Below are 274,840 nucleotides of genomic sequence, written 5' to 3' on the forward strand. Positions count from 1 at the left end.
AAGGGAAAAAAGTGTCCTGGTTTTTGTCACAGCTGCTCATTTACACTTTCAGAAGTTTTACATAATTAAAGACTAAACAGTGTTTAACGTAGTGTTACTAATTCTGTTTTTTAATGTAGTTTTACATGCATTTCAGTATCAATAAATTGTTAAAATGTGAAACGGTTGTCTCTCATTATTTTTACATTTGACACATTGGAGAATAGCATAAATATAATTGTGCATTTTAGACATTTTGGATTTATTAATTTTATGAATTTTATATAATCTTTATTTTAAAAAATTACATAAATCTGGTTCATATGAATTTAAAACAAATTGTATGTACTGTAAATGCAAAAGCTTAGTTATTATCTATTTAAAAAACATTGGACATGCAACCATCATCTTCCGCTTATTCGAGGTTGGGTCGCAGGGGCAGCAGTCTTAGCAGGGAAACCCAGACTTCCCTCTGCCCAGCAACTTCATCCAGCTCCTCTAGAGGAATCCTGAGGCATTCCCAGGCCAGCCAAGATACATAGTCCCTCCAGCATGTCCTGGGTCTTCCCCGGGGCCTCCTCCCAGTGACATGCCCGGAACACCTCACCAGGGAGGCGTCCAGGAGGCATCCTAATTAAATGCCTGAGCCTCCTCATCTGGCTCCTCTCAATGCGGAGGAGCAGCGGATCTACTCTGAGTTCCTCCCGGATGACTGAGCTCCTCACCCTATCTCTAAGGGAGAGTCCAGCCACCCTATGGAGGAAACTCATTTTGGCCACTTGCACTCGCGATCTCATTGTTTCGGTCACTAGCCACAGCTCATGACCATAGGTGAGGGTAGGAACGTAGATCGACTGGTAAATCGAGAGCTTTGCCTTTTGGCTCAGCTCCTTCTTCACCATGACAGACTGATGCAGCGCTCGCATCACTGCTGATGCCGCACCGATCCGTCTGCTGATCTCCCGCTCCATCCTTCCCTCACTCGTGAAGAAGACCCCGAAATATTTAACTCCTACACTTGGGCAAGGACCTCCTCCCCGACCTGGAGAGAGTATTTCACCCTTTTCCGGCAGAGGACCATGGTCTCGGATTTGAAGGTGCTGATTTTCATCCCAGCCGCTTCACACTCGGCTGCGAACTGTCCCAGTGAGAGCCGAAGGTCACGGTCTGATGAGGCCAACAGAACCACATCATCCGCAAAAAGCAGAGACCTAATCCTGAGGTCACCGAACCGGACGCCCTCAACGCCCTGGCTGCGCCTAGAAATTCTGTCCATAAAAACTATGAACAGAATCGGTGACAAAGGGCACCGGAAACGAGTCCGACTTACTGCCGACAATGCAGACCAAGCTCTGACATCGGTCGTACAGGGACCAAACACCCCTTATAAGGAAGCCCAGCACCCCATACTCCTGGTGCACTCCCCACAGGACTCCCTCAGAGACGTGGTCGAATGCCTTCTCCAAGTCCACAAAGCACATGTAGACTAGTTGGGAAAAGTCCCATGCACCCTCCAGGACCCTCCAGCACCCCTGAATAGACCTTACCAGGGAGGCTGAGGAGTGTGATCCCCCTATAGTTGGAACACACCCTCTGGTCCCCTTTCTTAAAGAGGGGGACCACCGCCCAGGTCTGTCAATCCAGAGGCACTGCCCCCCATGTCCACACGATGCTGCAGATGCATGTCAACCAAGACAGCCCTGCAACATCCAGAGCCTTGAGGAAATCCAGGCGGATCTCATCCACCCCCGGGCCCAGCCACCGAGGAGCTTTTTAACCACCTCATCAACCTCCGCTCCAGAGATAGGTGAGTCCACCCCCAAGTCCCCAGACTCTGCTTCCTCATTGGAAGGCATGTCGGTGGGATTGAGGATGTTTTCGAAGTATTCTTTCCACCGACCCACAACGTCCCGAGTTGAGGTTATCAGCACACCATCCCCACCATAAACAGTGTTGATGTTGCACCGCTTTCCCGCCCTGAGTCCCCCAGCAGAACAAGAGAGTCCCCAGGAGGAATGCTCTCAACACCCCTTCCAAGGACTCCAAAAAAGATGGGTATTCTCAACTGCCGTTTGGTGCATAAGTGCAAACAACAGTCAGGATCCGTCCCCCCACCCAAAGGCAAAGGGAGGCTACCCTCTCGTCCACCATGGTAAACCCCAATGTACAAGCGCCCAGCCAGAGGACAATAAGTATCCCCACCCCTGCCCAGCGCCTCGCCCCGCGAGCAACTCCAGAGTGGAAGAGAGTCCAACCCTCTTCAAGAAGACTGGTTCCAGAGCCCAAGCTGTGTGTCGAGGTAAGCCCGACTATATCTAGTCGGAACCTCACAGCCTCGCGCACCAGCTCAGGCTTCTTCCCCACCAGAGAGGTGACATTCCATGTCCCTAGAGCTGGCTTCTGCAGCCGAGGATCAGACCGCCAAGGTACCTGCCTTTGGCCACTGCCCAACTCGCACTGCACCCGACCCCTATGGCCCCTCCTACAGGTGGTGAGCCCATTGGAGGGGGGACCCACGTGCCTTGTTCGGGGTCTGCCCGACCAGGAACTCGCCATCGAGCCCCATCCCCAGGCCGCACTTCTTCTGGTTCCTCACCCAGGACCTGTTTGCCTTGGGTGACCCTACCAGGGGCATAGAGCCCCAGGCAACTTAGCTCCTGGGATCATTGGAACACGCAAACCCCTCCACCACAATAAGGTGTTGGCTCCAGAAGAGGAACCTTGAACATATTAACGCAATTATATAAATCTCATTAGTAATTGTTTCATGTATGTTAAACTAATGAATACACTTTAGGTTTATTAATTTGCTTTCTTTAAAACTATGTAATCCAAATGCATGGAAATTTTATATACAATTAAATTACATAAATCCTAAAGATTAGGCCTAAATATTTTTTTGAGTGTAGTGTAGTGCAAGCTAAAACCTGGGGTTCCTTTAAATCAGAGCTAGATAAGATTTTACAACTCTGAGTTGTTAGTTGAGTTCTCACCAAACGAGCTTGATGGGCCCAATGGCGTCCTCTTGTTTGTATATTTCGTATGTTCTTTCCCGAATTTCCTTCTGGGGATTAATAAATTGCCTGTCTTTCTCTCTCCATTAATTTTTAGTGGGTAACGGCAGTGACCGAGGCAGGCTACACTTCACATAATGACCAGGAGAGGTCACCAGAAACCGCATAATAAGAGTCAAGGTTTTGGACTTTATGTTGGGTTTTTTTTGGTTACCAGACACTTTAATCCAAAGCGACATTCACGACATACAGTTGAAGAAGCAGATTCTACCCCCTGGATTAAGGGTCCTGCAGTGACATCACCACCCTACTGAACCACACATCAGCCCACGAGTACATAATATGACTATACTATACACTGGCGATGCAAATTCGCCATTAGTCAAGTGTGTGTGTGTGTGTGTGTGTGTGTGTGTGTGTGTGTGTGTGTGTGTGTGTGTGTGTGTGTGTGTGTGTGTGTGTGTGTGTGTGGTTAGCACTGTTGCCTCACACCTCAGGGACCTGGGTTCGGGTCTCCGCTTGGATTACATGTGTGTGGAGTTTGTATGTTCTCCCCATGTCGTCATGGGGTTTCCTCCGGGTACTCCAGTTTCCCCCCACAGTCCAAACACATGCTGAGGCTGATTAGAGTTACTAAATTGCGTGTGTGAGTGAATGGTGTGTGAGTGTGCCCTGCGATGGGCTGGCCCCTCATTCTGGGTTGTTTCCTGCCTCGTGCCCATAGCTTCCGGGATAGGCTCCGGACCCCCCCGCGACCCAGTAGGATAAGCGGTTTGGAAAATGGATGGATGGATAGTCTAAATTATTATTTCTCTTTTAACCAGTTGCTAAGACAGACTAACTTGTTCACATTTTCTGAGTTTAAAGATGCCCTTTTATTCTGCACAACAGTGCCAGCCAGTGAGAAAAGTCTTTCGCATGGTACTGTGGTTGCAGAGGTGGCCAAATATTTGCGAGCTAAGGAAGACAGTGTGGCATGAGCTGACCACCACTCTAGAGGACACTGATCCATTGCAATACTGGGCTCAGCTCTGTAATTATGTAAATCATTGCTATGGTGATTTTCTTCCTCTGAATCAGAGTCTGAACCCAGCAGGAAGATTCTCTTCTTCTTAGCTGGCTCATGTTTCTCACAAGGCTGTGGAGTATTTGCGCTGAGTCCTCCTTCCTCTAGTATTTTCTCAAGGCTAGACCACACCTGTTCTCTCTCTCCTCTTGATAGGCACTTCAAGTCCTTAAAACGTGGGTCAAGTGCTGAAGCTAGTTTTAGCCATTCTCCATTCATGTCAGCTTGGCGTTCGGCAAGGTCCTTGCTGAAGGCAGTCTTGAACCCACCCACATAGGCTGGATCCACATCAGAGACTCTCACTACATGGTGAAGGTGGCAGAATGCAGGAAGCATTACTGAGCAGGAGACATAAGCCTCACCCCCAAGGAGTTCAGTGACACACCTGAAGTAGAAGATAATACAAACCATAAATAATGTTCAGTGCATTTCGTTTAGGCAACATAAGTTAATTTATTTAACATCAATTACAAAGGGTGATTTACTGGAAAATACTTTTTTTTTTCATGTGTTCATTTTCATGTCTTAAAAATCTTTTAAAATATTTTTAGCGTTGTAATTCTCAGTAAGAGCATTTAGGCATGATATTCCATTTCACAGTCTATGACAACATGCATAAAACAACAATAATATAATATGGTACTAATGTAATGTAACTTACTTGCATGGTTCGAGAAAGTTCTGCAGCTTGTGCAGTTTGACCCACTAAGATGCAGTCAGCATGACTAACTTGTGTTTCTGTTGGGCCAGAGTAGTCTTAACAGCCTCTTCATTCCGTAAGAGAATGCGATCATATCGAGTGACAAGTTCCACCTCGTTGACACGTCTTGTATCAGTTGCTCTCTCTGTTGTCCTAGTGAAATTTGTTGTTGATGAAGTTCTTCTGTATTAGCAGGGCTGTGCTTAAAATGTGCAACAATTTTGCGACACTTTGTCATTGTATCCGCGAATCCACTATCAGAGAGGCAAACAGTAATGGTCCGCTGTAATATATGGGCAGCGCACGGCATGTGATGAAAGGGAAGCTTTCTTGCCGCTGCGACCATTTTGCGTGCGCTGTCAGTTCCGACTGTGGTCACCTTTTCCTGGATTCCCCAGTCGTCAGCCACTGTTAGAAACTGTTCGGCACATGCATCAGAATAGTGCCGTGTGACTGACTTCAGCACAGTTAACGCGAAGGGCGTAAGTTTCCAGTCACAATCGATGATGTGCGCAGTAACACCTAGATAGTTGTGATTACTGATCGACATCCAGTGATCTCCGGTTAGGGCCACATGGTTAGCATGAGCTAAATTGTCCCGTTTTGGTATTTTTTTCTGTGTCATACAGCTGATTTATTCTCGAAAGTGCTGTACCTCTTGACTGTAGTGTGTAGGTTGTGTCGGAGGAAGCGATTCGAAATGCATCCATAAGCCCCTTGTCTTCCACAACATTAACAGGCCTACAGTCCATTGCAGTCCATTTAGATATCGCATTTGTTAATGATTGCGATGTAGACTTAATTTGCGGTGACTCGTCCCAGTCAGCGTGGTTTGGCAGAGCTTGCTGACTGTCGCAGCCGGCGGTGAGGTGACTACCGAGCTCGCTAAAGCATGCTTTGAGTTCAGGTGGTATTTCAAACTAGAACTGCTTCGATGATAGGCAAGTTCCTTGTAACAAACAACGCAAATGACTTTGGTTTTATCAATGGCTCCACTAGCATCTCTTTTGTACTTAAAATTGCCCTTTAGCCAGCCATACAGTTCTTCGTCCTTTTCGTTTTGCATCTTCTTAGTTTTACTAGCTTGCTTTTGTTCTACAAAGTGTAACGTCACATGTCTATAGGGGGGCGGGGTGTGTTAATTGCGTCAAAAATATTAACGCGTTATTTTTTTCTATAATTAATTAATCTAATTAACGTGTTAAATTCCCAGCCCTAATATATATATATGTTGCGATGGTGTGTGTGTGTGTGTGTGTGTGTGTGTGTGTGTGTTACATGCAAAAGGCCCATGTGTAAATATGTCCTGCAGTATCCTTATGACATACTTAGCTTTGTTAGTCCCAACTACAAAAGCAATGAGTATTTAGAGATCACAACGATTATTTTTCCAGTAATGACTTGTGGCTTATCAGCCATCTTAGATGGTCAAGAGCAATTCTGATGGAAACGTGTGATGAATTGGCCCCGACTCTTTAACTACCTACATTAAGAAGTCATGCTGTTTCTATCCATCCATCTTTTAGCACTGACAACACTCGGTTTTAGGCTACAGGAACATACCAACAGGAGCTGGCTGACAGATACGGGATATTCCAGCCCATTACCCAGATAGCATGTTATTGTTTCATCCTTGAATTATAGTTAAATGCGTTGAATTATGGTCAGTGTTAAATTATCATACGTTGAAACTGGATTGATTTTTGGTTTAGATTTTCAATATTGAAAAATTGATGGTGGCAAAACCTGGATTCAGTGTTGATGTAAAGTGAAAGATTGAAGATCAACGTTGTTTCAACCTTTTTTGTCTGATATGGAATCAGTGTCATTTCAACATATGTGTGCTATCTGGGTATTAAACAAGCAGATGTACAACCAAATAAAATGGTTTAGTGTTCCTCTGCTTCAGACTCAGTCTGCCCTGCACATTCTGAAAAAAAATTGGGGCTCTATTGTCACTGAAGTATCACCACACACACACATATAAGATCTTACCTTTTAGTATAGTTCAAGGTATAGAAATAGACTCTGAAGAACATCCCTATGGTACAAATAACACTAATGTACAAAAATGTTCCTCATGGTCCATTTCTGAATCTTGCTAGGTACCTTTACCTACAGCTAAGGGTACAGCTGGCAGACCCTTCAGCGTACAGCTCCAGTGACAAGCAAAGGTACTCACCCTGGGGCTTCTCCACACTGTAACTGATATGGGAAAGACCTTTGGGGAAGACAGTGAAGGTGGGCTCATCAGAGAACAATACATGTTTCTCCTTGTTCACAGCCCAAGATTTGCGCTGCTGGCACCATTGAAACTGATGTTTGGCACTAGCACGAGTGACCAAAAGTTTGGCTATAGCAGCCCGACCATGAATACTGACCCTGTAAAGCTCCCAACAAACAGTTTTGAGCAGTGAGTTGGGAAGCTGTGGATTTATGTCTTTTTGGATATAATCGGGATTAGTGTCCGGACATCCCTTTCAGACAGCTTCCTCGTACATCCACAGTTACTCCTGTTGGTTGTGGTCCATCCTTCGTGATGGTATATCAGCATTACCCTGGATACTGTGGCTCTCCATACACCACAAAGACTTGCCGACCTTGCTGTGCGAGATGCGCACCAACAATTTGTCCTCTTTTGAGCTCTGATGTCTCCCACTTTGTTGTGGATTGCAATATTTTATGTACAGCTGTGTTATTGCTCTGCTAATTTAACTTTCACACTCTGCTCTTACTGGAATGTGCAATCAATGAAGATTGGCCACCAGGCCATGCATATTTTGGCATGAAAACTCAAACTCTATTTTGGCCAGTGTTTCGGTTTCGTTTTCCAGCCCTGTACTTTGACTTTTCAGTACGTAGGCCTACATATTTAACTTAAATTCAACGGAATTAATACATTGGGGTGTGTGTATAATAAATGTGCGTACAAATGTTTTGTGGGTATTTCATTCGTACAAAGCCTTCATAAATGAGCCTTCTTGTTCTCTACTGTCTATAAAAGTGCTGTTTATTTACATTTCAGTGTTAAGTGTAGATTCTCACCCCCATGCTGCCTCCGTAGACCCTACCCAGTCACCCCATTATAGAGCAAGGGAGTGCCTTCGCTTTGCTGATTAGTTCTAGCTGTATGCTGTACAGCTTTTAAATCATTGTTTATTCTTCACCATGCAGTGACTCCAAAGTCCATATCCTAACTCTAACAGCCGTGTCCTGCCACAAATAACATATTTCAATTTGCTCTCCCGGCAAAGAGCCTGCTGTAATTGTCTAGTATCGCGTGCAAATCATCCGTCTCTCTCCAGTGTCGATGCTGTTCCATGCAGCTGAATTGTCTTTCATCGCGGCATCACTCATACGTGAGAAAGGCTCGTGCCGTTTGGGCAGCTGGCTCCTGCCCTGTTGCCTTTGGTCAGGTCGATGCCCCGGAGGTCAGCCCTACGTTCCGGACTTTCAAATGACTTCGTGGCTCTGAGGGAAGCTGTTGTTTGACATGCTGTAGGTGTTTTTTTCTTTTAGACTCTAAAAATTAATCGCGATTATATAAACAGCGTTTAGCCTTAACACAAGTGATTCGTTTTAAAAGACTGGCTAGAAATTTGGTTTGTTAACCAATTTGTAAGTATTGTTTGAAATCACCAAAACCTGAAAAATCAGGTACTCGGAGTTACAACATTTTTAATCGGGAGTTCAGGCTGGTCACCTTGCTGTTCGCAATGATGGACATCAGTGAAGTGAATTCTCTTTCCTTAGAAGATTTTCTGGAGATTTTTGGCAACGTTGTGGAGAAATGTCCGTTCGTTCCAGCGGCAGTGTGGTCAGCGAGACCCTTCGCCACTCTGGCTGACATGGAAGCTAATATCGCAGAGCTCATCGACAGCCTGCCAACAGCCGGTGCGTGACATTCTTCGGAGGTTTTCGGCGCCCAGACTGTATCTCATACTATAAAACTGTGGTGCGTGATTATAACAGACATATAAAAATACAAGTTTTTACAGTATCGTGGCTATTCAATATACCGTATTTTAACAAGTTTTTTCAAAGTTTTTTTTAAGCTAAAACCGTGTTAGTTTATTCGTCCGTGAGTTGTCTACCAACTACACGATCACCCGATTCAAGCTGACCGACTGTGAGCGCCCTTAAGCTCAGTAAACGCCGCTTTAATCTCACGGGTCACCGTGTGTCTCCCTCAGGTAAGGCAGGCATCCTGCGATGCCACCCGGACTTAGCCGGCCGGGACCTTCAGAGTGGGACCCTGACGGTGGAATCGGAGCAGGAGCAGGCGGCAGCCGGCCTGCGCTCGCTGGAGCCCACAGACGCCACCAGTCTGCGACGCCTCAACCTGCAGTACAAAGAGCGTTTCGGCTACCCGTTCGTCATCTGCGCCCGTCTAAACGACAGAGCAGCCATCCTGCGGCAGTTGGCCGAGCGGCTGGCCAACGAGCTCCAGCGGGAACTGCCTCTGGCCATAGAGGAGGTGAAGAAGATCTGCTGCCTCCGGCTACGCAGAATAGTAGCGTCTGACAGCAAGCTCTGACTGGTGGCTACGCAGAATAATGCACAGGAAACGTGAACAAACTGACGAGACGTATCAGCATGTGCCCATCAAATACCCCGAAACCAGAATAAAAGTCCTAATTTCATTATTTTTATTTAATTGCCATTATTATCTGTACATAATTATTATGAAAATGCAGTGCTGCAAGGGTGAAACACAAACCATAACTGCTGGACCACATCTGTGCTTTTCTATAAATAATTAAACTTTCTGGTGAAAACCAAAGTCTTTAAAACAAATGCAGCCTTCGGCTGGATTCAGCTTAAGTGTGTGGGGTGGGGTGGGCCCACATTGAGGCCCCACAAGCTGTACTGGAGCCTCGGGCCGGGACCCCTCATGGGGACTCTGGCAGCTGCGTCAGCATGACACCAGCGAGACACTCCTGTCCTCCTCTGATCTTTGGTTACATTTAGTTTATTGAGCAGACAAATTATCCAGAGCGACACATTGTTTTTGAGATGCATGGGGGTTACATCACTCTGTTCACCCTGGGATTTAAACTGGTGACCTTCTGATCACAGATACAGGGTTCTGACCCGCTGGGCCACACTTGGCCAGCACCCACTCACCGGCACAGCGGTGGGCTCCCACTCACTGGAAGGGGGGGGCGAATCTGCTCAGGGGAGCCCGGGGTCAAAGTGTCCCGTGGCAGCAGCTTGAGGGCACAGCTGGGCTCCTCAGTCAGCCCCCCAGAGGGCCCCCCAGACGACACGGCGCAGTCCTGTTCAGGCTGACCAGGCCTTACGCGCTTGCGGTCCTCCTCCTTCTTCCACTTCATGCGGCGGTTCTGGAACCAGATCTTTATGTGACGCTCAGTGAGGTTGAGCAGCAGGGCAAGCTCCACGCGGCGCGGCCGCGAGATGTAGCGGTTAAACAGGAATTCCTTCTCCAGCTCCAGCAGCTGGGCGCGTGTGTAAGCGGTGCGTGTGCGCTTGCTGTCCTCCAGCTCCGCCATGCAGTGGCCTGCAAAGAAGACGGCTGCTGTTAATAAACGCAACCATGACACTGACCGTTGTGTGGCGACTCTCCGAGAGACGGTGGAGGCTCAGTAAGTCAGGTTGAACTAGATTAAATCCAACTGTTGTTCACATATTAAATGAGCAGGAACTTGGTACATTCCTTTAAGTTTTAAAGGTCACTTGTTTGAATTAATATTTGTTGTGGATTTAGAATATCACTATGGGATATTGGGCCCCATCTCTTCCGTACTCCTCGGGGGCTGCGGACGTCCTGGGCCTCCCGGGTCTGTCTCCGCCGACCTCTGGCTCTTGTGGGGTGTGGTTGCAGCCTCCCACCCTTGCTATTTAGTACATTCCATGTTGAAAACGCACGCACACAACACACGCACACAACATACACACACAGCACATGCACACAACACGCGCACACAGCACACGCACACTAGCCTGCATCTCGCCTACACAATTGAGCACGCATGTACATATACTTGCACGCATCCATCCAAGCACACACAAAGATTTTATATGCTTGTATAGTTGTGTTACTTTCTTCACTCTTTAATTTTGTTTGTTCCTGAATTTATCCATTTCTGGATAAATTCACATTTCTGAATTTATCCACTCTTGACATGTTTCTCATTTACTCCTTTTTTTGTTTTTTTTCCCCTCCTAATCTGTCCCTCCTCTTCGGCCAATTCAGCCACTGCAGTATTTACATGTGCTAAAAATAAATAAAATAAAAAGAAATCGATCAACATGAGGGGTCTATATAGAGTTTACAGAGCCAATCATGGTAAAGCAAACATGTTTGACACAGCAGGGCATTCAGACCATGATTCTGCTTGCTAAAGTTGCGGGACAGGACAAAAGAAAAGAAAAGAAAAAAAAGAATATGACTATGACAAATTTGTGTACAATTATATAAAAAAGGGAAAATGTCAGAAATCATTCTGATACATTTGGAAACTTTTCTCTAACATCTGCCCAGGTCAGTTAGATTCATCACATTAACACATTTTTCGTTAATGTAGTGCAAATTTTGCTTATATAAATCGAGGTCCTAAATAAGCTTAAGTGTTTCATCCACTGGAAAAAAAATCACTGTTCATAACAGCGCCTACGGTTATTTAACGCGTTCCTGCCATGATACATACGATAATAATAATAACGAATAAAAGCGCGTTCCTCATCTTTCATTACGAATCCGTGCGTTACTGAGGCCGATTCGCTGCGCATGCAGGCCGCGGGGACGATACACATACCTAACGAACATGTTGTCCTCTATTAGACAAACTTACTTTATAACTGTGGATCAGTTATTTTTTAGTTATGTTTAGTTGTGAAACTGTACCCTACACATTGTTAGTCTTGTTTTAAATGATTAAACCTTTATTAAAAAATATTCTAAAATCATCTCAAAATCTTTCTTCCTTCGTATTCATGCATGATGTGGGTATTGCATGCGTGCCCATTGTTATGTGGCAGTACATCGCAGTGCCCCACCCCCCATGTCAAACTCCTTCTGACACCACCGGCTCAGAATCATTCAGAAAAAAGCAATGCCACATCATCTCATATCTTAGAAGAAAAACAGCATTTCATTTAATGACATTTTATCTTTAGAAAAGCTTCCTTCATTGATACGCTTACGTCTTTATTTAGTAGTCATCCATCCTTCAAAGCAAAATTACACAACATACATCATAATCACATTTCTGCATTTTAGCGGTGTCATTCTGTGCTGTATTTGATATCAAATGAGTCACAGACACTACGTTCTTCGTTATCTAAGCCAGACGTTTTCTGCTCATATTTTTAAAATATGAAATCCATGTCATCAAGCCCGTTTCCAAACGTTCTTTACTTTTTAAAAAAATAGTTGGCCAAGATTCCCAAAGCCATCATAATGCTACATGTTAAAAGATAGAACTTACGAATGACGTAACGTTAAGAAGGCTCCAGGAAACTCACTCAGTTTACATGCATATTTGATTTTGGTTCATTTTCTTCATTAACTATATATTTTAAAGCGCACAACTCTTAAGGCACGTTTGATCGTTCCGTTCTTGGTCGCCAAAAACACTTAAGATAGACTCGCATAAGATAGGTATACGACAATATAAACGATTAGGCCTATAATACTACTAACAATACTAATAATGGTTCTATCAGTATTGATATATTCTTAGATATTATTCATTTTTTGCAACTTTACATATTATACTTGGTACTAGACAAATATTGTAACGTTTACTTATATTGTTTAATTCTCTTATGATGTTGCTAATTAATATATTTTTATTCCTTGGGCTCAGTAAAAATCCGGCAAAGAAAGATTATTACTTAATAATACTTTGCCGGAATATTTCAAAACCGTATTTAGTTTCAAGCGTAATTACTAAAAGTATTTTCATTTATTAACTTGGCGACGTTTTCCTGAGATGAGAATAGACCAGTAAGAGACCTAAATAAATAGCGCGAGTAAAAAGCACAAAATTACTGTAGGCCTATTATGAGAACTGTATTTAAATTTCGATATAGGTTTTGTTTCTTTTTAACTTTGACTAGTCCGTGTTTAAAAATCCTGAACATGTAAATAAACATCAATATGCAGTATTAAAAGCCTGCATAAATTGAGTGTAGGCCATAGTTCAACTTGTACTCTAACAATTTTAACGCAATAGTGCGCTTAACACCTTTATAAGTAGACTTATTAATTGTATTTCTAAATCCAAATAGATTTGTAGCAAGACTTTTATTTCTTTGAAATCAAGACGTGTGGGTCTGTATTATGTTAATTAAAATCTATAATAATCCACGACTGATCGCCCCAGCTACAGTGTCAGAAAAAAAGGCTCATGCCCTGGTACCCCAAGGTACAAACAACATTAATGTACCCCCAGTGGTACAAAATGTTCATCAAATGTCATGTCCTTAAAAGGTACATTTACCTACAGTTAGGGTTACACCAATTAGCAGACTCTTGAGGGTACAGCCCCGGTGACAAGCAACTGTACCCTGAAAAATACAAATTGGTATTTTTTTCCAACAAAATAAATTGTGTTTTGAACATTTAAACACTTGGTCGAAAATATAAGTTGAGTTAGCCGATGGCAACATGTTCTACGTTAAAGAGTTTTAAAAATGTGTTTTGTTAAATAGCACAGTGTTGTTTTCGATATCATTCAGATTACGTTTAGAAAAAAACCATGTAGTCTATGTAAAAAGCCAGTAACTATAACATAACTGTGCTGTGATTCACACACACCCGGCGCTGGTAAGGGCAGCATTACCTGTCCATTGCCCTTTCCACGTGTGCATGTGAGACTTGGTGGATTTCATCCACGGGAAAGGGAGCTGGTACTGACTCCGGTCGCTGACCATCACCAGGTCAGCTGGGCTTCCGTAACCCACCCCGGACTGATGCGGGTGCTGAGGCAGCTGCGTGGGGAGTAGGTGCGCGTGGGACACGGACACTCCGGGATCTTCCCGCATGAGCGGCATGTCGTATGAGGCTGTGTCAGAAAGGCATGGCGGGTCCAGGGACCCCAGCGAGGGCGCGTGGCACACGGGGGTCTGTCTGCCCATATAAAGACACGGCGGAGGACTCTGGCTGTAATCGTCGTCAGCAGGTGCCTGGTAGGTATACGGCTCCTTAAACATCTGCGCAGGGGCGTAGAAGTGCTCCTCTCGGTTCATGGCTGCTGGTGACCCGGCGAATGTAGCGCAGCTGCTCATGTGCCGGCTGTAAGCGGCACACTCCCAACCTGCCCGTGGGACCTCCGCCCGGCGCCACGGCAGGTTCTCATAGGTGTGTCTGTCGCCATGTGACCCGGCTGCACCCACGCAGCGCTCGTCCTGTTTATACAACGTGGGAAAATGTGCTTTACTTGTCACTCCCCTTGTTTTTCCACGGTCGCGCAATAATTGAACAAAACCGACCAAACGTCAATCAATTCCCTAGGCAAACATCACTGTTTGCTGTGGGGGGAACGAGATACACCTGTGGCCGGCTTTAATGGAGCCTGGGGCAGGTGAGCGGGGGAATCTGCAGCTACTTATCTTCACGGATGGAGTCCCGCTGCTGTCGAGGCACTAATAAATTAACCCGATGCCCTGAAGAGAAGCGTGGAGTCGCAGCTTTACGAGGGGGGATCCTACAAGACATTGCATTCAATCTTCAGCCTGCATTTAAACGTCGTACCGCTATGGCACCATCGGGTGGGGACTCACAGGCCTCGGCAGAACGCACGCATTGAGGTCGCTGTGTTGGATGTGGAGACAGGTGTTGTCCTGGAGACCCGGGAGTATCTGAATCTCTGATCCGAGTGGGATCAAAGATCAAGTCAGCGATAGCTACCCCGCTGACGTTTGCACAGCTCTTTTGGAGTAATTGTACATTTTTGAAATTTGCACCCATTAAAATGGCTCATTTAACTCCATTTAACAAATCTGCTTAAATGACAGTGACACACATGGAAGTGTTTTTCTCCAGGAGCGTTAAAATGTTAAAAGAAACTACTTATGTAACTAATAATAAATCATACGTGTAAATTAGCACAATCTATAGTAGGCTAAATGTAAGTATAATGCCGCGCCTTCGCCAAGATGCACCACTTTGTCTGCACGGCATTAGACAGCTGTTATGTTAAACCATGGGGTAATATCACAGGCAAATAATCAGCAGACAAACACGGGTACGCTGCACAAACATTTCCCGGTTACTTAGAATAATTTATCATTCAAACCATGTGTGAGAAGCAGCGCCCACACCATACGTGCATGCAAGTGACATACGAGGGTATACGAAGTGAAGCCGTCTAATGCGGGACTGTTAGGGTGTTTATTATGGCAATATGGTTATAGAAAGATGGTACTAGGATTTTGCTGTAACGCACACACATTTGATATTTGCTAACCCGGGTGTTTTATGACTCGCTAAAAGAAACTAACTTTATGAGACATTAAAATTGTATCATAAACCAGTTTAAACCGAACCATTTTCATGCATTGGCGCTTAATGGTTTTTATATTTGGTCTTCGTTTTAGAGGGAAGGTAACTGAGTCACAACTTAAGCCATTCCGGCGCCTATGAAGCGTCAAAGCGATAATGTGGTTTAGGATTAACATATCTGCAGAAATTTGCCTAATGGTTTTAAGTGAATGGAAACGTCACGTTGCTGTGCCGGATCAGAAAGGTTGTAAAAAATAAAGGCTGACAAATTTAGACTTGGGTTGACTTCAATCAGAGTGCAATAAACCCGCAATGGGAATTATACTGTACCACGTTTACTCGTAAAGACAGCTGATCCGCACTTCGCTAGTTATTATGCTGTTATTATGTTATTATGCTGTTATTCGCTAGTTCTTGTTAAGCTTATTATGCTGTAATGCTTGCTTTAAAATTCACCCATCTTGCGCTCATTATCCACAATGTTAATTAAAACTGCCTTTATTCTACAATACGTTGTTATTTAAATCATAAAAACTATTAATTATTCCCCGCATGAAACATTTGAAACGACGTATAACTTTTTCCAAAAAAATTGTTTATTTTTGCGGCACATAGTGTTCTGTGAAGCATTTCTCCTGTATATGTCTTGTAATATTATATACTTCATGGTTGTCACTGGACCACAAACTGATATGTTTGTAAATACCTAAAAACGAGCGTCTCGTCTTCTTTACTGTTCTGTGACAAACCAAAACGTTTGCAGAATTATGTTGACTATATATAATATCAATCATTACGTCATTTTTATAAACCTGCGGAGAATTACTAAACGTATCAAACCTGCAAAACAGTATTTTTGAGCATTTGTTCGTCTTTAGGAAAACAACTGAATACTCACAGGAGAAACTTCTCTATAGAGGAAAATGTGCAGAGAATAATATGTATCTAATTCAACTTCTTTAGTTATAGGTTGTTACTCAAGTTTTACAGCACAAAAAAAATCCAGAAAAAGAAGAGTTCCGTTTGATGTTTCAAAACAGACACTAATTATGTTTTCCTCGGTGCTTTTCCCGAAGCCTTCTAACTCTATGTTGTTCGTAAGTTCTACTTTAAGTTGTCTCTTAATGCTCCGACGTGTTTCCCGAAACGCCCTTATAGTTAGGTATATTTTCCATAAGATAGGTTGGTCTGAGCCTCTCTTAGCTGCCTCGTACCGCTGTTGTCGGCTCATACTGCTCATTTAAAATAAGACTATCGTCGTTAAGTGTACAGTTTCATAACCAAACATCGCTTAACTAAAAAATAACTCATCCATATGATAAAATGATTTCATGATTACAGTCTTCTTTAGGTTTCGTCGTTGCGCTCTGAATGCGTAGAGAATTGTCCTTATGCAGTAACGCGTGGATTCATAATTAAAGACAAGGAACTCTCCGTTAATTAAGTATTTATTTATTAATTGGGAAGGAAGGGGTTCTGTCGGTATAAGGGTGGACCTATTCCCGTTATTTCCGTCGCCCCTGGAATGTACACACCTGTCTAAATGTGCCACAACTTCAGTTAATTCCCCCCCCCCCCCCAAAAAAAAGCACCTTGGAATAGTCCATAGTAGATAGTACTGAAGCACATAAGACATTAAGACAGAAAAGCAACTTTTCTTTCAGCTATTGGGCCCAGGGGCGGAGCCAAAGGGGTGGCCCCCAACAGAGCCCTTGCCACCGCCAGTGCCACCCCGCTGGAAATGGCAAACATTAAAATATACGAATGAGGAGATCAGGCAAAGATTTGAGCGGAAAACTGCAATTTCCGAGTGCCCCTGAACGCATCCTGACGCAGCAGTACCCTGTGCCTACTGCTTACTGACATGTCATTGGCTAAAGGCTCTGGCAGTGGCACGCGTTCCTACATGATCCAAAACACACCCGCGGTATTGATAACAACGGGAGTTAAGCAGATATTTATAACATATTACACTATATTGCCTTCCTAATGACAGGTGGTCACACACTTGCAGTACATAAAAAATAGCATGAAAGCGTTGCGCACTGTCTGCTCCCCGTCTCGTTTAAATTAGCCACGAGCCATGCTCGTGCTGATATAGATCGTCTTTTAGACAGTGTCTTTGTACGTGCGTATGCTTTAGTGCACATGTTGAATTATGCTGTTTTATTAATTTAGGAAAGCTAGCCCTTGCTTGAAGTCTGTGTAGTAAGTGTATATGTGGAGAACCAGTCATTAGTTTTCTATTGCATGTAAGCAGGCTATTTTAATTTAGTAATAGCTATAGCTACATGAAATAAAATGAAAACTTTTGCAAATACCACCAGGGGATGCAGGTCAGTTCTGGTTGTATTCAAATATCTTGCTGTTTACAATTTAGATGCAGTTTTATTTGTTTATTTTTTGAGAATTTGTTTTTAGTCCTGTCTGTATTCTGAGCTTTAAATTTACACGTGCACTGCTATTGTTTGGTCACTGGTGCAGTTTTACTTCTTGTTTGGTCATGATTTAGTCTAGGTTTATCCAGTTTGAGTTCATGTTTGGTCCTGGATTAGATTAGGATTTGTCTTTATGATTGGTGTTTATGATTTTGTAAATATTTGTTGTTTTTATTCAACAAACATTTACAAACTCATTGTTTATTATGAGTGTGTATGAGAAAAATATTTTTTTCCTTCATTTATCATATTTATATGGACCCCTCGAAGAAACCCTTGCTCACCCTTTGGCTCCCCCTTAAATAACAGTTTAGCTCCACCACTGATTGGGCCATTGAGATGCACACGTATTGGTGCAAGCGGGTGTTTTATAGAACAAATTCAAATAAACGGGTCATACTGCAGTCTGGGGAGGCGGGTTCGTGAATCCAATCGGCGAAAATCATATTTATGGCTAGATGACACAATTTTGTACTTTTAGGTTCTCGCCACTTCTGATGAACACAGTATTTTTAGGATGTCTGCGGTGTTACATTTATAAAGAACATCACTTCCTCTCATGCAGCATGAACCATTTGCTGCAAGAAGGGAAAAATCAATTCTCGAGCCACTGAAAAAAATTGGGTGTTCTGGTGTTTAATAAGGTCGCACTTAAGAAGCTGTCCCTTAAACGAGCTCTTAAGAGATTCAAACGGGCGTAGGAAAGGAATACCTTTTATAAGATACATCTTTAGGGTTTACGTAAGACGGCTGAGTCATCGTCATCGGGAAATGTACCCCACAGCAGTAACCAAAAAAGGAACAACGGCTTGATTTTATAGATACTACTTTTAAAAGATGTAGTCAATGATTTGTGGACCGCTTATATATTAAGTCATTAAAATCGTTATTTACACAGAAAACCTTTGGTTCATGAAATAAAAATATAGACTTATTGACTGATTGAAATATAATTTTTACATTTTCAAAGAAAGTGAAATAGGTGCTCTCTGACAAAGCTAATTCTGTATATGGCCATTGCCTACTCCGAAGTACAGAGACAGACACAATGGTAACACTGCCATTCTGAGCAGCACCAGACCCGGCCTGGCTCAATGGTCCTGATAACAGAGGAAGTGTCACAAAGTCTGAGCCACGATAAATCCACCCTTCCAGTGGCGACAGTGTACTGGCTGTGTAAATATGTCCAAGAAAGAGACTAACCCCTGCGGAATGCTAACGACACTTTAATGGGAATAACCTTGTTGCAGGAGGGCTGCAAACTCCGTGTCATTAATCATACGTTTGGCTCCACACGTCCAGAGCCTGCAGCTCTGGACAAGATCCTCTCAGTTCATTCAGCTTCACCTGCATGTCCTTCAAGGCAGCTCTGCTCTTCACACTGTGCCTCAGACACACCCCACCCTGCTGCATTCTCCTCCACATTCAACCATGGGGAACTTTAAGTGCTGCAAACCCAGCACCGCTGTGTGTACCCGGCCACAAGCCACAGCAGTAGGTACAGGCCAGTCCTTCATTGAAATGACTTACTTTATGAATTATCATTATAAACAATGAACAGTCCAGTCAACCCTGGCTCATTAAGCATACAGAAGACAAGGAATATACAGTGCATCCAGAGAGTATTCACAGCACATCACTTTTTCCATATTTTATGTCACAGCCTTATTCCAAAATGGATTAAATTAATTTTTACCCTCAAAATTCTACACACAGCATGCCATAATGACGATGTGAAAATGTTTACTTGAGATTTTTGCAAATTTATTAAAAAATAGAAAAACAGAGAAATCACATGTACATAAGTATTCACAGCCTTTGCCGTGAAGCTCAAAATTGAGGTCTGGTGCATCCTGCTACCACTGATCATGCTTGAGATGTTTCTGCAGCTTAACTGGAGTCCACCTGTAGTAAATTCAGTTGATTGGACATGGTTTGGAAAGGCACACACCTGTCTATATAAGGTCCCACAATTGACAGTGCATGTCAGAGCACAAACCAACCATAAAGTCAAAGGAATTGTCTGTAGACCTCAGAGACAGAATTGTCTCAAGGCACAAATCTGGGGAAGGTTACAGAAAAAATTCTGCTGCTTTGAAGGTCCCAATGAGCAGAGTGGCCTCCATCATCCCATCCGTAAGTGGAAGAAGGTCGAAACCACCAGGACTCTTCCTAAATCAGGCTGGCCAATCAGAGCGATCAGGGGAGAAGGGCCTTAGTCAGGGAGGTGACCAAGAACCCGATGGTCACTCTGTCAGAGCTGCAGAGGTCCTCTGTGGAGAAAGGAGAACCTTCCAGATGGACAACCATCTCTGCAGCAATCCACCAATCAAGCCTGTATGGTAGAGTGGCCAGATGGAAGCCACTCCTTAGCAAGAGGCACATGGCAGCCCACCTGGAGTTTGCCAAAAGGCACCTGAAGGACCCTCAGACCATGAGAAACAAAAGTCTCTGGTCTGATGAGACAGAGATTGAACTCTTTGGTGTGAATGCCAGGCTTCACGTTTGGAGGAAACCAGGCACCGCTCATCACCAGGCCAATACCATCTGTACAGTGAAGCATGGTGGTGGCAGCATCATGCTGTGGGAATGTTTTCCAGGGAGACTAGTCAGGATAAAGGGAAAGATGACTGCAGTAATGTACAGAGACTTCCTGCTCCAGAGTGGTCTCAACCTCAGACTGGGGCGACGGTTCATCTTTCAGCAGGACAATGACCCTAAGCACACAGCCAAGATATCAAAGGTGCGGCTTCAGGACAACTCTGTGAATGTCCTTGAGTGGCCCAACCAGAGCCCAGACTTGAATCTGATTGTACATCTCTGGAGAGATCTTAAAATGGCTGTACACCAACGCTTCCCATCCAACCTGATGGAGCTTGAGAGGTCATGCAAAGAGGAATGGGAGAAACCGCCCAAGGATAGGCGGCCAAGCTCGTGGCATCATATTCAAAAAGACTTGAGGCTGTAATTGCTGCCAAAGGTGTATCAACAAAGTATTGTACTTATGTACAATTGATTTCTCAGTTTTTTTTTTTTTTTTTTTTTTATAAATTTGCAAAAATCTCAAACCTTTTTCACATTATGGGGTGTTGTGTGTAGAATTTTGAGGAGAAATTAATTTAATCCATTTTGGAATAAGGTTATAACATAAAAAATGTGGAAAAAGTGATGCGCTGTGAATACTTTCCAGATGCACTGTAATTATGGGCACCACAGGACCCAAGATCATACAAAATAAATCATAAATAATAATAAAAACCTAAACCTATACAGCTGTACCTCTGAGCTCACAGTAATACTGAGCTCTTCCCTAGATGGGAGACAGTCCAGCTGTACCTCTGAGCTCACAGTAATACTGAGCTCTTCCCTAGATGGGAGACAGTCCAGCTGTACCTCTGAGCACACAGTCACACTGAGCTCTTCCCTAGATGGGAGACAGTCCAGCTGTACATCTAAACCCACAGTCACACTGAGTTCTTCCCTAGATGGGAGAGTTCAGCTGTACAACTAAGCTCAGTCACACTGAGCTCTTCCCTAGATGGGAGACAGTCCAGCTGTACCCCTGAGCTCACAGTAATAGTGAGCTCTTCCCTAGATGGGAGACAGTCCAGCTGTACCCCTGAGCTCACAGTAATAGTGAGCTCTTCCCTAGATGGGAGACAGTCCAGCTGTACATCTAAACTCACAGTCACACTGAGCTCTTCCCTAAATGGGAGACAGTCCAGCTCTACTCCTGAGCTCACAGTCACACTGAGCTCTTCCCTGGATGGGAGACAGTCCAGCTGTACCCCTGAGCTCACAGTAATACTGCGCTATTCCCTAGATGGGAGACAGTCCAGCTGTACCCCTGAGCTCACAGTAATACTGCGCTATTCCCTAGATGGGAGACAGTCCAGCTGTACATCTAAACTCACAGTCACACTGAGCTCTTCCCTAAATGGGAGACAGTCCAGCTGTACCTCTGAGCTCACAGTCACACTGAGCTCTTCCCTAGATGGGAGTCAGTCCAGCTGTACATCTAAGCTCACAGTCACACTGAGCTCTTCCCTAGATAGGAGACAGTCCAGCTGTACCTCTAACCTCAGTCACACTGCGTTGTTACCTAGATGGGAGACACTTCAGCTTAGCACACAGTCACACTGCACTCTTCCATGGATGGGAGACAGTCCAGCTGTACCGCTGAGCCGACAGTCACACTAAATTCTCCAGTAGACTTCTGCACAATCACACCTCAAAATCCTTATTTCTCCTCTTTATCCAAGAAGCTTAAAAATATGTTTTTTATTAAAACATTTCAAGGTTGTGGGTTCAAAATACTATACAGCTATAATGAAGCAAAAAGACACACACACACACACACACACACACACACACACACACACCTGATGTTACTCCTGAAGATCAGTACATCCTTGTGGCCGGGATTTAGGATGGGGGTAACGGGGCTTGGTGGAGTCTAATGGCTTAGGGGTTGGGCTTGACGACTTCAAAGTGGAATTCGAACCCTTAACAGGAGAACGTGAGTGCCCCCTGCTGTGCTGCCCAGAGGGAGACCGGCCTCTAGACCTTGAGTGCTGAACTTCTCCGGATCGGAGTGACTTAGACTTCTGCTCCACCTCCTGTCTTTGACTCCCTGATGGGTCACTGTGTGGTGGCCTCAGGTTCCGGCCCGGCCTGCTGACGGTGCGAAGAGTGTTCAGCAGGAACCTCTTGTTAGCTCCACGGATGGGGCACCTCATCCTGTGGATGTGGAAGTCACAAGGAGGGAGAGACAGGAAGACAGAAAGAAAGACTGTACCGGTCATTGTATCAAAAAAGATTTTAATTTACCAACAAGAATAAGAGAATTTAGAAGGCCTGTAAAAATTATCTGGCTGTTGTAGACTACTTGATATTGTGCAAAATTACCTGCATATTTTATTGTGCAAAATTACCTGCTCTATGAGCTGGGTACTTTACTTGGGGCATCTCAAATGTATAATGGCAAGAAAAATTCTAAAACTTAAATCCATATCCAGCAACCCTGGTTTTCTGTACCTTGGAGATGCATTGTGAAGGGTTTGGTCAATATCTGCCTGGTGACCAAACCTAGGTCTGCACAATTAATCAGGGGAAAAAACCCTCTCGATGCACACCTAAATGCAATCTCATTTCTAAATTTCAACGGTTCGTCTGCAGTATATTACATCAGTTGGATCAAAACAAGTTCTCGTATTTTTCCCCAGAGAGCCTCAAGGGTCCCAAATTTCTGAATTCTCTTTAAAGGGTGCTTTCCCACCGCATCAGAGGCCTTAATTTTGGTATGGTTGTTACCCTAATTGGTTACCCTAACTCAGTGGTTCTCAAACTCGGTCCTCGGGCCCCACTGCCCTGCTTGTTTTCCAGCTATCCCTGCTCTACACAGTGCTGATTACCTGGATCAGGTGTGTTCAGTCAATCAGAAGCTGAAAGACAGCTGGGACTTGTGCGTAGGGCAGGGATAGCTGGAAAACAAGCACGGCAGTGGGTCCCGAGGACCGACATTGAGAATCACTGCCTTTCTGTTGTCAGAAGTTGATATAAGGGTCCTGTATCTATCGTTTTTGGCACAGTCATGTTTTGTTGTGTTTCTTTTTGCAGCTTAATGAGTGCAGTAAACGTTTAGATTTAAGGAAAAATCGGTACAGAGAATCGTAATCTCAATTATAAGCAGAAGAATCGCGATTCACTGTTTTTTTTTCCCCAGAATCGTGCAGCACTAGTGGGCACCTATCAGCCTCCAAATAAACGCTAGTCCCTCACCAGCCCGCCGGTCCCATGGTCTGGGCTCGTACTCTGCCTCTCCCAGCCTCTTGCAGAAGCTCCTCCACAGCTTGTCTGGAGAGAGACGATCACCAAATAAAAACCACGAAACTCCCGTGTGCCTGCACCGATGCATACATCTATGTGATCAGACACACTATGCTGCGTGTGCGAAAGACAAAACTACGCAGACCACTGGCCATTTAAAATCGCAGGCTGCGATTCCCCACACAAAGTGCAATTAAATCACTCCTGACGACGCTTGTTTATTTACAGTCAGGCTACTCTGCAATGCGGTAAGCGACAATTGCGAACTCCTGCTCTGGATCTGCCCGCTTCCTCTTACCGCCAGCCGGCTTACCGAACCTTCGCTGGCCGGGGATTCATGGCAGCCCCCACGTCATCTCACCACCATTTACTAAACAAATGCATTAAAGTAGCTACTAACCTTTCTAGGTCACGTTCGTCTGCCATCTCCTTATTTTTCCGTTTCTATTTTTATCTTTTCACAGTAAATACTACAGCGGCTACCCAAATCTTCAAGCCATAGGATCCCTCAGGAGTGTCGTTCGTGAGCCGCCTGTGTATTTACTTATACGTAGTTATGTACTTGATGTCTTAATGCAAGACATTTAACATTCAAACTTGCACAGCAGTGGAAAAATGTCGATCTCTAGATAAATTGCTGTTTTCGCTAGGGTGCATGCACAAGATATACGGCGTTTTTAATCAGGCAGCGTGAAAGGCGCCACCGAGCGAGTCCTTTTGTGGGCAAAGCCTGCGAGGAACGACATCTCTCAGAAGCCGTGCTGATCGTAGACGTCCAACATCTAGGTTCAGGTCTTGATTTAATTTCACGGAAAATACTCTACTGCGCTTGTTATTTACTATACATAGCCATAATACTTTTGTACTGTTTAAAAAAGATATATATCATATGGAATTCACCTGTACGTTGAAATTGTTTTCCCCCATAAAACCGTTTATCTTAATAGCAGATTATGATATTTCTGGTGACGAGGCATTTCTTTTATATAGTAAACCCGGCCATCATATACAACCTAATGTCATCTGTAAGGAGTGCAAAACGCAGCAAAGTTTTTTTGTCTTAGAGAATGGCTGTCAAATTCCAGTCATGGAGGGCCTGAACCCTGCTTAGCTCTTTCCCTGTTCCACCATAAATGATTCATCTCATGAGTTGTGTGGTAATGAGAACAAGGCAGTGTAAGGAATTGAATCAGGTGTTAAATGAGGGGAAATCCAAAATGTGTAAGGTTCCAGCCCTCCAGGACTGGAGTTTGACACCCCTGCCTTAGAACAGTGTTTCCCAAGCAAGTCCTCTGGGAACTGTCCACATTTTTGCTCCCTCCCAGCTCCTAACGAATCAAGAACACCAAATACCCGGTACAGGAGCACTGGGAGCTGTGTGGAAGCTATATTGTGGACTGTCTGATGCTCCCCAAGGACTGGGTTGGGAAACACTGCCTTAGAGTGCATTTCAGGGTAGTACTGTCACACATTAAGCCATAGAGAGGTATCTCCTAACCCCAGCCCAGCACAGCCAAAAAGGACACAACCATCAATGCAGCAGTGACTTTTATTTTACATGTGCTTTACATGGAAGAAAAAAAAAAAACCACCACCCCCAAATCACTCAGGGAGTGTGGGGCTGGGTTTATCTGCCTTATCCAGGCTGGTGTCCTTCAGCAGCATAGCCAGCTTGTTGGACTCCGATTGACTGCCCTGCTTGGGCTGGTAGCCACTGAGACAGGAAGCCAGCGAACGCCGTGGGCGGGGCTGCTTCTGTAGAGAAGTGGAAGGGTTTTACACCAGACCAGCCACCAGGCAGGCAGCCTGCCTTACCTATGATGGGAAACTTACCTGCAGCTTCTTCTCTGGGTCATGGACAACACCATGTCTCACCAAGCTTTGCTGGGGGAGGTAAAGAGCGCTGTATTATAGGCCAGCAATAGCTACACAGAGACATCCCAGCTGAGGGAGCATTCCCCTCCTCCCCACCTTCATCACAAAGGTCTTTGTGCAGCCAGGGTGGGTGCAGACAAATGGCCGCGCCTCCTCATGAAAGGACAGGATGTGGCTTTGCAGGTTGAACATTGTTGTGTATGTGCGCTCACAGCCCTCCCGGGGGCAGCGGAACACCTCACGCTCTTTCTGGTGAACATGCTGGTGCTGCCGCAAGACCCAGGAGTCTTTGAAGACCTTGCTGCAGCTGGGGCACTGATACTGAGCTGGAAAAGGAGGGAGGAGCAGCAGGTGGGCACAGGTGGCACTCAGCACCCCAACCTCCCCACACAGCCTACCAGCCCATACCTCGATGTGTCTCCTTTCTGTGTTTCTGATACTTGCTCCAGTTTTCTCCCTGGAAGTCACAGCCATCCTCAGTACAGGGATAGCCTAGGAGAGGAAAGGCGGTCACACCGGGTAGAGCAGCCTTCCTGTTGGGCAGACTCAGCAGCACATCCTCACCTGCATGCACCTTCTCATGCCGTCTGAGTCTGCTGGGGACAGTGAAGCGTCTTCCGCACCCCTCAAAGTTGCACCTATGAGAGGAGGAAGTGTGTGTGAGGAACCACCATGCAAGAACCAGATCCCACTGGAAGCTGGAGAAGACCATCTTACTGGAACGGGGGCACGTTTGTGTGTGTGTACTCATGGCTCTTCAACTGCATATTCTTCTTAAAGGCTTGTCTACAGCCATCATAGCCACACTAAGAAGACAAAAGATGGTGAGGAACCCAATCAAACAGGAAAACCTGCCCAATTCAGTTCTGCTCAGCTTAACAAGACCTCTGTCAGGGAGACTTACCACATAGGGCTTCTCTATGCTCTGATGCCTGCGGCTCACATGCTTCCGCATATTGGAGTTGGTGGTGAAGGCTTTGGAGCAGCCTTCCTCAGAGCACCTGTGTGAGATAGAGATGAGAGCAGGTAGGAGGGCAGATGAAGCAGAGGAGGAGCAGCAGCAGCAGCAGGGGGGCCTCACCTGAAGGGCCGCTCCCCGCTGTGGCTCAGCATGTGTCTACTCAAGTGGCTCTTCGTGCAGAAGCTCTTATCACAGCCGTCAGTCTCGCACACAAACGGCTTCTGCCAGACGGAGGTGGGATAAAAGTAGCCGATGAAAACATACGCGAAAGACGACTGAAGCTCCCAAAGTATAACTGCGTTACCCGGCAAGAGACACTGGAAGACGATAATTTTTACGCCGGAGACTTCATGTATATGTAGATGCGGCACGTTGCGTTTCTTGTGTAATTATTGATGTAGTCAGCTCTGCATGCTATACATTTATACTTGGCACCCATATTCATATTGCAGACTATGTGCCAGCTTAACCCCTATGAATTCCGCGCACTGCGGGGCCACCAGGGGCTTCTCAGCATTCCAGCGGTCGGACTCACCACGCCAGTGTGTTTGCACAGATGCGCCTCCAGTTTCCATGACTTGTTGTACGACGCTCCGCAGTCTGGGAACGAGCAAATATACTTTTTTCCAGGCTCCTGTAATTTTTCACCCATCGCCAAAACCGAAAATGGGACAACAAATGACCGCTCTCCGATACACGCCGCCGAGACTTCCATGTTTCCCACCATGTGACACTGCTATATTCCGGCTGGTTGATACTACCTCCCCGCGGCTGCATAGAGCAGAGAAAACAGCACAAATATGAAGACACAGGATTCCTGGCCAACGTCAACATAATCTGTCAACATAATTAGTGAATGCAGTTTCATTTGTGAACTGAATTACAGCGCTCCGTATTAACACACTATCTATAGTTTTGGATCGTCTCCCCCTGCGACCGAATATTGGAAGCGCTCAGATTTGCGCACGCGTCGCTTTACACAAGGGCAGCAGCAACAGAGCCGGCATCGCTTGAGTGCAACAAGTACAGTATATTAAGGAAAGGAACGTTCTGGAGGCATTACGGAGGGTGAAGTATCTTATAGTTACTTTGTGGAATTTGGGGGTGGCCTCGTGGAAGGTGCTAGGTGGTGTACTTAAATACTTGTAGGGGAATTTAGTTCTCTATCCTGTCCATCTTCTGACGCATAATCCAGTCCAATAGGTAGCGATAATCCACCTCGGCGCAATTTGTTAGCCGCCAATTCCAGTGCGAGAAGTAGTAGTTATGGTTGCTTGATAATGACACGTTTTATGCTCGCCAAATAAAACGCCATCACACGGCAAATTTCAAAGAATCTAGGTTGCAGACGTGACTAGGGAGAGGGACCCCTGACACACAACTTTGCCCCGTATACAGTTACGTGTCACACCGCACACATTTAATAAGATGTGACACATATTTGTTTGATACATAAATAATAAAAACAAAGTACAGCTATTTTAAGAGCAGTGAAATGGCACCAAGGCTGTGTCTAAGTTAACAATTAATATTACATAGCAGATGACTATTAAGAGCAACATTGGAATTTGAGACAGATCAGCTGTAGTGAGAGTAGATGACCTAGTAGGAGCTGCACTGCAGAAGCAATAAAACATTCAAAGCCTTGTGGGGTCAGACATGAGACCAGTCAGCCATGCTCTTTCAGGGCTGACCTCCATGCATTTTCCTGGGAGGTGCAGCGACGGCTCGCCCAGGGATCAGCCGGTTTGCCCCCACAAACACCTCATCCCAATGCTAAGGTCAGAAACGGAGCAGGAAGTGAGGTTTTGGGTGAGCAGATAAGGCCCGACGGTGGCCTGTGAGTTCTTTAATCAGCCCCATTTGACACCCAGAGATTTGGCCCATCAGTCAGCGACCACCTCCATGGCCGTATTGACTGTCGCGATTACACATTAACCTTTTAGCCAGAGTGCACCCAGGCCCAGGGTAAACACAGCACGGCCGCTGACCTGGAAACAACAGTCAGCCTTGTCTCTGCACCCACAGGCTCTCACCTGTCACGTAGATCAGTAACTCCTCTGAGCCGCCAAGTGCCTCCAGGACGTCACAGGGAAGAACAGGGAAGGACTCCAGCTGTCTGTCCGCAAGCAGCCGCGAATCTCTAAATTATCGATGGGATTCGCAGGCGGCACCGAGTGCCACAGACACCATCGTTAAAGTTTATGATGCTCCTGGGCTGTGATTAAGACTGTAATTAAAACTTCTCATTGAACCGTGGAGTGTTCAAATAGAACTTTGAATAGATTTACAGCATATCGCATTAACTGCATATGGCACATCTGCAAATCTGTATTATATTCGCAGGTCTATCTTAAAATCTCTCTTTTATCATACCTTTGTAACTGTACTCTTCCTTGTTCCTTCTAGTTGCAGTCAAAAGAGCAGGATACATTTCACTGCATGTTGTACCTGTATAACTATGTATGTGACAATTAAAAGAATCTTGAATCTTAAAAGTATCTTGAAACCAGCCAGGCTTTGGACAGCAGCTGCTGAAGGGTCCGCTTGTGGAGGCCTGTACCCAGGATCAAGCTTCATGATTGCATTTAAATCATACTGTCCCAGATCAGAATAACAAAACACCCCCAGTCTCCTGTGGCCTTGCATTTAAAGAGCAAAATGGAGCAGTCTGCCTCCCGTGAGAAATAGTGCTCCATACTTCCAACGAAAGTCTTATGAGGAAAGGTTAGCTGAGCTGAATTGGTTTAGTCTCGAGCAAAGGAGACTAAGGGGGGACATGATCCAGGTATATAAAATTCTAACAGGTCTGGATGCTGTTCAGCCAAATGGCTACTTCAATATTAGTTTAAATACTAGCCCTCGTGGCCATAGGTGGAAATTAGCGGGAGAACATTTAAAAATGAATTTAAGGAAGCACTTCTTTACACAGCATGTAGTTAGAGTATGGAATAGTCTTCCTGTTAGTGTAGTGCAAGCTAAAATCCTGGGTTCCTTTAAATCAGAGCTAGATAAGATTAACAACTCTAAGCTATTAGTTAAATTCTTCCCAAACAAGCTTGATGGGCCAAACAGCCTCTTGTTTGTAAATTTATGTTCTTATGCAAGTAAAGTTTGCACTGTAAACTGAAGTAAATGTTATGTGTAATGATTATTGTTCAAAGCTCAGACACTTAGACAAAGCTGGCCAGCGCACAGGTCTCTTATTCCATATCTTTTCAACCTATCCCAGCCCATCATACCGCCCTGCTGAGGGCTGCCTACATGTCAACCCCCACCCACAGCACGACAATATTGCACCCCTTGGGTATACGTCACTCATATTTTCGGTCTGTGTGGATCACTAGCACAGAAAACATGACTGCTGCCCTCAAGTGGCTGTTGCTTATAACTGCAGAAATATCTATGAATCTCCCCCCCCCCCCCAGACAAAAACTCTTTTCCAATTGGACTGAGATGCTGAGGTATCACCTGCCACACAGCTACACTCAGGTTCTCATCGACGAAGTAGTTTATGTGGTGGGTGTGGCAACGCACTGTAATCAGTGCATGCTCCTTACCCCCCACCCCCCATTACACACAACTAACCCCCCAGACTGCATATATGTAGGCTTACAGATCCTGACAGCAGCACATGGCCACAGGATCAAGGCTGTCTGCCTTCCCTGCACTTTGTTTTAGGCACCAATTACAAAGACAACAGAACCAGACAAGGCAGGCAGGCAAATGCACAGAATCTGCTTTATTGCTCACTTTCAGGCCATGAACTCGTAGGGAATTGGTTCCAGCAGCTGTGGTTGGTTTTTCTTGGTGCTGACAAAATGGGCAGGACGAGGTGCTGCCGGCTGCAAGAGAAAGACCAATCAGGATTTGTGTAGCCACAGACCTGCCAATCAAGGTGAAGGGCAATGCCTGTTGGCACGGTGGTGGGTGGGTGCACTGTGCTCACCTGGCGCTTGAGCTCCACCCAGGCACCGCCCTGCTTTGCCTCAGCTTTCTTCTTCTCATTTTCCTTGACGCGCTGCAGGAAGCTGTCTCTGCTCTTAGAGTGCTTGATGTGCTCGATGCGCACATTGATCCTCTTCGCCAGGATCTTACCCCTGTGGGGTGGGGTGGGGTGGGGTGGGGGGTGGGGTTGTTAGGATTAGGGTTTAACAAACACCCATACACGACACTGTGCCCTCTGACAGGGAGGCTGGACTCAGAGTTCGTCTGCCAGCTTGCTGGATGGAGGACAGATGCTGTTCCCGCCTGAATGGCCAGCGAGGGCATAGACAACCCCCGCAGCAAAGTGAAGGCGGGCTCTCCACACACACAGGCACACACGCTCTATACCCGGGCTGTCAAAAGCCCTGTGTAGCTTAGTTCTTTCCCTGTTCCACCACAAATGATGGTAAACTAAAAACTGCGCAGGGTTCTGGCCCTCCAGGACTGGAGTTTGACACCCCTGCTGTATACTTACTTGACTTGCTTGTTGACAATGATGCCAACAGCATGCTGGGTGACATTGTACACACGACCAGTTTTGCCGTGGTAACACTTGTGTGGCATTCCCTTCTGTATGGTCCCAGTACCCTGTGAGACAGAGGCAGCACATCAGTGGATCTGTAGACAGCATGGTGGCACCAAGGGGGGCAGCTCAGAGTTCAAGCTGCTTTCAGTGCCGGTGAAGTCTCTTCATTCCACTGTTATGGAGATCGTTGGAGATGGTCATCATGAAGCAGCGTAATCTTTTATATGCCCAGAACAGGTACTAACCTTGATGTCGACAATGTCCCCCTTCTTGAAAATGCGCATGTAAGTGGACAGTGGGACAGGGCCTAGGAAAGAAACACGGGAGGGCCAGTAAATCACAGAGTACATCACACAACAGGAGAAAGACAGGACCACCCATGCTGCCCCACACTCACCATGCTTCCTGAAGGGCCGTGAGAACATGTACCTTGTACCCCTCCTCTTGCCCCTGGTGTTCGTCATGGTGTTCGTTCAACTGCAAGGATTATTTTTAAAGGTCATCATCAGGAGAGGAGCAATTAATCTGCAGATCACCACTCAAAGCACACCGCCACCATAAACCAAATTACCCAAAGGTACATTCACTTCTTTACATCAACATTGACCTTATCAAAAGCCTATGGAAAATTGATAGTATGTCAGTTGTAGTCAGATGTATTGACTTTGCAAATATCAAAGTGACCCAAACAATGCATGTTAAATCCGTCGAGACATTCTCGCTCGTTCTTAATATTGAGACGAAGTCTCGTTTCCCGATACAGGATGAAGGTACCAGCCAGAGCCCGGCAACTTTCTAGGCTTTATTTCTCCTCAGACTGCCGGATACCAGCTATGTCGGCACGTCATTCGCCAATAACACATGTATAACCCTGAGCACTCAGTACGGGAACCAGAGAGCCTTGATAAATAGTTGAGGTAATTAAATAGCATATGCCAATTTAACAAGGCCACTCCCTTGGAGTAGCAAAAAGAGCTCACCGAATAAGACTCCAGACCCGAAACATCGGATTTGGCCCTAGCAATACGGCCCACATGGCCGACATGCCACAGTCAAATCCCGTCTACGAGCCAACCACGACCCGCTAAGACCGCGTCTATCAAACACCCTAAAGCTAATGAAAATGTTTTTATTAATTATACGTAAAGCCAAGCGAATTCAAAACATATTTAATAGCTTATATAGAAAAATGCAGTGAGCTCATCTTACCTACGGTCTACCACAAGATGGCCGGTGCAACGAAAAGAAAGATAAAAGGACCCCGACTCCTCCTTCAACTGGAAGAGTTAGGTGTACTGTCAGCCGCCTGACAAAAAAACAAGGACCCTGGACTCCAACCTTCAACTACGAGAGTTAGGTGTACTGTCAGGCGCCTAACCAAAATTAGTATAGACGTTCGATGCTTACAACAGAATACATCAAGAGAAGGAAGGTTTGGTCTTATATCGCCTGATTGCCGTATTAAAAAATGGCCTCGTTCTTCTGTCTGCCATTCACATTTCATTAAACAGACAGTAAATGTGTTAAGTAGAATTACGAAAAACATGCCTTGATCCAGAATGTGTTGCATTCGGCCCCGGTGACGTGTCGTTTATGACTACACGTACACATGTTCCCAAGGAGAAAATTATTTGCATTTCAGCAATGGAACAAAAATTGCACAGCTACAAACACAAATGGCAGGACCTCAAGACAAAGAACAAAGACGATACAATATCGTGCACGGATGAATACATAAATGGTGAAACATAAAAGTAACGGGGTGTATGTTGCAATGTTGTTAAACCCAGTGCGTTCCTCGTATATAGCCGTGTGTCAGAAACTGTGTGTCATTGCCCCGTATACAGCTGTGTGCCAGTGACCGTGTGTCAGTGCCCCGTGTACAGCTGTTTGTCAGTGACTGTGTATCAGTACACCGTATAGAGCTGTGTGTCAGAGACCATGTGTCAGTGCCCCGTATACAGCTGGGTGTCAGTGATCGTGTGTCATTGCCCCGTATACAGCTGTGTGTCAGTGACCGTGTGTCAGTACCCCATATACAGCTGTGTGTCAGTGACCGTTTGTCAGTGCCCCGTATACAGCTGTTTGTCAGTGACCGTGTGTCAGTGCCCAGTATAGAGCTATGTGTCAGAGACCATGTGTCAGTGCCCCGTATACAGCTGTTTGTCAGTGACCGTGTGTCAGTGCCCAGTATAGAGCTATGTGTCAGAGACCATGTGTCAGTGCCCCGTATACAGCTGTGTGTCAGTGACCGTGTGTCATTGCCCCGTATAGAACTGTGTGTCAGAGACCTTGTGTCAGTGCCCTGTATACAGTTGTGTGTCAGTGACTGTGTGTCATTGCCCTGTATTCAGCTGTATATCAGAGACTGTGTGTCAGTGCCCCGTATAGAGATGTGTGTCAGTGACCGTGTGTCATTGCCCCGTATACAGCTGTATGCCAGTGACCGTGTGTCAGTGCCCCGTGTACAGCTGTTTGTCAGTGACCGTGTATCAGTACACCGTATAGAGCTGTGTGTCAGAGACCATGTGTCAGTGCCCCATATACAGCTGGGTGTCAGTGACCGTGTGTCATTGCCCCGTATACAGCTGTGTGTCAGTGACCGTGTGTCAGTACCCCATATACAGCTGTGTGTCAGTGACCGTGTGTCAGTACCCCATATACAGCTGGGTGTCAGTGACCGTGTGTCATTGCCCCGTATACAGCTGTGTGTCAGTGACCGTGTGTCAGTACCCCATATACAGCTGTGTGTCAGTGACCGTGTGTCATTGCCCCGTATACAGTTACGTGTCACACCGCACACATTTAATAAGATGTGACACATATTTCATGACAAAGATACACCAGCAGCTACAAAAACACACAGACACACATACAGGCATTAATTCTCCACAGGGACCTAGTGACCGGTTTATTTCGACCTCAAGATCACCCTTCCCTTCCCATCAGTGTGCTGGGCAGGACCCGGGCTTGTTTCGCATACTGCGGGGGGCTTCAGTCTTTCAGTCTGCGGTGTCTCGGTCACCCCCACCCTCCGCAGCTCGCACAGTCGCAGTCGGTGGAGCTGCTCACGTATCGGACACATATCGTGTCCTGCTTTCTGCGCACAAAGGACTCCCTCCTGCCGGTCGCAGCCTTCTCTACGGCTCTGCGCTCCCACCTGAACCGCCGCCCTGCCTGATGGAAGAAGTACCAGCTCCAGCGGTCATTTAGAGCCGGCGCCTCGCCGCTGACAGCCAAGGTACGTCGCAGTATGAATGACAGACAGTCGGGGATCTTTATGCAAACCCCTGGCGGCGAAGTTCATATTATATGTGCCGCTGAAATGGACGTACGAAGCCGCATCGCCGCCGAAATGGCCGGTTTGTTCTGCATGATGTGCAACATCCAGTGCGGAGATGCAGGGGAGGAGGATGCTGCGGGAAAGTTGCCGTAAAAAACGCCCCAGAGCCTCTTTGTCTATGGCAGGATCGGAAAGTGTATTTGTTAAGTAATATTTGATATAATCGTTATTTCTGGTTTTTGTGTCTGGCTGATAATTATATTATAATTATATATTTTCACTGAATACGCTTTCCTGCGATCTTCATTGTAGAGAAATTTCATCAGAGGCTTCGTGTTTAAAGGAAATATCGTAGATCCGAACATGGATCATTATGCACTTTTTATCATGTCATTTAGAGCAAGTTGAATGAATATAGGGCTCATGTAAGCGTGTGTGAGTGTCATTGTGTGCATTTATATGTAACGTGTGTGTACTGGTGCGAATGCTTGTGTTCATGTGATTGGGTTGCCGGTAGCAAACATACATATTAACTGTGTATTTGTTGAGTGTGTCATTAATCAGCCGTAAAAATTGCCTCTTCCAGACAGAGGGTGTGTATACTGCGTGTGATTCCTGATCAGCTGTTGTATCTGCTCATATAGGCTTGCTGAAGGCGTGTAGCGGTTATCGAGTCGCCGGCTATAGGAAGCGTGTGCGTTGTGTGTGAATTTACCGCCCCCACTAGTCGAGTCCGTATGTCATGTTCACCACGCAGAAAATATAGGCGGAAAGTGTGTAACCACACATGAACGTCACATTTAGTGCACGATTGAGTGGATATGGGCCAATAGCAAGACAACCACGTTGAGCTTTTGTGACGAATTTAGTTGTAGTCTGTCTTGCCTAGAATAATTTAGCAACTATTAAGGGTCTGTTTTAAAGGTGCCGTGCTATCCCTTGATCTGTAGAGGTCATTGTCATCTCCATCGCAGTTCCATTCTTATATCCAATCCTTCCTGATTAGTCCATCCATCCATCCATCCATCCATCCATCCATTCATCCATTCATCCATCCATCCAATCTGCTGAGCATCTCCCTGATCCTAGCTCCTGATAAGTAATGGCACACCGCCTGCTTTTTGCAGACGGGGGGCACTATGAGCGAGTCGGTGCCAGTCACCCCGAGCTGGATGGCCCCTGACCCCACCTGGGCCGGCGAGGGGACGGCGGCCGGGAACGTCACTGTTGCGACGGCGCCCACAACAACACCCACGATGCGAAGCGTAGCTGTACCGGTGAACCCCTGGGACGTGGTGCTGTGCATCTCAGGCACACTGATTGCCTGTGAGAATGCCGTGGTGGTGTTAGTGATCTGGCAGAACCCAGGTTTGCGAGCGCCCATGTTCTTGCTGATTGGGAGCCTGGCACTGGCTGACCTGCTCGCCGGCCTGGGCCTGGTGCTGCACTTTGTTTTTGCCTACCTGCTGCGTTCAGACCCGGCACAACTGCTCACCGTAGGGCTGGTGGTAGCCTCCTTCTCGGCCTCCATCTTCAGTCTACTGGCCATCACCATCGACCGCTACCTGTCGCTCTACTACGCGCTTACCTACAACTCAGAACGCACGGTGACCTTCACACACGTCATGCTGCTGCTGCTCTGGGCTGTGTCGCTGGGCCTGGGCCTGCTGCCTGTCACCGGCGTCAACTGCCTGGCGGAGGAAGCCACCTGCAGTGTGGTACGACCACTCACCAAGAACAACGTGGCTGTGCTCAGCGTCTCCTTCCTGCTGCTCTTCGGCCTCATGCTGCAGCTGTACGTGCAGATCTGCAAGATCGTCATGCACCACGCCCACCAGATCGCGCTGCAGCACCACCTGCTGGCTGCCACGCCACACTACGTCACCACACGCAAGGGTGTGTCCACATTGGCGCTAATTTTGGGCACCTTTGCTGCCTGTTGGATGCCCTTCACTGTCTATGCGCTGGTGGCCGACTACACATACCCCCCGCTGTATACCTATGCCACGCTGGTGCCCGCCACCTACAACTCTGTCATCAATCCGCTCATCTATGCCTTTCGTAACCAGGAGATCCAAAAGGCCGTGTGGCTGGCATGCTGCGGCTGTGTGCCGCCCAGCGTGCAACGGGCACGCACCCCCAGTGATGTGTGACACCATGGAGGCTGTGGGGGGTGGGGGGGTGTCGATATTGTGTACATAATCGCAGGTTTAGGCTGTTACACTGAGGGGGTCAGTATCATGTACATACTTGCAGGTTTAGGCTTCTGCATCATTTGCTTTTGTGAGGCTTTGACTGTTTATGAATGTCTGTGGCAGAGCAGGCGGGAGTTCTTGTACCCAGAATGTTGATGGGTGGGGTGTGTGAATCCCTATACCCAGAATGCCGAGGGGTGGGGTGTGGAAATCCTTATATCCAGAATGCCGAGGGGTGGGGTGTGGAAATCCTTATATCCAGAATGCCGAGGGGTGGTGTGCAGGGGACCCTATACCCAGAATCCCAAAGGACAGGGGGTGAGAATCCCTGTACTCAAACTGGGGCAGCGAGCAGGTATCACCATACCCAGAATGGCCAGGGGCAGTAGGTCAGAGTCTCTGTACTCAGAATGCTGAGGGCAGATGCAGTTGATGGCTGAGATGATGCAGACATCCATTCCCAAGCTGCTGCTGCACTCTAAATGTGCACAGAAAGCAAAGGACTTGAGAAAAGCCCAAAATAAGCTGGTGAGCTGAAACTCCCCCGCCCTCTCAGTGCCACACTCTGCCCGTCCCCGACTGCCCCGCCCTCTCAGTGCCACACTCTGCCCGTCCCCGACTGCCCCGCCCTCTCAGTGCCACACTCTGCCCGTCCCCGACTGCCCCGCCCTCTCAGTGCCACACTCTGCCCGTCCCCGACTGCCCCGCCCTCTCAGTGCCACACTCTGCCCGTCCCCGACTGCCCCGCCCTCTCAGTGCCACACTCTGCCTCTGCCCTAACCCTAACCCTAACCGTTGACGTCGCCAGCTAACTAATTCAATCGCATTTATGCTTTTATTCCTTTAAGGATGTTTATTTCTGAGGGTCTTTAACCATGCAGTATTTTTGTATTCCTCTCTGGATCAGTATTCCGGAGTCTCTGACTTTGGCACAATGTGGGCATGGTCACGGCGCTGAGGGGCTGCGGCTGCATCCCACTCATTCATATTCAGACAGAGGCTTTACTTCCATGGCCTGTTTGATCTAACAGGTTAGGCTTGGGGACGGCAGCTCTGATGGCACAATGCCGGTTTCTTCCGGAAGCATCCGTTCAGCATGGAGGTTCAGTACAATGGCAGGCAGACAGTTGGGGGGCAGCGGGAGGATCACATGGAAATTAACAGATGGGTTTGGCCTAGACTGATTCTCTGCTTCCGTGATAATAATCATGAAAACCAACTAAACAGCAATAAATGCCTAATGTTTGCATTTACGGCTTGGATTGGGGTTAAACCGTGTATTAAAGGTCAGGGTTTTAGTTATGGTTAAGCTCACACTAAGCTGTGTATTTACCATCAGCCCTGGACACAGCTATTCTGAAGATCCACCCATCCCATGTTTCCATGGCAACTGTCAGACAGCCAGCAATAACGGGTCTGACCACCATATTGTAGAGATTACAGCAATATCCTATGAGCAATAAGAAGCAGGAGGTGAGGGCGGCCAGGCTTGAGCAGAAGAGCACACAGCCAGTACCTCACTGCTCAACAGCGAGGCCCCCTGCTGGCTCATCCCCCAAAGACAACCCAGATCACTCTCTCTGCGCTGTCACATCCAGCCCAGCAGGGGGCGCTCCAAGCTGGCCAGGTGAACCACGCTGCTTCCTTGGCCCTTGACCTTGTGATTTTTCTGTAAGTTCACTACCGTTTCCATGGGAACATAGAGCCGTCTTCCTGTCCTGCCTTCTCCTGCCCCCTGCCCCAGCGTGGGCTTGCTTTTTTGGATAGACGTGGTCGCTGTTTTTGGATACAGATGTGACTCTACTGCAGCACAACTCTGCCTGTGACCTAAACCTTTCCAGAAGAGTCTCTATATTTTGTAATATTAATGATAATAGTTTCTATTTTTCGCAGCCTCCATTCGCCTGCAGCTGGCCTCCATTCGGCTCTCAGTGTGTTTGACCATGCACCAGCTTGTGATCGTCTGCTAGCCTCTCTGCACTCAGGCTTCCTGTGGACAGGAAGTGCCCCCCTGGAGATCCTGTCACATGACCATGACCTGCTAAGAGTGAGGGATCACCAACCACCCTGACTTTGTGCCTCCGCTGAGGTCCCAGTGGGATGTGGGGAGAACTCCCCCTCTGAAGGCAGGAGCCATTGGCTGTTGCATGTACAGCTTCACGCTACTGAAACATGACTGCCTCCTTCTGCACTGAGCTCATTAATGGCCTCCCAGTACTGGCTGGAGTGTAGGGGCCCATCCAATTGGCACTGGGGCCCTGGCTCAGGAGGCGCTGGGCACAGGGGCTGCTGGGATGTATGTCGACTGAGCCATGGACTAACACAGCAGCTGCATCGTATGTAGATGTTTGCGTAGTGAACTGTGAGATGCACTTTATTTCCCAGGAAGAACTGGCACCGCCAACCACATATCTGCAAAATAGATGAAACCCGATAATCGACAGGCACTAATTAACCAAGATGTTGTACAATATTGTGCTAAACAGTGGTGTATATTTTTTTCAAGGTGTTTATTGTACTTTTATTGCTTTGTTAGTCGACTTAAAGGATCTTGTTAATTTTGTATTAAACTGTGCTGTGCATTACAAACAGTTACTGATTTATTTATTCCGTTCATATTCACAGAGCAAGAGCAGCGTTAATCATGCCTGGGATTCACCAGAGAAAACCACAGATCCCCCAGGTCTCGCTAAGTGATAACAGATAGCTATTTGCTAACTCCGGGCACCACTAAGTAAAAACAGGGCGTTTATCAAGCGAAGAACACAAAGAACGTGCTTGTGTTCTTGGCAAAAGCATTCTTGCTAACTTGCCTCCCAAGAACAAACTTGGGACACAATGAATCATGGGATTTTTCTCATTTGCAAGGATGCAGTCAATGTATCCACGGTATTTCGAGCTGGATAAGGACATTCAGGGATTTTTACCGTCCTCCATACTTTTGTTCTTGAGTATTAGGGTGCAATTAATTGTGGGATTAGCCTGGTCCGGTGAGGATACAACCGATGTGTCCTTGACATTCGGGGCGGGGCAAGACTGACATCCGTGGATTTTTTCCATCTTCTTCTCTTCTTAGTATTGGACCTGGTCCTCAGCAATGGAAGATGATGTGAAATGGGTGCGCAAGAACACAAGAATGGTCAAGTACACATATCGATAAACACCCAGATATGTTACCCTTAGCCATCGCTAAGTGAAAGCAGGAAGCCATGTGCTAAACCCAGGTACCACTGAGTGATAACAGAAAGCCATGTACTAATCACACGAATCACTAAGTGAAAAGGGTGTTTATCAAAACCAAGAACTCAAAGAATGTACTTGCTAATTTGCTTCTCAAGAACGAACTTGGGAATGAATCATGGGATTGTTCTTGGTGGCAGAGATGCAACCAATACATCCTTGATTTTTTTATTTTTTTTTGGGGGGGGGGGGGGGGGGGCAAAAAGAACATCCTGGGATTTTTACGGTCCTCCGTACTTCTGTCATTGAGTATTGCCACTGTATTTTGGTAATGGAAAATGCCATTAAAAATGTATGCGACAACACAAGAGCGGCGGTAAAGTATGCATGTTGATAAATGCAGATAGCTTGTGCTAACCCCAGGCATCACTTAGCTTTTAGCACTAGGTTCTCTCCCACCCCCACGTGGGCTGAAGTTGCCCCCACAGAAGGCTACAGAGGGCGACGGGGAGTCTGCCCAGGGCTAGGGTCCTTCCTACCCATGGCTGAGTACCCTGGAGATTGTGCTGTGCTCCGTTCAGATCTCTGATACAACAGATTTGTTCACGCCTGATGCATCATGGACACTGTGGGCTATGGCCCTGCGACCCTAGTGGACAGCTTCCCCTGCCCCAGCCCATCAATCGGACCAGTCGGCACCGTCGCCGGGCTCAGAATCATCATCGGAATCGCTGTACTCCACGGCGATGCGGCGCGACAAGATGGTGGCCACGTCATTGCCGGCGGGATTACGGCGTGCCTGCTGTTCCTGCTCTTCCTGCACCTTCTTCAGCTGGATGCCTGCAGGGGCCACACCAGGCATGTCACACTCTGACCTCACACATGAACATGCGCAGCCGGGCGGACACACACTCACCCATGCGTATCGCGGCCAGCAGGTCGCTGCGTGCATCACCCATTGGCTGAGTCTCGCTGGGTAGAGGAGGGCCAGGGGGTGGGGTTGGGGGCCCTGGTGGGGATGGGGCCGCCATTGGTACCACAGCGGCAGGAGGAGGGGCCAAATAGCTGGCAGCCGCCACCATTGGTCTGCTGATGGAAGGGGGCAGAGGAAGTCCCCCAGGGGGTGTAGCAAAAGCGGTCTGTGCTGATGGTATGAGAGGGGCGGGGGGCAGCCGCGGGAGGGGTGCCCCATAGAAATTGAGTATCTGGCCAGAAAACATCCTGGAGGGGGGATCATAGTGGGGGGAGGATAGACAGTCAGACAGAGAGAGAGACAGAAAGGGGAGAGTTACTCAAGGTGAATGCAGACAGATAGAGACACACAGGCAGACAGATACAGACAGTGGAGTACCTGTAGTCATCGGGGGGGAGGGGCATTGTGCCATCCACAGCCTCTGCTGGAGGAGGAGGAGGAGGGGGCTGATGTGGTCGCCCCAGCGTGCCCCCCCTTTGGCCCACGGTGGTGCAGTGGTAATCATGCTCTGTGATGGGGGTGTGGTTTGCCGGATGCATGTGACTGAGGCCCACGTGATTGGGTGTGGCTAGAAAGCTGTGATCTGAGTGGTCCGAGGCATAGGACCTACAGAGGTACGGGAACCGGGGCAAAGAAAGAGAGGGGGAGAGTCTCAAATGTGTGTGTATTGCCGCAGGCTTTTGAAAGACAGGAGTGACCACAGCTGAGGCTGCTGTTCCACCTATGCAAGAGAACATCCTCACCAGTTATTTTTCACACCAGTACCTCATTTCAGAACTGTGGGGCTGTTCTATTTGAGTTAAGGGCTTCCAATACACCATATGCTCCTGCATTCTCTGGAAGATGCTGTACCGGTTTACTCCTGCTCTGAATTTCCACTTGGGCACCCACCTGTCTTGCCCATGCATGCCCCCTCCGGCTTTTCAGTCAGTAACGGAGCACTGTGTCTGTATCTGCTTACTGTCACACAGAACAGCAAGCCGTCTGCCAGTCACGGCTCTCACGGAGCTGACCTTCACGCCGATCGATGGTCAGGGAGATGGCCTTGCTATTTATACAGACCGTCACAGTGTAGAATGTCAGACCTGCTGTCGGGGGACAGGGATGCCTCAGACTCCGCCCCCTGGTGGACAGTGCGGGAATGGCAGCTGTCTGGCCGCAGCTCCTTGTCGAACGCCATCATGTTCCACTCCTGGCGCCGGTTGCGAGCCTTGCGCACCTTTTTCACCTCCCGTGGCAGTGTGCTGTCCACCCCGCGCCTCTGCTCCTGCCAGTGGGAAGCAGCATATACTACAGTGTGTGATTGTTTGCTGGCCTGGACTCACAGGGCCCTGGGAGGGACCATAGACAGCAGAGGAGGAGGAGCAGGAGACTCTGGCCCACCTTCTGCCGTCGCTTCTCCTTCCTTTTGTCCTCTGTGTCCTGCAGCATCTTCTCCTTCCACAGGTCAAAAAAGTACGAGGGGTCAGTGTAGAATTTCAGGCTATCCCTGCAGTCGTCCCTGCAGACAGACACCACTGCTGTCACATGAGTAATAACTTGGGGGGGGGGGGGGGGGGACTGTGGTGGGGAGATGTACCTATAGGGGGAGAGGATGCTGAGGGGTGGGGGCTTGTCACTGAAGCTGTACATCTCAACCACAGGGATGGGAATGCTGCCCTTGGACACCACCTGCTGGTCCTGGATGGTAGAGCTTTTGAAGGCCTTCTTCATGTTGATGTCCTGGAGGGACACTGGGGAACAGAGACAGGGTTACACAGGAAGCGAGTTAACAGCGACAGGTTTGGAATGCCCTCTGAGCCCTAGCTCACCCTCCTCCACAGTAGAGTCCAGCTGAGTGACTTTGACGGCAAGCCGATCGATGCGCTCTTGGAGGGAGTTGGCCCGCAGGTAAAAACTATTGGCCTCATTGAAGAGCTCTCCAAAGATGTCCTCTGCATGTTTACCTAGAGGGGGCAGTGAGGAGCAGCTGAGAAGCCATAAACAGATAAAAGATTAAGAATAGCTGACAGTCTGCTGGCCAATGCGGAACTGTGATTGGCAGAAAGCACTGGGGGTGGAGCTTACTCAGGCTGCTGAGCTGCCGGATGATGGCTGATAGGCTGTTGTTGGTGACGCACTCGAGCTCGCTGCTGATGGCCTCGGGCAGGGCGCCCCGGCACAGGGAGCGGGGCTCCACACTCCTCTTTAGTAGGGGCATGGTCGCATCGAGCACAACACACGCACAGTCTGTTGGGAGATTATGCAGGCTTAGAGGTCACATGACCTACCCCCCACCTGCACCTAATGAGGCTTATCCCGGTAGGTTTAGGACATTTTATGCAAGAGCTCATGGAAAATATTATTAAAGTTCACTGCAGACAATATATAAAACGATAAATCAGAAATTAGTCTGTTTGTCCTTCAGACTGGATCATCCTTAGTATCTTAAAATCACATTCTGATGTCAGTGTCACACAGACAGACAGACCGTGTGTATGAAGCTTATAGAGCAGATCTCTTCAATGCATCAAAATTAGAAACACTGATCTTTCCAGACGTTTATCCCTGTTTTTTGTAACCATATCCTGTCGAATATATGACACAGCATACTCAGGTGTTTAGCACGCATAATGAGCTTGACACAATCTGTTTAAACACAAAAAACACAGTAGGATATGTTCTTGTATGATTGCTACAGAGACTGGAAGTGTGGCTGCATGAATGCTGCTGTCGTACCCAGCATCATAAGAAAGTATCGTAGAGTATATGGCTGGCTCAGGAACCGATCACAATTCAAATGTGACTACTGAATGTGCATCACGATTGCACCATTGCAAAGTCAAAATCTCAAGTCAAGCCATAGTAAGGTGGGAAGCATCATGGGAGCCTGAACACTACAGATCAGGAGAAGATACCTGCACAAACACACAGACACACACTGCTGCTTCCTGCACACACACCATTAAGACTCCTCCTATATCACTGTTCACCTCCAGCCCTTGTGCCTGGTTCTGCCCCGGTTGCTGCTATCTGCCTGATACATATGGCGTGAGTGATGCAGTTCTATAACAAAGGCTGGAGTACCAGTAACACAGGCCACCTCACTGTGACAATTCCCCACTTCCTGCTTCCCGTTCTTTTCAGTGTTCCAGCCTCTAGTTTCCTGTCTTTGCATGAGGAGGGAAAACAATGATAATCTGCAAGCCTGATGTTTCCAAAAGCCCTCACCACTGGGCGTAACCCCCCTTCCACCACCCAGCTGTTGCACATAAACCCCCCCCACACACACACACACAGTAAAGTATTGGTCATCCAGCCCCCACCAGCATGACCCAAGGCCCCTCCCACAATCCTTTGTGCCTAAAAGAATACCTCTCCAATCATGCTTTTCAACAAAAAACCCACAATACAGACAGCAAATGCCCCAGTCCCACCCCCCACCTCTTCAATCACAACCAGATGACCAGTGGACTCGGAGAGGCAGATTAGCACAGCTCTGGCTGTCTGCGGAGACTGGGGTGGGCAGCGCAGGAGGACTCCGGATCAGTCACTCCATGTAATCACACTAGTCAAGCCTAATGAACCGCATTCAACCCAAAACTGAGAATGACAGATGTATGTGAGGCCTGTCAGGGAGGAGGCCGTGCTTGTGGGCAGGGAGCTCATCAAAGACAGATGGGGGGCAGCTGTGCCCCCCCCCCCAGCCTCAGAGGGCCGGCCTGTCAGGAATCCCCAAAAGGGGGACCCCTTTGAAAGATCTCCCAGGACAAAAGATCCCTGTTCTCACGGCAACAGGGGCACTCTCCCATTCCTTACCCCGCCCCTGCCCCCCAGCTAGGCACCAAATGGGGGGCGCAAACACACAGGTTTGTAACTGAATCTTTGTGGGGACTTTTCATTTGTATCTATGGGGAAAACTCTAATTCCAGCATGACGACCATAACCCCTACCCAGCCAATTTTTAATTTTTGACTGCATTCACTGATCTTTGTGGTCACCTGAAAAATGGTCACCACAAGGTAAAAATATTTGGTCCCCACAATGTAATATAAACTTAATCCACACACAGACGCTCGAACACACATGCACAAACACAAACACTAAAATCTCTGTCTCAAAATCTCTTATGAACGGTCAGAGCGAGCTTTAAAGCACAGACATACACAGGGTCCCATGCCGTCCTGTCTGCCCCCCCCCCGACGGCTTCCTGTCTCACCGGGGGCTCTATGGAAACAGTCCCCCCCCCCCCACCAACATCACCTCAGTGAGGAATGCCGTCTTCCTTCCTGCCCCCCCCCCCCCCAAACTCCAGAAGGGGGATTTTCATGGAGGACATAATCGGGGGTGTCCGCAGCCTGGACGGATACACGGTCTCACAAACAGACATGGCCCTACAAAGCAAAAGTGCCCCAAGAACCAAACATAGTGCCGAAGCAGAAATGGCTGGATCAGACCTGGTACCATAACAGGGTGGCTCGGATGCCTGGGCCAGAACGTGTACCGATGCGGGCTGCCCCGTTTCGGAGTAGGACAGCCAATGGTTGGACGGCCCAGCATCACTGTTCACACGCGTTCACACGGATTTACACGGATACACCCACAAGAACCGGACGGCTGTTAATAACTGCGAGCAATAAGTTTTATTATGCAACGCTGCTGCAGATGTAACCTGTAAACTGTGCTGGGGGCTCAAATGACAGAGGATAAGACGGACAAAGCTTAAGGGATAAAAGGGGATATACGAAAAAAGTGGGAGATACGGCTGAAGAGGGTTTAACACGGAGGCGCCGGACGCATCATTACACTTCGAGAAACAGCGATGGGACCGAGCGAGCACTATATACCGGCACCAAATTAGTTAGTGTGCATCTGGCACGGCTGAAAATAACGGTTTTAGAGCAGCGAGGCAATAAGGCAGTAAGGTGCTTACCTGCAGTCTGTTTGGGGATGATACCGAGCCGCCCGCCTCGCCGCTTCGGGCGTCCAGTCCGGCGCTGGGCGGGACTCCGACCGTGACTCCGCCCCACCCGGCCAATCAGTGGCCGCGGGAAGGGAGCTATTCACACGACAGCCAATGACGGCCCGAAGTAACGCTGAGCGACAGCAAAATTTACTCCGCTCAGTAAATCGGGATATGCGTCTGAATCCTCATGTTTGCATGCGAAAGTGCGGCAATAGTATATGGGATTGTTAATGCAGGGGAGCCACCATACTGAGACTGCCTGTGACATCTTAGTACATAGATCCATCATCGTGTCTCATAATGTCTAACCTCAGCCAGCTCCTATGGTTCACAGTGACTCCCCTGTCTGAGCAGCAAGCAGCCTGAAGGCTCCCAGAGGAAGGGGAACAGGATGCAGCATCGCCCCCACCCGCAAACATACACAGAGTGCCTGTATTTCTATCATCCTTGGGACTAATCATTCGTTAGGGCATAACCCTAATCCTAAGTATGTCAATCCTAAACCTTACCCAGCCCCATCCTTAACCACAAATAACCAAACAAAAAGACTTTTGACTATTTTAGTGTTTTGATTGCATTCACCGATTTTTATAAAACTGAGTTTTGCCTTAGGAGAATCAGAAAAATGTCCTGTTTATACTACATTGTGGGGACCCAGGGTGCCCAAATGGTAACATACACAAAACCACAGACTCAGACAATCAGGGGTTAGGAATGTCCCCCAAAAAAAAAAAAAAAAAAAAAAAAACAAAGTCCAAACGTAACAGTTGAGCTTTTATTGTTCAGGATCCTTACTCCATCATGTAAAATGTTTCAGTACAGTACGATGCATGTTCATCTCAGTTCCTCATCAGAGGCTAAGGCTAGCAGCCGTGCTAGGCCAAAACACAAAGGTAAAGAGTTATAAACCACAGACACAGAGGCCCAGCTCTGGGACTGTGTGCGTGCGGATGCCAGCCTTCCCAGCATGCTCCGCTCAGCAGCCGCCCGCGCCGGCCTTGTCTTGGACTCCGTCGCTGTTGGCTAGAACATAGCAGCTTTTATCTCGGTGAAGTCAAAAGACTTGGGACAACAAGAAGGGGAAGAAGACCATCAGTCCAGAGAGAGCAGAACCTGCAGGCCAATGGGACGGTCGCCTGGCCATGGTGTGTGAATAGTACCGGGTACCAGAGCTGAATCTCACGCTCACATATATGCAGTGATGGCAAGCAAACACTCAACGCAGCTACTGTTCAAGCTCCTGCTCCCTTATTTTTATATGGGTATTGAAATGCCACATGCTGCGTGGCTGTATATGTGTGTGTGTATGTGGGGACCACATCCTGGTCCTGCCCCACGGCCCCTTCCTTGGTACATTGTCCCAGGCATGGGGGGGTGGGGGTGGTGGTGGTGGTACAGGTGAAGCCTCAGTAACGGTGGGTCTGGTGGGAGTACTGTGGAGGCTGCTGGGAGGTAGAGGAATATCCCATGCTGCTCTGGGGCAGCGACGTGCTTGGTCCCGGGTTCTGGTAGGCAGCGTGTGGATTGGAGCGCTGAAGGGAAGAAATGCATTTAAAACTCGTCCACCAATGGGCAGGCAGAACTGCTCCATTCCACCAATGGGCAAGCAGAATCACCTGGTAGTCTGAGTTCATGATGAGGCCGCCAGAGGTAGTAGTGGGGGGAACCACTCGCACCTTCTTGAGGGGGGGGCCTTGGGCGTGACTATTGTCCTGGTTCCCCGTGTGCCCAGCCCCGTTGGTGTGGTTGGTCCCCTGCTGCTGCTGGTTCTTCTGGGGAGGGGGACACACACACACAAGGCACTATCAGCGCACGTACGTTCATGCTCAGCATCACGAGGGCCATGCCAGAGGGTCCCACCTTGTCTGCTTTGTCCTCTGGCTCTTCCTCTGTCAGGAATTCGCGTTTGGGGTATGGGATCTGGCACCCAGCAAAAACACTGTGAACGCGTACAGAGAGCAAGAGAGAGAGGGAGAGAGGTAGCGTGAAGTTCATTACAACGTTTTAATAAGGTGCTGCTGTTCTATTGGGGGAAGGAGCCGTCACTCACTCTGAGGTGGGCAACGGCTCTTCCAGGAAGTACGGGTCCTGCATAGCCAGCTCAGAGGTGATCCTGCGGATGGGGTCCATAGTCAGCAGCTTCTGCAGCTGGAAGGAAATGAAGGTGCTAGCATTGTTCTCCATCCACACTGTCGATGTACTGGACGTGTGAGCACACTGGGCTCTATGGCCCCTCCCACACAGGTACTCACCAAGTGGAATGCTTTGCTGTCTGGTTTGACTTTATGTTTTTCCATGTACTTTGTGAGACTGCAATTTGTGTACCTGAAGGCAACACAATGACAAAAGAATTCAGCCTCAGGGCTGCTGCTTTAACTATTTAAGCCAACAGGATGTGAAACGGGCCAGAAGCAGCAAGTCCAGGAGCAAAGTCAACAGGCCCTGCACTGAATCTCCCCACTGCCAAATGCCCCAAAATCTCTTCCCCCAGGAGACCTACGTATTCCTTCTGAAGTCTTTCATCAAAGTCGAGTGTTCCGGCATCTTCTTTATGTCCTCCCAGTCCTTATCTGAGTGTGAAAAGGAGATACATGAAGCCACATGAAGCAAGAGACAGGGCTTTGGGTTTTCCAGATGCTGAGAGAGTTCAGCTGATCTTGATTTTCCAAGGTGTCCAGCAGTTGGGGTATGGTACCTGCGGGGAAGCCCATGACATTGAAGATGCGGTCTAACTGGTCATGGTGGTATGGGTTGCTGGTCTTTATATCTTCCTGCCGACAGTGAAATATGGGCTCTGAGGTCAGCAGCTCTGCGAAGATGCAGCCGATGGCCCAAATGTCTGGGGAGCAAGAGAATGGGCCAATCACAAGAGCCCTCACAGAAACCACAGAACCCAAACACAACAATCACAGGAGACCCCCAAAACAGCCATACAAACCACTGACACACCCAACTACCACCTGGTGACTCACCAATGGCTTTGGTGTAGTGCCTGGCCCCAAGCAGCAGCTCTGGGGCTCGATACCAGAACGTAACCACCACAGGGTCCAGGTCCGCTAAAGGCTTCAATGGTGAGTTAAAGAGGCGGGCAAAGCCCATGTCCGCTGTGGGGGTTGGGGCAGTCGGAAAGGAGGGAGAGAAAGTTAGCTCTGGGAAAGTCCTGTAGCACTGCACTGAGAGTACGCCAGGCACAGGAAGTAAGAATGACCTCGTGTTTGTACACGTGACCTTTAACCCCACGTCCCTGCACGCTGTCCCCGGGGGACGTACCAATCTTGACGCGCCCCCTTTCTGGGCCCTCACCCATCACCAAAATGTTAGCAGGTTTCTATGGAGACAAAAAGTGATTCACGCTTTTCCACACAGAAGACGCTTAGGCAAACATTGAGGGGAAACGGCCAGCCGTGCATCTCAGGAAACACACGTGTACCGCAGCTGGTGGGGGCCCTCTGCTGGCTGGACGAGGAACCCCAAACGCTGTGCAGAGTAAGCCCCGCCCACATAGCCCAGCCCTGCCTCCCTCACCAGGTCCCGATGCAGCACCCAATTGGCGTGCAGGTAGTGGATGCCGTCCAGGATCTGGTAGAGCAGTGACTTCACCATCCCACGTGGCAGCTGCAGCGGCTTCTTGTTGGCCTTGGAGGCTCTGTGGAATTTGATGATGTGCTGAAGAGGAGAGATTCAAGGAGACCGTGTCACTGCAGGGCTGTTAGGGCATGGGTATCTGGCCAGGCAACGAAAAAGGGCTCCACTCTCACCCAGAGGTCATGCTCGGCATAGTCGAAGAGCAGCCAGACCTTGCGGTCTGCATGCGACAGAAAGACCTTCTGCAAGGAGATGACATTTTGGTGCTTCAGCTCCCGCAGCAGCTGAAAAGGGAACAAAAGCACATAGAATAACCGATATGCACAGTCACAAACACAGAAACAAAGAGGGGCAGCTATACACACACACACACACACACACACACACACACACACACACACAGAGACGGTCACAGACAGAGATACAGAAACAGTGACACACACAGACACAGAAAAACAGTCACACACATAGATAGACACAGAAACACACAGAGACACACACACAGCGACAGTCATATACAGCAAGACACACATACACAGTGACACAAAATTGACACACAAACATGCAGACAGACACACACAGATAGACACAGAAACACACAGAGACATACACACAGCGACAGTCATATACAGCAAGACACACATACACAGTGACACAAAATTGACACACAAACATGCAGACAGACACACACAGATAGACACAGAAACACACAGAGACACACACACAGCGACAGTCATATACAGCAAGACACACATACACAGTGACACAAAATTGACACACAAACATGCAGACAGACACACACAGATAGACACAGAGACAGAAAGAGAAACAAAGAAACGGGGAGAAACACAGCTGCACACACAGACAGAGGCATACAGAGACAGTGACACAGACACACAAAGACAAACAGAGGCACACAGAGAGGCACACAGAGAGGCACACAGAGAGGCACACAGAGAGGCACACAGAGAGGCACACAGAGAGACACACAGAGAGACACACAGAGAGACACACAGAGAGACACACAGAGAGGCCTTTGGCATGCAGACGCACTCACCGCAATCTCCCGGCAGGCAGACATGGAGATGCCGGTGCCCTCAATCTGCTTCAGGGCATACTCCTTGTCATCTTTCCTGTGCAGATGCAGAACAGTCAAACACAGATGTGTACACACTGCACAGCCTGAAGCTGCAAAGTCTGCGTTCCTGTGTGTTGCTCTGAGAGTCAGCCCACCCCCATTGTGTGTCACAGTAAAATATGGCCCTATCTGCAAGTCACATGACAGGCCTGTTCAAAGCTGATTAAACCTGCAGATGTTCTCAGCTATGACAATGTAGGTCACTTATGAACACACGCATTGATTAAGCTCAGATAAATTCCACACACCGTAATTACAGAGATCACTACAAGGACCCAAAATACATGAGTTCAGACAGAAAAGTGGCAGCATTTTAAACAGGACGGGCCAATTACCGGGTCCTGCTAAGGACAGATTTTACGGGTGACAGGAGTCCCAACAAACAAACATCAGTGAGTGCTGTCAGAAAGCTTGAGATGTGTACATAAATACAGCCACCATGAGCCACCAATACAGACGGTCACCTGTATATATTTTTTTAATTAGTAATCATGCCAGTAATAAAAAGTGATTTTCTGAACTCAAAAGCAGAACGATTTACAGTAAATTTTATTCCATTTTCTTGTGTGTATATCAAGCATCATTGCAAGGTTATATATTTTCAGAGCTCTGTAGGAGGAAACCCTACTCTACCTTTAAAAAAAATTGCAGAATGCATTGAACAATCACACCAAATGCTTACCAATTACATAAACGTCACCCAGCTCAGAGATACCCCACAAATCATCAGTATTTTTCTGGTCAGAGTTTGAAAGCGCCGACAATAATTACGACAATAACACTATAAAAAAATGCAAGATCAAAATGATTTTAATTTAAGGGCAATTTCAAAGTCAGACTTAGTTTCCAAAAATTAATGTTATCAGAGCAGAAATTAATCTTCAAAACAGCAGTAAAATCCCCTCAAAGTCCACATCCCAAAATAACTCCTGCAATCTGCTGAATCTGCTTTGCAGACTGATCAGCACTCAAGCAAAGACCCCGCATTCATTCAAAGCGTGTGCGTGTGTCTGAGTGGGACAGAGGCCGCGTATAACACCAGATAGCCCGATTCAAGACCACACGGATCCGCAAAACCATTAGCCGCAAGAGTGAACTGGCAGCAGCGTCTCTATGGAGGAAACAGCGGTGAAGCTCCACAATGACACAGCCCCGAGAAGAGGGCTCACCGGGGGCCCTGGGACAAAGCGCAGACGCGGCGCGTAACAAGCGGCCGCAAGCCGAGGCTCGGTGCCACAGAAAAGCCCCAACAGTACAGGAGACCGCAGGCCAGTACGTCTGGCTTCACCGTGGACCGAGGGCCTCAGGAAGCCGACGGAGCCGCATCGCACTCACCCGTCTTTCCGCTTTGCTTTGTACACATGGCCGTACGTCCCTCGCCCTACTTTGCAGCCCTCGTACTCAAACAAGTCCTCGACGCGCTCCCGCTCGCCAGTCAGCTTCACTTTGAAATCATAGTCCATCTTCGCCGCTCCTTCGGCCGGCCCTAACCCTCTGCGCGCTTTTAACCCTCTAATCTTGCGTCCTGCTTTTATGTTTAAAGCGCCGCTCGGGGGGCACCGGCCGCACAGCCCGGGTCCGTATTCAGCGCTGCCGTCCCTGCGTCGCTTCCACCTCAGACGACAGTCTGCATCTACCGGCGCAGCTCGGACACGCAAGACGAGCGCAGGCTGCTTGCCGATGGTGGGGGAGCCGGCAATGCTCACTATCTGCCCCTCGCAGGTATTATTCTGCCGCTGCGCCTCTGCCGGTATCTCACTCTGGAGAGCAGCGCGTCGGCAGACGGCAGCGTCGCAAAGTGCCGCAAAATGTCGCCAAACGTCGAAACGCAGGAAGCACTGATTGACGGCCATTTCGGTGCACCACGTGGATTTGTACAACAGAAGAAAATGTTATAGATAATATATATATATATATTTAATAGTTTGTATATGTAATAATAGCATATATTTATGCCGAGCGTTCGCAAACAAGTATGTGTATAAATATATCCGAAAACTAAGAAGTAAAAGAGAAAAAAAATATGTAGATTTTTTAAAACATAGATTAGGTTTTTGGTACAAATTATTGAAACTGTTTATTTGTATATATAAAGTTGTTTGTGTAAAAATTGACATCATAGCACAATTTTTAAAGATCCCTTTTATGGATGTGATCAAGTCAGCACCATGGACAGTACAAGCGGCCTAAAACACGGATAAACCACTTAACCAATTATCATTTGGTGAACAACATTAAACGGATTGTTCGTGTAGTAAAAATACACGATGTCTATGTGTTTGGACTGAAGATCTTCCGCAGCGTAAATTATGTGACCTCTTTGGCAAATGCCTTCAACATCTATACGGCTTATACGGCGATAAAATAGCGTATAATGATGCCTTTACACTTCGGTTTTGGTCCCGTGACGATTTTATGTCACCTATTTACACGTCCCCGTTTAGTCCGTAGATATTTTAAAATTACTGCTCTAAAACCCACTTCGATACATGTTTTTAAGTATGCATTATGAGTGGTATAGAATACATAATAAAGACACGTTGATTGTGGTATATATTATGATATTTTAAAATGCCATCATGTATAAATCAGTGTTACAGTGAACCTGTTTTACAGTAATTACTGAAATCTCTTCACCTTCTGTGAAGTAAGATAAACCTCCGAGAATATCAGATTAAGTACATTTGATCTAGAGATATATAAAGGGGTCTCTTTCATTGTCATGGGGACTAATATCTAGGGCCCCAGAGCCGTGCGCTAAACCACTACGTTAGTACTCGACCTCTGAACAATAAAGAAACGGAAAATTAAAAAAAAAAAAAGTAATAGTTTTCAAATTTTGTTCATAAAATTTAGTAAATGGCAGTTTCCATTGATCCATGCACAAACAGTTATTTCTAACTGTGTCTATTAAGTCGAACTTAATAGGCTGATATAATGCTTCAGGTCAGCTAGGATTCATGTTCATAGGGCTGCTGTTGCAGGTCGGACTGTATAGGATGTAGTGCCGATGGTCCCATCTTAGCTACATTGTATTCAAGACAGCAGAGAGGAGAGCGGATCCGTCCATATTACAGCTGCTGTATCAGGTAATGTCCTACGTCTAAAACGCCTTATCACAACAGCGCAACTTATCCGAAAAGGAAAGTTTAGCCTGAATAGATTGTCTGTCTTGCTTGAGAGTCGCTGTCACATCATACAGCTTTCCAGCTGCTAAAGGCTCGCTGTAATTAAAGGGTGTTACGTATTTAACGTCCCAGTTGGCGACGCCATACAGGGACGCTGTGGCGGATTGCCGCCCGGGCCGGTTTGTCGGCGTGCTTTTGCCTTCATTGCTGTTTCGGCTTGGTTAATGCCGCTCTGTTTCTTTATTGTCTACCACATAGCTGACTAACATGGGGCCTGACTTTCTCTTTGTCATGCCCCGCCCCCGCCCCCAGTTGTTTGGGCGCCTCGCTTGTCAGTAAACATTTCTCGGATAGTGATTGGTAGCTAAGGGCACGCCGTCACAGCGTTGCTTTGCTCCAGTGCATTTTTTTCCACAGTGGCCTACTCTGTGTTCAATTTGAATGCCTTAGAAAATTACCAGATTTTCTGCGCTGCCAGCTTTAACCGCGATCACGGCGTTGGTGCTGGCTAGCCGTAGCCCCTGTATCGTTTATAAAGAGGTTGACGTTCTGCATAAATGGCAGCCAGGGAGCGGCTCAGACAGCTGAAAGTGCCTTCCGTCCGAAGCTCCTGCGCAGTCTCGGCCTGTTTCTCGTCTCGAAATTCCCGATGACAGCCTCCCGTGTGCGATTCAGCCGTCAGATATTGCGTAATGGCGCTAAGCTAATTGTCAGGCACTTGTGAAGGTCGTTTTCGATAAGAAACGGCTCTGAGAAGTGTAATGCTGTAGTATCAGCCTGAGTGTAACCGCACCGGTGTTTACAAACGTTACAAACAACGCAGACCAGGCAACCCCGTGGGACTGGTTGACTGTAGCAATGTGCGATATCTGCACTGAGCCATGATTTAGGGGTGTTCTACACGGTCGAGTTCCTGCTGTGTGTATTCAGGTTACTGACAGCTCTTCCACAAGTGGCCCCGGTGCCAGGATGGACCCCCCTGGAGCACAAGATGAGAGGGGGCTCCAGCAGGAGCGGTTGCGTAGGGAGGAAGCGTACTACCACTTCATCAACAGCCTGACAGAGGAGGAGTACCGCCTGATGCGGGACAGCAACTTGTTGGGCACACCAGGTGAGTGCCCCCCTCTGGTAGTAAGAAAGCCGCCACCACTCTCCAAGTGAGATTAACTGTCCCCTCTCTGTGTCTCAGGCGAGGTGACGGCTGAGGAGCTGCGGCAGCGTTTAGACGGTGCTAAGGAGCGGCTTTCGGTGCAGCCACACCCACCGAGCAGCGAGGTGGGAGTGGAGGACGGGAGCAGCGGTGAGGGCTTACACTGCGAGGGTGGCTAGAGGGATTGTATGTGTGTTTGCATAGGAGGATAAACCTAACGCACGGTGGTGTATGTCTGTCAGGAGCTGCAGGCGAGGCATCTCATGGGGATTCACTACTTGAGTGGTTGAACACATTCCGGCGCACGGGCAACGCCACACGCAGCGGGCAGAGTGGCAACCAGACGTGGCGCGCAGTGAGCCGCACCAACCCCAACAGTGGCGAGTTCCGCTTCAGCCTGGAGATCAATATCAACCATGAACAGCCAGAGCCTGCTGACCTGCCAGGCCCCACCCAGGCCCTTCCTAGCCCAACTCAGGCCCAGCCTGGCCCCGCCCGTCTTTCACATTACCCCCCTGCCCGGCACGCTCTCACCCCCTCGGCCCGGCTGGTCCAGAGCAGGAGGCAGCAGGCGAGACGTGGCCGTGGGAGCCCTGCCCCCTTCCTGGCCATTCCTGAAGCCAGTGGCCTTCCAGAACCTGTGACAACTCACACCGCCCCTGCCCCGCCCTCCTTTACCCCCCTGGGACAAGGCGGTATCAACACTGCAAATGCAGTCGGTGAACGAGAGCCACCTCCTGCTCTGGAGTGCCCCCGTGTGTCCGCGCATCCCCTCCCCCCAGAGGCCCCGCCCCTCCCCCAAGAGGTGATGCCCACCCACGAGCCTCGCAGCAGCCGGACTCGAGCACGAGGGCGTGGACGCAGGACCCGGGCAGGCAGCTTGGCTGGTGGTCACCGCAGGGGGTCTCAACGCAGCCGCTCCCCGCTGCACCGGGGCCACACCCAGGAGCAGCCACAAGCTGCAGCCATGGAGACTGAGGAGCCTGCCACCAGTGAAATGGCAGATGCCACCCCTGATGAGGTGGAGTCGCAGGCCCCCAGTGCAGGTGGCGCCACCCGCCGGCACCCCACGATCATGCTGGACCTACAGGTGCGGCGGATCCGGCCAGGAGAGAGCCGGGACCGGGACAGTGTGGCGAGCCGCACACGCTCACGGCTTCGCATGGCTGAAAACACAGTGACCTTCGAAAGTGACAGTGGCGGCTTCCGCCGCACCATCTCTCGCTCGGAGCGTGCTGGCGTGCGCACTTATGTTAGCACCATCCGCATCCCGCTGCGCCGCATCTCCGAAACGGGCCTGGGCGAGCCCAGCTCTGCTGCCCTGCGCTCCATCCTGCGTCAGATCATGACTGGCTTTGGTGAGCTCAGTTCCCTCATGGAAACGGAGGCTGATGCTGAGGCGGGCGGTCCCCCCCCACAGGCCCTCCGTGATGGCGGAGGCCCAGGGCCCCGAGAGCCGGCTGAAGGGCGTGGCAACAATGGGGCAGGACCCATGGAGGAGGAGGAGGAGCGGAGGCGGACGGGTGGGGCACCGGGCAGGGACACCAACAACCTGGTGGAGAACGGCACGCTCCCCATTCTGCGTCTGGCACACTTCTTCCTACTGAATGACGAGGAGGATGAGGAGCATCCACGAGGCCTGACCAAAGAGCAGATCGACAACTTGTCCACGCGCACCTATGGCCAGGCTGGCCTGGAGGCGGATGTAGGCCGCGCCTGCAGTGTGTGCATCAGCGAGTATGCACAGGGCAACAAGTTGCGCCGGTTGCCCTGTGCACATGAGTTCCACGTCCACTGCATAGACCGCTGGCTGTCTGAGAACAACACTTGCCCCATCTGCAGGCAGCCTGTGCTCCACGCCCACAGGGGCTGACCCCACCCTCCGGCGGGTAACCCCCGCCAACTCCGTGCTAACCAGTCATCAGTTCAGCTTCATTGTTCTACAGAATTGAGTCAGTGCGTTAAATTAAGAGCAGAGCCAAAAACCAAACATGACAATAACCCAGAGAGGTAACAAACCTTTATTTTTTTAGACTTTCAGTTCCAGCACTTCCTTGCTAGGACATCACAGATGGCTTTCCTTAATTTCAGCATCACGTCACGAAGCATTTGGTTTGTTTGAGAAATGAGTCCTGCAGCTGACCAATGTCCCAGCCCCCATAGACTGAGCATTAGCATGTAAATAATCAGTGAACAGACATGAACTGCACTGTGGTTCTGCCAGCACGCAATGTCTTGCAGCTGTTCATGCAATGCAGAGTGGCGGCCTGCGGGGGCACTGTGGCCATGCCTTCTGCGGACTGTCCCCCCACGTTGGGGCTGCAACCCTGCGTGCTCACAGGAGAGCTGTCTTGTTGGCTGTGTAAATAATCCGGCGAATGTAGGCGGCGTCCATCCGTATGTTGCCTCTAACAAGAAGCCAAACTGCTCAGTGCTGGCTGCAGCTGCCACACCTACTCCCTAAAGCTGTGAGAATTTATTCAGACACTATGTACTGCCGCCTACTGGTAATAGAAATGTTCCATTATTGACAGTGTTTTGGGTAACAGTGCCAACAGTGGTCATATTGTTCTTTGTACTTAATAAGCATATTACACATTGTACCCAGACACCTGAAGGGTCAGTCCCTGTGCCCCCCCAAGCACAGCACATGCGGCTCCCTGTTCTTACCAGAAGGAGACAGCAGTACAGCCCCAGAAATACATGAACTATCTCTTGAATCCATTTTCATCCATGTTTCTCTGTGACCACTTTGGAGATGGACATTAAGGTATGTGCTGAAAACCATCATGTTCTTTTGCCCTGTGGAAGTTCTGTTATATTTGCTGTTGCTTCCTTACTTGGCCTGGGGTTGGGTTTCTGTCTTACCTGAAGGTCAGGATAAACTCAATAAAAGAGAATCAACAGATGTAGCCGGTGAATCTGTGTGTGAGTCTGCCCACACCACTGATGCAGATGAGTGTTTGCTTCTCTGTAAGAGGCAGTATGACTGTAAATCATCAGCCCAGAGCAGCTAGGAGAGACTCCCTGAGAGTCGGAGCTCTGTGCTGCACCATCTGTGTGTTCAGGAAACACTGATAACTGATTTTATTGTGGCACCTTACCTGATTTGTTCAATACAAAGGTTTATCACCTTCCACTTTTACCTGTTTTTTGTAACTCTATTCACGGACTTTCTGTAACTGCATAGCCAGTTAAGGGTTACGGTGAACATGGAGCCTGTTCCTGGAAGCACAGGGTAGCGGGACACCTTGATCAGGATGCCAGCTCATCACGCTCACACTGCAGGAAAATTAGACACCAGTTCACCTAAACCGAGCACCTTTTGTCCTGGACAGAAAGAAAAAAAAAACAAAACAAATAAAACATATGAATATAAATTTAATACTGAACCTGATAAAATGACAGGTGGGTGTGATTTCATAGTATATAAGCACACTGTCCTTTGCCATTTATTACCAGAGTGTATAATCTTCAAAGACTGCAGTGCTTCACTGCAGCAGACCCTGACGCTGCTGCAGGATGCGTGCAGACGAACGATCCCACACGGGCAGGCGTGCATTTTTTTTTGTTCCATCATTCGGGATAGCGTCGCTGCATCTGCTGCTGGCTCGGCGGCGCTCGGGAATCCCGCTGTGCGAGGCACGCAGCGCGTAGCCACGGAGACGGATGAGGTCATAAATCCCCTCGCGCCGGGACGGACGCGCGTCATTCTGCGGCGGAGTGCGGGAGCGCCCGCGCGCAGCCGAGCGAGCGGCAGTCTCCTGTCCTCTGCGTCCGTGTGCCGTGTCCGCCTGCTCTGAGCATGCCATCAAGCCCACGGTCCCCCGGCAGCCCGGCTCAGACGTGCTCACCATGTATTTCAATAGGCGTTCGAAGAAGATCCACACGGAGGGAGGTAAGCATCGCGTCAGGGCGCCGCGGTCATTAATCACTGCTTTCATCATTTTAACACAGCAGGTTACGCGTCTATGGCGTATAATAAAGCTAAAAAAAAAACGCTAGTGCCCAGGATGCTGCTTGTGCTCCGTGCGCTCCGCGGTTATCTTGACAGGCTGTTAGTGGAAACGGGTTCCACGGACTTTAAATTGTGGTTACCGAGGCCCCCCGAGATGGTAATGGCGAAGCCGCTTCAGCACCACTGAGGGACACCGCTGGCCGCAGAGAGAAGCTGGTTTTAAACATTTTCTGGGCATGCAGCAACATTCATGTGAAGACAATGTGCGGATACTGAGGTGGATTTAGCAGAGTAAGCACTCCGAGAGCCTAAGCTAATCTCACCTGTTGAGGTCACAGGGAGGCCACGCGGCGTCACGAGCTGACACGCGTCTATGTTTCGTGTGCCTCAGCATCTCCGCGGTCCTTTAGTCCTAGCGTCGTGCGCGCCCACGTGGCCGCGCGTTTTCGCGCTCGTACGTAACAGGCCGCTGGACTCACCGATTTAACTAGAGAATTTGAGAAAAAAGGTAAAATGTCGCCAAAATAAGGTAGATTGAATTGAAAGAGTATAGCGTGGCCTGAAGTTGGTCTGCTCCCATTGCTGAACCTGTCACATGAATATCGACTGCGGGCTTACGGGTATCGGCGTGAGAAGCGGCATTTATTGCACTCTCTATAATTAAATTCGGTTCAATTCATTTTTTTTGTATGGCACCTTTCACAAGAGTTGCCCCGACGTGCTTTACGTGGTGGTGTTCTTTTGCATTCCTGCATAATTTATACAGAATAAGTAAAAAACAGGGAAAATGGAAGACAGAGAAATTAAAGAAAGAAAGTCAGATAATGACAGAAAAGAGGAACCAAAAATTCCCAGATAGGGAGTAAAAAAACCTCTGTGGGTCCCAAGTTAGCTGGCTGCCTGCAATGTAAAAGGGGCTTTCTTGCAAAAAGCAAGGTGTAAACTGTTATCAAGATCAAAGCTAAAGTCCATTAGTGTCTGTTCTCCACACCGGCCTGAGTAGGGTGGCATGTTGAAATTCGCACCCACCATGTTACAGTTCATAAGTTTCATCCACAGTGTTACCCTTCCATGGGACTGAACCACGATTCCAGCTCAGATCCATTCAGACATGTGGGAAGGAAGGCAGAGAGCATGGATGGTCAGAATATTCACTGGTACATTAATGTGAGCACAGCACAAGCAAGCACAGTAAATCTAAAGGGCATGTACAGAGGCACCAGCAGCCATATTTACAGCGTGTTATGTGTTAAGTTTCTGGTTAGCTAAACTAAAGCAATAGGATTGTAAACTTGAAGTAGTTCTGTAAGGTAGGCAGGTGCTAGATCTTTAAGTGCCTTCCTTATATGCATGTAGGTGAACTTTGAAGTCAGTCCTGAACCTAATAGGAAGCCAATGCAGGGAACTAAGAGCAGAGGTTATGTATTTGAACTGGCTGCTCCTGGTTACAGTTCCAGCTGCTGCATTTTGAATACGTTGCAAGTTATTTAATGTGCAGTGTGTGCTGCCAGATAATAGAGCATTACAGTAGTTTAACCTACTGTATACAAAAGCATGTATCAGTGTCTTTAATAAGGAAATGTTGTTTGTCAATGTTACATAGCTGTAGGAAGAACACCTTCAATACTGCATCCACATGAGATTTAAATGAGAAGCTTGTTTCTAAGGTGATGCCTAAATTATGGGTTCAGCCCCTCTGAGCAGAGATTATAGCAGACCAATCCGTGAACTGGCCTCCAAACAAGAGAACCTTGATTTTCTGTGCATTTAGTAACAAACAACTTTCTTTCAACCTGGTCTTGACTAAGGATATAATGGTGGCTCTGAGGCTAGGAATCGATACCAACAACTAGAAAGTTGCTGGTTCAAATCCCATGAATGCCCCAAGTAATTTGACGTAATTTTAAGGGCTTTGAGCAAGGACAGGTGGAACAAAACTCACACTGGTCCATTCGGACCAGTGTGGTGCTGAGGTATCACCTGCCACATGGCTGCGCTCAGGTTCTCACCCCTGAGGTGGTTTGTCATGTGATGGGTACAGCAACAACTGTATCAGTGCATGCTCCTTACCTCTTAACTTCATCAAAGCAATTACCTAAAGTGACAATAGATGCTGTGTCATTAGGCGTAGCTGAAATGTGTATTTGGGTGTCGTCGGCAAATGAGTGATAATTAACTTTTTGTATTCTCATGTTGTCTAATGGCAGCATGTAGAGAGAAAGCAATTAAGGCCCAAGAACTGATTCCTGAAGCACTCCATATTTGACTGGTGACATAGATAATGGAGTGCAAGTATTGGACACCTCAACATATTTAAATGTATATTATGATAGCACCAGTTGCCATTGTTATGTTACTTATGACTTTGGTTAATTAAGGCAGATTGAATTCTATGTCCCTGATGAAAGCCTGAATGAAATCTGTCCAGCATGTTGTGTGTCTCCAGGTATGACTGATCTGTTATTTTTGTTTATATATGGGCAGAAATGTTATGGAAGCTATAGAAACAGTATAATATATATTTTTATCTTATTAACACCAATAAACAAATGACATCTTTGTAAAATAATAACATGGCATGTGAAATTCACACCTTAGATTCAGTGTGCAGTAAATGTGATTTTTTTTTTATTCTTGTTTTGTACTCTCTCAGAAAAAAAGAAACACGCGTTGAAACTCATATGATTTTATAGTAGGATGTATGCGACAAAGTAAATATTTAGATTTAAGAAATTAAGGGTTCAGTGCATGTAGTCTTGTCTCTGTTAGCACACAGTTTAATGTGGTAATATTGCCTCATGGAATGTCCTTCCATTGGGCACAGAGCACGGGGGTGTTTTGACAGTCATGCTGCTCACTGTGAGTGTCAGATGGTCTGTGAAAGCTGCTTGGAGTTTAGCTTTTCGTCCTTCTTTGTGTGTGTAATGATGGAGCAGAGGAGAAGGAAACTGGGGCAGTGAGGCAGTTACTGGGACAGTTACTGGAGTGATGCTGCATGCCACAAGTGAAATGTGTCAGGAAGGTATCTGGTTCACCTGTGCAGGGGCTGGATAAGCCTGGCTGTGCATCACCCCGTTAATCCCCGCCGACCTGTCTTACTCACTTAATCACCCAAGCTGTTTTCTCCACAAGATGAGCAATCACCATGGTTACTAAACTGGCCAGCACAGTTCAAGAGGAATTCAAATTGTCATCAAAATAATATCTCATCTTGTGGCATGGAGCTGAGGTGATTCAACATCAAAAGAAGAATTCAGATCAATCACCTGGATTAAACTTCATGCAGCTTCAAGGAGCAGCACCTAAAACAGAAGTGCCATGTGTTGTGTGAGAGAGCATGATGTGTTATTGGATTTCATATAAAGGCTCCATCTCAAGTACAAGTAATTACAAGCACACTCAGCTGTGACAGTAACAGTATTTCAGTGGCTTCCACTGGGGCCAGTTGTTCTGTTAGGGGGATAGATGCATTTGACTTTAATGTCCTCCAAGTATTACTTACATTAGGTTGCCAGGATTAAGAAGCAAAAGACAATTTTGAAAACCAGTAAGTTATTTATGCGATGCTTTGCAGTTACATTTTACAGTTCTTACAAATACTCAGTTAATTTAAATTTTATTTGTATAGTGCATTTTCACAACATGACATTGTCCCAAAGTGCTTTACAAAGCCCCCAGTGAGCAAGCCAGAGGATCCAGTGGCAAGGAAAAACTCCTTAGAACAAAAACTTGGGAGGAACCAGATTCAGAGGGTGAGTCCATCCTGTAGGGCCCAGTAGAGGAAGTCAAATGTGCAAGATGGCAAAATCCCAGTTTACACTGTCCCAATTTTAAGATTGGAGTCTAAAACCAGGGGGCAGGCAGGTGATGGCAGGCAGGTTCTGGTGCTGCTTCTGATGGCAGCACAAACAGTGGGTCCAACATACAGACAACAAACAAATTTATTTTTGTATAGCGCATGATCACAACATTACATTGTCTCAAAGCGCTTTACAGCATCCCCACCCAAAGCCCCCGTTGAGTAAGCCAAAGGCGACAGTGGCAAGGAAAAACTCCCAAGAAGGAAGAAACCTTGGGAGGGACCAGACTCAGAGGGGGAGCCCATCCTCCAGGGGCCGGCAGGGATAGTCAAATTGGAGAGATGGCTAAGTGCCATGTCACACAGTCATAAAATTTGAGACACAACCGGGGGGCAGGGGGGAGATGACAAGCCGGTGCCGACACTCCCTCCAATCGCCAGGCAACCAGAAGGTAGGCAGCGGGTCATACATGGAAGATGACACAGGCAGAATGACGAGCTGGATGCAGGGACGTCACTGGTAGTGGTGACGTCACATGTAGCAGGGTGTGCTGGACATCTTGATAGATTGCGGTATCCAGGCAGCACCCCCCAGGAGGAGTAGGGGAAATAAAATGTATAATTAGTCAAAGTAGGGGAGACTATAGGCAGTGCTAACAGTTGGGCGAGTGCAATATGAAGTGCAATCTGCAAGTTCCGGCAGATATGACTATGGCAGCATCAGTAGGAGGGAGAGGCAAGTGGGAATGCAGGCATGGGGAGTCCCTGAAATGTCAGCACTCCAATTCGAGTAACAGGACTGTGTAGTTGTTTCATAAATGTTGTTGTACTTAGTGAGGCAATGGAACGTCTGATAATGGAACGGGTATACAAGAGAGATGTCACAGGCAGAAAGACAAGCAGCAAGTAGGCAGACTATCTTAATTTGGGGTCGTTAGGCAGTACACCCCAGGAAGAGTAGGGGAAATAAAATGTGTAATTAGTCACGGTAGGAGAGACTAGAGGCAGTGCAAACAGCTAGGTGAGTGCAATATGTAAGCTCTGGCAGATAAGACTATAGCAGCATAAGTAGGAGGAAGAGGCAGGTCGGAACGCAGGCATGGGGAGTCCCTGAATGTCAGCACTCCAAATCCACGAGGGAGTGTGAAGCTAGAGTGACAGCACTGACAGTTCAGTTCATCTAAAGCCAATGGCACCGATCCTCATGTAACTCACTTTGATTTGTTGTTTAGATTGTCTTACTTCCACTAGCTTGATTTCTGTGATTAACTTCGCTTTTCACCAACTGAAGTGACTCAACCACCTGGCACATCTGCATTCAGAATCCATCAAGAAAATGTACTTACATTTGAGTTTTGCCTGTTCCCAGCACTCAAAATTTTAGCCCACATATATAAATGTGAATAATAATACTACTACTAATAATAATACATTTATTTCAGACCACAGTAGCATACATATTTGGGGGGGGGGTCACGGGGGGAGCCATGCGTGTGGTCATTGGGGCACTGCCCCCCATAGAACCGCCACTGGTGACAGTGACAGTGTTCCAGTGGGTTTATACTGAGGCGTGACGGTTCCAGTGGGTTATACTGAGGCGTTACTGTGACAGTGTTCCAATGGGTCCTACACTCTTCACCCCAATTTAGTGTCATTTATTGTTTACATATTTGATATTACCACTCAATGCTGCAATTGGTTAATATATTTGCAAGTGGATTTTTAGTGAATCGGTTTATATTAAATTGCCTTGTCAAGAGTGTCATAATGCTTTTTGCAGGTCAGTATTCTGGCTACTGTCATTAATTTGTGTATGAAGCAGATTGCAAATGTAAATATATAAAATTACTCAAATATTTAGTTAGATTATTTTTTTATAAAAACTTTGAGATGTTATCTGGATATTTCTGTTTTGTTCAGGCAGGTAGACCTTCTGTTATTGCCAGTGACGCAGCATTTTATTTGTCCTGATACTCCATGGCCTCAAGGGGGCAGGGCTGCCATTACTGCATTGTAGCATTCTTCACATACTGTTCCATGTAAACATACTGTGTAGAGCACTCCTGTAACTCACTGACACGTGACTGCTTCTGTAACTCACTGACTGCTCCAGTAACTCACTGACATACGACCGCTCCTGTAACTCAATGACCGGCCCTGAAATTCACTGACACATGACAGCTCCTGTAATTCATTCTCACACAACGATTCCTGTAACTCATTGACCTATCCTGCAACTTACTGACCGGTTCTGTAATTGACTGACGGCTTTTGTAACTCGCTGACACACGACCACTCCTATAACTCACTGACTGGTCCTGTAACTCACTAACCATGACTGTTCCTGTAACTGACTGACCACTCCTGTAACTTGCTGACACATGACTAATCCTGTAACTCACTGATTGGTCCTGTAATTCACTGACAATTGACCAGTCCTGTAACTCACTGACACATGACCAGTCCTATGACTTACTGACCTCTCCTGTAACTCAGCAACACACAACTACTCCTGTTACTCACTAACTGGTCCTGTATTTAACTGGCACATGTCTGCTTTTGTAACTCACTGACTGCTCCTGTAACTCACTGACTTATGATTGCTTTTGTGACTCACTGGCAAACGACCACTTCTGTAACTGACTGACCACTCCTGTAACCTGCTGACACAGAATCATTCCTGTAACTCTCTGGCCACTCCTGTAACTCACTGACAAATGACTGCTCTTGTAACTCACTGACTGCTCCTGTAACTCATTGAAGCATGACTTCACCTGTAACTTACTGACTAGTTCTGTAACTCAGTGTCTACTCCTGTAACTCACTCATACACAGCCCCTCCTGGAACTTGCCAACTGCTCACTGATTGTTCCTCTAACTCACTGACACTCATCCACTCCTGTATCTCTGTAATCCTATTACTCACTTGCTGCTCGTGTAACTCACTAATGCACGACCACTACGGTAACTTACTGACTGCTCATGTAATTCACCAACTGCTCCTGTAACTCAGTGACATGCACCCACTCCTGTAACTCGCCAACTGCTCCTGTTACTCAATTGCTGTTCCTGTAACTCACTGATGCACGACCACTCCTGTAACTGACTAACTGCCCAAGTAACTTGCCAACCACTCCTGTAATTTACTGATATGTACTGTTCCTGTAACACACCAACCACTCACTGAAACACAATCACTCCTGTAACTCATTGACTGCACCTGTAACTTGCTGAGCACTCCTGCAACTCACTGACATACACCAACATACCATCCCTGTAACTTGCAGACCACTCCTGATACTCACTTGATTCTCCTGTAACTTACTGATGCTCAACCACCCCATAACTCACTGACCACTTCTGTAACTTGCTGATCGCTCCAGTAACTCACTGGCAGCTCTTGAGATTCACTAACTGCTGCAGTACCTTACTGACTGCTCCAGGGACTCTCTGACACATAATCGCTCCTGAAACTCACTGACTTTTCCTTTCACTGACTAGCACAAGACCACATCTGTAACTTATTAAAACACTACTGCTCCTGTGACTCACTGACATGACCGCTCCTGTAACTCACTGACTGCTTCTTTAACTGACTGACCACTCCTGTTACTCGCCAACTGCTTCTGTAACTTGTTAATTGCTCCTGTAGCTCACTGACCATTCCTGTAACCAGCTGACTGCTGCTGTAACTAGCCAACGACTCCTGTATATTGCTGACCACTCTTGTGTCTCGCTGATCTAGCTCCTTTCTGTGCAGTGAACCCGCTGCAGTGTTTATACGCCCATTGATGTCCTGCCTTGTTTGTTGTTCTCTCCTGTGGCTTCACTCTGACCGGCTGCTCCAGAGCAGTTAGTGTTGACTCCCATTAGCCAGGACTCCCGTGACGAGGACCCGCCCATAGGGGACACCATGTGCTCCCGGATGACAGACAGGTTTGATAAAAGTGAGTTTTGCTGTACAGATTGGCACCCCCTGCTGCTTGGACATCCCAAGTGCATGCTGCCTTCTGCCAGTGTTTGCTGTTGCATAGGAAATGCATGAAATAAAACACCTACATATAAACATTTACACACACACCCACACACCTGCCTACCTTTACATATAAGGACATGCAAATACGCATGTGGGAAGCAGGACGCCATGTGTGCACAGATGCTTTTCCAAGCTACAGCATGTCAGGCTGTTTTTTCTTAGCATGTGGGAAATTCTGTTCACCCTGCAGGCATATCAGTATTGATCCCAGTGAGATTAGCAGGCGGGTGTGTGTGTGTGTGTGTGTGTGTGGATTATGTTTATATTACATTGTGGGGACCAAATGTCCCCCACAATGTAATAAAAATCTGTTATTTTGACGTTGTGGGGACCATTTTTTAGATCTAAGATCTGTGAATGCAATCAAAATTAAAAAAAAAATGCCAATAGTCTCGTATTTTGTTTGGCTTTTTAGTCATATGGTTTGGGCTGAGTAGGGGTTAGGGTTGTTATGTTGGGATTAGAGTTTTGCCAATAGAAATTAATGGAGAGTCCCTACAAAGATATAATCACGAATCTGTATGTGTGTGCGTGTGTGTTTGTGTGTGTGCGCGTACGCCTAACCTGTGGGATTATCCTTAGAGGCCTAAACTCAGCTGATGACATGGAGGTTCCTTGGCAACAGAGCAGCAATTCACCTGCCATGGAGAACTGCTTGAGTAATGCCTTTTTCTGTGTGGGCGTGGCCTTGGACAGCCACTGCATGGATTGGTTGCGGGTGTAAATAGGTAAACTGGAGGAAGATCTTCATATTATAATTTAACACTAAATGATGTGTATAACAAGTGTCTGGTGTCTGTTGTAGTTACTCTACAACTGTATTACTGGTTCGCTGGTGTGGTGTAGGCTGTACTGTGGTTCATGGGTGTATTCTCTACTGTCATTTGCTTGTCTGTATTGTACTGTAACCACACTGGTGTGGTCTAGTCTGTACTGTGATTTACTGGTGTGTTGTAGGCTATGTGGCGGTTTATTGGTGTGCTTTAGGCTGTACAGCAGCTTACTGGTGTGGTGTATACTGTACTGTGTTTTACTGGTGTCTTTTAGACTACTGTGGTTGTATTCTCATTTACTGATCTGTATTGTACAGGGGTTTGCTGGTGTGATGTAGAGTTTATGGTGGATTATTTGTATGGTATATATTGTACTGTGCTGCAGAATTTCCTTTTGGTGTAGGGAAAAATACTCGGCAGTTATTTTATTTTTTGTTTTGTTTTTCTGCATCTATTCCTGTATATACCATTTGAACAATATATTGAAAACAGAAACACAAAAATAAACGCTGGTATTGCAAACTGCAAATGTGCACAATTATGAGCATGACATGGAGACCGCATCACGCCCAACATACCGCAGTCTTAAGTACCGCGAGCCTCCTGCTCTCCCTCTTGGAATCGGATCTGTTTCGAGTCAGTAGTTAGTCGGAGTAACCACCAATGAGCTTCTGAACCGACATAGGAAATAAGGAATAATGCTTTTTGGAGTTTTGGGCTGTGCATTCTGTATTTTCCTATATACCCATGCATTTTAGTTCCTGTCCATTTTTTCTGGTCGAACTTAACGTGAAACCCCAGTCAGCCCATAGCATGCCTTGCTGGCTTACATGATTTACAAGCTTGAAACGTTGTACATTCATTTTTAATCGTCTGTGTTTGTAATGGTGTGGGTCTCCGTGAATTCTTACATGAAATATAATTTATTTGTGAAATATGATCATTTGGGAATACCCTCTTACTAATAACTAATTTAAAGCCGTAAGCCGACCTCCTGAGCACGGAGGTTGCGCCTGTCTCTTTAACTACGGCGCTGGGTCTCCGCTTCCTTGCACAAACGGCTCTGATCCTCGCCGGACATCGGACGCACACGGACCCGGCCCGATGAGTCGGAGCGACCCAGTCACCCGAGCAAACATAGCGAGGAAGAGGCGAGGGTGGGTAGACGAATGATGGGTCAACTACAGTAGAACTGGGCTCCGTAGAGCCAGCTGGTTAAACTGGTCTCTCTCAGGCTCCCATTGTCAATGTGGGACGATGATGGAGAAGCGTCCGCCAGCGCACCGCATCGCTGCATGTAGGCGGGCGCGATCTAAGTGAAGGAAACATAAGCGCATAGAAAGATGGGCACTGTGCGGCCACAGCTGGGAAAGGCTGTTGATCAGGGGACGTGGGTCTGTGAGATAGTTAGAGCGGAGCGTGAACGCAGCGCACCGAGCGTGTCTGCGTGCCAGCTGTCTGACACAGCATTGTGCCCGGATCAGCAGCTTCTCCGTGGGGTCCAGGGGCGTCGGTCCGTGCTGCTCGGTGAATCTGACGCGCATCATCATCACCACCACCACCATCATCACCTTCATCCCCGTGCACAGGACGCGGACCACATCCCTCATTTCCATATTCCATCCCCCTCCCGTCCCGTGTCTCACTTAGATCTCTGACCACACGCGGTCTCCTCTCCATCACCCCGCAGGACCCTCCTGCTCGTCGGCTGGCTACCACAAGGCAGATGATGAGATGTCGGGCACCACGTCGCAAGCAGACCCGGTAGACGCGACGGCGAGGACGATCCTGTTGAACCAGCCGCAAACGGTGAAGTTTTGCGACAACCATGTGAGGTACCTAAGTATCGGCATCAAATGGAATCATCTTCGTATCTCAGCGAAATATTACTGCCTTCGTTTTATGAGAAGTAGAAGTATCACAACAACAACAACAATAATGTCAATAATAACTAACTATAACAGTGACGGCTATTATTGTTATATCATTGTTGTCATTGTATTTATTATTAATATAATAATTATTATTAATATTTGATATTATTTCACACATGTATTTTCCGAAAACCTATTTAAAATCTATTTAAATGCTTCCCCTTTGTTTGCTGACTTTTTTCTAATTATCAGTTATGTGATTTTTGAGGACATAGAAAAATAACGGCATTAATATTAAGACACAATGTTACAAAGTTAAATCGCGAACGCTTCCGTGAACTCTGAGCATTGTTTTGTCACAGAGCTTTTTACATAGCTCGTTCTGCTTGCTCCGTGTGTTATTGCGGTGTCAGGAAGTGCAGGCAAACTGCCGCGCTTATGCTGAAGTCCTGTAGCCAGTAGCTTGTGGTGTGAATCGTACTGTATGCGGTCTCACGCGGATCAGTCATGGTTTAGTACTTGTGGTCCTTGTGGCCTACAGTAGCGCAGCATTTTTGTACTTTGTGGACACACACAATTATCTTATACGTGGGTCAGCCACCCAGAGAGAAACTCCGGAAAAAATGAAAACTGATCGTGAAATATGATATGAGCTGACCGATACTCATCTGTACACAGGCTGTTGTGTAGTAAGTGAACCGTGTAGAAGCAGCCTGTCACATGAAAGCAGCACCAAGTCTCTAAGGAACCTTTCTGTGGGGACCGGATCACCTTATGGGACCTATCCGACTGAGCACTGTGGTGTGTGCTCCGGTTCTGATTGTGGAAACGGGGCCCTCGCCTCAGCTCACTGGGAGCCAGTTTGACTTATCCAGGGACTGGATATGTATTTTTAAGGTTCGCTTTGATTCAGGGTCATTCAGTTGGGGTTTGAGTGCTCTCAGCTTCTATCTTTACAGCTGATCCAGTGATTGATCTGTTTATTTTCCTGTAAGGATCAATTGTGCCCTAAAAGTGTCTATTTTCGTTTTGCCGATGAGATTAGGGCTGAGTTGTGTATTTGCCCATATCCCTAGTGTATATGCTGTCAGTCTGTAACGATATGGCTGGCAGCACAGACGCCATTAACCATGGACTGGATCTGGCATGCAGGGCTCACTGAGAGCTCTAGCACATCCATTTGGGGAGATGCTTCATTGATCTGGTGATGAAAGTAAAGACATATTTCTGACAAAGCAAGGACTCATTCTGATCAAGATCTGCCCCTGGCTTTATGCCACTCCGCACTTTATCCATTCCTTGCTAAATTCCTCTCTGTACTTTATTCATTCCACGCTGTTCTCCATGCTGTGCTTTTCCATTCAGTACCAGAATCTGTGCTTGATCTATTCCAAACTATTCTCTGCTTTGTATGTTAACCGTTTCACAGTATACACTGTGCTCTAACCCTCCATCACTAAACTCTGTTCTTTAGTTTGTTTACCGAGGGGGGCCTTGGCCACGCCCCCCAGTTTGAGCACTTGGCCCTTGAAAAGTCTGTGCACATCACTGTTCCCAACATAATTCACTTGGTGTTTGATCCATTCCTGATTATAATATTCTCTGTACTCTGTGTGGCCCCCACCATGCTTAACTGTGGCCTCTGTCCACTCTGGTCTTTTTAGGTTCAACTCTGATTTATCTATTCCTCATTGTCCTTCACTCTGTGCTATATCTGTTACATACAGGACCCAGGTATGGTCTTTGCAATGCGTTTAAGATCCCCAAACCCACAACTAAGAGCCAGCAGTGAAGGCCCAGGCTGCTAGCTGAGGGGGTGAGATTAGGTGTCCCCTTCTGGCTAATTATCCTTATTGAGTTTTTATCTTCTCTGCTTGATCACAGAATTGGTGTCAGCAACATTGATACTTTACACGCGTGCTGCTCTGTGTCTGTGCTACGCATGCCTGTCGTGTGACTATAGACAGACAGCAGAGTGCTAGATGCCCCTTATCGGCTGTGCACAAGATGGTCTTGGCTTTCAGTGATAGGCAGTCAGAGGTAATGGGAGATGCTCCTAAACAGTGCTGGAGCACAATTAAGTCCAGCTCAGGGTCATCATCATTTCATAGAGTTAGCTGCCAACGGCCAATCCTGAGCACTGAGGCACAGCGGTAAGTTGTAGGGAAATGTATATTTCACAATACAGTTGCATGTTCTCATTTCCTAACCATGTAAAAGCAGCAAGCAATATGATGACCAGTTGTGGGGCATTTTCCACATAATCAGTAAACTTTCTAAAAGAAACGCTTCCTCATCATCTTCATCGTCCTTTCAGACTTCACACGGTCACAGCTGCAAGGTCATGGGTCGATATCGAAAGCAGTTTTTTTAATTAGTGCTTAAAAGGACTAGCATAAAGGTTTTCTGTGCTATTTGTAGCCCGAAGTGCTCAGGTAAAACAGAGAGACTGACTGATGATGTTGGCCACCAAGGTCTCAGCCCAGCCTATTTTTAGGCATTTGATTTGAGTCTGAAACAGGGGGTTGGAGAGTCAGCGTGTGTAGGCACAGATGACCCCCTTCTGTCCAAACTTGGTGTGTGGGTGAACGTGTATGTGTGTGTGTGCGCGAGCTTATTCTACTTCGAGACAGTTAGACTTCCAGCTGGTGTGAGGAAGGGTGAAAGGGTGATGTGCACATCTCTCTCTCTGTTTCTCTCCATTAGCACTACAAAGTACGGGATCTTGTCATTCCTGCCACGTTTCCTCTATGAGCAGATTCGCCGTGCAGCCAACGCCTTCTTCCTGTTCATCGCCCTAATGCAGGTACAGCCAGGTGTTTTAACCCTAAACCTCTATCCGTGACCCAAGTGGAGCATGTGTGTTTGTATCTGTGCATATGTATGAGTAACAAAGCTGCCTGTAAGTATTATTGAACCCAACAGGATGAAGGATCCAGCATGTTAACGGTAATGAGACTAATAAAAGTCTGTAAGCTAACTGGTACTGGTGAGATGAGATACACTTCAGTGATGATGACTGTAAATAGTAGTCAATAGGCTGGAATGGGGAGCTGAATGGAGAACTGACTGGGGGGTTGAAGGCTGCCCTCTGAATTGATCTTATTGCCATGGCAATAAAACAGGCCATGATTTCCTAAACATGGAGCCAGAAAGTATAAACAGGGGAGAGCAGGGAGCTTGAGGGAATCATACACCCTGTTAGTGAGCCCCGTGTCTGCTCTCCATCAGGCCGGAACAACATGTGCTCCCTCTCTGTTAGAGAGACACACACAGGGTGACATCCAGTGACTTGTGCTTCTTGTTGTCTCTGTGAGTGTGTATTATACCTAGATGACAGACCGATGGTCCCTCTGTGAGCATGTGCAATTCCTGGATTACAGAAATGATGGTTGATCTGTGAGCGTGTAGAACAAAAGTCCATAAGAAAATTACAAATGAGAAGAGGCCATTCAGCTGATCGAGCTTGCATGGAGGGAATTAAAGCAATGCTTTAAATTTGACAAGATTTTGTCAAGTTCAGATTTGAAGGAATCTAGGGTTTTAGCTTGCACTATTCCTTTGGGCAGACTATTCCATAATCTAATTACATTCTGTAAGAAGAAGTTCTTTCTCAGATCCAGACTAAAGTTTTTTTTTTAAATTAACATAATTTTTCCCCCTATTAATTTTTAACTGGGGCCATGAGTTCTTGACTTAGAATTTATTTTGAAACACCAATTTGGATCGACAGCATCTAGATCTGTTAGAATTTTGTATAATTGGATCATGTCACCCCTTAAGGCTGGTTCATACTTGCACCACACGCGTACATGTCCGCTGAAACATTTATGACGCTTTTGAAGTCATTGTGTGCCTCTACAGATGAACAGCTGCTGCACTCCAAATTTGTGTCCGCGGAATGGTGTATGAGCAGCTCTGGACACACTGAGCGTGATCAATAGCGTCCACTTTAAATACCAACATGGATGCATTTGACATGCATTGGGGTAGTTTGCAAACCCTCCAGATTATTACAAGACAATAAAACTCTTATATGCATTTAAATGTGTGTGTATGTGAGTGCAGACTTGTCTTGAATTGAGAATCTCATGCCAGCCAGCTGACCGAAGTTGGCAACCCCGTGAGCTGGCTCTCTGAATTTGTAAAACATAGATAAATGGACACAAACCTCACTACTGTGATACGTGTGCAGGGAATATCATAATAATACGAATAATCATTATTATTGCTAAAAATATAAATACAACACGTTGTGCGCATGTGCAAAGTACACGGCTTGAATGGAAAAATATGAATGTTTCCATGTATGCATACGCAGAGTGGATACTTCTGTCTCTGTCTTTGAAAATGGGCATTATATTATCATGCTTCCAGCCTGAGGATACCACACCTGCAGATGGAGATTTTTGAATTAGCCCCTTTCCCTCTTCACTCTCCTTTTAATTTCAGTTGAAAACCACCAAGGCTGTATTTTCCCAGGTTGGCTTTTGCCAGTACGAACTCTCATTGAGCTGGTAGTAATATGCTTTAAAAAAAAATCCCACACCAAGTGGATCAAAAACCTCAAGTTTATTCATTCTGTTCTGGTTATCTGAAAACACAAGGCTCAGAACGGCTTTTCCTCTGGTGGGAAATTTCACAAACTGAGTGAAAAAGCAGTCTGGTATCATTTCTACCATGTCGAGTTCATTTGCTGTAGATCCCATAACTGTGTCCCACTGTGTTCCCAGTAGATTAAAGTCACCCATAACAACCACATCATTTTTATTATTCATACCCCTGATGTCTTTTTATACAAAATCCCCCCCTCCCGCTGCATGCACATTAGGTGCCCTATAACATATACCAATAATTAAATCCCAGGAGTTTCCAGCTTCCAGTTTTACCCATTAAGCTTCTGTGCTTTACTTGTATTAGGGAGTTACCTTGCCTGCAGATATCCTTTTACCATACATAACTACTCCACTGTCCTGCCAATCTCTACCTTCTAAATTATATTCATCCCCATAACTATCACACAGCCGTGTTTCTGTTATTCCTATGACATCATATAATTAAAGCCTCTAAGTCTCGTATTTTTTTTCTAATGCATTTCTAATGCATTGTTTCTTTGCATTAAATATAGACAGCAGAGATCAGACCTTTTACAGTGCCTGCCTTGTTTCATTTCAACAGGGGGCTTTCCAGCGCTCCCCACCTTTATTCTTAACTTCGTTGTTCCCCCAGACCCTAGTTTAAACACTCCCCGACTACTCTCTAGGAGTGCCTAGATGAGACTGCTTGTTACTATGTGAGTATGTGGAATGCCTGAATGTCAGACTGCCATTTGCTTTGTAAGCAATTGTGATGACTAGCTGTTGCTTCGGTGAGTCTGTTAGCGTGTGGAATGTCTGGATGAGATTGCCGTTGCTCTGTGAGCATGCGGAATGCTTGGATGACAGACTGCCAGTTGCTTTGAAATGTATGCAATGAGTAGCTGACGGTTGTTTGAGTCTGTGAGCGTGCGGAATGCCTGGTCAACCATGTGATGTGTTACTTGTCACAGGAGGTTCTATCATGTGTAACGTCTGTGTTCCTCTCCCCAGCAAATCCCAGATGTGTCTCCAACAGGCCGCTATACCACACTGGTGCCGCTGATCTTCATCCTGACAGTGGCCGGCATCAAAGAGATCATTGAGGACTATGTGAGTGCACCAGCCCTCTCATTTAACTTTTCATCAAGTATGATTTAAAACTAACCAAACCCTTTCTGTTGCTACAGAAGAGGCACAAAGCTGACAACACAGTTAACAAGAAGAAGACAACAGGTAAGCGGCACAGTGGTGTCAGCAGGGCCTGGTTGCTGCTGTAATGGTGTGTGCTGTGGACACTGACACGCAGACCAGTGAGTGAACGTACTATGTACTTTGTGCCATTTCAGTACTGCGGAGTGGGTCCTGGCAGACTGTCATCTGGAAGCAGGTGGGGCTCCTGCATCCTGTACTACTGGCCAATGTCTGCCAGGATGAGCTGGGTTTCATTATATCGTTGATAATGCCTTCGTCCAGGTGATCGTGCATGTGCATGTGTTTGTCTGGGACCAGTGGGCTTTGCAGACAGATGATGATTTTTACAAATGTCTACACTGGCTTTCCTCCAGTGTATTAGAGACCCTGCCAGTACAGAGCCCTTTACCCAGAGATGAACCATGATCCTGATCAAATTTGATCCGGTCTGCAGTCGGCACTTCAGCAAATGCCTGGTCCCTCTAAAGTCTAAGCCTTCTGCTTTCCCACCAGGTGGCAGTTGGAGACTTGGTGAGGGTCACCAATGGGCAGCATCTCCCTGCTGACATGGTCATAGTGTCCTCCAGGTTAGTTGCAGCTTTAGTGTGCATCTTTAGAAGGGAAGTGTGTGTCAGGAAGAAAACTGAGTTGAAGCTATCTGTATTGCTTTAGTCGGTGTCTGTAAGTCCATTCAGGTTAGTGTCACGGCCAGGTGCATTGTGGGAGTACCTGAAACCCACTGTACTGCTGTAACAAACGGACACATTCCCATGGGGCTTGGCAATGGTTTAATGTTTTAGATGAAGCCAGTTCTTTGACTCCCTGCACCCCTACAGTGAGCCCCAGGCCATGTGCTATACGGAGACCTCCAACCTGGATGGAGAGACCAACCTGAAGATCCGACAGGTGGGGGATCTGACAGGCGGTATGTGTGTGTGTGAGGGTGCTGTACACAGTCTCTTGCTGCTTCTGTGTGTGTGTCTGTGTGTGAGGGTGCTCTACGCAGTCTCTCTCACTGTCTCTGTTACCCTGTTTCCACCGACGCAGTGTCTGGGCCAGTGCTGGGCTTTTTCCCAGTTAAGAATTAGTTCTATGTGTTTCAGACTTTAAAAAAACGGCCCTGGGCCAGGAAAGAAACGGATCCAGCACAGCACCACAGAAAAGCTAGCCTCAGAATTTGGAACCTTAATATCGACGAAAGTGGGACTGGCTATTGTGTCCAAATCTTCCATATAGCTGGAAAATTCAATCGATAATTTTTTGTCTAATACCACCGGTGCCTGCAGTGAAACAACTTGTCAGCACTTATTAGCGGAATAGCATTGCATATTTTTTTATTCTCTGGAAAACAAAACAGGCTTTGTCATGTTTAGGGCGAGGGCAGAGGTGAAGGCAGGCATCGGGGGAAATCAAAGGGGCTTTGATAAAGGAAATCACAACACAGATGGGGAAAATCAAACAGACCATGAGGGGTCAAAATGGGGAGATAAAGATTAGGCAGGAACACAAAACACAGTGTGACAGCCTGATTAATAATAATACACATGTTGCAAGTCAAATAAATAGAATATTGTGGTATTAGGGTGGCAGAGATCATGAGGTGGACAGACAAGTTTGATTTTTAACAGATTCTTCTATTGCACATCCTTAAAAGGACAGCAGTAAAACAGTAAGTGAAGACAAACTCACTTACACATACTGACTTGGGAGAAATACAGCCTTTAAGGAGACCGAAGTGGATACAAGAAGTCAAATTCTGATAAGTATGAGACTTAAAGATACATTTTTTTCAGTTCAACAGCTTATAAAAAAAAATAGAATCCAAAATTAAAATCCAAAACAGATCAAAATTAATCCAAAAAAATGGAATTCATAAGGACCCTGACTTTACTCTCACTTCAACCTGCGTAACATTCTGTTTCGCTCTTTTTTGAAACCGGTGTAAATGTGGGCGGGTACTCAAAAGGCACCAAACAAGAAACAGCACTGACACCAGCACTGGCTCCGTGATGGTGGAAACGAGGTATGTGTGTGTCTGCATGTGAGGGTGCTGTACACAGTCTCTCACTGCCTTTGAATGTGTGTCTGTGTGTCTCTTGTAGGGACTGTCTCTAACTGCCAGTGCTCAGTCCTTGGATGAGCTGACGGGATTGTCAGGAAGGCTGGAGTGTGAAGGGCCAAACCGTCACCTCTATGACTTTACAGGGACCCTATTCTTGGACAACCACAAGTAGAGTTTCTAGACCCTATTGTGCACCCTACTGTACACATTACTGTATACTTACACACTCGACTGTACACCCTACTGCAAACCTACATATCCTACTATGTGCCTGCACACCTACTGCACACCCACATAACCGATATATGTATAATGGAAGATAATGTGCTGCAAAGCCTAGTTAAGCTCAAAATAAATAAATGGCAGGGTCTTGATGGCATCTTTACCTACAGTTTTAAAAATGATCAGTGATATTATTTGTCAACCTTAAACTTAAAATTTCAGAAATCCTTATCTGCTGGTGTGGTACCTTCTGATTGGAAGCATGCTAATATAACACCCTATTAAAAAGGGGATTGAAGTAATCCATTAAACTATAAGCCAATTAGTTTAACTTGCATAACTGGAAAAGTAATGGAAGCTATAATACAGACAAAAATGGTAGATTACCTTGATTCAAATAACCATGTGAGGGATAGATAACGTGGATTTAGGAGAGGTAGATCGTGTTTAACTAATCTGCTTGAATTCTTTGAGGAAGCTGCAATTGAAATTGATCATAAAAACGCATACAATGCGATATACTTAGATTTCCAGAAGGCCTTTGATGTTGTGCCCTACAAATGGCTCATGCTTAAGGTCAAAGCAACAGCAATTTTAAGAACTTGGATTGAAAGCTGATTAACAGATGGGAAGTAGTGATTAGTTATTAGAGGCACAATGTCTCAGTGGGCCTGTGTTCATAGTGGGGTACCGCAGGGTTCAAGTTTAGGGCCACTGTTATTCCTAATTTACATAAACTATATTGACACCAATATATACAGTAAACTGGTAAATTTAGCAGACAACACCAAGGTGGGTGGTGTAGCAGATACTGAACTAGCAGCACAGAGGCTACAGCTGAATCCTGATTTAATTAGCGACTGGGCTGGTAGATGAAATTTAATGTAGACAAATGTAAGGTAATCCATGCAGGGAACAGAAATATAAAGTACAGATATTTTATGAGTTCCACTGAAATAAAGGAAGCTGATTGTGGGAAAGACCTTGGTCTGTATGTTGATGCGTCCAAGTCCCACTCTCACCAGTGTGGGGAAGCAATTAAAAAGGCCAATAGGATGTTGGGTTACATCCACATACAAGTATGTGGAGTTTAAATCAAGGAAGGTGATGATAAGACTGTACAATTCCTTAGTACGGCCTCTCCTAGAATATTGTGTGCAGGTTTGGTCAAATTACCTTAAAAAGGACATTGATGCCTTAGAAAGGGTACAACACAGGGCTACAAAAATCTTTCCTGATCTTAGAAGAATGTCTCAAGAAGAGAGGTTAGCTGAGCTGAATCTGTTCAGCCTCGAGCAAAGGAGATTAAGGAGGGACGTGATCCAGGTATATAAGATTCTAACAGGTCTGCATGCTGTTCAACCAAAAAGTTACACTGCACACCATGCTGCCCACCTTCACGCCCTACTGGACACCTACACACCCTACTGTTGTCTTTCTGTGCAACTACACACCTTACTGCATACCTACACACCCTACTGTACACCCTACTGTGCACCTACACATTCTACTGCACACCTGTTCACTGTTCACCCCCAGCACTCAGAACATACATACATAGAGTGCAAATAGACAATATGGTACAAACAACACTCCTAACAGTGCAACAACTGCAGTTTGCACTTGGTAGTGGGTATATGTGTGTAATGTACAAAGAAACAAGTGTGCAGCATAATCAACAGTCAAGATGAAGTGCAATAGATGGAAGTCATCTTGCTATATGTATGGCAATTTTAGATAAGTATTTTTATTTATTTATCAATTAATTAATTAAGGGGCGGAATGGTGGTGCAGTGGTTAGCACTGTTGCCTCACACCTGTGGGACCTAGGTTCGAGTCTCCACCTGGGTCACATGTGTGTGGAGTTTGCATGTTCTCCCCATGTCATCGTGGGGTTTCCTCCGGGTACTCCGGTTTCCCTACACAGTCCAAAGACATGCTGAGGCTAATTAGACTTGCAAAATTGCGTGTAGGAGTGCATGTGTGAGTGAATGGTGTGTGAGTGTGCCCTGCAATGGGCTTGGCCCCCCATCCTGGGTTGTTCCCTACCTTGTGCCCATTGCTTCCGGGATAGGCTCCAGACCCCCCATGACTCAAAAGGATAAGCGATTTGGAAAATGGATGGATGGGTAATTAATTAAGGAGACTGATGGCTTCAGGGAAGAGGCTGTGCAGATGGTGAGTAGCTCGGGAGGTGATAACATCTTTCTGACGGCAGTTTCATGAAAAGATGGTTGCTTGGGTGTGTGAAGTCTGCTGCAGTCTTCACTGCTCTCCTTTTTTTCACTAGCAGTGAACAGTTAAGGATGGAAGTCGGCAGCCAACACAGTCTTGGTAGCATTGAGCATTGAGCTTGTTGTGAGCACACCAAGCCACAAGAGATTCAACTTCACAATAGCTGGTTTTGTTGTTGTTAGAGATGAGGCCCAGTGTAGTTGTGTCATCCGTGAGCTTCAGGATTTTGGTAGAGCTGTCCTGGGATGTGCAGTCATTTGTGTATAGTGAAAACAGGAGGAGTGAGAGGACACAGCCCCAAGGGGAAACTCAGGTATAAGTTGACTGCATCATCCACTGATCAGTTACTCCTGTAGGCAAATTGGAGAGGCTCAAGGAGGGGGTCACTGATATCCTTGAGATATGCCAACATCAGACATTCAAAGATTTTCATGACCACTGACGTCAACGTGACTAGTCAGTAGTCATAGAGGCCAGTAATCTTGTCTTTCTTGGGACCCGAAACAATAGCAGCAACCTTGAAGTAGTTTGGGACCTTGCAAGACTGCAGGGAGGTGTTGAATATCCCAGTGGAGACAGGGGCTAACAGGTCTGTGCAGTGCCTTAAGGTGGCAAGTGATACACCATCAGGGCCTGCTGCTTTCCTGGTGTTCTGTTTTGTGAAGAGTTTGCACAGTGCTGAGGTATTTGTTTTCCAGATTGTCGATTTGGTCGACCAGCAATTGTCATGCAATGTAAGCATTTGTGCCTGGTGGAATGTAAATTCCAGACAGGATAACAGAGTGGAATTCTCTGGGTAGATAGAAGGGCTTGCAGTGAACAAAAAGTGTCTCTAAATCTGTGGAAGAATATGAAGAGATTGTGAATGTGTCCATGCATCATTGTTGTGTGTAAACATGCACACGCTGCTGCCACGTGATTTACCGCATTGTTCCGATCTGCTTTGAATAACTGGTAACCAGACAATGTTGTCCGGTAAAGCTGAATTGAGCCACGTTTTTTGACAAAGGAAAAAGCTGAAATACATCCATAATCCTTTTTAGTTCTAATCAGAAGTGAAAGTTCACCCATCTTGGCTGAAAGAGAGCAGACATTCGAGAGGCAACTTGCCAGGAGTGCAGCACCGAAGCCTCTGCGTGTCCAGCGAACTAAAGTGCCTGATGGAGGAGCGCAGTTGACATTCGTTGTCCTTGCATTCATTTGGTGGAGTCTAACACATAAAATCCACTACCTCACAAATAAACACAGGAGATAATTTAGGTTGAACTGACTCCTTAATGCTCAGAAGCTCAGTGCGAGTAAAACTAATTCTATAAGAGGGTGAATCCACATTTTAACGTACAAAATCAACAAAGACGGGAGCAGCAGTTCAAGAGTCAGGCGCCCCCAAAAAAGTACAACTGCACAACCTGCTGTATACCTACTCACTCTACTGTACACCCTACTGCACACCTTCACACCCTACTGTACACCTACAAACCCTGCTCCATACCTATTGTGCAACTGCACACCTTAATGTGCACCTACAGACCCTAATGTACATCTACTGTGCACCTGCATACCCTATTGCTCACCCTACTTCACACCTATACACTGTATACTTACACACCCTACTGTGCCCCTGCACACACTACTATACACCTATACACCTTACTACTCACCCTACTTTACACCTATACACTGTACACTTACACACCCCCTATGCACCTGCACACACCTTACTGTTCACCCTACTTCACACCTACACACTGTATACTTACACACTCTACTTCACACCTACACACACTACTGCTCACCCTATTTCACACCTATACACTGTACACCCACACAACCTACTGTACTATACTATGCACTTTCACAACCCACTGCACAGTTCCACACCTTATTGTATGTAATCCATTTCTGAACTAAAGCCTTTCTGTGTTTCAGTCCAGTTCCCTTGGGGCCAGACCAGGTGTTGCTGCGTGGTGCTCAGCTCAGAAACACACAGTGGGTTGTGGGGATCGTAGTTTACACCGGACACGACTCCAAACTCATGCAGGTATGTCAAGTTTAAAAGTTCTCAAACAAATGATTAGGCATCAGTAAGAATTACCATTATATCAATTCACAAGTTGTTCTCTGGGCAGTATAGTTTTTGTTTGTGTTTATGTGTAATCCTCCTTGCTGTTTGTTTTTACATGGTTTTTATATAGGTATACTACCTGAAGTTTTCTATATTCAGTAGGATAGATGAGTTGATAGCATAAATCTAATTAAAGATTAATTTGAAATTAAGAAGCTGAATGTGGAAACTGCGATGACTGCCATCTGGTGCAGGCTAGCTGTAACTGCAGACACCTTCTTGCTTCAGAACTCAACAAAGGCTCCCCTGAAACGATCCAATGTAGAGCGTGTGACCAATGTGCAGATCCTGGTGCTGTTCTGTATTCTCCTGGTGATGGCGCTGGTGAGCTCAGTGGGTGCTGCCATCTGGAACAAGCAGCACACCGACGAGGCCTGTTGGTACTTGTCTCGCGCAGGTGAGTTTACACAGATAAAGAGCCACACGCTTGATAACCATTCCCTCTATGAGGTCCCAAAGTGTCTGTCTGTCTGCCATTCTATCTGCAGGTGACATCTCTACTAACTTTATGTACAACCTGCTGACTTTCATCATCCTCTACAATAACCTGATCCCCATCAGCCTGCTGGTGACTTTGGAGGTGGTCCGCTTCACACAGGCACTTTTTATTAACTGGGTGAGTGTGTGTGTGTGTGTGTGTGTGTGAGTGTGTGTGGTGTTCTTTCTGCTCCTTCATTTCCCTGTCCATTCTCCACTCTCCTCCAGGATATGGAGATGTATTACACAGAAATGGACATGCCTGCAATGGCAAGGACTTCTAATCTGAACGAGGAGCTGGGGCAGGTGAGAAGGAGCCGCCTCATACAGTAACAGGCCCATCAGCCAGAGAGGGAGCCGCCTCATACGGTAACAGGCCTATCAGCCAGAGAGGGAGCCGCCTCATACGGTAACAGGCTTGTCGGACAGAGAGGAAGCCGCTTCATTCTGTAACAGGCCCATCAGACAGAGAGGGAGCCGCCTCATACAGTAACAGGCCTATCAGCCAGAGAGGGAGCCGCCTCATACGGTAACAGGCTTGTCGGACAGAGAGGAAGCCGCTTCATTCTGTAACAGGCCCATCAGACAGAGAGGGAGCCGCCTCATACAGTAACAGGCCTGTCAGACAGAGAGGGAGCTGCCTCATACAGTAACAGGCCTATCAGCCAGAGAGGGAGCCGCCTCATACAGTATCAGGCCCATCAGACAGCGAGGGAGCCGCCTTGTATGGTCATGGACTTGTTGTCTTCATATGGAAAAACGTTCACACTAAGCCCTCCTCTGTTCCTCAGGTAAAGTACCTGTTCTCTGACAAGACAGGAACCCTCACATGCAATGTCATGCACTTCAAAAAGTGCACCATCGCCGGCATCACATACGGGTGAGTGAGAGAAGCGTTCCACTGCTCCACAGCAAAGCTTTGGACTGTTTAGTAAGTCAGAATGTCATTGGTCACCCTGCCAAAGAAGAGGTTTTTAGTCTTTTAGTCTTTGATTTTTTTTATCAACCTAAATAGATGTACAGCACAGATAGGTCTGGCATGTGTCAGTTTGTGTATGTGTGCTTATCTGCATGCCTGAATGTGTGCACTGCTGTGTGTGTGTGTGTGTGTGTGTGTGCACATACCATGACCAGTGCATGTTTCTGCAGACACTTCCCAGAGCAAGACTGCGAGCGTTCCATGGACGACTTCAGGTGTGTGATAGATGGTTTCTCTCAGGATTTCAGCTGTAGTGGCTGCCCCGACCAGGCATCCTGGCACCTGTCACCGACAGTTCTGTATGTCTTTGTCAGGGGGGTTAGGGTGATTCTAAAGACCCCTGAGTGACAGGGGTCTTAAAAATTTGGAAAATGATTGGATTGGTCTGAATTGGGGGCCCAATATGATATAACTTCATGGGGCCCAGAATCACTAATGACATCCCTGGTCTTCGTTACTGTGATTAGTTGTTAAATGACCATGCCCATCCTTGTTTTGGAGTTTGGTCATTAGGCAGCATGCACTACAAGGTTGTGATTGTATGATAGATTCCTTTAAAGGGCGTCTTTTGAATGGTCTCTCCCTGTCTGTCTCTCCCTGCCAGCCATTTGCCGTCTAGCAACCTTAATTCTGTGGAGTTTGATGACCCCACTCTCATCCAGAACATTGAACAGAACCACGTAGGTCCCTCAGCGTGATTGGTCTGATCTGGGTGTCTAGTCCGTGGAAACTAGGCTCACTCATTCTTTCCCCTTCTTCCTCTCCTCTCCTCACCTCTCCTTTTCTTTCCTCTCTTCTCCCCTTCCTCCTCTCCTCTTCCTCTTCTCCTTTCCTTTCCTCTCCTCTCCAGCCAACATCACCACAGATATGCGAGTTCCTTACCATGATGGCGGTCTGTCACACAGTCGTCCCAGAGCATAATGGAGAGCAGATTATCTTCCAGGCCTCCTCCCCAGGTTTGTGGGGGCATTGTCACATAGCCAATACCTTTTTACACTCTCACCAGCAGACAGAAATGTGCCTGTACATGTGTGATTACCAGAGCCCTCCTCCTCTTCCTCAGATGAAGGTGCACTGGTGAAAGGTGCAAAGGGCCTGGGCTTCGTCTTCACAGCAAGGACCCCCCACTGTGTGATCATTGAGGCGGTCAGTACCCTGATGCTCGTCAGACCAGGCAGAGGGACCTGGCTCCAGAATGGGCGTAGGGCTGATTGGTATCTGTTTGTCTTTCAGAGGGGAAGAGAGCAGAGCTACGAGCTTCTCAACGTCCTCGAGTTCTCCAGGTGAGATTTTGGCCCATCTTTATGTGTCTGCTGTGTGCGTGTGTGTGTGTCTGTGGAATATATTTATATTACATTGTGGGGACCAAATGTTCCCCACAATGTAATAAAAAACCTTTTTTTAACATTGTGAAGACCATGTTTCAGGTCCCCACAAAGATCTGTGAATGAAAACAAAAAATGCTCTGAAAGTCTCGTATGTTGTTTGATTTCTCATGGTTAAGGTTGGGGCTGGGTAGGGGTTAAGGTAGTTATGTTGGGATTAGAGTTTTCCCCATAGAAATGAATGGAGAATCCCCACAAAGGTGTGTGTGTGTGTGTGGTGTGTGTTTGTGTTTGCCATTTAATCATTATGTGCAGTCACATAACTTAATCACTTTGTACTCTTCTGTGCCCACAGTAACCGCAAGCGCATGTCTGTGGTTGTCAGAACCCCCACCGGAAAGCTACGTCTCTACTGCAAGGGTGCAGTAAGTGGTGCCCTCTAGTGCTCAAAATGGAGTGTCATACAGCACATGGAGCGCACAGGGGAGAGGTGGAACGCATGTAAAACACGGAATGTAAACTGCAGGACACACACAGAATAGATCAGAACTGTCACATTGGTCACATGACACGATGAACACAGCGGAAAATGATGGGTGTTGTCTTGGTGACGGCATCCCACTTCACACTGATGGGATGCGTGTCCTGGCTGTGTCACTTTAGGACAATGTCATCTTCGAGCGCTTGGCTATGGACTCCAGGTACAAAGAGCTCACTGTGTCGCACCTGGAACAGTTTGCTACTGAAGGTATGCATCCGGCCCTGCTCTCGGTGCTCAGTGCACTGTGGCCTCATTCTCTCTCTCACTTTCTCTGTACCTGTCCCCTGCCCCCACGGTGCCTATACTGCTTCTCTTTCTCTCAGAGGCGTGGTCACTGCCACTCTTTGACTGAGCATGCTCATTGTGTACCCTGTATCACTAGGTCTGAGAACTCTGTGTTTTGCATATGTGGATCTTGAGGAGGGAGAGTACCAGGAGTGGCTGAAAGCGTACACTCAGACCAGTACTGTGCTCAAGGACCGGGCACAGAAACTAGAAGAGTGCTATGAGCAGCTGGAGAAGGTAGGCAATATCACCTGTCTGTCACATGTCCATCAACTGACCATCACATGACTGTCAGCTGACTCCCACCTTCCATCTTTTCAGTGGGGAGTATTTAAAACTAATCGTTTTGAATCTTTGCTGTACATGAACATGCTTGACCTTATCAGACATTTAGCTCATGCACTCACCTGACTCCTCATCCAAGGCACAGGCTTCCCTGTGGCTTAGTGTTTAGCTACTAATCAGTGCTCGTACACAGGGCAGGAGGATGGGTGAATGGCCCAGTCTGCATTGAAATAAACAGGTCACCAGAGGGCACAAGCAAGCCTCTTTCAGGGTGTCATGGATGTTCATGTTTATGGGAGAGTTTCTGCATCCTTATTTGTGTAAGTGTGTGCATGTATACTGGTCTGTTTATGTGTATAAGTGCAAGTCTGTATATGTATGTGTCTGCAGGGATGGGCAGTATTTTTGATACACATATTAGAAACACACATTTTAAATTGCAAATGCTGGTTTGTGATTTGTATTTGACTTCATAATTAATTTGTATTTTGTATCAAAGTACATTTTTATGTATTCTTGCCCTCTGTATGTCTATCTGTATTTGTGTGTGTGTGTGTGAGCGGGTATACCTATCCTTATGGGGACACAATGTCCCCATAACGTGATATCTGTTTTTTTCTCTTATGGGGACCAGGAAACCGGTCCTAAAACTCTATTTTATAAAAATCGGTGACTGCTATAAAAAAACTAAAAATGCAAAAACTCATATTTTGTATTTTGCTTGGTTACTTATGGTTATGGTTAGGGCAGGGTGGGAGTTAAGGTTGTCATAGTTAGCGTTAGCATTTTTCCCATAGAAGTGAATGAGCGGGCCCCATAAGGATAGGTATACCCTACATGTGCGTGTGGGTGTGTGTGTGTGTGTGTGTCTGTCTGTATATGTACATGCCTGTCTATGTGTTTCATATGTGCTCTGTCACAGCTTTGTCCCCATTTCTCTCCCCCAGAACCTCCTGCTGCTGGGAGCCACAGCCATCGAGGACCAGCTTCAGGCCGGAGTCCCAGAGACCATCTCCACCCTCATGAAAGCCGACATTCGCATCTGGGTGCTGACCGGGGACAAGCAGGAGACGGCAGTCAACATTGGTGCGTCTCACATGCAGAGACACAAACATTGAAATCTGGAGCCTGTCTCACTCTCTCAACTCTCCTCCCTGTCTTTCAGGATACTCCTGCCGGCTAGTGTCCCATGGCATGTCCCTCATCATCATTAACGAAGATTCACTTGATGTGAGTTCCTTCAAAGTTCCTTCTTGGGTCTTTTACATGGCTGCAATGTTTTACATGCTTTTAACATTGTACATACTGTTTCAGTGTGTGACCGCCTCTGTATCTCTGGCATCTGTATCTCTGAACGTGTCACTGTGTGTGCCTGCTTTGTGTTCTCCTCTCTGTGTGTTTAGTTTTATTTGTCCGCTTGTGTGTGTGTGTGTGTGTGTGTGTGTGTGTGTGAGCGGGTATACCTTTCCTTATGGGGACACAAATGTCCCCATAATGTGAAAAATATCAGTTTTTTTCCCTTATGGGGACCGGTTTCCTATGTTTCATATGTGTATTTTTGTGTGTGTGTGTGTGTGTAACTTGGCTTTTACTCAGGCTGCTATTTTCCATCCAAACAAATTCCTAGCCTGAAAGCAGAGCCTCTTGGGTAATCATGGCCCCCTGTGCCGTGTCTCTGGCCCCTGCAGTCTCAGGCCTGTTCCTTACACTCTTATCTGATCCAGCTCTCACATCAGTCAGCCCCCTCCCCCCAATGCCATGCCGGAGGGGGGGCACTCAGATGAGAAGCGATAGCCTCTTTGCTGGCTCCACATTGCCAATACTCCCTTAGTCACACCTTGCTGTAAACTCCCATTAATTTGTCTGCTCACACGTGTCCCACCTCAGATGGACCAGAAACTCAGACAGACATGCCACAGGCAATACAGACAGACACACATGTGCAGACGCCCCGCCTGTTACGGCCCCAGCCTGGCTGCAGGAGCAAACAGGCTGGTAATGTAGACGGACACACATGTGCGGACACCCTGGCTGTGATGGCCCCAGAACACAGATACCAGCCCTAAATATAACACAGATAAGATCCCAGAATGTGGCTGCTACACACTGTGTGAGTGGGGGACCTTCCTGAGGACAATGACACTCGTCTGACAGACGGTGGCAGTAGCGTTTTCTGCCAGCCCATGTCTGGACAAGACAGTTCCTCAGCCAATGGCGATTAGCGCCCCAGTGCCGTTTAGCGACAGTGGTGTGTCACTGGGCCATTTTATGGCACAGGAATGTGGCCAACGAGTGGCCAGCAGGTTTAACCTGTAATAACCCAGAGTTGTAGCTTCCTGCTTCTCCCCTCTAGAAGGGATGGTATGGCAAACTCACTGCTGTATTCACCATTAAATATGTGAATGTAGCCAGACCATTTAGGCAGGCCGCTGGATGTGTTCAAGTAGAGCAGCCCCCCCTCTAGGTGACGTATACAATTGCCTAAAGCGCAAAAGAGAGAGTAAAACAAAAGTAAGAAATACCTCTCATTGCATTCCGTGACATTAGTTGTTCACACTAGTTTTTATATCTCACTACTTTTTTTGTGAGACTGGTGTGAGCTAGCTAGTTAGCAAGCAGATATCCTGAAATACTTTTAATATAATTGAATTTATAATATTTGTTTTCTGCTGTTTGGGGGTGGGCATTAGAACATCCATGACCAGCCCTGCATTCAGCAGTCAGCTGGCCACTGATGTTGTGAGGCTGTTGAATGTGCCGGAAAAGCAGAAGGGACATGCTCTCGTGGGTGACCTTTCCAGCAGGTGGATGGGGGTGCGGGAGTGTGAGTTGAAGCAGCAGCACCGTAAACACGGCTAACAAAATAAAGGGGGGGAGGTGGGCAGCTGCAGGGTGGCATAGCCTGTTGGGGTCACAGAGGTGACAGCGGACGACTGATGACCTGCCTGCCTGTTTCACACAGGTTACCGTGAGCAGTTGGTCATTCAGTGTGTGGTCTTTGCCAGTACCTTTCCCTGCTCCTATGCTCCATTACCTGTCAGTGGGTGTAACAGCCACTCTGCGTATGTGTGTGTCTGTGCGTGAGCAGTCACACTGTGTCACTGCCTCTGCATGAGCAGTCACACTGTCACTGCCTGTGTGTGAGCTGTCACACTGTGTCACTGCCTCTGCGTGAGCAGTCACACTGTCACTGCCTGTGCGTGAGCTGTCACACTGTGTCACTGCCTGTGCGTGAGCTGTCACACTGTGTCACTGCCTCTGCGGGAGCTGTCACAGTGTCACTGCCTGTGCGTGAGCTGTCACACTGTGTCACTGCCTGTGCGTGAGCAGTCACACTGTGTCACTGCCTCCGCGGGAGCAGTCACACTGTGTGACTGCCTCTGCGGGAGCTGTCACAGTGTCACTGCCTGTGCGTGAGATGTCACACTGTGTCACTGCCTGTGCGTGAGCAGTCACACTGTGTCACTGCCTCTGCGGGAGCAGTCACACTGTGTCACTGCCTGTGCGTGAGCAGTCACACTGTGTCACTGCCTGTGCGTGAGCAGTCACACTGTGTCACTGCCTGTGCGTGAGCAGTCACACTGTGTCACTGCCTGTGCGTGAGCAGTCACACTGTGTCACTGCCTCTGCGGGAGCTGTCACAGTGTCACTGCCTGTGCGTGAGCTGTCACACTGTGTCACTGCCTGTGCGTGAGCAGTCACACTGTGTCACTGCCTCTGTGTGCCTCTGAATGTGTGTGGTGAGAATGTACCTGTGCGTGTTTAGATTTCTGCGTCCATGTGCTTCCAGTTAGTTTGAGCAGCATGTTTGTTTTTGCTGAGAGTGAGAGCGCAGCCTGAAGCCCCCCCTCTCCCCCCCCCTCCCCAGGACCACTGGGAGAGGCAGGAAAATCTAAATTAATATGGTGAATGTGCTTATGTGTGTTTTATGTGATCAGCTTCTTCAATGCTGCCTTTTTATTGCTAATAAAAGGCTGCTGATACAGATTCCCCAAACGCCTCCCAGCCCCCTTCACCTCCAGCTTCGCTCTGAGCTCTGGCTTGATATGTATCAGATGTTGGAGAGAGTCAGGAACAGCATTGATAACAGCCTTACAGCTGTGGCTGCTCCCAGTCACACTCTCAGCTTGGCCCAGCATCCACACACACTGCACCTCACACACACACACACACACACACACACAGGTTTGTAATTATATCTTGGGGACTCTCCATTGATTTCTATGGGGAAACCTGTAATCCCAGCATGACATACTTACCGACTACCCAGCCCTAACTTTAACCAAAAGTAACCAAACCAAATATAAGACTTGGATTTTTTTTTTTTTTGGATTTTTAGTTTTTTGGTTGAATTCACAGATCTTTATGGGGACCTGAAAAATGGTCTCCACAATGTAACATAAACATAATCCACACACACAGAGGTGAAGAATAACATACTCTACCAGAGTCTGCTTATGAGTATATCAGTATCAGAATGTGTTCGTTTAAGCGTGTACCTGCCCTCTGTGCCCATAACAAGTGTGTGACAGTACCGACACTCCGTTGCCTTCTACAGGCCACACGTGAAACCCTGCTGGGACACTGCGCCTCTCTGGGTGACTCACTGGGCCAGGAGAACGAGTTAGCCCTCATCATCGACGGACAGACACTGAAGTACGCCCTGTCCTTTGAGGTCCGCCAGTCCTTCCTCGACCTGGCGCTGTCCTGCAAAGCTGTGATCTGCTGCAGGTACTGAATGGTCATGCACCTGTATGTGTATATACCCCATGGTTACTGGACACTCATTGGTACATGCCTGTACCCCACGGTCACCTCTCCTTACCCTGCAGAGCAAAAAAAAGAAAAGGTTATCTTTAAACCAATCTGCATGCAGGAAGCGCCCTTCTGCTCCCCAGCCTGATCACATGACCAGGCCAGGAGCCCTCAGCAGTGCAGACCGTGTGTGCTGGGGGTAACGGCCTCGCTAGACGGGGAGTGTCCTGCTGCGCGTCCACAGCCTGAGGCTCCGGCAGAGCAGGCTGGGACTGCTTAATGAACCTCTGCAGCTCTTTAATGAGCCTCTCATTTTTCTCCAGATTACCTCAGTGAATGTGTCTCATCCTGTGCTGCTCTCACTTTCTGCATGTCAGATACCTGTGTTTATACATGTACCTGTATGTGTTGTGTCTATATTTATAGATGTATCTGCATGTGTTTATACATGTACTTGCATGTGTCTGTGTGTACTTTCCTCTGTATCTGCATGTGTGTTGTGTGTGTATGTATACATATAACTGCATGCCTCGTGTGTGTTTATACATGTACCTGTGTGTGTTTCTACATATATCTGCTGTGCCGTGTGTTTTATACATGCATTTACACATGCATATGCATGTATTTGTACAAGTTTCTGAGTGTATTTCTGTATCCCGGTGGACATCTCCCACACTGGCCTTCATGACTTGAAGCTGTCAGATTTCCTCTCACACGTCAAGGTCACTGACACACCAGCATCGACAAAGGGGGGGAAGTGCATTAGCTGGGACACGGCCCTCCCAGACCCCCCCATGACAGACACTTGGGTATAGTGGGGCATGGGCAGCAGCCTGGGGCCATGTTTCCTCTCAAAACGCCCGAGCCAGACCACCCAGAAAGGGCCTTTCAGCGCCAAGCTGCTGCTCACCCTGACCCATGCTGGAGGTCCCAGCACAGCGGCCTCCAAACCATAGAGTAATGTGAGAACAGGCAGCAGTGTCTGGTCAAGCAGTGGGCAGCAGGTCGGGGTCGTCTTGCTGCTACAGATATTTTCACAGAGGCTCTGCTTACTTCTGCCTCACTGAGCCACATCCCAGATTCCTCTACTGCTCTGCCCTCTCCATGAGGGCTGCGCCCCACAACCTCTTCAGCGATGACTAGTAGTTTGGGAATGCCTAGTTATTTGGTGATGCCAGTTCGTTTGATGATGTCTAGTTGATTGATGATGCTGCGTCTTTTGGTGATGTCTGTGCATCCACATTGTATCACCCTGCATGGTTTCCTTAGCAGTTCTGCTGTACAGTAAATAATCTGTGGATTGTGCAGCTCATATGTGGAAGGCCACTTTTCCCCCAAACAACAGACAGAGTGGAGTCTTCCCATGGTGCATAATCTCCATACACACACACTAATCTGGCTTCTCCGTAATTACTTCCGTTCCTCCTCTTTGCTCTCATAGAAACCGGTTTGGAACAATAGTGTGTTTCTGAACTTAAGAACAGCCAGTACAAATGTGAGTCATGTTCTGGAGAGCTAAAGTCTGGCTTCTGGCCCTCAGAAAGGCCACCATGCTTCAGGGTGCTTCAGCCTGTCGTCGGGGTGCTTGTGAAACGTACCTTGCAGTTCAGTTCTGTCTGTCTGGGTCTGACTGTGTTTGTCTGCCTGTCTGTTTGCGTCAGTCTGTCTGAGTCTAACTGTCAGTATGTTTGTTTCAGTGTCAGTCTGTCTGCCTCTGCCTGTTTGTCTGTCTGGGTCTGACTGTGTTTGTCTGCCTGCCTGTCTGCGTCAGTCTGTCTGAGTCTAACTGTCAGTCTGTTTGTTTCAGTGTAAGTCTGCCACTGCCTTTTTGTCTGTCTGGGCCTGACTGTGTTTGTCTGCCTGCCTGTCTGCGTCAGTCTGTCTGGGTCTAACTGTCAGTCTGTGTGTTTCAGTGTCAGTCTGTCTGCCTCTGCCTGTTTGTCTGTCTGGGTCTGACTGTGTTTGTCTGTCTGCCTGTCTGCATCAGTATGTCTGGCTAACTGTCAGTCTGCCTATCTGTGTGTCTGTTTGTGTCAGTCAGTCTGTGTCTGTCTATCTGTCTATGTCAGTCTTTCTGTGTCTGTTTTTCTTGCGTGGTCAGGTCTGCACTGCAAAGGCATGCCACCAGTGAAATGGTATGTCACGCATTCCACATTTTAGAGACACTGACAGATGCAAAAACAAATTGTGTACATAAACACAGATGCGTTCACCATGATAATGACCCCATCTCACCACCTGATGACCATCACAGAGTGACGGCATCTGTCAAGAACAGCAGTAACTGGAGTGTCTGTACGATGAAGTCGTTAATCGGAACCTTCCCTTACCAGCATAATGAAGGCCTCTCTTTTACCTGCGTGGTAAAGGCATTAATCGGAACCCACCTTTACTGGTGTGATAAAGATGTTAATCAGAACCCTTGCCTACCAGCTTCATTAGGACGTTATTAACTCTCCATTTCATTGTGATGAAGACATCAATTAAACTCTCCCTTACCGGCATTTGAGGGTGTTAATCGGAACCCTCCTTTACCTACATTATCAGTGTGTTAATCGGAACCCTCCTTTACCAGGGTGTCTCCACTGCAGAAGTCTGAGATAGTGGATATGGTGAAGACTCACGTGAACGCCATCACCATGGCGATTGGCGACGGAGCCAATGACGTGGGCATGATCCAGACAGCCCATGTGGGCGTGGGTATCAGCGGCAATGAGGGAATGCAGGCCACCAACTCATCGGACTATTCCATTGCGCAGGTTAGAGCCATACCTCCACAAAGCCGTGTACATGCCTCAGCAAAAGTGCCCGTGTGTCTGTGCTCTCCTGTATGTGTTTGACTGTGTTTTACCGTGTGTCTGTGCTCTCCTGTATGCGTTTTACCGTGTGTCTGTGCTCTCCTATATGTGTTTGACTGTGTTTTACTGTGTGTCTGTGCTCTCCTATATGTGTTTGACTGTGTTTTACCGTGTGTCTGTGCTCTCCTATATGTGTTTGACTGTGTTTTACCATGTGTCTGTGCTCTCCTGTATGTTTTACTGTGTTTTACCATGTGTCTGTGCTCTCCTGTATGTGTTTGACTGTGTTTTACCATGTGTCTGTGCTCTCCTATATGTGTTTGACTGTGTTTTACCATGTGTCTGTGCTCTCCTGTATGTTTGACTGTGTTTTACCGTGTGTCTGTGCTCTCCTATATGTGTTTGACTGTGTTTTACCATGTGTCTGTGCTCTCCTGTATGTTTTACTGTGTTTTACCATGTGCCTGTGCTCTCCTGTATGTGTTTGACTGTGTTTTACCATGTGTCTGTGCTCTCCTATATGTGTTTGACTGTGTTTTACCGTGTGTCTGTGCTCTCCTATATGTGTTTGACTGTGTTTTACCATGTGTCTGTGCTCTCCTGTATGTTTTACTGTGTTTTACCATGTGTCTGTGCTCTCCTGTATGTGTTTGACTGTGTTTTACCATGTGTCTGTGCTCTCCTATATGTGTTTGACTGTGTTTTACCATGTGTCTGTGCTCTCCTGTATGTTTGACTGTGTTTTACCATGTGTCTGTGCTCTCCTATATGTGTTTGACTGTGTTTTACCATGTGTCTGTGCTCTCCTGTATGTGTTTTACTGTGTTTTACCATGTGTCTGTGCTCTCCTGTATGTGTTTTACTGTGTGTTTTCTTTCTCTTTCAGTTCTCATACCTGGAGAAGCTCTTGCTGGTCCATGGAGCCTGGAGTTACACTCGGGTTACCAAGTGCATCCTGTACTGTTTCTACAAGAACGTTGTTCTGTATATCATTGAGGTAAAAGCGTCGTATCTGTAAGCCCACATTAAAGAAGGCAGAGTAGGGGGCGGGGGGAAGGGGGGGATTCAGCAGTACATGCATATAACCCAGTGTGCCTTATAGCCACATTCCAGGTGGGATGTGGTTTGGGCCACATGCACCCCCACCCTGAGAGATGTCAACAGGTGTGACAGGAAGCACCGTCACTGAAAGCCTGAATCTGGAGGCTGTTGCCATCTGTCAGCATGCAGACTGTCTGTGTGTTTGTCAGAATCTATTTGCATGTAGGCTGTGTGTGTGTCTGTGTGTATGTCAGCATCTGTTGGCATGTGGCTGTGTATGTGTTGTGTCATGGTATGTTTTACTGTGTTAAAGTGTGTCGTCTCTGTGTAAGTCCTTGAGTCTGTGTCATAGGGTGTTTTCCCATGCCTGTGTGCATCGTCTGTGTTTGTGTCCTCGTTTCTGTGTTATGTGTTCCGATGTCCGTGTATGCCCGCATTTTTGTAATTACTCCCCGTGACCACTAAATGTCTCTAATGTCTAATGGATTAGCCAGCAGCAGCACAGAGGTCAGGGGTCAGAGGTCAGGACAGTGAGCCACACCTGCTTTTCCACAGCTCTGGTTTGCCTTTGTGAACGGCTTCTCTGGGCAGATCCTGTTTGAGCGCTGGTGCATCGGCCTCTACAACGTGGTAAGACGACCCTCCCACCCCCTGTCTGCATCCATAGCAGCTGTCACTTGTCCTTGCTTGTCAAGGTCACTTATCAGTCAGCACACCAGGGAGTCATGTGTGCCTGACTGTGTCTTTTTCCCTAGCTCTGACTCATTCTCTGTGCCTCTTTGATTTATCCTGATTGATCCTCAGACAATCTGAAGGATGCTGTATGTGTGTGTGTCTCTGTGTGTGTGTGTGTGTGTGTGACTCTCTCTGTCACGGACTCCCTGACTGACAGATTCTGACACTGTAACTCGCTCTGTGTGTCAGATCTTTACTGCGCTCCCTCCTTTCACTCTGGGCATATTTGACCGGCCATGCAGCCAGCAGAACATGCTGCGTTTCCCACAGCTGTACCGTATCACCCAGAATGCAGACGGCTTCAACACCAAGGTAGGTCAATCTCTCTGTCAGTCACACACACAGATACACACAGACATACACACATACCATGCTTCATGTAAGGAGCTTGCTTCAAGTGGATCTGTGATCAATGACTAATGCCTGGAGGTCGTGTTTGGATGGTCATCCTCCAGTGAGTAAACAAGGGAGGTTCCAGAGTTACCATGGCAACTGTAGTGAAAGTGAGAGGGACAGTATAAGGAGCTCATTCACTTAGAGGGCGGTGCGACTGTGGCTGCGTCTGGGTGTGTTTGTGTGGCCTGTGTTTGCTCTAGCAGCCCCTGAGGATCTCCCTCCCTCCCCCTCTCTCTCTCCCAGGTGTTTTGGGGTCACTGCATCAATGCACTTATCCACTCTGTCATTCTCTTTTGGTTCCCACTGAAAGTCCTGGAACACGGTAACCATGGCGTCAGCCCGCTCTGTCGTCAATCCATCCACACTCTCACACACACACAGATTAGGTATCAGTACTGTATCTTTGTGGGGACTCATTCCTGTGGGCATAACCTTAAAATCCCAACATGATAACCTTAACCCCTACCCAGCCCTAACCTTAACCATAAGTAACTAAACAAAAGACAAGACTTTTGGCATTGACAGACTGGTCAGTTAAAATAAAATGTAAGTATAAAATGTCGGCATTTAAAGCTGGTTGGGCATCATGTTGTATTTATCAGTATTACCAGTTCGGGTCACTTGAGAATGGACCTGCTCATCAGTGGTTGATATACCACAATGGAGACTTAAATGGCTAGATGGTCCCGAATAGGGGGCCGTTCCTATAAACGTTCGAGCTGCTTGGAAGTGCCCCAAGTTCCCAGGGTGCAAACATCCTTGTACTCATCTGGCCAGATTTAACTACAGCAGAATTGTCCCTGTTAAATAGTCTCTTGCTGTGCCAACTGCAAAGGTACACAGACTTTCAAAATAATGATTTGAACTGTCAGCACAGCATCTGTAAATTACACGGCATTACGTGATTATAAGTACTTCATACCTGTATTCCGCGATTCCAGCTGCGTATTCCACAACACAGAAAACATAGGGCCCTGCATTCATAGATTCTGAAAAAATTGAGTCTCCCCATGTCAAAGGTGAACCCCTACCCAACCCTAACCTTAACCATAAGTAGCTGATTGCATTCACTGATTTTTATCAAATTGAGGTTGTCCAAATGGGGACCTGAAAAATGTCCCCCAAAGTAAAGCAGTCTCAGGTTTTACCGCACTTTGGGGACATTTTGGTCCCCAAATGTGATCTGTGCAAACCTAACCCCCCCCCCCACACACACACAGACACACACACAGGCAGCTCACAGACATATCAGCCTTTTCCTAGAGAAAGGACAGGAGATCATGTTCTTTATCTGCACACAAATGGAGGAGACACAATGATTTTCGGCTGTAACCCACGTCAGCTGAGCCCTGCAGCGAGACACCCGAACCCCCAGATCTCTCACAGGTTAAGCTGCATGATCAGTCAGCGTGACACCTGCTCTTTCTGCCTTTGTGTTATTACTGACAGTTCATATAATGCAGCCGGAAGCTTCTGTGCCGCTGTAATTTACTGTCGGACTCACTGTGACCTGTCCCATTTAACTCACTGTGACCCGCCCCATTTAGTCTGCAGTCGCTCTCAGCCTCATGGTGACATTCCACAAATGCAGCCTGTCACTGTAAACTGTAAACAGTGTAACCCTCACTGGAATACGCCTGTGTAACCTCTCCTTGTACGGTGCCATGCAGCTGACTGTTGCTGTTTTCCCTCAGACTCTGTATTCAGCACTGGACACAGCATAGACTACCTGTTTGTGGGCAACATTGTGTACACGGTGAGCACATTCGTGCAGTAATTGGCAATCAGAGCAGCCATCTTTGAGCACGTTTCCCAGTGCAAGAAACATGTGTGTCGCATGGTTTCCAGCATGCTGATTGTTTTGGTGTATGCTGGGATGTGCTGTATGCCCTCTCTGGCCTTTCTACAGGCCCATTGCATTATTGGAGGTGATGCATGCTCCCTTTGACCACAGTATGGTGTCCCAGTGCATGCTGGGAGGTGTCCCAGTGCCCCCTTTGGCCACAGTACAGTGGCCTGGTGCAAACTGGGAGGTGCCCCATGCATCCTTAGGCATGGAATGGTGGCCCGGTGCATGTTGGGAGGTACCGTATACTCCATTTGGCTAAAGTATGGTGGCCCGGTGCTTGCTGGGAGGTGCTGCATGCCCCTTTTGGCTGCAGTATGTGGTCCAGCTGACTGTGTTCTACTTCCCTCTAGTACGTCGTGGTGACGGTGTGTCTGAAGGCTGGGATGGAGACCACAGCTTGGACCAGGGTGGGTGATCCTCCTAGCCACATGCATACACCCACACACACGCACACACCCACTCTGAACCACATTCCTCAGGGCTGGGACCCCCGCCCTGCAGCTGTCCCACTCGGGCCCCAGTAATCTTGGTGGTGTTGGGTTTCGGGGCTGGGGGGTCTCAGAGTGACAGCTGTCTGTGTGTCTCTTGCAGTTCAGCCATCTGGCCGTGTGGGGCAGCATGATCCTCTGGATGCTCTTCTTCACTGTCTATTCTGCAATCTGGCCATTGGTGCCCATCGCGCCTGACATGCTGGGACAGGTCAGTCCTCTATTAGCTGTGCAGACTTCTCTATATGTGAATGTATGTGCACCTGTGTGGACAGGCATCCTCTCTATACACTCTATGCACTCTCCATATAGTCTATATACTTTTTATACACTCTGTGCCCCCTAGACACACTCATACACTCTGTACACTGCCTATGCACTCCATACGCTGTCTATACACTCCATATAGTCTCTTTACTCTCTACACTCTACACTCTATATACTTCCTATATACTCTCTGTTAGGTTTGGGTGATCGCTACTTAATTGGCATGTGACGATGTCTACAGTGAAAAATCGTGACGGACAATGACATGGGGAGTGGGGGTCACCTTGTAAAGGTGCTATAAATTTTTATATAGCTTTTCTATGCTTTTTTAATGACTATTCATAAATTCATTAAGCACTTAGTTACTATTAATTTATGACTAATTCTACTTTTTGCGTATTTGAGCCCATTCACTACCCATCCTCCCCAACTCACCTGCTCTTTCCTCACTTTTCCCCATGTATGTACTAATCTATGTACTCTATACACTCTTTGTATACTATACTCTCCCTAGATACTCTATACATTTCTATATTCTTTATACATTCTATACACTCTATACATTCTCTGTGTACTCCATAAAATCTCTCTGTTCTCTATACACGTTCTGTACACTCTGTATATACCATTTGCACTCTCTATGTACTCTATACACTACAGTCTATTCACTGTCTATGCACTCTATATACTGTATACACTCTGTATTCTCTATAAACTCTCTATACTCTCAATTCAGTGTCAATACACTTGCTGTATTCTCTATACACTTTCTGTATTCTCTGTACACTTTCTGTATACTCTATACACTCTCTATATGCTCTACTCACTGTTTATGCACACTCTATTCACTGTCTATGGACTCTCTATTAACTCTCTATGCACTCTATACACTCTCTATGTGCTCTGTTCACTGTCTATGCACTATGCACTCTATACACTCTTTATTCACTGTTTATGCACTCTCTATACTCTCTCTCTGTGTACTCTTTATACCCTCAAGTTCACCCCGTCAGCCTGCCCTGCAGGTGATTTTGGGCAGATTCACACCACCCCCCCCCAGGCCTCTTCCACTCCCTGCACCTGCTGTACTGCCACTCCTGCCCCAGGCTTTCAGTCCTTCTCTAGGGGGGAAGGGTGTCAGGAAGCTGATTCCACTAATGCACAGCTCCCAAGTGGCCATTTCCCTCCTGCTCCCTCCCCATTAATCCAATTTGTGTCAGCAATCAGGAATGTGCTCAAATAGCCCAGCAGCTGCCGGGGGCCGCCTGGGATTCTGAGACACCCCCCAGCCAGAGAGGCATGGACACCCTGGCCAATTCAGGGGCCCAGCACTTCAATTATAACTTATAAACTCTTTACTGATGGGGTCACATTCTGTCTGGGAGCCCAATGTTTCTACGCCTCTCACCTGACACACATTTATACACTGACACCCAGGCATACAGACACACACGCTGCCTCTTATACACAGTCTCATACACCCTGCCTGTCACCTAGTGTCACACACACAGTCTCATACACCCTGCCTGTCACCCAGTGTCACAGACACAGTCTCATACACCCTGCCTGTCACCCAGTGTCACACACACAGTCTCACACACGCTGCCTCTTATACACAGTCTCATACACCCTGCCTGTCATCCAATGTCACACACACAGTCTCACACACACTGCCTCTCACACACAGTCTCATACACCCTGCCTGTCATCCAATGTCACACACACACTCACACACACTGCCTCTCACACACAGTCTCATACACCCTGCCTGTCATCCAATGTCACACACACAGTCTCACACACACTGCCTCTCACACACAGTCTCATACACCCTGCCTGTCACCCAGTGTCACACACACAGTCTCACACACGCTGCCTCTTATACACAGTCTCATACACCCTGCCTGTCATCCAATGTCACACACACAGTCTCTCACACACAGTCTCATACACCCTGCCTGTCACCCAGTGTCACACACACAGTCTCATACACCCTGCCTGTCACCCAGTGTCACACACACAGTCTCATACACCCTGCCTGTCACCCAGTGTCACACACACAGTCTCATACACCCTGCCTCTCACACACAGTCTCATACACCCTACCTGTCACCCAGTGTCACACACACAGTCTCATACACCCTGCCTGTCACCCAGTGTCACACACACAGTCTCATACACCCTGCCTGTCACCCAGTGTCATACACACAGTCTCACACACGCTGCCTCTCACACACAGTCTCATATACCCTGCCTGTCACCTAGTGTCACACACACAGTCTCATACACCCTGCCTGTCACCCAGTGTCACACACACAGTCTCATACACGCTGCCTCTCACACACAGTCTCACACACGCTGCCTGTCACCCAGTGTCACACACACAGTCTCACACACCCTGCCTCTCACACACAGTCTCATACACCCTACCTGTCACCCAGTGTCACACACACAGTCTCATACACCCTACCTGTCACCCAGTGTCACACACACAGTCTCATACACCCTACCTGTCACCCAGTGTCTCACACACAGTCTCACGCACACTGCCTCTCACACACAGTCTCACGCACACTGCCTCTCACACACAGTCTCACGCACACTGCCTCTCACACACAGTCTCACACACCCTGCCTCTCACACACAGTCACACACACGCTGCCTCTCACACAGTCTCACACACCCTGCCTCTCACACACAGTCACACACGCTGCTTACACACACAGTCTCACACACCCTGCCTCTCACACACTGCGTACACACACAGTCTCAACACTCAACACTGTCTCACACACTCTTTTTTCTTTGAAGTTATTCAGATTGACCCCTATCGGTGCTCTCATGGGGAATCGCGAAGGGGTTGTGTCTTGATGACACAGCAGCTTTACACTATTAAGGCCAATTTATACTTCAGATTTCCGTGTGGCAGCTTAGTCACATTATGATGATTGCAGTTGGTGCAAGCATACATCAGTGAATATTCCACCAGACCTGCAGAAGGCAGATGCATTGCAACAAAACAAATACAAGCAGTCTAGTGAAATGGGTAAACTTTTATAAACACCTTTGAAGTTGTTAGGCTAGGGCAGTATTACGTTAACATGACACACCACGATATTTTGAAATTTGTTATGACAAAATTAGCTGGGACCCATCCCCTTGTTCTGTGAATTTTATTGCCAAGATTTCAGAATGCCAGAATAATATTTTAAAATGATGTATACCTCGGTATAATGTCTGAACAGTATGAAAATTTCTATATGCAGGTACCTCCGACTCTCCTCATACAGCTGCTCACCATACAGTAATTACTACAACAACAACAACTCTTCTTCCTCTACTGTTTTGTTGGTGACCGTTGATCTGTTAGAGTCAGTGCTGCCACCTACTGGAAATACCTAATCAATTATCTTGCACATGCTCAGTCAATGTGCATGGGCGCACATGACTTCCATTAGATATAAAAATCTGGGCAAGCTAAACACCAACCACAGCCATATACAGACAAATCATGAAGATGAAATTCATGCCACTTCCCCTTATGCGTAAGCTAAAGTGCATGCAGAAAAGTGAAATATGAATGGGCCTTTAAGGGTGCTGCTCTGGCATCGGGACCTTCCAGTGAACTTCACATTACCTTTGACAGGCTGGCAAGGTGTTGCAGTGCTGGAGCTTCTGGCTGGGGCTGATCCTGGTTCCCGTGACATGTCTGCTGAAGGACGTGGCCTGGAATGCGTGAGGCTCCTGCACTAGCTGCTTCACTCATCCACACATGCTCATGTACACACCCCCCCACATGCTCATTTACACACCCCCCACATGCTCATGTACACACCTGCCCACATGCTCATTTACACACCCCCCACATGCTCATTTACACACCCGCACACATGCTCATGTACACACCTGCCCACATGCTCATTTACACACCCACCACATGCTCATTTACACACCCACCACATGCTCATTTACACACCCACCACATGCTCATTTACACACCCACCACATGCTCATTTACACACCCCCCACATGCTCATTTACACACCCCCTACATGCTCATTTACACACCCGCACACATGCTCATGTACACACCCGCCCACATGCTCATTTACACACCCACCACATGCTCATTTACACACCCGCACACATGCTCATTTACACACCCCCACACATGCTCATTTACACCCCCCCACATGCTCATTTACACACCCCCACACATGCTCATTTACACCCCCCCACATGCTCATTTACCTTAACCTTGCACAACCTTAACCTTAAACTTTTGGCATTTTTAAATTTTTGATTGCATTGACAAATTTTTATAAAATTTAGGTTATTCTTGTGGGGACCAAAAAAATGTCCCCACAAAGTTTTTATCATATTTTAGGGAAATCTGGTCCCCACAATATAATAATTACAAAAACTCCGCTACTGATTTATACACCTGCACTCATTTATTTACACACCCGCAGCTACAAGCACATACAATATCCTATATACATACTTCACACTTTTGTGTTTTGTACACCTACAGGGGGCGCCGTACACTGAGGAAGACTCTGATGGAGGAAGTGCAGGAGCTGGAAGCACGGGCAGTTGATCCCAGGGCCGCTGTTCTGCGAGACTCCAGCGGTCGCAGGTGAGCGTGGCCTACAGTTCGCACGTTACGTCTCACTGATGTTCCCTTAAAGTGCGTGCCACACTTAGCAGAGTCACTAGCTTAGCATCATCTGCAGCTGCCATCAACCTGTATCTGTGTGTGGAGAGGGGAGCCCAGGTTCTGGATTAAATAACCTCATCAAATGATCCACAGGGAAAAGGACCACGTCTTCTAGACGGAGCAATAGGCTCCCACACAGGTACTCCGGGCTGCTCCCCACCTGCCTGTATTTGCAGTGCATCTACGTCCTTCAGCATCCGAGTTGCAATCTCACATGATCAAGTGCTCATGCTGCCCTTCTCTCTCCCTCTCTCTTGTGCTCCCTCCTTCCCTGTTTTTCACTCTTCCTGTCTGTCCCTCTGAACCCTCTCTGTTTCTTAGATTGCCTTAATGCCTTAACTGAGGACTGGTTTGCATGCTGTAAAGCAAAGATGTGCAGTGATGTGTGTAGTTTAGACCGTGACCATAGAGACGGTTCTCATAGAGAGTAACCATGCTGGTGCTGTTGTTGTCTTTGTACCGAGAAGGTCAGGGAAACTCAGGAAATCCTGAACATAGCAGCTTCTTCCCAAGAGATACACACACTGTCCTTCAAGGCCAATGGAAGCTGACATAAAGGGGAGGTTCAGGAGCAGAAATAGAGAACCACTGAAAGGGGGGTGGGGGTAGCATTATTACCTGGAGGTTACCTGCTAAATGCTAAACGACTCAGCGTATCTGCTAACTTAGCTCAGAGAGTGTTTGTGTGTGTCTGTACAGCGTCACGTGACTGATGTGGTAGATCTGGCTGATCATGACACGTGTCGTCTATGTCACTCCTTAGCCTCAATGAACGTGCCCACCTACTGACTCGAGTCTTTAGGAAAACACCCTCCAACCTGGTGCGCTCCAACTCCGTGCAGCAGACTGTGTCACGTAAGTGTGTCTGACTCCTCCCATATAGCTGTATTAGCATTACTAAGATATGTTAGTCCTGTTCGCATTAAACTAGACGTTTTCTCATATAGCTGTGTTAGTGTTGCGTAGATATGTTAGCATTGTATCATTTTGTTAGCTTTTTATAGATTTGCTAGTGTCGCATAGGAATTATGTTACCATTATATAGTTTAGAAGCATCACATAGCGTTAGCCATGCACAGTTGTGTTAGCACTGCGTAGTTTTCTCATTGTCACATGGATGTGCTTATGTCCTACAAGCATGTTAGCTTTACTCCTCTCTGTATTCCAGATGGCTACGCTTTCTCCCAGGAGGAGCATGGCGTGGTGTCCCAGTCTCAAGTGGTCCGCTCCTACGACACCACTCGCCGCTCACATGCCCACGTGTAGCCACCCCAGCATGCTCCACCCCCCAGGCAGAGGGACTGTAGTGCAGCTGCTGGGGAGTTTGTCTCGGGTGGGACGGAGTGTGATGGAGCAGCACTCTCTGCAGAGGCCTTACTGGAAGTCTGATGCTACACGCGGACAACCTTGCTGGGTGTGGCGTACTGGCTGGAGGGGGCGTCCTGGGAGCCTGGTCCTCTCACAGAGGCCAGGGGTCAAACTTGGTTTTTCAATTTTTATTAAGGGCAGTCAGGCACAGCGCACTCCCAGTTTGCCAGATATGAGTACAGTTTCTGTTTGAGTCTGTATGAGTGTGTGTGAGAGCATGTGTGTGTGTGTCTGTGTGTGTCACTCCTCTGCGCACCCTTTCATCTCACGCTCCTGAGCCAGAGGTTTAACGCATCATTCATCGCCGCGGTGATGGTGGGGGGTAGCGTTTGGGGCCCTTTTAAATAAACATGAAACACACAGGCCTGGGAGGAATTCCTTTCAGGGATTGTGTGTGTGTGCGTCGGGCACGCTGCCATGTTCCAGACCAGCACCCCCCCTACCCCAGAGCACTCTACACCCCCATTGCTGTCAGGCAGCCAGGAAACACAGGAAGTCTGCCTGAGATGAGGCCAGCAGAGCCCAGCACAGCACTCTCCCACCCATCAGGACCCTCTGGCCATGCCCTCCTGCCCGTCAGGACCCCTCCTGGATGCGCCCGCCGGTCTCCACGTTTCCCCTCCATGTCTCGTTGTGGCACGTCTGTTTGTGTTTCGCTGCTTTGCGATCCTCCATAGACTCCCACCCAGAGTACTGGACTGTTGCTGCATGTGGCCCCTCCCCCCATTGTGGGCCCCGCCCCTCCATGTGGAGCCCCGCCCCGTAGCACTCCTGCTCACTTCATACTGCCTAATAAAGTGGAATTTCGTCTCCTGGTGTGACCTTCTCTGCTGTTTTTCCTATTTAATCCAGACACTTGGGACCGTCATGAAGATAAAAACTCGCAGATGGGCTGAGATTGGACTGAGCTTGATCGCGCCCTGGCCGGGTCCAGTTACGGCGTAGGTGGCTCTGCCGTCAGGGCTGCTTTAGTAATGAAAAGATCTGGAATGTTCCAATATTAAAGCATTGCTCTGAGTCTCGCTCGTGTATGAGTGTCACTCATAGCTGACAGGGACGCTGATGCCGGGCCTCCAAGGTCTCCGGCTGTAACCATGGTAACAATAGCACACAGTGACCATTCCCAGCCAAACATTGTGGGGAAGAGGGCTGGGCCCACACCGGATGGGTTTTGTTTCAGCCCCTGCTGTTCACGCCCCCAGGGGTCTCTGTGGCAACCTGCCAGGAACATGGGCCAGCTGCTGTGAAAACGCATGTGTGAGAGTCTGAGTGTGTTTGGCAGTAAATATCAGGCATAACTCTGACGTGTCACTTTGGGGACCCGGCCCCCTCTAGATTGGTGGGCCTGCCCTCCTCTTTCAGTGACCAGTTTCATGAATTGCTCTCTCTTCAGCTGCTGACTCTGGTCTTCATACCCGATAGACTGCTGTTGGTGGCACAGACTCTGAGGTACACACATTCCCACTCTCAGGCCTGACCTTTATAAAATCCTTCCCGCTGTGGGAGCATAGCGTGATTCACCCCTAGGCATCACGTCTGCAGGTTTTAGCCAGTTTCATGCAGGACGCAGTAACACTGGCAGAGCCCAGCTAACACCATCCACGCTAAATGTTTATTATAAAAAGCTGTCGGCACGTAGGCCACACACAAGTGTGCACATCACTGCATAAATACAGTTGTGTCTCTGGTACAGTTTACAGTTTGCTTGTCCTGAAGTCTCCTGTCTGCAGAGTCTGTGTCTGACACACACGCTAATGTCTATGCTACACGCATACCTTTAGCATCTGGGGAACAACGCCACTTCCTGCTCCCCCGGCTGAGCTAGGCTGTGTCTGCTGCAGCTTGTTGATAGCTGCTCAATAAGCTGTTTCTCAAGCCCACATTTTCTCAGAGCAACTTGAAGAGCAGGACACAGTCCACTGACACACCCACAGATAAACTGACAGACACAGAGGCAGGCAGAGAGGAGCCCAGGACATGCAGGACTTGGCAAACTGGAGATACTCTGTAATGAGCTGAGCAGCCCTACAAAAGGCTGCTGATGCACAGGAAGGATCAGCCTCACACACAGAGCTCACATACACTCTACATACACACACACACAGGTGATGGTGTAAATCCAAAGTGAGTCACCCACATGCTCTTGTGTTTGGGAGCTTCTCACAGTCTGTCCTATGTTCACTTCATTACATTTACAGCTCTACTGGGATGCAGTGAGCCGACTCTTATATTACAGCACCTGCAATACCCATTACACAAAATCTGCAAGCTCCACACACTCCATATCGCACACGTTCTGTACTGGACGCATGTAACTCCAGACGCTGTGTACCACGCACATGTAATTCCACCCGCCAGATACTGAGACTCCACGTGCCACATACCTCATACATGTAACTCCACACTCTCAATAACACTCATGTAACTCCACATACAGCATACCGCACACATGTAACTCCACACACTCCCTGTACTTCACAGATTTACGTCCATACCATACACTCTCTTTAGAACATACTGCACTCTGCACATATCACACTGTACATCTCAAGTTGCAGCTGATAAACACAAGGACATGAACACATTTTAACATACATGTGCAAGCACATCCAAGGGCAGATAAACAGCATGAACCTCATCTTTCACCATCACGCCTCTGTTGTACTGGGTACAAAAATAACTTTATACAAATATACATGGCTTGCTTCAGCTCAGTCCAGGATGGGGCACAAGGTGGTGCAGCAGGCCCCAGTGGACAGTCATCAGGGTACAACAGAACCCCATGGGGCAGTACAGTCTCCAGAGTGGGACGGGGCCCCAGAGAACAGTTCCCAGGGTGGGACGGGGCCTCAGAGGACAGTTTCCAGAGTGGGATGGGGCCCCAGAGGACAGTCTCCAGAGTGGACGGGGCCCCAGAGGATAGTTCCCAGTGTGGGACGGGGCCCCAGAGGAGAGTTTCCAGAGTGGGACGGAGCCCCAGAGGATAGTTCCCACTGTGGGACGGGGCCCCAGAGGATAGTTCCCAGTGTGGGACGGGGCCCCAGAGGATAGTTCCCAGTGTGGGACGGGGCCCCAGAGGACAGTTTCCAGAGTGGGACGGAGCCCCAGAGGATAGTTCCCAGTGTGGGACGGGGCCCCAGAGGACAGTCTCCAGAGTGGGACGGGGCCCCAGAGGATAGTTCCCAGTGTGGGACGGGGCCCCAGAGGATAGTTCCCAGTCTGGGACGGGGCCCCAGAGGACAGTCTCCAGAGTGGGACGGGGCCTCAGAGGACAGTCTCCAGAGTGGGATGGGGCCCCAGAGGACAGTATCCAGAGTGGGACGGAGCCCCAGAGGACAGTCTCCAGAGTGGGACGGGGCCCCAGAGGACAGTACACAGCATGGGACGGGGCCCCAGAGGACAGTACACAGCATGGGACGGGGGCCCAGAGGATAGTCATCAGGGAGCAACATAGCCCCTGGTGGAGTACAGTCCCTGGAGTGGGAAAGGGCCTCTGGACAGATCAGGGCATCTAGCTTGGAACAGTTTTCTCTTACATGGCTGTGGGACATAGGTATGTCCATCTAGTTCCACATACATTAACACAAACGCAAATACACACGTTTTAACCCCTCCCCACAATATTCGGGGGGGGGGAGGGGCATCCTTTTATGACTCCACCCATCACACAGTCACTGGTGGGTACTTCTGTTCACTGGTCACACTGGTGGGTGGAGGGAAGGGTGAGTGCAGTGGCTGGTAGCCCCCCTGGGCAGGGTCAAGGAAGGGAGGGGCGGGTGTGGGAGGGGCTGGAGCCAGGGGCTCATGCTGCATGGCATAACCAATGAACTGCGGATGGAGAAACTGCATAGGTGGAGCCTGGGGGCAGCTAACCAGGGAGAAGCCAGCTGGAACGCTGGCATAGACTGTAGGGGGCACTCGTGGCATGGCTGGCTGAAGGGGCGGAGCCTGGCGGGGCCCTGACTGGGCAGAGGAAGAGCTGGAACTGGCGGCAGTGCTGGACTGGCGCGACGAAGAACCGCGGGATGCCCCACCACTCGGCATCATGGGAATGGTCTCTAGCAGCCGCGCCCCAGCCCCACCCGCACCACGCCCCCCTGATGACAGCTCCCGCTTGGGCCGCAGGCAGCGGCAGCAGCACACAGCCACTGCAGATCCAACCAGCACGAAGGCCACGAACACCGAGCCGACGATGAGGAAGGGCACGTAGATGGGCACTGTGGAGAGACAGAGGCGGCCATGTCACCATCACCATGCTCCCTGTCACTGCAGGCTGACACACAGCTCTCTGTGGCCTAATTTCAGATCCTAAGCAATGAACCTTAAACTGAGCCAGTTGAGATTATAGTCATATTTAACTGGATGTAAAAGACATTAGACTGTGTAAACTAGGGCCAATATAGTGCTGGGATGCATGCAGACTATGACAACAACACAGGGTGATTCATAATGCAATATAAAAAATGAATTAATTATAATATAGTGCATTTCTTAAATACTTCACTCATTTATAAGCAATTAATGAAAAATACTTATGGGTATTTGGAGATTAGGATTATTTTAATTACTTTCTAACTAACAGCCTCAGCATAGCAAACTGACCTAGAGCCCCATGAAGCCATAGACCGACATCCAGTTTTCCACAAGAAAACAGTGGAGAATAATCAGGAATACTCAGGAACATTTGGAAAAATTGAGGAATACTCAGGAACACTAAGAAGTACTGCTCTGGATACAGTAATTTCAGTTTCAGGTCTCCAGCAATTTGTGCCTCTTAAAAGTCCACAGCTGGACTGTCCTGAGGTTCTCACTGGTGGCCTCTAAGTTTCAGGAACACGTCCTTAAGTACTGTGTTACCTGGGGGCCCATGAGCACCAAGTGCCACAAGTCTAATGCAAATACCATTAAAAAATCCCATTAGCACCATCATGGAGGAGCTCCTGCTCCAGAACTCCGGGGGTTAACAGAAACACAGCTCCACGTGGGAGGCGTCTGTGAGGTAAGAGGGGCTCTCAAGCATGACATCTTTCAGATTCAGTGGAAAAATACCATGGCCTGGCTGGTCCCAGATCAGATGTACACAGCTAGCATGGCGAACAGGCACATAGTCACACTCAAATACAAGCCCACTGCAGCAGTCTGGTGCCTGTATGGCAAACACAAACTCAGTCTCAGACAAACTATTAGCGATCCAATAAAGCCCCTTGCTGGAGAAGCTCCCGTTTTCATTCAGAAAGCCCTGCTTCCATTCAGGAAGCTTTGCTTCTTTCTCTATCTGCCTCCCTTACTATTCTGACTGAAGTGCTTTCACAGGTGAAAAGGCTGCCAAATTCAAGTTCATGTTACACTCTGCCTGAAGCCCAGGCACAGTATAACCTTAAAAGTTTATGACAAAATCTTGTGTCACCCAGCCGTCGAATTTTACATATAATTTAATGTATTTGATGGCCCCTGTGAAGTGTTGAGCCCCCTCTGCCAGGGTATCTGCCTCTACTACGCCCCTGTGCACACACACCATTATCCCTGAATATAAATTTATACAATTTAAGTACACATCTGTTCAGTAGTGTTAAGTTCAGGTCCAGAAAGTACAAATCCAGACCAAGATTTTGTTTCAAATAACCAGATGAGTACAAAGAGTCACAGAGTATTCAACTGGCTGATTGAAACAAAACCTTGTGGATGTGTGGAATTTCAAGACCTGAACTTTCCACCCCTGCGTATGTTGAATCAAATGTACATAAATCTGTCCGTGAATACATTTCTAACTGCACCTACCACCAGTTTTTGTGAATAATAACTGTGTGGGAAATGCACAGTGTTAAGAAGGGAATAACGGTATCCGTACATCGTACATTGGTTTTCTTTCAGTGAACTTTAACCTTGAAGTGGAGGTTCACGGAAAAAGGTTATATGATTAATTTGTAAAGTTAGGCCGTCCTGCTATTCTGGGCTGCATTGCCGCCGCTTCGCGATTTACGGTTCCCTGTGAGTTTCACAGCGTCACTATTCTGGGGTGTCTCCAGCGCTCGCGAATCGGCGGCAGCGCGCTGCAGTGCGCGTACCCGCGGGTCCCAGTGCGTACAGTGCTGTCACGAGCGCTGGCGCGCACACCACTGCACGAGCTTCTCACTGTTAGAACAAACGCAGTTATTTTTAGCAGCGCTGCACGGTTTGCCATTTGTTACTGCGGCCGGTTATCTGCCTCTCCGCGCCGCCTGCAGCTGTCACTAATAACCAATGGGAAACTTCCAGGGTCAACGTGCAACTGAAACGTTAAAAGCGATCCTCCTGTCATTATCGTCTAATTGACAGATTAATACAGCGGTCACGAGCTTTTCATTCAACCATACAAAACACTTTTTGTAATTAGGTAATCTCATTTTATGAATACTTTGCTACAGAAAATTTATATGCTATACTTCAAGGCAATTTTCACAAATCAGCACCTTACTCCTGGAGGTATATAACTTATATAACTTCTATCTTTAACATGCCTGCCAGGTGTTAAGATGAAGCCACGCCGTCAGCCCACCTGCGCCGCCGTCTTTGTCTTCCTTACTTGCAGTGCCCGGCCCTGCGGCTTGCTTGTCGTCGTCGCAGGTCCCTTGGTCCAGCCGGGCTTCGCTGCTCGCACAGCAATAGCGGAGCTCGCACTTTCCGCAGCAGATGATTGCTTCCTGACCATCGAAGCGCTCCGGGCACTGGAAACCGTCACGCCATGCGCCCTGCGGGTCGTGCCAGCCGTGACAGTACTCGCCGGTGGCCTGCACCTCCATGACCGCCAGCAGGAGAGTCGCGACCACGGTGAGAGACATCAATGAGCCTGTAGTGAGCATAACAGAACCAGCCCCTCGGGTTTGGCTGCGTGACAGCTGTGTGTCAGCCTGCGTGGTCTAACCTTGGAAAATGGACAGCCTGTTTAATGATGGACCGACAAGAGAAAAGTAAAAAGCCGACAGAAAGCATCCGAGAGGAGTGTTCTGTAATCCAAAGTGACCCCTCCCCACAATATTCGGCGCCCTTTGGTTTGCTTAAATAGCTACCCACCGCTGAACAACTTGAAAAGTTTGAAAAACAATTAATTGTGAACAGGAGTGATACGACCAGTGCGTTTTTCCAGATGACTGTGTAGAGCGTGCATTTTTTACAGCAAAGACTCAAACTACCGTTGAAATCAGAATCCATGCAGCCCAAATGAACCAGTACTAGCGCGGAAGTAATGCAGAGCTTGTCCCATGTCTTCCCAAGTAACACACGTCTCATATAACTTTTCCCCGGAGATGCACGGAAGCCAGCTCCGATTTACATGTAATCCATACGCGCCGGGATCTTCTCACGAACTGCTTCTGCTCTGCCCAAGAGACCAACTCATACTGACGTTTTCTTAACTTCTATTCCATATGAATCTTTTCACCATCTCCGAACATATGCAGAATGCGAGAGCTCTACGGCAAACAGTCTTCGAATGCAAAACACGGGGGACACTGGAAATCACAGAGTCGGACAACGAGAATCTCCTGACGGCAGTGGTCCGTGGATAAGACCAGTACCGCAAATGATTCCTTTTCAGTAGAGGGGTGCATCCAGTTGCGCTTGCGCAGTATAAACCCGTAATGTATTTGCCTAGTTAGTCTCAACCAACCAATTGTCAGTGTAAACGACCCTGTTTTGCGGGACCATATAACTTATGAGTTGGTGGAATGTCCCAGTGTACGGAACCCCAGTCCGCTCTAAGTGCTTCAATGTGCGAGCCGAGCTGGACTGCTCCGGGGCACCGTGTGGGAAGTCCGATGATGGGGAGAACAGCGGGGGCGTATGTGGTGCCAAATTACAAGTCATGCCGTTAAGAGGTACAGTATAGTACACGGTAGCAGCCGTGACTAATGACGCTGAAACTCTTATTTCCTACCCCGTGAATTTATTTATAATGTTCCCCATCCAGTGCATTGAATATTCAGGCGGATACCCAGTACATATCACCTCATGTAACATTCTTACATTTTCGTTGGTCACTGTTAAATTACTTCGTTCATACATTTGTCTACTGCTAGATTTAATTAATTCCTTAATCACAGGAATTTGTTCCACACCGGAAAATCCGGTCATGCATCCACTATGTTTACACCAACTGCTTAAAAATTGCCTACACACCCAGCGCACATCCAGAGAAGTATGGTGTTCATAGAAGTCACGGTACAATCCGTTCATGTCGATTCTACGCAGTGGTACAAAACAACTATGGAATAAACTGCAAATAAAAGCCGGGTTAATGTTCCAGTAGAAAAAAATCAGAGCATAATTAACACTACATTTTTAGCAATGCGATTTCAAAGATCACTGTCATAAATTCTTCCGTACGTTTAAAATGAAAAAAAAAAAACCATGAAGTCCATCAAAAGTTTAAGCCTAATAGTGGAGTGGATTTTGTTAGCGGCAGCGCCATCTTCTGGGACTGTCAGACGTTGCGTTTTGTTCCTCTGTGATACACTGATGTCTCCTTCTACTGACTCGGCAATGGATAAGTTAGGTGCCTGAAGAAGTGATATCCAAGAAGACACAGATGAAGTGGATTGGAATCAGGCTTATTTAAAAGCACAAAAACAAAAGATAAACACAACTCCTGCAATATAAATGGCTGATGAGAATGTAAATAGTACATGAATCTCCATAATATGTCTATTAATATTCCAGATATATGCACTAAATGTTTAATTAAAAAAGGAACCCTTCTTCACTGTCTATAGGAATGTCCCAAGATACATAAATTCTGGGAAGATGTTATCAAGTGTTTGTCAGAGCTGTTTAGCGTAAAAATCCCTCTAAAGGTTAAACTCTGTGTGCTTGGAATTTACCCAGTGGGATTTACACAAACACCTCTCCTGGAGCCGACACCTTATCATGGTGGAGGGGTTTGCGTGTTCCAATGATCCCAGGAGCTATGTTGCCCGGGGCTTTATGCCCCTGGTAGGGTCACCCAAGGCAAACAGGTCCTAGGTGAGGAACCAGACGAAGTATGGCTCAGAAGACCCCTAATGATGGACAACATTTTGAATCCACGGTTTCCCTTGCCCGGATGCGGGTCACCGGGGCCGCCCCCTGGAGCCAGGCCTGGGGATGGGGCTTGATGACGAGCACCTGATGGCCAGGCCTACACCCATGGGGATTGGTCGGGCACAGCCTGAACAAGGCACATGGGTTCCCCCTCCAATGGGCTCACCACCCATGGGAGGGGCCATAGGGGTCAGGTGCGATGTGAGTTGGGCAGCGGGCAGAGGTGGTGACCTTGGTGGTCCGATCCTCGGCTGCAGAAGCTAGCTCTAGGGACATGGAATGTCACCTCTCTGATGGGGAAGGAGCCTGAACTGGTGCGTGATGATTGACTTTATAGTTGTGTCGTTGGACTTGCGGCTGCATGTCTTGGACACTCGGGTGAAGAGAGGGGTGGAGCTGTCAACTGATCACTACCTGGTGGTGGGTTGGCTCCGCTGGTGGGGGAGGAAGCCGGCCAGGCCTGGTAGGCCCAAGCGTATAGTGAGGGTCTACTGGGAATGTCTGGAGGAATCCCCTGTCAGAAAGAGTTTCAACTCCTACCTCCGGCAGAACTTCTCCCATATCCCGGGGGAGGAGGGGGACATTGAGTCCGAATGGGCCATGTTCCACGCCTCCATTGTGGAGGCAGCTGACCGGAGCTGCGGCCGTAACGTGGTCGGTGCCTGTCGCGGTGGCAATCCCCGAACCCGCTGGTGGACACTGGCGGTGAGGGATGCCGTCAACCCGAAGAAGGAGTCCTATCAGGCCTTTTTAGCCTGTGGGACTCCAGAGGCAGGTGACGGCTACCGGCAGGCTAAACAGGATGCGGCTTCGGCGGTTGCTGAGGCAAAAACTCGGGTGTGGGAGGAGTTTGGCGAGGCCATGGAAAATGACTTCCGGACAGCTTCGAGGAGATTCTGATCAACCATCCGGCGGCTCAGGGCGGGAAAGCGGTGCGACATCAATACGGTGCGACATGTTTATGGTGGGGATGGTGCGCTGCTGACCTCAACTTGGGACGTTTTGGGTCGATGGAAGGAATACTTTGAAGACCTCCTCAATCCCACCGACACGCCTTCTGATGTGGAAGCAGAGTGTGGGGACTTGGGGGTGGAATCACCTATCTCTGGGACGGAGGTTGCTGATGTGGTTAAAAAGCTCCTCAGTGGCTGGGCCCCGGGGGTGGATGAGATTCGCCCGGAGTTACTCAAGGCTCTGGATGTTGCGGGGCTGTCTTGGTTGACACACATCTGCAGCATCGCGTGGACATCGGGGGCAGTGCCCCTGGACTGGCAGACCGGGGTGGTGGTCCCCCTCTTCAAGAAAGGGGACTAGAGGGTGTGCTCCAACTATAGGGGGATCACACTCCTCAGCCTCCCTGGTAAGGTCTTTTCAGGGGTTCTGTAGAGGAGGGTCCGCCGGATTGTGTGGTTTTCGCCCCGGCCGTGGAGCAGTGGACCAGCTCTATACTCTCCGCAGGGTTTTGGAGGGTTCATGGGAGTTTGCCCAACCAGTCTACATGTGTTTTGTGGACTTGGAGAAGGCATTCGACCATGACCCTCGGGGAGTCCTGTGGGGTGGTGCTCCGGGAGTATGGGGTACCGGGCTTCCTTTTATGGGCTGTTCGGTCCCTGTATGACCGGTGCCAGAGCCTGGTCCGCATGGGTGGCAATAAGTCGTTTCCGGTGAGGGTTGGAATCCGCCAGGGCTGCCCTTTGTCACCGATTCTGTTCATAGTTTTTATGGACAGAATTTCTAGGCGCAGCCAGGGTGTTGAGGGTGTCCGGTTTGGTGACCTCAGGATTAGGTCTCTGCTTTTTGCAGATGATGTGGTTCTCTTGGCTTCATCGGACCGTGACCTTCAGCTCTCACTGGGACAGTTCGCAGCCGAGTGTGAAGCGGCTGGGATGAGAATCAGCATCTCCAAATCTGAGACCATGGTCCTCAGCCAGAAAAGGGCAGAATGCTCTCTCCAGCTTGGGGATGGGGTCCTCTCCCAAGTGGAGGAGTTTAAGTATCCCAGGGTCTTGTTCACAAGTGAGGGAATGATGGAACGGGAGACTGACCAGCGGATCAGTGCGGTGTCAGCGGGTGATGCGGGCGCTGCATCGGTCTGTCATGGTGAAGAATGAGCTGAGCCAAAAGGCAAAGCTCTCGATTTACCAGTCGATCTACGTTCCTACCCTCAGCTATGGTCATGAGCTATGGGTAATGACCGAAAGAATGAGATCGCGAGTGCAAGCGGCCGAAATGAGTTTTCTCCGCAGGGTGGCTGGGCTCTCCCTTAGAGATAGGGTGAGGAGCTCAGTCATTTGGGAGGGACTCAGAGTAGAGCTGCTGCTCCTCCGCATTGAAAGGAGCCAGATGAGGTGGCTCGGGCATCTGGTCAGGATGCCTCCTGGACGCCTCCCTGGTGAGGTGTTCCGGGCATGTCCCACTGGGAGAAGGGAAGACCCAGGACACGCTGGAGTGACTATGTCTCTAGGCTGGCCTGGGAACGCCTCTGGATCCCCCCAGAGGAGCTGGATGAAGTGGCTGGGGAGAGAGAAGTCTGGGCCTCCCTGCTGAGACTGCTGCCCCCGCGACCCGACCTCGGATTAAGCGGGAGATGATGGATGGATGGATGGATGGATGGATTTACACAAACAGAGAAACAGACTAAACTACTATACTTTTACCTACTTCAAGCCAGGAAAGCTATTGCACTATGCTGGAAGAGTATGGATGCCCCTTCCTTGAGACTCTGGATAAAGGAACTTGCAGATTGTACTGGCTTGGAAAGACTAACATACAGTGGTGTGAAAAACTATGATTCCTGATTTCTTATTCTTTTGCATGTTTGTCACACAAAATGTTTCTGATCATCAAACACATTTAACTATTAGTCAAATATAACACAAGTAAACACAAAATGCAGTTTTTAAAATGATGGTTTTTATTATTTAGGGAGAAAAAAAATCCAAACCTGAACCTAATAACTGGTTGGACCACCCTTAGCAGCAATAACTGCAATCAAGCGTTTGCGATAACTTGCAATGAGTCTTTTACAGCGCTCTGGAGGAATTTTGGCCCACTCATCTTTGCAGAATTGTTGTAATTTAGCTTTATTTGAGGGTTTTCTAGCATGAACCGCCTTTTTAAGGTCATGCCATAGCATCTTAATTGGATTCAGGTCAGGACTTTGACTAGGCCATTTTGTGTTTACTTGTGTTATATCTGACTAATAGTTAAATGTGTTTGATGATCAGAAACATTTTGTGTGACAAACATGCAAAAGAATAAGAAATCAGGAATCATAGTTTTTCACACCACTGTATATTGCCATATTGCCAAAGGCAAACGAAAAGACTTTATAAATCTCTGGGAACCATATATGAGCATAGAAACCAGAAACAGGGCTCATCTATAAAGATGTGGAATATTTTATATATTTTTTTTAATTATTTTTGTTCTCTGGCTTTATGGATATTTCTGTTTTGTCATTCTGAAAATTTGACTTGTTTTTATACTTAAGTGTAATTTATACAAGTTTTGTGTGTGTGTGTGTGTGTGTGTGAGTGAGAGAGAGAGAGAGTGAGAGTGTAAGAGTTTGGGTGACCATTTGCAGTATTTGTTGAAATGTTGAGATATCTGTGTTATATAAAAGAAAATTCAATAAAAAAATATGACAAAAAAAACCCATTTTGTTCCAAAGGAGTTGTTGGTAATATTAGACATAATTAATCCGGATATTATTAAGTTCCGTCTGTATGTTTTACTGAGTAATACGTCTGCCCCTACAGCTTTCTTTTTTTCTACTTTTTTATCTAGTTTTTGATTCCTCTTCTCTGCTGAACTCTGGCTCTTTGGAACTTTCTTTCTTTCTTTCTTTCTTAATTAATTAATTAAGAAGGAAATAATGGAATATCCTTTAATAATATCCAAATTAATTTATTAATCAATTAAGTAATTAATGAATCTGGATATTATCAAAGAATATTCCTTTCTTTCCTTCTTAATTAATTAATCTAGATATTAAACTTAAACTCAAAGCGGCAGGTATTTTAGGTACCGTAGCGACCTGGATTGATAACTGGTTAACAGATAGGAAACAGCGAGTAGTTATAAGAGGCACAATGTCACAGTGGACTTGCGTTCATAGTGGGGTACTGCAGGGTTCGATTTTAGGACCACTATTGTTCCTAATTTACATAAATGATATGGATACCAATATATACAGTAAACTGGTGAAATTTGCAGATGACACCAAGGTGGGTGGTGTAGCAGATACTGAATTAGCGGCTCAACAGCTACAGCGGGATCTTGATTTAATTAGTGACTGGGCCGATACCTGGCAGATGAAATTTAACGTCGATAAATGTAAGGTACTTCATCTAGGGAGCAGAAATATAAAGTACAGGTATTTCATGGGTGTCACTGAAATAAAGGTAGCTGATCATGAGAAAGACCTTGGTGAATATGTTGATGCTTCCATGTCCCCGTGTGGGGAAGCAATAAAAAAGGCCAATAGGATGTTGGGGTATATCTCCAGGTGTGTGGAGTTTAAGTCAAGGGAGGTAATGCTAAGATTATACAATTCCTTGGTGAGACCTCACCTAGAATATTGTGTGCAGGTTTGGTCACCATATCTTAAAAAGGACATTGTGGCCTTAGAAAAGGTGCAGCGTAGGGCCACAAAAATGATTCCTGATGTTAGAGGAATGTCATACGAGGAACGGTTACTTGAGCTAAATCTGTTCAGTCTCAAGCAAAGGAGACTGAGGGGGGACATGATCCAGGTATATAAGATTCTAACAGGTTTGGATGCTGTTCAACCAAATAGTTACTTCAGCATTAGTTTAAATACACGAACTCGTGGCCATAGGTGGAAATTAGCGGGAGAACATTTCAAGCTGGATTTAAGGAAGCACTTCTTTACACAGCGCGTAGTCAGAGTATGGAATAGCCTTCCTGATAATGTAGTGCAAGCTGAATCCTTGGGTTCCTTTAAATCAGAGCTAGATAAGATTTTAACGACTCTGAGCTATTAGTTTAGTTCTCCCCAAGCGAGCTTGATGGGCCGAATGGCCTCCTCTCGTTTGTATAGTTCTTATGTTCTTATATATAGTATTAAAGAAAATTTTTCATTCATGCATTCATTTTATAATAGCTTACCCTTGTCAATCGCCTTGGAGTGACTTCGGAGTGATATTGCTATTCTGTATTTTGTCTTGTCTTACTACACTGAATTTGTCCGTTATTTGAACTGCTGTGAGGCGCCGCGCCGTGATAAAACTACATATCCCAGCGCGCTCAGCGCGCACCGGGGCGTGGCCTGTGATAATCGTGGCAAGCGACCAAACTAGCGGCGCGAATCGTCGAACACCGGCGCCAGAGAGCAGCGAGATGGGAGTCAGCAGGTGAATGTGCTGATGTCGCTTCCGCTCCTATGACAGTGGTCCTCTAAACTTTAACACGGTATGTATGACATTAAAGCACATTAATCCGCTGCATAGGGCCTAGCGCGATTAGCGTGTTAAAGTCTATAAGTGTTTCACGGATGCGCTGTAAACGCGCGGTATTTTTATACTGGCAGAAAGGCTCCTTCCAGCTACATGTACATGGCTTTAATGCGGTATGAAAACTTAATGTTTTCAAATGGGAATATTAATAAACCGGCTATAACTCTGCATTGTTCTATTTTAGGTGGGGAATCTTGCGTGAGTAGATGTCGTTTAGGAAGGCGACTCGGTCCGTCCACGGTCCCGGCAAACGACCAGCCCGGCAGAGGAAGCCGCCCAGACCGAAGCTGGACTGGGTGGTATGTTTATGTGCCTGTGGCGTCCAGGTTATGGGCTGCCGTCCCGTGATTGCTTGCACGTTAGTTTTCCTTGTCCCATTTGGTCCTGCTTGATGCTTTTGACGGATTGGTGTAAATCAGGGGTCACCAACACCAGGATGGCCGCAAGGACTACATGAGTCGCCCGCGGACCCTAGCACAACTAAAATTAAATTTTATCCTGTTGCTATTCTTTTAACCACATTTGCATGTATATATATTTGAAAATGTCAATATCTAAAAAAAACAGCATTTAAAACATGTTAAAATGTAAAATAAATGAAGTTTAGGTAAATTTAGGAGGGTGTTTCAAACTGCAAGGTAGCCCTTCGTATGGCTCAGTACTCATGAAGTAGCTCTCAGTTTCAAAAAGGTTGGTGACCCCTGGTGTAAATGATCATGTTATTAAATATATTGCAGTGTTTGCGTCTCTGACCTGATGCCTGTGAAGGTTCCACTTTAACTGCTGCTGTCTGCTTTGCTGTGAAGTTTTCCTCTGATTCAGATGCCTTCTCAGTCACTGCGTGTTGATTACATGTGGTGTTTCTCATCAGAGCACCGTCCATGACCTCACTGTGCACCAGGCCACACCTGAAGAGCTGGTCAGTACCCCTGCGGCCTGTGCTGATTGGCTTGCTCTGCTCATGTGACCCCTATGCTCAGTGTCTGAACGCCATCTGTGCTCACAGTCACGACGCCATGAGCTGCATCGCTCCAGACACCAGGAGTCAGCGCAGCGGGAGCTCAGGCAGAGGGTGCTGAGGACCAGTGGGGTGGGTCAGGCTCATACCTCTAGCCCAGCGGTACTCTGAGTCACTGTGTGTGTGCCCTAAACCTCATCTCCCCTGCAGGCGAGCTCTGAGCAGGACCGGCTGCAGGATGTTCTGGCCAAGTCCGATCACATGATGGCGATGGTGAAAGATTTATTTGGGGATGCTCCTCCCAGGCAGACCGGTACCCTTCCATCCTAGTGCTTTGGATTCCCACCCCTCCGGTTCTGCTCTGACCCCATCCCCTGCTGGCTCTCAGGCTTCCCAAGTGTGACCATGGCCCTGGACTGCGAGCCTGCCTCTGAGCCGGTGCTGCTGCTGGATCCGTCAGGAACAGGAGGCCATGGACTGGAGCCGCTGGCTCGTGACGTGGCTGTGAGCAGGTCTGTCTGTAATGCGAGGTTCACATGGCTGTGTTGAACCTCCAGGTCTCATGTTGCCTTCTGACCCTATGTCTGTGGACTACTGCAGGTGTCCTGTCCAAGATCTGTGTCATGGCCGACCTCTCAGCCCTGATGCCCCGGGTGTGTCTCTCAGCTGCCCCCAGAGCCCCTCTGTGCCCCAATGTGGTATGTGCCCTCAGTGCTGTTCTGTGCTGTTTTCCCAGCTGAGCCCTGCCTCACCCCCCCCCCCCCCCCCCATCTGCAGCCCTCAACGCCACCCCTGTGGTCCAGAAGCTGTTGCCACAGGTTCCCCCGGACAAGGATGACCCCACTGCTTCCCTGGTGTCATGTGTATTGAACATGGGGCCTGTTTCTCCAACGCCAGGTAATTGCTGCTCCATGCTGGTGGACAGGCCTGGCTGTTAACTGGCAATAGCCACCAGCTGGTTTGTTCCTGTGCAGGGAAGAGGACCAGCAGGGGGCAGTGTGCCAACTTCTCCAGGTTGAGCAGCTCAGACATGCGCTCCTCAAGTGGAGGCTGCTCCAGTCTGGAGGTGCTGCAGGCCAGGCTGAAGAAGATGGAACTGCAGCTGGACTCCTTGGGCCCTTCTGCTTCAAGGGCTTCTGAGGACCAGCAAGGGGATGCCACCCTAAGTGGATTCTCCACAGCGCTGGTGGCCATCTTGGGCCGCCTGGTCCAACACCTCTGCAGGGTACAGACTGTGTGCGTCTGTGTGTGCAGACACCCAGAGAGGGGGTCTTCCCTGTCAGTGACAGCGATGTACCCGTTTGCCCAGAGCCATGAGGAGGTGCAGAAGGAGGTTACAATAAGGAGGCGTCTGGAGGAGCAGCTCGGAGAGCAACAGCAGCTGATTGATGCTCTTACTGCAGAATCTCTCCTGCTTCATCGGGACAACACCACTCTGCAGGTAGGTCTGGGTACCGCAACTTCCTCCTTGTTACCAGGGGATCTGCACAGCACTAAGCAGTCTGATGCTCTGTCTGACTACAGAAGCATGTGAAAGATCTGGACAAGCGCCTGGGTACACTGGTGCTGGCACTGGAAGAACGGGGTAGAATGGGGCCTGAAGCTGAGCCCAGAACTTGTCTCCATGGCCGTGAAGACACCTGCACAGATGCGCACAGATTGCAGTTGAGCAGTGCTGTGTCTCCTGAGAAGGACCTGCGAGAGGTGTCATCTCCATTCCCAGCAGTACTGCTTTCACCCCCCCGCCAGACTGACAGCTGCTCCTCCCACACTGAAGGTAAGTGCTACAGCCTGCTTTAGGGAGGGGGGGGTGCTGAGTTTCTCAGTGGAGTTCAGCTGAGAACCTGGTGCCCCCTACAGGATAGCTGTTGATTCGAAGCAGCTGCTCTGCTAAATGACTGAGTTCTCCTCCTTTGCTTTTTATTTTAGTGGCAATAGGTGAGCTGCTGCAGTACCAGGCCACATCCAGTGTGGGGTGTCAGGAGGTAGTGGAATATGACGAGTCCATGGCTTCCAGCTGCTCATTCATGAGCTTGCCTTGCCATGGCTTTGCCCACAGCTCCACCTCCAAGCTGGACCCGGTGCCACTGCAGCTCAGGCAGGCGTCACAGCAGAATCCGCTGATGCCAGCCCCGAGTGTGGCTGGTAGGACTGCACAGCGCCCAGCACAGGTCTGATATGTTCTGTCAGTCAATCAGCTGGGAACCTTTCAATGGGGAGACGTTTCACCATTGGCCTGTATTAATGTGCATCTTGCCAAAAGGAGGGACACTCTGTGGAACAGCAGCTCCTGGAGTTGAACAGGCGCAGTGTGGAGGCACGAAGCAGACTGCTCTTGCTCATTGAGGAGCAGAGGCAGGCCATCGGGGGTGGGGTTTCTCCCTGCATCTCTCCCATCCCCTCTGCGAGGCCCCCTGGGGTATCCACCTTGCTGCCTGTGCCTGAAGCAGAGCCGTAGGTGTGTGGCCCATCCAGAGACTGTTAGCACCGGGGGCAGGGCCAGACACTTTCTGGTGTTGGATAGAGTACTGGCTGGCTTTCAGATTCACAGCAGGGTGCTCTGGCTGGGAGAACCACTGGATTATTAACCTATAGACCCAGTGACAGGGTGCGGTAGCTGTGTCAGGGCGGATGCAGGGTGCCGTCTATGGTGACCTTCTTCCCCTCTACAGGCTCTCCAGGAGGATGGGGCAGGCTGGGCCACCAGGCAGTGCCGCGCTGTAGAGGATGACCCTGCTGGCTTGATGACCACAGGAGCTTGTTCATAGCACTTACTGTACAGTCATGATTAAATGTTTTACTGGCAAATTCTGTTCTCTGTAGTTTAATATATGCCTCACCAAGATATTATGGCCATGCTGGTTCTTGGCTGTTGCATGTCTCCTTTTTGTACCATCCTGTCGTCCTCAAGTTTTCATTCAAATGTTTCTCAAACTTTATTGAACATGCAGAAAGCCATTTAAAAAGACTGAGTATGACATTTCTTCATACATTCTAAAGATGTAAAAATAACACCATGATTCTTTGAGGATACAACATACAGGTTTTTCTTTACAAAATATATTTAACTAAAAACTATTCGATTAGAAGTTAAAATATTTACAATAACGCAAACATTTCGTAGAGCACCTGTGCAGTATGTGACCACAGAAGGAGGATCAGTTGTGTGTCTTATGTGCTGCAGTGCAAACACATTCCAGATCTTTAGGGATCCTGCCCTTGGGCTGGTTGTGTAACCTCTGTCTCCTACAACCATTCGCATTTTATTGTAAACTAAAATCTTAGATTCACTGAGGCAGCCTGAACAGTGTGCAGTGGCAGGGATCTCACAGCACCTCACAGTCACTCTTGGCCATGGCTGAGATCCAGCTGCGTTTATAAACAAATGTGACATCACACTGTGGCCCCAGGCTCCTAAGCAGGAAGCAGACACCAGCCTCCTCAAGCTGGGCGGAGCTATTGCCAGCCAATGGTAGCAGCTTCAGCTCTGTCTCCCTCACCCAGACACACCCCTCCCCCTCCCATAGCACCTGCCCCCCCACTTTCCGTAGCTCTACCAGGCCGCTGCTCCCCAGGCCCAAGACACGGATACAGCGTGGCTCTGCTGCCTGGAACCACTGCCCGTCCTGATAACCATGGCAGCAGAGGCGCACCAGTGCCAGCGTGGCGTCCGAGAAGCAGAAACGAAACGTCTCCTCCAGTCCATCATCGATAGCAACGGGCCCAGAGACGCTGCGCGCCCAGCAGAGGTGGGCCCCGCCCTTTGGCAGCCACAGTGCCACTGGGTGAAGCAGGAAGCCATGGTGCTCACCAGGCAGCAGGTGGCGCTTTAGTGCTTGCACTGTGTCCTCATGCAGCGGCAGTAAGCTGGGCAGCTCCAGTGCCGCTGGGTTGAACTCCAGCACTGCCAGAAGCCTTTGCCTCATGCCAGCGTCAAAGGAGTCAGACCCGAAGGCAGGCTGGCTCAGGGCACGCTGCACTGCCTCAGTGAGCAGGGCCAGGTCTGGTGAGGGGGGGGGTACCTAGCGTCGTGGGACACACCCGCTCCAGCAGCCGCATCACAGCCTGGCATATGGTGTGGTACTGCGACGCCAGTGATGGAGATGGCAGAGGCAGGCCGGCCAGCACGCGGGTGATGGCTCTGCAGGGCACGCCACAGAAGCGCGTGACCCTGCGTAGCACACGTGGCCTGCAGCTGACCGCCACTCCTTGGGGGTGAGAAGGACCGAGCAGCTGCAGGCTGTCCCGCTGGGGGTACAGGTCCCGCAACAGCTGGGCCAGCACCGGCACAGCCTCCAGGAGTCCCCTGGCTCTGCACTCACCATCCCAGCACTCCTCCAGCTCTGCCAGCAGCTCTGCCTCCGCCCGACCTCCGGCCACACCCCGCAGCCGCTGCACCACCCCCAGAAGCCCCTCCCATGGCTCCGCCCACTGCCACACCCACGGCTCCTCCACCATCTCTGCCAGCATGTCCCACATCAGAAAGGTGAAGATGTGCCCTGCCCTGACGTGGGTGTGGCTGCCCTGCAGGAGGCGCTCCGCTTCTCCCAGCAGCTCCAGCAGCAGGGTCCCCCTCCGGGAGAGCCGTATACCTGCCAAGCAGCAGAAAGAACACATTCGTTCTGAAAACGGTGTGCAGAATTTTGTTACAGTTTCCGGGTTGAACGATGTTTCCCCGGAGCAGTGAGAAATGGTGTGCAACTAGAGGTACGTTTTCTCTTGTTTGGTGGGTGCTACTCAATCAGCAACAACACTGATATAAGCCAGTTGCAATGCTTGCATAACACAACACACTACTGTCTCCGTTTTAAGTAAAGGTTGGGAAACCCTGATCTTGGAGTGCTGATATTCAGCAGGTTTTCCATCTTACCTGGATCTCAGACAGATAGTAACTTATCAGGTCGAACAGAAAACCTGCAAGACAGCAGCACTCCAGGATCAGGGCTGCCTACCTCCAGTTTAAAAAAACTATTTGCAGCTTATCATCAGAGCTGAACGTAGCACAGGCTTAACTGGCTGGAAGCTGCCTGAAAAAGCTGCTTTGAGGGGTGCAGATAGGGGGTCCTTACAGAAACTCCTGGGGAGAGGAAGGATGATTCAGTAATGCCAACCTCTGTGCAACTGGCACCAGTCCGAGCAGAGTGATTGACATGTTGTGTAACACTGCTGCACACATACCCTGCGTGTCGCACTGCTGTAGTCTCCGGAGCAGCCGGCCCACGTCCTGTGTCTTTTCCAGGAAGAGCTCCACCAGTGCTGCCAGCTGGGCCACGTCGTCTATGCGCGCCTTCTCCAGGAGGCGCTCTCGCACATCCCCCCACCGCAGCCCCAGCGCCACGCCTAACTCGCACATGTTGAACTGTGGTGCAGCCTCTGTGGCCATGCCAAGCAGCGCCATGGCCTCCTGCAGCACATCTGTGACACATGGACATGTGATCAAGGTCATGCCTCGAGCTACTCAGATAAACCCCCTTGATAACTCCACCCACCTTTTCCTTCACTGGCTTCCCAGGACCCCACACGGTCAGATGTCAGACTACGTGGCATGTCCTGTGTCCATGCGTCTCCAGTAGACCAATCCGTCATGGCAGCGGCTCCGCTCTCTGCCACAGCCACAGAGCAATGACCGGCGGGTGTTTCAGGGCATGAGGTCGGCCCCCAGCCCTGCAGCTCGGCGCCCAGCTGCGGGTCCTCCTGGCACAGCGCCTTGTAGAAGGCAGTACAGGCCCGCTCGCCCTTGGACAGGCAGCTGAGCAGCAGCCGTTGGCTCTGCTGGAATGGGGTGGGCTCAGCTTGCTGCGAGTCCAGCTCCAGCTGTGTCAGGATCCCACTAGAGAAGAGCTGAAGCGACACGGGCAGCACGGACACCCCCAGGCGCTTGCACAGCACCCCCAACTGCGTTCGCAGCCTGTACACTGAAAAACACAGGCACACTCACTCACACTGATTCACGGTGCAGATGGGCTGACGTGGACACCACTTCCTAACCTGTCTGCTCACCTGAGGGTCCACACTGGAAGGCTGCAGTAAACAGGAGACAGAAAAGCACATGAGCCCCTTATATGCAGAGGGCACCCCCACCTGGGCAGGAGGGTGAATTGCACAGAAATCTACTCCTATGGCAACACTACTGCCGCCTACTATATGTCTGAGCGTGTAACACGGTATAACATGCAGACGCAATCCAAGGAGTACGAGTGGCTCACTGACGCGCGTCCAGTACAGAGATGCTCACCTTCCAGTCCGCCTTGGAGGTCTGCAGTAGAGACAGGAGAGGGACAGACCATAAGTATCATGTGAGCAGACCCTGCCCCCTCCTCCTCCCAGCAATGGCGGTGCATTGTTACCTGTGCAGCTATGCAGCCAGGCGCGCAGGCGGGGGTAGTTGCTCTGACATGCCTTCAGGCAATCCAAGAACTGCCCAGCCTGCTCATCATCCATTTGGGCCTGGACCACCTCCAGGAGGCGCCGTGCACGGTCGGCAGCCGTGCGCTCCGCCTGCACCAGCTGGTAGCTGTCGCGGGGCAGCAGGTTCTTGGCCAGCATGCAGTCCAGCAGCGGTGCCGTGTTGTACAGTGCGTCCACCAGCAGCTCCTGGGCCGCCTGCAGGTGCACCTTCACCTGGGCTGCTTGCAGGGGTGGTGCCGCCGAGTCTACGGGAGCCACAGCCAGTGGGTTAACAAAGCACAGAGCATTGGGGGGGGGGGGCGGTTAATAATCACAATTGCTGGAGCCTGTGTGGAAAAGCCCATTGGAGGGATATTTGGATGGATAGTGGAATATCATTCTTTCCATCTGAACGACTTTATTTTTGGGTCTTTCCATGTCAAATTGTCACACTTTCGGGCCTCATCGTCACGGATTTTAACGAACCTTGGTAGGCTGATTTGGTCACATGAGTAACTCATAAAACTGAAATTGGGCGAGTGTGGGATCAATACTGAGGGAGATTTAAGCAAACAAAGTTTTTTACTTTTTTGGGGGGGACTGTGAATTTGACTGGCTATATTTACTTCAATACAAGCTGCACAGATATGGTCCTTAAATAGTTTTAAAGCTATTGTCCAGCTCAATAGATTGAATAAATAATATGCCGTCCCCATATGAATAATAACCGAGTAAAATATTTAAAATTCAATAATTAAAAAAAAAACCTATATTTCAAAATTGATACATTTTTTTACTAAAGCTAGATCATAATGTCATGAACATCTCCAGAAATTTTGGTCTTTGGATTTTGAGTTGTTGCTGAGATATCATTACTCATCTGAAGTGTGTATCAGAACCACAGTTCCTTACATTGCTGTTAGCAGTAGCAGAATAGCAGTTAGTGCATGCATGGTACAGGGTTATTATTTTTCATGACATCTACAACTATTGCCAGAACTAGCCATGGCAATATAAATTAAATTAAAACATTTTAAATTGCTATTAATAATGAAGAAAAAGACAATATTTCCAAAGTAAGTGGAAAAATATTAATTTAATTTGTTAATTAATGGTACAATCAGAATAGGGGGACATGGGACATTTGCGAGGTTACATTCCAGAACCCGTCACGAATGAGGATGATTCGCGGATGCTTGGTACAGTCACTAAAAATGGTAATATGTGCTTATTTCTATAGTTTAAACCCTAAATATGACCTCAGTCATACTCCCAAAACACTTTAATTTAATTTAAAAAACAAATGTTTGGTGTAAAAATAGAGTACAGTATCGCCGGATTTTTGTCACACTAGCACATTTACAGTACAGTACACTAATGTTACCCCTACTAATTCACAGAACTCGGCATTCATTGGCTGCCGTTTTCTTTGCATTCACAGGAAGGTAAAATGAGTAAACGAGCGGGACTGTAAACTTACTGACAGAAGTCATATATGTAACCAAGGTACAATTCAATAAAATACGTAAAGGAAACATGTAAATGTAATTTTTGCGGATCTGTGAATTTGTGAATCACAAAGCGCAAATGCACAGGAGCTGACTGTACTCTCAATTTACTGTATAGTCCAGCAGAGATTTTGATGCAGCTATTGAGTCTTTGCTTGAAACTGTGTATGTCCGCCCTGTTGCTGTCACAGGTTCATCTACTAAAAGCACATTCTGATGATCCATAACAAGTCTATCAGGATGGCATAGGAATGAATAGGATGGAGATGGTCCATGAGGATGTAAAAAGCTCAGTCTCATCGTCTCAGCTCTCCAGTGCTGGGCATAGTTTCTTCAACACAGCCTAGCCACTAATTATCATCATATGCAGCCACAACATAACCTTTGATGCTTGCAAAGTCGAGTGATTCTCTCAGTGTGCACTTACACTGGACCGATTTGCACACCTCACTCACCTCTGATGAATGCAGGGCATTTATTAGTCATATTTACTAGCCATGTGGGTCTTTTAAATAGTATGGTAAGTACATGTGTCTGCAATGACATTAATGAAGCTTTCCTTAAATTTCAGTGTAGCATATTTGTAACCTTAATTAATGTTATTACTTACACCTCTGCTTGTTATACTATTTCATGTCAGTTCGGCCCATTAGTGATATGAAACCATGTGACGTTACATTTATATCAAGATATCTCAGCAACAACCAAATTGTCTGGAGATGTTTAGGACATTATGAGATAGATTTAATAAAAAAAATTGATCAATTTTGAAATATAGGTTTTTTGTTATTGAATTTTTTATATTGTAATCAGTTATTACATAGTAATTATTCATATGGGGACAGCATATGAGGACCATATTCAATATGTCAATATGAGGACCATCAAAGTCATAGCTCCCCCCCCCCCCTAAAAAAAAAGTTAAAACTTTGTTTGCTTAAATCTCCCCCAATATTGATCCCAGATACGCCCAATTTCAGTTTCATGAGTTACTCATGTGACCAAATCCGCTGCCAAGTTTAATTAAAATCCGTGACAACGAGGTCCGAAAGTGTGATGATTTGACATGGAATGACGCTTTTGCAAATCAATTCTAACACAAAAGTATAGATTTTTATTTGGTAATTTATATGTTCATATTCTTACAGAGAGTTACACATTAAACTACTACTGGGCAGGACCCCCATATGGGGGGAGAAAGGGGAAGGGGTCCACATACTAAGTAACCCCCTCCCTTGGACTGGCACTGATACCAACACTTGATCGCATAGTAATTAGATCGAAAAGAAAATCAGTTGTGTCGCCCATTCCTAGCCTGGGGTGCAAAGAGTGCATTCAGCACGTGATGGGCCACTTACTAATGCGTGACTTCAGTTCTGCTGGAGGCTCCATCGGCCCATCCAGATCTTTCCACTCTTTGTCTGATGACACAGAAAACGTTTATTATTGCATATATCAATCCTGATCTCATCTAAAACGGAGCTCAATGTAAAGTTCGATTAAATGAGCTTAGAATAACCGCAGATAAAGTTCTCACTACAGTGTAAATATTTAGCCTATTAGCACAAATTCCAGTGGTACACACGTCGGGTACACTTAAACGTCTTGGCATCGCTGTTATTCACTGGAAAAATCTGAACAAAATTTCAATGGACAAAAGATTTGCAATGAGAAGATAGTAGTCACCTGGCATCTCGGTTCACCGTCCACATCCAGTGCGATGTCTGCGATCGATTCTGAGCGTAACCCGTATTAACCCCAGAGCAGCCCCAGTTTACCCCAATACTGAAAGTGGATTCACACTTTTCACTTCCTCATTTCACGGCTCAGCTGAAAACCCAATACAACTGAGCTGACTAATGTCTATTGTGCACTTTGGTTACTGAAGCAAATATATCTACAAATGAATCTTACCATCCGGGCGGAAATTTTTCGGAACCGTGCGACTTTAGGGTCTCCCAGATGATATGCGGTTTCAGCGAAGAGTTCCGACCGACTGCTCAGTTTACGCCACTACATTTACCATAATGCTCTGCGCTGATACGTTCACTGTACGTCTGTGCGTGTGCCACTGTGCTTGTTGGCGGTTGCTGAGCAACCAGAAGCAACGAAGATGGTCTGGTTGGAGGGTCAGTCAAAACAAGTTGTCCTAGAAGGTAAAGTAGTTTTTTGAGAACTTTATTTACTTGAACATTAGCTAAGATATGATAGATGTTTAATTGCACCAAAAATCAAAAGACGTCCTGTAATGTTTTTTTATTTGATCCGGTAATAACACTTTTCGCCCTATTCCTATATCCACATACATACGACAGTTTTAAAGCTTAGTGAGCTGGTGACGCATTGAGTCTTTAATTTACACTGTTATTTTGTATTTGGCTACAAACAGTACCAGGTATTCCCACTTTCATTTCCACCTCATTAAAAAGCAATAATAACAGTAATGAAATTAAAAATCGCAGTTTGTCCAGAGGACAGTGTTTTGTGCGTCTCCCCCTAAAGCCACAGACAGTCTGCAGATGAACCAGGAAACTGGAGCTGACCTGGAAGATCAGGCAGTGCCCTTGGGGTCCGTCACGCTGGGCAGCGCTGGTAGGAGCTGGGCTCCCCCTCACTTCTTCTTCCCCTTGCTGCTGCTCTGCTGATGGATCACAGGGCCTTTCTGCTTCTCTGTGCAGTGCGAGCAGGACAGCCAGGGATGGGGTGCCCTCTGGAGCACGCGTACTACGATCACGAGCAGCTATCGCGAGGCCCCGAAGTCAGCCCAGAGGCCAACATCCCCACCAACCTCCTCAGCCTGGAGTATCCTTCCTGCCCTGCTCTCTCTCTCTCTCTCTCTCTCTCTCTCTCTCTCACACACACACACACACACACACACCTCTGGGAGGTGCCCTTTTCCTTAATGCCTCAGTCACTCGTTCGGGTATGACTGTCGGCGTCGGGCCAACCTGCAGCTGCTGGAGGAGTCCACACTGACCTTCATCGCCGGGAACTTCCTTGTCTTCCTGGATGTGTGCACCAGGAAGCAGCGCTACATCAGCAGCTGCAGTGGAGAGGGCATTGGCGCCATCATGGTACCATTATGTGTGTGGTGTACCCTGGCTGGATTCTGGCAGGGTTCTGACTGGGCTCTGGCTGGGTTCTGGCTGGGCTTGGACTAGGTTCTGGCTGGGTTCTGACTGGACTCTGGCTGGGTTCTGGCTGGGCTTGGACTGGGTTCTGGCTGGAGTCTGACTGGGATCTAGCTGAGCTCTTGCTGGGTACTGACTAGGCTCTGACTGGGCTCTGGCTGGATTTTGGCTGGGTTCTGACTCGGCTCTGATTAGGCTTTGGCTGGGTTCTGACTCGGCTCTGATTAGGCTTTGGCTGGGTTCTGACTGGGATCTGGCTTGATTCTGATTGGGATCTAGCTGGGTTCTGGCTGGGAATTGACTAGGCTCTGGCTGGATTCTGGCTGGGCTTGGACTGGGTTCTGACTAGACTCAGATTGGGTTCTGGCTGGGGTCTGACTGAGATCTAGCTTGGTACTGGCTGGGTACTGATTATGCTCTGGCTGGATTCTGGCTGGGTTCTGGCTGGGATCTGGCTGGATTCTAACTGGGTACTGACTGGGCTCAGACTGTGTTCTGACTAGGCTCAGACTAGGTTCTGGCTGGGGTCTGACTGGAATCTAGCTGGGTTTTGGCTGGGAACTGACTAGGCTCTGGCTGGATTCTGGCTGAGTTCTGACTGGGCTCTGAATAGGCTTTGGCTGGGTTCTGACTGGGCTCTGATTAGGCTTTGGCTGGGTTCTGGCTGGGATCTGGCTGGATTCTGACTGGGTACTGACTGGGCTCAGACTGGGTTCTGACTAGGCTCAGACTGGGTTCTGGCTGGGTACTAACTAGGCTCTGACTGGGCTCTGGCTGGATTCTGGCTGGGATCTATCTGGGTACTGACTGGGCTCAGACTATGTTCTGATTAGGTTCAGACTGGGTTCTGGCTAGAAATTTCTCGAAGTCTGATGTTTAAGTGTTTGACAGAACTTTATTATTCGATGAGCTCAAAGGGAACAGACACTCAGCAATCATGCGTCTCGTGTTCTGCTCACCGAGCAACAAATGCATACATCTCTTATGGCCTAAAATGCGACAGTCATCTGACAAATCAAGGACAAGTCGAATATCTGGACATTCTTGGACATTTCTTCTACTTTTTCAAGGTCCACCTATCAGCTTAGAACAAGTCTATCTATTTGGGACTTTTCCTTTTGCTATATTATTCTAGGACTCGTTGTTCTCTTTTTCTACATTTTATATTATCCAATACCATGCATTCATTTTATAATATTTTCTGCAACAGCTTACTTCTCAGGTCGTGCCTTTGCTTTGACCTGGGCCTCTTGTTGAACAAGCAATATATGGCAAACATGTTGGTTCCTCTATAGAAAATATAAATTTCTTACTTAAGCAGATTTGCATTATTGTTTGATACATTCAATTAATGACAAGTAAATTACATTGTTTCAACCACTATGTGTAAATCAACAACACATTATAAACTCAATTATTAATTACTGATTAGGTAATGCATTTTGCATAATCATCTGTATTCCATTATTGATTACTGATTAGCATAATCAAGAATTTTCTATCACACTGGGTTCTGCCTGGGTTCTGACTAGGCTCTGACTGGGTTCTGATTGGGATCTAGCTGGTTTCTGGCTGAGTACTGACTATGCTCTGGCTGGATTCTGCCTAGATTCTGGCTGGGATCTGGCTGGATTCTGACTGGGTACTGACTGGGCTCAGACTGTGTTCTGACTGGGCTCTGGCTGGATTCTGGGTGGGTTCCGCTCAGGTTCTGACAGGGTTCTGTCTGGGCTCTGATTAGGCTTTTTGCTGGGTTCTGAATGGAATCTGGCTGGATTCTGACTAGGTACTGACTGGGCTCAGACTGGGTTCTGACTAGGCTCAGACAAGGTTCTGACTGGGATCTGGCTGGATTCTGGCTGGTTACTGATTGGGATCTAGCTGGGTTCTGGCTGGGTACTGACTAGGCTTGGCTGGGATCTGCCTGGATTCTGGCTGGATACTGACTGGGATCTGGCTGGGTTCCGCGCAGATCACACTCAGGTTCTGGCTGAGTTCTGACTGGACTCTGGATGGGTTCCACTCAGGTCCAGCTAAGGTTCTGGCTGGGTTCTGACTATGCTCAGACTGGGTTCTGGTTGGGATCTGGCTGGATTCTGACTGGGTACTGACTGGGCTCACACTGGGTTCTGACTAGGCGCAAACTGGGTTCTGGCTGGGATCTGGCTGGATTCTGGCTGGGTACTGACTAGGCTCACACTGTGTTCTAACAAGGCTCCGACTCGGTTCTGACTAGGCTCAGACTGGGTTCCGCCTGGGATCTAGCTGGGTTCTGGTTGAGTACTGACTATGCTCTGGCTGGATTCTGGCTAGATTCCGGCTGGGATCTGGCTGGATTCTGACTGGGTACTGACTGGGCTCAGACTGTGTTCTGACTAGGCTCTGGCTGGATTCTGGCTGGGTTCTGCCCAGGTTCTGACTGGGTTCTGACTGGGCTATGATTAGCCTTTGGCTAGGTTCTGAGTGGGATCTGGCTGGATTCTGACTAGGTACTGACTGGGCTCAGATTGAGTTCAGATTAGGCTCAGACTGGTTTCTGGCTGGGTTCTGGCAGGATTCTGGCTGGGTACTGACTAGGCTCTGACTAGACTCTGGCTGGATTCTGGTTGAGTTCCGCTCAGGTTCTGGCTGTGTTCTTACTGGGCTCTGATTAGACTTTGGCTGGGTTCTGGCTGGATTCTGACTAGGTACTGACTGGGCTCAGATTGAGTTCTGATTAGGCTCAGACTGGGTTCTGCCTGGGATCTGGCTGGGTACTGACTGGGCTCAGACTGGGTTCTGACTAGGCTCAGACTGGGTTCTGACTGGGATCTGGCTGGGTACTGACTGGGCTCAGACTGGGTTCTGACTAGGCTCAGAGTGGGTTCTGGCTGGGGTATAACTGGGATCTAGCTGGGTTCTGGCTGGGTACTGACAAGGCTCTGGTTGGGTTCTGGCTGGATCTGGCTGGGTTCTGACTGGACTCTGGATTTGTTCCACCCAGGTCCAGCTAAGGTTCTGGCTGGGTTCTGACTGGGCTGTAGCTGGGTTTGTACTAGGCTCAGACTGGGTTCTGGCTGGGATCTGGCTGGATTCTGACTGGGTACTGACTGGGCTCAGACTGTGTTCTGACTAAGCTCAGACTGGGTTCTGGCTGGGATCTGACTGGGATCTAGCTGGGTTCTGGCTGGCTACTGACTATTCTCTGGCTGGATTCTGGCTGAGTTCTGGCTGGGATCTGGCTGGATTCTGATTGGGTACTGACTGGGCTCTGACTGCACTCTGGCTGGATTCTGGCTGGGTTCCGCCCAGATCCCACTCAGATTCTGGCTTGGTTCTGACCGGACTCTGGATGGGTTCCACCCTGGTCCAGTTAAGGTTTTGGCTGGGTTCTGACTAGGCTCTAGCTGGGTTCTGACTAGGCTCAGACTGGGCCCAGACTGTGTTCTGACTAGGCTCAGACTGGGTTCTGGCTGGGGTCTGACTGGGATCTAGCTGGGTTCTGGCTGGGTTCTGACTAGGCTCTGGCTGGATTCTGGCTGGATTCTGACTGGGTACTGACTGGGCTCAGACTGTGTTCTGACTAGGTTCAGACTGGGTTCTGGCTGGGGTCTGACTGGGATCTAGCTAGGTTCTGGCTGGGTACTGATTAGGCTCTGACTGGGCTCTGGCTGGATTCTGGCTGGGTTCCGCTCAGGTTCTGGCTGGGTTCTGACTTGGCTCTGATTAGGCTTTGGCTGGGTTCTGACTGGAATCTGGCTGGATTCTGACTGGGTACTGACTGGGCTCAGACTGGGTTCTGGCTGGATTCTGGCTGGATTCTGGCTGGGTACTGACTGGGCTCAGACTGTGTTCTGACTAGGCTCAGACTGGGTTCTGGCTGGGGTCTGACTGTGATCTAGCTGGGTACTGACTAGGCTCTGGCTGGGTTCTGTGGCTGAGATCTGGCTGGGAACTGACTGGGCTCTGGCTGGGTTCCGACCAGATCCCGCTCATGTTCTTGCTGGGCTCTGACTGGACTCTGGATGGGTTCCACCCAGGTCCAGCTATGGGTCTGGCTGGGTTCTGATTGGGCTCTAGCTGGGTTCCACCTAGGTTCCGCTCAAGTTATGGCCAGCCTCTGACCTTCCTGTGGCAGTATGACCTCTCTCTCTCTGTGCCCCTGGTGCTCAGGTAGACCCCAGTAGGTGCTTGCTGGCTGTGGCAGAGAAGGGCAACCAGCCCGACATCGTTGTGTACGAGTTCCCCTCCCTGCAGCCGCTTCGCGTCCTGAGAGGCAAGAGCCCCAATATATCACCGCCCCCCTCCGCACCTCCACATTTTCTACAATGTATGACAGTATATAATGAATTGAAGCCCCCTCTTGTTCTTCCCAGGGGGCACTGCCTGGGTTTACACCGCTTTGGCCTTTGACCACGAGGGCATTCTGCTGGCGAGTGTGGGAGGTGCCCCCGACTACATGCTGACGCTGTGGGTGTGGCGTGAGGAGCGGGTGCTGCTGCGTTGCAAGGCCGCTTCCCAGGATGTCTATCGTATCTCCTTCTCCTCCGACAGCCCAGCTCAGCTTACCACCTCTGGGGCCGGACACATCAAGTGAGCTCCGTGCATCCTCCCCCCCCTCCCCACACAGTGACCTCCCCCTACAGCCTTGCGGCTCTGCCTGCGGCTCCTCACAGGTTCTGGAAGATGGCCAGTACCTTCACAGGCCTGAAGTTGCAGGGGCTGCTGGGAAGGTTTGGGAGGACGACACCCACAGACATCGAGGGCTACGTGGAGTTTCCGGACGGAAAGGTACCCACCCCGCCCCCCGTGAGGTAAGGCGTACATCAGAAATGCTGATGCCAATGGTGCCTCTGTCCCTCCACCCGGGTGCAGGTGCTGTCGGGCTCGGAGTGGGGCAACATGTTGCTGTGGGAGGGCGCTCTGATCAAGGTGGAGATCTGCCGTAGGAGTGGCCGGCGCTGTCACAACGGCGCCATCTGCCAGTTTGTCCTGGATGAGGGTGAGATTCTGACTGTCGGCACTGACGGTGCCATCAGGGTGAGTGCTGCCCCTCTGCCATCGCATGGTGATGACCTCTACGCCTCTCATGCCCTGATAACATCACGGCTGCCCACACCCCGCCCCCCCACAGGCCTGGCACTTTGAAAGCGTGGATGGTGCAGACGCCACCGACGGCAGCAACCTCTTCGAGCTGGAGCCCATGAATGAGGTGCTGGTTGGCCGTGGTGTGTGCCTGGTCTCCATGGTGAAGGGGACCGCCCCAGGATCCTCCATCTGGTTCGCCCAGGTCAGAAGGGAAAGGTCAGCTGACCGCCGTGACCTCACGACTCCTGGAGAGGTGCCAATCTTAAAGGGAAATGCCTCTCTGCCCACAGGATTCTGGTGGGGCTGTCTGGAAGCTGGACCTCTCTTTCTCCAACATGGTGAATCTGTGCCTCTGTCTGTGTGTGTGTGTGTGTGTGTGTTTGTGTGAGTGTGTGAGTGTGTGTGTGTTTGTTTGTTTACAGTGTATGTGTTGGAGCCCATCATGTGCTGACTATGTGTGATTCAGACCCGGGACCCAGAAGCGATTTTCACCTTCCACTCCGGACCCATCGTCAGTATGGACGTGTCCAGAACCAGCCACCTTATGGCCACCAGCGCACTGGACCGTATGTACCGACACAGATACAGAAACACATACAGACACAGACACAGAAATACAGTCAGGACCATAAAAATTTGGACACTGGCACAAGTTTTACTATTTTACCTGTTTACTGAAATATATTCCAGTTGAAGTTATACAATAGGCAGGGACAGAGTGCCGACTCTCAGATTTCATTTTAGGGTATCCACATTCAAACTGGATGAAGGGTTTAGGAGTTTCAGCTCGTTAACATGTGCCAACCTCTTTTTAATGGGGCCAAAAGTAATTGCACAACTCACTTAAAGCTATTTCATGGACAGGTGTGGGCAATTCCTCCATTCTTTCATTATCAATTAAGCAGATAAAAGGCCTGGAGTTGATTTGAGGTGTCTTGTTTGCATTTGGAAGATTGAGGTGTGAACATACAACATGCAGTCAAAGGTACTCAGTATGCAGGTGAAACAGGCCATCCTTAGGCTGCGAAAACAGAAAAAAACTATTTGAGAAATTGCCACATTAGGAGTGGAAAAATCCACAGTTTGGTACATCCTGAGAAAGAAAGAAAGCATTGGTGAGCTCAGCAATGCAAAAAGGCCTGGACTTCCAAGGACGACAACAGTGGTGGATGATCGCAGAATCATTTCCATGGTGAAGAGAAACCCCTTCGTAACCACCAACCAAGTGAACAACAATCTCCAGGAGGTAGATGTATCAATATCCAAGTCTACCATAAAGAGAAGACTGCATGAAAGCAATTACAGAGGGTTCACTGCAAGATGAAAGCCACTCATAAGCCTTAAGAATGGAAAGGCTAGATTGAATTTTGCAAGAGAACATTAAAAAAGGCAGTGTGATGGCTTGGGCGTGCATGGTTACCAGTGGCACTGGGTCTTTAGTGTCTCTTGATGATGTGACACAGGATGGAAGCAGCCAAATGAATGCTGAGGTGTACAGAGACATCATGTCTGCTCAAATCCAGCCAAATGCAGCCAAACTGACTGGGCGGTGTTTTATAGTACAGATGGACAATGACCCAAAACACACAGCAAAAGTAACCCTGGACTTTATTAAAGCAAAGAAGTGGAATATTCTTGAATGGCCAAGTCAGTCACCTGATCTCAACTCCACTGAACATGCATTTCACTTGCTAAAGACTAAACTACAGACAGAAAGACCCTCAAACAAAGAGCAACTGAAAGCTGCTGCAGTAAAGGCCTGGCAGAGCATTAAAAAGGAGGAAACGCAGCGTCTGCTCATGTCCATGAGTTCAGGACTTCAGGCAGTCATTGCCTGCAAAGGGTTTTCAACTAAGTATTGGAATTGAACATTTTAATAGCAGTTATATTAATTTATCCAATTACTTATACAACAACAACAACAAATTTATTTTTTTCACAACATTACATTGTCTCAAAGCGCTTTACAGCATCCCCACCCAAAGCCCCCAGTGAGTAAGCCATAGGCGACAGTGGCAAGGAAAAACTCCCTAGAAGGAAGAAACCTTGGGAGGGACCAGACTCAAAGGGGGAGCCCATCCTCCAGGGGCCGGCAGGGATAGTCAAATAGAGAGATGGTTAAGTGCCAGAGATGGGCCAAGTCACATTGTCCCAATCATAAGATTTGGGAAATAACTGGAGAGCAAGGAAGATGACAAGCCAATGCCGATGCCAAGTCTTCTTCCAATTGCCAGGCAACCAGAGGTGAGGCAGTGGGTCATACATGGAAGATCAGAACGGCGAGCTGGATGCAGGGACGTCACTGGTTGTGGCGACGTCACATGTGGCCGGGTGTGCTGGATATCTTGATAGATTGAGGTCTCCAGGCATCACCCCCCAGGAGGAGTAGGGTAAATAAAATGTACAATTATGCTAAGTAGAGGAGGCTATTGGCAGTGCTAAAAGCTAGGTGAGTACAATATGAAGTGCAATGTGCAAGCTCCGGCAGATATGGCTATGGCAGCATCAGTAGGAGGGAGAGGCAAGTGGGAATGCCGGCATGGGGAGTCCCTGAAATGTCAGCACTCCAGTTCCACAAGGGATTGCGAAGCTAGAGTGACAGCACTGAGAATCCAGTTTATCCAAAGCCAATGGCACCGATCCCCACCCAGCTCTACACCTCACACTACAGGTCTGACTGGGAGTGAAGAGTTAGCTAGGGCTAGAACTAGTGTCCCTATACGCTAAACTAAACAGGTGTGTTTTTAGTCTGGACTTGAATATTGAGAGTGAACCTGAAACCCGCACATCTGGTGGAAGACCATTCCACAGCTGAGGAGCTCTGTAGGAGAAAGCTCTGCAGCCTGCCGTAGCTCTTTCTACCCTAGGCACTAACAGATATCCCATGGCTTGAGAGCGAAGCAAGCGTGGAGGGTTGTATGTGGTCAACAGATCACTAAGGTATTCTGGTGCAAGGCCATTTAGTGCTTTATAAGTTAATAGCAGTATTTTATAGTCAATTCGAGTCTTAACTGGCAGCCAATGAAGAGAGGATAAGACTGGTGTAATATGATCAAATTTTTTAGTGTTTGTTAGAACTCAGTACAGAATGCTGCAGCCAATCTGAAGTTTATGCAAGGATCCAGTCGGGCAACCCGATAGGAGGGCATTACAGTAATCCAGTCTGGAACTTACGAAGGCATGTATTAGTTTTTCTGCATCATTAAGTGAGATCATCTTACGAAGCTTGGCTATGTTCCGTAGATGATAAAATGCAGTTCTAGTAGTACTTCTTATGTGAGCATCAAAGCATAGATCTGAATCGACAAGAACGCCAAGATTTCTAACCACCATGTTAGGTTGTGTAGGAAGGTTACCAACGTTGAGGTGGTGAAACTTATTTCTAGCAACCTTGGGACCAATTACCAATTACTTAGAGCTCCTGAAAGGAGGGGATTTGGTAGAAAAATTATTTCCCTAAATTTTTATGCAATATTACCCACTGATTTAAAGCTGAAAGTCTGCACTTCAATTGCATCTGACTTTTTTCTTTAAAAATTTATTGTGGTAATGTACAGATCTTAAAAATTGAAAAATTTTCTCTCTGTTCAAATATTTATGGTCCTGACTGTACATACAGACATTGACATAGACATAGACAGAGACACACAGACAGAGACCTGGACAAAGCCACAGACATGCTGTGACTGAGTGCCTCTCTGCCCCTCAGGCTCTGTCAGGGTTTTTGACTTGCTGGCTCAGAGGGAGTTGATCTGCAGCCGGTTCAGACAGAATGCAACTACAGTCACCTGGGAGCCCCGTGGGGTGAGATACTATATGTGTGTGTGTGTGTGTGTGTGTGTGTGTGTGTGTGAGAGAGAGAGAGAGAGAGTATATACAAGAGTCAGACAATGAAACTGAAACACTGGACTATATAGTGCTTGAGGTTTCACGCCTATATATGCGCGGCCGGGGCGGCATGGTGGTGCAGTGGTTAGCACTGTTGCCTCACACCTCTGAGACCCAGGTTCGAGTCTCCGCATGGGTCACATGTGTGTGGAGTTTGCATGTTCTCCCCATGTTGTCGCGGGGTTTCCTCCGGGTACTCCGGTTTCCCCCCACAGTCCAAAAACATGCTGAGGCTAATTGGAGTCGCTAAATTGCCCATAGGTGTGCGTGTGAGAGTGAATGGTGTGTGAGTGTGCCCTGCGATGGGCTGGCCCCCCATCCTGGGTTGTTCCCTGCCTCGTGTCCATTGCTTTCCGGGATAGGCTCCAGACTCACCGCGACCCGGTAGGATAAGCGGTTTGGAAAATGGATGGATGGATGGATATGCGCAGCCTGGTGGCACTACGGCCATGTGGTGCGTTTCCCTGAGGGTGATCTGGCTCACAGGATCCTCAGTGCTGAGGTCCCAAGCGGCTGGACCTGGCCAAGGGGACACCCATGTAACACCTGGCTGCTGCAGATGGATGGCCATTTCCAGAGGGTAGGACTGGACCGTGTGTCTGTCTGGGGGATCACCGGCTGGGATCCCAAGGAGTTTCACTGTGTGGTTGGTGCATCAGCGCATGTTCCCCAACCTGACCTGACCTGACCTGGTGGCAAATTCTCACTGATTGTACATTCGATCAGTAAGAGCCAAGTGTGAAGGTTCAATTAGCAGAGCAATAGCACAACTGTACATAAAATATTGCAATCCACAACAAAATGGGAGACATATCAGAGCTCAAAAGAGGACAAATTGTTGGTGCGCGTATCAAGAGCCACGGTGTCCAGGGTAATGTTGGTATACCATCACGAAGGATGGACCACATCCAACAGGAGTAACTGTGGATGTACAAGGAAGCTGTCTGAAAGGGATGTCCGGGCACTAATCCCGATTATATCCAAAAAAAAACAAAAATCCACAGCTTCCCAACTCCCCTCAGAATTAAATGCGCACCTCAGGTCTCCAGTTTCCAACAAAACTGTTTGTTGGGAGCTTTACAGGGTCAGTATTCATGGTCGGGCTGCTATAGCCAAACCTTTGGTCACTCGTGCCAGTGCCAAACATCAGTTTCAATGGTGCCAGCAGCGCAAATCTTGGGCTGTGAACAAGGAGAAACATGTATTGTTCTCTGATGAGCCCACCTTCACTGTCTTCCCCAAAGGTCTTTCCCATATCAGTTACAGTGTGGAGAAGCCCCAGGGCGGGTTACCACCCAGACTGTTGCCTATCTACAGTAGAGTGCAGCACGAGGGTGGATCAGTGATGGTTTGGGTTGCAATATCATGGCATTCCCTAGGCCTTCTTCAGCCCGATGAGTGCGTCACTGCCAAGGACTACCAAACCATTCTGGACCATGTTCATCCAGTGGTTCAAACATATTATCATGATGATAATACACTAATACACACAGTAAGACTGGTGACAGTGGTTTCATAAACATGAAAGTGAAGTCAAACATCTCCCATGGCCTGCATAGTCACCAGATCTGAATATTACTGAGCCACTTTGGGGTGTTTTGGAGGAGTGAGTCAGGAAACATTTTCCTTCACCAGCATCACATAGCGACCTGGCCACTGTTCTGCAAGAGGAATGGCTCCAAATCCCTCTGGCCACTGTGTAGGAATTGAATCTGCCATTGTCAAGAAGAACTGATACTGTATAGGCTGCAAAAGGAGGCCCTACACCATATTAATAAATTATTGTGGTCTAAAATCAGGTGTTTCATTGTCCAGCCCCTGTATGTCTGTGTCTGACCCTACTATCCCCAGCGTGTGTGCCTGTCCTCAGGGCATGTGTCTGTCCCCATTGTCCCCATGCCTTGTGTCTGTCCCCATTGTCCCCAGGGCAAGTGTCTGTCCCCATTGTCCCCAGGGCAAGTGTCTGTCCCCAGGGCGAGTGTCTGTCCCAAGGATGCATGAATGTCCCCAGCATGTTTCTGTCCTCAGGGCTTGTGTTTGTCCCCATTGTCCCCAGGGTGTGTGTCTGTCCCCAGCATGTTTCTGTCCTCAGGGCTTGTGTCTGTCCCCACTGTCCCTAGGGGCGGCTCATGGCTGTGGGCTTTGAGGATGGCCTCCTGCGCCTCCTGGAGTTCCTCTTGCCCCCAGTTGAGGGAGCCTATGCCCCTGATGGTGCTCAGCTGCAGCTCCGGCAGGCGGTAAAGCCCCACGGGGGACCTGTAAGCGCCATCGCTTTCCATTCCAGCGGGAGGCTGCTGGCCACGGGTGTGAGTCCAGGGGCGTCCACTATAGGGGCAGAATTTCTGCTGCCAATGCCTGCTGTCTGACCACCCCTCACCCTCCGTTTCCCAGAGCAAAGATGGGACTGTGTTTTTCTTCATGGAGGGCGACCCATATGAAGCTATCGGGTTAATCAGGGTCCCTGGGCCAGTGTGCTCCCTGCAGTGGGCTCCACCATCACACGTAAATGCCCTGCCGCGATCGCCCCCCTTCTCACCTCACCCGCTGCCACATGCCTCCCCACCTTCAGCCTGCACTTTCTGTGCCCCCCCCCCCTCCCAGGGCAGGAACGCCTTGCTTATCCTGTGTGAGAATGGCCATGTGGTGGAGGTGGAGGCCCCGGAGCCGGGCAGCCAGGCCCCCAGACACCAGAGCTATGAGCTTGAGGACCTGCCGCGGATGCATTTCCATTTCCACTCCATCAAATCCCGCATCAGGGTTTGTGGCAATGTTACTGTGTGTTATTGTGTGTGTTTTAGTGTGTTACTTTGGGCCCTTTTCCACCGCACCAGGTACCGTACTTTCGGTACTTTCAGTACTTCCATAAAGTGCCAATAGTATGGTACTTCTTTTGTGTCGGTTCTCCACTGGCTTAAGTATTTTAACTCTAAAAGAGCTCTAAAAGAGCTCTAAAATTAGTGGCTCATCAGCTACAGCGGGATCTTGATTTAATTAGTGACTGGGCCGATACCTGGCAGATGAAATTTAACGTCAATAAATGTAAGGTACTCCATCTAGGTAGCAGAAATATAAAGTACAGGTATTTCATGGGTGTAACTGAAATAAAGGTAGCTGATCATGAGAAAGACCTTGGTGTGTATGTTGATGCTTCCATGTCCCATTCTCGCCAGTGTGGGGAAGCAATAAAAAAGGCCAATAGGATGTTGGGGTATATCTCCAGGTGTGTGGAGTTTAAGTCAAGGGAGGTAATGCTAAGATTATACAATTCCTTAGTGAGACCTCACCTAGAATATTGTGTGCAGGTTTGGTCACCATATCTTAAAAAGGACATTGTGGCCTTAGAAAAGGTGCAGCGTAGGGCCACAAAAATGATTCCTGGTGTTAGAGGAATGTCATACGAGGAACGGTTACTTGAGCTAAATCTGTTCAGTCTCAAGCAAAGGAGACTGAGGGGGGACATGATCCAGGTATATAAGATTCTAACAGGTTTGGATGCTGTTCAACCAAATAGTTACTTCAGCATTAGTTTAAATACATGAACTCGTGGCCATAGGTGGAAATTAGCGGGAGAACATTTCAAGCTGGATTTAAGGAAGCACTTCTTTACACAGCGTGTAGTCAGAGTATGGAATAGCCTTCCTGATAATGTAGTGCAAGCTGAATCCTTGGGTTCCTTTAAATCAGAGCTAGATAAGATTTTAATGACTCTGAGCTATTAGTTTAGTTCTCCCCAAGCGAGCTTGATGGGCTGAATGGCCTCCTCTCGTTTGTATAGTTCTTATGTTCTTATGTTGTTATGTTCTTAAAAACTGGTACCAGCACCAAACAAACATCATCAGTGACCGCCCCTGAGTGACATCATCACAAAGCGCGGTGCACTATTTCTTTCGCTGAATTCAAACATGTTTTTATGATCCTTCACTTTCCTGTAGTCCTGCTTAAGTTTTTTGATTTTCAAGCGACATTGTTCTGTGTTTCGCGTGTGCCCCATTTCTTCCAAGCATCTTGCTATTATGGCAAATACTTTTTTATTTCGAGTCATGCCATCTAAATCCCACTGGATCTGTTCATCCGACCATATGGCGATTAAAGCCTGCGTTTCCTTGTTTGTCTACTTTTTAATATTTTAGTTTCTAGTGCTTTTTATTTCATTTCTCGCTATTTGCTGTGTGTTTCAAAAGGTGCTGGTTGTATTTTGTGTTTCAGCGGCAGGCTTGCATAGCCAATCGACAGCAAATGCGTTTGCCAGTCCCACCCCAAAGTACTGACATATCAAAGAAGTACCCCAGCTGGTTTGGCACTTTCGGTACTGGAACTTTCGGTACTAGTAATCGACCAGAAGTCAATGGAAAAGCGAAAGTACCAAAAGTACTGTACCGAAAGTAACGTATTTTGTGCGGTGGAAAAGCACCCTTTGTGTATGAGTTTGTATTTACCACATTATAAGGACCAGATGTCCCCTCAATCTGGTAAAACTGTTATTTTTTAGCTTGTGGGAATATTTTTTAGGTCCCCACAATGTGAACCTCAGTTTAATAAAAATCTGTGAATGCAGTCAAAAACTAGAATAGCCAAAAGTCCTATGTTTTGTTTGCTTGCTTATGGTTAAGATTAGAGCTGGATAGGGATTAAGGTTGTCACAGTTAGGATCATGCCCATAGAAATGAATGGAGGGTCCTGACAATGATCGGAATATATGAGGTGTGTGTGTGTGTGTGTGTTATTAGGTGTATATTGCATTGTGAGTACCTGTTATTTTACACGTATAGTAGGGACCATTTTCAGGTCCCCACAAAAATCTGTGAATGCAATCAAAAAACTAAAAATGCCAAAAGTCTACAATTTAGTTTGGTTACTTTTAGTTAGGGTTAGGGCTGGGTAGGGGTTAAGGTTGTTGTGTTGGTATTAGAGTTTTATCCATAGAAGTGAATGAAGAGTCCCCCCATAGATATAATCACAAATCTGTGTCTGTGTATGTGTGTCAGCATGTTACTCTGTGTGTGTGTGTGTGTGTGTGTGTGTGTGTGTGTGTGTGTGTGTGGGTTTGCAAAGATCACATTCGGGGAACAAAATGTCCCCAAAGTGCGGTATAACCTGAAGCTTCTTACTTTTGAGGACATTTCTTCAGGTCCCCATTTGGATAACCTCAGTTTTATAAAAATCCGTAAATGCAATCAAAAAAGTAAAAGTGCCAAAAGTCTTGTATTTTGGTTGGTTGCTTATAGTTAAGGTTAGGGCTGGGTAGGGGTTAAGGGTGTCGTGATTAGGGTTAGGATTTCTCCCATGGAAATGAATGGACAGTCCCCATTTAGATAGGTATACAAACTTGTGTGTGTGTGTGTGTGTGTGTGTGTGTGTGTTACTCTGCATGCCCTGTTGATAGCCTTTTCTGCCACAGCGGGATGAGGAGATTACCAGGAGGACGGCTGACAGGCAGAAGAGTAGAGAGGAGGAGGAGCAGCGGCTGATGGAGTCCCTGGAGGAGACGGAACTTTGGGGTGAAGAGGAGGATCTGCCTCCTCTGTACATCCCCGACGCCCCCAGCCCCCTGCTGTGCGGCTTCTATTCTGAACCTGGATCATTCTGGCTGTCTATGGTATGACACATTGGTTCTGATACTGCCGGAGACACAGATGCATTCACAGAAGTGGTCAGGCTCACAGTCAGGGATGTTGTCAGGATCCCAGAGGGCGACGTGGTCAGGCTCACAATCAGGGATGTTGTCAGGATCCCAGAGGGCGACATGGTCAGGCTCACAGTCAGGGATGTTGTCAGGATCCCAGAGGGCGACGTGGTCAGGCTCACAGTCAGGGACATGGTCAGGATCCCAGAGGGGGACGTGGTCAGGCTCACAGTCAGGGACATGGTCAGGATCCCAGAGGGCGACGTGGTCGGGATCCCAGAGGGGGACGTGGTCAGGATCCCAGAGGACGACGTGGTCAGGATCCCAGAGGGGGACATGGTCAGAAAAACAAACGGGATGCAGTGGTCAAGCTCACAGATATCACTCTCCTTTCTATATATATAGGGTGGCTTTGATGCCGGCTTCCTGTACCACTGCCGCTTTTCCGGTCAGCCGGAGCAGGGGGCCGAGCAGCAGCATGACGAGCCCTTTGCTGTAGTCCCGCTGGGACATGGGGAGAATGACACTGTGCAGTGCGTCAGCATCAGGTACATGGATGAGGTGGTGGAGGGTCTTGGGCAGGGGGATTGGGCTGCCCACTCTCACTCTCCCGCCTTCCCTCCCTTTCTCAGCTGCGGCGGTCAGCTGCTCCTGTGTGGCATGCAGACGGGTTGTCTCCGGGCATACCCCCTACAGACAGAAGACCCGCACCTCTGCTCCCTCCGGGCCTCCTGGGTCCTTGGCGTCCATGACAGCCAGAACGGGGCCATGCGTGCCGTGCGCTTTAGCCATGATGACCGTTTTGTGCTCACTGCCGGCGACGACGGCAACATCTTCTCCTTCAGCCTGCTGGCCCCGTGGGGGGGTCATGGCGCCCCGCATGGCCAGGTGTCAGCCTCACCCCCCCCACCTCTGCACAGACAGACAGTGGCCCAGGACATAGAGGACCCCCATGCCTACAGGTCAGTGTGTTTGCTGCTCCCCGTGCTGCCCTGCTTGGGGCTCCATGTCAGTGTAACCTGGTTAATCTGTTCGCTAATCTGTTGGTCACAGCCTTGAGATGGCCAGGCAGCGCACTGAGCTGGAGCACCTTGCGCAGGAGGCCGAGCACAGGAAAGCAGAGCTGCGCAGAGAGCTGGTCGAGCTGCAGAAGCGCTTCCGGGAGCTGCAGTGGAGGAGCCGGGAGCTGCCCAGACACACGGTACCTGCCCCTGCCCCCACCTGACTCTGCCCCAACCCAGTCTGGGTCTACCCCACTCAGCCCCTTCAGCAGCCCTCCCATCGCTTGATGTTCTGGTGTCACCTCTCCTGTTGGTTCAGGAGCGGACACTGGACCAGCGCTTTCAGGAGGAGGTGAAGCAGATGACGGCCCAGCGGGTCGCCGAAACCCAGAGGAAACTGGCTTGGGAAAGGGAGTGGTACCGGCTCAGCCTAAAGAAGCTTCAGGATAGGTAGGGGCCCCGCTGAGCCGGAACACAGCTTGGCCGCATCTCTCTGGTTGCCCGGCAGTGCTGTGTGACCTGTCTCTTGCAGGTTTGGGGATCCGCTGGAGTCGGACACCATCACTGTGGTGGCTTTTCAAAGTCCCCATCGGGTCTCCACCTATCGCATACTGACACCCTCACCGGAGCAGCAGATCCATGGTACCGGCACTGGGCCAGAGAAGCAGCTCCCTGGGACAGAAACAGAACCAGGGGGCATGGCGGCACCGGTCCAGGCAGCCTGTACGATCAGTTGATGATATACATGGCTGTACGAGTGAGTGTGTAATACAAATAGGTACGTGTGCAGATTAAAGTGTCCTCCTGTGCCTTTAGTGGTTGCAGAGACTTTGCCCAAGCATGGTGGCCTTCAGCCCCAGCAGACTGGGAGAGGCAGGCTGGCTGCCCGACAGGCCCAGAAGCTGCAGAAAGCTTCTGAAAAGGTCAACAGGGCAAAAGCCAAGATCGAGCAGCGGAGGAAGGAGTGGGCCGACCTGTGAGTGCTGCTGCCGTGTCGACTGCCATGCCCTTTGTCACATGACCCTGACTCTATGTCATTTGCTGCAGTCTGGCCAGCAAGCCCAGCGAGGCCGCAGAGGATCCCCAGGATGTGCAGGCCATCCAGCACGCTCAGGAGAACATGGGGGACTTCAAACTGAAGACCGCTGACGACTTCAGAGTCCCAGAACACCGGAGAATGAGCACAGAGAGAAAGAGAGCACAGCTGGTGACACTGGAGGAGGAGGTATGATTCAGGCACTACGATGACTTGGATGTCAGTGATTCTCTGCCAGAGGCCCCTAGTGCCATTTCTACAGAGACTCCCTGCCCAGGGATGCCCTTGTGCCTCTCCTGTTGTATTCCTGTGATTCCCACCTGAGGTCCTTTGTGTCATTTCTCCAGTGACTCTCTTGTCATACTCAGCAACACCCCATGTTATTTCCCCAGTTGCTGTCCTGTCATACTTAGGGACTCCCTACAAGGGGCCTTCATGTAGTTTCCTCAGTTTCTCTCCTGTTGTACTTAACTAGTCCCTGACAAGGGCCCTCGTATCATTTCTCCAGTGTTTCCTCTGGTACTCAGCGACTCCCCACCAAACAGCCCTCAGGTTGTTTCCCCAGATTCCCAGACAGATTCTTCTGTCATACTCAGTAACTCCTTGCCAGTAGGCTTTTGTGCCTCCCTGCCAGGGGCCCTTGTGTCATTTCCCCAGTGATTCTTCCGTTATACTCAGTGACATCCCAACAGGGGGCCCTCGGGTAGTTTCCTCGGTGACTCTCCTGTCATACTAAGGGCCCATCCAAACTAATACACTTTCATTCAGTAATGCAAACATTTTCTGCCAATTAAGCCTTCCATTTGTTGTACCACAGATTTTTTTTTCCAGAAACTGAGAAAAAATTCACCTCTCTCTGACAACCTTTCATCTTTCCGTAAACGCATTATTGTGGAAGCTCATAAATGTTAACATTTTATTATGCCTACATCAGTGAGCTCCAGTTGGTTTGCACTTAGCTCGTGACCCTTTCCAGATTAGCTCTCTTCATGTCGATTTCTCCTAAAAAACATTTTCGTATTAGTGCAGATGTAGCCTCAGCAACTACCCGCCAGGCTTTGCGTTGTTTATAAAGTGACTCACTTGCTGAATTCTGTGATCCTTGGCAGGGGGCCCTCAAATTTCCTTAGTGATTCTTCTGTCATACTCAGCAACTCCCAACAGGGGGCCTTTGTGTTGTTTCTAAAGTGATTCTCTTGTCAAACTCTGTGATCCATGCTATGGTCCTTCAAATTTCCCCAGTGATTCTTCGGTCATACTCAGTGACTTCCCAACAGGGGGTCCTGGTGTAATTTCCTCAGTGACTCTCCTGTCGTACTCAGTAACCCCTCACCAGGGGGGCTTTGTGTCGTTTCTAAAGTGACTCTCTTGTGATCCCCACCAGGGGGCCCTCGTATTTCCTCAGTGATTCTCCTATCAAACTCATCGACTTATCACCAGGGTGTTCTTGTGTTGTTTCTCAAGTTACTATGTTGTTGAACTCAGTGATCCTCGCCAAGGGACCCTGGAGCTATTTTCCCAGTGATTCTTCTATTATACTCAGTGATTCCCCGTCACAGGACCCTTATGTCTTTTCTCAAGTGACTCTCATATTGAACTCATTGACTCCCTGCCAGGGGGCCCTTGTTTTGTTTCTCAAGTGACTCTCTTTTAAAACTCAGTGATCCCCACCTGTGAGGCCTTGGGTCATTTCCCCAGTGATTGTTCTGTCATACTCAGCAACTCCCTGCCAGGGGCCCCTAACATTTAGATGGTGATCATTGAGTATGACAGAAGAGTTATGACATGAGGGCCCCCTGTCAGGGAGTCACTGAATATGACAGGAGAGTTACCGGAGAAATGACAAGAAGGCCCCCTGGTGGGGATCACTGAGCAACATAGCAGAGCCGCTTGAGAAACAACACCAGAGCCCCCTGGCAGAGAGATACTGGGTACCACAGGAGATTCACTGGGGAAATGACTTGGCACATATCTTTAGAGTAGCGGAATAGAGAGACGCTTCTGGGACACTTCTGTACTGCACCGCAGCGCTTCTGATGGAATCACCAGCATTGGCTACTGTGGAGGCAATCAGCCGCATTGACCACATTTGAACAGGAATGCACTGCAACTGTTCTTGGTGGAATTCCGGGGTCACTGGGAAGCTGGCGTGAGGGGCCCCTGGTGGGGAGTCACTGAGTATGACAGCAGAGTCATTGGGAAAATGACACAAGTGACTCCACATGTTGATTTCACTACAGATTCACCGGAGAAAGACCCAGATGAACAGTCAGGTTGTTGGGCTGCGTGACTCCAAGCTGCAGCTGCTGTCCCAGCTGCGCACTCAGATGCAGCAGCTGCAGGCAGTGAAGGCGCAGCTGCCTCCCGCCCTCTGTATTGCCCTTCCCACTATCCTGGGCCCACTGCCTGAGGAGACCCGCAAGCAAAAGCTGCAGCCCAGCCCAGCCACATTGCTGCACCTGCAGAGCCTGCGTGCAAGGAGAACTCCACTTGGTGGGGAGAGGGAGGAGCTTGGCCTACTAGAGCTGTTGGAGCATGCTGGTGGGGAGCAGGCAGAGCACGACAACATGCCCATCAGTGACTGCCCCCCTTGTCAGTCCATCCAGCTGGAAGGTCACGCCTTCACAGAGCTGGAGGAGGAGATGAGGCGTGTGGAGGAGATTAAGCTGCTTCACCTGCAGGACAGCCTGCTGGCCCAGGTGTGTGTGTGTGCGTGTGTGTGTGTGTGTGTGTGTGTGTGTGTGTGTGTGTGTGTGTGTGTGTGTGTGTGTGTGTGTGTGTGTGTGTGTGTGTGTGTGTGTGTGTGTGTGTGTGTGCGTATGTCTGAACCTGCATGGCCTCCAGGCCCAGTGTTGTTCTCCATGTTAAGGCCCTGCCCCCCCCCCCCCCACCCCCCCTCCAGATGTTACAAGACATGTCAGACTTTGACACCCAGCTGAAGCTCCTTCGTCATGACAAGCTGAAGTTGGATGTGAAGCTGAAGTTGTGGGACCTGCGGCACATCACACTGTACCAAGAGCTGCTTCTGCTCAGGGACTTTGAGACAAGAGAAGACAGGCTGCAGGAGGCGCTGTGCCGGCGTCAGGAGGAGTGGTGGCTGCTCGCGGTGAGAGGAAGTCTGCGTGTGGGACACATAGAGTATGCAACACTTCCAGCAACTTGACATTGACATACGTCTGCATCTGCCTGTGTGTTTGTGCGTGTGTCTGCATGTGTGTCTGTGTGTGTGTCTGCGTCTGCATGTGTGTCTGCGCTCAGTCCAAGTTGGAGGAGACCAGACAGCAGCTGCAGGTTAAGCAGCAGGACGTGACCCATTTGCAGGAGCAGGAGAAGGTTCTCAATGCCACCTTTCAGGCGCTCTTAGGGCCAAACAACAAGTGGGGCCCCTTCCTCACCAAGGTCTTCAGGAAGAAGATGAAGCGGGTGAAGAAGAAGGAGAAGCCTGGGGAGATAGGTGAGCACAGGTTTTAACTGGGCTGGGGGGAGTACGGGAGAACAGTATGTGTGACCTGTGGGTCTCCCCAGAGGAGCAATGGGACAGTGCTGAAGAGTCGGAGGGAGAGTCGGACTGGGATGAGGATGAAGACTCTGAGAGTGGCAGTGTAGATGATACCACGTGCCCCCCCAGTGAGTCCTGACACTATCTGTCTGTCTCTGAGCTGCATCTCTCTGTCATCTGTCTGTCTCTGAGCCACATCTCTCTGTGATGTCTGTCTCTGAGCCGCATCTCTCTGTGGTGTCTGTCTCTGAGCCGCATCTCTCTGTGATGTCTGTCTCTGAGCCACATCTCTCTGTGGTGTCTGTCTCTGAGCCACATCTCTCTGTGATGTCTGTCTCTGAGCCACACCTCTCTGTGGTGTCTGTCTCTGAGCCACATCTCTCTGTGATGTCTGTCTCTGAGCCACATCTCTCTGTGGTGTCTGTCTCTGAGCCACATCTCTCTGTGGTGTCTGTCTCTGAGCCACTTCTCTCTGTGATGTCTGTCTCTGAGCCACATCTCTCTGTGATGTCTGTCTCTGAGCCGCATCTCTCTGTGATGTCTGTCTCTGAGCCACATCTCTCTGTGATGTCTGTCTCTGAGACACATCTCTCTGTGGTGTCTGTCTCTGAGCCACATCTCTCTGTGGTGTCTGTCTCTGAGCCACATCTCTCTGTGATGTCTGTCTCTGAGCCACATCTCTCTGTGGTGTCTGTCTCTGAGCCACATCTCTCTGTGGTGTCTGTCTCTGAGCCACATCTCTCTGTGGTGTCTGTCTCTGAGCCACTTCTCTCTGTGGTGTCTGTCTCTGAGCCGCATCTCTCTGTGGTGTCTGTCTCTGAGCCGCATCTCTCTGTGATGTCTGTCTCTGAGCCGCATCTCTCTGTGATGTCTGTCTCTGAGACACATCTCTCTGTGGTGTCTGTCTCTGAGCCACATCTCTTTATGGTGTCTGTCTGTCTCCGAGCCACATCTCTCTGTGGCGTCTGTCTGTCTCTGAGCTACATCTCTATGTGGTGTCTGTCTGTCTTCGAGCCATATCTCTCTGTGGTGTCTGTCTCTGAGCTACATCTCTATGTGGTGTCTGTCTGTCTTCGAGCCATATCTCTCTGTGGTGTCTGTCTCTGAGCCACATCTCTCTGTGCCGTCTGTCTGTCTCTGAGCCACATCTCTCTGTGCCGTCTGTCTGTCCCTGAGCCGTGTCTCTCTGTGGCATCTGTCAGTTTCTGAGCCATGTCTCTCTGTGGTGTCTGTTTGTCTCTGAGCCACTTCTCTGAGTCTCTGTGCTTCTTCCCAGACTGTGACCTGGATCTTTTTGAGGGCACAATCCAGCTACGTGAAAGCCGCCTGGAGCTGGAGGAATTGCTGGCAGAAGAGAGAAAGAACGCAGAGTTCCTCAGGAAGGAGTGTGACTCCCTGGCCAAGAAGGTGACCACAGTTTGGTAGGGGGTGTGGGGGGAAGTCCATGTCAAATCGATAGCAGCTTTGCTCCAAATGACCACTCTGCCTTGCAGGAGGGAGTTGTTCAGAGTAGCCTCAGGGCAGTAGAGGGCGACATAGAGCTGCTTAACCGAGAGAAACAGCAGAAAGTGAACCAGTTAGACGTAGTGGTTCCTCTCAGACTGAATCAGGTAAGGAAGTGTGTGTGTGCAGTCATATAATTGTTATTTTATTATGTATTTTTTCAGTCCCCACAAGGGGAAACTCAGGGGGAAAAAAATATTAAAATCTGTGAATGCAATCAAAGGACTAAAATAAAAGTCTTGAATTTTGTTTGATTACTTATGGTTAAGTCAGGGCTGGGTAGGGCCTAAGGTTATCATAGTAGGATTACCCTAACCCTAACCCCATTGAAATGAATGGAGAGTCCCCACAATGACAGGAATGTATGAGCTGTGTCTGTCTGGGTGTCTGTGTCTGTATTCTTTCTGACTGTGTCAGTTCTTTGTTTGAAACTTGACTGCCCCCCCTCACCCCAGATCGAGTTCCTCCATAACGGATTGATTCCTACCAAACTCACTCAAGCACTGGTTCTGAACACGTCCGCTCTGGCAGGCCTTCAGGAGCGAATTGTCCAGCTGCAGGTAGAGCAGAGGCAGCAGAAGGCACTTTACCGAAAGGCCCGGAAGCAACACGTGCAGCTGAATCACGACTGCAAACAAATGGAGGCCAGGATCCAAGGTGCGCCGTCGATCTGTGCATGGGCGTGCATGTGCAGGTTTCTGTGTGTGTGTGCATGTGCAGTACCGCATGTTTGCCTTTCCACAGAGCTGCAGCTCCAGTGCGAGCAGCTGATGCTGAAGAAGTTCGGCCGTCCAGTGGACCTGGAGGCACTGCTGACGCTCTGTGGGAGCAGGATCCTGGAGGAGATGTGGCAGGAGCGGAGCACCAACGGGGCAGCCAGCGCCCAGGAGATGCAGCTGTGGCAGGCAAGGCCCCGATCCACCCCTGAGCATGCGTGATGCCCCTGCCAGACAGCTGTGCCCATGCATGTTTGTCTGCATGCCTTGGGATAGGAGGAGGTGGCAAGGTGCAAGCGGGCTGTGATGGAGGTGACAAGGCAGCACACAGAGGCTCTATGGGCTATGAGCAACCTGCTGGCTCAGAAGAAGGAGCTGGAAAACAGGCTGGACACGAGGCAGGGCAAGATGGTACCTACAGCTAGCGTATGCGCATGCCTGGGCGTGTTTGAAAACAGGCATGATGATACATGTGTGGGTGTGTTTTCAAATATGCATGCGCATGTGTGTATATATTTGCTGAGATGTGATTATGCATGTGTGCGCAATGTTTGCCGAGATGTGAAAATGCATGCATGTGTATGTTTGCAGAGACGTGTGATGATGTATGTATGTGCAGAGTTTGCCAGCACATGTGATGATTCAGTCCGTGTTTGCAGAAACACATGATAATGCAAGTGTGCCCATGTCTGCAGACATGCATGAGATGATGCACACCTGTGCGTTTGCAGAGAACTGTGTGGATGCATATGTATACATGTTTGAAAAGACATGTGCGATGTGTTTTCCCTGTCTAATTCACAGGGAGCTCAGTTCCAGACGTTGGAGCGGGTGGTGGACAGGGACATATCGGGGATCCAGCAGCTGCTGCAGCGTCAAGCGTGTGAGATACAAGTCCTGCAAGTTGAGATCGGTGCTCTGCTACGCAAGGGAGGCCACCCCCCCTTGCCCCCCACCACCCCTCTCTGATGGGCAAAATGTGCACCTACACGCCTGTGTAACACAGCTATCAAACTCGTACATGTGACATATGTAGCTGAGAAATAAACATGCTTTTGTCTTACTGTTGTGATGTGTGTGCTGCTTTTGCTGGTGGCCTTGGAGATGAGCGTGAAGCTGAGCATTTGCAGTGTGGAGATGCAGTGGGCTGTTGCTGCAGTGTGAGTATTTCACAGTACCAAAGACAGCAGACAGGGGGCACTCTGTAAAGCCCGTTCTGCTGCATTGGGGCGATTAAGGGGGCAGGATTGCCTACGGTTCACTCTAATGGAGGCACGCATGTCACATCATCACAGCATGTCAATCCACAGACCGCCTTTCTCTATCCTGCCGATTTGTCACGCAATGTCAGCTCTGACAGCCAGAGAAATGACTCTCTGCAGGGGAGGGGAGGGAAGAGAGTCGTGCTGCCCCCCATAGGGATGTGATGGTCACAGTCTACCCCCCCCCCCCCAGCCTGCGATACAAGGAAGAGCCTTGGCCAGTGGTTTTCTGAAGGTCTATTTGCTGTCTACTGAAATCTTTGCAAAATGGCATCAAACCGTCCTAAACTAACGAAAATAAACATTAATCTCCACCCAGTATCATCTTCATTTTTTACACAACCAGTATACGAATATCTGTAATACAAGCCATATAATTAGCCAGTCATCATGAAAATGCTGCATCACCGTGCTTCATACTGATAGGAGATGGTGAGCAAACTCAGCCTTCATAATCTGTGACGATCACTGCTCATGCAGCTCGATCTATTGGCCATAAAACACTTCAAACCAAAAAGCAGCTTCAGTGAGACCGCTCACCCATTCCTGTAATTCTCCGGGGTACATTAAATATTCTGTTATGCATTTTCTGTGTCCACCCTGCTGAGGCATCAGTCCAGAGTTCCTCCCATATTCCGGAAAACTCCATATCCAATAAGAAGCTCCATCAAAATAACCCCTCCCCCATTAGAATGGAGGACAGTAAGAGTCTAAACCTTAAGGCCGCAAAAAAAAAAAAAAAAAAACCTGGATATTCTAGCATGTAAGTGTGGTATACTAATGGCTGGGGTCTCCATAGGTAATTTTGGGTTTATTGGTACTGAGCCCCTTCCTAACGTGTAGATAAGAGTGTCCCCTCGCATATCCGTGTGGGGAGGGGGGGTTACTGTGGGGATTAGAGGGCCTCTGAGAATACCCTTCCCAAGTCACACATAATCAATTAACAGCCATTTACATCCATAAATCAATTTGGAACGGCTGTTTCTCAGCAGTTCAATGGAAAGGGGCCCTCACTCTTCTCCTTACCCAGCATGCTCAGCTGTCCTTACCCAGCATGCTCAGCTCTGTGTTTTTCTTACCCAGCATGCTCAGCTCTGTTTTTCTTACCCAGCATGCTCAGCTTTGTGTTTTTTTAACCCATCATGTTCAGCTCTGTGTTTAGCTTACCCAGCATGCTCAGCTGTCCTTACCCAGTATGCTCAGCTCTGTTTTTCTTACCCAGTATGCTCAGCTCTGTTTATCTTACCCAGCATGTTCAGCTCTGTATTTTTCTAGCCCAGCATGCTCATGGTGCATTCAATTATCTCTTGGAACTCGGACATTCAGAGGTGAGTGACATCATGTCTGACAATCTCCCGTTCGAGCTACCACATCTCGGAACAAACATGGCTGCCTCCATGAATACGCTGTTGTGTGTTGTTGCTTTATATCTTAGCAGATTTGGAGTGAGACTTTTTTCTGAGAGACATACAAACAAGAAACACGAACTAGTCAATCCACATTAAAAGTTTTTAAAAACATTTTAGTACATTCATGGGTGTCACTGAAATAAAGGTAGCTGATCATGAGAAAGACCTTGGTGTGTATGTTGATGCTTCCATGTCCCATTCTCGCCAGTGTGGGGAAGCAATAAAAAAGGCCAATAGGATGTTGGGGTATATCTCCAGGTGTGTGGAGTTTAAGTCAAGGGAGGTAATGCTAAGATGATACAATTCCTTGGTGAGACCTCACCTAGAATATTGTGTGCAGGTTTGGTCACCATATCTTAAAAAGGACATTGTGGCCTTAGAAAAGCTGCAGCGTAGGGCCACAAAAATGATTCCTGGTCTTAGAGGAATGTCATACGAGGAACGATTACTTGAGCTAAATCTGTTCAGTCTCAAGCAAAGGAGACTGAGGGGGGACATGATCCAGGTATATAAGATTCTAACAGGTTTGGATGCTGTTCAACCAAATAGTTACTTCAGCATTAGTTTAAATACACGAACTCGTGGCCATAGGTGGAAATTAGCGGGAGAACATTTCAAGCTGGATTTAAGGAAGCACTTCTTTACACAGCGTGTAGTCAGAGTATGGAATAGCCTTCCTGATAATGTAGTGCAAGCTGAATCCTTGGGTTCCTTTAAATCAGAGCTAGATAAGATTTTAACGACTCTGAGCTATTAGTTTAGTTCTCCCCAAGCGAGCTTGATGGGCCGAATGGCCTCCTCTCGTTTGTATAGTTCTTATGTTCTTATTCATACCGATATTCTTTTTTCAAGAGGCAAACAAACTACAAACAAAAGACACTAACAAGTCTGGTAAAAATCTGATATTGCATGTTAGGATACTGCTTATGGTCACGATATGGTACTCTTCAACTCGAACACGTGCAATTACATTTATAAAATAATAATTACAAAATAAACATTTTTAAATATTTATAAACTATATTTACTGTTGACTGTGTAAGCCGCCATGTTGAAATGACGTCACAGGGGAAACTCAGACAACAAAATTCTGATATCAACGTCATAAAAGAGGTATGTTTCCGATGGGAAGTGATGTTTTTCGTGATGTTTTCATCCGAGTTCCAATTTGGAGAGAGATAATCAAACGCAGGATCACCTCTTTGTACTGCTTACCCAGCATGCTCAGCTGTCCTTACCCAGCATGCTCAGCTCTGTGTTTTTCTTACCCAGATGCTCAGCTGTCCTTACCCAGCATGCTCAGCTCTGTGTTTTTCTTACCCAGCATGCTCATACTGCATTTCACTTATCTCGGAAGCTGGAGTTGGAAATGACGCCACACCCGAGTTAACCACGTTCTGGTACAACAAGTCAGAAAACCAAGATGGACATCAGAAGGAAAACCTTTTTTGTGTTGCTCTTTCAAAATACAAAAAAGTAGAACTGGGGTTGTATCATGAAGCAGGATTTCTTGCTTAGCTGGATAAAACTCTGATTTAAAGTGATCTGGGCTAAATGTAAGTGAATGATAGTGAAAATATAGTCCGTTTAAACTGGGGTACCCTAAATCCGACAGATGCTGCATATCATTTTCCTGGTGGGAATGACAGCACACCTGAGTCAACCGTGTCCCAGTTCAAGGAGTCAGAATTCTGGTCGACGCATGTTGGTGTCCGTCTTTGTTTTTTGACTTGTTGTCCTGGAACTCAGATACGACGTCATTTCCAACTCCAACTTCTGAGGTAAGTAACCAATTCAAGCCAAGTACATTGTTAGCAATTGTTAACAATATCAGTTCATAACAACACATTCTGTGATGTTTTGCGCATACACACACCTTAGCAACATATCCACAGATAGCGGTTGGACAGTACAGTGTGTAGTTTGTGAAACAAACAATACACATGCACTAATAAACTGTATATAACTAAAGCCTTCATTTCTCTAGATGAAAGGCACAGCCATCTTGAATTCTGATACCAGGATTGCAGAGATTCTGAGTTCCAATGGAATGTAATATCAGCTCTGTTTTGATTACCCAGCATGCTCAGCTCCACGGAGTGAGCAATGAGCAATTAATGATGGGAAGGAGTCTAAGTAACAAGAGCAGCAAAAGTACAGAAAACAGACTGGAGCCTCAATTCACTCCATCTTGTTTGCCCTCCTGCTCCCCCCCCCTCCCTCCTCAGGAGATGCGTCCTAATGGCAGGAAAGCTGCTATTCATGACCTCTGCTCTATGACTTTAAGAAAGCTGAGAAAGGAGCTTGAGGCCCAGGGGATGCCCATCCCCCCCAGGTGCCATTCTGATTGGTGCTGACGGGGATTCCGCTATGCATCTGTGTCTGATAACTCAGGATCCTTTGCACTGAGAGACCCAGGGCAGGAAGGTGGGAGGTCACATGACTCATGTGGCCCCTGTCAGGGAGGACGGCTGTACAGGTCTGTGTTCAGATGTAGCCTTAAGGGACTGCCTCCACACACACACACACACACACACACACACACACACACACACCATACATAGACACACAAGCACACACACAAGCAAATACTGTGTTTCTCTTTAAAATTTTTCTAACAGAAGTTCCACACACCTGAGCCAATAAATTTCAGTATTCATGCCAGGAAAAGTAATTTTACCCTTAAGCCCCCCGCCCCACACCCCCATTTCTGTCACTAAGCCAAAGCTTTCAAGTCACATCTGGAATCCTACTTTATGTGTGTGTGTGTGTGTGTGTGTGTGTGTGTGTGTGCGTGTGTGTGTGTGTGTGTGTGTGTGTGTGTGTGTGTGTGTGCGTGTGTGTGTGTGTGTGTGTGTGTGTGTGTGTGTGTGTGTGCGTGTGTGTGTGTGTGCGCGCGCATTAGAAAATGTAGTTCTCAGACTGTGTGTTGCAACCTTTAGAACATGTCTGTGAATTTATGACCATCAATAAAAGTGTGTATGTGTGTGTGTCTGCATATGTGATAGGGTACACTGGTGCCTCACACCTCCAGGGTTAGAGGTTCAAATCCCATCTGGGCCATGTTGGCTCTGTTTCTCAGTGTGACGCCACCATGAGCCATGAGGGTATCAGTGTTAATGTCGTTTCCCTGGGCTTTGGGGTGATGAAGTGTGATTCTGATGCTGACATTGACGGCGGCCATGTTGGCTCTGTATCCCTGGGTTTCGGGATGGCAGAGTGTGACGTCGGCTGTGGGGGTGGCCATGTTGGCCCCATTTCTCTGAGTTTAGGCATGGTGGCGTGTGACACATGGCATGAAAGCTGCCATGTTGGCTCCATTTCCCTGGGTTTAAGCATAGCAGAGCATGACGTCGGTCGTGAGGGTGGCCATGTTGGCTCAGTTTTTCTCGATTTAGGGATGGCAGCCTGTGACACAAGCCGCGAAAGCAGCCATGTTGGCTCCGTTTCCCTGGGTTTTGGGCTGGTGGTGTAAGGAGGGATATTTATATACTTAATGAGGGTGTTGTGGTGCAGTAATAGTGGGTTGAGTCTCTCCGTCCACATGGGCAGGAAGAACATCAAGCACTGATCTCTGTCAACCCAAGTATCAGTAGCAGCTCAGAATGCCACAATGTGTATGCAGGCATGTGTATTTGTGAATGAAAATGTGTGTATATCTGTGAGTATGCATGCACATGCCTGTCTGTGTGTGTGTCTGCAGTGCATATGCCTGGTGTGTGTGTCTGTGTTGAATGTTTGGTGCATGTGTCTGTGTGTGTGTCTGTCTTACGTGTGTCTGTACTGCGTATGACTGTGATGCATGTGTATGTGCTTCATGTGCCTGTGATGCATGTGTCTGTGCTGCGTGTGCCTGTGATGCATGTGTCTGTGCTGCGTGTGCCTGTGATGCATGTGTCTGAGCTGCATGTGCCTGTGATGCATGTGTCTGTGCCGTGCATGGGCATCACCACCATTAAATCTGAGGGGGATGTGTGTCCCTCACATTTCATAATTATTTATTTGGATTTGGACCTTCCACATTTAACATAAAACATTAGTTCATCCAGCGCTGTTTATATTGCTTCTCAAAAGAATCCATTCCACTTGATCGATATGAGAACAGACATACCACTGAAAGACGTCTCCGGGTTTTCCGGATTAGCAACAGCAATAAACCACATGCAAGTGAAGTGAATCGTCAATGCAGGCCATGCCCTGCCTGTTTATTGTGTGAAATTATGAATATTATTATTTTTAAAGGAACAGTTGAGTGTCACTATTGCTCAGTACAGTGGCATGTTGTGTTACATCTTAAACTAAATAAAAAGAATACACAAATTAAAAAGTAAAATGCAGCCATAAACTCATTGTTGGTGATAAACTGTGTCACATTCATTTCATTATCTTAGGCATAGCAGTGGGTAGCAGTTAAAAACAGGCTGATGAATATGCACTAGTTGAATGAGGACTTATTGTTGAGACTCTAAAATAGTCATTGAATTAAGTGACTTTTGTAGGTAAAATTAAGTGTTTAACAACCTGTTAAAAGTACACCAGAATGCAGGAAAAGGCATCTAATTCATAAAAAAATTTCTGGGGGAGGATTCCCAGACCCCCCCCCCCCAGTGTATGTCCCCCACATTCAAAATGCTTCTGACACCCCTGGTGCTGCGTATACCTGTCCTGTAGTTGTCTTTCTTGTGTGCCTGTGTTGCGTGTGTCTGTGTTCTATGTATCTGTTCTGTGTGTGCCTGTGTTGTATGCCTGTACTGCATGTACCTGTGTTGCGTGTGCCTGTATTGTGTGTGTCCGTAGTGTGTGTGCATGTGTTCTGTGTGTTGTGTTCTGCATCTGCCTGTGTTCTGTGCAGCTGTACTGCTTATGCCCGTGTTTCTTGTGCCTGTGTTATGTGTGTCTGTACTGCATATGCCTGTGTTGTTTGTCTGTACTTCATGTACCTGTGTTGCGTGTGCCTGTATTGTGTGTGTTCGTACTGTGTGTGCATGTGTTCTGTGTGTCTGTTCTACATGTGCCTGTGTTCTGTGCGGTGGTACTGCTTATGCCCGTGTTTCTTGCGCCTGTGTCTGTGTTGTTTGTATCTGTACTGTGTGTGCCTGTGTTGTGTGTATCTGTGCTGTGTGTGCCTGTGTAGTGTGTGTCTGTGTTGTTTGTATCTGTACTGTGTGTGTATGTGTTTTTTGTATCTGTACTGCGTGTGCCTGTGTTGTGTGTATCTGTGCTGTGTGTGCCTGTGTAGTGTGTGTCTGTGTTGTGTGTATCTGTGCTGTGTGTGCCTGTGTAGTGTGTGTCTGTGTTGTTTGTATCTGTACTGTGTGTGCCTGTGTTGTGTGTATCTGTACTGCGTGTGCCAGTGTTGTGTGTATCTGTGCTGTGTATGCCTGTGTTGTGTGTATCTGTGCTGTGTGTGCCTGTGTAGTGTGTGTCTCTGTTGTTTGTATCTGTGCTGTGTGTGCCTGTGTTGTGTGTATCTGTGCTGTGTGTACCTGTGTAGTGTGTGTCTGTGTTGTTTGTATCTATACTGTGTGTGCCTGTGTTGTGTGTATCTGTGCTGTGTGTGCCTGTGTAGTATGTGTCTGTGTTGTTTGTATCTGTACTGTGTGTGCCTGTGTTGTGTGTATCTGTGCTGTGTGTGCCTGTGTAGTATATGTCTGTGTTGTTTGTATCTGTACTGTGTGTGCTTGTGTTATTTGTGTCTGTGTTGTGTGTATCTGTACTGCGTGTGCCTGTGTTGTGTGTATCTGTGCTGTGTGTGCCTGTGTAGTATGTGTCTGTGTTGTTTGTATCTGTACTGTGTGTGCCTGTGTTGTGTGTGTCTGCCAGCTGTTCTGACATCTACCCTGGATTGCTGGATTGCTCCCCCTTCAGATGGTTCTCGTTCCAGCTCCAATCACATAGTGGAATGTACTATTTGCCTGTTCCCTTCAGGGAAAAAACCCACACTCCCGTTTTTAATGAAGTCTAAAAAAACAGGAAAAATAACCTCAAGCAAGATTGTATTTCATTTTAAACAGGACCATGTGCTCTGGCTCTCCCCGCTCTCTCACACACAAACACGCTGACGCTGATGTGCCAAGCAGGCCACTGCTGCGGTAGGTAAACAGGGCTTTCGCGGACCACCAGCTCCTCACAGAATTATTGCTTTTTTTCATTTTCTTGTGAGCTGGGTTCTAACTATTAATGAGCTTTGTTGTTTTTCTAATTAGTGCTTTAAAGAACATTTTCTCAAGGAACTGGCAACCATCCCACTGGAGCTGGAGGAGAGCTGTGTATGTATTTATGTGTATGTGTGTTTGTGTCTGTGTGTGTCTGTGATCGTCTTTCTGACCATTTCTGTGGTTTAATATGTATCTCATAAGCACTCTCTCTGTCGTATGAAGCTGACTGAATTGCACACAGATCCTCTCACACACGCTGAGTTAACCCCTCACTGGCTGCTCTCCTTCCGTCCCAGCTGAGCCCGGCTGATGAAGGGATGCCCTCTCTCTTTCTCTCTCTCCCTCTCTCTCTCTCTCTCTCTCTCTCTATTTTGTAACTGCTTCTTCTGCACCCCTCTTCAGTGGGACTCCTGCTGCTTTTAGCCTTTGAAGCTGATTATGTGGGATAGGCTGACTATCCCTCCTCCTCAATGTGCAGTTTCCTGAATCTGCTATGGATTAATCACTGACTGTGTGTGTTTGTGTGTGTGTGTGTGTGAGAGAGAGAGAGAGAGAGAGAGTGGATTAGGTTTATATTGCATTGTGGGGACCATTTTTCAGCTCCCCTCAAAGATCTGTGAATGCAATCATAAAAGATAGAAAGGCTCATATTTAGTTTAGTTACTTATGGTTAGATTTAGCTGGGTGGGGGTTAACGTTGAGATTTTCCCCACAAAAATGCATGGAGAGTCCCCACAAAGATATGAATATAAACGTGTGTTTATGTGTGTGTGTGTGTGTGTGTGTGTGTGTGTGTGTGTGTGTGTGTGTGTGTGTGTGTGTGAGAGAGAGACAGCGACAGGCGGGGGCCTACATGTATACACAAACCTAACAGTTTGCTCATAACAGCTTCTTTCCACAGCTCATAGCTGTTTTATCGGAGGGCTGCTCCTTCAGCCAAACTGGCTCTGCCTGCAAACACTTCACAGCCACTGTGTCTGCGAAAGCTTCATCTCCACTCTCTTCGGCCCCGGGCCGGGCTCTCCCTCCCCGCTCTGAGACTTCCTTTTGCTTTCTTTTGCTCTCCTCCCCTTTCTTGTCCTGGCATCACTGCTGTCATCGGGCTGTTTCTGTAAACACGCCTGGTTAATGAAAGCCCCGCTCCTCTCATTAAACGTGCATCCTATCAGAGACTTGGGCAAGAGGAGTTCTTCTAAAAATAATGCAGTTTAGATGGTTGGGACATTTGTGTGTCTGTCTGTGTGTGTTAGTGTGTGTGTGTCTGTGTTAGTGTGTGTGTGTTTGTGTTAATGTGTGTGTGTGTTTGTGTTAATGTGTGTTAGTGTGTGGTGTGTGTCTGTGTTAGTGTGTGTTACTGTGTGTGTGTCCGTGTGTTACCGTGTGTGTGTGTCTGTGTTAGTGTGTGTGTCTGTGTGTCCATGTTAGTGTGTGTTAGTGTGCGTGTCTGTGTGTGTGTCTGTGTGAGCGGGTATACCTATCCTTATGGGGACACAATGTCCCCATAACGTGATAAATATCCGTTTTTTTTCCCTTATGCGGGTCCCCATAAGGGAAAACTCTATTTTATAAAAATCAGTGACTGCTATGAAAAAACTAAAAATGAAAAAACTCTTGTATTTTGCTTGGTTACTTACGGTTATGGTTAGTGCAGGGTGGGAGTTAAGGTTGTCATAGTTAGTGTTAGTATTTTTCCCATAGAAGTGAATGAGCAGTCCCCTTAAAGATGTGTGTGTTAGTGTGTGTGTGTGTGTCTGTGTTAGTGTATGTGTCTGTGTGTGTTAGTGTGTGTGTGTGTCTGTGTTAGTGTGTGTCTGTGTGTCTGTGTGTGTGTCTGCGTATCTATGTGTGTCTGTGGGCCGTACATGAATAATATCAGGATAAACATGCTATTTGCCGTCTGGTCATAGTAGAGCTATAAACTCAGCTGCTGTGTTTATTTATCCTCACAGCTGCTTATTTACAAACACATACTCTCACGCATATGCACTTACACACACACTTACACACACAAATTGTATTTCGTTCACATTTCTAATTTTCAAACATACCCTCCTACCCTCATAAAACTCAAACATTCACCCACTTATACAGTTTAACATTTTTCTTTCTTTCTTTTCTTTCTTTCTTTCTTTCTTTCTTTCTTTCTTTCCTTCTTTCTTTCTTTTCACTTGTGTTGCTGGTCTGAGTTTCGAAGTTAGCCTGAGCAAACGAAGCACTATTTTTTTTTCCAATGTTCAGCTCTTGGCTCCATTTAATGTTACTGGACTTCATTTAATAAGCGTACAGCGAATTTGTGTTCTTTCTGAAAGCTTAAGGGCAGCAGAGAATGGCCTAATTCAGCCATACATGCATTAGCCGCTGTTTAAAACATTCCTTCAGGCTTGCTGTTGGATGCTCGCCCCCCCTTGAAGTTTCACTTCACACACACAGTCAGCACGGCCCGGGGGACGATCACTTTCCTGCTTAATTATGACTGTCTGGCAGCACTGAACTCAGGAAACAGGAAAGAGATGGAGAGAGATGGAGGTCGAGGGAGAGAGAGACTGGAATGAACTTGTTTTTCTTCTCTGCATAATCCTGCAGAAATCGAGCTGTGCTGGGCCAAGCCGAATGGTCCCACTATGCAGACTGACACTGGGATCCCTATGGCTCCAAACGCAATTAGCAGACAGTCAAGCATCTGGAAGGAGTTTGAGTTCCCTGCTTCATCCAGGCAGCTCATAATCCAACACAGACAGAGAAACAACACTGACAGTGCCAGGGAGTGAGAGCAAGACTGTGTGTGGGACAGCAAGAGAGAGAGAGAGAGAGAGAGAGACCATGTGGGACAGAGAAAGAGAAAGAAAGTGAATAGAAAGAGACACCATGTGGGACAGAGAGAAAGAGAGAGAGAGAGAAAGACACCATGTGGGACAGAGAGAGAAAGAGAGAGAGAGAGAAAGACACCATGTGGGACAGAGAGAAAGAGAGAGAGAGAGAGAAAGACACCATGCGGGACGGAGAAAGAAAGAGAGAGAGGGAAGGAGGGAGAGAGAGAGAGAGAGACACCATGTGGGACAGAGAGAAAGAGAGAGAGGGAGGGAGGGAGAGAGAGAGACACCATGTGGGACAGAGAAAGAGAAAGAAAGTGAGAGAAAGAGACACCATGTGGGACAGAGAGAAAGAGAGAGAGGGAGGGAGGGAGGGAGGGAGAGAGAGACACCATGTGGGACAGAGAGAGAAAGAGAGAGAGAGACCCTGTGTGTTTATTATGAACTTTTGGAAATATCACACATGGATCCGCATCCAGTAGCCATATCTCACAAGATGGTTCCATGTTTGTGCCGATTTGTAAACTGCATTTACAGTTAATCAGTCACAGTTAATCTGCAGCTGCCTGTGCCTGTGTGATCAAGGGGATCCAGAGCACGGGGGGGGGGGGGGCGCTGTCCCATCCACACGGCCTTGGGAGTGAAAGCACAGCCTACTCACCTGACTGTGACTCTGATGAAGTCACATGGAGGTGCGCGTGTGTATGCGTGTCTGAATATGTATGTGTGTGTGAGAGTCCCACGTCTGCAGTTTGTCACAGTGACGCAGCTGCTGAAGTCAACCAGAGGCCCTGGGCTAGGGGCCAGTTACCATGGCGCCCACTGAATAACGGGGGGGGGAGGAGGAGGAGGAGGCAGGGCTCGGTATGTGGCTGAGAACACTCTGCTCATAGCCTGGGGGCCACGGCACAGGAACAGCCCCCCCTCAGCTAGCGTCCAAACCGCTGGTGGTTCGGAGCTGAAAGAAGGGACCATCCTGGGAGGGGGGGGTAGGCGCTGAGGGGGCCGCAGGGCAGGCTGGGAGCAGGACCTGCTGTGGGAGCACTGGGCAGCGGGCGTGAGGGCCACAGCAGCATGGTTAATGGGCCTTTTATGGCCAGGGGACAATGGCCTTTGTGTAGGCCTAATGCAGCCTGCAGGGAGCATGGGGGCTGGGGGAGGGCAGGGGGAGGGAAGAGGAGGATGATAAAGAGGAGGAAGGGATATCTGTGTGTGCGGGAGGAGGAAGGCAGGTATCAGTGTATATGTGTGTGTGGTTGGGGGGGGGGAGCCAGGTATCAGTGTTTGTGTGTGTGGGGGGGGTGGAAAGTTCAGGTCTGGAAAGTAATAATCCAGACCAAGATTTTATTTCAACTAACCTGTTCAGTGTAAACTGTCACAGTCACAGAGTTCTCACCTGGTTGGTTGGTCTGGATTTTTACTTTCTGCACCTGAACTATCCACCTCTGAACATGGGTAACAGTGTGTGTGTGTGTGTGGGAGGAGGAGGAAGGTGGGTATCAGTGTATGTATGTAAGGGAAGAGGAAGGCAGGTATCAGTGTGTGTGAGGGAGGAAAGTGGGTATCTGTGCGTGTGTGAGGGAGGAAGAACGCAAGTATCAGTGTGTGAGAGGGAGGAATGCAGGTATCAGTGTGTCTGAGAGAGGAAGGCAGGTATCAGTGTGTGAGAGAGGCATAAAGGCTAGTATAAGTGCGTGTGTGATGAGAAGAAAGGCAATATCAATGTTTGTAAAGGAGCAAGGCAGGTATCAGTGTGTGTATCAGAGGAAGGAAGGTGGGTATCAGTGTGTGTGGGGGGGAGGAAGGCAGGTATTAGTGTGCATGGGAGGGTAAGTAAAAGTAAAAAAGTAAAAATCCTGACCAAGATTTTGTTTCAACTATCCTGTTCAGTATAAAGACTCATAGTCACAGAGCACTCAACTGTTTGGTTGAAACAAAATCTTGTTCTGGATTTTTACTTTCTGTACGTGCGCTATCTACCTCCAAAGGTGTGTGTGAGAGAGCAGTAAAGCGGGTATCAGTGTATGTGTGATGGAGTAAGGCAGATATTAGTGTGTGTGCAAGGGAGGATGGTGATTATCAGTATGGGTGAGAGGCAGAAAGGTGGGTATAAGTGAGTCTGTGAGGGAGGAAGGCGAGTGTCAGTATGTGTGAGAGGCAGGAAGGCGGGTATAAGTGAATCTGTGAGGGAGGAAGGAGAGTGTCAGTATGTGTGAGAGGCAGGAAGGCGGGTATAAGTGAGTCTGTGAGGGAGGAAGGAGAGTGTCAGTATGTGTGAGAGGCAGGAAGGCAGGTATAAGTGAGTGTGTGAGGGAGGAAGGCGAGTGTCAGTATGTGTGAGAGGCAGGAAGGCAGGTATAAGTGAGTCTGTGAGGGAGGAAGGCGAGTGTCAGTATGTGTGAGAGGCAGGAAGGTGGGTATAAGTGAGTCTGTGAAGGAGGAAGGCGAGTGTCAGTATGTGTGAGAGGCAGGAAGACGGGTATAAGGGAGTCTGTGAGGGAGGAAGGCGAGTGTCAGTATGTCTGAGAGGCAGGAAGACGGGTATAAGGGAGTCTGTGAGGGAGGAAGGCGAGTGTCAGTATGTCTGAGAGGCAGGAAGGCAGGTATAAGTGAGTGTGTGAGGGAGGAAGGCGAGTGTCAGTATGTGTGAGAGGCAGGAAGGCAGGTATAAGTGAGTCTGTGAGGGAGGAAGGCGAGTGTCAGTATGTGTGAGAGGCAGGAAGGTGGGTATAAGTGAGTCTGTGAAGGAGGAAGGCGAGTGTCAGTATGTGTGAGAGGCAGGAAGACGGGTATAAGGGAGTCTGTGAGGGAGGAAGGCGAGTGTCAGTATGTCTGAGAGGCAGGAAGACGGGTATAAGGGAGTCTGTGAGGGAGGAAGGCGAGTGTCAGTATGTCTGAGAGGCAGGAAGGCTGGTATAAGTGAGTCTCTGAGGGAGGAAGGATAGTGTCAGTATGTGTGAGAGGCAGGAAGGCGGGTATAAGTGAGTCTGTGAGGGAGGAAGGCGAGTGTCAGTATGTGTGAGAGGCAGGAAGGCGGGTATAAGTAGTCTGTGAGGGAGGAAGGTGAGTGTCAGTATGTGTAAGAGGCAGGAAGGCAGGTATAAGTGAGTCTCTGAGGGAGGAAGGCAGGTATCATTGCGTGTTTATGCATATTTGTCTAATGATTCCTCTCTCTTCTATATCCCTCAACAACTCATTAACCTGCTTTGCCATTCTCTTATGCCTATAGGTCTTTTCTCCTATAATAGAAAATGTACCTTATTTTAATATGTACCTTAATGTGTCTGCTGTTTAATTTAAATCGATTTTTTAATTTTCTAAATCCAATCCTTTCGCACTTACTCATAATTAATTAATTTCTGTTGGAAGGCTGTTATGCTTAATTATGTATTTTGTGATGTTGCTAGACAATCAATCAATAAAGTTGTGTATTTGTTTTTGATTGTATTATCAAAGAGCGCTCCTGCGCTTGAGGGAGAACGCGACAAAGATCTGGAATGGAAGGTGGAGTTGCGGGATTGCGCCTTGAGCAGTTTCCTGAGGGCGCGGAATGGGGAGCGCGTCTTGGGCTTCGGTGGATGGGGGACAGCTACGCCCCCGAACCAAATATGGGAAGGGTGGAGCTTGGAAAGCTGGCGGAGGGGGTGGGGCTTGGAGAGGCCGCGAGGGGGGTGTTTCTTCATAACTTTGCAAACTTTTCTGTTTGTTTCCAGTCGCGAGTGGTCGGTTCGTTTATGTTCGGGCGAGTCCCGGGTCGCGGTCCAAACCATCGCCGAAAGCGCCGTGCTTTACACAGCCGAGTGTGGGTCCGCAGAGCTTCGGTTCGGACGGGCCCCTTTGTTCCGACCCCCTTTGGTGAGTGGGCCGCTTTTTAGGAGCTCAGTCATCCGAAAGCGGCCTTTCAGGCCCCGGACAATGTCTGTGAATCACTGAAGCCACGGCGCTGGGTCTACTAAAGCGGGCTCCACTCTCCTCGCAGGACGGGCCAACTGAAGCGGCTTCCCGGGAATTGGGGTAAGTCTTCGTTCCCCATCGTAAGATGCGTTGGGTAAAGCTCCCGTGCTACCCAGTCCGGCCGGGCGATGTTGCGCTCATATCGGGGGGTCTCTACACACGTACGTGCACTTTGTGAGGGATCGCAGCGCCCCTCCGGGATTCTTCCCCCCTCGCCATTACAGGAGCCATTTCCCCCTTCTCCTCCCTCGGGCTAGCGGTTCTCTTCCAGCACTGTAAGACTTAAGATGGTACCATTCGGGAGAAATTGCTGCGCTGATCACGTCCCTCTACGTTAAACGAAACGAGGAGTCGGCAGGATGAACTGAACGGGTCTGCATTGGGTTTGGACTGTGGGGCGCGCAGTATGGACGCGTGTACAGTACTGTGCTGGAGGGGGCTTCATCTTGCTTAATGTGCCTTTTTCTCATTAGTACTTGCCTGTCGTTTCTTACCAGTGGATGGAGTCGGACCTCTGCCCCAACTTGGCCCTAAGCTGTCGCCCCCACACCTAGGGTTATTTAGTTTTTGGGCTCTGCCTGCCGTTAAGGTGAAGGTGTGCCAGGGTGCTGCTTTTTTGGCAAATGGTGATACTGTAATCATCATATCAATCAGACATCTGTTTCAGCTCAATTAGCTATTAATTACAGGGGCACCTAAGCCCCCCAGCTCAGCTGCCGTGACATTAGATCTGGAGGGGTGCCGGGCCGTGACCCCCTCACCTGGGCCCTGTGCCACCCGTTTTCACTCCCAGTCCTGGTGGGTCACTGTTACTGGCCCTTGTTTTTTAAGTGGGTGTGGTGTTTCCTGATAACTGCCCCCCCTCCCCCCCAGGCAATTATCTGGCCGATGCTGGTACCTCTTTGCCCTGCGGTCCTTAGGCGGCCTCCATGGATGTGCTGTGATTGGATTTATCTCTCAGTGCAGGAATGTGCCACTGTCCCAGTGCCAGTCCCCCCCCCCCCCACATATACACACACTGTGGCTCGTTCTAACCCATCTCTTTCTCTCCTCTCCATCCCCTCGTCTGGTTTGCGAATGACCAGAGGGTTTGGGGGCAGGCCTTCAATCCCAGGGCTGATGTTCAGGTGTCTGGTCTGCATGGCCCCCCTGTCTCTGCCAGTGCAGATGTATTTTGGGGATTATGATGTTTCTCATCCCAGTGCAGTGCTGATTTGGAAGGCGTAGTTGCCCATACAGTACATGCGCCCTCACTGTGAGCTTCCATGATCCTTTCTGCTGCGGGTAGGTTTCCTGGAGATCCACTGCTCGACTCTCCTGAGCTGTGTGTGGTCATCGTCACAGTGTCCCCATTTCGATTGGGAATTCTTGCAGGATCTGTGCGTGTGGGGTTCCCGGTGACAGCATCTGGTTTTCATTGCTGTGTTTTGGGCCTCTTGCTTTGGGGCTTTACTGGCCCCGAGGGGCCTCGTCCCCCCCGCCTGCCAGCCTGCTGGGACTTCCTCATTCCCGCTGTATGTGTGCGGATCAGATCCTTGCTTGTAATTGGTTCCATTCTTGAGTAAGTTGCTGTGATTTGAGCACAGTAACACGAGACCTCATCTCATGGTGGCTGTCAGTGTGTCTGCACTTTCCATCTGAAGTTCAGGAGTTCCCTGGTCCAGAGTTCCTGGATTCTCTCGACAGGGAACTTTTGTATTTCCTGGCCGGCTTCCCATGTCATGTTCCCAATATACAACAGGAACTTTGAACTTCATGCTAAATAAGCACAGGAGACGCAAAAAGTTAGTACGTAAAACATCTAATTCACATGAAACTACATCGCCACCCTAAAACAATGGAGGATGAACAAGGTGTGTTACTTATTTGTCAGTTATTGGGGGGATTGGTAGCTCAGACTGAAAACGTGTGATAAATTGCATTCCGTGTTCCTGGTTCAAAGCAGGACACTGTATTTTATTGCTTTAACTTGCAACCTGTTTATAATTTATTTTTAAATCAGGCCAGCAGATCGGTCTTTGGATTTCCACGGAATCAAAAACAATGCGACATTATTCTGTTTATAAGCGCTGGCAAATTTCACCTCCGGCCCTTATTAAATAAAAAAGTATTGGTTATTGATCAAATTTTCCCATGCAGAAATATGGAGATACTTTTTTCGATTGTATTAATACAATTAATGATACATTAAGCAGATGGAATTTTGTTCCAATATTTCAATCTTTTTTCCTCTGCACTTCTACCTAATTTTCCAGTTAGTACTGGTGCTTGCCGGCAAGTTATTGCCATAATCCCCACTCAGTAGTTCTTGGTCGAACGAAAAGTACCTGCTTTGGAGTAGGAACTAAAGGTTCAAGAACTACGTCACAGGTATTAGTCGGGCCAAGCTCCTGCCGTGGGATACTTCCTGTCTGTCGGTCGGTCGCCTTTTCTCAGGGGTTCTGAGTACTGGTGGCACTTTCGTCTGAAAGGGGTTCAGTCATTATTTCATACACACACACACACACACAGTCTGCCATTAAACCCAGACAACCTGCCTGATGCTGCCTCCTCTTTCTCTGACCTCTCTCCCTCTCCACCTGGTTCTCTCTCCCTCTCTGCCCTTCTCCCTTGCCATGTATGGTTGTGACTCTTCCTACATGTTTGCTGGCACCCTCTCCCCCCCCCCCCCCCCCCCCTCAGGATAGGCCGTAATGCGTGTGGCTACAAGTTTGTGGTAGGAAGAGAAGGTTCTGGTGGTAGAAAGAGAACCTGACAGACATGTGTAAATGTGCAAGATGGACACTGGAGGGCGCCCTGGCCAAAGCTGACCCAGTGGGACCATGATGCTGGTGGGTTTCCCTGTTTTACCTGTTGAATCAGAAGCTGGGCCCCTGTCAGTCTGGGCCTCCTTGAGGGGTTCATGTGGCATGTCAGTGTGTATGTGTTCATCCCCCCTGACACCTGTGCTGCCGTGTCCCTGTCATCTTCAGCGCAGCATACCTGCGGGGCCTGGCCCACATTCCCAGAATCCTTTGGTGCGTAGTGTGGAGCTGCTGTGATTAGCATACGCCTTTGTTTACACTATGCTAATATGGGCTGCTTAGCTCATCATTAGAGCCCTTCTTAATCCCTGGCCTGTTGGTGTGAGCTTGGCATGGGGGCGGGGCAGCTCGTCACCATCTCCCGAGGAGGGTTCCATACCTGCACTTAAGGTGTCCCTCTCCAGCTGTATTTGGTCATGTGATGCTGGCAGCTCCAAGGAGGGAAACGTGCAGGCGGAGGTGCACGGGGGCAGCTCACGTGTAGAAGTGCACACGCCGCGGGGTACAGGGAGCGGGCAGTGTGGGAATGCGGGGCGTGGGGGGTGCATACACACAGGGCCCATCCATTCACGGCCCCCATCAGCTCTTCCTCTGGCTCTTCAGGAAAAAAAACGGCCCCTTTTGAGCGGGACCCGCGGCCTGTTGTCCTGTCTGCGCTTCACTGCATCACAATGCAGCCCCACTCTATTAAGCTGCGTTCTGCCTGTTAGTGTCGCCCTGGGCAACCGGCCGCCCGTATGGCCGCTATGCGCGGGGGCATTGTGGCCCTGGGGCCCGCGGGGGCCACTGAACCCGGCCCTCCTTGCACTTGACACCGCTTGTGTTTATCTAAAGGCGGGGGGGGGCTTTGTGGTGTTTGTGCAGGATTGAGAGGCTGCAAGGGTATAAATGGGCCGGGGGAGGGCGATGAATATTCAGCAGACCCAGGAAAAGTGCCCCCCCCCCAAGCAGAAAGCAGATGGAATGCAAGGCCCCACTTCCAGGGGGGGGAGCCAAGTTTTATCCAATTAGCAGGGCTGTCAGAGGGAATTTATCCACCGAGGGGCACTGCCCCCCCCACCCCACCCCACCAGAGCTGCCATGACACCACATGCCCAGTCAAGGCTCCCTCTCTGCCACACGCACATTAACACACATTTCATGTATTTCCATCATCCTGGGGACTCTCCGTTCATTTCTGTGGGCATAACCATAATCCAAACAATGACATCCCACCCTTACCCAGCCCTAACCTTAACCATAAGAAATCAAACAAAATACAACACTTCTGGAACAGGCACACGCATACAAACCGACATACACACACTGGCTCTCCACTTATCTGTTCTGCCTTATTGGCGTCAGTCCCAGGGTACGATTTGAATATCAAACAGGAAATATGAGCGGAGTCGTCTTCTCCAGTGCAGCTGCTTTTCCTCTGGGTTGGTGACGCCCAAGTTGCCTTTGAAGCCCCTGTACATGGGGGGGGTGTGTTGTCTTCATACTGGCGCATGCTGTGTGCTGCTTCTCTGTAGGGGTGCGGGCACCCTCCACACCCACATTCTTGCCAGGGAGAGGATTGTGCATGTGTGCGTGTGTGTGCATGTGTGCATGTGTGCGTGTGTGTGCGTGCACACGTGTGTGTGCGTGTGTGTGCGTGTGTGTGCGTGTGTGTGCGTGTGTGTGCGTGCACACGTGTGTGTTCACAGCAGCGAGAGAGACAGACTGTCCAGCTCCACTGGCTTACACTCTGCAGGCTCATTAATCATCCTTAGTAGCGACGGGTTGGGAGTAAAGTGGGATTCTAGGAGGGGGGGGTTGCTGGCGGGCTGGCTGGGGGTGAAGGACCACCCTCTCCATCCTGACGGGAAGTTGTTAGTTTAACCTGACAGGAAAGAATTCAGGGAAACTTGGCAGAGGCACCCTGATGGGGGTGCAGGGGGGGGCAGATGGGGGTCCTGCCTTCAACTGCTAGACAGAGCGGCTTTGCACGCACACACCCCCACCTTCTGTCCTGCTGTAACTGTTTTAAAGCTTTACCTGTTTTTCCCTCCCCAAAGCCCAGTGCACCCCCCCTCTCCCCCCCCGCCCTGCCACCTCTGTGAATGCAGCCTCTGTACTGGCCCTGCTACCTGTATCAGTACCAGCAGGGAGTGAGTCATATCTGATTCCTGCCCCGGGGGCAGTGGGGGTGTCCCGGGTGGCAGTTTGCAGCTTGTTTTGTGCTCTGAGTGATGTATGTAGTTTGGCACCAGTTGCTGTTTGCTGGCTGTTTACTATCGTCTCTGTTTAGCTGTGAGCATCCGCGTTTATTTGCCGTTTTGGATTTTGCCATTTACTCTGGCTGATTGTTTGGTTTGGTTGTGGTTTGTTTAGTGTTGATTTGGTGTTTATTTCCTGCTGTTTGTTTTGTGTGTTGATGCTGTGTGAATGGGTGTTTGGTTTGTTGATACTCTGGGTGTTGGGTGTGTTGAAACTCAGTGGTGCACATAGAGATGCATATTTTACTGGCTGATAATCATAGAAAATCAAAATATTGGTATTAGGGATGCGATGTCTTGGGTATCATCCAAAACAAAGTACTGATCAGATGCTAGTGTTTTATTAATTGGCTGTATGGTTCACTGTGTGGAAGAGAGTTTTTGGCTTGGAAGGTCTCTATAGAGGAAAACAGCATTGACTGTATTGGTCATTTTGTTGTGAATAAATTCAAATATACTGCAATTCCCCTCCCCCCACAAATGCTATCTTAACGCCCCCTTTTGCAGAACATTGTGCGTTATAGTCTAATACAATTATCTGTGCTAATTGGGTGATTAAGTGGAGGGCGGCTGCCGATGAGCAGGCTATTTTTCTGGAAAATAAATTTTTTTTTTCTTTTTTTTTTGGGTGGGGTGGGGGGGACTCCATAAGCATGTTCACCCCCAAATCACTGCAGCTTCCCGCTGCTTTGGATACATGCAGCTATCTGACTGCTTTGCCATATTTTAATACACTTCGTAGAAAATCTTAATCATTATGTTTTGATCAGGTACAACCTGGAGCGACGTCAGTATGAACCCCTTTACCTAAGAATCACTGCAGTGTGTAAAGCATTAACATGTGTAAGACTTGGTTTACTTTTAAAGCTCTACGAGGATTAGCCCCTTGCTATATACCTGATCTTTTCACATACACCACCACGAGATTCACGAGGTCGCCGGAGCTCTCTTGGCAGTTCCTAGGACGGACATAATATTAGGGGACTTCTGCGGTTTCTGATTTGAAAATGAAACTGAAAACACATTTTTATTCTTTTGCATTTAAAGAAACCTGAGATTATGTTGAGTGGTCCATTTGTTTTATGTGATACGTGTTTCTGTATTCAATTTAATGTAATTTTAATTTTTACCAAAAGTACCAGGTACACCAAAAGTACAGTGTAAAATTAAACATCCATATTTGCCTTTAAATATCTTGATTAAATCATTCACTTGACACTGTTCCTCAGATATATTTATTTTTTAATTTATTTAGACCAAATTATCCAAGCATTTTTATTTTGAAAAACAAAACGACTTGTCTGAAATCGTTGAAGAACCTGGCTCACGTCTTTTCCCTGTTTGAGAGCGACACATACAGATTGTCATGTACTTGGAGTACTTGTTCCTCAGCAGCCCTGTACAGGCTACACTGCCACCGGCTGCTGCCGGGGTAAGAACAAATAATTTAACGATTCTGTTGTAAACTAAAGCTCAATCTTCCGGCCAGTTTAAATAATGAGTTACAAACATATCGTACTTACAGGTGGTCTTCATGAAGTTTAAATAATTAGGCAAGATATTGGACCGATGCACTGATCTGATACTGATATCGGACCAATACTGATTCCAAACTACTGATCTGGGCCAGTCTATGCGACCGATCTATTCAATTCAGTTGTGTGTTACTGTGTGTTTACGTCCATGTGCGAGTACTAGCTCAGTGTCGGCTGTAGGCCTGTACATCAAGCTAGGAGAACATGGCATAGAGGGAGTTAATGGACACGCTTTCACACTTGAAATTCTATAGCTACTTGTAATATCTGCAGTGCTAATGACTCTAGGGGTGGTGGTAACACCGCAGGTTATAGCACAACTAACTTACGGCAGCTTGGGTCATAAATAACCATGATATTTAAAAGTAGGCTTGGGCGACCTCATTTTTCATGGTGTTTGGACTATAGGGCCACGCGGCAATGTGGTAATACTGCAGATATCTGCAGTGATCCGCGGGAATGGGGGAAATGAGAACAATTTTCTCACTGTAATGGAGGAATGGAGATGATCTTTGGTATTCCTGTGGGGATGGTAACAAAGTATGGTAACATCGCAGCAACGGTAATAAACTTGCTCATATATGCATCTTCTCGTAGGCTTATCTGCTGTATTAAGTCATTAAGTTAAAATATACCTTTAGCTTTTAAAATATACCTTTCAGCAAGCTTCACCATTGGTGGCCGCACGGAGGTTATAACCCATCACTGTTATTGGTGAGGATGAAAAACAATTGGTGCACAGATGTGAGAATTTTTGCCTTACCAATAACCGATACATTTTTGTCTATGTACTAATACTGATCACGGGTGAACACTGATCTCCATAACTCTAGTGAAACATTCGGTGACAGTACCTTTTGATAGGAGTAGGGGGGTCAGTTCAATTACCAGTCACGATTCTTCGATGGATAGACACTGATTGTTTTTTTTTTTTAATTGCCAGTTAAAGTTGTGTTGGGTTGTCGCCTTGCACGTGTAGCTATAGATTTCTGGAGACCAACTTGAGGTGTCAGAAAAGATTTGTGTGAATGTCAGTGGTATTACCACAATATTTTACCATGGCAAATGCTGTAGAGAGTCTTAGGTTCCTGATAACATTGTGGAATGCAAAATTTGCCCAAAATTCAAACTGAGTTAGTGTTGGTTAGTGTTAGTGGTTAGTGTCTACACACACTTGCTTATTTTGTCAAGCCATGTCCAAGTGGCAAATATATTGCCAGTAACAAACGTGACCAACATAATTACAGTAACCTGTGTTTAAACAACATCGCAATGAAGGTTCTTTAATGTTGAAAGATGCAGCTTTTTCTTGGGATGTTGCAGCATGGCACTTCTGTGCAATTTCGGTACAGCAGGGAAACAGAATTTGTTGTGGGACTGTTTACTAGAACTGCAAAAACAATTAGAGACAGTTGCAATTCAAAGGAAGTCCGTCTGTCGACATCTGAATTACGCAGTGTAAGACATGCACACTAAATATGTACAAATAAATAAATAATTCTGAAACTGCATGACGAACTGAATCCCCTGTTCTCTACTACTGAGTATAGTGCATATCTGTAAGGATAAATATCCCTATAGCAGCTTGATTTAAAAAAATAAAATAAAAAAAAAAATAATAATATTTTTTTTTAATAGCCCGTCTTAAGGTGCTTTTGCCAGGAAATTAAGTGCCCCTGGGAGCCTGACTTGCAGAGGTTGTTTCCGTCTTGCTCTGGTTTTACTTTGATTTGAATGATGTCATTTCAGATACATGTTTGAATGTTGGACGTGTTTCCTGCAACCTACCCAAGTTGAGCATAACAGACTCGGCAGACAGTCTGGGTCTTATTAGACACTCTTTATACAGTGTTGATGCGGTTTATCGGGCGACCAGATAATCCATGTCAGGGAGGATAGAGGGCAAAAGGACCTGGATTTCACTGTGTGCTGATTGGTCAGTCTCCAGTAGTCATTCATGTGCCTCTAATGTTAATGTGAAACAGCTGGATGAATCTTTGTCAAAGGAATTGAACCAGTCAAAGCACGAGAACTGAACTGTTTACTGAAGCACAGGAGCCTTTTAGATTTAAAGTAGTTTGTAAAACCTGAAGTAGCTCAATGTGTCCCTCCTGACATGGTTTATCTGGTCACCCTAGTAATTTATTAGGAAGCTAAAATGTTTCCAAACTACTAATTTAAGAGACGTGGGAAGGTCTTGGAGCTCTGCAACACTAGCTGTAACCTCCTCACAGCCGCAGTTAGCATGTTTTCCATGTTGAATATCTCCTGGTGAATTTAGGTTAGAGTTTAGGTGAATTTAGGCCCATGTCAAGAAATCAATTCCCTCGTTTTCAGTTTACATTCTGAACTAAAAACGATGTGAGCAAAAGGCAGAAGACAAATGTGTGTACCTTTACATCCCCTGTGTTTAATCTCGACGTAAATGTAGCGAAAACTTTTTAAAAAGTGCAATACAGTGCCCTGCTATAAATACAACTAACGCTGGCCTGAAAAACCCCGTGATCACTAAAATCGCGTACTAAAATATGCATATCCAATGGGGAAATGCCATTCCAAAACTTAGTGACTTGCGGCAAATGAAATGGACTCGACAATAAAAACGGTTATACAAGTGGCCAATAATGTAATTGTGTGCTTTTTAAATAAGAATAATACATTAATGAATTATATCATATACTTCTGCATACACACCTGTCGACTGCCGAGAGTCGGGAGCATTGAGCCACAGCACACGTACAGCGGATTATGGGTGGCGGAGGGACACTGGAGGGAACTTGGATACAGACCGGCTACCAAAAGCATTTAAGTGATTAAAAACATTGTTGTGTTTCATATGATAATTTGTCAGATTTAAAAAACGAAGACTTTGACCTGTGCAGTATGTGAATGTGTAAATAGTTAAATTCTTCTGTATTTGAAAACCAGTTCAAATGAATCACTGAGACGAACCAGTTCACAAATCGGACATCACTGTCGTTCACTTGGATAGCTGATTTTGTGTAGAGATATTAGACTATTGGTAAAGGACCAATGTATCGATATGGTAACTGATGTATTGTTCGTCTCTGATACTTGCTAAAGTACCAGTTCCTGGAACCCTCTGCCTGGGTAGCAGGGTGTTTGTGGGCTCTCTTGGGGCTCGTAGTTCAGTTGTTTGCTGTCTTTGTTTGTTTTGGTTATTTTGCTATTTTGCCCCCCTGACTCTCTAATCTACATGCAGACAGCGCGATGTGGCCCACAATCTGCCGGTTCCTGCTGACGGCCCGGATGCTATGGCGATGTGGGCGGGACTCCCAGCTGCTGGGCCTGCTGCTGTCGTGTGTTTGGCTGGGCGGAGCCTCTGCTGACAGTGAGTAGGATCCGCCCCCTCACACCCTGGTTGCAGATTCTCGCTTCATTTAACCTGTAGTTTGCTGACATACGATTTGCTGTAACTGTAGAGTCAGGCATTTCGTTGCTGACCCCCCCCCCCCCCCCCCCACTGCTGCTCCTGCCGCATGCTCTGCTGTTAACTCCCCGCTCCCTTTGCAGGTCGAGTGCCCATCCTCACAGAGGAACCGCGCTCTGTGGTGCAGAAGCTGGGCAGCAGCGTGACCCTGTACTGCGAGGCTCGTCCGCATAACATTAACCTCAGCTGGCGTCTGAATGGCCGGGAGCTGGCTGAGGCCGACCTGCAACTGCTGGGGGCGCAGCTGGTCCCCGGCGGCTTCTACATTCAGACCCTGAGTGAGCGTGCTCTGGGCCGCTACCAGTGCGTGGCCAGCACCAGCCTGGGGGCGGTAGCCAGTGTGCCTGCCAACGTCACTGCAGCCAGTGAGTGCAGCGTGCGAAGCGTGTGCAGAGTGCAGTGAGTGCAGTGTGTGGTTCACCCCATCCCATTAGGTGTGCCCCCCCAAACACAAACTACACTACACACATACATACTCATTTGTGCTGTACCCCCCACCCCCACCCTACTCAGCCCCTCTCTGCTGCTCCCCTCCACGTTTGGCTGACAGTGTTGTCTTTAAACATTTCACAGTGCCTGGCCATTTGTCATCTTTCTACATGGGGGGGGGGGTCTCGCTCTTCAGAGGTGGCTGCCTGCTCCCCTCTGGGTGCCTTTCACACACATTCCTTGGCTTGAAATATAATTGCATGAACAGCACTTGCCCCCCCACCACCACCATCTCCTCTTAAGGGGGCTGTAACTTTGGGGGCTTTATTGAATCAGCCCTGGGGGTGCTGACTCGCTGCCTTGAAACTGGCTCCTCCGCAACATCTGCTTGGCATTTGCCTGTCATTTGCACTGCATGTGGGTGGGGCCGCGTAGGTGTGTGTCTGTGTGTGTGTGTGTGTGTGTGTGGGGGGGGGGGGGGGTGCCCCGGTGTGCCTGCCAAGAAGGGGTTAAACTACTGCTGTGAAAATAAGGGCTGAATGATTTAATAGCCAGAGTCCCTCACCCCCCTGCCTGGATGAGGACCCTGGGGGTATGCAGTTGGCCCCTCGCACTTTCATCAGAGTGTGTTTCTTTTCAAGCCTGTACTCCCCGCCCCGAAGTGCTAAGTGGTCGCAGGGCATAGACACAATGTGTAGGCGGGTACAGCGCTCTGCTCTATATCAGTGACATCGCTGGGCGGGACGTCCAACAAACGGGCGCCGCGTGGAAGTGTAGCTGCAAGCTGGGCCCAGTCCAAGCTGCTCAGACAGCTCAAACTGAAACTCAAGGACATTGCTCTCCACCATGAATCCCGCCCCGAGTGTCTCAGGGCTTGTTAGTCCTCGCTGTGATAGAGGGTGGTTTCCAGGCTGAGAGAAATCCAGAAACATCTCTACCTCTGCCTGCACGCAGAGCTGCGGGACTTCGAGGCAGATGACCAGCAGGAGATCGAGGTGGATGAGGGGAACACCGCGGTCATCGAGTGCCAGCTGCCGGAGAGCCAGCCCCAGGCTCAGGTCCGCTACAGCGTCAAGCACGAGTGGTTGGACGCCTCCAGAGGTGAGCCTGCTCCACAGCGCCCCCTACTGCCATGTACAAAAGCTTGACATTTCTCCTTGAATGGTTTTTAAAGTACAATGCTGGTCATTAGTGGTTTGGTACCATGACGGGCACATCCCACCCACCCCCCAACACCACTGAGCTCACCCCTTCTCTGGCACACAGGGAACTACCTCATCATGCCATCTGGAAACCTGCAGATTGTCAATGCCAGCGTAGAGGACGAGGGCACGTACATGTGCGCCGCATACAACCCCGTCACGCAGGAAGTGAAGACGTCTGCGTCCACTGACCAGCTGCGCATTCGCAGTAAGGCTGCAGCTCTCACATGCACACACAGCGTCCCACAGCATTGTAGGGGGGTGCTAACCCCACTCCCTACCCCACCAGGGTCTCCTTCGGAGGGGGCACGCATCATCTACCCACCCACCCCCCGCTCCGTCATGGTACCCAAGGGCCAGCGCCTGGTGCTGGAGTGTGTTGCCAGCGGGATCCCACCCCCGCGGGTCACTTGGGCCAAAGACGGCACCGACCTGCTGCTCGCGAACACCACACGCTTCCTGCTCAGCAACCTGCTGATCGACGCCGTAGCCGAGGCTGACTCCGGCACCTACGCCTGCCGTGCTGATAACGGGCTGGGGGGGTCCGGCCCGGGCTCCTCCTCTGTGCGCTACCACGTGCAGGTGACCGGTGAGTGGCCTGTCCGGCGGTACAGGGGCGTGCTTAAACACAGGGGGCCTGCGCTCAACTGACTGCCACACTGCCCTCCCCCCCGCCTCCCCAGAGCCCCCACAGGTGAGCATTGAACTGCAGCGGCAGGCCGTGTCCTGGGGGAGTGCCGTCCGCTTCACTTGCCTGGTGCTGGGGAATCCGACGCCGTCCGTGACATGGCTGCACAACGCCCGCCCCCTGGTAGCATCGCCGCGGCACCGGCTGTCGGCGCGGGGGCTGCGTGTGCTGCAGGTGGGGCCGCAGGATGATGGCGTGTACCAGTGCATGGCTGAGAACGCCATGGGAAGCGCACAGGCCTCCGCCTACCTGCTCACCGTCCCTGCTGGTCAGTAGCCACACCCCCGTCCCGTCGCCGCCACCCCCGTCTGGCTCCATCTTCCCGTCCTCACATCGTCACCCCCCCCCCCCTCCCCCCCACAGGAACCTCTCGCACAGGGAAGCTGCCCTCCCCGGACATCCTGCGTCCCAACGAGCCAGACACGCCGTGGAGGGGGGGGGGCACACAGGTGCCACCGACCTGCTCAGAGACGGGGGGGCCAGTCTCACAAGCGGAGGCCCCGGTGATCCTGAGCCAGCCGCGCACCGGCCGCACCGACCTCTACGAGCTGACCTGGAAGCCGCGGCGTGACGGCGGCGCCCCCATGCTGGGGTACAGTGTCAAGTACAGGAAGGTAAGTGGTTCGTTGGCCTGTTGTGTCCAGTAGCCACCAATAGGGGGATCCGCTACTCAGCACCGTCGCTACCTTGCAGGTTGGGGACCCTCCTGCAAACTGGACCATGATGAATGTCTCTGGGGGGCAGCACAAGCTGACTCTGGCCCAGCTGGAGCCGGCCAGCCTGTACGAGGTGGAGATGGCAGCCCGGAACTGCGCGGGCCTGGGCCACCCGGCGATGATGACCTTCCGGACTGGGAAGGGTATGACAGGGACAGGAGCGGGGGGGGGGGCAGGGTGGATTAGTGTAGGCAAGCATGACCGAAGTTCTCTGTCCTCATAGGCCGAAAACCCCCTGGCCCTGGTAGCCAGAGTGACTCCCCCAGAACGCCGCCTATATTGTCACCCCGCCTATCTCGTAAGTAGCCCTGCCCCCCCCATCTTTTGACCTCCGACCTCCACTGTGGGTGTGGCTTTCCACGCTCACATAGTTTCATGTTTCTGCGCAAAGCTCCGGAGGCCCCAGACCGGCCCACAGTCTCCATGGCAACAGAGACTTCGGCCTACGTGACATGGATTCCCCGTGGCAACCGGGGCTTCCCCATCCAGTCCTTCCGAGTGGAGTCCAAAAAGTTGCGCAAGGGCGAATCGGACTGGGTGCTGGCTGTGGACCGCATCCCCCCCTCGCGGCTCTCAGTTGAGATCTCCGGCCTGGAGAAAGGTGGGTGCCCCCCCCCCCCCGTCCCCCCGTCCCCCTCTACCACCACATCCCGGCCGGTCGTGTGACCCGCTCCCTCATCCTTTCCCAGGAATATCCTACAAGTTCCGGGTGCGAGCAGTGAATGTGCTGGGGGAGAGCCCCCCCAGCGCACCTTCTAAAGCCTACGCTGTGGTGGGTGGGGGCCATAACCCCCCCAAGCGGCCTGTCAACGGACCCTACATCACGTACAATGAGGCTATCAATGAGACCACCATCATCTTGAAGTGGACGGTAAGGGTTGGGACTGTGTGGGTGGGTCTTCTGCTTGGCTTGGGGATCTGAGTGGCTCATTGTCCCCCCCCCTCCCCCCACAGTATACACCACTGACCAACAACACCCCCATCTACGGCTTCTACATCTTCTACCGGCCAACAGACAGCGACAACGACAGTGACTACAAGAAAGACGTTGTGAAGGGTAGGTGTGTGTGTGTGTGTGTGTGTGTGTGTGTGTGTGTGTGTGTGTGTGTGTGTGTGTGTGTGTGTGTGTGTGTGTGTGTGTGTGTGGTGTAGCTCTGAAACGCCGTTGTCTCTCTCCGTCCCTTTCAGGTGATCAATACTGGCATTCGATCACTGACCTGCAGCCGGAGACCGCCTACGACATCAAGATGCAGTGCTTCAACGAGGGCGGCGAGAGCGAATATGGCAATGTTGTCATCCTGGAGACCAAAGGTAAGCTGAGCACACCCCCCAGCTGCCAGGGAATGGCCTCGCCCACCCCATGCCACCCTGACACCCCCCTCTCCCCAGCCCGCAGGCATCCACGCCCCCTGCCCACAGAGCCACCTACACAGAGTACGGAGCACCCCGGGGGCCCCGTGCCCCGGCCCAGTGACCTGCCATACCTGATTGTGGGTGTGGTGCTGGGGGCCCTCGTGTTCATCATCGTGGCCTTCATCCCACTTTGCCTTTGGAGGGCATGGTCGAAGCAGAGTGAGTAAGGGAGAGACGGAATGTGAGATGGGAGGAGATCCCCCACAAATCCTGGGGCCTTAGCTGACGCCCACTTGATGCCCTTCCAGAACAAACACCGGACCTGTGCTTCCCGGCCAGCACCGCCTCCTGCCACTACACAGTGGTTCCTTTGCAGGGATTTGCATTGGTGGGCCCCCGCCACACTGATGGTCTGCTCCCTCAGGGAGAGCGGCCCTCGGAGGCCAAGCGACCCACCTACTTCCTGCCGGATCTGCCCCAGGTGAGGCCTTTTCACTGAGTGCTGGGGGCGGGGTGGAGTAAATGCAGATCCATTATCATAATTGTGGTTGGCTGCTTTAGGAGGAAGAAGAGCCCCAGCTGGAGGATGACACCCTGCTCCCCCAACCTGGAAGCTACCACTCCTGCAGCAGGTAAGTGTGGCCCAGCGGAGGAACTGCAGTCTGCATATCGCCGCTGTCCTCCAGGGGTCCCCCTAACGACGGAAAACCTCTCATGTCAGATCTCCATGTCCTGCTCACTCCCAACAGCCATGGACAGGACAAAGCTTACCTCCCAGATGACTCCACCCAGCAGCTCCTCAACACCTCAGATCAGCCATTGAGCTGTGGAGACAGTGAGACCCAGCACCTCAGAGTGTGCGTGACCAGCAGAATGGACACCAGTGCCGGTACGAGCACATCCCTTTGGCCAAAGCCGGGTTTAATGTCTCACAGAGAGCAAACTGACCATCTCTTCATTACAGATTTGCCATGCTGTTCTGCGGTGACAACCACAGGGGTCTCTCGACCTTTGAAAGAGTCCAGCAGTCCAGTGTTATCCCATAATGCACTGCGACATGACGTTGGTGGCAGGCACAGCGGAACGTGGCCTGAAGAGAACAGGATGGTGGATTTTTTACAGGCATAAAGACTGTCCAAGAAAAGATGGCGTCTATTTTTTTATGACATATTTATATATTTATAGTTTTGTAAATGCATTTACATATGTTTTATACTTTAAGGAGGGTTTGTTATATTGGAATGCTTTTTTTTTTATTGAGCTCTATCAACAGCAGCTGTAATTTTACAGTCAGTAATGTAGTTCTTGTGTAAAGCTGCATTTCTGTCCACGTGTGCTGTGGATTCGAGCTGGAGAAGGAGCTTTTCTTCTGTAAAGGCTGACGTTACTCTGGGAATGTGATCAGCGCCGTCCTCCCTGCAGTTACTCTCAGAGTATGATCAGCATCACCCTGCCTGTAATGGACTTCAGTGTACATGACTGTTTCTGCATTAAAACGACGCAGAATGCGAGTTTCCTCTTTGCTTGAGGTGTGGGCGTATTTGGCTTGTGAGAGCATGCAGTTGTAAGTGGTTTATTGTTGTATCTGCGCACTTACTGTAATAATCCAGTGTTGGGCTTTTTATACAGCCGATCGCATTAAAGTTGGGATTACATGATACGTGCACTGAGGAATCCTTCATTTCCACCACCAGCCCCGCAGACTATGAATCACGTTCTACAGTTTCCATTTGCTTCGTTGAAGTCAATCTTCAGTCTAAGTAAGATAACCTCCCAACAGGTTAACTGGGCTCCTGCAGAACCCTGCAGATGGGTGATGAATCTCACTAACCTGGGACTTCACTCCGGCTCTTTTCGAAGTTCTGGGTGTGGCTCTTCTAGACAGCAAGCGAGATGGTCTGACTTCTGTAGCAATGAGCTGAAGCTGTGTCTCAATCTCCAGCAGTGAGACGACATCCGTAGAGCAGCTTAGAGCAATAAGGGTTCCGGTTCGATACACATTCCTTTGATGCTCTGCTGCACTGCATCAATTATGGAGATGAATAGTGTGAAAACGCACTTGAAACAGGAAAGCTTGTAACACAAACTGGCTGCTCGATCTGGAGGCGTCAAGCTTGATTTCCATGACTGATGTTTCATGCTTAATACAGTGGATATTAGAAGCGTACACGCCCCTGTTGAAATGCCAGGTTTCTGTGACGTAAATATGAGACCATGATAATCATTTAAAAATTTTACTTACTTTTAATGTGACCTGTAACCTGTAAAATTCAATTAAAAAACAAACATATGTTATGGGGGAAAATATTAAAAATAAAACAATAAGCTGCTTGCATCAGTCTGCACACTCTTAAATCAAAAGGTGCTTCAGCAAAAGTATTAGTTTATTTACAGCATTCAGTCTTTTTGGGTAGGAGTCTCTCAGCCACATCTTCTCTTGGAAATATTTGCCCACTCTTCCTTGCAAAAGTCCTCCTAATCTGTCAGGTTGAGGGCATCTCTTGTGCACAGCCTTCATGTCACTCCACAGATTTTCAGTTGGATTAAGGTCTGGGCCATTGCATAACTTTCATTTGGCTTCACAAGAAAGATTCCCTTGCCGATTTAGATGTAATGTAATGTTTGCTTGGTGTGTGATGATGCAGAGCAGACAGTGATGGAGTGATGGACTCTATCAGGACTCTACATGGGCTTTGAGATGAGAGCAACCAGGGTGGTGCCATTTGCAAATTTAAGTTTAGCTGAGTTACTGTCAGAAGTGCAGTCATTGGTGCAGAGAGTAGAGCAGGGGGGAGCACACAGCCCTGCACAGCACCGGTACTGAGGCAGAGGGGTCGGAAATGTGCTCATCTGACATATTGGTTTCTGTTGAACGAAAAGTGCCAGACAGATGGGGGGACGTTGAGCTGCCATAGGTTATCCAGGAGAAAGTTAGAAATGATGGTGTTCGGGGCTAAAATCAACACCACCCACACTCATAAGTGTTGGGGGCGTCCGGGTGTCGCAGGATGGAGTTCAGTGCCAAGTTAGTGGCATCATAAACAAACCTGTTCGCTCTGTAATGCAAACTGCAGAGATTCCTGTAGGGCATATCGCAGAGGTGCTGAAGTAGAAGTTGCTCAAAGCACTTCATGACTACAGATCTTAAGGCAATTGCTCTGTAGCTACTATGTAGCTACTATGATGACAGAGGTCTTAACAGATGCAGGTGATGCAGACTTGATCAGGGAGTGACTGAAGAGATCAGCAAGGATGGAGAAAAGCTGACACTCTGCTCATATAGATTTACTGATTATGCAACGCAGCGATTTTCATTTAATCATGCTGCATGTATAAGAAGATAGTCCTGTATTTTACCAAATATCTCAGAGTTTCGTGTGTTGCATCCAGTTGTTCCTGGATACTCTCACCAGCCAAAATTTCCAGCAAATACTGCACATCTGCCATAGACCAAAGTGATCCTGTTGCTACCCTATCTGTTATAGCCTACCCGATCTGTACAGCCAACCCGACCCGTTCCTTCCAGGTCCAGTTTATGAATAGCGTACACATGTGCATGCGTGTCTGTTACATAATCAACATCATGACTGTTCCGAGCTTAGACACGGTTAGTGATCACGCTAGATGTGTACTGTGCTCAAGTCCGACTCACCGCCTGAAGAGGAAGCCAAGCGCACAATACGGAGCGATCATATTAGTCAAGAAATTAGACTCTGGGGGTGAAACATGCTCACACTTACAGTACATTACAGTACAGTACAATAGAAAGAACTATGGCAGGCTGCATGGATTCTCTTACAGATCTCTGCAGTTGTCGAATAGTCTGTCAACAGATGTGAGGGACTTATTCTTAATGTTCAAATCCCAGTTAGACCTACAGTGTGAGGTGTAGAGCTGGGTGAGGATCGGTGCCATTGGCTTTGGATGAGCTGAATTGTCAGTGCTGTCACTCTAGCTTCATACAGGGCAGAAGGACGTCACAGGGCCTGGGGGGGGTAGGGCAGGCAGGGCAGAAGTACGTCACTGGGACGGGGGGGGCTTGGGAGAAGGACGTCACAGGGACGGGGGGGGCAGGGCAGGCAGGGCAGAATAATAATGTGTAAAACATATGAAGCTCCTGTTATTAGCTATGCCACATAACTACTGACTGATTCTGGCTGATTACCTGCATTACTGGAAAGAACATGAACCGGCTTTAAGGTCACACTGTACTTATATTAATAAATTCTGAATATCCTGGTAAACTTTGCACTTGCAGTTTCTTACCCTCGCTGACACCCCGGGGCAGCCATATGTCTCCTGTAAATCAAACATCATACATTTACTTTGTTTAATAGACTCTTTTGTCCAATGTGACATACAGGCGATTTTACAAACATCCAGCTGTCAGGCAGTGGACTGGACATGAGTACAACTTGGCTGAGCTTTCCTAGGGGAGTGTGCGAATACAAAATCAGTTATCAAGCTGTGGCCTTTGGTGCTTTGGTGCTTTGGTGCCAGGTGCGCGAATAAACACCCTTATTTTCAATGATGGTGTTCATTATGGACAAACTGTGGCCAATCCTCTCAATCACCATTGTTGCCCACGTGAGCATTCAAGTCCTGCAGTAGAACAACAGAGGGGGGGGGGGGCGTCCTCTCCCCGCCCAAAGTCTCCAGTGCAGGCTTATACTCTGAACTAATCAAAATCAGAATCTTCATGCCACAAGACCAAGGCCAGTGGAGATTTGCGTTGGCCAACTGCTTACAGAACCAGTTCTGTATGTGTGTATATATATATATATATCCATCCATCCATCCATTTTCCAAACCGCTTATCCTATTGGGTCGCGGGGGGTCCGGAGCCTATCCCGGAGGCAATGGGCACAAGGCAGGGAACAACCCAGGATGGGGGGCCAGCCCATCGCAGGGCACACTCACACACCATTCACCCACACATGCACACCTATGGGCAATTTAGCGACTCCAATTAGCCTCAGCATGTTTTTGGACTGTGGGGGGAAACCGGAGTACCCGGAGGAAACCCCACGACGACATGGGGAGAACATGCAAACTCCACACACATGTGACCCAGGCGGAGACTCGAACCCGGGTCCCAGAGGTGTGAGGCAACAGTGCTAACCACTGCACCACCATGCCACCCCTATATATATATATATATATATATATATATATATATATATATATATATATATATATATATATATATATATATATATATATATATATATATATATATACACACAGGATACAGGATATATATATATATGACTGAGTACAAATTAGACGTGCAGATTCAGATGATTTTCATGATCTTTTCCTGCATGCGGCGGTCAGAAGCATGTGCAGTTCCATTTCTTACCACGAGGTGGAAACAAAGGCTCAAACTTGACGCTTTTACTCAAAGCGAACTTTTGCAGTTCCTGGTCACTTTCGTGTGCTGCCTTTCCACCACACAACAGGAACTGTGACGCTTATATTGAATAAGCATGTATTGGTTCAAAATTGGACGCTCCATTTTTATCTAAAGCTTATTTATACCTCCCGCAACAAATTTATAAAACCCAATGCCTTAATTTATGTCCATCCATCAACATGCTTATCACTCATTATTAAATCTGGCCAGCAGATTGATCTTTCGTTTTGCACAAAATAAAAATTCTGTAATGTTATTCCACTAATAAGTGCTGGCAAGTTTCACCACTGACACCGGAGATATTAGAAAAAAGTATTTTGATTATCAATTGAATTTTCCTATGCAGAAATATGGAGACGGAAGCAAAAAAAAAAAGGAATTCAGTAATGCATTTAATGTAATTGAAGCACAAAAATAATTTCTTTTCCACAGCCTCCAAGCCTGGAGTAGGGACTAAAAATGGCTTCGGTGCTACAATCAGGGCGAGTTACTGCGGGGGGAGACCACCTTAAGCGTGTTGGCTGGGATGCAAACCCACGACCACTGCATTGTTAGTGCACTGCGGTACTTATTACTGAACCACAGGAGCTATTATATATAATTTTTGGTGTTTATTTTTAGCTATTTCTAATCATTCATCCCCAGCACAATAATAGGTCCCCCACAAGAGGCTCCAACTTAAACTCAAAACGACAGGTATTTTAGGTACCGTAGCGACCTGGATTGATAACTGGTTAACAGATAGGAAACAGCGAGTAGTTATAAGAGGCACAATGTCACAGTGGGCTTGCGTTCATAGTGGGGTACCGCAGGGTTCGATTTTAGGACCACTATTGTTCCTAATTTACATAAATGATATGGATACCAATATATACAGTAAACTGGTGAAATTTGCAGATGACACCAAGGTGGGTGGTGTAGCAGATACTGAATTAGCGGCTCAGCAGCTACAGCGGGATCTTGATTTAATTAGTGACTGGGCCGATACCTGGCAGATGAAATTTAACGTCGATAAATGTAAGGTACTCCATCTAGGGAGCAGAAATACAAAGTACAGGTATTTCATGGGTGTAACTGAAATAAAGGTAGCTGATCATGAGAAAGACCTTGGTGTGTATGTTGATGCTTCCATGTCCCATTCTTGCCAGTGTGGGGAAGCAATAAAAAAGGCCAATAGGATGGGTATATATCTCCAGGTGTGTGGATAATAGGGTATATCTCCAGGTGTGTGGAGTTTAAGTCAAGGGAGGTAATGCTAAGATTATACAATTCCTTGGTGAGACCTCACCTAGAATATTGTGTGCAGGTTTGGTCACCATATCTTAAAAAGGACATTGTGGCCTTAGAAAAGGTGCAGCGTAGGGCCACAAAAATGATTCCTGATCTTAGAGGAATGTCATACGAGGAACGGTTACTTGAGCTAAATCTGTTCAGTCTCAAGCAAAGGAGACTGAGGGGGGACATGATCCAGGTATATAAGATTCTAACAGGTTTGGATGCTGTTCAACCAAATAGTTACTTCAGCATTAGTTTAAATACACGAACTCGTGGCCATAGGTGGAAATTAGCGGGAGAACATTTCAAGCTGGATTTAAGGAAGCACTTCTTTACACAGCGTGTAGTCAGAGTATGGAATAGCCTTCCTGATAATGTAGTGCAAGTTGAATCCTTGGGTTCCTTTAAATCAGAGCTAGATAAGATTTTAACGACTCTGAGCTATTAGTTTAATTCTCCCCAAGCGAGCTTGATGGGCCGAATGGCCTCCTCTCGTTTGTATAGTTCTTATGTTCTTATGTTCTTAATAAACCTGCTCCAGATTGCCTACCAGTCAAACAGATCCACTGTTGATGAGATCTCTCATGTCCTGCATTACACCCTCACCCATCTCCACAGCTGCAAGGAGGACTATGTGAGAATGCTGCTCATCAATTACAGCTTAGTTTTCAACACCACAGTTCCCTACAGACCTAGGAACTGGAGTCTGGACATTTTTCACATGCTGACCCCAGGTGGTGAGAGTAGGTCAGCACATGTCCAGCATACTCACCCTCAACATTGTAATTCCGCAAGCTTGTGTCCTGAACCCTCTGCTGTTCTCCCTGTATGTGCACACACAATGGTGCTTCTATGCGCAGCTCCAACTCCATCGATGACATAATATTGCTGCCCGTCATCCCCAACAATGATGAGCAGGCCAACCTCTACGAGACTGACCACCTAGCATCCTGGTGTGAGGCTAAGAACCTCTCAGTCAGTGTTAACAAGACAAAGATATTAACCATGGACTTCAGAAGGACAAAGCAGAGGAGTTACATCCCTTTCAGCCATAGGCAGTGGAGTGTCAGTACCTCAGAGTCCACATCTCTGAGGACCAGGCACGGTCACACCACATCCACGTACAGGTTTCCAAAGCAAGGCAGACACTCTGCTACCTTTGGCAGCTGAGGAAATTCAAGGTCTCCACAGTGAATCTCAAGAATTTCCATACTGGTGCTATAGAAAGTGTAATTTCACCAAATATTTCATTCTGGTACAGCAACTGCATGATGTCATGATTCGCTGGTGAGTGGGTAACGTGCACGGTCAGGCAGACGAGCAGGAAGTAGGCAAGCAGGTGAAGTACGGGGGAAACTGGAGATTTATTAAAGGATCAGGACAGAGCACTAGCACGGACATCGACCAACATCAATGACGGACAAAGAACTAAGGCAAGACATGGACTCAAATAGACAAGACTGGGCGAAAATAAGTGGACACAGCTGGGCTAGATCGGGGAAGTACACGTGGATAATCAGGGGGCGTGGCACACACGAGGATCGTACAACCCAGGCATGACAGAACCCCCCCCAAAGGCTCGCTCTCCGGGCGCGCCTCAGGGGAGGTGACGGACGAGACGAGGGATACGTGACCTGGAAGACAAGAATTGAACCATTAACGGAACACAGGGAACAGAACGGACAGACAAAACTGGCACAAGGGAAGAAACCACGACAAGACCTGACATAGGACAGGGAAGGCAGACAGACTGATGAGGAACGGGGACACGGAAGGAACAGGCAGGATGAAAGGGGACCTCGAAGGTGCTGAGAAGGCAGGGCGAGGGACAGATGGAGGGGCCGAGGAGGGAGTCGGAGGGAGCACTAGGGAAGGGGATAACTGCAGCGTGATGGGGTCCTCCTGGACGTCGGGCTGGGTGAGCCAATAGTAAACTTCTCGTGCCTCGGTCTGCTGTGGTGCCTCTTTGTTTAGGTCCGTCATTCTGTCACGATCTGCTGGTGAGTGGGTAACGCGCACAAGCAGGCAGACAAGCAGGAAGCAGGCAAGCAGGCGAAGTACGGGGGAAAGTGGACACAGCTGGGATAGATCGGGGAAGTACACGTGGATAATCAGGGGGCGTGGCACACACGAGGATCGTACGAGCCGGGCATGACAATATAGTACAATTTTACACGGGTGTTCACAGTAGAAGACACAAGTAACTTGCCACCATTTAGTGCAAATAATGCAAAAGGAATATTATTAACCAACCTTTAACTTTACTCTTCCAGAAATGCTTATCTGCTGGTGTGGTACCTTCTGATTGGAAGTGTGCTAATATAACACCCATATTCAAAAAAGGGGATAGAAGTAATCCAGCAAACTTTAGGCCAATCAGTTTAACTTGCATAAATGGAAAAGTAATGAAAGCTATAATACAAGGGAAAATGGTAGATTACCTGGATGCAAATAACATTCTGAGGGATAGCTAACATGGATTTAGGAGAGGTAGATCGTGTTTAACTTGAGTTCTGTGAGGAAGTGACAAGAGAAATTGATCACAAGAAGGCCTACAACATGATCTACATAGATTTCTAGAAGTCCTTTGATGTTGTCCCCCACAAACGGCTCTTGCTTAAGCTCACAGCTGCATGGATTTTAGGAACTGTAGCAGCTTGGATTGAAAACTGGTTAACAGACAGGAAGCAGCGAGTAGTTATTAGAGGCACGATGTCACAGTGGGCCTGCATTCATAGTGGGGTACCGCAGGGTTCAATTTTAGGACCACTACTGTTCCTAATTTACATTAAAGATATTGACACCAATACATACAATAAACTGGTTAAATTTGCAGACGGCACCAAAGTGGGTGGTGTAGAAGATACTGAATTAGCAGCACAGAGGCTACAACAGGATCTTGATTTAATTAGCGACTGGGCCGATACCTGGCAGATGAAATTTAACGTAGATAAATGTAAAGTCCTCTTAAATGTAAGTCATGCAGGGAGCAGAAATATAAAGTACAGATATTTTATGGGTTCCACTGAAATAAAAGTAGCTGATTATGATAAAGACCTCAGTGTGTATGCTGATGCTTCCATGTCCCACTCTCACCAGTGTGGGGAAGCAATAAAAAAGGCCAAAAGGATGTTGGGTTACATCTCTAGGTATGTGGAGCTTAAGTCAAGGGAGTCAAGGGAGTCAAGGGATTATAAAACTCATTGGTAAGACCCCACCTAGAATATTGTGTGCAAGTTTGGTCACCATACCTTAAGAAGGACATTTCTTGGAAAGGGTTCAGTGTAGGGGTACAAGAATGATTCCTGGTCTTAGAGGAATGTCTTATGAGGAAGTTTAAGTTTCTTGCAAAAGTAATCTTTGTGAGCTTTCCAGCAAGCACCAGCTGAATCATTTAGCTGTAATAGAAATAAGGTTACAGCTCACACGAAAACTCTCAGAATTTCATAATTGTCTTATTTTGCTACCCGTGGTGTCAGATCTCAAGAAGATGTGTGTGATTCACACGCTAGGTTTAATCTAAATCAAAAATGGTTATGCAAAAATGTTTTTTTGGAAATTTGTCAGGTTAAAATGGAGCGTTCCATAAAACAATGGAGGCCTCTATGGCACAGTAAGGAGCTTTTCATGCAGATCTGTGGCAAGAGGGACCTGAACTTCCTCATGAAATAGCGGCAACTTAAGCCTGCCTCTCTGGTAGCCGTGCACCCCCCGGGGGCCTGTAGACCTTCCAAAGGCCACCACCAGCCCCTGGGTCATTCTGCTGATGTTAAGCTACAGCTGGTTCTGCTTGTACCACTTAGCAAAGTGGTACACTCCACTGAGCTCCTGCCCTTTTCTTATGAAGCCCACTTTTGGCGTGTCATCTGAGAAGTTCTGCAGATGACATCTCTCTGTCCGACCCCCCCCCCCCCCAGGAGCTGAGAGGTGGGTGGGGCATGACGATCCCCAGGAAATCGGATTATTGCCTATTTTTCTGCCCAAGGGCGGCCGCCTGCTTCTGATGATTGACTTCTCTCTGCTCATTTTCTTCATTTTTTCCTGTCCCTCCCACTCATGAAACACCCATCACACAACATGTGCAAAAAGGATGCATAGTTCGCTGAATTCATTTTGATGGATCATCAAAACAGAAGAAAAACAGAAGCTTCCCCCTCTGGGTTATAAACCTCAACAATTTTCAACCGCCTGGACATTCCAACCCCACTTAAATGCACAATGCTCTGTGGCTGGCTTGTCTGAACGTCTGAGAATTGTTAGTTCAGTAGTAAGGGGTATCTTAGATGCCCAGGAATCCTCGGTACCAGTAGAGTGTATCATCAAGCTGCTTCAAACCTTTGGTCCCCTCACCACTAGCACCATGCATATATGTACATTAGCTTCTTAAGGTGCTGTTATGTTGTGTGTATTGTCTGATCTCACCCTTCGTGGAATTAATAGAGTTCATCTTATCTTTCTGTATCTTATATCCAACTATGTTTTGTTGCAACATATATGTTTATAGCTGGTGCATTATGATGCCAAATTAACGGTGTTTCTGGACCCCCTCAAATTGGGTTTGGCAATACCCTCTTCAGCTGGTGCGCACTCCCCACAGTTACCGAGCAATACGGAGACACGGAGCACCTTTGCTGTTATCTCACATCCGGAGTTTACACTTTAACATTAGCCGCCACGGACGAGGCGGTCAGACCCTTAATTGGTGACAGCCGCTGAAAACACATATTTAACCAGCTTTTTCTTTTTAATAAACGCGTTGTGTTTAGTATGCCAATGCAAAACAATGTTCTTTTAGCAGTCATATTTATATATTTATGTCTTTAAAACAAAAATAAAGACTGTGCCGAAATTTAATAAAGGAATTTAAGAGTGAAGGATACTCTTCCTCTCCGGCGCTTCCCCAGTCTCCGGGACCTGAAGACCGGGCAGTGACCGCGCCTCCATCCACCACAAAGGCACAAAGGGCACTAGCACCCGTTATGCGAGGGAGACCCGGGAAGGAGCAGGAGCCGCGCTCCTATCCGTATATCTGCGTACAAGCCTGCGGGGGACAAGAACCGCTCCCGGCACAGGGCGCTATGTGGAAACAGTAAAGTGCGCAGAAGCTGCCGCTGGCCAGGGATTTTCTGAAAACTAACAGGTGTGTACCGTTATAGTCTGTGCTATGGTGATGGGCGCTATTGAAATGTATACTATTGTAAAATTCGTAATTGGTGGACTAGTTTTTCCTCATGTTACTGAACATTGCTCGATCATAATCCGGTCTCGTGCTCTAGAAGCCGTCCTAGTTGGCTATCAATTTACTCGCGTAGGGTACCAACACGCAGTACGCAACATTTGCATTTAAATTGCGAGTCTTATGAAATCCGTGACAATGCGTATAAATTTAAGTCGACTCGCAATTTAAATGCAAATGTTGCGTACTCTACATTAACATTATAATTTTAAGATGGACAACTCAGTTTTCATATCTTTGTCATCTTACTAGTTAAATAACCAGGTTTCGTGCGACTTTATTGTGTTGTTCTTACTGTAGTCCAACTGTTTGTCAGGTAAGCCGGCGTCAAGCAAAGGAATTGGAGACTCAGCAGTAATCGATATTTATAGGGGCCGATAATTCCGTCAAGACAGTGAAGTTAAAGGACGTGCTGGGGCTTTTCATCCTCGCTAAGCTGACAGCTGCCCAGGGAGGCGGAGGGTCCCGTCCTAAAATCGACCGTGTGCTCACCAGGATCATGTCGCTGTTTGCTGCTACTGGCGCCTTCTGGAACAAGTCAGATACGCTGAATGGGACCGGAGTCCAACAGGAGGTGGGCCGGAACTACAGCGCCCTGATGTACGCGCTGCTCATCTTAGTGGTGGTATTTGGGAACACACTGGTTTGCCTGGCGGTGCTGAGGGAGAGGGCCCTGCAGACCAGCACCAACTACCTGGTGGTCAGTCTTGCTGTTGCCGACCTGCTGGTGGCCATCCTGGTCATGCCCTGGGTGGTTTACCTGGAGGTGAGGGGGCACAGCTATCATCTTTTTACTGTGGTATTACTGAGCTTGAGATCCTGTAGATTAGACAATTTGCACAATCAGCTGCTGGGAATAAGCTGATATCCATCACTTCCTGTTTATTCACGCCTTCTTGCATGCGTGTGTGAAGGTGCTGGGGGGAGACTGGCCTTTCAGCCGGCTCTCCTGCAACATCTTCGTCACCCTGGACGTCATGATGTGCACAGCCAGCATCCTCAACCTGTGCGCTATTAGCATCGACAGGTAGGTATATCCCAGCATGCACTGCTGCTGGGTGCCACACTGGTACCTGTGAAAGCGGCTCTGCTTGAAAGCGTCTTTCTGCAGGTACCTGGCAGTGGTGATGCCCCTCCTTTACACCGCCAGCCGCAAGTCCCGTAGTCGAGTGTCAGCCATGATCGCCACCGTTTGGATCCTCGCCTTTGCCGTGTCCTGCCCCCTGCTGTTTGGATTCAACACCACAGGTGGGACAAGTGTCCTGAATGCCCCAGGGCCATGTACACACAGAAACAGCATTATGTGAATCTGGAGCGACCCTGTATTGTAGTGGGGTACAGCAGCAGCCACATGGTATAGATGTGCTCAGGGTCACTGTTGACTGTGCTTGTGTCCGCCAGACAAAGCCAGCACTTGTTCCATCTCGAACCCTGAGTTCGTCGTGTACTCCTCTGTGGTGTCCTTCTACCTGCCCTTTGTGGTCACTCTGCTGGTGTACATGCGCATCTACGTCTTCTTTAAGAGGAGGAGGAGGAGGAGGAGGAGAATGACCAGCTGCAGGGCCAGAGTGAGAGTGCAGGTACGTGTACGAGTGACGGAGCAGCATATTGATGCTTGGGGGAGCAGTGAGCCTGCACACTGTGAGTGAAGTACTCTGGGCGCTGGGTATCCGGGACAGCGGCCCATATTTTCGAGATGGCAGCAGAGTACTGAGACAGACACAGTACAACGTGTGACACACAGGGCTGAGGGGGGAGGTCAGTGTAAGGGGAAGGAGAGAGCATGGAGACAGGGGCAGCGCATGCTAAGCGAGAGCCAATGAGGGCAGCTGACCGTAACACTGTCTCTCTCTACAGGAGGAGTCCGTTACGGAGAGAGAGATGTCCTCCATTAGGATCAATGTGGCGAGGAGGACCAGAGTGTGTTTGTGTGTGTGTGTGTGTGTGCACATTCACTTTTGTGTTTAAAATCTTAAGCTGATCACACTGCAGTATTTGCATAGCTGATGAATTTCCTTGAATCTGCTACATCTACAGGATTTAACACCACACAAAAGTGGACCTTAGATGAAAAACTAGATTCATAAATGTTTTTCTGCCATTTTCAGCCTGTTACTTGCATATTCCCAGGTAACTCTGTTAAAATGAAACCCTGTATATTAACTTGTAAATTTCACTGCCTCATGTTCTTTTTATTTTGGTCATTTTGGCTGTTTGTTAGAAATAAAGATTGCATAGATCTGATAATCTAGATGCAGATGTGATGTCACACAGGTATCCCATGTAACATTTATTGTCTATTACTTCCTGTGATCCCTGCTTCCTTTCAGCGTGGGCCTCATTTCCTGGCCACTTGCCTGCTACACTGGATGCTCAGAAGCCCCACCATGGAGGACAGGCGGGCAGCAGAATCAGCGGACTCCTACAGTGTGAGCCAGGCATCGTTGCCGGGACAGGACATTGAGCTTCACCAGAGAGAGGCTCAGGAGGAGAGCTTGGCAGCAGAGAGCAAAAAGGAGGCAGACAAGAGGAGGTGGAAGGTAAAGAATCTACCCAACGGACAGACCCTGGTCTCTCTGCACACTGCCCATAGGGGTGGGAATGTGCAGACGCGGGAGAAGAAGGCGACACAGATGCTGGCCATCGTGCTGGGTGAGTTTGCCGAGGTCGTGTTAACATTGCGAATGGCCACGGCCATCTTTGCCATTTGACCGACGCTGAGGGACTCTTTGTAATCCAGGCGTTTTCCTCATCTGCTGGCTACCCTTCTTCGTGACCCACATCCTGAAAACTCACTGCACGGGCTGCCATGTGCCCGACCAGCTCTACAGTGCTGCCACCTGGCTGGGGTACGTCAACAGTGCTGTCAACCCCATCATCTACACAACGTTCAACGTCGAGTTCCGGCGCGCCTTCATCAAGATCCTCTCCTGCTGAGCATGGACCCACCCCTCTCCCCGCTGCTCGCCTGGGACAAACAGCCCGGATGACCGAAAATGGCATGTGACTCGCTCTTCTGGCCTGTGGGAACCAAGGACTTGGAGAAGGTCCCCAGTGATTGAATGTTTACCTGTGGAACGGAAGCTGAAATTCTCCAGAGCCTGGGGATCCTTACCCAGTCTGTTAAAAGACATCAACCCAGAGGAAAAGGGTGATGATAGTGCTGGAAGCTCATCAGGGCTGAGCCCACAAAACAGAGGGAGGAGAGCGCCCCCTGCTGCCTGGTGAGAACCTGCACCTTCTGCAGGATGACAGACAAGGACCTCACCTCATTACCCTCTAGGTGGTTTGTGCTTTTCTCTGTGTGTATTTTTTCTGCTAACCGGGGATCATACACAGCCTTCAAAAGACGGGTAATGGGAAGTAACTATGGGAACAGCCCCAAGGACAGGAAGTGACCACAGGAGGTTCCTTGTGACATTAACGGCCCTGGAACATGAATAGTCATACACAGTAGGAATCACTGATCAAAAATATCACATCTCAAAGGGAGACATCTCTGGCCTTCCAGAGAGACCTGCCGGGTGCCTGATGGCCATCATGGGCTGCTTAACACCATGGGCTGTGGGGGGTTTGGAGTCAGCTAGACTCCCCGCTTTGATGTGTTTGGCAATAAAATGTTATATGCATGTTGACCACAGGCACTATGTGATGCCATCACTGACACAGACCAGCATCCATAATGATATCTATGGCCTCCACGCGCTTTCCGAAGAGGACATGTGGCTGCTTACAGATCACACCTCATGCTCTGTCACCGTTGGGCTTTGCTGACCTCGGCTTACTCCTCCCTCCTGGCGTGCTCATTGATCTGTGCTGCTCAAATGCCTCTCCAAAATTGGCCAATGAGGACAGACGCTCTGTTCCCAATCTCACACACCAATACCTGACAGGGAGAAGGTTTTTGTCAGCTCAGCACCCGCTATTCACAGCCAAACCAGCCCGTGGTACCACACCCTGGGCGCCTCCTACTGGTCAAGCATCAGTACTACTACAGTAATTTATTTTCTAAGAACAAGTATCCGCCAGTGCATGGCCACCACACACACGTAACGCATGGCTGTCCGCATACCACCCCAGCTTTACCGCTTACGGTTAAATCTGACTGAAGGGCAGAGGTCTCTGTGAAGACAGAGGGTGATGAATGCTGCTGTTTTTTGAACATTTTAATTAGACTCTGCTCCAAGTCCAGCCACAATCTTTATTTGACATGAATGTCTGCAAACTCAGCCTCAGTAAATCTGGCGGCAGGTAATTCTAACTGCTCTGTGCACCTACAGTATGAATCGTTAAGGCTGCCCTCCATTGGCTGCACAACAAACACAGACATGCCTTGGGGAACCCAGGTTACTGTATGACTTACAGCACTGTCACTGGATTCAGGGGACCCAGCAAATCAGGCCTTAACCTCTTAAGGTTGCTGAGGTGTCCTGAATCCCAGCACTGCCACATTCCTCACTTTGATGCAATAATACACCAAGAAAAACCATTTAAAATGTTATTGGGCACCTTAAATGCCTTAAGATGTGTTCTCACCCTGGTTGAGCTCACAGCAGATGCACAGATCACGGAGGTGAGGGATTTGTAGGACTCGCCGCACACATTCTACTGGTCCGTGTGCATCGGCCCATGAAAATAATGCTGATTAGTTCCTCTGTGGACACGAAACTGATGCACAGTGTGCAATTTGGAAATGACAGACAGCAGGAAAGGGGCTGAGAGCTTTCAGAGTCATCCCTGCGGTCCGTAATGTCAGCAGTCTGTCGGAGATCAGAGGAAGCCATCACAAGCGCAAGCAGACACTCCCCAGAAAGACAGACGTCCAGCAGAGCTGCTGAGCACAGATTACACCCCCAAGCTGCTCAATGAGGCACTTTCCAGCAAGACAGACGCACAGTAAATGGTTGAAGATGGCAGCACAGTGCCCCCCCAGACAGGGTTGACCGTTTGCCAGCATTAGAACACTTTGCTCAGCATTCTGCCTGGTTTTCAGCTTCCTGTTGAATTACTCTCCCCACACAAGCCTCACTGTGGCGAAATGAACTCCTAGCATAACATCCCACTGTCCAGCGTGCACTAGCGGAGCTGACAGGAAAAGAGGGAGCCTGACCCTCATCGTCACTCCAGCCCAGAAGAGAGCCTATCACCAGCATCACCCCTTATTCAGCCGAGACCATAAAACATTCACACAATCACAGGTGCTTTCATCCTTTTTCGCTGTAAAAACCATTTACTTCACAATCAGTAGTAAACCAGAAAATCAGGTGACATTTTATTAATCATTTAAAACAGTTCATAAGTCGGTAAAAATGCTAAAAGCATGGTCACTGTACACCTGGGGGCGGGGACCCACATCCAAAGCCCCGCCCCGAGACCCCTGCCCCCTCACTAGCCGCTCCTACTGCGTCCCAGCACCTTGCCTTTCAGGGCCTCAAAGTGACCACTCTCCAGCGCCCTCCGCAGGGCAGAGAAGAAGCCACCATAGTGTGCCAGGTTGTGCAGCATCAGCAGCACACCAGCTAGCAGCTCCTTGGTGACCAGCAGATGGTGCAGGTACGCCCTCTTGTGGTTCTGACAGCAATAACACTCACACCCTTCCACCAAGGGGCGGAAGTCATCCCGGTACCTGCAAGTCAGACAGACAAAATACGGATGCTAAGTTGCATGACAACACACACCCCCCCCCCCCCCCCCCCCCAAGTGAAACAAAAGTGCAGGCACTCACTTCTCCTCTTTCAGATTCATCTCAAAGCAGGTCATCTGCTGCAGGTCTGCCGGCTCCTCAGAGTCCTTCATAAGCTCCCGAGTCTCTGCGACTCCATTCTCCTCCTGCTCTGCACAGAGCCACAGATCTCATCATGCAACACTCAGACCCAAGATCACATCATACCAGTCGGCCTGTGCTCAAACCAGCCACATCCACCACCAAGTATGACCAAACTGTAAAGGCATATACATCCTGACCTGCAGGGGGCACCCTACCTTTGCTCTCAGGATCAAAGTTGACATTGAAGTCAAAGTTGAGGGCACAGCCCCGCTCGGTCACCAGAAAGGGGAAGAAGCCCTCAAAGAGATCGACACCCAACTCCACACATGCCAGCACCTCATCAGGACGGCCAACACCCTGGAGCAGCCTGCAATACGCACACACACACACACACACACACACACACACACACACACACACATAGCACTGGAGTAACCAATCATATGACCAGGAAAGCCAGCAGCACAGTTCATATACATGTGACTCTGCTACTCCTCCTGTAGTGGATCTATGCCAACGCAGCACCGCTTGCAGTAGTGAGCCCACAGCCACACACACCTGGGCTTATCCTGGGGCAGCTCTCTGGTTACTGCGACAATCAGCTGGTGCTGCAGCTCCTGTTCCATGGCCCTTGAGTGGAAGCCGTCCAGGACGAAGCCGCTGACGGGCCTCTTAGCCGTCTCCCGCGCTGAGTGCAGCCGCTCCTCCAGAACGTCGCCTCCCTCGATCACACCAAAGATGTGGGCCTCAGCCAGCTCCTGGGTGAGGGGGGGCACACTGCTCAGCACCATCGCGGGGTTCCCGGGCCCACACCACAGTGACAGGGGCTGACGGGGTACCTGAGCCTTGTGATGCAGCTGCAGACACTCGTCCAGGAAAGCCAGTGTCCGCTCCACGGACTTGCGGATCCTCTTTAGCGAAGTGCCGGCCTGCTGCGTGTCTCCGTCCGCCAGGCTCTGGTACCAGTCAGGCCGAACGGCAGCCTGAAGTGCCATGTAGCGCTGGACAGTGAGTTCGATGCGGCCACCGCTGCTCCATATGGACACGGTCTGTGGGCCGTACGTGCGTGTCAGAGGGTGCCGTGTCCAGTCGGAGCACAGTGGCCCAAGCACAGAGAGCCCTCACCTTGTTGGTATTGTAGCCAGAGGGGCACAGGGTTGCGGGGTCATGCAGTGAGCAGAAGAGCGGCGTGTTGTGGAGACCTGCAGGAAAGATGCCAGCCACATGGCTCAGCGGCGCCATCAAGCTGCCGGAGGATCTGCACACACCCATGGGGATTTTGCGGCCAGACTGTATTCATCTTTTAATCACTCTATTCTTCATCTCACTTCATAACACACAGACTGCACTGTGATGAGATCACAGACAAACAGACAATGGTGTATGATACCTGCAAATTTAGCTGCACCCTCTTGGAAGGACTCTAGCACCTCCTGATGCTCAGCCCTAGAAAAGCGAGTGAGGGACGCTGATGGTAAAAGGCATCATCTATATGAAATGTGCATCACATCTGTATGTGTGTATAATGATGCACTGATTATGAGAATGTTTGTGTGCATCCTTGTAATTATTACATTTGGGGGACCAGATTTCCCCACAATATGTTAAAACCCGTAACTTGTATTTTGTTTGGCGACTTATGGGGCAGGGTGGGAGTTAAGGTAGTCATAATTGGGATTTTAGGGTTATGCCCATAGAAGTTATTGGTGAGCCCCCATAAAGATATGAATAAGTGGAGTGTGTCTGTGGGTGTGTGGGTGCGCGCGGGTGCTCACACGGAGGCCAGAGGCAGCAGGGCGCCGGCGGGCAGTGCCCCTAGTGTCCTAAGCGTATCTTGCGTAAGATGCGGCACAGAGCAACAGCGTGTGTACAGCAGGCACCCCGGCAGCTCTATGCTGTGCTGCCCTCCCACGCCCAGCCCGCTGAGGATCCCCAGCCGAGCGCCCCGCACCAGCCGGCGAAGCTCCAGCTTCATGCTACTTTCCTAAAGGGGGAGGAGAGGCACGGTCAGAGCGCGTCAGACAGCGGCTCGCTCCGCGCAGAAAAGCCCCTCCTTGTTTATCGGCTTGTAACGGCGGTTATCATCACTTCTTAAGAGCAGGGCTGCCAACTTTGGTCAGCTGGCTGGAATAAAATTTTGAAGTCTACACACACATGCATATGATGTAGCTAATTTTAGGTTTATAATGGAATAATATCGACATGCCGTAAGACTTCCTGCGTGAGTGTTACACCAGATGCCCGAGAGCTGGCAACTCTAACCGGCACAGGGACACAGGCAGGTATTTAGAACACATTAACTCTGCCGTAAACGATGCACCAAAAATCCAATAAGAAAATGCGGCAATAAATAATAACAAAAAGAATCAGCTAATCGAAATGAATGAAAAACAGCGAATTAAACCAAACTCACCCAGCTCGAACGGGTTCACGTGTAACACCACTCGACGCACGATTATGAGCATGCGCATTAGCAACGCCCGCTTTTTACATCATCAACAATTGTCCAAGCAGTCGCGAATGGGAAAAGTCTCTGGTTCACGACTGGCAGAAACAAAGGCAACATTTGCCTGGTTGTTAGAGGTCTAATAATAGGACTAATATAACTGAGTGACATTTTGAAGACATATTGCTAATAATGTATTTACAACTTCAAGTTCAAGACGTTGTGCGAGACGTCGTTGCTATGGTTACTCCTTAACGCTTTAGTCTTGCCTAAATCTGTGACTTGTAGTTCTGTTATTGTTTTAAACATGGGAATTACAGCGAATGGATCGTCATTTTGACTACAATACCCAGGACGCCACATCGAGCTACATTACCGATGGTACTTCGGAACCGATAGCGCACCGGTTCCTTTTTCGTGAATCTAGCTCTTCTTTAAAATATCTTTGTATCTCTGTATCTTTAAAAATACTGCACACAAATTCCAGAAAGCAGAGGCAAAAGAACCTCAAGCCACATGGCACATTTCGTACCGAAGCCGGACCTCTTTCGCTGGAAGAGGATCACCAAGAATGAAACGCATACTAAGGTAAAGAAACATCTTTTGAATGAATACCAGTAGTTTTCTGCTTCCACCAGAAACAAAGTAATTTCGGCCAAATCATCGTCTAGTACATTACGTTTCGGTTTCGTTTAATTCCAAAACTAGGCGAAGGTGAACAGAGATGACATTGAGCAATGGAGGCAGGTAAGAACGAACTTTTAATTGTTCCCTACTAAAGTGTCAAAGAAAGGGGTATTATGCCACATGAGCATCTCGGCATGAGGTCTGTCTACTGGGGGGGGCATGTTCACGTGTTCAGATCCCCGTTTGCCTTTAGCTGTCCCTCTGTAAATACACCCCCGCTGGTCGCGATGGTGCCGAGCAGGGTTAGGACTGTCACTGTGGTCCCGCAGACGGTGGAGTCCGCCTCGCAGCTGGCCATATCCCAGGTGCTCTGCGGCAGGCGGAGAGAAGTGCCCCGCGTGGGTAGGAGTGGCCAGGCCATAGCTCTGCGTAACCAGGGGCAGCTCCGTGATCACGATGCCGCCTTCAGCGAAGGTAGGCTTGTGCATGTCTGCGCCTGTCTTATTTAAACACAGGTCAGATGGCACCCTCACGAGTCCTGCCCTCTACAGCCCAGGCTCTGCTGAGTGACTGGATGAACAGCAAACTGCGACTGGAGCTGGAGGTGGGAGAGGATGAGGATGAGAGAGACACTGACAGCCCGATGTCACCTTCTGAACAGCCGGGATTTCTGCAGTACACCAATTTTGATGGTTAAGTGGAAGAGCAATTGCACACATTAAGCACGCACATACACACACTCGCACACAAAGCTGCAGCACTTGCCTCTCACACCTCCTTCTGTTTTGTTTAGACCTGCACTCACACCTGGAGCAGGAAGCAGACAGCTCCACAGCACACACACTCTTGCAGGAGCTCATGCAGAGGACAGCAGTGGATTGTGGGATACTAGAAGAATCCCTTCTGAATACGGAGAGAGAGAAGAGGAAGCAGACAGACCCGCGCGTCACCATGGAGATCCGTCATCAGCAGGTTCGAGAGAGACGGACATGGCTGGATGCTGAACGGGAGCAGAGATACAGAGAGGAGGCATTGACGAGGGAAGGGAGGAGAGAGAGAGGGAGGAAGGAGGGGAGTAGAGAGGCACACCAGCAGGACAGGAGGAGGCAGGAGGCTCTGCTGGAACAGGAGGTGGTGCGTTTGCGTAAAGAAATGGAGGAGAAGAGGAGTTTGGAGCAGCGGATGAGGTACAGTACCCAGAAACCCCTTCTCTGGCTGGTCCAGCCAACGTTCTGGTTCTATTCCATACATGGAGGCCATAAGACTGTGCTGTGCTCTGGCAGGGAGCAGGAGAGGATGAACAGGAACAGGTCAAACCATGTCTCCTCCCTGTCTGACCCGGGCCTCTCCCAGCACTCCCAGAATTCCCAGTCTAGTATGCAGCAGGACTGGCAGCGGCTGCACAGGATGCAGGTGGCAGAGGCCAAAGCCCAGCTGCAGGGGCTGCGGGTGCGTGTTCGGTCGCGTGTGCGTGATCAGCTGCGGAGGCGGAGTCCCGCTGATGCCCATTCATTGCCCCTTCTCTCTATGTCAGTATTTGCAGAGCCACTTCTCAGCCTGGCACCAGACGGTGCTGCAGCAGCGCCTGCGCATGGGCAAGGCGGCGGCTCTCTCTGATTGGAAGAAGCAGCAGAGAGCATGGCGTGCCTGGCGTCTGCGGGTGTGGCAGCAGCAGGCACGGCGAGAGGCTGAGGGGGCAGAGGAAGAGCTCCGCGCTGACAGCAGGTAGGAGGGCTGGCTGCAGCATCAAAGTGGGGCCCACAGCACCAACAGCAGCATCCGGCAAGGCCCTGACCACAATGTCTGCGTGTAATACCTCAGGTGCTGCCAGGTGGCACTGGAGAGTAACCGACGTCGGCTGCTGAGGCGGGGCCTGGCAGAGTGGCAGGCCTGGTGCTGTGCTCGGCAGCAGCAGAGGGATCTGCAACTGGGGCGGGAGGAGACGCGGCGCAAGATGGCTGCCTTGGTCAGTGCGGCAGCAGCGGGAAAGCTGGGAGGGGGGCAGCCTTTGGCTCCACCCTCAAGACCTGCAGCGATGCACTCCACGAGGCAGGTGAGTGGGAGGACCACCTGTCTCACCTTTAGCATTATCATCGTCAGAGGGGGTAAGGGCTCTTTGTTGCTCCTTACAGGCAGGGGACGCTGATGTCCTACCCACACAGCACAGTGCCCCCTGTTGGCTGGACGGGGATGCGCTGGGCAATGGGCTAATTTGCCAACAACAGCAGGAGGGCATCAGCATTAAGCAGTCTGTCCAGAAGGAGGAGAGTCAGAAGCAGAGAATGCTAGGATTGAAGCGGGAAGCCAATCAGGAGCAGGACACCGAAGGGTCCAGGTAACTGTGACCATGCTTTCAAACCAGATCAGTGAAGACCATTGTGATTCATTGCTAACCAGGGCAGTAATTTCACATACAGCAAGCAGAGGTTCCTGAGGCAAACCAGAATCTCCCGAGCAGTACCCAGAATCCTCCAGGTTCCCTCTACCCATCCCCACCCTGTGGTCAGAGGTCAGTTACTGTCTCCTTCACCTGTAGGGAACAGAGTAAATATTATACCTCACAGAGGTCTAACACATTGTGTCGCCTCCAAGCTATGGAACAGCGTGCCAAGCTGCGGGCAGAGCGACAGAGGGAGGTGCAAGAGATGAGGAAGAGGAGGGAGGAGGAACAGCTTGTGAGTGAAGCACCGTCCTCCTCAGTGGGGTGAAGTCCGCATCTACTCAAGCTACCTGACCCCTCTGTCTGCTCCCAGAAGCAGCTGAGAGCAGCAGAGGAGGCACAACAGAGGGAAGAGGAGGAGGAGAAGCAGGCTGTGCTGGAAAGGAAGAGGGAGCAGAGGAGGCAGGAGAGGGAAGTACGTGTAATGCAGCAGGGGGGGGGCAGAGGGGCCTTGCTGAGTAAGCCAGCGATACACGTCCAACTGGATGAATAATCAGGAGAAGCATGTTTGTACATCTGTCACCTCGTTTACCTCCTCAATCCCCTAACCCAAGGGTAGTGCCTCCCACTGACCCCCCCTACCAACCAGAAAGAGGAACATCTCTGATAACAGTAATGTGTGTACTGCTCACACGTGCCCCCTAGAGGCAGCTGGAGCGCCAGCACAGGGCAGAGAGAAGCCGCCAGCTGAGTGCCAAGGCGCTGCAGTACCGCTGTCGTGCCCTGCTGCTGCTTCACGGCCTGGCACCATGGCGACGGCTGCTGGAGCTCCGGCGCTGCCAGGAGCAGGTGAGTCCAGGCATCGAGACTCAGCTCCCCCCCTCCCCCATCCCCCCCCCCACGTCTGAAGGCTCTCCCTCTCCCCTCCCAGCTGGCCATAGAGCACCATGGCCGCTCGGTCCAGAGGGCATTCCTGCTCTCCTGGGTTCGACTTATGAGTGAGTGCCAGGCTGAGAGGGAGGCGCGTGCCGACCACTTCCACAAGCACCTCCTGCTACGGAGGGGCCTTGGAGGCTGGCTGAAAGTGAGCAGGCACGCAGACGCACACAGTCACACACGGGTGTGCGCAGTCACACACAGACATGTGCAGTCATACAGCCTCGGGCAGACATGCTCGGACATGTACGCAGTCACACACACTCCGACCTTTCCACCCTGACTCCCGCTTCGGGCCCAGCTGAAGAACCTGGCCTTGACCCAGACGCTGCGAGCTGATGAGTTCTTCCGTCTTGGGACCCTGAGGAAGACACTGGCAGCGCTGCTGGTTCACATGACCCGAGAAAAGCTGGTTGCCTGCGAGCAGGAACGCCGAGCCTCGGAGTACAGTGACAGGTGAGCCCGAGGTCACGTATGGGGGATGTCATATGATGTGTATATGACTGGCTTCCTCCTGCAGGCGGGTTGTGCAGCGCTGCGTCCAGGCCTGGCAGACCCTCCCCGGGCTGCTGCGTAGGGAGCGGGAGAGAGAGCAGCGGCGATGCCGGCTGCGCAAGCGGGTGGCTGAGATTCTGCCCGACTTCAGGGCCTTGTCCGCAGCAACTTCCTGGGACCTGGGGGTCCCAAGCCACTCTGACTTTTGACCCCCAGCAGCTGGCAGTTCGACTAAAGACACAAGCTGTTTTCAAAGCACACTGCTGATTTATTAGACTGGCAGGATACAAAGCAGAAAGGACCCCCCCCCCCAAGAGCGGAGGTGACTGTGGGATATCCATGTCAGGGCCAGGCTGCAGATCCTTCTCTCTCGTATGAAGGTGCCACGCTGTGTCTCATGGCAGCATAGAACGACACACATGAGCTGCGTGGACCTTCCCGATGAGCTGCATCTCCACAGACTTTCAAAAAAGGCACTAACTCGGGGGAGAACGTCAGAAAGTGTGTGCAGAGAAACCACAGGATTACGCCCCAGCACCATTTCCATGTAATGAGCAGCAGCAGCTGGCCTGTGTGTGGCTCATGGATCATGTGACCAGGACTGGGGAAGGGGGTGCTATGATGCCAAGATCATAATGCCAATAAAACCAGCTCTCAAAATGACTCGTATGGCTCCTCTATTCCACACAACATACTGAAGCAAGCAGTATCAGGATGTGACGCTGTGCAGCGATCTGGTCAACACCAGAAGTGGTACAACAACAAAGTCCAGAGCAGTTCGCACCAGCAGGCAGGGGGCTCTACACCACATCAGGGAGACCTGGGAACATGGGCTCCAACGACAGGTGCATGGTGAGGAACTCGAGCCAGTTGGTACGGAAGCCGCGCGTATGCAGCCCTGTGTCGACAAGCAGGCCCCAGAGGCGCGTGCGGCCCGTCTTCTCTCGCAGGGCCAGGCGAGCCTCCCGTTCTGTTACGTTGTAACTGATGTTGATGACTTGCAACACCAGCAGGTGGAACAGCCCCCCTGTCACCACACTGCTGTACCAGGCACAAGTGAAGCACAGCGCTGTGCTGTGGACAAACAGAGAACTGCAATTACTTAAGCTGAGCAGGAGATGCCTTGATAATTGTGAGGTCGCAGGGAACAGGACAGTGAGGTGTAATGTCTGCAGTGAAACAACTGTACACTGGGCCCTAGGGTAAAAATGGGCCATTGCCCCCCCCCCACCAAATTCACACCTAGGGCCTACTCATGCCCTTGCAATAGCTGCAGATGATGGAATTTAAGCAGACTTCAAATATCATACCCATCATGCACTGTAGTAGTTAGCAAATTCCACAAACATGCTTTTTTTTTGTTAAATATACGCCTCGACAACATAGTTTGATTACAAATCATTACAAACTATTTAATTTCAAAATTGTTTTTAGTACCAAATATTTTTTGTGTTGACTCCCACCATAATGAGGCTGTATTCATAAAAATGAGAGGTATGAAAGTAGCATGTCACAAATTTGTGTAAAATGCAGGACATTAACAACTCAATTCTCATAAATGTTCCGTGTGTGAGATTTGCAGTAGGAGGGGGGACTTGGTGACATGGTGGTCCCTGGGGCAACCCTGTCTACCAGTCTGCCCCTATATGTCTGTGCCGGTTTATATTAGTACCAAATGTCCCCACAATGTGGTAAAACCTGTTACTTTTTATCTGGTGGGGACATTTTTTCAGGTCCCCACAATATAAACCTCAATTATGTAGTTGCAGTAGAAAAACTAAAATAGCCAAAAATGTTGTACTTTGCTTGGTTAATTATGGTTAAGGTTAGGGCTGAACAAGGGTCAGGGTTATCATTGTAAGCATTGTTATGATAGGAATGATTACAATGATAGAATGATTACAATGATAGAATGATTATAATGATAGAATGATTACAATGATAGGAATATATGTATGTGCCGGTATCTGTGTCTCTGAGTGAGTGTGTGTCTGTCTTTGGGTGTTTCTAAATACCAAGAATACTCATACTTGTGGTCTTTGCAAGAGCAGTTTTGCTAATTTACCTCCTAAGAATGCATTTGGGATGTAATGAATCTTGAGATTGTTCTCATTTGGCATGGATGCAATCAATGTATCCTTAATATCTGGAGATGCAAAAACAACATTCTACAGTCCTCTGTATTTTCGTTCTTAGTATTGGATCTGGTCTTCGGCAATGGAAGATGACATAAAACGGGTATGCAAGAACACAAGTATGGTTAAGTACGCATACTGAGAAAAACCATCTGTGTGCATCTCTTCCTTTCTCTGTCTGTGTGCACTATGTCCCTACCTGTACTGGGCATACACGTCGGGGCAGTAGAAAAGGGCATAAAGCAGGTTCTGATGTGGACAGATGCTACGCAGCACCAGGCTGATCCCGTACACCGACGTCAAAAGGAAGAGGAGGAGTGTCAGCAGGAAATTGCGATGATTGGCCTGACCCACACAGCTGTTGATCCTGATTGGCAGATCGATCAGACAGTGAGTCATGGTACATCAGCTCAGCTTATGGTACATCCGCCTGCTTCGTTATGGAACGATGTGACAGGGACAGACTGATTCACACACTACTATCACAGACATTGTGACGTCTCATCGCTTTGTTACGTAAGGCCTAATTACCCCACATGTGAACGCGCCTATCCCGCGTATCAGTAAGGACATAGAGGAGACCTCCCAGAATTTTGAGTGACGAAACTCACCAGACGCAGTGGTGGTCCATGCGATAAACGCAGGCGCTGCAGATTCTGCAGTGCCCTGACCGTGGGGGGCGCATTATCCTGCAGGTGGGGCACCAGTTCTTCTTCAAGCTATTAGCTTGTGCCGCTGGCCCTGCCCCCTGCCCCGCGGGAGCTGCCCGGCTGGCAATTGCCACCGCCTGACAAGAGCCGTTGGACTGGCTCTGCTCGTCCTGCTCAGGCAGTCTTCCGTAGTAAGTCACGGTGCTGTGAGCATCGGCGGGGCAGGCCTTCACAAATCCAGGGTCCCGCTTAGTGCGAGCCAAGGAGATCAGAGTGAGCACCATGCCTGTTGTCACGGTGACTAGCTGGGCTCCTTCCACATCACCCCGTGGAAGGACCTCGGTGAGGAAGAGGTAGTACATATAGGCCAAGGAGAAGAGCGCGAGGCTGAGGAAGAAGAGAGTGCGGCCTTTACGCCGGTGCGTGACGTAGTAGTACCAGAGCACCAAGACCGGCAGAGCCGTCAGCACTACCATGCCCGCCAGGAAATGCAGTGCCGCCAGCCGCAAGAGCACAGGGAGCAGCACCAGGGGTGGCACCACCGACAGCTCCACCCGCTTGGCCCCCCGCAGCCAGGGCACACGCAGTCGGTCTGTCACCACGGCGACCACCCGGGACAGTGAGTCAGCCTTTTGAGGCTGCCGCTTCAGCCACCTGCGAGCGTGTAGGCAAGGGAAGGAGTATCAGTTAAATCTTGATGCTGTGCGGGATTTGGCCTCATGAGTGCCCCCTGCTGCCCGTCACCTGTCACAAGCCTGGTCCAGGTCCTCGCAGTCACAACAGCAGGCCGCCATGTGCTGCCGGTCCCCCTGGCGGTCCACATACTCACAGCAGCACAGGGGATCGTCTGGTTCCGGTGGCCTGACCCTCCCCCTCATGGTCCCTCTTTCAGCCAATGGCACTGCAGCATGGGCAGGGCTAACACACCTGCAAGGGGGAGCAGCCAATCACACGAGTAGCAACACCAAGCAGCAGGAGCCCTGTGAGAGAAGCAAAGTGGGAACGAGTGGCGACAGCTGCTGTGGAGACCAGGAGATGGCAGACTGGCACACCTTCACTGCGCCGTCCTGACAAGCCACACTGGCCTGCGATAGAACCAATGTATTACAAAGAGTAGATCACAGAGTCTCACATAAGAATGCAGCTACCTGGACTCCTGGTTTGCAAGGAAGCAGTATGAGACCAGTGCAGGATACATACAGAACTAGCATGGGACTTGTACACGACTAGCAAAAGACCGGCCTGGGACTGGAATGTCTCAGGGGCTTACAAATTAGGCCACGGCTGTTCTGATTTGGTTATCCGTAACAATCCTTCTTCGCTAGAACCATATCCTCATGTAAGAAATAAGGTCAGACTTGTCCCAGGAGAACCACTAACTAGGACAATTCATTTTGTTGCCCATGAACTTGACAGCAGCAGCAGTGGAAACAAGAGATGGCGACTGTAAGCGGGAAAGCTTGCGGTCTCTAAATGTGGCGAGTGGCCCCTCGCAGGCTGGAAGCCAAAAGCTGGGTCACTTAACCATAAAGAGATGCTTAGCAACAGCAAACCCTTCCTCCATACTTCACGAATCACGTAACACATCCACCGCCTCCAGTTACGGTCAGCTTAACGCCCCATTCAGGCTGCCAGTCCTGGAAATCAGCGCTTTGTTGTATCCTGTTACAAAGTGTTTATCCTACGAGACAATTTAAATTTGAAAGAAAGCCAAACGGGATAAAAAAAAAACTATCCCACTATGCTTCTATATCAGGACACGGACTGATGTTAAGCTTATGAGCTGAATATGGATCGATAGACCTCCCACTTAACACGCATTACGCTGAAAGCAAAGTGATCAAGTTACGGCGCCTGCTTATTGTTTGCGAGAGCAAAGGCAGGTAAAGTGACGCCGCCTCGGGGCAAGCCGGTCAGGCGTGGCGCTCATCCCGATTGACTGGGACTGAAGTGTGCATATATGGCCATGCTGGTGTGTGACAGTTCCGAAGTGTGTCCCTTAGCAAAACTTAAGCCGAAGTGCGGATAGGCAGCATGGGTAGGCGCGCACAAATCCGAGGGAAATGAAAGCGAAACCGCATCCACCAACGCGAGATTAACCAGCTGACCTTTATTATTCCGGCTCTCGCACACGTCCCGGCACCTCTACGCCCCACATGTCGGTCCGGCAGCACGCACGGAGCCTAGGCACGGCACGGCACGGACTCCCTGGCTGGCTCCAGGACCCACCTTGAGCGTAGCGGCAGCGGCGGTGTACTTGTTGCACATTGATGGGAAATCAGCGAGTCAGGGCTCCGGACGTGTCTGAAGTGTGGGCGACCTTTCGTCTGACAGCAAAAGTCCACTTTTCAGCCCAGGCGGGGGCGCGATGACTTGAACTCGCAGATTGCGCCCGCGCTCCGTGGCGAAGCGGAATCGGATTCGGAGCTGAGGCCGGAGTCAAAGTGTGATCCGGGAAAGGGGGAACGGGGTATGGGTGTTCGCCGCCAGGCGACGATACGCCTGCATGCAGTGTGTACTAAGTGCGAGTGAAGCAGCTTCCTCCCGCAGACTCCTGACGTCAGTGGCCGCTAACCCTTTACTGTCCACAGGTGAAGATCTCACAGCTCTCCGGGGTGGAGATGTCCCAGCCGGGCAAGCAGGTCTACATGAAGCGTCAGCCCCGTCAACCCACTGATGACGCACATCCCAGCGCAAAAACAAATAAACGGCAATTATTTGAACTTCGGTGGATTCTTTTTGAAAAATAATCCTGCCACGTCAGTGCAAGTGAATGGTTGAAGTGGCAGTGAGCTCCAGGGGCACTGTGGACAACAGTGCTTTTATTTACTTCTTTCAGTGTCACTGGTTTTATTTATGTACTTTTTTTAATGAGTTCCTGTTTATAGGGCAGTTGTAAATAGCAATGTAATCACTATTTTGATATTCAACAGCAATAACAAGCGGGGCAGTACACTAACAGCCATATGTGCATATTTATGCAGCGACCGTTGACCAGAGCCGGTAGAACACTAGAGCAGACAAAGACGCGCTTAATATGGGATCATATTACGCACTACACACCCCTCTGGGAACAGGATGAGTGAGGGTTCCAGCTTCCAGCCAGAAGCACCTTAACCCTGAGCCGCTCAAAGAGCCCGGAATGGAGGGTGTCACCACATGACTGGCATAAATGCCCCACCATCACACAATTAGACACACAGATGCGAAAACCTTTATTAGAAAGCAATGGGCGGGTGTCACAGTGGGTCAACAGCACGGGTCACATTTAACTATGGAACTGAAATAAACACGCACGCTCCCAATGCAGACAAACACAGAAACAAGACGGTTAAACAGAAACAGCAGACGGAGGCGGCGGCTCGTTAAAAATTCAGTAAGGGAGGATCGACCTTCATCTTAAAAAGTTCACGTATAAAATCATAGGCACACTTCAGAGAAGCGTGAGAAATGGGATAGGAGCACAGAGGATCACAGCCTCCATTTCAACTGGACTAAATTACTCTGTGCTCACCAAAATAAAAATACCATATCTAAAAGCTAACTGAGAAATTAAATCAAAATTTAAAATGATCACAGTCAAAGCCCAGTGCTGGTGTCGGCTTCTGGTTCCACCAGCAGAACCAGTTTACAAGAAACACACCTTCAGCTGAAGGTTATAGTACAAAAGACGTGGGACATTTATGACTCGTCATAATACGTACAACACGCTTCATTCGAGGACGACATGGAAGACCAGCAGACCCATATTACACACTTCTCCAGGGGCAGGGCTGTACCCTGAATGTGTGGCTCAAATATGGAGGCAGGACTTCAGTCTAGAGGAGGAACTTCAGTCTGGGGGGCCGGTCTCATTCTGTACGTTGAAGCTCTGCTGCAGAAGCACCAGAGAGCTGCGCAGCTGCAAAAATAGAGGGTGGGGTTAGACCTGCACACAGTCAAATCACATGACCTTTCACGAGGCCCTAGCGGAAAGTAATCAGGCCAACGCACCTGTTCCAGCAGGTCAATGGAGTCCTGCAGCACAGACCTCAGCAAGTGGGTCTCCTCCATATCCCTGAGAGGAGGATACCGACGGGGCTCTGCTTCTGGGGTTAGACTGGAAGACAGAGAGGTGAGGGTGAGCACAGGGCCCATTGGGGAAGCACAGAGAGGTGGCCGGGATGCCAAGGCTCACCTGGACTCCACCCTCTCCCTGAGGCGCTGCTTGGTGCTGAGGTACATGCGCTGGGCCACATCTTCCATGGCCCACAACTTCAGGAAGAGGCTCAGATTCAGTATAGTCAGGATGAGCAGTCTGGATGAGGAAAGGGGACCCATTAGGGCCATGCGCGGGGGCCACACACCCACAACTCGCAAACCACACTCACATGAAGCTCATAGCCACCACAATCATGCCGATGTTCCATCGTTGTGGGCCCTTCCTGTCCAGGGAACCTGCGGGGAGGACATTGTTGACAGCTGTGTCTCCTGTGCGTGTGCATATGACCAGAACCACAGGCAACCGTACGCGCCTCTGCACCTGAGAGTCGGTCCCGATGGAGATCTGCCTCCACACCAAACTGCTTGCTGGTTTTGAAATGCTCTGGCACCGAGCGGCTGTAGGTCCTCCTACGGCGTCGCACACCACCTGCCTTGCTGTCCCCACCCACCGGCACCGACTCCACCTCCTCCAGCAGCTCCGCCTCTGCAAAGGTCACACTCTATTATGGCCATGAGCCAGGAGAGCGGGGGGCACCCTGCTGGCCTCGCCATAGGGGCCCCCACATCCTTGGAAGGATTTCCCAGTGACGACACTAAAGGAGCCACCGCGACTCTGCTAAAGGAGGGCAGACACAGTTCACATTCTGCTCCAGTTCTTAGATGAATCTAGAACACTGCAATGCCAAATCTGGCCAGATACATGAAATTTACTGAGTTTAGCATTTTGGATTCTGGGAAATTTGTGTATTTTATGAAGGATGTGGATTACGCTCTCTGCTGGAGGTTCAATTCCAGATTTATCCAAAAACAGAGGAGAGCATAAGTGCTGTAGAGGGTGCTCAGAGCCCGGCACGGTTGTGCTGGGTGTGAACACGAGCTGGACGAGGCCGAGTCCAGCCTGCCCCCTTAGAGGCCAATTAGCAGCATCAGCAGTGGTCTAATGAGATCATGCACTCTGCCCCTGGGCCAGGAAGTGATGACATGGCAGCAGGGAAACAGGGCTGAGGAGGACGCCAAAAACACCACGGCAGAATGCACTTATGGAAGAGATCATACAAGGACATCTGTTATATCATATACTGAAACTGACACAAAAAGCATTAAACTAAAAAGGATGAAGTTAACATATCCAGTTTAACGTAATCAACACAGATAACTTGCACTACATTCTGAAGTCCAAGACCCATCAAGTCTCTTTCCAGCTACCTGGATAGGGACTTCCGTTCCCATCTAACCATGACTACCTATAGATAGATTACACAGAGCTCCCATTTTACCACGACTACCTAAGGCCGGGTCACACCAATCGTCTATAATCACAACTACCTTTGGCCAGGTTATGCCAAGCTTCCATTTCACCACGACTACCTAAGGCCGGGTCACACCTCAGGTCACACCACAATCTCCTGTTTGAGGTCGACTACATGCTAGGTCACCAAGCAAGTGCTCCACTGCCCTCTTCGCTGACACTTTCTCCTTGACCTGAAACCATCAGCTATAAATGTGTCATGTTTAGGTTTCCCCCTCATTGTTCCTCCAGGCGAATGAGAGGCTGGTTTCATGAAACCAGAAGAACAACATCCATGTTTTAGTTTACCATCAGACAACAAAGGACAAGAGCATGCACCGAGATGTCGGAAATAGTCCGCCAGGCCACTCCAGGAGTTCTTGGCAATGAAGGATTTGACCAAACCCCAGGGCTGTCTCTTGTACTTCACGTCTGTGTAGACCCTGAACACAAAGAGGCACATTGAGCACCATGGTAGAAACGGATGGGCGCTTGAGCCTGAGAAACAGTACAGGAAGAAGCACAGCCAGGCAGGAGGGCAGGCAGACAGGCAGCTCACCTGAGGTGACATTCATGCTTGGAGTTGTGGGAGATGCAAAAACGGTTGAGTGTATAGAAATAATCATGGTACGGAACGTCATGGGTATAGACCTCTGCTTCCACCAGGTAGTGCTGTCCGACTTGCGTGTCCCTGTAGAGGGTCTGGGGAGGCGTGTGGCAGACATCGATCGATCAATCAACCGAACGATCTCCCTCTCTCTCGCTCAAAATTCATTCCTGTATACCTGGGTCTCCGTGGCTGTGGTGGACTTCCCTATGAGTGGATTATTGATGGTGACAGTGTAGTTTAGTGTTCTTTTCATGTTACCAGAGGCATTCTTCTGCCAAGGTGTGAAGGTGATACCTGGAGACAGATGAAGGAGTTGATGCTATTTACATTGCTTGTGGAACGATTGGATGACATTGTGATCCTGCTCAACTGACAGGGCACAGACAGGAATTACCTGTCACCTTTCTGGTTGCCATGAACCTCCGGATGAAAGGAGAATCTGTAAAGAGCAGCTCAAACATCTTTTCTGCACTCAAGTGGAAGAGCCGGTTTATATACACTTTACCCTGGACAGGGGCCGGACATATAGACTCATCTGCAGAGACATTAAAGAGAAGGGGTCATTAAACGGGCCAGGGGGATGCTTGGAGGGGGAAGACGCTTACGGTGTAATGATTGCTCACCATCTTCCACACTTTCTGAGCTGCTGCCCTCCGTGACACGATCCTCATTATCATTAAGGTCCAGAGTTGTCTCAGGGCATTTGGACCCCCTTTCTGAGGAAGATCGATCCAGAGGAGAATGAGAACGTTTAGACCCCCTTTCAGAGGTGGTTTGGTCCAGAGGGGACTCCAGGCGCTTAGACGCCCTTTCCGGGGTGGTCCGGTCCAGAGGCACCTCCAACCGTTTGGATGCCCTTTCCGGGGTGGTCCGGTCCAGAGGCACCTCCAACCGTTTGGATGCCCTTTCTGGGGCGGTCCGGTCCAGAGGCACCTCCAACCGTTTGGATGCCCTTTCTGGGGCGGTCCGGTCCAACGGCACCTCCAACCGTTTGGATGCCCTTTCTGGGGCGGTCCGGTCAAACGGTGTATCTGAAGTCCGGTGGCGGGATGCAGGAGAACGCGAACCCTCCTGTAAAAACACATGGTAACACCAGTGTCAAACAGTCAAATTACATACCCTCAAATCTACCCACCACCAACACTTTATGAGACTGACTGGATGATTGGTCGGCCCAGAACACTGAGCTTCGGATGCCACTCAAGCCCTTACTGTGCTCACGGAGCCCCCCCCAGACAGAGATGATGACTGTGGCTCCTCTCCAGCTGGGGAACCTCTGCCCCCTGATGGCAAACTGGTTGGCAGGATACGGAGGGAGGTGGGTCTCTCGCGTCTCCCAGCATGCTCCTCTCCAGCTGCCCGTGCTGCCATGCTGAGAGGATGAAACGCCATTGAAACTCCAATAAAACTGCCGACTGCCCTGTTTGCCTGGACAGAAAATCTAATCCTGTGATATTTCAGAAACTCTCTACCACCCCTGTAGATAGTGATTACAAAGTTGGTCTTATTACGAATTACTAATTATATAGGGTCATTCTGGCTCAACCCAACAAATATTTGGTATGATCCATGCTCGACCATCTGAGAACTGAACCATTTTGTGGCATTTTATTTGACCCTGGGCCAATATAAATATTCCAAAATTTCTTTAACGTACCTCATACAGTTTAGGAGTTACACTGGCTTGAAATTCAATGAAATTTCTCCTTCGTTTGCAAAAATGCTTGGTTGCCCATTTTCAGATGCCTGTATCTTTCCAATGGTAACACCTAGGCATCTGAAAAAATATTCTAGCTTCCCTTTACAACATACAAAAAATCTGAATAGTGTTTTGTGTTCTATGGGTTTTATTTAGAAATTGAAGCTCAATAAACCCCCTAAAACAGAAAACACCATTCGAGTAAGTGGAACCTAGAACTTTCATATGACATAACGAAAGTGACAATATTTTTACAACCCCCCGAGATTGTGCACCTCTTGACAGATTAAAGTAATAATATTTTTATCTTAAGCTGGGTACGTGGGTACAAGTTGGGTAAATGAATACATATTTGGAATCAGGCCAAGACATTTGAATTTTCTTCAGGTGCCTACGTGTTACTGTTGCAAAGATACAGACATCCAAAAACGGGCCACCAAGCATTTTTGCAAAGAAAGAAAGAAATCTCATTGAATTTGAAGCCAGTGTAACTCCTAAACTATATGAGGTAGGTTAAAGAAGTTTTGGATTATTTATATTGGCCCAGGATCAAACAAAATGCTGCACAATTGTTCAGATCGGAGATGGTCAAGCATGGATCATTTGTTGTGTTGAGCCAGAATTACCCTATTTCTTCGTCACCTCGAATTACAACATTCCACAGTACAGAAGAGGAAGATAACCTAACCTAAAGTATTACCTGGGCTCAGTCATTTAAACATTGAGAAGAAACACATTCAGTAATGTTTTCCTCAACATCCATCTTCACCCTATAAAGTTCCCATAAACAGCATAAAGAAAAGCAGTATGTTCACCTGGTCTGGTTCGTAGCCTCAGATACCAGAACGTTCTCCATGTCCTCACGGCTCAGGCCCACGTCACCTCCATAGTGCAGCAGGACCATGTGCCAGAGCTCAGGCTTGGTCAGAGGCTGAGGAAAACACATACAAATGATTAACCAAATAATCCATTCTCTCTTAACACACACATTCAAACGTAATCTTTAACAAGTATCTGCTCTAACCCAGAAATTCCAGCCCTCCTCCCTCCCTACCTAAAGACTTCAACTAATTATAATGCCGACACCTTCATACCTCAGTATTGTTAAATCTTCAAGCAACAAGTTAGGACTACAAGCGAGTGTTAAATCCGACTCTCTCCCAAAAGTTGCTCATAAGCTCCCGAGGGTGGGCGCTATAGGTGTTACCGACAGAAAAAACACCGAAACTCAGTACCCGAGCGTCCGTTTCCCCCAGCCCCTCCCCTCAACACATTCACTATCATTGGTTTAAGGACTTTATTTAGCTTTCAAAATGATTAATTGTAGCAAGCGGCGAAACGGCCGTAATGGCTAAACTGTGATCATGAAACAATCGTTAGCAGCGAAGCGTACCGCGGATCCGGTGAAAATTTCTCCCAAAAGCGGAAGGTCGAACTTCACTGCGCTGCGCAAACGTTGGATATGCAGCGGGTGGCCAGAGATGAGACAAGTGCAGCACCGCGGCCGGTGGATCCCTGACGCGGCGTTTCAGGAAGACCGTGTTCGCAATTTCAGAAACAAAGTAACCGGTGGCGAAAACAGCAACACCCGCCCTACCGTCTCCACCAAACAGGTGTCATAACAAAACCTCTGTGCACAGCACAGGCTGACGCTCCCTCCAGTCCGTATCGGAACGGCGCTTCCGCAGTAGCAGCACTTATCTCCGCCAGGACGTCGTCCACCTGCAGCCGATAAACCTGAGCGCGTCAGGGGGGCTGGCACAAGGGTGCACCTTCGCCCCACCTACTGACACCCACACGCGGGCGCTGGGCGGGACAGCCCATGCAAACCTGCCGGACACCGCAGGCTGATCGGGACGCGCCCTGGAGGAACCGCCGGTGCACGAAAGATACAAGTGGTACAAAGGGTGACGCGGCAGTGCATATGCGCCCGTAAATACTCCCGGCTGTATTAATGGTATTTATAGGGTTGTTTACCACGGCGTAGTCCCCCGACCCTCAGCCCCTGGAGCATCGGTCCGCAGGGCGGACGTAGCCATAAACGCCGCACTGAGCTAGTTGAACTGCGACCACAGTTAAATTATGCAGTTCAGCCGCGAGAATAGGGAGGCTCTTCGCCTATCTACAGCTTTCTAATAACCTACCGAGGAAATCATTTGTATTTTGCGTTATCTCACGTAAATCAGGCATCGCATCCAAAACATGTCAGACTGTGACACTTGGACTTTGGCTTGTGACAATGCTGTATTTTGTCCTGTCGTATTGGTGAGCTACGATAGCACCTTTTGTGTGCCCTTTGACTGAGACCCCACAGGCATGATTCCTTCCTCTCCTTACCATGACGTGCACAGAGGGGTTGATTAGTATGCTGTATGAAGAGAGTAAAAATACTGATTTCGGATTGCTTCCTGGCATAGATGGCATGTGTTGTGATTGGTGGATCACCTTGTCCAGAAGCGTGTTCTGCCACATCCTGAAGATGCTTTGGAAGCTCTTCTCCCTCGATGAGAAGGATGTAAAAAAGAACTATGGGGAGGACAAGAGACACATTGTCATGGAGCCGCCATCCATCAGATAGGGGTGGGCTGTGTGGGTGTGGTTACATGGCCTCCAGTCCATCATGCTTTATACTTTTTGTGTGTGTGTGGCTTAGCAGGTTAGGTTAGTTGCTGTGTCTGTCATTGTAAGTTGGCCGGTTTAGATCCCTGGGCTGACAGAGTGATCTCCCCCCTCGGCCCTTGAGTAACCTCCAGTTGCCCCAGGCATTGCCTTGGATAAAAAACACCTGCTAAATGGATGCAGTGTAGATGTGTGCAACCGTGTGTTGTGCCCTGCTGCTACCTTCTCGGCGTCAGTGCAGATCTGGATGGCATTAGGGATGAAGATGGCCGTCTTCTCCCGGGATACGGCAGTGATGATTTTCAAGGGCACCTTCAGCTATGATGGAGAAGGCAAGAGGTCAGCAGAGGGACCGTGAGGCCCCTGACAGTGAGGCCCCTGATGCCAAGCTTGTCACTCCTCTCCATTCTTCTCCTCACCGTTGTGCCCCGAAAGACATTGGTATGAAAGCACAGCCAGCCCTCTGAGAGGTAGAGCCGCCCTTGCAGCAAGATGTCTCTCTGGAGAGCGCAGGCGCAGTCTGCATGGCACCCAGGTGGGGAGGGAGGGGCTGTGAGTGGAGTAATGCATGCAGTGCTTCAAGTGCAGCTAAACTATGACTCACTCTCTCACCCATTACGAGCATCTCAGACTCTGGCAGGTCTTTGAAGAGCTTCCTGAACTCCTCACTCCGCTGTGTGTAGCAGGTGGGTGAGGCTTGTGGGGAGATCGGGCACTGCACAGGGGGCCACAGGTAGGTAAACAGCATGAAGTACTTTACAATGAAATACAGAAGTTAAATGTGTTTGTGGGGGTCATTGGCAATGTGACATGATTTTTCTGCAAATTGCATCACTATGAACCGATGACCTGCATGAATATACATAACATCCGCCAGGATCAGAAGCTCTAAGCTTTTGCATAATATAGATGTTCCTGTGAAAAGTGTCACGTAGCACCTGAATTTGGTTGTAATCCCATGATACTTCCACTAGGTGGAGGCAGTCCATAGAGCAGGAATCAATATAATTTGTATTAATTGCATTGGATTAACATTGGATTGGATTAATAAGGCTTTAATGGGATCTGCTGTGTTCTTTGGGAGATGCAGGTCATGACACTATAACTTTGAGTGTATTGCAGGTTCCAACCTCAGCTTCCTCTGGGGTGCCCTTGTCGTCACCCTGGCAATCATCGTCACTAACGGCATCAAGCCACATCCCCTACCGGGCTGTCTGGTTCGTCAGCCCAGGAGATGTTCTGATGAGATTTGGACCAGTGCTGGACCTTCTCATGAAGGAGGGAGATGGGGTCGGTGGCAGCCCTGTCTCCAGCCTTAGATGGACTTATTTACTGATAAGTCAGGCTGCTGCTTATCGTCCATAGTCTTGGTAAAGAAGGAAGAAACATTGCAGCAAATAGCACTGTAGAAAACAAGTTAAGATGCATACAGCAGATTCATACGAGGAAGTCATGTAGCTATATACAGCACCGAATCAATTAAACTGTAAATGTTAAAGGTGATATATAGTACATAGATAAAATGTCACGGACTACTATATTTTCATAACACACAATAAATTATTTTGCAGACTTATAAGATGTAGGTCTAAAACACGCAGTGAGACTATACTGTATGTAGTCGATCCATATCAAACAGTGAACTATAGTGTAAATACAGACGACTAGTAAAAAATATTCATATTGCACAAAAGTGCAACCTGCGACCTACCTGAGCCGGTGAAACCCCGAGAATCAGGTATGCGGTGGGGATCAACTCACTCTGTGTTAGAAAACGCCTCGCAAACCGGGTTTCGCTTACCGTGCCTGTGTCGGGAGGCGCATGTGTGGGAACCGGTTTATCCTGCCCGAGACCCCGGGGGACCATGCCCTCCGGCCGTATTTCACCAGGGCGGAAATAAACCTCCGTGTGGAGGTTATGAAGACGAGGAGGAGTCCTTTAAGATCTGCTAAAAGTTCGGGTTTTACCTCACCGTCCATTTGGACTTTAAATTACAATGAGTCAGTAACTTGCGCATTAATGTGGTGTAACGGGCGTAAACAGAACGATGAAAAGACTTAAGGCTGATTATACTTCTGCGTAGAATCCGCGCCGTAGGCAGCTGCGCTTCGCCCAGAAATGTAACTGCAGGCATCAGCTGGCTATGGTCAGAACACCCAGCCAAAGCCCTGTGTGCCATAAATATGCATTTTACGGTTAGTTGCGTTCTAATGCAAATTTAACCCGTAAGAGTGATAACATTTCAATATTTCTAGAGTAGTCCTTGTCGAGATACGTATGGTCGAACAGCCTTTGACCTGAAAACACTGAGTAAACGTAGCCGGTTATCCGCTTGAAATCGGGTTTATCCGCCGCGTGTTCGGCGCACTTCGGTCTAAAACACAGTCCAGTTTAAGCTTTAATGGTAATGCCTTTAGTGTATGTTAAATATATGTAAAATTATGTACTGTAGTATTATGCCACAACAATCAGTATTGGTTTGGAAACTTAAATGGTGAAAGTGAGTGATTACTAATCACTACAGTAATTTATTGTCAGAATTTACCCAGATGTTACATTCTTTTTGCAGTTAGGGCTCTCTTTTTGACACAGACATCTGGAACCCTATACTTTGCACTCCAAACACTTGCCATGCTGATCCAACAGGGGGCACTGTGCAGAATCAGCCCTCACTCCCATTGCTACAGCACAAACGCTAACTTCTTTATTTTTACTAGCAGACTGCAGCATTTGGCCATGGGTTCATGGCAGCCCTACTGAGATTCATCCTCAACACTGGTTGCATCACATCCAGTGGCTACATGCTGCTAAAGGCAAGCCTGAGCCGCCCGTTTAGGGCTCCACTGACAGAATGCTGCCATACTGGATTGAAACCAGTTTCCGGGAGGCATTTATGCTATTTCTATGCAAATAAGCCAAGGACCTGAATGAAGTTGCTTTTTAGACTGTAAAGGACAAAGGAAGAAAATCAGAGTGGAATGTGTCACACCCCTGGGCAGGACGGACCCGTGTCATCACACAGACACAGTCACACACAAATACAGACACACACACACACAAATACAAACAGACACAAACATAGTCACAAATACAGACACAAACATACATAGTTACAAATACGGACACATACTCACAGACATACAGACACAGAGTAGGGCTGCTTCTCAATACCAAGAATGCAAAGACCATACTGGTGGTCTTGGCAAGACCGGTCTTGCAATCTTGCTTTCCCGGACTGAACTTGGGGTCCAGTGAATCATGGGATTGGTCTTGTTTGGCGAGGATGCAACCGATGTATCCTTGATATTTCTGGTGGAGCAACACCAACATCTGGGGATTTTTACCGTTCTCTGTACTTCTGTTCTTAGTATTGAACTGGCCTTTGGCAGTGGAAGATGACGTAAAACGGGGACACGAGAACTGAGCCATCTATATCTTCGTGAGCACTCTCCATTCATTTATATGGGCATAACCTTAACCCCTACCCAGCCTTAATATGAACCATAAGTAACCAAACAAAATGCAAAACTTTTGTCATTTTTAGTTTTTTGATTGCAGTCACAGATTTTTTATAAAAATTGGTGTTATACTTGTGGGGACTGAAAATGTCTCCACAAGGTCAAAATAAGTTTTCATCAATGTGGGGACGTTTGGTCGGTCCTCACAGTGTAATATACGTAATATCTCTGTTACACATGCGGGCACAGACAGCCGGAGCCGGCTCAGCACCATGTCGGAATGAGAGTCAGCCATCAGACAGTCCTTTATTTTATTGTTTGGGACTTGACACATGTACCACAAAGAGAGTAAACTATGGACTAAGCATGTGTTTCACACACGGCAAGAACACAGGACGGCACGATCAAGAATACAACCAAGAGGAAACAAGTGGATTGCTGGCAGGGGGGCAGGCTGCATTTGAAGCCTGCAATAAATAAACCACTTTATGGGCAACAGCAAAAATATCCAGGAAAGGGGTCCAAGTGGGGAGCCGCACGAATGCACCCGCACCTGCACGACACTGGAGAAGCTGAGGGCTCCCGACTCCACACGCATATGAGCAGCGACAAATGACAGATTCACTGGAACCGAAAACACACACGCTCATGGAATGTGGCTGTGTGGCCAGACCGCTGCAGGGCCCCCGGGTGCTGGGGTCCAGGGGAGGGCCCACTCAGTCCTCCAGGCTGCGGAAGGCGTTCTGCATGTCCTCCAGGAGCTGGCCGTAGTCCTGCTTGATTTTGGCCTCGCCATCCTTCACTGGGTCCTGCAGAGAGGCACGGCGTCAGGACTCTCCTGCAGAGTGATGCCCCCCCCACACATGTGGCCCAGGGCCTCACCTTGAACTTCATGGAGCTGATCCTGTAGAGGATCTCACTCATGTGCTCGCGGATCATGGCCCAGGTTATTTTACTGTCGCTCTGGGCCGTGCTCTCTACAGCGTGCCGCGCCATGTCATAGAAGGCGATCATGTTGGACAGCATGCCCACTGTCTTGTAGAAGGGGCAGAACCTGCCAGAATGGGCCACAGTCAATCCCTCAGTTCGGAACTGTTAGATCAGCCCGCTTGGTTAGGCATCGTTAGGTTGGGTCCCAACTTGGGCTGCTCACCTATCGTACGGCGTATAGCCGTTTTGCTGCAGGAAGTCATCCTTGATCAGCTTGGCCACCTCCAGCGTGATCTTGTCTGTTTCTGCGAGGGAGGCCTGTTACCATGGAAGCGGGAACAGAAGGGAAGGTGGGAAGAGGTGCCGTTAGAACGTCCTGCGAACCTGGCCACCTTTAGCCCCACTGCCCCGCTCAAGTGACAGCCCACCCCCACCTTGCCCACGAGCTGCACGATCTCAGCCAGGTCCTCCTCTTCCTGCAGGATCTCCTTGGCCTTGGTGCGCAACGGCACAAACTCGGCAAAGTGCTTGTCGTAGTGTTCATCCAGTGCTCGCGTGTACTTGCTGTAACTGATGAGCCAATTCACTGACGGGAAGTGCTTCCTCTGGGCCAGCTTCTTATCCAGACCCCAGAAGACCTACAGGGGGTGGCGGTGTGTGAGAAAAGTGAGAGGGCAGACACCCAGAGCCGGCTCAGCACCATGTCGGAATGAGAATCAGCCATCAGACAGTCCTTTATTTTATTGTTTGGGCCTCGACCCCCCCTCCACCCTAACTCTTGTATCTCTGTCTGTACAGGATTACCTGCACGATTCCCAGGGTAGCAGATGTCACGGGATCTGAAAAATCACCACCAGGGGGCGACACACTGGGAGGGGGAGAGACAAGAAGGCCTGGGTTACAGCAGGGCAGGGTTCGCCTCACACAAGCACCAAGAGTGCCACCTGCTGGGTGGAGTGTGTACTCACGCCCCCACGATGCTGACGCTGCCCTCTCGCTCAGGATTGCCCAGGCATTTCACCCGTCCTGCTCGCTCATAGAAGGAGGCCAGCCGTGCCCCCAGGTAGGCGGGGTATCCACTGTCTGCAGAAAGTCAATGGGCATGAATAATCTCTACTAATGATCCAAGATTCTGCTGGAGTGCCATGGTGCTCCAGTGGGGGGCGCACTCACCAGCAGGCATCTCTGCCAGACGACCCGAGATCTCCCTAAGGGCCTCGGCCCATCGCGAGGTGGAGTCAGCCATCATGCTGACGTTGTACCCCATGTCTCTGAAATATTCTGACAGTGTGATTCCTGTGGATGCAGAACAGGGGGTATGACATCACTGCAGGACACAGCTCATTGCTGACACTCAGAGGTAAGATGGTGGAACTGCATTTTTAGAGAAAGACTGAACAAATCCAGTGGTCCCCCCACTCCGCAATTTCGCTTTATATGATTTCAATTACCCACAGTCAACAATGGTCCCGAAATATAAAATGGAAAATTACAAAAAATTAAGCTTTAAACTGCGCATCTGAAATGTTGTGCTGTTCTGCCCAGGATGTGGATCATTCCTATGTCCAGCGTAACTACGCCGTACATCTGACCATTGGTCACTTAGCAGCCATCTTGTTTTTATCGACTGTCAAGGTATCGCAGTGCAGTATATTGTCACAATTGTTCCATTTTGTTAGTAGTTATTGTTGTTAATCTTCTATTGTGCCTAGTTTATACATTTTTATACTTTATCATTGGTACATGTGCAGGAAAAGACAGTAATATTGAGTTTGGTACCGTTTGTGGCTTCAGGTATCCACTCGGGGTCTGAACACACCCCCCACGAATGAGGGCGCTTTACTGCATAGAAATGCACTACTTCTAGATTTTCTCACAGGTGTGGCACAGCAACACATGGATTTAGGAGCTTGATCACTACTCACATGGAAACAATACACAATTAAATGTATCTATATTTTTATTATTTCAATAAAATTGTACTTCATTGATCCCAAGGGGAAATTCAGTGACAGCACTGCTTCCTTGACTGGGAATTGAACCCAGGCTGGACTGATGAGGGAGCTGAACGCATGACAGCCAGGAGACGCCTCCTCCCAACCTGCCCCCTCCCTAGCCATGACCCATCTCTGTAATGATCCAAATCTGGTGCTATCTGCATCACATCACAATTTTTTTGTCCTGTCTATAAATATGTATTGCTATATTTCAGTATTCTGTTATCAGGATATTTAGGTACATTTGTGTAAAGCTGTTTGCAGTATGTGTACCGTCTTTGCAATTTGCCTGCTTGGCACTACAAGTATGTTCGTCTGTGCACTGTTACCACTGTTGTATGCACCAGAATTTCCCTCAGTGTCAATAAAGTCAACAGTAACCTTAATCTTCATAATGACTTCACAGTGCAGTGTGGTCCTCCACACACTGGATGGCAGGCTGATCAGCGCACTAATACTGTGACAATGTTGTGATCCCACCTCTCACGTCCCTTCCCACATGGCATATTAACAGACATCTGATCAGCCAGCGACACACTAATCCTGGATGAGCATTAATAATAATAATAATAATAATAATAATAATAATAATAATAATAATTTGAATAATTATTAATCCCCATGGGGAAATTGTCTTTTTTATTCCTCCTTGTAGAGTCCCGCTGACGTCACACGGGCCAATGAGCAGCTTCCTCTTTGTACAGTAAGTTGTCCGCGACGGGTAGCTACCTGTTGGGGCGCCCAGGGAACTGGGGGCTAAGGGTCTTGCTCAAGGACTTGCAGACGTGCCGAGACTGGGTTTGAACCGGCGACCTTCTGATTACAGGCACACAGGCTTAACCCACTGAGCCACACGCTGTGAATAACGCAGTACCTGTGTAGATGGAGGCCTCTCGGGCGGCCACAGGCATGTTGGAGGTGTTGGCCACTAGTGCCGTTCTCTTCATGATGCTCTCCACCTTCCCGTCCACCTCCATAGTCAGCTGTGGGGGGCGGGGCCATCATCAGTGAGCGTCAGCCATGACATCTCTATTGTCCAATCAGCTTCATTCATCACAGACCCCCCCGCCCCCGCCACTGACCTCAGGGAAATCCCTGAGGACCTCTGACATCTCATTGCCACGCTCCCCGCAGCCCACGTAGATGATGACGTCACTGTTGGAGTACTTGGACAGGGACTGAGAGATCACAGTCTTGCCGCAGCCAAAGGCACCGGGGATGGCGGTGGTGCCACCCTGGACGCACCTGCAACCCGCACACACAGCAGATTGGCCCGTGTGACGTCAGCGGGACACACAGCACGGCCTGGACAGCGGCGAGGACACTTACGGGAAGAGGGCGTCCAGCACGCGCTGGCCAGTAAGTAGGGGGTGGTTGGCGGGTAGCTTCTCGGTGACCGGCCGCACCTGCCGCACTGGCCACACCTGCACCATGCTGAACTTCTCTTTGACGCCCTCGAACTCCAGCTCCAGCACCACGTCCTGCAGGGGCGGCAACATACATGCGACGCAGTGTAATGCGCAGACGGAACCCTCAGCAACAGGTAGGCAGGCGGAGGAGGGAGCGGCACTCACAGAGACGTCGTAGTTGCCTGGGGGGGCCAGATAGGTGACAGTGCCACGGTTGCGGGGAGGCAACATGATCTTGTGCTTGATCAGCGAGTTCTCGAACACAGAGCCATAGATGTCGCCCCCGGTGATGTGGCTGCCCACCTAAGCATTGGAGTGGGAGAGATCACAGGGACGCCGGCATACCCCTATGTATACACACCTCCCACTGCAAAGCTTAAAGCCCAACCCCAAACCCACACCTCATGGGTCATAGGGGAAAACCAGCAGCAGCTCCTGAGCTGCCTTTACAACATGGATCAAAGACATAAGGCAGACAAAGAACTCAATGAAGGAATGATGAACAGACAGACAGATGGGCAGAGTGACAAACACACACACAGACAGATGGAAATATAGACAGAGAAACAGACATACAGGAACAGAGAGTAACATACACAGTCACAGGCAGAGACACAGGCAGAGACACAGGCAGAGACACAGGCAGACAGGTGGCTTACTCGCAGGTTTTTGCTGGGGCTGAATTCCCACTTAATGTCTCGGTTCAGAGCCCCAATGTTCACACCGCGGGGGATGTAGATGCTCTTGGTCAGGTCATTAATGTCCTTCAGTGGGCGCTGGATGCCATCAAAGATGGAGCCCATGATTCCAGGCCCCAGCTCCACAGAAAGGGGCTTCCCTGTGCGGAGAACAGGGTCCCCCACCGACACGCCAGCTGGGTGGGGCTCAGGAAAAGGCGGTATGGGACATGGGAGGCACTGGGACGGCTCGGGTCAAGTTTATATAACACAAAGGATACAGGTCTCCTCATACACCTGGATGGTGGCCATGTCTCCCTCCAACCGGATGATCTCCCCAACCAGTTCACTGTGTCCCACACGCACCAGCTCGTACATGGCTGCTCCTGCCATGCTGGACGCTGTCACCACTGGGGAGGGGGGGGGGGGGGTACACAGAGGGACACAGGTGAGGCAGGTGACGCAGCGTGAAGACGGAGTGGGGCGGCACAGGAATAAGTACCCACCTGGTCCGGACACACCATGCACGTAGCCAAACTGGCCCTCACGCTCCTCATCGCGGATCTTGGGCAGCTTAGACAGGTCCATCCTGTGTCTGGGTTGGGTGGAGAGACATGCCAGGCATGAAGGGGGCAGCAAGTGAGAAGATCACCTGCCAGAGGCGTGTTTGGGACACCCTCAAATCCAATTCACACTTCATTGTTCCACATGCGATTTCGGTCGTTCACAGGCTGAGGTGACGTGAATTTGCCCAGGAGGGCATGTAGCCTACATTTTTTTTTGTCTGGGAGCGATAATAATAATAATAATAATAATAATTGATACTTTATTGATCCCTGTGGGGAAATTGTCTTTATGCCTCCCTCAACTTGCTCTTTGCAAAGTAATGCGTCCTCGAAGGGCAGCCACCTGTTGGAGCGCCCAGGGAGCTGGGGGTTAGTGGCCTTGCTCAAGGACCCACAGACATACTGAGACTGGGTTTGAACCGGTGACCTTCTGGGGTCCCAACTAATACTGTCGCAAAGATTTCAAAATACTCCGATATGCCATGTTATCTTAGTATCATCCTAGACTAACGACTTTAACACTGTTCATAAAAATGTACCCATTTCACTTCGCTGCTTATATTTGCGCAGCACAAACCGCAACCATCCGCATCCACAGCCAAACGTAGCATGAACACAAGCTGCCACATGCATCCCGAAGAAGTGAAGCATGGACTAGGCTTCGTATTTCTTGCAGATTTGGCTGCTGGCAGAGGAACGCTGAGCCCTACCCGCAGTGGTGGTGTCCAGGCTGCGGGATGCAACTACGATTCACACAGCTCAGAACTTCCTCATCTCACAGGAGACCCAGGTCTCCGCTTCCCTAAACTGCCCGTTCCACCAGCCATTCCCCTTCAGAGTAGGGTAACAGCGTGACTGATTAGTCAACAGAAGAGAAGCAAAGGAGTGCCGTCCCAAAGCAGGGCTGAGGAACACACTGAAAAGCAGAGTGACTCAGGGAGCTAGATTCCTGCAGCACGGATTGGCAGGGAAGTAAAGTGACATTGGGATAGACGTAAATTCAAAAACATTGTGAAATCGCTTTAAACTTTCAATGCAATGTCACAATTAATTTAAAATTAGGTGATCAGTGGTCACTGTTGACACCACAGCACACAGTGCACAACGAAATGTGTTCTCTGCATTTAACCCATATGTGACAATGTGACATAGCAGGGGACAGCTAATTCAGTGCCCGGGGAGCAGTGCTTGGGGGCGGTACCTTGCTCATGGTACCTCAGTGGTGCCTTGGTGGTCAGATTCAAACCAGCAATCTTTCAATTACAAGTGTGCTTCCCTAACCATTATGCCACCACAGCCCCATTTAAGCAAAACATTCATGAGGACAGCTGCAATGGACACAGGGCCCACATAAAGCAGGTACAAAAACACAGCTCAAGTTCATTAAGGATCACATCATAAACGTGGCATAAAATATGAAGTTTTGTGACAGTTCACAGTGCCACTCCGTAAATGAACCTGCCATTTCCTGTCAGGGGACACTTCTGTACAGTGACAGAGTGTCAGGCAAGATTGAATTGATGAGCTGTCATCATGGGAGTAATGGCTCACTGCCACCACACTTCCTCTAAAACCATTTCCAAGCTCCTGTCTTGACTGTGAATCATGGAGAAGCCATGTGACACTGGTCATGTGACAGTAGGTGCAGCATTTCTGTAGCATTTCCCTCTTTCCCATTCATTAACATGCCCAGCCAGTCTGAGCAGGGGACACACATATGGGGGCGTAGTGGGTGTTCGTAGGGCCAAACATGACACTGTACTAATGGGCAGTGATAGTACAGTGCTGCTGATTAGCAGTCAGGATCAAGTACTCCTCCATCAAGTCATATTTATTATTTTTCTTCATATTAGTAGTATTAATAATGACACCAAGGAACCAATGCATAAGGGTGTGTGCAATACTAATTAGAATGACAATTTATTTAATTTAACTCGCCACCCAAGAAACTCCTTCCGTGACACAAGCGTCTGCGCCCCCGCTTCACGTGACCGTCACGCGCGCTCCCCCGTATTGTCAGTAACTGCGTGACCATTCAGGTCCTATGTTTTGGCATCACACATACCCCTCCATGATAATAACACGTAAACAGACCGCGATAGTGCGTAAAAAGCATAAAGACACGGCAGCATGACCGTGCAAAGTCAAAGCAATGCACGATTGGAGGGCCATATCAGATTCATTTCCTGACTCTACTACACAACACGCAGACCTATCAGTGTATTCAATATTTAAAATTACTCTCAGGGTAAAGTTAATTAATGTAAGGCCTTATGGTATTTGCAATAGTTTATTTACTGAAATCAAAAATATTACTGTAAACCCAAAATAATGAGTGGCAGCTGGTTTAAATGTAGAAGCCGATGCTTAAATGAGATCCCAGGGCCGTCCGTGTCATTCAGCCCGAGACGCGAACGAATGCGGCTAAAATACTCGCCAGTTGTAACTCTTGCCTGATTACATACAATTTATGAATACACAATTTAATCAGGAGCGCTAACACAGCACCATCATGAGCAGACGAACGGACAGATTACCTTTAAAGCGAAGGGGTCCGAACAGCTTTTGCCTTCGTCGGCTGGAGAAGCGCTGCGATGCGGCTGCGACGGGAAAGAAGCAGTCAGCTGATCTCATCCAGCGCAGGGTTTACGGAACGGAAACCGGCGGAAAGAGGCGGAAACCTACGGAAGGCGGCGCCATTTCGGCTCCTCCGAATCACTTAAGAACAGCTGGTTTTTCACTCCCCCCATACCGTCCTGAGAATTACAAGATCCTCTGCGTTTATTGGTGAAACGGACAACGAGACCACTCACCGCGTTTTAGTCTTAAGTTGCTCTGCCCTCAAAGGAAATTCATAAACCTAAAGCGCTAATGTGTAAACCTAATTTTACAGTGGTCCATGTTAGTACAGATTCCATGTTTGCCCGCATGTTAGAGACCTTTGAATAGCAAAGTCTATAACGTGTCCGATACTGAGGAGTATTATATCTGCTTCTTGCACAGCGTGTATGTCCCCAATGTTAACGTGATTATTGTGGTTACTTTGTTATTGTTTTTAAAATGAACCTCTATAAGACTAGAACAGGTGGCTGCTCATTTCGGCAGGTCCCCCGGTATTCATAGAGGAGAAACTCTGTAACGGAACTTTCCATATATCCTTGTTCTCGTTCTCACTAGAGGCGTAGGGACAGGGTCGACAAGGCAGGCAACTGCCTGGGGCCCCCGAGCTGGACCGATTAAAACTAGATTGCAACGACAAATCTGCTTTATATGTGTATTTTTAACAGTAAAGTGAAAATAAATTAATCGTGTTCAATAAATTCTCTTTGGTGGTATTATTAATCTAGACTTCACGCTAAAATAATGGTCATAAATTTTACCATGCCGGGCGGGGTGCATTAAAGTGCCCCCTTTTTTGCCTAGCGCCCCAGTGCGATTACTCCGAAGTCTAGGGGCTGAAGGCGGACAAGAGGGATCACTTGGCTGTCTCTGTCGACCGACTCTCACCGCAGAGCCCAAATGGCCGCACTTCTTTACTTTCATGATTACGAAACACGTATGCAGGAGGACGGGGTTGTGTCGTTGTTGCCCAGTGTTTCCCTAAATGACTTCGTTCCAAAATTCACTGTGTAATGATTTGCCTCGTCCCGCAAAAAACACCGTAATTCGCATTACTGTGGAAATGTAACATTTTAAAAATCACCCTCTTTTCATTGTGCTTCCAAATATTATGGTCATGTTGTAATGGAACAATAACTACATATCAAAACTATCACAGATACATTACGCATTCATGAGCCAGGTAAGCGGTCTTGGTGTGTGATTTATTCTTGTTTTTAGCACGATCCTTCAATGAGACGGACCTCGTCGGGTCACGTGACGCCGTGACGTGACGCACACAGATGTGTACAAAATTAATTTTATTTTTTAAAATATATTTTAATATGCACGTCATGATGCATAGCAAATACGCGCACTGTTTATATGCGGCAATCGTGAAAGTAGACGCCCGTTCCGAAGCGCACGACCCGACCGGCCGGTGTCAAAGGTCACGGCCCCGTCTGTGGAGAATTAAATGTTTATTTTCCGCGCGGTTGCCCGTTATTTTCCCGCCCCGCTCACTGTCGCGGCGCTCCGACTTATCGCTGTCCCTCGGGTTTTGTTCCCTACAAGTTTTCGGGATACCGCTGCGTCGGCGCCGGCCCCGGCCCGGGGTCAGAGTTGACGGGGCGGCCCGGGCCGCGGAGGCAGTGCGGCGGCCCGTCCATGTGGAGCTGCAGCGGGAGGCGCCCGGAGCCCGGACTCACTCTGCACTTCAGCGCTCGCACCGTCCGCTTCGCACCGCAGCATAGGGAGCCGCGACTCGCCCCGCTTCGACATGAAAGGGTGAGTAACGCGTTCGCAGTGGCGCTCGGCGGAGGGACGATTCTTTAATGCCCGTTTTTCCGGGCGGGTGGGGGAGGCGGCGGAGCACTCCGTGCGGCGGCGCTGGAGGACGGAATCTGCCCAAGGCAGCAGCCTCATGCCTCCGCTCCTCGGTGCGGCGCTCCGGTCGGCCATGTGGCTCTACGTCGCGCTGGATGGCGGGGTCCCGGCGGCCGACCTTCAGCCCACCGGCCGCTTAACCTGCCCGGCTCGCTTCCCTTTGTGCGCCGCCGATTCTACGGGGGTCCCGCAGGCCGGCTGGTCGTGATAGCGAATACGCGTAGCCAGGTTGCCATGTGCCGCTTGAGCACTATAACGCCGCTCTGTCTGGGGGGGGACACTGCTGGGGGAGGTTTAACGAGTTAAAAGTGCGTGTGTGGCCGCTACATGTTCCTTAAAACGAGAGTCCGGCCCAGGAGAACACGTGGAGTAAGAGGGCGCCATCGCACCGCGGCATGGCTGCTGAAAAAGCAATTAACCCGGTGTCTTAAAATCAAAACTGTCACTTTCAATAGGCGGTAAACTGTGAAAAGAGGTAATTTCCGTAGAGGGGTAAACGGTTCCAGAGCTGGATGACCAGGGATTTTCAGTTGTCCATTTTGGGGGAAGGGGGGCGTTTACTGTAGTCATTTGCCCTAAATATAATCTCTCTGCTCCCGCGCCGTGGCCCCGCCGTCCGTGCGCTAAGGACAGCTGTCATTTCGCACCATCTGCAGCTTCACGAATGCAGCGTCCAAAACGGGTTTGCTGCTGGTAACGTGATATACAGGTCAGCGTGATAACCCAGCATGTCCTACTCTGGCAACCCCCCCCCCCCCCAACGTGGTACTGGTCGGTCCTTGAGCTGCCTCCTTTCATGCTGGTTGAGTGGTACAGTTCTGTTCCAGCAGCCGGATCGAGCTGGGCGATGTGACGCCCCACAACATCAAGCAGCTCAAGCGGCTCAACCAGGTCATCTTCCCTGTCAGCTACAACGACAAGTTCTACAAGGATGTGCTGGAGGTGGGCGAGCTTGCCAAGCTCGGTGAGTCCCGGCCATCCCCAAGCCCCCCTCTGGGCAACATGCACGGTCCCATTCCGGCAAGATGTCCTGGTTGACCTCTGACATCTGTGTGACAGCCTACTTCAATGACATTGCGGTGGGAGCTGTGTGTTGTCGTGTGGACCATTCTCAGAACCAGAAGCGGCTCTACATCATGACCCTGGGCTGTCTCGCCCCCTACCGCCGCCTCGGTATAGGTGAGTGTTCTGGGGGAGAACGGATGACTTCATGGGTTACCGTTCTCCCTTTGAAGTCGTGGGATTGGATGGCGTCGTGCTTCAAGGATTACTGTCCTCCCTGTGAAGTTGTGTGATTGGATGGGGTCATGCTGAAGGAATTACCATCCTCCCTGTGAAGCTGTGTGATTGGATTGGGTCGTGGCTTCTGCCAATGCCTGAGGAGCATTGCTTTTCTACAGGAACGAAGATGCTGAACCATGTACTGAACATCTGCGAGAAGGACGGCACCTTCGACAACATCTATCTGTAAGAAGCTTCTGAAGGCCTGGACCTCAAAGCTGCTCTGCAGATGTTATCTGACATTATCCCTGGTGGGATGTACATTTTTTAAAACAAAGACACTCTGCACCCTTACTCTAGTGTCAGATTTTCCCCTGTACATTAAAATAATCTGAGAGCTTGATAAATTTACAAAAAGCTTCTAAAACCTTTGGGATATCCCCTACACGTCCAGTCCCCTCAGTAACGAGGCTGATCTAGTCTTACCGTTTTCTCTCTCTCCACAGTCACGTCCAGATCAGCAACGAGTCGGCAATTGACTTCTACCGGAAGTTTGGCTTTGAGATTATCGAGACGAAAAAGAACTACTACAAGAGAATAGAGCCTGCTGATGCTCACGTCCTGCAGAAGAGCCTGATTGGCCAGCCAATGCCCTCTGGAGGGGACCTGCAGAAGGCTAACTGAGGTGTGGCGTGGCGCCACGCTCCATGCCGCCGACGCGGCACTGCTGCGCCCACCCCAAAAGGAACAGTGACCGGTGCCCGTCGGGCCGGACGCCACAGCTCGGATGATCATTTACCACTTTCCAATGGACATGCAACAGAAAAAATACTCAGAAAAATGGTTACATTCTATTTTGCAGAAAAGGAGTCCTTATAAATGTTGGGGTTACATTTAATTTCTTTTTTTTTCCATGTAGAGATTTGAGAATCCAGAAGTGCTCCAGAGGGAAGGATTTTAAAGGCTGCTTCTCCTCTCATGCGGTGAAGGTTTTCCAGTTTCGGTTTTTGCGAAGCGCATTTCTTTAGTTATCAAAGGGGGTCACGTTGCAGTTAAGGAATCAAAACGAAGGCCTTTATGTCTTGTGACCTCAGAGCCGTACTTGGCATGCCGAGCCCCCCATTCCCCCCTTGCCCCCCTCCCGCCCCGCCCATGGCAATCAAGGGACAGTTACACCCGGTCCATGTCCTTATCGCACGGGTTTCTGCTCCGGTGCAGTGTCTGGCTGCTGGCCGCATTTGTGGACTACGCCTCTTGCGTGCAGATGGGGATGTTGCTGGTGGAGGGTCTGTGTTCAGTTGAGCAGAGTATCTGTGTCCCTATGGCTGGGCGCCCTGCACTTTTACTTTCTGAATGTTTTTCTTGATTTGTTATTTAATTGCACCTGAAATTTGGACCTTGAGTTGGCTTTGGGGGTTTTCCTGGGTGTGATTTAGTTCTGACAGGGTTAGGTCTTTAGAAATGTGAAGTGTAGCAGGACACCAGCGCCCTCTGCTGCCCTGTGACGTGTGCAGACGAGACTGGGACTGTCACTGACCGGTGACTCACATCTGCAGTCGCTGATTGGATAGCCGCACAAATGCCTGGCAATACTCATGTTGATGGAGTCGCGCAGGCTCTGAAGATTCACGGTACGCTTGATTAACATTGGTCGGCTAAGTCCCAGTCAAAAATTGGCCACAATTTAAGGTCAGTGAAATAGGCAGATTTCTTTTGATTCTGCAGTTCTGGGCGTGCTTGGCCCATTATGGCAGGTTGCACAGCCAGCCCCGGTTCTCAGCGCCCATTCGACTGTAGGTGTGTGAACCCCATTGCATCTGATTGGAGAACCAGTTTGGCTCAAGCCAAGCCCAAGAGAACCCAAAACTTTAGCACATCTGAACTGGGTTCTCACCCTTCCTGCTGTAAGGAAAGCATGGGATACATTATCTTTTCTTTGAAGAATTTTATCTTTTTCTGGAGCTCTATATTAAGACTTTTTAACCTCTAAATAAAAGAGTACTATTTGCATTACATTACATGATCTTGTGTTTTTTTTTCCTTTTGGGTTATTGCTTGCATGTGAACACGCTCACTAAGTGATTGGCAGTAGCATCGTAATGTCTAGAAGGTGACAGACCTGGAACTCTTTGGGCTCATCCATGTTTCAGCCACTTGCACAGTATATGGTCAATACTGGTCTGTGTGCTACTCTGACTGCACACTGACCACAGCGTAGAAGCTGCTGGATCCCGTGACTTTAAACAGTCCTGGAGTTTAAGTGTGCTCTCTCTGGAGTGTCTGCACACATCTACGATGAGCCTTGCAGAGGTTTAATGTCTTGAGTCAGTGTGTTCTTCACCACAGCTTCAACAAGGCCGTCCTGCAATGCTGTGCAAAGAGGTGTTGCACAGTGTACAGCCAATGAATACTTCAGAAGAGAACAGCTCTCCCTCTCATCAGACACAGAGCCTGACTTGACAGAAATTTAAATTTGATACATCTTAATATATAAAATAACCTTGCACAGTGTGGTTGACAGGACAGCATTTTTCCATTTAATATATATTCTGCCCATAGTATTTTGCTTTAAATGGTTGTGTTACACTGGCTCCGCCCTAGCGATTTACTTTAGTATGTTCCCCTTTAAAAATAACATGGATGTTATTTCTAAAACACTTCCTCTAAATCTCAACCCATCCTTCTTATCCCATCCTTCTTGTTGAAAGGTCTGCCCCGCACTGCGTCCATTGGTGGATGACTGTGGAAATACAGGAAAAGCTGTTACTCTATTGGTGAACTAGGACGTCGATCAAAGACGTCATGTTTAAATATTCGTAGTTCGTGCGAGGCCACAACTTGCTGTTTCATTGGATGTTTACGACCGTTCCCCGATCAGGATTGGTCATTTCACTGTTGTCCCGCCTTCTTTTTCTCATCGCAGGAATCGATGTAGGTTGAGCGGAGAGTTGATTTCCAAGGAAAACCAAAGTTTTGACAGGGACGTGGTCATGAAAATGGGGAGTCTGCAGGTTAGTAGCCCTTTTGCAGCCTGTTACTCGGCTGTACGCGCAGTTCCGCCCGGTGCTTCGTTTCTATGCACGGTCTACTCGGCCAGCCCCGTCTTTTGTGTACTTGTTCGCCGACCTGAGAGCCGCTACCGCGGAGGGTTAGGGTTAGGGATGCAGCGCCTCTGGGAGGCGGACATTTCGCGGCTGTGGTCATCGGGTTGACGGGGGGCTGCTGCCCTGCCATCTCCGCGGTGCCGTCTGTGTCTCCAGGCACCCCGCACTGTAACATATATATGAACATAAATGACCGCGTCGTTCTTCATGGCAGACGCTTTAATACCTGCATGAAAGCCTCCCGGACTCCAAAGCTGCAGAGAGCAAGGGGCTACCTGGCTTGCTGTCAGCCGCAGAGTGTGCGATCAGAGCCGTTACCACGCAGTGCCTCAGCGGTCAGGTTCTGCTGAGTTAGCCTCTGTGTGTTTATGGTCATGATCAGGTAAATTGGCCATTGTGTCTGGTCATGGTCATAGTTCAGCGAGTTAAGTCAAAATAGTCAGCTAAATCTAATCTATGTGGTGTACATGTCAAATTAGCGCTGCTTTAAAACGCTTAATTTATTGGGTGCAGTATTCAGTGTTCCAGCCGTAGGAGGCAGTATTAAGACACCTGGGCAGAGCATTGTGAGGTCAAGCTCAGATTAGCAGAACGAAGGAGGGTTTCACACTTTCAAGCTGATAAAGTAGAATTTACACAGCTTCATATTTAATGCTGACACTGACCATAGCCACACAGAGCCTGAGGCAACTGGAGAGTGGGATATGAAGATGTGGTTTCTCCTGTCCCCATGTCCCCCTGTCCCCTGCTGTGTCTCCGTAGCTGTGTTTGGGTCCAGATCTGGCGGGATCTATCCAATCCTCATTCTGAGTGGGCGTAGTGGCCATGACGTAAGCATTTTCATCCCCTCTGGAGTGACCTGTGGATGAACGGTGAGTCTAGGCATGGAGGACAGCTGTCCGTATCATGTGTATGATCAGGGGGATGAAATGGGGTCAGCGCACAGAGGTTTGACACGTTCCAGGCTCCCCAATCTCTCCTTTGGCTCCATATTCCCCCACGACACAAGTGAAGGCTTCATGTTTCTCAGAATGTGAATGCTTTCTCTGGTAGCCTTGTGAGTACTTGTAAATGATGTGTGTCATGCAGACGGACAGTGTGTATCAGGATGCCAGAGATGACAGAGAATGCGAGCCGTCCTCACAAACCCCAGAGGTGAGTGGTTTCTCTTCTGTAACCAAGGGCTGAATAGCTGTGTCAGCACTGATTTAGCGAGGATGGGGCCTAACATTCTGCCTAGTTTGTGCTCTAGTGGAGTGAACTGCGAGGGCAGTGTTGATGTAACAACCCGTGTGTTCATGTCTGAATGCTGGGGACCTATGTGGCAGCAGTAGCTGGCTGTACTGTCATAACGGTGCTGAGAAGACATGTCGTGTTTGTCTGCTTACAGGAAGAAAAACAAAGAAACGCACAATGCTGGTGAGTGTCACACTGAACAGAGTTAGTTATTATGAGAAGAGGGAGGAGCCCTAGGGGGTGTGTGAGCTGATGGGGGAGGAGCCCTGGGGGTGTGTGAGCTGATGGGGGAGGAGCCCTGGGGGTGTGTGAGCTGATGGGGGAGGAGCCCTGGGGGTGTGTGAGCTGATGGAGGAGGAGCCCTGGGGGGGTGTGTGAGCCGACGGAGGAGGAGCCCTGGGGGGGTGTGTGGGCCGACGGAGGAGGAGCCCTGGGGGGGTGTGTGGGCCGACGGAGGAGGAGCCCTGGGGGGGTGTGTGGGCCGACGGAGGAGGAGCCCTGGGGGGTGTGTGGGCCGACGGAGGAGGAGCCCTGGGGATTTTGTGTTATTGGGGTTGCTAATGATGTATTTTCTCTTTGGCCTGCAGTGGAGAGACATCGAAAGAAAAAGATCAACGCTGGAATTAATCGCATTGGCGAGCTCCTTCCCTGCTCCCAAGCCTTGAAACAGGCAAGGCAGTGTCTCCGTCACATGGGCAGTGGTGGCTTAATGGTTAGGGAAGCACACTTGAAATTGAAAGATTGCAGGTTCGTGACCCTAATGCAGGCCCAGTACCCAGGGTGACTCGTATATGTCTGCATCTGCTGCAGAGTAAGAACATGATTCTGGACCAGGCCTATCGCTACATCACAGAACTGAAGCAGCAGAATGACACACTTCTACTCAATGGTGGAGACAAGGTGCAAGGTATGTCTACATCTCAGTATATCTGGGTCTTCTGGAAAGCTCTCCATGTCGGAGGGCAGCGCGGATATGTCGCCCCGGAGCCCCCTAGCCCACGCTTGGGCTGCTTTCGGGTCTGTAGGCTTTATGTTGGTGGTTTAATCTCAAGTGGTAAACAGTGTTGTGCTGTGAATGCCAAGTTCACATTACATGGTATTAGCTTCAATTTTCCGGTTCGCCGACAGTTTTTGGAGCCAACAAAAGTCCCCATCTTGGGAAAGTCAGTGCTTGATCACTGTTTCTGAACTGTTTTCCGAAGTGTTCTAACCTGACTGTGAGTAGCAGTGAATGCAGTGATGAGCTACAGCCAATCAGAGCGCAAGACATGGGGTGAGGGGAAACGTGAGAGAGGTCTTTAAAAAGTTGTTAAGTTCAGTTTGTTTCTTAGTGTTCTGGGAAGAGGTGTTAAGTAAATGTTTACAGTTATTTGTGGCTTGAGATATACTGGCAGTCAAAAGTGTTTGCACACACAAAGATTCTCTACATTTGCATGTAAATTACTTAGGCTCAATTTACTCAGTATTTTTTGTTAATAAATAAATGTACGGTATGTTCACCATTTGAGTGCCGTTTTAAGAAAATGCCCTATCTTTGATTCATCAGAGTAACCTCCTCTAGCAGTTATAACTGCAGAGCAAATCTGAGGAATTCTGTCTCCATGGACAGTAAATCCTGCTCTTTAAGCTCCTTCCAATGCTCTTGGATCATTGTCCGCAGGTGTGATGCACTATGATGATGATGATAGTACTTTATTGATCCCACAGTGGGGAAATTGCGTGTTAACACAGCTCCAGACAGGTAGCAAAACGAGCTGGGAGCTGAGGTAACTGGCTGCCTACCGTGGCGCCATTCGGAAAAAACACTAGTTGGCTGCTTCACCTTTCTGTCCAGATCCTCCCAAACTAGCTCCATCGGGTTCAGGTCAGGTGACTGGTGGCCAAGCCATGAGGTTCAGCTTCCCTTTTTCTATCCTTTTCAAATAGCCGTGACACAGTATGAAGGCATGTTTGTTCTTATTGTCCTGTTGCCTGAATAATGTCTGACCACTGAGTCTGTTGCCCGATGGAATGGCATGTCGCTGCAGGATGCTATGGTAGCTTTTGTGATTCAAAATTCCAGTCACGCTACGCAGATATCCAGCTTTAGATCCAGTGAAGCACCCCAAAGCATCACACTGCCCTCTACGTGCTTAGCAGTGGACGTTATACACTGTGGCAGCATCCTCTTCTCAACACACATCACACCTCCTGGAAGAACCGCAGATTTCAAACTTGAATTCATCAGTCCACAGCACTTTATTCCAGTCTTCTACACACCAGCTTCTGTGTTATTTGGCCCGTATGAATGAACACTTTCCTCTTGTTAGGAACCCTCAAAAGTGGCTGAAACAGAACTCTTTAGTCCCACCTCCCTCAGTCTTCTGTTGACAGTTAAAGTTATGTGTTGGTGCCATGAGATTCATTCAGCTGCACTTTGATTTGTGGTGCCCTTCCCCACAACCTGATGAATACATGTTTTTTTTACCTTATGGGGACCAGTTTCCTGGTTTCCTGGTCCTCTTATGGGAAAACTGTATTTTATAAAAATCCGTGACTGCAGTGGAAAAAAAAAACTAAAAATGCAAAAACTCTTGTATTTTGCTTGGTTACTTATGGTTATGTTTAGGGCTGGGTAAGGTTGTCATAGTTAGCATTAGCATTTTCTCATAGAGGTGAATGAGCGGCCCCCAAAAAGATATGATTACACGACTGCGTGTGTGACTCCCTGTTGCCCCCTGTTGCTGATCAGTCATGTAGTGTATAAAGTATGACAGTAAAATGATCTGACGATTCGGATAGTATGAACTTGGCTTTAAGCGCAGGTTTTGTTTTCTCTGCATCCTTCTGAGACGGGAGCTGCATTTACGCAGTACCAGTGTTGGATTAATTAATCTTCTTTGGGATCCTCTGGGTCCCTAAGCTGGTGTAGGCTGTGTATTAATTGGCTCTGCACAACAAGGTACCTGCCCCATGCTTTAAGCCCGTCTGTCCATCTGTCTGTTCACTACAGCGGAGGAAATCCGGAGGCTTCGGCGCCAACTGGACGAGCTCCGCAAGGAAAGCGCCCACTACATGGAGCTGCTGAAGGCCAACGGCATCAACTTTCTGGACGACCCCACAGTGCACTGGAAGGGCAGGCTGGGCCGCACCCGGCTCGCCAAGGTCACCCCAGCGCACTTGGTCCCCGAGGGCATAATCGTCTACTCCAACGGGAATGTACTGTGCCCCGCAGGGGAGGATCCGGCTGCCTCCAACCAGAACGCGGGGAAGCGGTCTGGTGACATCGTAGCCAACCAGCCCGCATGCAGTGTGGAACCTGCATCCAGGACCAAATTCTGCTTACAGGACCCCCCGGCCTCTCCTGCGGCCCAGCTCGTGCCTGTTCCGGGTCTCGTGGCTGTGGAGCAACACGCGAGTGACCCTCACGTCATCTCCAAGCTGCCCGGCGGAGTGTCCTACATCGCCGTCCCTGCCGTCTGCCCCTTGTCGGCAACAAGCTTAGCCACAGCCCAGCCCTCAATCTCCACGGCAACGCATAGCCCTGCACCCCAGGTCACTCTCCCTCTGGGGCCCCTCGCAGTCCCCTCCCTGCCCTCAGCTCTTGGTTCCACATCACAGTCTCAGGAGTCAGCCCTGAGGACTCTGGCCTTGGACTCTTCTGCTGCAGTCACCCCAGAACAGGGCCCCCGATCATTCAGCACAGTTACCCTCCCCCAGAGCGTTGGGGACAGCCATGCGCTCAGGATCGGCAGCACCGGAAGCACGCAAACCACGTGGACAACGCTGCAGCTGGGTCCAAATAGTGTGCAACCTTTCTGTCATGCCATAGTCAGCACCTCCTCTCCCACACAAACATGCAACAGTACTGCACAGAGCCTGCAGGGGGCGCTCATGCGTCCGACTAGCTCTGTTACCTCCATTCAGCCTGTGCTGGCACAAGCCCAGGTCCAGAGTCCCCCTCCTGTACTGGGCCCCCCTCAGGTCACAGTCCAGACCTCTATGCAGGTCCCACTACCGCCTCCTGTTCACGTCCCACTGCAGAGCACTGCACAGGCTCCACTCCAGGCTACACCCACAGTTCTGCCCCTGCTGCAAACCATGCAGGTGTTGCAGATGCGGAGCAACATAGCACCTCCCGCTCCCCAAACCCCCAGTAACACCAAAGTGGTCATCCTCCAGCCAACCAATCCACCTGCGCCACAGGCAGTGATCAGGGAAGGTTTAGCCAATCAGTCATCTTGCCAGCACATTGTCATCATTCAGGCAAATAATCAGAATTCCCTGCAGCAGAACCCCAGCGTGAATGGGGCCCCGGTCGCAGTTCCTCTAACACAGCAGATTGTTACGTCCAGCTGTGCGGCTTCCACTACTAATGTGCACACGGTTGGCGGAAAGCATCTGGTGCACATTCTGCCACGACCACTAGCTCCGCCCACATCTAGCCCAGCACCACCCGTGCAGGCACCCCAGACCATAACAGTGAATGGGCAGGTCTTCGCTCTGCAGGCAGTGAAGCCGCCAGCCGGGTCATCTCTGAAGACTGCCCTGCAGATTGTCCAGCCTACAACCAGCGAGGACCCAAACACCAACCTGACACTGCACAGCCTGGGGGCACTCGCCAATCTCAACCAGAGCATTTCACATGTGTCCAATCAGAGCCTGCAATTCAATGTGACCCCGCCCTCTTATCCCCTGACCCCGATTCCTATTCCCGTCACCACAGCAGCAGTAAATCCTGCTTTAGCCACCTCTACCACTTCGATTACCAGTCCAGTTGGGGGCCCTGTGAAGGTATTACTGAGGAAACCCGGGCCGGCCATAGCAGCAAAACCTAAATCAAGACGCACTGCCTCTAAGAAGGGTGTTTCAACCAAGAAAATGGCACCTAGACAGAGGGATGATTCTCTCCCTCATCCCAGAATGGGAGCAGGACAGAATCTGCCTGCAATTGAAAAGCAAATCCAGTCGACAGAGCCTTCAACATCAACCGCCATGCCAGAAAGGTGCTCCTCTACCAGATCTACAGAACCTGCCCTTCAGCAGTCTGAGGAACTTAACAATGCGCAGTGTGTCACGTCCACAGTAGATGGAACCTCTGGATCTGGTGCCAGTTCCAGTGCTAGTAGACCCATAGTTTCCACTTCAGGTTCTCCAGAGTGTATCTTTGCCGTTAGCCATATGACTTTGACACTGAATAGCCCTACAGTTACTAGTGAGAGTCCTGCTCAGAGCAAATCCGTATCATCTACTGCAGCTTCATCAGAATGTAGTAAATCTGTGGTCATCTTCACCATTAGTGGACCCACAGTCTCTCCGGTGAGTGAACCTGTAGTGTCCGGTGCAACTTTGACAGAATTCCCACCTGCTGTGAGCTGTGTCAGTTCCTCAGTCAGTAGACCCATAGATTCTCCTGTGAGTTCCACAGTGAGTAAACTTCTAGTTACCAGTGATACTTCCACTGATGGTAACCACAAAGTGCCCAGTTCTAGCTTTACAGTTACTGGGCTGAGTTTGTTGACGGGCACATCGGTCAGTCATCCTCTAGACCTTCAGGACTCTCTGACTAACGAACGGCCAGCACTTACTTCCTCTTCTTTGGCCACCCTCACGAGACCGTGTTCAGTATTCACTTCCTCACCTGCTCCAAACGTTCTTCCTCCACTCACTGAGTGTGCAAAGCCCACCCCTCCTTCTCAGACTGTGATTTCCCCATTGGAACCCACATTGTTGTCTCTGGCATCGCCCCAGGGTAATACTGTCCCTACAGAGCCAAGCATGAAGATTGCTGGAAGAGATAGTGAGCCCAGTGGACACAGGGTATCTGATGAGGGAACAGATAAAGGGGTTCCAGGGGGAGAAGAAGAGCTGTCCAGGAAGGCTTCGGCTCCACCTCAACATGTGTGTGAAATGGAGCAGGACACTCTTGGGCAGCCTCTGCTATCCAGCCGACAGACGGAGTCCCCTGTGTTAGCTGGGCCTGGTGGTGCTCGTGGGTTCTCTGTGGCATCTATGCTTCCTCCTTGCCACGGAGTGAGCACACCTGGAGTCTCCTTTGCCACCTTCACCTTCACCTCGGAACAAGCAGAGATCTTGGCTATGGCTGCCAGAGCTATCTTTGAACAAGACAGTCCCGGGAGGAGATCTGGAAGCTGTGGGATGGAGAGTCCCACACCTGGCCTTGCATCAGGTCTCACCTCAGGTCCCACGTCAGACTGGGACCTTGCAAAAGCTCAGCAGACCTCCCACTCCAAGGAGAGGTCAATAGGATCCCAGCCCAAGCTGCCAAAAGCAAGCGAAATTACAGCAGCTAGGCCTCTTTCAGAGGTCTCTGTTGAGTCTCTAGAGGCACCGGCTAGGGAGCTTCTGGCTGCTCCCTACCCACAGTCTTCTCAGGCCCATTCCCAGTCCTCCCAGTCTCCCAGTGTCGGTAGCCTCAGTGTTAATAACTTGATAAGGCCTACTAGTTCCTGTCAGCCCTACCCCTGTTCTCCCAGCTTACCCCAACAGGTATCAGCGCCGTCACCCGTGGTCCCCTCTATGACCCAGCCCCCTGTTCTCCTCCCACCCTGCTCTGCCTCGGGACAATTATCTGAGTTGACTCCCTCGAAGACAGCCCTCATGAGGGCAGCGGGTGCCGAACGCCGCATGAAGGACTTGCCCAAACGCACCGCCCAGGATGACATGATGGTATCGGGCAGCAAGAGGCCAAAGCCCTGCTCTGCCAATGCCGTCACTCGGATAGACATGAAGGCTGTGTCTTCAGATCATGTGCAGATGATGCCTGGGCACCTTCCTGCTAGCTTAGGAAGCTCCTCTGCTCCCGGCAACCGAGCTCACCCCACAGATGGGATCAGCCCATTGTTCCCTGGGAACAGCTTCATGAACACGGTCCTAAGGCAAACTGATAGCCAATGCAGTTCCCAGGTGCTCCAGCAGGAACATCTGCAGCCGAGTCGCAGTCAACATGGCAATACTGGCCACCACCAACCAGGAAACCCTTACCTGAAGCAACAGGAACAGCAGCAGCTTCAAGGCCAAAGGCAACATCTGTACCAGCTGCAGCACCATTTGATCCAACCTGACCCCACACAGCTTCATAGCCTCCACCAGAGGGTACTGCAGCAAGATCAGCACATACAAAAAAAGCGGGGAATGGTTCGAGGAAGTCAACAAGCACCAATCATTAGCCTTACGCAGAAGCAGCATCATGTGGAGAAGAATGGAGTGCAGCATCAGCAACAACAGCAGCAACCACAGCAGCAACCACAGCAACAGCACCATCAGCAGCAGCAACCACAGCAACAGCACCATCAGCAGCAGCAACCACAGCAACAGCACCATCAGCAACAGCAGCAGCAACCACAGCAACAGCACCATCAGCAACAACAGCAGCAACCACAGCAGCAGCATCATCAGCAGCAACAGCAGCAGCAACCGCAGCAGCAGCAGCACCATCAGCAACAGCAGCAACCGCAGCAGCAGCAGCACCATCAGCAACAACAGCAGCAACCACAGCAGCACCATCAGCAACAGCAGCAACCGCAACAGCACCATCAGCAATCACAGCAACAGCATCATCAGCAGCAGCAGCAAACACAGCAACAACAACAGCATCATCAGCAACAGCAACCACAGCAACAGCATCATCAGCAGCAACAGCAGCAACCACAGCAACAGCATCATCAGCAGCAACCACAACAACAGCATCATCAACAACAACCACAGCAACAACATCATCAGCAACAGCAGCAGCTACCACAGCAACAACCGCATCATCAACAACAGCAACCACAGCCACAGGCTTCCCACTCGATGCACCAACACATCCAACAACATCTCCAGCAGCAGCAGCACTTTGGTGGCCGCCATCAAGAGAAGAGCCTCCTGCACCCTCAGCAACAGCCACGGCAGGACCAGCAGGTCACTCAGAGCCACAATGTCATGCAAAGGCTGATCAGCTCCAGGTCTCTGGAACAGCAGTTGACCCCACAAGCTGGCAGCACTGTGTCACGTTCATCTGATATGACCTGTGCCCCGTCGCGGCAGGAGCGCCATCGCATCTCCAGCTACTCTGCAGAGGCTCTCATTGGGAAGTCTTCATCCAGTGGTGAGCAGCGTCTGGGGCTCCCCCTGCAGGCCCCTCGCTCCGCCCAGGACCAGCCGGACATGCGCCCCTACCTGGATGTGTCACGAGGGAAAGGGACCCACAACCCACAGGGGCGGCTCCCACCAGAGCACCCGGGGCCCGGGGACCTGCAGCGCGTCTCTGAATGCGCCCCCTTTAAAGCTCTGAGCGGTGGGCAGCACACGCTGGCCGGCTTTGAAGCACAGGCTTCTAAGGCTGGCCCAACGGCACACCGGGCTGTGCAAACACAAGGCTTCAGGATGGGATCCAGCGTAGCAGGGGACCGGCAGCCTCGGGGGCCATACCCTGGCCAGCAGGGGGTGCCTGTGGGCACCGGGGTCCAGCGAGACCACGACAGCTGCCAGCAGAGCTTCATGCAGAGCCTCCTGGTGCCACAGGTAGAGCAGGTGGGCCACCAGAGGGCGCCACAGTGCTGCCCCCCTGTCAGCATGGACTACGGCTGTGTGTCGGGCACCCCAGGGGGGGACCTGCAGGCTAAGGCTGGCAGCCCCAGCGTGCCCCCCGTACAGAAGCCACCCGCCATGCGGCTCAGTGACACCAGCAAGGGGCACATTAATGCACAGATCGGAGGCAACATGCACAGTGGAGGGGTCAGGGCGGGCCTGCACCCCCCCACATCCCACAGCAGCGCCGAATCCAGTCTCCCCGCTGCCCCTCCCACGGTGGCCCGGCCGCTGAATGCAGTCAGCCAGCGTTCCCGCCACCTGGGCCCGGACACCCAGACCGGCAAGCTGCGACCCACAGAGCGGTCTCGAGCCAGCACTCTGCGGCCCGGGAACCCATTTGAGAGCGAGGGGCACCTGGCCCTGCCCGCAGGGGGCAGCGTCCTGCTGGGCCGGCAGCAGCCGGGGGGTGACGCACGCAGGGGCAGCATTGTGCGCTTCATGGCCGACAGTGTGCAGGTGGGGGGAGATGGCTTGGTGTCCGACCAGCACCTGGCTCAGAATTTCGGCTTCTCCTTCATCCCAGACAACGCCCCCGGCATCAATACCAACCCCACCTTCATGCCACCGGTGAGCCAGCCCAGCACAGCCCGCACCCCGGCCATCCTGCCAGTGGAGCCCCAGGCCCCACTTTCCTCCTTCTACCCCTCATACTCCCCCGCGGCACACCCCAGCCTACCCAGTGACATCCAGCTGCAGTACTTCCCCAACCAAATGTTCAGTAGCCCCAACACAGAGAAGGCCCCCGGGCCACCACTCAACAACCGTTTTGGCTCCATTCTGTCGCCACCCCCGCCCAGTGGGCTTCACACAGGCCAGCTTCCCCCTCCTCACCGACATGCCCCCCATGCCCATCACCAACTCCTCGGCCATCACCCCACATCTGTCCAACTTCAACCTGACCTCCCTATTTCCTGAGATCGCCACAGCGATGCCGGCCGATGGCTCCACTATGCCCATGTCCCCACTGCTGTCTCTCACCAACACATCATCCTCGGACTCCGGGAAGCAGCCCAACCGCCCCGCCCACAATATCAGCCACATCCTGGGGCATGATGGGACCTCTGCCATCTGATGAGGCCGGGTCTGTGGGTGGCACAGGGTTAAAAATCCAGCCGTCTTGTGTTCAGAGTGTTTTTCCTAACCTTTACATTTTTTTTTTTTTTTTTTGACAATCCTCATTCCTGTGGACACTGCTGTCGCCTGGCATCTGACAACCACCAAGGAGTTGGAAAGACCTCGCATGACGGTGACACTAGCCATAGCCATCTAACATTTTCTTTATTATTTTTTTCCATTTTTTTTTAGATCTCAGAGTGGTGGGGTGGGTGGGCTCCCTTTATACAAATGTTTACAGTTGTATCTCCTCAGAGAGGAGGCCTGTGACATCTTTCAGCAGCTATAGCACAAACCGTGACTGTTTCTCACTAAATAACCAAACTGATATCAGGGTTGATTTTATAGCAATTTGGATCTGTGTGAAAAATGTAAAATTTCTTATTTATAACAACTGTTAGTACATCATGTAGATACCTGTAAATATATAAAGTTGATTATTAAAGATTTTCTAATTTAAAAGGGACAGTGCTTGTTTTTCAGGTGAATCTGTTACCTGCGGCAACATAAATGTGTTTCTCAGATCGGCCTGTTTGATTTCGAAGGGTTCAGTGTGGGTGCCGGCCATTCCATCGGTGGCACGGATTTAAGTTTAAGTATGTTTTTGCAATGCAATCAAAATTCGTGAACATCAGGGGTCATAAGAGAAAAGGTGTGACTTGAAAATATCTAATTTAATTTCGCAAATTTGTTAACCGCCCCTGGGAAAATATGGCGATCCGTGGCCTGTGGGAATACTGGCTGGGGACTGGGGTTAGGAACACCTACCGTCTATCACTGACATCTTCGCTGTGTTGTTCTTCACATGTCCACACGGGGGCAGCACTGCATTGGGCCTGTATATAAATGTCTCCAAGCTCACTGTATGCATCCAGGGTCACCATGATCCTTAAGTGTATAAGTGTTTATGTTGCACTGCAAAACACGATTTTGAAAGTGCTGTTCCTTTGCTCTCCTGTTTCGGCATTTGGCCTGGTGGGGCTTCCAGCCAGTGGTGCAGTGTTTCCAGAACTCGGGACTCTTTATTGCCAGTATGTGAACATACCGGAATTGGTTGTGGTTCAGTGCAAACACTGAACACAGAGACTGCAGTTAACAGTTGGACAACTGTGCAGTGCAAACATGACAGGGTGTTAAATAAATAAACAAACATACAGTGCACACAGGCAACATGGTACACTTGACAGTGATAGTGGTATACGTGTGTAATGTGAAAAGATGGCAAGTGTGCAGCATAGTAAGCAGTGAAGAAGAAGTGCAAATGTGTTCGGCATATTGGCTGTAAGGAGTGGTTATTTCAGTTACTGTTGCTTTTCTGTCGGCTTGAACCAATCTGGCCATTCTTCTGTGACCTCAAATAACAACCATTCAAATCCACTGTCAAACCCTGAACCCTCTGATGGGGGAATCAGCACCTTACCCACGGCGCCACTCTGCTATGATGAGGCTCAAATTTGACCTCCTTTCTCATATACTTTTATTGTTGTAGTTTTTGTTGATTGGAAAAGTTTTGCTTTGTGAGAAATATATTTGTGTAGCTCCCGCTCCAATACTGCTTACACCTGTGCTTTCATTGGACACTCAGCGCTAATGCCTAAACAAACCGTTCGTTGAATATTTGCCTCATCTGCTGTGAAATCAAGCATGCAGTAATACCCAAATACCCCCACTCTGCCCTTCACTCCCAAGGGTGTGAACCAGCAGTATGGAGGTTGGATGCTTCACGTTGTCGTTTCACATTTTTGACTTTATCCAAAAACAAACTGCTCCTAACGTGTGAGCCCCTGCTGGACCCCCACCATCCAGTCTGCCCCTTGCCTTGGACCTTGTGGTTCCTAGGATAGGAGGAAGCCTCAGATTTACTCTGTACTGAATCAGCAGCCACAGAAGACAGGTCCAAACCATTGATGGTTCAATAAAAATCATGTTACTATACCAGAGAAGTCATCTTTGTTTTAGGTGAGTTACCTGTGGACCTTCTGGAACAGGTGGGCTGGATCCTGAACCAGAGGGACACCCGTGTATTGGGGAGGCGTATGTGTAGAGTACTTGAGAAGTGTTAAAACTAGGGACTGGGGGGGCAGAGGATTTAGTTAATATAGCTGGGGGGAGATGGAAAGCCTTAATTAATAATGAAAGTGAGCACTGTAAAAGGCCTAGACTTCGCTGTCTGTACTTAAACGCTAGGAGTATTAGAAACAAAATTCATAATTTAGAGGCTTTCATTTCATCAGATTCTTATGATATTATAGGAATAACTGAAACATGGATGAGTGACCATGATGGAGAAGAATATAATATGGATGGTTACTTGTTCTGTAGAGACCAGATAAGCAGGAAGGGAGGTAGTGTTACAGTATACGTAAAAGAAAACTTTCAGGCAAGGGAGCTCACTGATAAAAATAAAAGTACAGAAGCTGTATGGATAAAACTAGAGGCTAAAATCTCAAATGGCCTAATTGTCGGGGTTTGTTATAGAGCATCTAATGTAGCTGTAGAGGAGAGCAGAATGTTATATGATATCAGGATTATGAGTAATAAAAATGATGTGGTGGTTTTGGGTGATTTTAATTTACCTGGGATACAGTGGGACACAGTCTCTGGCTCTTCTGTAAATTAACTTGAGATGGTGGAATTAGTACAGGATTGTTTTTTTTTACTCAGTTTGTTAATACCCCTACCAGGGGAGAAGCCCTTCTTGATCTTGTGTTCTCTAATAACCAGGAAAGGATTGGACGGTAGTGATCATAACATGGATAAGTTCGAGGTTAATTTTAGTGTCCGAAGAGCAAAGTCCAAAACAAAACTATACAATATTAGGAAGGCAGACTTTAATGGTATAAGACTGAAACTAAAAAATGTACACCGGATGGAGTTATATTCATGTTCATATCTGTTTCCAGCAAAATTAAATATAAGAAACTGCAACCAACAACATAAGAAGATAAGAAATTTACAAACGAGAGGAGGCCATTCGGCCCATCAAGCTCATTTGGGGAGAACTTAACTAATAGCTCAGAGTTGTTAAAACCTTATCTAGCTCTGATTTAAAGGAACCCAGGGTTTTAGCTTGCGCTACACTAGCAGGAAGACTATTCCATACTATAACTACATGCTGTGTAAAGAAGTGCTTCCTCAAATTCATCTTAAAATGCTCTCCTGCTAATTTCAACTTATGGCCACGAGTTCTAGTATTTAAACTAATACTGAAGTAGCCATTTGGCTGAACAGCATCCAGACCTGTTAGAATCTTATACACCTGGATCATGTTCCCCCTTAGTCTCCTTTGCTCAAGGCTAAACAGATTCAGCTCAGCTAATCTCTCCTCATAAGACATTCCTCTAAGACCAGGAATCATTCTTGTCGCCCTACGTTGCACCCTTTCCAAGGCAGCAATGTCCTTCTTATGGTATGGTGACTAAACCTTCACAAAATATTCTAGGTGGGGTCTTACCAAGGAATTGTATAATCGTAGCATCATCTCCCTTGAGTAAGAGCCTTATAATTAAAAATTAAATTGATATAGTAAATGAATTTAATGATTGTTTTGCACAGGTATTCACTGTAGAGGACATGAGTAACATACTGACTGTTATTACTAATCCAGCGTCGTCTATGACTAATATGTATATACCTGAAGCTGATGTGGTACTAAATCTAGCCAAGCTCCAAATAAATAAATCGCAGGGCCCTGATGCCATCTTACCTATAGTTTTAAAAGAGATGAGGGATATTATTAGCCAACCTTTAACTTTACTATTGCAGAAATCCTCATCTGCGTGTGTGGTACCTTCTGATTGGAAGCATGCTAATATAACACCCATATTCAAAAAAGGGAATAGAAGTAATCCGTCAAACTATAGGCCCATTAGTTTAATTAAAATTAGTTTAACTCGCATAGCTGGAAACGTAATAGAAGCTATAATACAAATGGATATGGTAGATTCAAATAACATTCTGAGGGATAGGCATGGATTTAGGAGAGGTAGATGCTGTTTAATCAACTTTGCAGTTTTTTAAGGGAGCTACAAGAGAAATTGACTACAAAAAGGCCTACGATGTGATACTTAGATTTGCAGAAGTCCTTCGATGTTGTACCCCACAAATGACTCTTGCTTAAGCTCAAAGCTGAAGGGGTTTTAGGAACTGTAGCAGCTTGGATCAAAAACTGGTTAACAGACAGAAAGCAGCAAGTAGTTATTAGAGGCACAATGTCACAGTGGCCCTGCGTTCATAGTGGGGTACCGCAGGGTTCAATTTTAGGGCCACTGATATTCCTAATTTACATTAATGATATTAACACCAATACATACAGTAAACTGGTTAAATTTGCAGATGACACCAAGGTGGGTGGTGTAGCAGATACTGAAGTAGCAGCACATATACACCTACACTTTTATAGTAGGTGGCACGGAGGTGCAGTTGTCAGCATTGTTACCTCACACCTCTGGGACCTGGGTTCGAGTTTCCATCAGGGTTCCATGTGCGTGTTCTCACCATGTCATCTTTGCGTCCACAGGCTGTGGCCCCCCATGGCCCTAAATAGGATAAGCGGCTTCAGAAAGTGGATGGATGGATGTTCTTTTGTAGCAGCGCTACTTAAAGTGTACTACATCAGCCTGCTGTCCCGGCGGTATAACGCTATTGGACAGCTTCAGGGGGCACAGAGGCTGCTGGGAAGAGATATTGAGATATTAGTCCTTTAAAAATGAACATGAAAGACACCAGGAAGATCGCGATCGTCTGTCTGTTTGTTTGTAGGTCTCTCACGTTCAATTGGATTACAACTGGATCACCTTGAGTTACAGTTTCCATCTGGATGTATGTGCTGTTCTGCACGTACTTGTCCATGTGAGTTTGTCTTGAGTGGATCTGTCTTTGTCTGGGGAACCAGCCAGATATGACATGACTGAGGTCCACATTTTTTTAAGAGCTGAAAATAAAAATTTAACTAAATATTCAACAGTTAAAAAAATAAAACAAAAAATCAGCAGCTGAAAATGTCTGTGGACCAAGTGCATTTTTATTCAGTTCGAATGTGTGTGCTGCTGAGTGTGTGAGAGAGAGCTAGAGTATTCAGTATTAGCATGACAGAGGATGCGTGACTCATGAACTGCACGCACGCACTTCACGAAAAGCAGGTGAGATTCACATTGCGTGCGTGTGCCCCTGCAGCATTGTGAAGGAGGGTGCGCAGGCTGCATATCATTCGGTAAGACAAAACAGTAATCGATATCTGTAAAAAATGTTACAAAACTGCAACCTTCTATAGTGTTTGGAGTAAAGATAATAGTATGAAACATAAATAAGCATAGGCTAGGCTACTCTGGCCATGGCAAAGGTTGGGTTTCTTTCATATTATGCCTAATGGGCTAGAATAGGCTAACTAACATTTTGCACAGTCATTAATAAAAAAATAAACGGCTTATGAAGTAATATCAGTAATAATGTCCATAGAAACCAAAGCCAAAACAAGTGTATTTGATGTTGGCTTGTAATGGTGTGTTAAAATCAAGCATTTCTCTTTCAATTTTACCTTTACATATGGTTGTAAATAACCTTAGATTACATGCTTTCCTCCCAAAATATTTTACTGCCCTGTAATGTTCTTATGATATAGACCTAAATTCATTCAGTAAGGCACATTTATAAAGCTCCACACAACGTGCTGTAACCTAAACTATGAATTAATTGATATGAACTCTCATTTAACATTGCCGGTCCCCCCAGAAAACAAACCTCCTGTATGTAATGTGTGATTAATCAGACCCCCCAATCCCCTCACCCCTGGGACCCGGATCTCACTATGTTTCCAGCATTAGCTACGGCCCTGCTCATAGCCACCTCACGCTGCATTAGGAACTGATACAGTCCATTTTGAGAATTGGTCATGAGGTTTTTCTTTCACTTATCCATCATCAACTGCCCCTGTACTACTGGGCTGTTTTGAACACTGCTGGTAGTGTTTATTGTTTAGTGTTGATTGTTAGAGTTGTAATTTACTATTGCTGCCAGTGAGCTGGGGGAGGGTTCTATGTACATGATTTCGTTATATTGTTTTTCAGTAATAGGGTCTTTTGGAATTACCGTGTTTCCGCGAAAATAAGACCTATTCCAAAAACAAGCCCTAGTTACTGTACCAACGGTAACTAGAATGATTATATGTAAACAGGAAACAGGAAATAATATTTTAACCCCCCAGACAAGATGAGTGCAAAAAAAAAATAAGGGCTACTGGTTCTAAAGGAAATTGAGTTGCGAGATATTCAGGATGGAATTTGGAGCTTGGAGATTTACGATGATGTTGCAGAAGAAGGTGCCATGGCAACTATATTTGGATAAATGTATAAACAGTATATTTTTGTTCATGAATAAATGTACCGTTAGATTGTTTACATGGAAAGATACGGTTAGAAGATGACATGATGTCTGTATTTGAATAAATGTGGATTTTTGTTCATGAATACCGGTAAATGTACTGTAGTTTGTTGTACATGGGATAATAAGACATCCCCTGAAAATAAGATCTAACGCGTCTTTTGAAGCAAAAATTAATATTTCGGGGTAACATGGTACATAAATGAAAATATAGCCCCCAAAAAAATCTAAATTCTGATTCTTTTCAGAAGAATCCAATTCTTTTCAAGTCTTGGTTTTGTTTTGCTCTTGATTAAAAGTCTTGATCTTGTCTTGGTCTTGGTTGGATGAGTCTTGATCTTGTCTTGATGGTCTTGAACCCATCACTGGGTGATGCTACGATTATACAATTTCTTGGTAAGACCCCACCTAGAATATTCTGTGCAGGTTTGGTCAAATTACCTTAAAAAGGACATTGCTGCCCTAGAAAGGGTTCAACATACAAGAATGATTCCTGGTCTTAGAGGAATGTTTTATGAGGAGAGATTAGCTGAGTTGAATCTGTTTAGCCTCGAGCAAAGGAGACTAAGGGGGAACATGATCCAGGTGTATAAGATTCTAACAGGTCTGGATGCTATTCAGCCAAATGGCTACTTCAATATTAGTTTAAATACTAGAACTTGTGGCCATAAGTGGAAATTAGCAGGAGAACATTTTAAGATGAATTTGAGGAAGCACTTCTTTACATAGCCTGTAGTTAGAGTATGGAATGGTTTTCCTGCTAGTGTAGCGCAAGCTAAAACCCTGGGTTCCTTTAAATCAGAGCTAGATAAGGTTTTAACAACTCTGAGCTATTAGTTAAGTTCTCCCCAAATGAGCTTGATGGGCCGAATGGCCTCCTCTCGTTTGTAAATTTCTTATCTTCTTATGTTGTTGGTTGCAGTTTCTTATATTTAATTTTGCTGGAAACAGATATGAACATGAATATAACTCCATCCAGTGTACATTTTTTAGTTTCAGTCTCATACCATCAAAGTCTGCCTTCCTAATATTGTATAGTTTTGTTTTGGACTTTGCTCTTCGGACACTAAAATTAACCTCGAACTTATCCATGTTATGATCACTACCATCCAATGGTTCTAAAACCTCAAATTTTCCAATCCTTTCCTGGTTATTAGAGAAAACAAGATCAAGAAGGGCTTCTCCCCTGGTAGGGGTATTAACAAACTGAGTAAAAAAAACAATCCTGTACTAATTCCACCATCTCAAGTTAATTTACAGAAGAGCCAGAGACTGTGTCCCACTGTATCCCAGGTAAATTAAAATCACCCATAACCACCACATCATTTTCATTACTCATAATCCTTATATTGTCATTTAACATTCTACTTTCCTCTGCAGCTACATTAGATGCTCTATAACAAACCCCGACAATTAGGCCATTTGAGTTTTTAGCATCTAGTTTTTCTTATATCTCACTGCATTGCAGGACAGGAGTTTGCGATAGACATTGACTCAAGTTCTCTTAGTAGTGCAGGAGCTTGGCTCTGAGCGATTGGTCTTAGTCTCGAGGGAACTGCAGCGCTTCAAAATGCACATCATTCCCGCAGGAATCATTCCTGCACCGGATCACTACAAACATAGGGCCGTGTAGTTTTGCCATGTCCTACAGTTTGACATAATTCACAGAAATAAAAAATGAAGCAAAGTATTGCAGTTTAAATGACTGCTCAAATGTTCCCAATTTGTTGGGAATTTTATCAAATTGTAGATAATTCTCCACTGTGGTTGTGGTGTGTAGCTTTTCCCCAGAATTCATTAAGTGGAAACAGGCTAGTTATCTAGTTATCAATATTTTGCTTGGCTGAGTGGTTGAGGCACGGTGGCGTATGGCCTTTGTGGGTTTGCCTGTGTGTGTCTCCCCATCCATTCTCACCAGCCACCAATGTACCAGAGTCCCCTAGTGAGGCTCGAACCTTCAGCCCTGAGTTTAGCTACCTCACCTTGTTACCTGTGATGCATGAACTAGATCGAACCCAAAGGGATCCCGGATTCTCCCCAGAATCAGCCATCAAAAAAAGACAATAACATACAGACCTATTACACCAAATACTTTAATCTAAGTTTATTGAAAATTTAACTAATAAATACACAATGTAATCAACTAAGACAGCATATACACTTATTAAAAATGACATATACTAATAAAATCAGCTAAAATAATTGACCTACGTGAGTTATTGTGAAAGGTTCAGTGCCTGGAAATAGAGTCACGTGGCTTCCAAGCCACACGGAGGGGCTGTGGCTCTGCTCCGGGCCACAGGGGGGCCCTGGCGAGCTCCCTCACAAGACACCAGCATTGTTGCTGCTACCACACCCGGCAGGAGTCGGCGCCTCGGTTCATGGCTGACATGTCCGGGCAGCTGAAGGCCTGGCGAAACTCCTCATAGTTGCTCATGGAGCCGACGACCCTACAAAGAGGGAGGTGGCACAAGGTGAGGTGGCACAGGGTGAGCCTGGGGGGATGGCGGGACAGACTGCTCACCTGTACTTGGGGGGACTGTGGGCACCACTCTGGATCTGGTCCCGGGCAGCCTCTGGCCGGTAAGAATTACAGCGCACCTGCAGCGGCACACAGGGCACCAGCCTTTAGAGGGCGCTCTAGCCTGAAGAGAATTCCCATCCCCCACCCCTGGGGGCGTCTCGCCTTACGTGAGCGTAGCTCAGGAAGAAGAGCTGATTGTTGGTGAGGCCGACGCCTGGCAGCAGGGGCTCCTCCCTCCCGGAGCGGTGGGTGTCAACCCAGCGGCGGTACGCCTGTGACAGCGTGGGTTGAGCAAGCTGCTGAGATGCAGGGCGTGGGGCAGAGCAGTGGGGGCAGAGCGGTAGGGGTGGGGTGGGGGTGCAGGGGTGAGGATGTCGAGGGGGCGGGGGAATTTGGATGTCAGGAGTGAAGGGGATGTTACCCGGAAGGCCTGGCGGATCCCGCCATTGTCAGCAATGTTCTCAGCCAGCGTCCTCTTCCCTCTAACCTGGGGATAAGACAGCGATAAAAATGACAGCGACAAGAAAGGAGCTGCTCATTGGACGCCAGGAGAATGACAGATAAGAACAGAGCAGGTCATTGGCTTACGTTGAGTCCCGCCTCTTTCCAGTGGTAACCATTGTATTGGTCAATCATGCACTGAGTCTTCTCATTGAAGCGGGAGATGGAGGTGTTGCTCCACCACTGGTCAAGATTGCCATTCTTGTCGTACTTTCGCCCTGTGTGCGGAAAGGTGTGTTATCATTTCATGCCAGCACGACTCGCCATTGTGGGTCTGTGAGCCGCTCACCGTTGTTGTCGAAGCCGTGGGTGAGCTCATGACCAACAATGACACCGATGGCACCATAGCTCAGGGAGCTGCTCGGGGTCAGAGACAGGGTAAGAAACACACACCTCCACACCCCCTGCCCCCACCCTGGTGGGTGCTCTCACCGTGGGTAACTGAGTCCCCAGAAGAAGGGCTTTTGAAGCTCCCCAGCTGGGAATCCTGCAGAACACAAACAGTACAGCAGCTCAGGGGCAGCAGGAAACGCAACCTCAGCTTTCATCATTAAAATCATCAGTAGGGTGTCTCTGAGCATAAGGTCTTACGGATCTGATTGGTAGAGGAGCTGTAGAAGGCGTTGACCGTTGTGGGATTGGTGAACCACCTGCCAATGAATGAGGACAGAGGTAACTGTCCCTGAAAATGGAACAGCTGGCCTTACCAGACCTATGACCTTGCGAGTCAGAGTTCGGAGCCCAGGAGGTGGACTCACTCCGTGCGAGGAACAGTCTTCCTGAGCCAGCCGATGTCCGACTGCGAGATGAAGTGCAATGTTTGCATCACGTTGCCAAAGTAATCGGTCTCTGAGAAGGACAGCTGGGGAAACACGATGATCATGACTTCAGCAGGAATGAAAATAACCATCGAGCAGAACGAACCTGTTACTCTTTTCAGGCTCATAAAGAGGCCAGCGGAGTTTGGGAGGACCTTCCTTTTAGTGGGACTACAACCCATACACACACATACACACACACCATCTGCACACAGTGACCCTTACCACCTTGATGTCTTCGTTGATGTAAGTGTCATTCAGTATGAACTCGGGGTAGCCCACCTTGGCCATCACCGCATGGGCCTGCAGGCAGAGACCCGTTAACACTGACCCAAAGGGCACCAACCCCAGACCCATTGCAGAGCCTGACCCAGCACCTTCTCCATGGCTTTCCTCTTGGTATCCTCATCCATCCAGGTGTTCTCCTTCTCCAGCATGTCCACGAAGGCCCATCGGATCCCCTCGACCAGCTCCTCCATCTGTGTTGTGGACACCCACGTCATACACACCTTGTCACCTACCTAATCTTGCATCCTATGTGATTCCAGCCCCAGACTCAGTTTCACATCTTGCTGTTTAGTATTCTCAATTAGGGGTGAGGGGTCACATGACCCAGCAGTTGCCTGGAATTGGGTGAGGGACTTCACCATGAGTTTTTTGTCCTCCTGGAAGTGCCTTTCAACGAACAAGCGGCCAATGGCGTAGATGAGAGTGTTCTCCACGTAGTTGACACACTTGTCCCAGCGCGGAGTCAGTGACGTGGTTCCCGTGGTAACCTGCATACAGAGATGTGTCTCATGCCAGTACTCTGTCATTGGATGGTAACCATCCGCTGTTCTTTATGACAGGCCGTCCAGCTGGGGGGTGGGGGCAGGTGTAGTGCAACTGACCCGTGCGAAATCCAAGTATCGGTAGAGAAAGCGCCGGCTCAGCATGGTCATCCTGGCCAGGACAGCTCTCCACACCACGTAGTTGGCCACAGTCCTGGGGGAAAGAAGGCAGAAGATGGCGGATCAGCTGCCCCGGTGACTGTTTGACGCAGTGTAGTATTCTTGATGGGGCCCCAAGGGCGACCAGCTGGCGGAGCCGGCCCCAAGTCAGTGGACATGTTTAAAGGGATAATTTCAGGCTATTTAGTCAGCTAGTAAGCAGATGCTGACAGCGAAGAACAGGGGGCTCCTGGTTTTACCGTTTCTCAGTCACATTAAGCAGCTTGAACAGGTCCTTGAAGTACTGAGGGGCACGGACAACCACGGACTCTGACGACGAGAGGTACTTCAGCTCCGGGTACAGCTTGGTGTCCATGGCAGCCCTGACGAAGCCAAGCCAATTAAACTGGGGGGGGGGTGGAAAGGCGTTAGACTGTGATTGCGGGGGAGAGAGACATGGGGAGAGGGGAGGATGGAGAGAAAATTGTGTGTAGGGGGGGCTGACCTCAGGCACAGTCTTCTGAAGGCGCGACAGGCTGTACTTGTTATACATGTTCTCACTGGTGCGGTTCTCAAAGGGGATCATGACCTGCAGCAGTGGGTGGAGAAGCAGGTGGAGCTTATAGCAGCAAAGCAAACCTCCACCCTACTAAAGCACTCCTACACCACCTCCACCTCCCTAAAGCATACCTACCCCACCTCCACCCCTTTCAGGCATACCTACCCCACCTCCACTACTAAAGCACACCTACCAACACCTACCCCGCAAAGCATGCCTACCGCACCTCCACCCATCTATAGAATGCCTCCACCTCACTAAATCACACCTACCTCACCTCCAGCCCCCAAAGCACACCTGCCTCACCTTCACCCCAAAACACACCTATCCAACCTCCACCCCAAAACATGCCTACCCCACCTCCACCCTAAAGCATGCCTACCCCACCTCCACCCCAAAGAATATTCACCCCACCTCACTAAAGCACACCTACCTCACCTCCAGCCCCCAAAGTACACCTACCTCACTTCCACTCCTATAAAGCACAATTACACCATCTGCACCTCCCTTAAGCGCACCTACCCCACCTCCACTCATAGCCCATTTCCATCCCCCACTATTTTCTAACCTGGACCCTTTATTTCCTTTATTTAATGTCTGCTCTATGATTCCACCCTCAGCCGCTTCCCTCACCTCTGCCAGCTTCCCCTCGAAGGCCAACACCTCCTCCATCTGCGTCTGAGCTATCTGCTGATTGGCTCCCAACATGACAGCAACTTCCACCATCAGCCTGAGCAGAGCTTCTCTGTACTGGATGAGAGGGAAGCTATAATGAATCCCCACAGACAGCTCAGGAACCCGTTACCAAATCCACACAGAGAGCAGAGAGTCAGGACGTTCAGGTACACCATAGCCTCTGTAAACTGTGTTTAGGACACTACACTAGTGGTCGAAATTGTGGAAACATATCCAGATTTTAGAGATTTATTCCACTTAGTCCAGTTACATTAAATTAATTATATTTAATTGTCCAATGTATGATATTTGAAAAACATTCTTTGATTGTTTATAAACATTACTAGTGTATACTCTGTCAGTATTCAGTGTCTAGCACCCGCTCAGGTACACCATACTCTCTGTAAGTCGGTGTTTGGCATCTGGCGACCACTCAGGTACACCATACTCTCTGTAAGTCGGTGTTTGGCATCTGGCGACCACTCAGGTACACCATACTCTCTGTAAGTCGGTGTTTGGCATCTGGCGACTACTCAGGTACACCATACTCTCTGTAAGTCGGTGTTTGGCATCTGGCAACCACTCAGGTACACCATACTCTCTGTAGGTGGGGGTTCAGCATCTGGCAACCTGAGTGGCTGATGAATCAAGACTCACCATCTGTGCCTCAGTTGTGTTGGTTATGTAGTCCTCCCTGGAGGACAGTGACAGGGATGCTTGGTCCAGCTAGAGGGAGAGAGTCACACACAGAGGGAGAGAGTCACGCACCGAGGGAGAGAGTCACACACAGAGGGAGAGAGTCACGCACAGAAGGAGAAGAGTCACACACAGCGGGAGAGAGTCACACACAGAGGGAGAGAGTCACGCACAGAGGGAGAGAGTCACACACAGCGGGAGAGAGTCACACAGGGCAGCGTTGGGGCCCCTAAGTGGTGACACTGAGCCAAACCCCCTCCCCCCCCCCCCCCCACACACACACACACATATACACATACACAGCCAGACCCACCTTGATGATGTAGCGACTGGAGTTCTTGTCGTCAGGGGCGACGTACATGCGCACCAGCACAGACTTGCTGTGGTACGTGCGGATGTGAGCCAGCGTCTCCAGCAGGCTGAAGCGAGACTCCTCCCACTGCCAGGAAGTGCCGAGCTCATTGCTGAGGACGGGCCAGCGTAGCTCACGGTGCCGCAGTGCTTTCAGCAGGGGCTTGGCATCCTCCAGCTCGATGGCGGCTGCACCGGGGACGCCACTGTCAGTGTCTCTGTGCCCGTGGTCGCAGCATGCTCTGTGTGTGCGAGTGACTTACTCTCGTTCATGCAGGAGCGGTACAGCATCTTGGCCTTCTTCACAGCCTCAACATCCTGTGGCGCTGTCGACAGCTCCAGCAGCTCTGGACACGACCAGGATCGTCTCAGCTCAGAGGCCAATGACATCATACCACACCACACTGCCCTGGCCTAGCCCAACCCCACACTGCATGGCACAGGGGTCCGTCTCGGCCTACCTTTCAGCTTCAGGTCCACTTCATGTCGCAGCCAGGGGTAGATCCCATAGGTAGAGGAATCTTCTGGAATAGGGTTGTCCTTCAGCCATTCCCCGCAAGCATACTGGTAGAAGTCCTCACATGGTGCCGCGGACTGGTCCATCTTAGAGAGGATCGATCCAGCTGAAGACGAGGAAGACAACATAGAGGAGGAGCAGTCTGATGGACAGGTGGGTGTGAGGATGCAGGGAGAGCAGAGCGAGCAAGATGGAGACAGAGGGACTGACAGGCTGAGTGATGGATGGATGGTTAGAAGGATGGTATGTCTGCTCTTCTACGATCTAAAGCAGTGTTTCTCAAACTGGGAACCCCTGACAATCCATTATTTGGATCCTTTCCATGGCAGCTACATCAGTGAAAGAGCAAAGCAGCCTCCTCCCCCAAACTCCTGAGATCTGAGCACATACCAGCCTCGATGCATTCCTGAGTAACGCAGAACTCGTCCCCCCCCAGCTTCCGGGACACTAGGATGAGAAGACAGGAAGTGGGTGGACCAGGCAGCCAGCGACCAGGGGAATACACATGCGTGGACAGGGCAAGGGCACGCAATATATATACACACTGATATGCGTGGATAATTACACAGGGCCATGGAGACATGGTGCAGATAAACTGTAATGGGCTACCATGCCTGGAAGGCCAGCTTATGTAGATGTTTACATATATATATATATATATATATATATATATATATATATATATATATATATATATATATATATACAGACATAGATGATATTTTTATACACAGATTATATATATATATATATATATATATATATATATGTGTGTGTGTGTGTGTTTGTGCTTGTGTGTGTATGTATATATATACCAACACACATGAATAATTACATGCCACGGTACCACAAAAATGCCAGCTTCCTGAACCACCACCAAAAGGCACAATAAGCAGCCCCCACCCAGTCTACTGGGGCCCCAACCCACGACCTCTGACCCATCGCAGAGAAGGGAGGGAACTCGGCACACTGCTGATCTAGCCATGCATCTTCCAAGAGGAGCAATAGAACTAAAGACGGGTTCCCTCTAAATGCAGAACGTGTAGCCTCCCGCGGTGAATAGCCCAGAGAGGCGCGTAGCCCAGGGCAGCGCATAGCCCAGAGAGGCGTGTAGCCCAGAGCAGCGCATAGCCCAGAGAGGTGCGTAGCCCAGAGCAGCGCATAGCCCAGAGAGGTGCGTAGCCCAGAGCAGCGCATAGCCCAGAGAGGTGCGTAGCCCATAGCAGCGCATAGCCCAGAGAGGTGCGTAGCCCAGAGCAGCGCATAGCCCAGAGAGGCGCGTAGCCCAGAGCGGCGCATAGCCCAGAGTAGCGTGTAGCCCAGAGCAACATGTAACCCAGAGCAGTGCGTAGCCCAGAGCAACATGTAACCCAGAGCAGTGCGTAGCCCAGAGCAGTGCGTAGCCCCCGGCTATCACAGTGGGCGGGAGCTTCCTCTTGCGGGTCTGTAATTACAGTATCTGTGCCTCTGTGTGTCATTTGATATCTCCCTAAAATAACTCACGTGCATGCAGCAGTCACCCCCTCCAGCCCCTAGCCCCCCGCAAATGTCCCCACGCTGAGCATTTAGCCCAAAATGGGGGGCTTTTTTTGCCCCATAAGCCCAATCCTCCCTTGCTCCATGCTCCAGTTTTACTACCCACCCCCCGCCAGAGATACTCACCCAAGATGAGAGCCAGCAGGAGCACCAGAGACAGCCCCATGGACGCACCCAGCGCCCCCTTCAGCAGTCGGCCAGACCTGCCTGTCTTGGGGCTGCCGCCGCCCAGCCGTTCTGCCTCCATGCTGTCTTGGGGGGGGCACACAGCGATACAGGGAGGTAACTCCCTTGTCCCTCCTGTTCTCCCCCCCACCCCCACCTCCTAACTCTCTCACTCCCTTTCCCAAATTCCCACCGCGGTTCCTCTCTTCTGCCTGCTCTGTCCATCCACTCCTCTAACTCTTGCTCAAACCCTGTCCAGTCTGGAAGGTTCTTCTCTTACCCTCTGGTCCCACCTCCCCAGGAATACCGTGTGTCGTTAGGTTCCTTTAGGGTCCACGTCCGGTGCTGGCACTTTCTCACACTTTGGGCCAGGAGTTCAGGTTTCCTGGAGAAATTGGATCCTGGGATTCTGCCACCAGCCTTAAAGGGCTTCTGGGTCCTGGTTTCACTGGCAGCTGCCCCGCACAGGGCTCCAAAACACAGAGAGAGAGAGAGGGAGGGAGAAAGTGGGAGGCAGAGAGAGATGGAAAACAGAGGAAGAAGGCGAGCCAGCGGAGCAGAGACAGGATGAGCAGCGGTGTCCACAGCCAGATGAACAAAAGGCCAAAGAAAGTAAGAAGTGATTAAGCGCAGTTCTCTTCCACGGGTGGCCGTTTGCTGCCTAACTCTCTCTCTCTCTCTCTTCCTTGCTCCCTCCTTCTCCCTTGTTTTTTTCTCTCCAGCACCTGCCCTCTGTACCGATGATGACCACGTTTGGTGCCACATGCCACACCCTGCATGTCGGGACCGCCCGGCCAGGCTTTAGAGTTTCAAAACACAGTTTTAAGGATAAATGTCTGATAAAAAGCTGTAATCTACATACTCCGGTTATGTAAACAGGGAAAAATGCATGTGTGTGCCGGCCTTAAGCTCAGTGCCATGCTCAGATGGATGAGGGAGGCCAAGACAGAGTGTTAACACATTAAGAGTGTGTGTATGAGAATGTGTGAGCTTTCAGCCAGACCTGGAGGCTTACATGTTGAGGCAGACCCTTGGAGCTGGAGCTGATGACAACATTTTATTAGAAAGCGTTGGGGAACACAGCGAAGTGCAATCGGAAAATCCTGAAATATCAAAACACTCACCTTCAAGTCCTAATGGCCGTTGTGGGGTCCTAAGTCTTACCGCCTGAGTTTTGGACACACAGTAGGGCAGCACCGAGCTGTACGTCTCACTGTCTGAGCTTCGATCTCTGTGATCTCAATTTCTTTATCAACAAAATATCTGAAATATGTGCTTAAATACGATCTAGTGGTGTCCTGGTATTAGCTACTCCAGTGCACACTGCTAACTTGAGTCATTTCTCTCTCATCTCCCTCCCTCATCTAAGCAGAGTAATATCGGATCTAAAACCCTCGACCCACATAACTCCTTGACCCAGTGCCTGTCTTCTGAAAGAGGCTTTCGGCTGCATTGATCCTTTTATTTTGGACATTAAAAATAGTTCACTCATTTCTGGATGAGTACCAGAGTTTTTTAAACATGTAGTTGAAACTGCTAATAAAAAACTTGGTCTCGATTATAACGACCCAAGTAATTACAGGCCAAAATCATCCATCCATCCATCCATTTTCCAAACCGCTTATCCTATTGGGTCGCGGGGGGTCCGGAGCCTATCCCGGAATCAATGGGCACGAGGCAGGGAACAACCCAGGATGGGGGGCCAGCCCATCGCAGGGCACACTCACACACCATTCACTCACACATGCACACCTATGGGCAATTCAGCAACTCCAATTAGCCTCAGCATGTTTTTGGACTGTGGGGGGAAACCGGAGTACCCGGAGGAAACCCCACGACGACATGGGGAGAACATGCAAACTCCGCACACATGTGACCCAGGCGGAGACTCGAACCCGGGTCCCAGAGGTGTGAGGCGACAGTGCTAACCACTGCACCAAGGCCAAAATCAAATATTCCATAATGGAAACGGCTGTTTTTCCAGCAATCCAGCCATTATTACTGAAAATAATATATATTGGATATATTTCAATCTGGTTTCTGCAGTGGGGCAGCATGGAGCTCTATGTCTCGCCATCTGAGCTTTGGACGTGCAGTGGGGCAGCATGGAGCTCTATGTCTCGCCATCTGAGCTTTGGACGTGCAGTGGGGCAGCATGGAGCTCTATGTCTCGCCATCTGAGCTTTGGACGTGCAGTGGGGCACCATGGAGCTCTATGTCTCGCCATCTGAGCTTTGGACGTGCAGTGGGGCAGCATGGAGCTCTATGTCTCGCCATCTGAGCTTTGGACGTTCAGTGGGGCAGCATGCAGCTCTATGTCTCGCCATCTGAGCTTCGGACGTTCAGTGGGGCAGCATGCAGCTCTATGTCTCGCCGTCTGAGCTTCGGACGTTCAGTGGGGCAGCATGCAGCTCTATGTCTCGCCGTCTGAGCTTCGGACGTTCAGTGGGGCAGCATGCAGCTCTATGTCTCGCCGTCTGAGCTTCGGACGTTCAGTGGGGCAGCATGCAGCTCTATGTCTCGCCGTCTGAGCTTCGGACGTTCAGTGGGGCAGCATGGAGCTCTATGTCTCGCCGTCTGAGCTTCGGACGTGCAGTGGGGCAGCATGGAGCTCTATGTCTCGCCGTCTGAGCTTCGGACGTACAGTGGGGCAGCATGGAGCTCTATGTCTCGCCGTCTGAGCTTCGGACGTGCAGTGGGGCAGCATGGAGCTCTATGTCTCGCCATCTGAGCTTTGGACGTGCAGTGGGGCAACGTTGGGCTCAACGTTTTGGCTTATGGGCTTTGGACATGAGAAATGGGGCTCAATGTCTTGCTGTCTAACCTTTGGATGGATGCACAGTGAAATCTTTCAAGATCAAGCTCATTGTTGTTTATTTTTATAGGCAATATTTTCCAATGAATGCACATAATTGCCTCCTTTGAAACTGGCAGGGACATCTGGGTTTTTTTTCCTGAGTGTTTTGTTTTTCCTGTTTATTGACTGGAATAAACCAAAGAAGACAGTCTGTAAACATCCCCAGCACTAAATCAAACATCCCCCCCATGATGCTGCTGTGCACGAAGGATTCTGACGATCTCGGTTCACTCTCCACACAGGTTCAGCGGGTGTAGCAGCCTTCTCCACCCCTCCCCCTTCCCCACCCGCAAAGCTCCACCTCTCCCTCACATGGCAACCGTAGGCTGTGCCAGCTGGCCGGTGACCACAGCACCGCCCATGCTGGGCGACAGCGTGACAGAGCTCAGACTACTGCCTGGGACCAAAAGCCTCCACCTGCATTCCTTCCACTTGACTCTGTGCCACCAGCGATGGGCACCATCTCCGCGGGGCACGAATCTCAGCATGCCGCTGTTTTGGGCTCTGCAGATGACAGAGCCATGCCAGCGAATCAGAGAGGAACGCGGGAAGAGGAGAGCAGGCGTGGGTAGTACCCCCAGAGGGGAGGCCCTGAGACGCTATTCCTGGAGCCCAGTCTGGGTGGATTAGGCAGGCGCTTCCTGACGCTCCCAGAGAGGGAGGTGAGCACACTGTCATTATGGCAGTGTGACGGGCAGCTGTGGGGAACAAAGGCGAGTGCAAAGAGCGCCTGTTAGCCAGTGGAAGAACACGCCAGGAACATAGGGACGCACAATAACACACACACACACACACTGTATTCATATTTGGTACCCACAATGTACTATTTACATGACCCCACACACACACAGAGCTGAAAAAAACACTGTGCTGCAGGATAAACCCACCCCCCTTTTCCGAGGTTCTTTCATGGACACTCAAAGACACAAGAAGTTTGAACCACACTCTCTTTATTGAACTATTTATTCATCCAGCAGTGCAGATCAGACCCAAGATGCCCACAGTCTCCCAGCATCCTTCACTTTGGTGGAAGCACAGCCTTCACAGACAAAACATAGTCATTTAATAACAGACAGACGGCCTTCCCTTCACACTGAGCGCACAGGCGATGATGGTGCGGCCGCAGCCCGGGCAGACAGCGGCGTTACACATTCAGCGTCTCAGGCGTTAACATGCCGGGCTCAAGGGGCTCATTAAGGTGGGTGATGGGTGGTGCCACACCGGGGGCAGTGCAAATAAAGACAGGATCCATGGCCTCGAAGACACACACATCCACTTAAAAGGATAGGGACGTGACACTGGTGGGACACCCAATGAGCGGGCGGCAGAGCAAAGCGAGGTGACATGGAACAGGCCAGGAGGTGGCGGAGGTGAGCAGAGCCAGCAAACGAGCCCTCAGGTGGTTTTCCAGGGCTGCCAGGAGATTCACGTTATCTAAAGTGCCATTCATTCTCCGCGTAATGTGATTGGAAGCTCCTGGGAGAGCTGCTCCTGCAGCCCAAGGGCCTCTGTGTCCCTAGTCACACCACCAGGGGTCCCAGCAGCTGGTGGCAGTACGTGCCCCCCCACTACCATCTGCCCACCCCCACGTCGTGATACAGGTCTAGATGTCACACATGTGGAGAGGTGCAGCCCCACTGACTCGGTCACTGCAGCACATGTGTTCAGGCACACAGCTCCCATCCTGTGCAGATACCCCCAGGGCATTCTGGGTTGGGGGGGGGTCATGAGCGGGGGAGCAGGTGGTTGCCAAGCAGCTGGGGTCTGACAGAGCGTCTGTCGGTGCAGTAGGATGTGGCAGGCTCGGGAAGCAGTCTGACCCCTCGGATACCTGCCCTGCCACAGAGGACGCCCCTAGAGGTCTCCCACCTGCAGCGTGACCCCCCCATAAACCATACTCAGCTCGGCCCATCCAGCTGTGGGGCCTCCCCACCTCTGAGCATGGCCACGGCAGAAAAAACAAGAGGCAGAGGAAGAGAGGCACCCATCTGGGGGTCAGAGCGTGAAGGGAAGAGAAGGAGAGGAGACAGACAAACAGCAAGGCTCAGCTTGGGGGGAAGGACTCTGTACTCCTGTGCAGCGTCACAAACAGCCTCTCAGCGGGAAGGCAAGGCCGTCATTTTCCCTTTGAAACATGCTTAGAACACGCCCATATCAAGGGATCAGTGCAGTCCGTTTACAGATCAAACCTAAATCAGAGTCACCGTCTTGTCGGGACAACAGAAGCAAAAACACTAAAAACACTAAAAAAATAACCCACTACACCCGCTCAGATGATTAAAAAGAGAGGAAAAAAAAGATAATTAAATATAGGGAGGGGGCGTCAGGTGTCTGCGGCCTGCTTTGCCTCACGGGGCGGAGCGGTGGCCGAGAGGAGGGCCTCAAAGCCAGCCACTTGACCCCGAGACAGACGGACAGGGAGAGACAGACAGATGCGCCTCCATCCAGCAAAACCACGCACCAGAAACAAAAGGGGCCTTGTGCTCCATGCAGTGGGCGGAGTCAACTGATTTCAGCCAGAGTGTGAAGACAGGCACCCGCAGGACAGCCCCGCCCAGCAGGAACACAAGGTACATTCTGCAGTACCGCAACAGTAAAAACCTCTTAAAAACCCAAACCGTCCTTTCATTCGCTCACACACGCTCACACACACACACACACACACACACACACACACAAAGGAAGAAAAACAGCACGAGTGGCCATAGGGCAACCAGGCAGAAGAAGCAGGCACAGCCCCTAAACCACACCTCCACCACGCCCCGGCCACACCAATAGGGTGGGAGGACGGGGTCTACTTCTTCCACACAGTGTAGAATACCCATCTGAAGGGTTTGGGTTAAGAAAAGCCAGGACTTCTACATGGGCAAAGTTATGGTACAGTTACGGGTACTGGTACAGTTACAGGTACCAGTACATTTATAAGTAGCGGTACAAAGGGTAGCTATGCATACGAGTGGGGTAGTTACAGGTAGGCAGTGGTATGAGTATGGATATGGGTATGAATAAGAGTACAGTTACTGCTATGGGTGTAGTTACAGGTAGGCAGTGGTATGAGTATGGATATGGGTATGAATAGGAGTACAGTTACTGCTATGGGTGTAGTTACAGGTAGGCAGTGGTATGAGTATGGATATGGGTATGAATAGGAGTACAGTTACTGCTATGGGTGTAGTTACAGGTAGGCAGTGGTATGAGTATGGATATGGGTATGAATAGGAGTACAGTTACTGCTATGGGTGTAGTTACAGGTAGGCAGTGGTATGAGTATGGATATGGGTATGAATAGGAGTACAGTTACTGCTATGGGTGTAGTTACAGGTAGGCAGTGGTATGAGTATGGATATGGGTATGAATAGGAGTACAGTTACTGCTATGGGTGTAGTTACAGGTAGGCAGTGGTATGAGTATGGATATGGGTATGAATAGGAGTACAGTTACTGCTATGGGTGTAGTTACAGGTAGGCAGTGGTATGAGTATTGATATGGGTATGAATAGGAGTACAGTTACTGCTATGGGTGTAGTTACAGGTAGGCAGTGGTATGAGTATGGATGTGGGTATGAATAGGAGTACAGTTACTGCTATGGGTGTAGTTACAGGGAGTTATGGGTGCAGTTGAAGGCACCGATGCAGACAGGTATTGCACAGAGCTCTGTTTTTGTCTGTTTCTCGGACATCATCCAGGGGAAAGTGGATATTCTGAGTTTCTGAGGCAGCTCTGAACCCGCCCCAACAGAGCCAGATGCAAGTTGTCATTACTTACACACCCCCACCCCCCGGAATGGCCTGTTCACGGGGGTAATTACGAGTAATTACAGTGACGTGTCTGAGAAGGATACAGCTCCATGTAGGAGGGGACGCACACCACCTCTTTGGAGAAGCTCACAGGGCAGGACAGCCGTCCCAGCAGCCCCTCGTACTCCAGCAGGGAGTCTGTCAGGTTTGCACAGTTCCCCTGCAAGGGCCATGCTCCAGGTCAGAACCACACACTCAGGGGTCAAGACCGCACACTCGGGGATCTCTCTCACCTGTGTGAAGTATTTCCCATCAGGCCGCAGCACTTTGATTGACAGATCGAGGATCAGACGCAGGAACTCCCATGTTGAATCTGTCAAGAGACAGGAGAGACGCTAGAGAAAAGACCATGAACAAAACAAAAGATCACAGACAGAACAGCAGGGCAAAGACCACAGACATCAGTATACAGGAAGGCTTCAGTGTGAATAAGTGAGAAAACGCTGCCCTCTCGTGGTTGGTCCTGGTTTTACCTTCCTCCGGCGCTGTGGAAATGGGTACCGCTGTCAGGTCGTTGATTACGTAATCAAACATCCTTCCTTCTTCTGCGAATTTCTTCAGGACAGGAACGCAGTCCTCCACCAGCACCTGGAGAGGGAGGTGGTCAGACAGCAGCTCCCTCCACTACTGTCTAACTGCAAGCATGACCATACGCCAGTACCTGGTAACAGTCTCCCTGCAGGCTGTCCAGCACATCTCCGCACGTTTTCCTCATGTGTTTCCGGCAGCCATCGATCACCAGCTGGTCGATGTGAAACTCCGTCAAGGAAAACAGCCATGGGGGTGGGGACACGGGGAGGGAGAGCAGAGCGACCAAAGGATATCTCCACCATGGTGACCATCTTGGGCTTGAGCTTGACAGCCTCATGCAGGATCCCTCCATCGCCTCCTCCAAGCACCAGAACCTCCTTCCCAGCATACTGCTCCCGGCCCCCACCCATGATGGCCTGCGTGTATGCCAAGTCACTGTCGGCCATGTCTGTGGGGGACACCAGAAAGCACCGCGTGAAAATATGTGGTGTAGGACCACTAACTGACCACAGAGGGCACTGTAGCAAAGACTCCCACTTAAGCTGTCGGTGGCCACGATCACACCACCCTACATACTACCTGACCTCGGGCACACCAACAAATGTGTAAGTATAGGTGTGCCGCTGGCATGTGCCCAACCCCGAGCTCCCACTGCTGGGCTGTGTGCTACGCTCAGAGAAGTGCATTTAGTGTCACATCGATTTGTTTGCATACTTTGTGCACATTCCGCGGAAAGAAGTAACTCACTGACGTCCCCGTTGAGGATGAGAATGTTCCCAAACTGGCTCGAATGCAGGATCTTGATGTTCTGGTAGTCGGAATCCTGTTCATACACGACCTCGTCAATGTCGTACTCCACCAGGCGCCCGTCTGCTGTGGGCCAGTAGCGGTCCACGTCTGCGCCTCGCTGTAGCGCCGGCAGTCTGCGGTCATGATGGGGAGACCAAGCACGTCAGTATGGACACAGTGCTACAGCCACACAGAGCAGATGCTACAGCCAAAGCACACCAACAGCAGCTACAGTTCGCTGACCAACAGCATTTAACCAGAAACCTAAACCAAACACAACCCTGATTGGTCTGAATGGAATGGTCAGTGAAGTATGCCTCATGCTGATTGGAGGAGCCCCGAGCGCACGGAGGCTCTTCGCCTCCCCCACCCCCGCAATTCTCACCTCTTCATCCTATTGATGGTGCCGTGCAGAAGAGTCTTCAACTTAGCCTCCAGCGAGTCAAGCAGCTGAAGCGGGAGATGGGGGGACATGTGAGATTGGAGAGGAGAGCAGGGGGAACAGTGCACCTCCTCCCTGCCTGCCGCTCCTCCCGAACACGTGAGATTGGAGAGGAGAGCAGGGGGAACAGTGCACCTCCTCCCTGCCTGCCGCTCCTCCCTAACACGTGAGATTGGAGAGGAGAGCAGGGGGAACAGTGCACCTCCTCCCTGCCTGCCGCTCCTCCCGAACACTTGAGATTGGAGAGGAGAGCAGGGGGAACAGTGCACCTCCTCCCTGCCTGCCGCTCCTCCCGAACACATGAGATTGGAGAGGAGAGCAGGGGGAACAGTGCACCTCCTCCCTGCCTGCCGCTCCTCCCAAACACGTGAGATTGGAGAGGAGAGCAGGGGGAACAGTGCACCTCCTCCCTGCCTGCCGCTCCTCCCGAACACGTGAGATTGGAGAGGAGAGCAGGGGGAACAGTGCACCTCCTCCCTGCCTGCCGCTCCTCCCGAACACATGAGATTGGAGAGGAGAGCAGGGGGAACAGTGCACCTCCTCCCTGCCTGCCGCTCCTCCCGAACACGTGAGATTGGAGAGGAGAGCAGGGGGAACAGTGCACCTCCTCCCTGCCTGCCGCTCCTCCCGAACACGTGAGATTGAAGAGGAGAGCAGGGGGAACAGTGCACCTCCTCCCTGCCTGCCGCTCCTCCCTAACACGTGAGATTGGAGAGGAGAGCAGGGGGAACAGTGCACCTCCTCCCTGCCTGCCGCTCCTCCCGAACACTTGAGATTGGAGAGGAGAGCAGGGGGAACAGTGCACCTCCTCCCTGCCTGCCGCTCCTCCCGAACACATGAGATTGGAGAGGAGAGCAGGGGGAACAGTGCACCTCCTCCCTGCCTGCCGCTCCTCCCAAACACGTGAGATTGGAGAGGGAGACAGCATGCCTCCTCTTCGAGGACCCAGCATTTCCCAACACGCCGTAACCGAATCCCTCACATCCTACTCGTAGCGCCGCATCTTGTTTCCCTTCTGGCGCATTCCTCCCGCGCCTCCCTCCCAGACAACCCCCTGAAAGCCAGACCTACGTGGTCCACGTGTGCAAGATCATCTCCTTCACTGCACTGCAGGTCAAAGGTCACCAGCCCATGGGAAAGGATGCGGAGGATGAGGAACCTGAGGGCACAGAGGAAAGCAGCATCAGCCTAGTGTACCGTGTGTTCACCTGATCCCGCCGCTCACCCTCCCCTGGCTCCTCCCCCATCCCAGATGTCACATGATATTGTGGTAGTGAACCTGACTTGTACAGACACAGCCGGCCTGGCTACATGCCAGTCTCAGCCGAAACAGCCACAGACAGCCAATAAATTACAAGGAATGCGGAAGCATCCACATGACTCGAAGCAAACAGTGGCAATCTGGATGTGTCATGTTTGTGTAGCTGTGGCAACAAATGCTGAGGCGCCCTGAGCCCAGGCAGGGCGAGTATGATGAGAGTGATGAGGGTGAGTATGATGGTGGTGCCCCAGGGCCGCTTACCTGCCATTCTTGCCGATGAAGGTCGCCAGGTATCCATGGCCTTCCGTGTTATGAACAGTCTCTGTCATCTCCTGCTCCTGGAAAATGGTCTGAAGTCCACGTACAATGGAGGGAGAGTCGGCTGAAGGGGGGGGGAAGGGGAGGGGGGTTCACAGGAGATCGTCAGAATGCACCTGTGACAGCGAGGTAGCTCCAACATACATGGGAAGGTCAAATCACTGACGTTCCCATTGCGTTCCCATCCCTTTTACATC

General features: G+C 49.0%; 25 protein-coding genes and 1 long non-coding RNA gene across 62 annotated transcripts in view; 13 read left to right on the forward strand and 13 right to left on the reverse strand.

The window, feature by feature from the left end:
* The first annotated feature begins 7,984 nt into the window (after nt 1-7,984).
* Nucleotides 7,985-9,402, forward strand: urad (ureidoimidazoline (2-oxo-4-hydroxy-4-carboxy-5-) decarboxylase). Its single transcript, XM_049010543.1, has 2 exons — nt 7,985-8,653; nt 8,953-9,402. Exons 1-2 carry the CDS (start codon nt 8,476-8,478, stop codon nt 9,294-9,296), a joined length of 522 nt encoding a protein of 173 aa, XP_048866500.1. The 5' UTR covers nt 7,985-8,475; the 3' UTR covers nt 9,297-9,402.
* A 22-nt stretch (nt 9,403-9,424) lies between these two features.
* Nucleotides 9,425-22,054, reverse strand: pdx1 (pancreatic and duodenal homeobox 1). 5 transcript variants are annotated; one of them, XM_049010542.1, is made up of 3 exons: nt 21,628-22,054; nt 13,570-21,061; nt 9,425-10,280 (listed from the first exon to the last, which is right to left on the reverse strand). In XM_049010542.1, the coding sequence occupies exons 2-3, from the start codon at nt 14,012-14,014 to the stop codon at nt 9,883-9,885; spliced, it is 843 nt and encodes a 280-aa protein (XP_048866499.1). In that variant the 5' UTR covers nt 14,015-21,061; nt 21,628-22,054; the 3' UTR covers nt 9,425-9,882. The 5 variants fall into 5 exon arrangements, with proteins under 5 accessions (XP_048866499.1, XP_048866498.1, XP_048866497.1 ...); XM_049010541.1 differs by having other exon boundaries at nt 13,570-21,004; nt 21,514-22,054; XM_049010540.1 differs by having other exon boundaries at nt 21,457-22,054.
* A 2,984-nt stretch (nt 22,055-25,038) lies between these two features.
* gtf3ab (general transcription factor IIIA, b) lies at nt 25,039-27,257 on the reverse strand. The gene is made up of 9 exons (XM_049010535.1): nt 26,869-27,257; nt 26,454-26,554; nt 26,277-26,373; nt 26,090-26,178; nt 25,937-26,010; nt 25,781-25,864; nt 25,469-25,698; nt 25,331-25,381; nt 25,039-25,252 (listed from the first exon to the last, which is right to left on the reverse strand). The coding sequence occupies exons 1-9, from the start codon at nt 27,058-27,060 to the stop codon at nt 25,100-25,102; spliced, it is 1,071 nt and encodes a 356-aa protein (XP_048866492.1). The 5' UTR covers nt 27,061-27,257; the 3' UTR covers nt 25,039-25,099.
* Nucleotides 27,258-30,060: 2,803 nt separating this feature from the next.
* On the reverse strand, nt 30,061-32,183 carry rpl21 (ribosomal protein L21). The gene is made up of 6 exons (XM_049010544.1): nt 32,056-32,183; nt 31,244-31,323; nt 31,092-31,153; nt 30,796-30,908; nt 30,283-30,433; nt 30,061-30,178 (listed from the first exon to the last, which is right to left on the reverse strand). Exons 2-6 carry the CDS (start codon nt 31,308-31,310, stop codon nt 30,089-30,091), a joined length of 483 nt encoding a protein of 160 aa, XP_048866501.1. The 5' UTR covers nt 31,311-31,323; nt 32,056-32,183; the 3' UTR covers nt 30,061-30,088.
* A 6-nt stretch (nt 32,184-32,189) lies between these two features.
* On the forward strand, nt 32,190-38,913 carry gpr12 (G protein-coupled receptor 12). 2 transcript variants are annotated; one of them, XM_049010537.1, is made up of 3 exons: nt 32,190-34,087; nt 35,257-36,025; nt 38,218-38,913. In XM_049010537.1, exons 2-3 carry the CDS (start codon nt 35,269-35,271, stop codon nt 38,292-38,294), a joined length of 834 nt encoding a protein of 277 aa, XP_048866494.1. In that variant the 5' UTR covers nt 32,190-34,087; nt 35,257-35,268; the 3' UTR covers nt 38,295-38,913. The 2 variants fall into 2 exon arrangements, with proteins under 2 accessions (XP_048866494.1, XP_048866493.1); XM_049010536.1 differs by having other exon boundaries at nt 35,257-38,913.
* wasf3b (WASP family member 3b) lies at nt 38,907-45,532 on the reverse strand. The gene is made up of 9 exons (XM_049010534.1): nt 45,390-45,532; nt 42,545-42,706; nt 42,289-42,423; nt 42,057-42,210; nt 41,861-41,978; nt 41,563-41,744; nt 40,856-41,083; nt 40,421-40,725; nt 38,907-40,344 (listed from the first exon to the last, which is right to left on the reverse strand). Exons 2-9 carry the CDS (start codon nt 42,675-42,677, stop codon nt 40,184-40,186), a joined length of 1,416 nt encoding a protein of 471 aa, XP_048866491.1. The 5' UTR covers nt 42,678-42,706; nt 45,390-45,532; the 3' UTR covers nt 38,907-40,183.
* Nucleotides 45,533-46,183: 651 nt separating this feature from the next.
* On the reverse strand, nt 46,184-51,995 carry cdk8 (cyclin-dependent kinase 8). Of its 2 annotated transcripts, none has more exons than XM_049012258.1 (13): nt 51,481-51,995; nt 50,065-50,140; nt 49,181-49,291; nt 48,948-49,088; nt 48,693-48,750; nt 48,395-48,526; nt 48,118-48,261; nt 47,923-47,992; nt 47,675-47,747; nt 47,473-47,570; nt 47,283-47,361; nt 47,039-47,191; nt 46,184-46,954 (listed from the first exon to the last, which is right to left on the reverse strand). In XM_049012258.1, the coding sequence occupies exons 1-13, from the start codon at nt 51,606-51,608 to the stop codon at nt 46,829-46,831; spliced, it is 1,389 nt and encodes a 462-aa protein (XP_048868215.1). In that variant the 5' UTR covers nt 51,609-51,995; the 3' UTR covers nt 46,184-46,828. The 2 variants fall into 2 exon arrangements, with proteins under 2 accessions (XP_048868215.1, XP_048868214.1); XM_049012257.1 differs by having other exon boundaries at nt 47,039-47,194; nt 51,481-51,992.
* A 1,127-nt stretch (nt 51,996-53,122) lies between these two features.
* Nucleotides 53,123-57,335, forward strand: rnf6 (ring finger protein (C3H2C3 type) 6). The gene is made up of 4 exons (XM_049011103.1): nt 53,123-53,234; nt 54,204-54,384; nt 54,463-54,573; nt 54,666-57,335. The coding sequence occupies exons 2-4, from the start codon at nt 54,243-54,245 to the stop codon at nt 56,294-56,296; spliced, it is 1,884 nt and encodes a 627-aa protein (XP_048867060.1). The 5' UTR covers nt 53,123-53,234; nt 54,204-54,242; the 3' UTR covers nt 56,297-57,335.
* A 122-nt stretch (nt 57,336-57,457) lies between these two features.
* atp8a2 (ATPase phospholipid transporting 8A2) lies at nt 57,458-104,400 on the forward strand. Of its 4 annotated transcripts, none has more exons than XM_049011099.1 (38): nt 57,458-58,321; nt 66,029-66,127; nt 68,680-68,824; nt 71,570-71,669; nt 74,452-74,550; nt 74,628-74,673; nt 74,787-74,827; nt 75,145-75,218; nt 75,468-75,537; nt 76,734-76,861; nt 81,080-81,191; nt 81,504-81,672; nt 81,764-81,891; nt 81,981-82,058; nt 82,544-82,632; nt 82,902-82,946; nt 83,336-83,411; nt 83,582-83,687; nt 83,795-83,877; nt 83,965-84,014; nt 84,412-84,481; nt 84,720-84,804; nt 84,980-85,119; nt 86,115-86,253; nt 86,333-86,397; nt 89,726-89,898; nt 92,498-92,681; nt 93,607-93,717; nt 94,317-94,391; nt 94,686-94,808; nt 95,136-95,214; nt 96,587-96,648; nt 97,092-97,148; nt 97,333-97,440; nt 101,143-101,231; nt 102,031-102,135; nt 102,980-103,071; nt 103,385-104,400. In XM_049011099.1, the coding sequence occupies exons 1-38, from the start codon at nt 58,279-58,281 to the stop codon at nt 103,480-103,482; spliced, it is 3,636 nt and encodes a 1,211-aa protein (XP_048867056.1). In that variant the 5' UTR covers nt 57,458-58,278; the 3' UTR covers nt 103,483-104,400. The 4 variants fall into 4 exon arrangements, with proteins under 4 accessions (XP_048867056.1, XP_048867055.1, XP_048867058.1 ...); XM_049011098.1 differs by having other exon boundaries at nt 66,034-66,127; XM_049011101.1 differs by lacking the exon at nt 66,029-66,127 and having other exon boundaries at nt 68,640-68,824.
* LOC125740218 (dynein heavy chain-like) lies at nt 97,812-101,133 on the forward strand. The gene is made up of 2 exons (XM_049011104.1): nt 97,812-99,102; nt 99,237-101,133. The coding sequence occupies exon 2, from the start codon at nt 99,275-99,277 to the stop codon at nt 100,439-100,441; it is 1,167 nt and encodes a 388-aa protein (XP_048867061.1). The 5' UTR covers nt 97,812-99,102; nt 99,237-99,274; the 3' UTR covers nt 100,442-101,133.
* Nucleotides 104,401-105,174: 774 nt separating the features above from the next.
* LOC125740199 (protein shisa-2) lies at nt 105,175-119,130 on the reverse strand. Of its 3 annotated transcripts, none has more exons than XM_049011077.1 (3): nt 118,872-119,130; nt 110,120-112,118; nt 105,175-107,801 (listed from the first exon to the last, which is right to left on the reverse strand). In XM_049011077.1, exons 2-3 carry the CDS (start codon nt 110,421-110,423, stop codon nt 107,248-107,250), a joined length of 858 nt encoding a protein of 285 aa, XP_048867034.1. In that variant the 5' UTR covers nt 110,424-112,118; nt 118,872-119,130; the 3' UTR covers nt 105,175-107,247. The 3 variants fall into 3 exon arrangements, with proteins under 3 accessions (XP_048867034.1, XP_048867033.1, XP_048867032.1); XM_049011076.1 differs by lacking the exon at nt 118,872-119,130 and adding an exon at nt 117,772-117,845; XM_049011075.1 differs by lacking the exon at nt 118,872-119,130 and having other exon boundaries at nt 110,120-112,393.
* On the forward strand, nt 117,927-121,886 carry spice1 (spindle and centriole associated protein 1). Its single transcript, XM_049011072.1, has 14 exons — nt 117,927-118,074; nt 118,303-118,417; nt 118,990-119,037; nt 119,125-119,208; nt 119,287-119,389; nt 119,465-119,588; nt 119,677-119,774; nt 119,854-119,973; nt 120,051-120,301; nt 120,386-120,517; nt 120,601-120,853; nt 121,006-121,247; nt 121,340-121,534; nt 121,749-121,886. The coding sequence occupies exons 2-13, from the start codon at nt 118,325-118,327 to the stop codon at nt 121,532-121,534; spliced, it is 1,743 nt and encodes a 580-aa protein (XP_048867029.1). The 5' UTR covers nt 117,927-118,074; nt 118,303-118,324; the 3' UTR covers nt 121,749-121,886.
* Nucleotides 121,887-121,987: 101 nt separating this feature from the next.
* Nucleotides 121,988-128,982, reverse strand: LOC125740198 (uncharacterized). 2 transcript variants are annotated; one of them, XM_049011074.1, is made up of 8 exons: nt 128,886-128,982; nt 128,330-128,392; nt 125,424-125,729; nt 125,312-125,332; nt 125,077-125,097; nt 124,566-124,991; nt 124,255-124,491; nt 121,988-123,668 (listed from the first exon to the last, which is right to left on the reverse strand). In XM_049011074.1, exons 2-8 carry the CDS (start codon nt 128,361-128,363, stop codon nt 123,061-123,063), a joined length of 1,653 nt encoding a protein of 550 aa, XP_048867031.1. In that variant the 5' UTR covers nt 128,364-128,392; nt 128,886-128,982; the 3' UTR covers nt 121,988-123,060. The 2 variants fall into 2 exon arrangements, with proteins under 2 accessions (XP_048867031.1, XP_048867030.1); XM_049011073.1 differs by having other exon boundaries at nt 128,658-128,976.
* On the forward strand, nt 128,977-153,498 carry LOC125740196 (cilia- and flagella-associated protein 44). Its single transcript, XM_049011071.1, has 33 exons — nt 128,977-129,127; nt 129,474-129,563; nt 129,650-129,773; nt 129,883-130,045; nt 134,255-134,357; nt 134,458-134,674; nt 134,758-134,872; nt 134,957-135,121; nt 135,216-135,371; nt 135,460-135,507; nt 135,636-135,735; nt 138,879-138,973; nt 141,178-141,363; nt 141,449-141,559; nt 141,659-141,814; nt 144,456-144,653; nt 145,086-145,228; nt 145,313-145,642; nt 145,734-145,881; nt 146,001-146,131; nt 146,214-146,404; nt 146,498-146,657; nt 146,729-146,906; nt 148,958-149,416; nt 149,620-149,823; nt 149,976-150,171; nt 150,243-150,344; nt 151,493-151,623; nt 151,710-151,826; nt 152,175-152,376; nt 152,464-152,624; nt 152,712-152,846; nt 153,240-153,498. Exons 1-33 carry the CDS (start codon nt 129,085-129,087, stop codon nt 153,402-153,404), a joined length of 5,223 nt encoding a protein of 1,740 aa, XP_048867028.1. The 5' UTR covers nt 128,977-129,084; the 3' UTR covers nt 153,405-153,498.
* Nucleotides 153,499-166,251: 12,753 nt separating this feature from the next.
* On the forward strand, nt 166,252-167,177 carry LOC125740537 (uncharacterized). 4 transcript variants are annotated; one of them, XR_007397655.1, is made up of 3 exons: nt 166,252-166,305; nt 166,430-166,487; nt 166,922-167,177. It is a non-coding gene; the product is annotated as an uncharacterized LOC125740537 (long non-coding RNA). The 4 variants fall into 4 exon arrangements; XR_007397656.1 differs by lacking the exon at nt 166,430-166,487 and adding an exon at nt 166,740-166,797; XR_007397653.1 differs by lacking the exon at nt 166,252-166,305 and adding an exon at nt 166,314-166,367.
* Nucleotides 167,178-167,748: 571 nt separating this feature from the next.
* Nucleotides 167,749-184,104, forward strand: boc (BOC cell adhesion associated, oncogene regulated). 3 transcript variants are annotated; one of them, XM_049011785.1, is made up of 20 exons: nt 167,749-167,929; nt 168,054-168,088; nt 177,831-177,959; nt 178,142-178,423; nt 179,442-179,588; nt 179,754-179,897; nt 179,979-180,278; nt 180,373-180,645; nt 180,741-180,991; nt 181,071-181,236; nt 181,317-181,391; nt 181,485-181,694; nt 181,783-181,964; nt 182,048-182,150; nt 182,282-182,404; nt 182,483-182,665; nt 182,755-182,927; nt 183,008-183,078; nt 183,196-183,335; nt 183,411-184,104. In XM_049011785.1, exons 3-20 carry the CDS (start codon nt 177,839-177,841, stop codon nt 183,572-183,574), a joined length of 3,108 nt encoding a protein of 1,035 aa, XP_048867742.1. In that variant the 5' UTR covers nt 167,749-167,929; nt 168,054-168,088; nt 177,831-177,838; the 3' UTR covers nt 183,575-184,104. The 3 variants fall into 3 exon arrangements, with proteins under 3 accessions (XP_048867742.1, XP_048867741.1, XP_048867743.1); XM_049011784.1 differs by having other exon boundaries at nt 167,750-168,088; XM_049011786.1 differs by lacking the exon at nt 178,142-178,423 and having other exon boundaries at nt 167,750-168,088.
* Nucleotides 184,105-193,865: 9,761 nt separating this feature from the next.
* Nucleotides 193,866-198,002, forward strand: drd3 (dopamine receptor D3). Of its 4 annotated transcripts, none has more exons than XM_049011046.1 (8): nt 193,866-194,277; nt 194,690-195,139; nt 195,288-195,400; nt 195,485-195,621; nt 195,775-195,953; nt 196,231-196,293; nt 196,704-197,025; nt 197,114-198,002. In XM_049011046.1, exons 2-8 carry the CDS (start codon nt 194,873-194,875, stop codon nt 197,308-197,310), a joined length of 1,278 nt encoding a protein of 425 aa, XP_048867003.1. In that variant the 5' UTR covers nt 193,866-194,277; nt 194,690-194,872; the 3' UTR covers nt 197,311-198,002. The 4 variants fall into 4 exon arrangements, with proteins under 4 accessions (XP_048867003.1, XP_048867007.1, XP_048867004.1 ...); XM_049011050.1 differs by having other exon boundaries at nt 194,690-194,947; XM_049011047.1 differs by having other exon boundaries at nt 194,695-195,139.
* A 1,619-nt stretch (nt 198,003-199,621) lies between these two features.
* Nucleotides 199,622-202,980, reverse strand: qtrt2 (queuine tRNA-ribosyltransferase accessory subunit 2). Of its 4 annotated transcripts, none has more exons than XM_049010073.1 (9): nt 202,554-202,980; nt 201,916-202,124; nt 201,531-201,586; nt 201,266-201,342; nt 200,980-201,189; nt 200,699-200,895; nt 200,356-200,507; nt 200,099-200,207; nt 199,622-199,999 (listed from the first exon to the last, which is right to left on the reverse strand). In XM_049010073.1, exons 2-9 carry the CDS (start codon nt 202,113-202,115, stop codon nt 199,762-199,764), a joined length of 1,239 nt encoding a protein of 412 aa, XP_048866030.1. In that variant the 5' UTR covers nt 202,116-202,124; nt 202,554-202,980; the 3' UTR covers nt 199,622-199,761. The 4 variants fall into 4 exon arrangements, with proteins under 4 accessions (XP_048866030.1, XP_048866028.1, XP_048866029.1 ...); XM_049010071.1 differs by having other exon boundaries at nt 200,699-200,898; XM_049010072.1 differs by lacking the exon at nt 202,554-202,980 and adding an exon at nt 202,347-202,481 and having other exon boundaries at nt 200,699-200,898.
* A 59-nt stretch (nt 202,981-203,039) lies between these two features.
* ccdc191 (coiled-coil domain containing 191) lies at nt 203,040-207,438 on the forward strand. Of its 3 annotated transcripts, XM_049010057.1 has the most exons (15): nt 203,040-203,174; nt 203,295-203,333; nt 203,543-203,687; nt 203,765-203,905; nt 204,007-204,662; nt 204,748-204,938; nt 205,035-205,266; nt 205,346-205,548; nt 205,631-205,722; nt 205,806-205,888; nt 205,967-206,068; nt 206,299-206,442; nt 206,525-206,677; nt 206,831-206,985; nt 207,050-207,438. In XM_049010057.1, exons 1-15 carry the CDS (start codon nt 203,103-203,105, stop codon nt 207,231-207,233), a joined length of 2,592 nt encoding a protein of 863 aa, XP_048866014.1. In that variant the 5' UTR covers nt 203,040-203,102; the 3' UTR covers nt 207,234-207,438. The 3 variants fall into 3 exon arrangements, with proteins under 3 accessions (XP_048866014.1, XP_048866015.1, XP_048866013.1); XM_049010058.1 differs by lacking the exons at nt 203,040-203,174; nt 203,295-203,333 and having other exon boundaries at nt 203,387-203,687; nt 204,007-204,400; nt 204,497-204,662; XM_049010056.1 differs by lacking the exons at nt 203,040-203,174; nt 203,295-203,333 and having other exon boundaries at nt 203,387-203,687.
* zdhhc23b (zinc finger DHHC-type palmitoyltransferase 23b) lies at nt 207,272-212,880 on the reverse strand. 3 transcript variants are annotated; one of them, XM_049010068.1, is made up of 5 exons: nt 212,039-212,880; nt 210,554-210,736; nt 209,771-210,463; nt 209,359-209,526; nt 207,272-208,098 (listed from the first exon to the last, which is right to left on the reverse strand). In XM_049010068.1, exons 2-5 carry the CDS (start codon nt 210,685-210,687, stop codon nt 207,825-207,827), a joined length of 1,269 nt encoding a protein of 422 aa, XP_048866025.1. In that variant the 5' UTR covers nt 210,688-210,736; nt 212,039-212,880; the 3' UTR covers nt 207,272-207,824. The 3 variants fall into 3 exon arrangements, with proteins under 3 accessions (XP_048866025.1, XP_048866026.1, XP_048866027.1); XM_049010069.1 differs by having other exon boundaries at nt 210,554-210,789; XM_049010070.1 differs by lacking the exon at nt 209,359-209,526.
* Nucleotides 212,881-213,011: 131 nt separating this feature from the next.
* Nucleotides 213,012-222,071, reverse strand: gramd1c (GRAM domain containing 1c). Of its 6 annotated transcripts, none has more exons than XM_049010064.1 (19): nt 221,940-222,071; nt 221,359-221,594; nt 220,841-220,943; nt 220,648-220,748; nt 220,451-220,546; nt 220,055-220,135; nt 218,425-218,540; nt 217,123-217,282; nt 216,892-216,981; nt 216,534-216,747; nt 216,305-216,445; nt 216,086-216,204; nt 215,860-216,002; nt 215,640-215,743; nt 214,332-214,496; nt 214,180-214,246; nt 213,987-214,106; nt 213,803-213,908; nt 213,012-213,710 (listed from the first exon to the last, which is right to left on the reverse strand). In XM_049010064.1, exons 2-19 carry the CDS (start codon nt 221,425-221,427, stop codon nt 213,642-213,644), a joined length of 2,064 nt encoding a protein of 687 aa, XP_048866021.1. In that variant the 5' UTR covers nt 221,428-221,594; nt 221,940-222,071; the 3' UTR covers nt 213,012-213,641. The 6 variants fall into 6 exon arrangements, with proteins under 6 accessions (XP_048866021.1, XP_048866020.1, XP_048866018.1 ...); XM_049010063.1 differs by having other exon boundaries at nt 216,844-216,981; XM_049010061.1 differs by having other exon boundaries at nt 216,796-216,981.
* Nucleotides 222,072-223,981: 1,910 nt separating this feature from the next.
* On the reverse strand, nt 223,982-231,957 carry atp6v1ab (ATPase H+ transporting V1 subunit Ab). The gene is made up of 15 exons (XM_049010067.1): nt 231,804-231,957; nt 229,207-229,295; nt 228,982-229,110; nt 228,683-228,897; nt 228,189-228,326; nt 227,944-228,095; nt 227,697-227,859; nt 227,489-227,597; nt 225,791-225,913; nt 225,586-225,700; nt 225,422-225,485; nt 225,052-225,255; nt 224,841-224,935; nt 224,570-224,741; nt 223,982-224,496 (listed from the first exon to the last, which is right to left on the reverse strand). Exons 2-15 carry the CDS (start codon nt 229,286-229,288, stop codon nt 224,404-224,406), a joined length of 1,854 nt encoding a protein of 617 aa, XP_048866024.1. The 5' UTR covers nt 229,289-229,295; nt 231,804-231,957; the 3' UTR covers nt 223,982-224,403.
* A 1,395-nt stretch (nt 231,958-233,352) lies between these two features.
* On the forward strand, nt 233,353-236,987 carry naa50 (N-alpha-acetyltransferase 50, NatE catalytic subunit). Of its 2 annotated transcripts, none has more exons than XM_049010076.1 (5): nt 233,353-233,652; nt 234,582-234,715; nt 234,811-234,930; nt 235,152-235,218; nt 235,479-236,987. In XM_049010076.1, exons 1-5 carry the CDS (start codon nt 233,645-233,647, stop codon nt 235,654-235,656), a joined length of 507 nt encoding a protein of 168 aa, XP_048866033.1. In that variant the 5' UTR covers nt 233,353-233,644; the 3' UTR covers nt 235,657-236,987. The 2 variants fall into 2 exon arrangements, with proteins under 2 accessions (XP_048866033.1, XP_048866032.1); XM_049010075.1 differs by having other exon boundaries at nt 233,358-233,652; nt 234,579-234,715.
* An 886-nt stretch (nt 236,988-237,873) lies between these two features.
* LOC125740540 (basic helix-loop-helix domain-containing protein USF3) lies at nt 237,874-250,846 on the forward strand. Its single transcript, XM_049011790.1, is given in 7 exon segments — nt 237,874-238,948; nt 239,166-239,231; nt 239,467-239,495; nt 239,900-239,982; nt 240,123-240,219; nt 242,305-248,672; nt 248,674-250,846. Coding segments are annotated over 6 exon segments (6,909 nt in total). The 5' UTR covers nt 237,874-238,948; nt 239,166-239,184; the 3' UTR covers nt 248,959-250,846.
* Nucleotides 250,847-257,466: 6,620 nt separating this feature from the next.
* Nucleotides 257,467-265,306, reverse strand: phex (phosphate regulating endopeptidase homolog, X-linked). Of its 4 annotated transcripts, none has more exons than XM_049012320.1 (23): nt 264,929-265,306; nt 264,610-264,731; nt 263,338-263,394; nt 262,892-263,053; nt 262,694-262,777; nt 262,393-262,619; nt 262,041-262,109; nt 261,342-261,458; nt 260,655-260,738; nt 260,410-260,555; nt 260,111-260,204; nt 259,868-259,996; nt 259,598-259,699; nt 259,446-259,523; nt 259,161-259,264; nt 258,994-259,052; nt 258,835-258,889; nt 258,692-258,759; nt 258,490-258,620; nt 258,323-258,388; nt 258,069-258,197; nt 257,902-257,978; nt 257,467-257,827 (listed from the first exon to the last, which is right to left on the reverse strand). In XM_049012320.1, exons 2-23 carry the CDS (start codon nt 264,728-264,730, stop codon nt 257,725-257,727), a joined length of 2,262 nt encoding a protein of 753 aa, XP_048868277.1. In that variant the 5' UTR covers nt 264,731; nt 264,929-265,306; the 3' UTR covers nt 257,467-257,724. The 4 variants fall into 4 exon arrangements, with proteins under 4 accessions (XP_048868277.1, XP_048868280.1, XP_048868278.1 ...); XM_049012323.1 differs by having other exon boundaries at nt 264,610-264,735; XM_049012321.1 differs by having other exon boundaries at nt 258,069-258,173; nt 264,929-265,304.
* Nucleotides 265,307-268,438: 3,132 nt separating this feature from the next.
* sms (spermine synthase) overlaps nt 268,439-274,840 on the reverse strand; it is a 9,292-nt gene continuing 2,890 nt past the window's right edge. The window contains exons 2-11 of the mRNA XM_049010779.1: nt 274,587-274,707; nt 274,136-274,223; nt 273,008-273,072; nt 272,581-272,756; nt 272,133-272,281; nt 271,964-272,059; nt 271,776-271,890; nt 271,536-271,615; nt 271,347-271,462; nt 268,439-270,330 (exon numbers count right to left, since the gene is read on the reverse strand). Of these exons, the coding sequence (XP_048866736.1) occupies nt 270,300-270,330; nt 271,347-271,462; nt 271,536-271,615; nt 271,776-271,890; nt 271,964-272,059; nt 272,133-272,281; nt 272,581-272,756; nt 273,008-273,072; nt 274,136-274,223; nt 274,587-274,707 (1,037 nt within the window). The 3' untranslated portion in view covers nt 268,439-270,299. The remainder of the gene's footprint in view (nt 270,331-271,346; nt 271,463-271,535; nt 271,616-271,775; nt 271,891-271,963; nt 272,060-272,132; nt 272,282-272,580; nt 272,757-273,007; nt 273,073-274,135; nt 274,224-274,586; nt 274,708-274,840) is intronic.

The sequence above is a fragment of the Brienomyrus brachyistius genome, chromosome 4 (assembly GCF_023856365.1).
Source record: "Brienomyrus brachyistius isolate T26 chromosome 4, BBRACH_0.4, whole genome shotgun sequence".
Lineage (NCBI taxonomy): Eukaryota > Metazoa > Chordata > Actinopteri > Osteoglossiformes > Mormyridae > Brienomyrus > Brienomyrus brachyistius.

Bases quoted from the DNA above. Each gene is read 5' to 3' on its own strand.
- gpr12 (XM_049010536.1), top strand. From the start codon at position 35,269: ATGAGCGAGTCGGTGCCAGTCACCCCGAGCTGGATGGCCCCTGACCCC.
- wasf3b (XM_049010534.1), bottom strand. From the start codon at position 42,677: ATGCCCCTACTAAAGAGGAGTGTGGAGCCCCGCTCCCTGTGCCGGGGC. The intron at 41,084-41,562 runs GTCTGACATTCT...GTACCTCTGTAG, and splicing joins TCCCTGTCCCCCGACAGCAG to GTCCTATGCCTCGGACCACT. The intron at 40,345-40,420 runs GTGAGTGTGTGT...TGGCCCCTGCAG, and splicing joins GCTGGCCGCGATACGCATGG to GCATCCAGCTGAAGAAGGTG.
- spice1 (XM_049011072.1), top strand. From the start codon at position 118,325: ATGTCGTTTAGGAAGGCGACTCGGTCCGTCCACGGTCCCGGCAAACGA. The intron at 119,390-119,464 runs GTACCCTTCCAT...GCTGGCTCTCAG, and splicing joins TGCTCCTCCCAGGCAGACCG to GCTTCCCAAGTGTGACCATG. The intron at 120,302-120,385 runs GTACAGACTGTG...CCGTTTGCCCAG, and splicing joins TGGTCCAACACCTCTGCAGG to AGCCATGAGGAGGTGCAGAA.
- rnf6 (XM_049011103.1), top strand. From the start codon at position 54,243: ATGGACCCCCCTGGAGCACAAGATGAGAGGGGGCTCCAGCAGGAGCGG. The intron at 54,385-54,462 runs GTGAGTGCCCCC...TCTGTGTCTCAG, and splicing joins CAACTTGTTGGGCACACCAG to GCGAGGTGACGGCTGAGGAG. The intron at 54,574-54,665 runs GTGAGGGCTTAC...TATGTCTGTCAG, and splicing joins AGTGGAGGACGGGAGCAGCG to GAGCTGCAGGCGAGGCATCT.
- LOC125740196 (XM_049011071.1), top strand. From the start codon at position 129,085: ATGGTCTGGTTGGAGGGTCAGTCAAAACAAGTTGTCCTAGAAG. The intron at 144,654-145,085 runs GTATGACACATT...CTATATATATAG, and splicing joins GATCATTCTGGCTGTCTATG to GGTGGCTTTGATGCCGGCTT. The intron at 146,132-146,213 runs GTAGGGGCCCCG...TGTCTCTTGCAG, and splicing joins CTAAAGAAGCTTCAGGATAG to GTTTGGGGATCCGCTGGAGT.
- atp8a2 (XM_049011098.1), top strand. From the start codon at position 58,229: ATGCCATCAAGCCCACGGTCCCCCGGCAGCCCGGCTCAGACGTGCTCA. The intron at 58,322-66,033 runs GTAAGCATCGCG...GCTCCAGAGCAG, and splicing joins GAAGATCCACACGGAGGGAG to TTAGTGTTGACTCCCATTAG. The intron at 84,805-84,979 runs GTATGCATCCGG...CTGTATCACTAG, and splicing joins GGAACAGTTTGCTACTGAAG to GTCTGAGAACTCTGTGTTTT.
- qtrt2 (XM_049010071.1), bottom strand. From the start codon at position 202,115: ATGAAGCTGGAGCTTCGCCGGCTGGTGCGGGGCGCTCGGCTGGGGATC. The intron at 201,587-201,915 runs GTGAGCACCCGC...TCGCTTTTCTAG, and splicing joins CTGCTGCCTCTGGCCTCCGT to GGCTGAGCATCAGGAGGTGC. The intron at 200,208-200,355 runs GTAGGGTGCCCC...GGCTCTGTGCAG, and splicing joins CTTTGATCCTGAGAGCAAAG to AGCAGGAGGAGAATGGAGTC.
- atp6v1ab (XM_049010067.1), bottom strand. From the start codon at position 229,288: ATGGACCTGTCTAAGCTGCCCAAGATCCGCGATGAGGAGCGTGAGGGC. The intron at 228,898-228,981 runs GTATCCTTTGTG...AGCCCCACCCAG, and splicing joins CCAGGTGTATGAGGAGACCT to CTGGCGTGTCGGTGGGGGAC. The intron at 228,327-228,682 runs GTAAGCCACCTG...TCCAATGCTTAG, and splicing joins GCCCCAGCAAAAACCTGCGA to GTGGGCAGCCACATCACCGG.
- cdk8 (XM_049012257.1), bottom strand. From the start codon at position 51,608: ATGGACTATGATTTCAAAGTGAAGCTGACTGGCGAGCGGGAGCGCGTC. The intron at 49,089-49,180 runs GTGAGAGTGGAG...TCTCCTCTTCAG, and splicing joins ATGCCGAGCATGACCTCTGG to CACATCATCAAATTCCACAG. The intron at 48,527-48,692 runs GTACGTCCCCCG...CAACCCCCACAG, and splicing joins AAGGGGGCGCGTCAAGATTG to CGGACATGGGCTTTGCCCGC.
- pdx1 (XM_049010542.1), bottom strand. From the start codon at position 14,014: ATGAGCAGCTGCGCTACATTCGCCGGGTCACCAGCAGCCATGAACCGA. The intron at 10,281-13,569 runs GTAATGCTGCCC...TCTTCTTTGCAG, and splicing joins GTGGAAAGGGCAATGGACAG to GCCACTGCATGGCGGAGCTG.
- phex (XM_049012320.1), bottom strand. From the start codon at position 264,730: ATGGAGGCAGAACGGCTGGGCGGCGGCAGCCCCAAGACAGGCAGGTCT. The intron at 259,524-259,597 runs GTGCTGGGTCAG...CTCTGCCTGCAG, and splicing joins AGAGGAAAGCCATGGAGAAG to GCCCATGCGGTGATGGCCAA. The intron at 257,979-258,068 runs GTAAGGCGAGAC...GTGCCGCTGCAG, and splicing joins TCTTCCTGAGCTACGCTCAC to GTGCGCTGTAATTCTTACCG.
- naa50 (XM_049010075.1), top strand. The intron at 234,716-234,810 runs GTGAGTCCCGGC...TCTGTGTGACAG, and splicing joins GGGCGAGCTTGCCAAGCTCG to CCTACTTCAATGACATTGCG. The intron at 234,931-235,151 runs GTGAGTGTTCTG...GCTTTTCTACAG, and splicing joins CTACCGCCGCCTCGGTATAG to GAACGAAGATGCTGAACCAT.
- gramd1c (XM_049010059.1), bottom strand. From the start codon at position 221,427: ATGTGGCTTGATGCCGTTAGTGACGATGATTGCCAGGGTGACGACAAG. The intron at 216,205-216,304 runs GTAATTCCTGTC...ATCTGTCTCCAG, and splicing joins GGCAACCAGAAAGGTGACAG to GTATCACCTTCACACCTTGG. The intron at 213,711-213,802 runs GTGCGTTGGCCT...CTATTTTTGCAG, and splicing joins CCATTGACCTGCTGGAACAG to CTGCGCAGCTCTCTGGTGCT.
- urad (XM_049010543.1), top strand. From the start codon at position 8,476: ATGATGGACATCAGTGAAGTGAATTCTCTTTCCTTAGAAGATTTTCTG. The intron at 8,654-8,952 runs GTGCGTGACATT...TGTCTCCCTCAG, and splicing joins CGACAGCCTGCCAACAGCCG to GTAAGGCAGGCATCCTGCGA.
- drd3 (XM_049011046.1), top strand. From the start codon at position 194,873: ATGTCGCTGTTTGCTGCTACTGGCGCCTTCTGGAACAAGTCAGATACG. The intron at 195,622-195,774 runs GTGGGACAAGTG...TGTGTCCGCCAG, and splicing joins GTTTGGATTCAACACCACAG to ACAAAGCCAGCACTTGTTCC. The intron at 195,954-196,230 runs GTACGTGTACGA...CTCTCTCTACAG, and splicing joins GGGCCAGAGTGAGAGTGCAG to GAGGAGTCCGTTACGGAGAG.
- rpl21 (XM_049010544.1), bottom strand. From the start codon at position 31,310: ATGACGAACACCAGGGGCAAGAGGAGGGGTACAAGGTACATGTTCTCA. The intron at 30,434-30,795 runs GTAAGTATACAG...CCCACCCCACAG, and splicing joins ATTGTCAACAAGCAAGTCAA to GGGTAAGATCCTGGCGAAGA. The intron at 30,179-30,282 runs GTGAGCACAGTG...TTTCTCTTGCAG, and splicing joins GGGTGGAGCTCAAGCGCCAG to CCGGCAGCACCTCGTCCTGC.
- LOC125740218 (XM_049011104.1), top strand. From the start codon at position 99,275: ATGTCACACACACAGTCTCACACACACTGCCTCTCACACACAGTCTCA.
- LOC125740198 (XM_049011073.1), bottom strand. The intron at 124,992-125,076 runs GTGAGCAGACAG...TGTGTTTTTCAG, and splicing joins CTTCCAGTGTGGACCCTCAG to TGTACAGGCTGCGAACGCAG. The intron at 123,669-124,254 runs GTATGTGTGCAG...GCTGCTTGGCAG, and splicing joins ACAGCAGTGCGACACGCAGG to GTATACGGCTCTCCCGGAGG.
- zdhhc23b (XM_049010068.1), bottom strand. From the start codon at position 210,687: ATGAGGGGGAGGGTCAGGCCACCGGAACCAGACGATCCCCTGTGCTGC. The intron at 210,464-210,553 runs GTGACGGGCAGC...ACACGCTCGCAG, and splicing joins CTGGACCAGGCTTGTGACAG to GTGGCTGAAGCGGCAGCCTC. The intron at 209,527-209,770 runs GTGAGTTTCGTC...TCTGCCAATCAG, and splicing joins ATGGACCACCACTGCGTCTG to GATCAACAGCTGTGTGGGTC.
- ccdc191 (XM_049010056.1), top strand. From the start codon at position 203,387: ATGCCACATGAGCATCTCGGCATGAGGTCTGTCTACTGGGGGGGGCAT. The intron at 205,723-205,805 runs GTCAGTTACTGT...GTCGCCTCCAAG, and splicing joins TCCCCACCCTGTGGTCAGAG to CTATGGAACAGCGTGCCAAG. The intron at 206,443-206,524 runs GTGAGTCCAGGC...CTCCCCTCCCAG, and splicing joins TCCGGCGCTGCCAGGAGCAG to CTGGCCATAGAGCACCATGG.
- LOC125740199 (XM_049011077.1), bottom strand. From the start codon at position 110,423: ATGCTCACTACAGGCTCATTGATGTCTCTCACCGTGGTCGCGACTCTC. The intron at 107,802-110,119 runs GTGGGCTGACGG...GTCTCTCCACAG, and splicing joins AGACAAAGACGGCGGCGCAG to TGCCCATCTACGTGCCCTTC.
- gtf3ab (XM_049010535.1), bottom strand. From the start codon at position 27,060: ATGGTGGGAAACATGGAAGTCTCGGCGGCGTGTATCGGAGAGCGGTCA. The intron at 26,179-26,276 runs GTAAGTCTCCCT...TTGTCTTCTTAG, and splicing joins GCATAGAGAAGCCCTATGTG to TGTGGCTATGATGGCTGTAG. The intron at 25,253-25,330 runs GTAAGTTTCCCA...ACTTCTCTACAG, and splicing joins ACCCAGAGAAGAAGCTGCAG to AAGCAGCCCCGCCCACGGCG.
- boc (XM_049011785.1), top strand. From the start codon at position 177,839: ATGTGGCCCACAATCTGCCGGTTCCTGCTGACGGCCCGGATGCTATGG. The intron at 182,666-182,754 runs GTGAGTAAGGGA...ATGCCCTTCCAG, and splicing joins GAGGGCATGGTCGAAGCAGA to AACAAACACCGGACCTGTGC. The intron at 182,928-183,007 runs GTGAGGCCTTTT...TGGCTGCTTTAG, and splicing joins TCCTGCCGGATCTGCCCCAG to GAGGAAGAAGAGCCCCAGCT.